The sequence below is a fragment of the Lepidochelys kempii genome, chromosome 18 (assembly GCF_965140265.1).
Source record: "Lepidochelys kempii isolate rLepKem1 chromosome 18, rLepKem1.hap2, whole genome shotgun sequence".
Taxonomy (NCBI): Eukaryota; Metazoa; Chordata; order Testudines; family Cheloniidae; genus Lepidochelys; species Lepidochelys kempii.
Window position 1 is genome coordinate 16912926 of NC_133273.1, and position 250572 is coordinate 17163497.

The following is a 250572-nucleotide window of genomic DNA, read 5'->3' on the forward strand; positions in this document are numbered from 1 at the left end:
CTAACTTCTCAAAAACCATTCCATGTCTAATCTGATATACAAATCCTATAGACAGTGGGTTTTAAAAATTCTGGCAAAACATAAGACACTTCACTTTAATATCTGCAGGTGATTTTCAGATGTCAGTAGAATAATTTGTTCAACTGAAAGCACATTTTCAAAACATCTTTCCTGTTTGCTGAGTTCTGCTCCTACTGGAAAAGTGTCTATTCTTACCCATCTTCTCTCTTACTGCTAAACTGGCATTGAAAGAAACAGATCAGAAAACTAGCACTGACAGAGTCTTGTCTTTATTAGAATAATCCTATGTGTTCGACATTTTACAAATGAATTAGTGACAGGTCCAAAACGAATTTGAGTTAGAACCGGTTATTCCTTCCAACTATATACAAATTTTATATTTTGGTTGTGAAAGGCTACCGGTTTTCATTGGCAGCTCTGTGGTCACCCGTTTGTTCTTTCCTGTCAAGGAAAAACTTTCACACATGCTACCTGGAGTACCAATACTTAATGCCTCCTCTTTACTATTTTAATCTTCCTATAAAAACAATGCAGTTATTCCTGGTATACAGCATTTGGAAAGGTTTAGCAAATTTAAGGCATCACTAGCCATATTGGTTGATTTCTAGTGTGGAATAAAAAGAACAGCTCTGACCTAACTATGAATAGCTCTGACCTAATTAGAAGAGATGACTCAGATACTCAGCACAGTGTGACACCTGTATTAAGTATATTATTGCATTTGCTGATGTACAATCCTGGGGAAGTAATGATTTGATAGATAAAGACTGTGCTTCTGAAATAGCGGCAAAGAGTCCTGTGGCACCTTACAGACTAACAGACATATTCGAGCATAAGCTTTCGCGGGTGAATGCCCACTTCGTCGGATACAGGGTATTCCCCCACGAAAGCTTATGCTCCAATACGTCTGTTAGTCTATAAGGTGCCACAGGACTCTTAGTCTGGATCTGTAAAAGCGGCAAACACGGCTACCCTTCTGATACTTGCTTCTGAAATGCGTACATTAATCATTTATAATTACTTCTGTGCTTGGGATCTGACAAACCTGTGTTACCACTTTAATGACAGCCAAAGCTAAAGTTAAGATTGCAGTGTGACATCCCTTATAACACACTGCTGTTACTCATGCCTTATTTCAGTATATATTTCAGTATATAGTTTCAGCCCCTTTTTATGTAAGTTAAGAAATCAACTGAACTCTAAAATGACAATATCCTCTGTGGCTAAAGTGCAAGAAAAATGGTTATGCAAGTTGTTAAAAAATGACAAAATTGTGTGATGACACAATGTGAGCCAATCAATCTTGCTATACAAACCTTAACATGTTCATTATGTAACTTTTGTGCTTAAGGCTTTGAGCCAGAAAAGCATTTAAGCATGTTTAAATTTAGACACATAAGTAGTCCCTTTGACTTCATTGAGATTACTCAGGTGCTTAAGTGCTTTGCTGGATCAGGGCCTAAATTTGCAGATTTAATATTATATTAATGTAGGACTTTACATTTTGTTTAATAAATATCTGCAAGAGCAAATTTAGACTGGAATAGAGGTTTCACTGGCCATCTGGCTCCCTATCCCATGAAATCGGGGCACTAGGTCAACAGAGGCTTCTCCAGACCTGAGGAGGATGTAGCTCTGTTGCTTGGGAAGGAGGATTCTTTGAATGATGTGTTGTGATGTTCTTTAAGAATTTAAAGGTTGCTACCTGCTCAGTTTTCTGGGGTGGTCTTAAACTGAGGACCAGTTTAAATACTAGTAACACTCTTGTCACACCTGCTTGTATGTAGCATGCGAGCTACATTCAATGCAGTGGAAAGCAGGGCAGACTTTCAACACTTAAGTTGTATTTTGGTGGGTTTTTTTCTTAAACACCAGAAGAAGCGGAAGCCGACTTTGCTAAAGGACACCTACCATAACTTGTTTTGAGCATCTTTGGCTTGTTCATCTTAACTTAGCAAATCTACATGTTTGTTCTCATGTCCTTGTAGTTCAGCTACTCCATCAGTTGCCTTACCAGTCAGTTAAATTCTCAGGGCTGGCTTGCAATTTTTTTTCATGCTCTAAATTCTGATTTCAGAAATGTCAGATCTGTCAAGATGTTAATTAGATTATTTTAGGATAAATATACAAGAAAAAACAGGTGTATTAGTAATGCCCTAAGGCATGTTAACACAGTTGTTGTACATCCTGACCTACGGCAATAGTGTTTCAGTGGTGCACTTCATTAAAGTGCAGTTATCGATGTGCAGTGATGCACACCTCATGGGGCTGTGATTAGCATCTGGCCCTCTGCATCTATCCTGTAATTTGTAGTATATTAATATAATACCTTTGGGGGTTTGATCCTCTACCATTAGTCAATGGGAGGTCTGCCATTGCCTTTAATGGGAATTCCAGATGCTAAGGAATTCGGATAGTCAGGCCATAACTAACTTGTCACAATTGAAATGCAATTTTTATTTATTTTTTTGGACTGGCATGCCTGCCAGTTTTTACCTCATATTCACACTTGTATTTATCTTTCTCCAACTAGTGGGGAAAAAATCTTCAGGGGAAAGAAATCCATTAAACGTTCAATTCTGCATTACATCAAGGAAAATAGCTGGCACCAAACTGAACTGTGAAGTGGGATTGCAGTTTTGGGATCCTGATAATACAAAGTCAAGCCATGTGCTTAATGGTCTTGGTTTGTCTTTAATCTCTCAAATGTGGCAGCTCATTGTAGAGAATGGTTGAAAGCAATAGTGCCAGTAAATAATTAATGGCAAACGTTGATGATAATTCCTCTGGGAAATGCCCATCTCCAGTAGGATAGGCTGCCCACTTGTAAGAAGTTTCTCCTTCAGATCTCTTGAATGCCATCATGACCATACAGAACCCCACAATATGTGTGCTAGGCACGTAAAAGGAACCGAAAAAGCCTGCACCAATTTAAGGTGGCCCTGCATTACGTGATCATAACTATAACCCCAATCCTGCAATCTGATCCTGTCAAGCTGGGTCTCTTGCACCAAAGTGGAGCCCCATTGACTCTATTGAGACTCTGACAACCAGGGCTCATCCGTGGAGAGCGAGTTGCTGGATCAGGCCTTACTGTCATATAAACCAACACTCTGTCCGTTGTGTTTTCATGAACTGAAGTAGCTTGAATGTGTTGCCCTTAAGCACATGCTGCAAAACCCATCTCTTTTCTCCAGCTTTTAGAGAGTGAGGACAACTTTGATTGTGGTGGGAGACGGGGAGACTTTCGGTTTGTATTGCCTGGCTTTGCTGGTTAACTGTTGGATGGGAATGCCGGAGTTGTAATAAGGGAGCTGTTTAAATATTTGTACTATATTATGCCATGGGCGCCTACAACAAGCTATTGAATTTTGTACTGATAACATAAATCTGTATGTTTTGCCTACTGGCTGTGCTTGGAGCTGAGGGCATCTAGTAAAAGGCCATCACTAAACCTGCTTTCACTGCATTAATGTGCATTTGCTTTAGGGGAGACTTGCCTGCAGCCTGAATTGAGCCCTGTATTTGTGAATAGGCAAAGAGGTGTTTGTTTGCATTTGGCCTTATAAGTGTTGGATGAATTGTTAATGCGAGTACATGAAAATTAATTAGGGCTGGGCTTTTCAAAGGCATCTATCTCATTGTTTCTCAATCTTTTTGATACCAGGGACCGGCTTGCTACCTTCCTAAACTGTGTCAGGGAGATCTCAGGGACCAGCACCGGTCCGTGGACCATTCATTGAGAAATACTTACCTGTGGGAACTGAACACCTGGTTTCTGTAGACTTTCAGTGGGAATTGTGTGCCTAATTGCTTCCAGCCCTTTTCAAAACTATAGCTTTGTGCTGTGGCTACTGTAGTGCGGAACACATGGTCATGCCAATACATCAGATCTGGCCCAAGGGCTAAATGTTTGGCACCCTGTCTCTACAGCCCATGCCTTGTTCTCTGTCCACAACAAATCACAGACAAGCAAGAGTTGTTCTCTACTGCGATTTGTGCAAAACTCAAATGACCACAGGGAATGCTGCGAAGCCAGGAAGAAAGTAAACTTCCATGAAAAATTCCGCTCAATAGACAACAGCTATAAGTGATCTAAGATCACTGCTAATGTTGTGTAAAGTAGCCTGAACAAGAAAAGAAAATGTGGAGGGGAGGGGATGTATGCTTTTATGCATCTTGCTGTTGCATTGCACAGGAAAGTGGTTATGGGAAGATGTATCCTGTGGTGCACTCTCTCTTTATGGCATGCAACATACCCACAGTGTGGCAGGTGGCAATATATATACTAGCTTTAGAGCCATAATGCAAGTGATGTGCACTTAGGTAATGATTTCCCTTCATGTCTCTGGAACAATTGATTGTAGGGCTGTACTGCAGTTAAAAAGACCTTGCATTCAAAATGCATTTCATAATAAGAGGAAAGATTATTCTTTGGTGAATGAAAGCAGTAGCAGACGTTGGGGCATTGCTGGCTGGTTTTCAATTAGAGGAGAAATTAGTGATGGAGTCTGGGTATATTCTTAATTCAACTTGTTTATTTACACTATACAAACCAGTCCTGGAACGGAGATGGTCAAACAGCATGGAGGTAATCTCCTTTTATAAGTTTCAGAGTAGCAGCCGTGTTAGTCTGTATCCGCAAAAAGAAAAGGAGTACTTGTGGCACCTAAGAGACTAACAAATTTAAAATTAGTCTCTAAGGTGCCACAAATACTCCTTTTATAAGAATCTCAGTTAAAATATTAATCCCTGGTTCCCAGGGAACAACTCTATCAGTATATAAATTGACCTGTTTAATATCAAGTAGCAATGCTACATAGTCAACTAGTCTCAAAGGAACATTGTGGGTTATTGGATGTTTGGTAGAATAAAGCTATCCTGCCAGAGAGGACAGTTAGAGCACAGGTGTAGATGACTCCTGGCTCCTGTTCTTGATTATGCATGTGCCTTTGCTCTGTGGCCTTGAGAAGATCATTTAGGTTTAAATTTTCAATTTTGGGGGACTCATTTTTTGAGTGCCCAATTTGAGACACCCTGGCTCTGGCATTGCATGGTGCTGCTGACCCCAATTTAAGTCAATAGGAGCTGCAGATGCTCAGAATCTCTGCAAATCAAGCCCAAAGTGTCAATTTGGGCACTTAAAATTAGTGGGCATTCTACAAAAATTAGGCCTTACCTTTCTGTGTTTGATTCTCTTTTTGTAAAATGGGTATCATAAAACTTATCACTGAGGAGTAGTGTTGAGCTTAATTTATATTTGTAAAGCACTTTGCAATTATCAGATTATGAACACAATCTATTATTTCACTAGCATGAAGTCAAATAATCTCTCATTTGTTAGCTATAAATACAGTGGAGTATTTAAACTTTAATAACACATTTAACCTGATTGCTCACCCATTCTCATTAACACCCCTAGATTATGTTATGCAGAGTGGGGAATGAAGAAAAATAAATCAAGAAATCCATTATTATTTTATCCAGGGCAGCAATTATGTGCTGGAAAACTCTCCAATTATTCATTTCAATTGGTTACTTTCATGTAGCTTGCCATGTTGCAAGTTCAAAGACATAAAAGAGCAGAATGTTAGTAATAGTTTGTCCAAGGATCATAAGCATTTGTATATTATATGGCTTGGAAAAATGATTTTGAACCTAAAATGCAACATGTTCCGAACTCTAATGAACTTTGAAAATTATAGACAGGGATCCTGACTGCAGCAGAAGAATGGACCCAAACTCACCTAAAATTGGAAGCAACCCTGAACTGAATCTGTTTTTGAGATCTGCAAAAGCCCAGTGAATTTTCTCCATGTTATTTTTCATCTTGAAGCCTGGAGTCTTTGTTTTAGGACCCTTTCTAATTCCTGGAAATGGAAATGGTCCTTTGACTTAAATGGGAGTTGGATCAGGGATTTGCTAGTTCTGACCAGGAATAGAAGTAGAAGTGTCTTGAAAACAGGCTGGTTTTGCAAAAGTTGCATTTCAATATGCAGGCCCAAGAGGTTTGCATAGTCCAGATTGATACTCAGATTTTGGAGGGTTCATCCAATTCAATCCTCAGAACCTTTTGTTGTTCACACAATAAAATCTTGCCTCAAATGAAGGGAAGGAATTCCTGTTGCATTTGTCAAACCAAACACATTTCCCTGCTCAACAGACCTTCTCCGCTCAATGCAGTCATCAGCCTTTACTCCCATTATTCAGCTTCACATTGGAAGTTATGTGGGTTCATTGAGCTGAATTTATGTCTCTGCCAGAGATTCCTTTTGTGATCTCAGATAAGTCATTTAATCTTTCTGTATCTCTGAGCCCCTTCTGTGCAATGGAGATGACAGTATTTCCATTCACCTACACGTTGTCTGTCTTGCCTTGCTAGATTATAAACTCTTCAGGCCTGGGAGTGTGTCTTACTGTCCATGCGTATAGCTCCATTGGGTCCTCTAGGTATTACAATAATACAAACAATTATACTCTTTTCTAGTAATTTTGCCCTAGATTTGCTTCATGGTCTCACAATTGACATATGACCTCAGTGGCATGAGGTATTAATGCTCTTCAAAGGGGACATATACAAACAAATAGGATTTCCTGGGTTAGTTTTAATTTCTAAGGGCAAATTGAATTAGCAAGATTAATTAATTTAACTTATTTACACTGCCTGTACCTCTTCTTCTGACAGAGAGCCTTGCTAATAATTTTCCCTCAGCAAATGTTCACTCTGACCGCGGTTTAAAATTCGACATCATTTGCAGATGGATTATTGCCTGGAATGAAAGCAAATAATAAAAGCAAAGCACCAAAATTGATTTAATCTTTTCCATTTAATCTCAAAAATTTTATTCCTGGGAACAAAAATGAACACTGGGCAGGTTATCGGCTCCCTGTGGAGAGTTCCTGAGTACCTGTTTGTGCATCACAGTTGCTAGGCAAGCAGCCAAGAGTGAGGGACAGATTTTTAAAGGTATTTAGACTCCTAAAGATGTAGATAGGTGCCTGGTGAGATTTTCAAAAGTGCTTAGGTTTCAGAGTAGCAGCTGTGTTAGTCTGTATTCGCAAAAAGAAAAGGAGGACTAGTAGCACCTTAGAGACTAACCAATTTATTTGAGCATAAGCTTTCGATGCATAATGCATCCGATGAAGTGAGCTGTAGCTCACGAAAGCTTATGCTCAAATAAATTGGTTAATCTCTAAGGTGCCACTGGTACTCCTTTTCTTTTTTCAAAAGTGCTTAGGGGCCCAATAGGAGTTAGGTGCCTAGGCGCTTTTGAAAATCCTACTCAGTGCCTAAATAGCTTTAAAAATCTGGCCATAAGTGGCTCAGGAGACTGGCAAGAGATTTTTGTGAGGCCTTCAATGTTTAAATTCAGCCAAGGTCACTGGAGTAGAATTCCAGGTGCGTGTGTTGGTCACAGAGTGAACTGGATATCTGGCTCACTCAAAAGGGGCTGTAAAGGCGAGTCCTGCTCCCTCTCCTCTGCTAAAATCTCAGTCCGGGAGAGTTCCCCCTCCTCTCCCTGGTCTGGATTACAGCAGTGCTCTGCTACAGCCCCCCTCTCTTCTTTAGCCCACGCAGTGAGAGGGCCCTTTTCTATATCAGTCTAACCCACTGCCAATAGCATTTCTAAAGCCCCACCACCATTGTGTCCAAGTTCCACCTTTGGCGTACAAAACAGAGAGAGCTGAATCCTTGTTCCTTGCCCTAGCTCACCATGAGACGTACAGTCACGTCTATATTGCTTTTCACCCAAATGTGGATCAGCACCTGATTTTGGTGCCTTGGCTTATCCATCACTAAGAGGGGGCTAATGACAAACAGGGTATAAAGGGGTGTGAATTCCTGTGAGCTCCTTAGCTGACAGCTAAACACCATAGGGAGGGGCAGGATCAGCAAAGCCTAGATTACTTGATAGCGAGAGAGAAGGCTAACACATCCTTACCAAGAAGAGGAAACTTGAGTGGCTCCTCTGTGCTGGCTGGTACTTCGGTACTCAGGGGAGGTGAGGAAACTTGGGTATTGAGGGGACGAAGAGGGGTTTCGCATCGGGGTGAGTTCTAAACCCAAGATTGCTTTTCCAGTCACTGGAGAGGCAAAGTCCCTGGCAATAAACGATAGCCCAGCTCATCCCCGAGAGCCCTGCTTTGCCATTGCACAGAGATGCAAATGTACCAGACTCCAGAACACTCAGGATAAGAGCTTCAAACCACCACCATTTCTGCAACCCATCTTCATTATCCCAGACCCAGCGCAGGAGACGTGCGGCCTTTCACCCCTGCTCAGCATCTGGCTACAGATTAAAGGTCTCAGCTTTCCCCCTCTCTCCTCGAGCGCTCCATGCAACCTTATGGTTTTCAGAGTTAGAGTAAGGGTGGGGGGAATGAGCTTTCGCAGGCACACTCTCACATCTTCATCGTTTTAATCTCAATGGTTCCTGAGGAAACTGAGAGCAAAGGGCTTGGATGGTGTATGGCTTTTGCATAGTTCGCTGGGAGGCATTGTGAATTATGCATGAGTTATGCTTTATGTAGGCCCTGGCTGTGTTACATCTTTAATTTATTGTCTCTTTGGGACACGCCACGTCTTCATTGCTGGATCGGCTCTGGTTTCTATGGACTTGGATGACTGAGTTTCGATCACTTCAGAAATTATTCCAAGCCCATGCAATCAAATAGAAATAAGCAGTCGCAGCCATAAAGCACTGAGCCTAAACTCGGAAAGGTTCCTTGCTATCCTCCTGGCATACATGAATGCAGGTTGATATATCAAAGCAAAAAGGGGTAAGAAGAGGGAAGAATGAATAGAGATAATCAAGTAACAACAGCAACAACAAAACTTTCATTCATAACAGGCTGGTCTGGCCATGAACAACTGGAGCATATTTCAGTGGGCTTATTACAAGCTAAAGACAATTATGTAGTTATTTGTATTAGAGTAGCATGTAAAAGCCCCAAACTGAGAATGAGCCCCTTTGTGCTAAGCACTGTCTGTACACATAGTAAGAGACAGTTTCTGCCCCCAGAAGTTTACAGTCTAAATAGACAAGACGTACAAAGGAAATATTATTGTCCCCATTTTTAGGTGCCTGTGGCAGAGCCAGCAGATGAACCCAATCTCTGTGGTCCCAGTCCAAACCATCCTCGCAACAAAATTAAGAGCAAGACTGACATTATCTGACAGAGAGACTGATTTTAAGACACTATCAACATAACAAATCACGATTTAAAATAAGTCCTTTACCTCTCTTATTATTAATGGCAAGAACATTTAACCCCAGTATTTTTGCTATTTGTTTAAATTTTGCATTTCACCATTTGCGACTAGTCTGTTCAGTTTCATTTTTATTTATAGTGAATTTTGCTTTCCAATTCTCATGCAAAACCTCAGCTATAATGTGTTTTGCTTTCACAAGATTGTAGGAGGATATGTGAATAGAAAGGTCTTTCAATTGGACTTCTAAACAAATCACAGAACACCAATGTTCATGTTTGATCTGTAAACACACCCCCACGTCTTGTTTGTATTAGCTAATAGCTCAAGTTAAGCCAGAAGCTAGCCTATACTTAAGGCAATACATTTTCAAAGGTAGCTGGTGATTTTAGGGGCTCCAACTCAGACACCTGCTAGGGGGTCTCATTTTCAGAAAGTGTTGAGCACTCGTCCTCTGAGTATCAGGTCCCTTTAAGGTGTCTCAGTTTAGGTACAAATCACTAGTCAAATTTTAAAGTGTGGGGTTTGCAATCTCTCTGTTGTACTACTTATACCCTTGTACTACTTGTATATCATCCTGGTATCTGAGCACCTGTCACTGCTCTGGGCATGGGCACTCTCTCTCTGGCCTGGAGAGAAGAGCAAGCATAGCCTTCCATGGTTCTTCATTGTCTACATAGCACAGGATTCCCTTGGTAGGCAAATACGTTGTTAATTGAATCTGCCTTGAAACCAAACCCAGCCTTCACTGCTAGGAGGTGGGGGAAAGGGTTGTACAAACTGGGAACTTGCTTTGCAAGTTTGCAAAATAGTAAAAGGTCTGAGGCGCTCTCCAAATTGCCAACTCCTATGTCCAAGCCTTGATGATTCTTACAGTATGTCTAAACTGCAATTAAAAAACATAGCTGGCCTGTGCCAGCTGACTTGATCAGGGCTGGTCATTCTGCATTGCTGCCAGGGACCCTCCATCTCCTCTGGGAGAGTAGTTCTAGATATCCTCAAGCAAGCCAAGGGGGCTAATTCACTGGTCCCTGCACCAAAGAGCACGCTCCAGCTACAGGATTCCAGTCACCTTTTCTTCAGGGCTTCCCTGTTATTTCTTCAAAATAACACAAGCTAAATGCCTCAGTCAAGTTCCTTCTTCCCCTTGGGTCTGTAGGGACCTATCTGCACCCTACAGAATTATACTCCCCAGGCCACCTGCTTGGGAGTCCCAGCAAGCTCCCATCTCTTCCATTACCTGCTCCCTGCAGGATAACACTCTGCAGGCTGTTCGCCTAGAAGTCACCTGTAAACTAAGTTTGCTTGCCTGTCTCTGCTGGTTTTTATGAGGACCAGGTGATCTTCAAGCTATCACATGATCACTGGCCACACCACCTCCGCTGGGAGGCAGCCGATGAATTACAGATGGGGGCTAAACTCAGTTCCCGTAATGGGCCAGCTACCCTGTGACACTGCCCCTACCTGCTTTCTCTGGCCTGTGTAAGACTAGCTGAAAGGTTTTTTCTTTGAAAAATGCCTTTTTGTTGAAGTAGTGTGAACATTCGGTGTAACATTTTGATGTCAATGACATTTTTTAAACTTGTAGATTGAAAAAAAATTTGAAACAAAAATGAAACTTTCTCTTTAGTTTCAAATGAATTTTTCAGTCGGGTTTTGAAAAGCAAAACAAAAATTTCACTTCAAAATGAAATGAAATTTTTCTTTTCTTTTTCTTTGCCATTAGAAAAACTAAAATTTTCTGTAGCGCTTTAAGAATGAAATTGGTTCATTCGAAATTTTTAATGGAAATCAAATTGGATTTTTCAACCGGCTGTATGATATATTTACCTGCAGTATATCATTCAGCCACTAGATGTCACTGTGTGTTTACAGAGTTGCGGACAGGACTTGGTCTCTGGTTAGCAAAGGAAACAAAGCTGAAACCCAAGCTGCGTGGAATCATGTTTGGTGGCTAGAATTGTTATGTTTCTTAATAAATGCTGTCTTTTAAGATAGACTCCTGGAGGCGGGGGGGAGGGTTGCCAGCAGGGAGCCCACAGGAATCAATGGGGATTGAGCCAGCATTATTAACTCCCAGGTGTATTCCTCCATGGAATTGAGGGTAGATAATAGGACCTTGCTCTCATCTCAGCCATGTTCCATCCCCATCCAGATAACCCCCTGCTTAAACCAATGGAGCTTCCAGATATACAGAGAGAACATAAAATATGCTCTTAATGTCTCAAAGTCCAGCATGAAGAATATTTCATGGAGGCCACATGGCGAAGCTGGAAATGAGATCAGTGTTTGACTGGTCCCCATCTGAGGCCCAAGTGCCTGGGTTTTACACTATTGAAGTACTTACGGAATCCAGTGACATACCGGGGCTAAAAGGTTACAGGAGACTATCGAGTTTTGCCCTGTTTGAGAAATGAAACCCAGTGCCGGCCAAAGCCTTTGGAGGATCGTGTGCATGCGTGTGTGTGTGGTTAGAGCTGGTGGGAAAATTTCCATCAAAGTATTTTTTGACAGGAAATAACATTTTAAAAGAACTGGACATTTCTGCAAAAAATATTTTCCATTTCAGTCAAAATTTTCTGGGTTTTTGTAAAAATAAAAAAGTGTTTCAACAAAACCTGCAAAATTTTCAAAGGAAAAAAACATGTCCTGACCAGTTGTGTGTGTGGCTCTTTTTTGCCGGTTTTGTTTAGTTAATTAGCAAGCGGGAACGTGACTGATGGATTTTTTAAATTAATATCGATGTGCTGAGCTACTCCAGGAGTCTCTCTGAGAGAGAGTAAATAATCACTGTGCACTCAACTCAGTCACCTGGAAGAAAAAAATCCATTTGGCATTGCAATGCTGGCATTCGGGGAGGGAGGGGTGGAATGAAGGATTTTTTTTTAAAGCAGGGTGTGTGGGGGTGACGTTACCGTTGTTAGGGCAACACTTCTATTTATGCTGAGCCCGATTCTGTGTGATCCTCACTAATTTTGAGGAATCCTTTCCCACGCACTGGGCCTTCGTGATCAATGACGCCACTCTTGTGAGTAAATACCACTCCCTCTGAGAAAGCTCACCGAATCAGGCCTTCTCTGCACAAGTACTTACACCTTCGCTTGGAGAGTCAGAAGAGATGTGAGATTGTATAAAACGTGGCCAAACAGGCCCCTGTTAATGCCCTGGTGCTAAAGCATACAATGCCATGGCACAATGTGCTCAATCCCCACCCTCAGGTTTGCAGATCCAGCTCCCACTGAAAGCAGCAGGTGTTGCACCAACTTATCTGAGGACAGAATTGACCGCAATATATTTCCATATATTCTGGCACAGCAGAGAACCTGATCACATGTAAATAGCTGGTAGGGGTTTCATTGGTGCTTTTCCTCCCAAGTCTTGAGACACCCACAGGTCAGCTGGCAAAAATGCTCAGCAGTGGGTGGAATTCCCTTTGGCCACTGCACATTCCCAGGGCTGACAGGAGCATCCTTTACTCTTGCCCAACACAAAGCATTTTTCTTGTGAAATCAGGTCTCCACATGTCAGTTACCAAGCCCGGGAACCCTGTATGAGATCAGACAATTGGTCCTTTTAATCAGGCCTGCTGACTACCTGATGTTTCAGAGGAAAACAAGAAAAAGTTCTGGATTGCAAAGGGCCTGATTCCCCTTGACTCTGATGCTTATCGAATCAGGTGCACCCGGCCAATTGTGCAATACAATACATGGGGGAGAAACTCCTTCCTGAACACTGCAAAGATTAGTTTACAGTCTGGAGAATCAGGGTTGGTTACACTTATATCACAGCAGGTTGCACAGTGTTGGTGTAGGTGCTCCAGGGAGGGACAAAGTCTTCCTCATTATCGCTAAATGTGCGGTATGTCTTCATGCCACTATGTCAGTGGGCCCCGGTCCTGCCATCTGACCAGCATGCTGGGACTAATGTGTTAGCAGAGAATCCAGTTAAAGTCTCTGTGGTGTTCTGCCCATGCAGTTCAGATTGCAGGACTGGGGTCACAGCTATTCATAATAATAAGGATGCAAATGTTGTCCAGTGGCTATGCAATTATCTGGTCCTGGTTTAGGTCCAGCCCTGTTATCTGACTTAATGATCTCTGGCAGCCGTGTACATTTACAGATGGATTATAGTCTCTGCACGAGCAAATGTACAACAGCTAAAATATTATCATTTTCATTCACATTTTCTTTATGTTCTCTCTCCCTCTCCCTCTTCCTCATTCCTTGCTGTTGATTTTGGGGGAAAATATGGAGAAACTTAGAAAATATTTAGAGGTTTTATGAAAATTCAAAAGGCCACAATTATCCCATCTGCCTCCTATTTGCTTATCACTCCAGTCCTGAATTCTGCAAGCCACCACCTGAACGCCATCTCCTGATATGGAACAGCATATTGCACCCGAGATGTCACCACAGGAGGGTTAATGAAGCCACAGGCCCCTTGTGGCAGCTCAGTGTGTTTCCCTCCTTCTGTTTGCCACACAAGAGCTGAGGATTCTGCAGGATCTATCTATTTATTTATTTATCTAAATATCCTGCTGGATCTATTTATTTTTCAAGCAGCATATTCATTCCAGCATAAAATTCAAGAATGATTGATTATAGCACAAGCCAAGAAACCATTTCAAGAACTGACAGGACCATATGTAAACAATAGAGGGGAGATAGGTGGAAGTAAAAAAATAACCCAACCATTTTAAGCACAGGAATTATTATTATTTATGAATGTGGTTATTTGGCAGAGTGTTTAAGGGCTCCAATCGGGGTTGAGACCTCACTGCGCTAGGCACTTTACAAACACTTATTAAAAGACAGTCCCTTCCCTAAGCTGAAAATATTGGATTGCCGCTCTAGCTATCAGACCTAGATTCCAAACTCACCGAAGTTTGGGGGCGTGCAGAACTGTCGTTTTGGTTTTGGTCTGTCGGTCTGCCTGGTCACTCTGGCCCTCCTTTCATCCTATGACCCCAAGACAAAGAACGTCCTTTGCTCTGGGAAACCAGCTAAAAAAATCACTCTTTGCTCAACTTCCAGGGTGAAGTCCTAGCTCCACCGATGGTGATGGGAGTTTTGCCATTGACTTCAAGGGGATCAGGATTTTATCCTAAGCGTAGATCAATTTCTTTATCTTCAGTAGCAAGGAGCCCTTACCTGGCAGCGAGTACAGGTGAACAACTCGCTCAGCTGTCTGTATCTACGCCTGGTAGCACAGGAGTAATAACCACTCCATGTAGGCTACACTGTGTTCTTAATATGAATATGATCCCTCTGCATTTGAATGGTGAGAATTGCAGGGGTAAGACCTTGGCTGGCAGTGGGATATTTTGGCTGCAGTGTGGTGCTGATTACAGTGAGTTAGTTGGGCAATAACCTCTCCATCTGGCTCTCCTTGTCATTCCCGCCATATCCCTTCTGCAGGGACAGTTATGGTACCTAAAGGGTCTTCCTGCATCTCCCTCTGACCTGCCTTTGCTCTAGGAGCAAGAAGTTCCTTAATCTAATAAGCCACCTACCTGATTTGATGGGAACCCCAGCAGCAAAGTTCTGAGGAAAGGAACGACGGGTCTCTCGCCAGCTTTTCTAGCATGTTCGTGGGGAGCCATTGAGGTGGACTCTAATGGGGATGATGCGGTAAAGAGGTGGGTGCCCCATGCTGCAGTTGTGAGAGGGAAATGAAGTGCAGAGGGCTGCCGGGGCACATGTGAGCTGGGGGTGGGGAAAGAGGAGAGGGCCCCTGGAATTTGGCATGAGCCTGGGGAACATCCTGCTCTGGCTTCAGTCTTAACAGCCCATTGTAGCCAGTTTTTTTAGTACGATTCCAGGATATTTGGTTAATTCTGGGATCTCCTCCCCATGCCAAGGCTGCTCCCGAATGCTGCATCTGGAAAACGTCAGTGTCCTACACTGGCAGCCATTTGCTGCATGGCTAACTGCCTGGTCTTTAACAAGGGAGAGCACTGCCCAGAGGTTATAGCAAGGGACTGGGAATCAGGACTCTTGGGGGTCCACTCCTGGCTCTGATGCTGACCCACCACGTGGCCTCAAGCAAGTCACCGAGGACCCGATGTTCAGAGGTGCTGAGCACCCACAACTCCAAGAGAAGCCACTGAAAGCACCTCTCAAAATTAGGCCGTAGCCCCTCCATACCTCAGTTTCCCCATCAGTAGAATGAGGATGACAATGCCTCGTGCAAGGCTGTGGCGAGGCTTAATTCACAAAAGGCAGTTGGAAGTCTTCCATGGAAGGGGCTATGGAAGTGCAAAGCGTTATTACATTATTGTTATAAAACCCCAATCTGGCTCCTGAAACGCTGCACTGAAGGCAGATCCCGAGCCTGCAAGGTTTATGAGGACAAGCAAAGGGGTAAGAAAACAACAACCAAGATCTAATTTCTTAGAAGTAACAGATAGTCCGGGGAGGATATAATTGAAGTCTATAATAGCTGCAGATAAGATCAGCCTGGGTTACTATTTTCAGCTAGTCCCAGACACTAGGACTGGAGACACCGAAATAAATTCTAAAACCTGAGACAAATTAAGTGCAGTGGTCAGGAAGCTGAAGGGTCCCAGAGAGCGAGCACAAGAGCAAGAAGTAAATGAATATTGCAACAGGGTGGAACCAGCTACCAGGCAGGCTCCCATCCCGAATGCTGAGGTCACTGGAGAAGACAGAGAGACGCCAGTCTCAGGGGGAATCCGGAACACAGGCAAGGGGTGAAATGACCTCTGTTTTATTCCCAACATGTCTCTTCTGTAAGAAAAGGGACTTTATCCACATAACAATGCAATAGAGCCTGAGCTCTCCTGCAATTGGGAGCTCTGTTTGCTGATAGGAACAGAGCCTGGCACAGGAGCAAAAGAATCAGAGTATTGCTTAGCCCACTTTAAGGCCAGATCCTCAGCTGGTGCAAAGGGGCATTGACGGCAGTGAAGTTGGTTTCAACCAGCTAAGGCGCTGGCCCAAGGCATATATTCCAAGTGGACAGTGCTGTGTGAATAGTAGCCCTTGCTGTTTATGATGAGGTAGTGGCCACAATGTGTTCCTGTAGGTGTCTTCCAAACATGCTCATGGCCAAACAACCAATGGATTCGGCGGGGGGGAGTGAGGGGGGGAGAGGCAAGGATACAACATCCAAACAGCGTGAACAGGCTGATGGTAGGTGCCCACACTGTGATTTCCAGAGGGTTTTTGGGTGGTGGGGAGGAGGTCATTGGTTGTTTCGTTGTGTGCTTAAACGTGTGCAATGAACTGGCAAATGCAGTTTTTATGAATGCAGGCAACCAGGGTATTTGCATCTGCCAAAGGTCCCAGAGGAGTCTCACCAGCCCATTGTGGCCATTGCAGAAAATATGTGGACTAACTGTGCAGTTGTGCCTATGGCCCCAGGCTTCTGACCTTTGCAGATATGATCCTTAATGACAGACAATTTGTATATATCTGCAGTAAAGGTTTTATATATGTATATATATATGTGCAGTAAATTTTATATATATATATAAAAATTGACTGCATATATATATATATATATATAAATTCTCTCTATCTAAAATATTTGTATGGTATATTTACTGTGGCCTTACAGTGAAGAGCAGAAAATCCAAAATACCATGTGCAAACCTATTCCTCTGAGAAATCAGGCTTACCTCTGCAGTCCCAAGAAGTTCAGAAAATCTAAGTAAGCATAATAAAATTGTGCCACATATGTACAGACACCACGGTTAGCAACAGAAGTCAAACTTGGGAATTTCAGCAGCAGAAACGCAAACCTTTACCATCTGGGCTTAATGAGCACCTCCTCTAGGTGAAAGGAAGGAGTAATCTGTTATAGTCACTAAGGACAGCCACGAGAGGGTGACATGATCCCAGACACGCATCTACTGTATTACACAAGCCTCTAAATTTCTGGATGCTTTACTGGAACCAAAGTAATCCTCCAACTTTTTTGAGATTCATCCAAGCAGCTGTGCTGGCTTCAAGCTTCATCGCTTTAGATCCTTGCACTCCATTTGGATTTGCCTTATGTTGGCCATTGTTCTTTAAATGAATCCAGGGCCCCCGAAGGGCTCCCAAGCCATCTGCAGAAGACAGACACACACAGAATTGACAGAACATGAAGGAAGTGTGATGGGCACTTCTCCACCTGCCGTTTCCCAAATCAAAGCGGTGGTGCGGCATGAAGCATGAGGCTGCCTCCGCAGACCATGCTCGTGCTGAAAGATCAGAAGCGAGCAAAGCCGATGACAAATGGGAGATGGCATAAGTAGGGGCGGCGGAACATTTGGGCGGCATCCCGTCACTTGTCTCACCTCCCGTTGCGTTCTGCCCCGTGTGGAGAGCACCCCACCCAATGCATGTGGATCCCTTCACTCCCTACCCCTGACAGCTTGTTTATTATGTTGCATTTAGCTTTCGAATGTCTTGCAGATGATGTAAAAGATCAAAGACCCTGGATTTATATTCCTTTCCACCCACTGATTTTCCTTCCTCCAGTCAACCTTTGCATAGACCCGAGCGGTTCCTCTGGGTGCTGGAAATCCATCCTGTAAAACCAGCTAGATAATTAACAGTGTCCTGGCATGGGAGGCGCTGTGGCCGGCAGTGGGGAAGGTGTACACGCAGGAGACGTGGCTGCAGGTTTACATGGATTCTTTGGGAAATATGTGGGAGTGTGACCGTTCAAAACCAAATTAAAATGATGGGCTCAGAGTCTGCTGGGCAGAAGCTCTTGTGGCCCTTTTCTGGAGGCATTAGAACTAGTAGTGGTGGGCAAATTCTTCTACGAAAACCATGGGATCATGGGCACCATTTCATTTTGGGTGGTCATGCGCCCCCAAAGAGACACCCTCTTTTTACAGCTAGGGAACAAAGAGGTGGAGTGACTTGCCCAAGGCCATACGAGAAGCCTTTGGCAGAGCCTGGAGCTGCCCCTATGTCTGCTGCTCCCGAGGCTAGAGCCCGATGCAATGGAGCATCCTTCTCTCTATGAAATGATCGGGGACAGTGAGCTCGTAAGAGCATTTCTACAAGCAGCTTGGTCCAGCCACTAAGTCCTGGGGCAGGGCATCACCAGACCTCACTTCTATCCCTGGCTCTGCCATTGACCTGCTGTGTGACCTCATGCCAAGTCACTCAGTCCCTGTGTCTCAATTTGCTGTACAATGCCAATAGTTCTGCTTTCCAACCCACATTTTGCAGCCAGAACAGTCACACGCAGTCCACAGTAATGGTGTAATTCAGGGCGGCTATGGCAGTGGCAGGGTTTGAACCCAGCCCTCCTGAGTCCAGGCTAGACCAGCCTTTCTCTCTGGATGGAAGCCAGCTAATCTCAGGGTGAGAGACCCAGAATAAAAGATGTTGGTGACCACAGTGAACAGAACGGTGTTGATAATATTTTTTAAATGATTTTAAGATTTAAGCTATATCAAAGCCACCCAATGCCATTGCAAAGCCCCAACCGGTGACACACTGAGGCAATGAGTAACTCTTTGGAGACACTTATTGATCTTAGGTACTTACACGGCCCCCATTCCCACAGCATCTGAGTCCCTCACCGTCTTTAATGTATGTATCCTCCCAATACCCCTGTGAGGTAGGGCAGTGCCATTATGCCCATTTTCTAGAGGGGAACCGAGGCACAGCCAGACTCCGAGGTCACCCGAGTCCTAGGTTAGCGCACTAACCACTGAGACAGACTTCCTGTCTTACAGCCCTGAGCAGAAGAATTGTGCGTGTGATGTGTGTAAATCAGGGGCAGGCGGACCACGGGCCAAATCCAGACCGCCAGACACTTTCCAACATCTTTTTATTGACTTATGATCATCCTTATTGTTATTATTTTTATATTGTTTTCGCTGGAGTCTGAACCTTGACTGAGAAATGTGGAGCTTGACAAAAAATAACTGATTACCCCTGGTGTAAATGTTCCCACTGCGAGAATTATTCAGGATGTGCTCTTTCCCTTCTCCTCCTCCTCCAGGGCAAACAACCGGTTGTGATTCACTGATCTCTTTCTAAGCAAACACACAACTCCTTCCATGTAATCAGAGTTTGTTTATTCCACTGCCTTCCCTTTCATGTGGGGCCGATGGCTTTTCATTTCTTCACAGCCATCAAATGCTGATTTCACTTTGCTTTTGTCAGCTAAATGGGCTGTAACAGAGAGTCATAAACAACTAGATCAGAAACGTCCGTGTTTATTTGAAGAGAAGTTCTGATTTGCGCTTTTTTTTTAAACTATCATTCATGATTCTGGAAAGCCGGCATCTTTTTCAGATTTGTTGCTTACTCTGCTTCTGCTGAAAGAAAATGAAGGAGGGAAAGAGAGAAGGAAAAAGGAAAAGAAAGCGAAATCAAGGTGCGGCTGTCACTCAGAATCCACTTTGATGTAGGTCTTGATCCTGCCAACTCTAATGCATGTGCCTTCAACTTCACCAGGGCTACATTTGCTTAAAATTAAGCACCTGCTCAAGTGTTTGCAAGACCAGCACCTTATCGCCTAGAGAAGCTAAATAAACAATGATGGATGAGGGTAAAAGGGCACCTTTAGGGATTTTTTCTCCTTTTTTAAACAAAATTTGGGTAGTGAATTTACAGGGCCCATGAGTGTGAGAGTGTGATATTGCCAGACACCGTGCCTCTGCAGAGAGATGGGCTGCTTAGACATATCAATGGACAGTTCAGGAACCAAACGGACAAACGAGCATCATAGTGACATGCACCACAGAGGGTAAGTACAAGGGTCATTTTCATTCACCGTTGCAATGCAGGAGGAGGGAACACAGCTGCGGAGTTGCACATAGATGGCAGAGCTGCTCAGGGAAAATATATTTCTTGTGACATTTTTCAAAGAAAACCTTTTTTTTTTTTTTGCTTTGGTTGTTGTCTAAGTTTTCCCAGGGAATTTTTTCAGTTTTTGGAAACTGAAAAATTTAGGCAGGCTGGGAGTTTTTCTTTTTGGTCACCCCCCCGCCCCAAAAAAATTGTTGCAAGAGACTGAAATTTTCCTGTTAAAGTTTCCATTTTGCACAATTTTTTTAGCAGCTCTCCTCAGTGGGGTTTTAGTAGATGGGAAACGCAGACTATGGCATACTGTTCGAAGCTCTGTTTTCTGAGACGAGCATGCCTGAAGTCAGTGGGAGCTGCCAGCATGTAGAATTGACCAGGGGATTTGGATAGGCCTAAGGTAAAGGCCTGCCTTGGAAGCTTGGGAATAAGCAGGAGGAACAGACAGGCGTCTAAGATAAATATAGGGCAAGTACCGCCTGGGAAACATAGTCGAGTTCAGGCTTCATGGCCCATTCAGCCACTGGCTCCAGCTGCCTGCCGGCAGGGGGCCAATGAGTGCCAGTTGCTCGAATGGCTTTGTTGATGTGGACACCTTGCTCGCTAGGAATGGCTGAGACCATCCTCCCTGGCCACTTAATGAGATTCCAGCATTACATTACCACTGACCGGCTCCAACGCTCACCCAGAGACCGACAGGTTAAAAAGCTCAGTGTCACCTTGACAATTGGCCGCCCTGAGCCTTCAGCTCAAGGTGCTGCCTGCAGACCATTTGCTTGTCCTTGGGGAATGTTGGAAAGAAACCGGGGCTGTCGAGACGAGCTGTGGACGGGGTGCGCTAATTCAGATATTTAATACCGGCTGTGAGTGCACCAGTGCTGAAACCATCGTAACTTGGCTATAAAAGACTCTAGTGTCAGAGATACAGTAGCGTTTTTCATGCCAGCAGCTGTTCTGGTTTATGGCTCCAGTCTGGCTGCACTGCTCTGTGGAATACGTTATTAGAAAATTAAACCAACAAATACTAGATTAAAGCAATGCGCAGAGTCTGAGTCCAGCTCTCAAAAGGCCAGGGCATGCACTGGAATCCCATCCTTCACCTGCTCTCTTCTGCCTAGATGGTTCCGTTCCTACAGGGTCTAATTCTGCGAGGCTGAGTGTTCCCAACTCCCATGGACTTCAGCGGAAGTTGAGGGCACTCACAGGTGGTGCTCAGCACTTGGCAGAATCGGGTCCATGGTATACAAGAGATGCCCCTGCGTGCTAGGCCCAGTGGGATGGGTTGGCAGGGGCCAAAGAGCACTGAGAAGTTCATCTGTCATCTTTGCTCTCAAAGGTTCTTTGCCTGGCTAAGGGACACAGGAGGCTTCTTATGTCTCCACTCAGATCCTGGACAGCTCCACTCACAAGGGTGTGAGCAGGTTCCTATAGTCCCCCCTATCCTGCTGTGGGAAGAGGAGATAATTCCCATTTCCCGCCTCTTTTCCCTACCCCTAGAATCCAAGAATTATGAGTCAACATAATGCTGGTGTAAGGTCCCACAGAACAGGTATAGCTTGGGCAGCAGGTCTGCCAGCTTCCAACAAGCTCTGCTCTGCCAAAAGGCCCTCCCAGTCCCATTGCCCATGGATGGGACCCCTCTGAAGACGAGAAGGCAGGCTGTCTACCCTTCAATGCCCATTCCATAGTGGGTCTCTCTGCTTAGGCTGCTAATGCCCAGGGAGTGATGTTCCAGTTGTGACGATGGTTTGTTTTGATGTGGACATCTGTCAGCTGACTAGGACAGCTAGCTCCTTTCATGCTGGCTGCCCAATGGCCATCAGATGCTAGCAACATTCGGTCAGAGGACCAACCTAGGCAGGATTTGAACCTAGAGGCAGAAGGCTCCATAGTCCATTGGCACCCCCGGGGCTTTTGATTGAATAAATACTAGTTCTCTCTTTATGCTCCTGTTTCCTATGCTGATCTCCGCAGCCTACATGTGGGGCTATAGTGCATTTGGCCACAATCCCCTTGGAAAAGGGCTTCATTTGGGAATGATGACCACAGCAAGAGGATTTTTTGTTACCACACGCACAGCACAGAACTGACCCACTAAGGCAAAATCCTAGGGGTGGGAATGGGGGTTGGGAAATCCTTGATGGAGAAATAATCTGTTAACAAAGCGGGCTCCAGGGCCGTGGGAATAAATCAAAATTTGATTTCATTTTTCCTCCGCTGAGCGGCAGATGCCGTAGATCCACTTTGCAGGCTGACTAGTGCATTTATTGCCAGTGCAATAAATGAAACCCATAGAATTTTGTTTTTCTCCGCAGTCACAGGAGTTTTTAAAAAAAAACAACCCAGGGCCCTTCAATCTCCAAACCGCTAACTTTCCTTCCTTTTACATTCTGGAACTTCGCCCTGGCCAACCTGATCCCAGCAATGAGGGGGTGGGACAGGAAAAGGGTATGGATTCCTATAGCTGTATCCGAAACCCCTAAAAGTAGGGCGTTTACCGGAGAGACAACGAGATGCAGCGTCTCTCTGGTATGGCAGTGCTCGCGGGCGCCATGGTAATACTCTGATTTATACATTCATTTCCTACTTTCATATGTGGTTTCGAGTCCCAGGCTCTGCAGTAGCATGCTCTGTGCACACACACAGGCTCCCAGCGAATGAAAGGAATAACTCTGCCGCAAGGGATTAGTCTGATAAGATCCCACAAAAAAATAAATGGATTCTCTTGATTTTTTTTGCAAGGGCTTTACTCAAAGGGGGATGGGATTAGACCCACCCGGCCATTCCAAAGCAAATCTCCATGAGTTTGTGGGGAGGAGAGAGGGGATGCAGGAGCGGGAGCTGAGGGCTGCATTGTCCCCGGGAGGCATGGGGTGAAGCAATGCTGCAGGGGGGGCACTGGGATAACCCCTAAGCTCTGCAAACACACAACCTGCTTGTCCAAGGTCTGCTTAGCCCTCTGGTGTGGGCTCATGTGGGATGCTAAAAGTTTCCACCCCTGCCCAGGAGGGATGCTGCACTGACTTTTAAAGTTTCGTTACCTGTCTACAGAATCTGATGTCATTGCCGGTTTGCTGGTTACTTGTGGCCAAAGCTCCCCTCTGCACAGCACCTGAGAACGCTCAGCAGAACTCATTACTCAATAGGCTCAAGCCTCTGACAACCCTTGGCTAGCGCCTTCTCCATGGGTCTCCACAGCTCTGCTAGTAGACCTTAATTTGGACACCTCCCTGCCATGCCATCTCTGGGCTCTCTGCACAGCTCTGGGGCAGAGCTCAGCATCTATGAAACCTCTGTGCTGTTCAGTGCAGGTGAATCCCGATACAGTATCTGCTTTCCTCTGTATGCTAGTCTTGGGCCCCTTACCGGTACAGCTCTGGCAAGGGCCCACACGGAGGCAGTGTGGTCTACTGGAAAGAGCACCGGACTGTGGGTCAGGACACTCGGATTCTATTCCTAGCTTTGTGACCCTGTCCAAATTGCTTTACCTCTCTGCACTTCTCTTTCCTCTCCCATCTTTCATCTTGTCCGTTTACATTATAAGCTGTTTTGGACAGACACTATCTATCACTATGTGCATGCAGCCGCTCTCAGCTGGGGCAGCCAGGTGCTACTTTGCTGATAACGCTCCTGCTATTCCAGAGCTTCCTCCCATCTGGACCTATTCAGAGTTCTGGGTCCTGATCTGCAAACCCCCCTCCACCCCCCCCCCCCCATTATCCCAGTCCTAAACCCGAGCCTTCTGCTCGGGCTTCTCAACCCTGACCTGCAACGCCCCTGCTTCTGGAACAGCACTGGGCCTCTCTTGATAAACAGAGAGGCAGCCCAGCCTTGACTCCTGTGTGTTTTTAAGCTGGATTTACCCCACGTCTCCAGGCAATAAAAGATGAGTGCATTACTCCCCGGCCCGTTCTCATGGCTGCCTGCGCTTTTCAGCAGAGTTTGGGAGTGGGTAGCTTTCGGTGGGCATCAGGTGGACTTCGGCCCCATCTCTGTGATTCACACCTGCACTCAGTCGTGTTCCACCAGAAGTTTCCGAACAAAGGCGGCTGAGGGCAGTTGAGGCAGGTGGCTCCCAATCCCAAGGAGGATTTTCGTGCCTCAGCTCCGCCCCACGAGGCTGCCATTTAGTGCGTTCCATCGGCGATGAATGAGGCGCCATCAGGATTAAAGACAACTGATGGGAGGAAGGACACGCTCTTTACGCCGCAACACGTGCACACAGCTTCTTTTACGGGCGTGAGCCCATCGGCAGTGAGCAGAAACCAGATCTTTTGGGCTGTCAAATCAAGGAGACAAAATGAAATGAAGAAAATAGTGTGCTCCCTTTCTGGGCTCCGATCACGTGACCACATTACCGGAGACGGTGGGCCGGTGGGAACCTGGAGGTGCCCTGGGTTTTCATCGGAAAAAAGTCCTGTGGGAAGGATTCCCCTAAGTGGTTGGTGGTGCGCACGTCGTACAAAAGAGGGCGCTAGAGTGTTTTTAATTGGAGACACATGGTTCTCAGTGGGAGGCTGCTCAAGTCAGTTCCAGCTCATCACTAAAAGCAAAGGAATAAAAAAAATTGAGGCTTAAATTTGACCACAGTACATAAATTATGTTTGTAAGGCTGTCCCCCATTACACACATGAGAAGGATTTTTTTCAGCATAGGGGGACAATATTTCACCTCTAAGGAGAAGCTGAAGGGTCAGGTTCTCATTTCAGTTCCATCTGTGTGAACCTGGAGTTACTGTACGAAAGCCAGTGGCGTTGTTTCAGATTTATGCCAGTGTTGCTGAGAGCTGCAGCCCTATGCTGAAAAAAATCCCTCTCATGTGTGTTCATATGTCGACCTGAGCTAACCCAAAGGAATATGTTGCACTTGACTGTGATCCAGATTGAGTTTGTGTTTGGTTTGGGTTTGTGTCCAAACCTTGTTTTGGGTTCCAGTTTATCAGCACTGAAATTGTGCAGGCTTCTAGATGGGAAGATGTCAGTCCCACAGTGGCAGAAGTTTCACAAAATTAGCTCAACGAGCAAAATATCTGTCATCTTGAATGGTGCAAATCGAGCAAGATGAGCTGCTCTCGTGAGATTTCCATCATTTTACAGCTGAAAACTTCGCCTGAGATTTTGGCCTGACCTGAACCAGAAAATAGCACCCCCTTCTGGCTTTGGATTCTCTCCAGAACCAAAAATCATAGTTCCCAGGCTCTGTGTCAGAAGCTGCCCTGAAAAACAAAAAGACTTTAGATTTGAAGTTCTGGGTCGGGTTCTCTCTGGTTCTGAAAGGGACTGATTATTTTAGCTCAGAGTGCCTCTTTCGCGGGGCTTTTCGCATATCTGTTGCAAGAAAAATCCTCTCAGATGAGGAAATGGCGCCTGACAAAACATGCCGCTCTGCGACAGGCAACGAAACCCAGCAAAGCAGTGATACATGCGTGCGCAGCGAGCTTCCGTAGTGCAGTGACACATGACGCGCAGCTGTGCAGTGACAATTCCCTTCTCCAACAGCTGGCTGTGCAGTCACATTTTGGAAATGTTTCAGAGGAGCAGCCGCGTTAGTCTGTATTCGCAAAAAGAAAAGGAGGACTTGTGGCACTTTAGAGACTAACCAATTTATTTGAGCATGAGCTTTCGTGAGCTACAGCTCACTTCATCGGATGCATACCGTGGAAACTGCAGAAGACATTATATACACAGAGACCATGAAACAATACCTCCTCCCACCCCACTCTCCTGCTGGTAATAGCCTATCTAAAGTGATCACTCTCCTTACAGTGTGTATGATAATCAAGTTGGGCCATTTCCAGCACAAATCCAGGTTTTCTCACCCTCCGCCCGACCCCCACTCAAACTCACTCTCCTGCTGGTAATAGCTTACAGTGGGGTGGGAGGAGGTATTGTTTCATGATTTCTGTGTGTATATAAAGTCTGCTGCAGTTTCCACGGTAAACATCCGATGAAGTGAGCTGTAGCTCACGAAAGCTCATGCTCAAATAAATTGGTTAGTCTCTAAGGTGCCACAAGTACTCCTTTTCTCCTTACAATGTGTATGAAAATCAAGGTGGGCCATTTCCAGCACAAATCCAGGTTTTCTCACCGCCCCCCCCCAAACACACACACACAAACTCACTCTCCTGCTGGTAATAGCTTATCTAAAGTGACCACTCTCCCTACAATGTGCATGATAATCAAGGTGGGCCATTTCCAGCACAAATCCAGGTTTTCTCACCCCCCCCCCCCCCACACACACAGACTCACTCTCCTGCTGGTAATAGCTCATCCAAACTGACCACTCTCCTTACAATGTGTATGATAATCAAGGAGGGCCATTTCCAGCATAAATCCAAGTTTAACCAGAACGTCTGGGAGGAAGGGGGGTAGGAAAAAACAAGGGGAAATAGGCTACCTTGCATAATGACTTAGCCACTCCCAGTCTCTATTTAAGCCTAAATTAATAGTATCCAATTTGCAAATGAATTCCAATTCACCAGTCTCTCGTTGGAGTCTGCTTTTGAAGTTTTTTTGTTGAAGTATTGCAACTTTTAGGTCTGTAATCGAGTGACCAGAGAGATTGAAGTGCTCTCCAACTGGTTTTTGAATGTTCTAATTCTTGACATCTGATTTGTGTCCATTTATTCTTTTACGTAGAGACTGTCCAGTTTGACCAATGTACATGGCAGAGGGGCATTGCTGGCACATGATGGCATATATCACATTGGTGGATGTGCAGGTGAACGAGCCTCTGATAGTGTGGCTGATGTTATTAGGCTCTGTGATGGTGTCCCCTTAATAGATATGTGGGCACAGTTGGCAACGGGCTTTGTTGCAAGGATATTGTTTCATGGTCTCTGTGTATATAATGTCTTCTGCAGTTTCCACAGTATGCATCCGATGAAGTGAGCTGTAGCTCACGAAAGCTTATGCTCAAATAAATTGGTTAGTCTCTAAGGTGCCACAAGTACTCCTTTTCTTTTTGGAAATGGAGACCAACATTTTGGGATCATGCACAATGGTCCATATCAACTCACCTATGGCAGAGCCAGCTCCAGGAATGCCAGGGCCACTGCCCAGGACCTGGGCAGGCTTGACATTGCTGGGGGCCCTGAGCAACCCAGGCTTGGGTAGTCCTCCCTATCCCATGCAGGTGTTTGGAAGAAACTTGGCAGCTAGGAGAGTGATCAGAAGCCCTGGCCTGGTGAAACCAGTTAGAGCCGGTCAGAAAATGGTGAATATTTTCCATGAAATTTTTCAAAAGAAATATAAAATTTGGGGTGGGGGGGATTTGTAGAAAATGTTCACAAACACTTTCTGGTTTTTCTACCAAAAATCAAAACTTTCCCATTCTTCCAAAAAAAACATATTTTTTTTCCAAAATGTTTCCAAAAAAGGCCATTTTCCAGCCACGTTTTTTCTCTGATTAGCTCTAGAACTAAGTCAGCTGGTGCAGGTGAATGGGCGAGATTGGACATCGGTCCTGGTCTCAGGGTGGCGGTCATGGCAAAGGAAGTACTAGACTTTTCCATCTCTAATGTAAGTCTGATTCCACGGTTCTCTGTGGGTCTTGGTCTCGTTCCTCTTCACACTCCTGAAGTTACTGGCCTGTTGTCAGTTATTTTCATCATAACCCTGCCCCCAAAGGCACCGATCAGCGCCAAACTCACTTCTCGCTGCGGTCTCTGCTATTCAGTGCTCATGCACCAGAGGGTGACACACTCCTGGCTGAAGGCGAGCATCGCTCAGAAACAACGTGGATGGATCTTGGGCGTGATTCTAACCCAAGGAAATGGGCTCACGCTGAAAAATGGGAAGGCTCTGAGCAGAGCCAGCTGCCCAGGACAGCACCAGCGCCGGATGAGGTCTGCGTGCAGGGGGTATTGGTAACAAAGTTTGGGTGGATTCTGAGCAGTGAGAGGCCGCAATGGAACTGTGGATGATTAGCTCTTCCCGCCCATGGTTCACAATACCAGCTGTCTTTCTAGGCAAATACTGGAGGCTATTAGCAGCAGCAGGAATAAGAACTTCATTCACTTTACTCCCAGTTACTTTGCTCTCTGTAAGTGAAATTCAACCCATGCAGAGGAATCAGCATGAGGCCTAGACACCAATTAAGTACCACTTCAGCCCTCTTGGCAGTTCTTAATTGGTGTCTCCCGCTTGTGCTGGCCTTCTGCAGAGGAGAGAGAGAGAGAGAGTGTGTGTGTGTGTGTGTGTGTTTCAGAGGGGACCCAGAAACTGAGATTCTATCAGCTCTTAAGCCCCTGGCACTTTTCACAAAAGCAGGGGTTTGTTCTGTTGTTCCTGACCCTCCTCTCAGTATGATCCAGTGTGTTGTGCCTCATCGGTCTGCGGTGCTCCACCCCAGAGGTGGCTGCACATCAGCCGTATGTATACATTCTGAAGTTCTTACTCTGGCAAAATTCCTTTTGCCGGTAATGGGCGTTTTGCCTGTGTAAGGAATGTAGGATTCAGACCATAATTTGCAAAGTGCTTTGGGATGTTTCGGGCTGAAAGGCACCCTGTAAATACAAGATGTTAACTCAATTACAATTACTATTACTGTGCACTTCTAGAGCACATTTTACTACTCATCTGGAGAACATGAGCTTTGCTGTAGCAAAAGGATATGATCTGATGTTGCAGTTCAGATTCCAGGGGAAAGGGGACACTCTTCCAGTCTAGACAGCTCTAGGACCGCGCTGTCATCACATATCTAATCACCTCTTCTGAAGCTGAACTGTCGACTCAGACTCCTCGACTCTAAGGTCAAGAGGGACCATCAGAATCATCTAGTCTGACCTCCTGTAGACAAGTGCTGGGGCTGAGCTGAGCCTGGGAGAGGTTCCATAGGTTAACAGTGCAGGAGAGCTAGGTATTATTGTTATTAAGTAAAAGCTATGCAAAATGCCCTCCTATTCTCAGCTCCGAACTTGCCCCCCCATGCTCTGCAGGTTGACAGCTCTCTCTGCATTTCGTTTGCTCTCCCTGTTGGAGTTGCACTGCAATGGATATAGGCTGGTCCCACTAGCAGCCAGGAAGAGGTTAACTAAATGCAGTAGAAAGCCAATAAACATATTCCTCCACATTCCCTATGGAAGCAATCAGGGTGGCTACACATGGGTAAATAAAGCATAGCCAGGGTGGGTGGCCAGATCCCATATAATCCATTATAAAGCATGAACCTTCTGGGCCTGGATAAACTCCCCTCCTGCTGCTCTGATCTGAGGGCTGTTAACACTGCAGCTAATAAATAAATCTCCAATCTCTATCATTAGCAAGGATTTCCCTAGCTGGGCACCAACAATTCTCTGTCACCCATTGAAGTGAACAGAAAGGCTCCATCTGACTTCAGTGTGCTTTGGATCAAGGTTTAAAGACCTAATATTAGGCAAAAGATCAGTGTAAGGGTGGATTATAAAGAACGAGATTTCAGTGCACTTGTTGAAATAGGTTTCCTTTATATTCTCTTATTATTATTTATAGCAACACCTGTCCTTGTACAGAGGTAGTCACAAAGAGCAAGCACGCAATCCCTTCTTTCAGCAATCTCAGCCCAAACACGAGTGCTAGGTTGCCAGGGAGCAACTGCACCAAGAATTGACTGTCCTTAGCGAGATCAAGGCAGAGCGCAAGCTCTTCTGCTGTTTGCAGAAAGGTCCCTCAATAAATAAACAAATAAATAAAATCCAGCATCAGAAACTAACAATACTGCATTTTTTTGAGGACTGAATACTGATCATATACTAAGAACAAAAATTGGGAAGACTATGTGTGATAGCTCCATCTGGGGACATCGGCTGTAACAGTATATCCAAAGGGATCCCATCACCCACTATTGACATGCAGCCAACTGGACAGAAAGAGAGGAATCCAGTTGGGATTGCAGAAAGAATTTAGATAGGTGGAGTGTAAAACAACCCAAATTAGGAGTTAGCCAGGCTACCAGAGTTAATTTACCACCATGACTCATACAAGAAAGTCATGGGATCTCTAGTGAGCACCAGAGCTTATTTGCCCAGGATGGTATTACAATCATTTGCCAGCCCCAAGAATGTACAGTACAGTATTGATCTGTACCATGTCAGAAATATCTGGGGGTGCTCATTGTTGTCAACACAATCCAGGGCATCCAGCAAGCCGGTGAAAAAGCCAGGAACAGACCCCAGCAGTCCTAACTCCCAGGGCCTCCCTGTGATTTTCCTGTTGGTCAGAATAATCCCATTCTATTGAGGGAATAAACTATGCAGTGTTGTGGGAGGTGGCCTGTTCACTTTCCTATTCCCTCACACCTCCGTTCCATAACAGGTACCTCCTGCCTTTGGCCAGTTAACCAGCATGTGGAATATCTGTCTATTAACAAACAAAGGAAGAAAGACAAACAGACAACCAGCATTCCTGTAGGAGCAATGCTGGGGAAATGGCTCGTGGATAAATCAGTTGCAAACATACCCCAGCCTATTCTTTCTTTGTAGCAGTGCGACGTTTTGGAGGTTGGCCGCCAGGTGTGTACTTGCTGGCAGGGCCAGGCACAGGGCTCGTGGAAAATACCTCATTTTCCAGAAAAAAAAAAAAAGCAAACATTTAGATCTACTAAATACATCCCTTTGTAGCTCAGAAAACAACTGCCTCAGTCTCCACTGTTTACTTTAGAAACAGGAAAAGAACATGGCTCTCAGTCAAGGGTATTCTGGGCTTTTTTTTTTTAAAGGGTAATTAGAGCCTTCCATGGCTAATTAAATTCGCCAGTGAATGAAAGCATTTTCTGGAATGGAAGCCAGCTTGTTTCACTTTGTGCGAAACATGGCTCTTGCGCATCTCCTACTCCAGTTTTCTGCGGGTGTTGGCTGTATTTCTTAAGTGCCTTCTGGTCACCACCACATAGACGATCTGTATGAGTGATCGTCTAATGTAGGTGGCTGGTGTCTCTGGGCACCACTGGATGGGATCAGACTTGTCCCCGTGTGAGAATCTGTCGCCCCCTTGTAGTTGGTTCACAGAGTGGAAGTGAACTTTAATAATATTGCTAAAACATCCTGTCAACCTTCTGTCGCAGGCATGTTCCTTTAACTGAGATGGCCGAGATCTGGTCCCGAGTTCTAGTCCTGATGTTGCATGTGGACAGTTTTGCTGGGGACCTACATGTATCCAATTAGGGATACCTGATATCACGTCCATGTGATTTGATTTTTTTTCTGTGCCTTCTGCTTCCACTGCTTCCTTCTGTAAGAGAAAATAGGCACATTTTCCTGTTGTTGGTTTTTATTGCTGACATGATGCCTACCTTGACAATGTGCGGCAGGCACCTCAAGGTCTACTAGCAATCAAGAAGGATGTTCTAGAGACATTAACAATGAAGTCCACTGGATAAAGGCCTGCTCCCGCTTCCACTGAAGTCAGTGGCAACTCCTGTTGTCTTTGATGGATGCAGGCATAGGCCCTTGCTGTGTACGTGCAGCATTGGATGGAAGGCAGAGCTGATGGGATGCTGATCAAATACATTTTTTGGTGAATTTCAGCCAACTCTACTACAGATCAGCTGATCAACGACTATTAGCTGAATTCATAATTCAGTGAACAAAGTAAAAACTCCACACTGCTCCTTCTGCAGAGAACAAAGTCCCAGTTCACTAAGACACCTCTTCCCCTCATTCAAATCCCCATATCTTCCAGAGTGCCCACAAGAAGGGAGCATATGGCAATGAACAAGAAAGGGGGAAAAAACCCTAGAAGGACCCAGTTCTGTTGCCCTTAGTCATGCTGCATAGATCAGTGAGTAGCCCCTGTGCGTCTAACTTCTGGAGTAAGGTCTGATCCGGCATGATTAAGGCCTTGTGGACATGAGAGAGTGGTGCCAGTTTACCCAATTTTTAGCCGATTTAGTTCTAGTGGTGCAAACTCCTTTGTGAATGCTCTGATCTCTATTTAACAGTGACTTAATTTAGCTTAGCTTAAATTGGTTTAAAAACTAACTGAAGTTAAACTAGTGCAAACTTTCAAATGGGGCAGACAAGTCCTAAGAGAAGACTCAGCCCCAAAGGTATCCCCTGCTCTGGGTTCCCATTGCATCCTCACAGCGAGGTGATTATGTTTTTACTGTAAGTTCTTTGGGGCAGGGTAGGTCTTTCCTGTGTGTTCTGCAGCAGGCTGGGCTCACTGGCCGTGCTGAGCATGTAATAAATCATCCTCACAGTGAGAACATCAGCAGATGCCTTTGGAGGGAGTCCATTTCAAAGGCAGATTCTTTCCCTCTCTGACGTTGGCTTTCCTGTTTATTCCTCTCCAAACCCCAGTAGATGGCACTAGGCTCTTCATCATCTTTTGACATGTAAAGTATTCATCTACAATTTGCTTCCCATCCTTTCCCAGTGGTAAATACCATCATGTTCCCTCGCCCACTGGAATGCTTCACACTCAGACAAGCTTCCAGCTTGTCATTCTCTCGTCTGTTATGTTGTCCCACTGGTGAGGAGGAAATTTGGCCCACGCACTTGAAGAGAAAACAGAAACCAGGTGCCACTTCATGGATGATCAGAAGCAGGTTGCCCTAGGAATCAACTGCATCCCACAGATTACTTATGATATTGTATTGGGCAGCCAAGCAAAGGAAGACATCTCATGGTGTTTGTGGTGGTGGTGGTTCCCGGGGTCTGATCATGGGATAAAATCCTGGAGCTACTCAAGTAGATTCTGGTACATGTGGAAAGGGGACTGGGTCTGAGCAATTGCAACGTGGGGGGAGATTAGCGGTTACTCCTTTCTTGTTTCATCCGGGCTGCTCCAGTTGCCAGTTAGCTCCTGAAATATGATCAGCAACAGATGGTGAGTTGAGCAGCAGCTATGCAAATCCTAGCAGGCTTCTGCTGTTAGCAGGGACCTTGGCTTGTACGTGCCAAGGGTCCAGTGGGAGATGACACGATCCCTGACATGAACTGACTCCCAGGGAGAAAGCTTTTCCTCCATCCTATCCACATCCTATCCCCCTTGTACATTCTACCCACACTCCAGTAGAGGATCTCCCTGGTTCTGTCGGTAGCATGGAGCTGGGATGTCAGGGGAAGGCAGAAATACATTTAGTATTAAAGCCATTGCACCACAGTTAGGTGCTGGGGACCTTTGATATTCTTCCCTCATTCCCATGCTACATTTCACAGGTGCCGTTTACCACAGGTTCTTAGTAGTTCCTAGGTGCTCAGCTACTGTGTTGATATAGGTATAAGTAGAGTAATCCTCTAATGGTGGGTCTGAGACCCAGACGCTTGGAATATATAATACACACCCACACACCCACACCCCTGTGATGTGCACCATACGTTGTTGTGGGGAAAATGGCCTCAACTTTGGGTAACTAAGCCATAAGGCCTTGACGGTGGTAGGAAAACTTCTGCAGTTTCATTGGAGCTACCAATGCTGGAGGCCTGTCTACCAGCAATCTTATCCATGTGTCATCTGACATTCTTCAGTGCAGGGTAAAATCCCCATGTCCGGTCTATAATCCAGCTTCCACCCGTGCCGAAAAATGCTTACAGAGTTTCCTATGTAGATGGACCCTTAAAGCAGTTTGCCACTTCCACCAATCTCCTGAGGTGCTACAAAGAAAGGAATATGCTTCCCATAAAGGTCCTTATGTAGCAGGCATGGTCAGCAGAACCAGAAGTCCGTGACCATATTGAGACCAGGCTGAGTGGCAGTGGACACTGGTGATTTTCCTTAGTGTCTCATTCCTGCTAGGAAAGTTGATCAAACTTTTCCCTGGCCTTTCTGAGTGCAGAGAGGAGAGAATAATCCTGTCCTGAAAGGTCTAATATTTACTACAGCTGCAGCCGGGGGCGTAGCAGTGAACACACCTGAAATATACCTGGAAACAAAAACAGGACTGGGGATCACTTACTGCCTTTGTTATCTTAATTAAACAGCTCATCGATAGTTGTGAACACCCCAACCTGATTTTGTCTGAATGGGGCTGTAGTTTCCTGCCACTTAGAAAGCATTTCAAAAAGATGAGTGAAAGGAAGGTTAGCTTGCCTGGAATCCTACTCACTCAACAGGACAATCCCTAAGAGTTTCCAGGGCCGCCCAGAGGGGGAGGCAAGTGGGACAATTTGCCCCAGTCCCCAGGCCCCGCAGAGGCCCCCACAAGAGCTTTCGGCGGCGAGGGGTCCTTCAGTGCCGCCGAACACACCCGGAGTGAAGGACCCGTAGCCGCTTCTTCCGCTCCGGGTCTTCTGCGGCAATTGGGTGGCGGGGGTCCTTCCGCTCCATGTCTTTGGCGAAGTGCCCCAAAGACCCGGAGCAGAAGGACCCCAGCCGTCAAAGACCCCAGGCCCCCTGAATCTTCTGGGCGGCCCTGAGGGTTTCCCAACTCATTCACAACCAGGGGGTCAGGAAGGTCACTTTCAGCAGAGAAGAGCAGGGCAGAATTGTATTTGTGTTGCTGTGAGGGCTTGATCAAACCCCATTAAAGCCAGTGGGACTTCAATGGGCTTTGCATCCAGCCTTAAACCCCTGTCTTGCCCAGGTAGTAGGAAGGAAAGTATGTTTCCCTGAGAAAAATCATCTCCGAATATGGCTTTCTTTGAGGTTCCTGCTTTTGAATAGCAAGAGGTGAAGCCGGAAAGATTCAGCAGCCCAATTCAGCTAAGCACCCAGATATCAGGGTGTGAACCAAAATATATAACCATCCCACCTTGGCCTGTAAGTGTGGGTTGGCGATCTCATGGGAATAGGCTCTCTCTCCAGATCTCTGACTGGTCCTGTTCCCAGCTGGGCCTGGAATTGCCAGGCAGAACCAGAAGTGAAGAGGTGCATAGAAATGAAAACAGAATTGCAGAATTAAACAAAACTCCAAAAAGTCTGAGTTGGCCCTAATTTTACTGATTTGCCCATAGCTGTGCTTTACCCATCTTAAAGGCTGACATATGGGATGCACAAAGAGGTAGAGTGACCACACAGCGAGTCCTGCATGTTCACACAATGACTCAACCTCTTAGCATGGGTTAAAACCCCTGTGCCTAAGTTGAACCAAAAAGGCTCCTAAACTGGTTCTACTTGCAAGAGTGGTGGAGAAATAAAGTACATCCAGGAAGAACATTCCTGCTGTGCTGCTGAATGTACCACCCGCGTCCAGTAGAACACAGCTCAGCTGCTGCTGCATGCTCCAGGTTCATCTGGAGACAATGTGTTCTGTGTAATGACAAATATTGTGAAACATCCAGGCTAAACTCCCCTGCTGAACATACCAGGTAGTACATTAGGGGAGAACACACCTGAACGGCTATGGAATATGCACCAGGTACAAACTGATACAGCTGAATGTATCAGGTGCATCCTGTTGATGAACACACAAGATTTGTCCTGGTAGAACACACCTGGATTAGACAGCACTTGCTGTGTTGCAGAAAGTACCAGGAACAGCTTCCCATTCTACTGATGTCAATGAAATGTGCCTGGTAGCACAGAAGGGCTGTGGGCGAAGAGCAGCAAAGCAATCACAGGTTTCAGAGTAACAGCCGGGTTAGTCTGTATTCGCAAAAAGAAAAGGAGGACTCGTGGCACCTTAGAGACTAACCCATTTATTTGAGCATGAGCTTTCGTGAGCTACAGAAGGGAGCTGTAGCTCACGAAAGCGTATGCTCAAATAAATGGGTTAGTCTCTAAGGTGCCACAAGTCCTCCTTTTCTTAAAGCAATCATAGACATTTCCTTATTTTCCTTCTAAAGTTTCTTTCTTTCTTTCTTCCAAATATGGGGCCAGATCCTCGACTGGTGTAAACAGGTGCAGCTCCATTGAAATCAATTTGCACCCCTGGAGAATCTGCCCAGAGCTATTCATTGTGGCCAGCCCAGCAGCCAGCAGAAGCAGATCTGTAGTGATATTTTCTTCCTTAACCAGCGTGTGCAAGGATGGCTTTATTCTGCTTGCGTTTCGCTCCGCTGTCTGACACCCTGAGAGCAAACCAGCTCTGTTTCACTCAAGCACATCTCCCTCCCCCATCCCCAGCCCCTCCAAGAAGTCTGGCTTGACAGATGACTGCTAATGATCAAATGAGCATGCCAGACCTCGCTAGGCAGTCATCGTCTCTGAGCAAACACAATAAAGAGCCGGGTCTTCTTTTGTCAAAATGTGATAGGTGCTCACAGCTGGTAGGATAGCCCCAGGTTGAAATGTGACACATTTGCTGTTGTAAAATTGATGTTATCATTCCAAGGGGGTGTTGCATTCAAAGCAAACAGACCCCCCTCTAAAGGGATATTGGTAGTGACTCATTTCACTAAATGTGTCTTAGCTGAGGGCTGTAATATTTTCTTTGAATGTAACCGTTAACAAAGCACCATTCTCACGGCCATGAGGCACTTTCCATACTGAGCCCATCTGTGCATGCCCTACATACAGACAGAGGCATCCTGCCCCTCGCGATGGGATGGGGCAGTAGGTCCAGTCCCTCTGACATGTTTGATGGAGGGCCCAGAGAAAACAGAACAGAAGCAAAAGCAGCATTAAGAGAAGAAAAGGAGGACTTGTGGCACCTTAGAGACTAACCAATTTATTTGAGCATAAGCTTTCGTGAGCTACAGCTCACTTCATCGGATGCATGCCACAAGTACTCCTTTTCTTTTTGCAGATACAGACTAACACGGCTGCTACTCTGAAACCTTTAAAAAACATGAGATTATTAAACATAATCTATGCAGGGGTCTTTGTATTGGCCTTCTAGAATCGGAGGCTTTGGGGGGTTCACAATTTCAGGCTTTTCTCTGCAGCCACAAAAAACATATTTATTTCTTTTAAAGGAAAGCTGAGATTCTCACATCATCATAGGAATCCGGAAGCTGGAGCTTTGAGAACACCCCAGATCCTCAGCCTCGCAATAAAATAGTGAGCATTGACCATTCTGCAGTCCCACTTAAATTGCATTTCAAAGACTTAAATAGTGCCTAGGTCTTTTGCTAGTTCTCTGAGTTCAACTCAGTATGAAGAATTTTAAAGGCGCTGTGCAAAGGTAGGTCAAGATTTAGGGTTAAATGCCTTCACGCTGAGTGTTCTTGGAAATACGTTGCTTTCAAAACCGAAGTCTAGTCATTCCCAGCCCCCTGCACACGCACACACACCTCCAAACACAGTGTAAGACAAGTAGAGTTTTTACCCAGGCGTCAGGCCAGCATAAAACAAAAATACTGTGTTAGAGTCAGACCGGACATGATCTCATGTTGAGAGAACTGGAGCTACCAAACGATGCTTGTTTGTTTAGCAACGTGTGAGCCGTTATGTGTGAAATTGCAAGTCGACCAAGTCAATTAACTTCATTCTGCCATGAAAGATCAGAGATCCTGACAGTAAAATGCTGATTTCATATATTGGCTGGTTCAGCCAAGAAGTTAGCTCATGCATCTCCTCGGATACAAGGTGGAGGAACTCCAGAGGACTAAGAACCAGGAGATTCCTATCCCAGATCTTCCACTGACTCTTGCTGTGGCTCTGGATATGTCATTTGACTGTTCTCTGCCTCAGTTTTCCCATCTGTAAAATAGGGATAATGATTCTGACCAGCCTCGTGGGACAGTTATGAGAATTAATTGGTTAATGTTTGCAGAATTCGTAGATTTTAAGGCCTGAACGGAATCACTGTGGCCATCTAAGCTGACCTCCTGCACAACGCAGGCCACTGCACTTCGCTGTAGTCAATTCTTGCTTTGCAGATGAAAAGTGCTGTGGACGTGCACTCTGTGTTTGGCTTCAGACTGTACTGCCTGAGCTTGTGGCTTTAGGTTGTAAATTTGTTGGTGTGTTCTTCTGCAGTCCGCTGTATTTTTACTATGGATCACCCACAATACCAGAGCTCTGTGCTCTTATGGCTCTGTAAATAACGTTCATATGGCTAGCTTGTAACGGGGTGCTCTGTCCATGCAGGGAAGTAAAAGTCTCCCTTACACCGCTGGTTGGGTTACCCACACCGTAGAGCTGGGCTTACAGGAGTAAGATGTGCAGAGCAAGTGGGCGAGGAGGAACAAAATGGGTGAACACTTGGTTTCTTCCCCTTCCAATGTGCCAGCTGACAAACTAACACAAGGGATATTGTAATTTGCTGCTGAGAACCTGCCAAAAAGTCCTGTTATTTATTAATTTCTATTGGACTTTCCACACAGGTTCTTTGTGTGTATTAAAAAAAATGCACTGTAAAACAAACTGATGAAAGACCAAGCTATCAGTGGCTCTCTCCATCCTTAACACATCCACAAGGTAGGTCAAGGAGCACAGCCCCCATTTTAAGGTGAGGAAACTGAGGCACGGAGCAGTGACGTAATTTACCCACGGCCATGTGTTGAGTCAGCGGCAGTAGGGCTGCTGTGGAAACAACAGGGATAATCATGATTTGAGTTAAGGATGATATTCACCCCTGTGCAGATTTCCAGGACAAGACCTATGTGTCACTTAGATCCATATAGGCCCTAAAGTGGGATGTAAGTGGTGCTTAGGTAGTGCTGGCCTTCTGCCCGGGGCGAATTTCACCATCAGAGCCGAGACTCGGCTTTTTTTGATCATGAATGTTCTGCCTTTTTGTGAGTTTATGTTGATACAATTTCTCTTCATGGAGCCTGATATAACTCATCAGAGAGAACAGGAGGACTTGTGGCACCTTAGAGACTAACCAATTTATTTGAGCATGAGCTTTCGTGAGCTACAGCTCACTTCATCAGAGAGACAAGCTGGGTGAGGTAATACCTCTTATGGGACCAACTCCAGCGGGTGAAAGAAATAAGCTATTGAGCTACACAGAGCGCTCCTTCAGGTCGAAAGCTCGTCTCTTTCACCAATAGAAGTTGGTCCCGTAAAAGGTATTACCTCACCCTCCTTGTCTCGCTAATATACTGGGACCAGCATGGCTACAACAACACGGCAAATAATTCATTCGAGTTTGACCATTTCCTTTTTCAAACCTGAGTCCAGATAAGCCCTCCTGGAGTCAGGGTGACTATTGAATATTGCCAGCTATTATACTTTTAAATCTGCCTTCGTTCAGCAATGCAGAATGTCTCCACATTCTTTACATCAGCAGCAGCCGCAGCTGCTTGATCAAGCACCACAGAACGCCATCTGCATAGCTGAGTTAACCGGTGCATCTTCTCCATTGTGGCTTCAGCCCATATCAGCCTCCAGCTGGGTCACAGTGGCAGCAGCTCCTGCTTTAGCTTAAACCCAGCTGGCGTCTTTTGCAAAATTATGTTGAGTGTGTGCCTCGGTGGCCATGAAGTGGCATAATCCCATTGACCTGATTGGGTCACCCAGAGTTACACCGCCTGACGGTCTGTCCTGTTTGAGTGAAGGGCCTTTGGATGCTTTCTGAAATGAGAGAAGGCTCCTCTACCATGCTTTCTACAGGTCACAGCTTCTTTTTCCTTTGTACCTTCCCCTGCCAGCTTCACAGACAAAATGGCAGAGTACGTGTTGCTCTTGCTTAGCCCTCTTAGAGAGCTAATTATGAGAAGTGTAGGAACTGCCAAGAATAATCTAATAACAGGAAGGCCAGCATACATCTGCTTGGGTAGGGTACACCACACACGTCGTGAAGGATGGAGCCAGGGGAGGTAATGAAGGCAATGGACAGGGAAGACTCAAAGCTGTGTTGTGCTGACAGACTGGCCTCTGATTCTCCCAAGGAGTGGCAACCCAGGGCTGTGCTGCTTGTCTCCACAACTCAATCCAACCTCCTGGGACCATGAGAGCTACTTTATCGCAGCGCTGTGTTGCATGACCATAGCTCTGCTGGCTGGTCCCCTCGCTCCTGGAATTAGATGTTACCTCCAGCTATACTCGCCACGCTGGGGTGTCTTGTCACATGGCGGCGCCCAGAATCCCCACCGCAGCTCATGGCAAGTTCTCTCGGTGTGAGTGTTCACGCGGACAGACCCATGGAGTTTACCTAGACACCCCTTGGAGAAATGAATAAACAAACCACCGACATGGAACCCAAACACGCTCTCGGTGTGGGGCCTTTGACGGAGCGTCAAAGGGCCTGGGAAGCCACAGGCCCACCGGTGGCGCCAGGCACAGCTCATCATGTTCATGCTCCGTCTTTGTGCCTCATGCTATTGAAGTCTAGAGGAGATGGAAATTTCCATCAAAGAAAGCCACTCATGGTCTGCTGCTGTAGGTTTTCGATAAAAGATGCAGTCTCTGTTTAAAAATAAAATTTGTAAGACAGGGGAAGACAGCAGCAGCTGCTACAGCAGCTCTAGACAGGGAACTCAGTTTATTCCAGGATGAATCCTGTTTTGCAGTAGCTTATAGGCATGATCTGGTGGTCTGGACACGGGATGGGATCAGGACCTCTAATCCTGTCTATCATCTTATGAATCTACCCAGCCATCCATTCAGATATCCTCCACCGCATTATGGGGCAAATGGCCTTTCAATGGGCTTAGTTTGCCCATGACAACCCTAGTCTGTACTCCACCTTGGAGCAACTGGCTATTCCAGGGGGTGGTTTATTGGCAAATCAGGACTGGAGCACAGTAAAGGGGATTCACCAGGCGGGCAGGAAGGAGGGGGTCTCTAGACTCAGAAGAGGCCTGTGATGGAAAAAATAGTGCTCAGGGAGGGAGAAGGGAATTGGAAAGACACTCTGAAGGAATACACTCCCAGCAGATGTAGACAGGTGAGATACAACTCTGAAGAAAAGATTGGTAACCCCCAGCTTTCAGGGATGGAGGGAGGGCGTGTATGACTGCTTTTGAGGAGGGATGAGTCAGAGTACAGAAGAACATGCTAGAGACTAAAGGAAAAGCCTGTTTGGGCTAGTTTATGCTGAGGATAAGGGAAACGGAGTCATGAAGCCCAGGCAGGACCCTGCACACATGGTACCAGCAGTGGGATGCCGGGACGCTGTGGTTCTGGCAGCAGAATCAACAGCAACTGATGTAGAAGCAGATAGGTCAGCAACCTGCTGCATGTTGAGGCAGCAGCAAGCCAGAGGTTTTTAGGACCTCCAGAGCTGGCGGACGCAGTTTTCAGGGGCAGCGTACTGAGACACAGGGGGTTATCGACGACTGGGGGTGGACGGAAGGAGAAACCCAGGAGGGCGAATGTCCACATGGGAGAACTAGCTGGGGCTCACCCCTAGGCTGTTTGGCTGGGGAGTTCATAAGGAAGGCAAAGGCAAGGGGGGCTCATTGGAGGAACCCCACCGCCTAAGAACAGGGGGATCCTCATCAGCAGAGGAGCCCATCACACCACAAGGAGTGTGTGGGTGGCTGAGAACGAGGAGGCACGCTCTAAGGAAGGGTTTGCTCTGGGGCAGGGGCGCATGAGAGGAAGGGTGGCGAGTTCCCAGGGGAAGCCTGCTGGGGAGGGTGGTAATGGAAAGGGATGGCTTGTGAGGGGTGGGCATGACACCACAGGGGGAACTTGAGGGGCTATAGGGAATACTATGCAGGTAGATAGAATGGCCCTAATCCCAAGTTAGCGAGGGCAGTGGTTGCAGCATGATGGCCCAAGAAGCCAGAGGTAGAGTCCTGAGGAGAAAGGGACAGGATGGGACTCTAGGGCCAGGGTCAGTGAAGAGAACATTCAGGGAAGGAAAAGAGGAGTCCTTAGATTTAAAGGGTAGTTAGGAAAGGAACGTCTGACCTGGCTGGGAGGGGCAGTTAGACGAAGGGATTCCCCTCCATCCCCCCAGTGCACTGAGGATACTCGGTTCTATGGAATCCCGAACCCCACCAGTACCGAGGGGGAAAGGCCCTACATTTTGTGCTCTGTTTTTACTGCTCTCCAGGTCTCCTGTTAATGTCTCAGCCCTGCATTCCTGCTGGCCTGAGGACATCTTGAAGTAGCAGGGATTAAGTAAATGAGTGTAAACATTACTCATCCTGTGCAGACAGAAAGACGAGGAACCTTGCAGATTGGCAGTCTAGACGACCAGGCGGGTGGGTGGCTGGGGGCAGGGAGAGAAACAGCAACTAACAAAGGGGGGGGGCATTGAAGGGGGGACATCTTCAGAAAGCGAGAGGATGAATTACAGCTACAGTAGCTGCAATGTCACCCCCTCACTGTAATGTCATCCCCTCACTTTCTGCACCCCCTCCCTTCTCCCCAGCAGCCGTAGCCAGTCCTCACGGGGAGCAGATCTGTTTGAAGGCTTCCACTTCCAAACCCTCCAGGAGCTCTCATGGAGTTAATGAAGATCTGACTAGCCCTAGGTGTGGAGTTCCTGTGGCAGGGAATGATTTAAGCATTGGCAATGCTAGGACTCTCTAAGGAACACATGGCAGCTCTTAGTTGAAGACCTTCCCCATCAAGTACCCCTAGCTCTGGATGAATCTGATGTGCCAGAATTCCACTGATTACTCAATGGCTTGAAATTCTATCCCATGATTGTTGGACTGTTGGGGTAGGGTTACCAAGCCTCCAAGATTGTCCTGGAGTCTCCGGGCATTGAAGATTATGTCCTAGGACGACATGGGATGTCATGGCACTACTTCCAACCAAAATTGGCAACCTGAGCAGGTGGTGGAGAAAAGAGGTGTCAAATTCTGGATCTTAATCCAAATATTGCAGCTCTGGCCCGTTTTTGGATTGGATTGTGCAGTTACTACAAGTCCTAGGTGAAGGACAGTGCACAGCTGCCTCAGAGCAGACCAGAGACCAAATTGCAACAGGAAAGGTTGCAATTCAGTCCTTGATTCCTCCCTTGCTCCAGGCAGGAAGTAAACTATGCCATGCCTGAACCCGATACAAATTACTGGCCCCATGTACCAGTTCAGCTCTACTGGGCAGCCCATTGAGCAAACTCAGCCTTGGCTCCACCCACTTCTTGCCCGCTCATTCCTGCATTGGGGTAGGGGAGCAGGGGCTGCTCTGTTCTGCACAGACTGCTGGCATGGGTAGCTCACTCAGCGTTGTGCAGTCACTCATGGCCAAGCTCTCTCTCATCGATGTATCATGATCAGCGGAACTAGAGTCCGAGGGGACAGCCGGGGACTGGGGAAGGCAGGGAGTTAAGCAGGAAGCAACTGACGCCCATAGACAGAGCAGTCCATAGGGTTCAATGGAGTGCCACTTGTTCAACTTAACCAGCATCCAGCTTCACTTTTTGCAAATGAAACAGACTCAGGAAAGATCCCAAGACAAAGCAATGCCCTTGGCCAAATGAGAAGCTAATCCAGAGCTGAGGAAATCTATTTGAACCCCCTCAAAGGGTGGGGAGAGAGGGGCAAGGGGTCCAAGCCACGCCTAGCCCACAGCATTAGATGGTGAGCTCATTAGATGGTGAGCACCTTCCCTGCCCACAGCATTAGAAACAGACTCAATCATCTAGCTGGGTGGGCACGGGACGCAGGCTCCGGCAGGGTCTGTCCCTTCTTCAAGTCCCCTTTGCCATGACGCCGAGGTCTCTGTTATCTGAGGGGTGGGGGGAAGCAGGGTATAGGGAGGGGAGGGCTCTTGTGAAAGCACAGAAGCCCTTTCCTGCTGCAGCATGGCTCTCCTCCGGCCAGCTTTGGCAGGCTGCGCGCAGACAGAGCCGAGGCAGTGATGGAAACAGTCAGAAATACAACTTAAGCAATTTTCCGAAATGCGATGTACAAATAAACGCATTAGCCATCTTTTCCTCCGCGACCACAGAACCTGCTCCCAAAAGCAACACAGCCAGGCACTTATTATAGGCTTAATGAGCTGTCAAAAAAACCCACTATTCATCTTCGGCTACTTATTTTGTCCCTTGCCCCTCCACCCCCTTCTGAAGTCATAACTCACACCACCACAGAACCACACAGGCAGCCTACAGGCTCGTGGGCAGAGGCACAGGCCGACTTAAGTGCACATGCCTCTGAATAGCCATGTGCTGCCTTGTGGGCCTGGCTCTGACCCGATTTGACTCTGACCCCGGCTGCGTTAGCCCTAAATCTAGTTTGGGTTTGGCCTTTCAAGCCAGAAATTGTACAAAAGGGTTGATAGGGGCGTCATGATCCTTTCTCAGTTTATCAGACACTAATAATGGGAGAATGGTCACTTTGGATGAGCTATTACCAGCAGGATAGTGAGTTTGTGTGTGTGGTTTTTGGGAGGGGGGTGAGGGGGGTGAGGGGGTGAGAGAACCTGGATTTGTGCAGGAAATGGCCCAACTTGATTGTCATGCACATTGTGTAAAGAGTTGTCACTTTGGATGGGCTATCACCAGCAGGAGAGTGAATTTGTGTGGGGGGGTGGAGGGTGAGAAAACCTGGATTTGTGCTGGAAATGGCCCAACCTGATGATCACTTTAGATAAGCTATTACCAGCAGGACAGTGGGGTGGGAGGAGGTATTGGTTCATATTCTCTGTGTATATATAAAGTCTGCTGCAGTTTCCACGGTATGCATCCGATGAAGTGAGCTGTAGCTCACGAAAGCTCATGCTCAAATAAATTGGTTAGTCTCTAAGGTGCCACAAGTACTCCTTTTCTTTTTGCGAATACAGACTAACACGGCTGTTACTCTGAAACCTTTCTCCCCTTAGTTAGTAAAAATCAGCCACTGATAGCACTTTTTCATGCAAAGATTCAAAGTGCGTCCCACAGATGGGTAAGTGTCGTTATTCCTATTTTAAAGATGGGGAAACTGAGGCACAGAGCAATGAAGTGTCTTGCTCAAGACTGCAAAACAAGTCAGTAGCAGAGCTGGGAACACAACCCCGGACTGCCACCTTCCCATACCAGCGTGCTCATAGCTAGACCACAATGCCTCCACCTGGCTAGATTTATTGCTAAGACGAAAGGGCGCTTTCCCTCCTAACCTCTGCATCTCACCATTACCGTTGGTGCTAAGCAATGTCTCATCTTCCGTAACCTACTAGCCGGTATGGCACTGGGGCCATTCTACTCTGCTCCTGTGCCGGCAAGTCACAGTACCACCGAGTATTTGTGTGTGTAAGCACACGCTTGCTACTTGTGTTTTCTGTACTTTTTCCTTTATCAACAACTCCTGGACTGCCAATCCCAGTCTGTTCCCCAGCTCCAGATTCATTTTCCAAAATAAAATAAGCAGCCATAATAAAGCACACTCTACCCTGTCTCTTTGTCCCTTTATTGTGAGCTAAACTGCCAAGAGGCAGATCCTGAAAGTGCCTTTCCTTCCTCCAGCCTGGCGCCGTCTGCTCTATGCCTGAATTCTTTCCAGTCACAGAATGGTCTTTAGATTGCAGCTGAATGGCAAGTATTAGCAACATCATCTGCAAATGGGATATGGGATTTGGCCTACCCACTTTTCAAGAAGTTAACAGACCTGACTAGCTCCCGCAGCCCAGTTGCGGTGAGTCCTTATCTTTCTATCACCAAATACACTTCACGAACCACCTCTTATTATGATTTATTTGTATTACAGCAGCACCCAGTGCCCAGCTGTTAGCTCCTTAGAGCAGGAGCTATCTACAGAAGCCAAGTGGGGAGATTAATTGTAGATCTTTCGTTCCCTCTCTTTAATTTCTTTTTAAAAAGGAGAATGACAAAATGGATTTTATTTATTTTTGAGGTGGTATTTTTTTTCTTACTTCAAGGTGTACTAAAGGTTTTCGAAATGAAACAAACCAAATGCCTTGACAGAATTTGCACAATGGCAGAATTGAGAAAAAAAAATCTCTCCTCCATTGATCCTTTTCCCAGAATTTCATAGATGAAGACATTTTGAATAAAACCTTTTTGGAGGCTGAGGAAAGATCATTTACTCACTCCACTCCCAATATTGTTCTGTTTCATGCTCTGCGTGTCTTGCCAGGTGTCAGGCAGGACTAGAAGCTGAAATTCAGAAATACTACAGGAAAAGCTAATCTCCTAATATTTTGTTTTCCAAACAATTTTTGCCGTCTGGAGAAGTTCCGAGACACTTCAAATCAAAATTGTGTCTCCTATCCACAGCTGATCCCAAACTTGGACCTTTTTCCTGAACTTCACCCCCTGTTACAGCATTCCTGAGAGACTGAGTTGAGCTGCAAAATTTGTATTTTGAGCACACCAAATGTGTGTGTGTTGAGATCTGGAGTTTAGTGTGAGCCTATCTCTAACCTACAGGCTTATAAAGATGAGGGAACAAGCTGAAACCAATATTGACTGCTTGCTTTCCACAAAAAGTCTATTAAAAAGGAAAGTTGTTTGAAAACCACAAACTTTACGCAGAAGTTGGTCCTGCTCCATCGTCTCAGTCCACAGAGCTCAGGGCATCTTCAGACACTGTTGCTAATAGTGGGATCCAATTTATAAAGAGCTTCTAAGGAGACATCTCCCATTTCCTTGTGATTATCCCCTCCTAGCCCTTTGTAAATTAGATCCAGATATCCTTGGCAGATGCATGCTTGCTTCCCCTCTAGATGCTCTGGGTGTTGCATACTGAAACGGTGAGCTTGGTGCAAGTTTTATTGTTTATTTTCCTTTTTGTGATAAACAAAAAGAGTTTGTTTATTATTAAGAAATCTTTGCACTTATATGGAATACATACAAGGATCTCAAAGCACTTCATATACATTGGCTAATGCTCACAAAATCCCTGTGAAGTAAACACATTTTTACCGCCATTTCACAGATAGCGGAAGGCCTGAAAATCTCACAGTCGTGTCTGCTTCAGCCCCCACTGACATCAAGGAGAATTTGGATCTAGCCCCAGGTTAGTGGCAGAGCTGGAATACAACCCTGCATACCTGCCTCTGAGCCCCTTTCCCTAACCATTAGACCTCATCCCCAGCTCTGCACCACCCTTTCCCTCCAGGACAATGACAAACCCTCTATTCTGTGGGAAGAGGCCGAATGCCAGGACTGCACTATTCTAGCTTTCAGGATAACAGGAGCCATGATGATATCCCAGCAGGGGCAGCTCTACCAATTTCGCCACCCCAAGCAGTCGCCGCCAAACTGCCGCCGCGGGACACGGAGATGCTGCCCCATTCTCAATGCCGCCCCAAGCAGCTGCTTGGAACGCTGGTGCCGGGAGCCGGCCCTGCATCCCCGGCTTGTCCATCACAACCTCAGACTGTTTTGGTTTAAAAACAACAACAAAAAAATAGTCCAGGCTACATTTTGCTGCCGACTCTGCCGGCTGAAAAGTCCCCCCTTAGCCAACACAGGCTAGAGTATAACCAAGATGCTTGGGCAGAATCCTCAGCAAGCGACTATCAGCCTGTGGGTTCAAGCTTCCCTGTTCAGGAGAAACACAGCAAACTAGGGACGGACAAACCTGCTCGGATGACATAAGAACTGGCCGGCACCTTGACCCACCACTCACATGGAGAGCTGGGCAAATATAGACAAAACTTATTCATGAAAATTTGCCCCTTTGCTGCTATTCACAACCCCTTTTACAGCAACCAGTACAAAGAGATCTTGATTGGAGCCTCAGGGTGCTATTGCAAACAAGAATTCTTAATAGCGAGACAAGGTGGATGGTGAATAGCTTTTCCTGGACCAACTTCGGCCACTGAGAGAGAGAAGCTTTCACACTTAGGCCTGAAAAAGAACTCTGTATAAGCTTGGAAAGCTTGTCTCCCTCTCGCCAGCAGAAGCTGGTCCAATAAAAGAAATTCCCTCACTCCAGGCTTGCCAACAGCAATTCCAGGCCCCACAGCCAGGGCCATCTCTGAGGCGGGGGTGGGAGAGCATGGCCCGGGGCAGAAGTGATGAGTCCGTCACTTCCGGGACCACCTGTCACTTCCGGGACCAATCACGCTGGCCTGCAAGGCCCCCAAAGCGCAGCACCTGGAGCGGTTACGTGTGCAGGGAGCCCAGCAGCCCGCCCAGGTGATTTCAAAGGGCCTGGGGCTCCCAGGCCCTTTTAAATTTCCTGGGCCCCTGGGCAATTGGCCCCTTTGGCCCCCTGTCGGCAGGTCTGCCGCACCCACCTTGTCTCTCTCATATCGTGTGACCAACAGGGATGCAGTAATTCTTAACAGCATTTCAGAGCTTCATACTCCAGCATTCAGAGTAACAGCCGTGTTAGTCTGTATTCGCAAAAAGAAAAGGAGTACTTGTGGCACCTAAGAGACTAACCAATTTATTTGAGCATAAGCTTTCGTGAGCTACAGCTCACTTCATCGGATGTATATATGTTGTCCCCAGTGTCCCTTCGTTTGCATTATTGATGGCGTGTCTCATTCACAGCTCATCAAGGAAACAACCCCTCATCTCTTCCCTGGGGGGATTCCCCATTCTGCAACATGCTGAGTGGGCTGGCCCTGATCCAGCCAAATACTGAAGCACGTGCTCACCTCTAAGCATGGGAGTAGGCCCCTAACGCCAGGCCATCATATGCTGACTCTGAACGGCTGCTGCATCCGTTCACTCCTGTGTTATCAAGAGAGGCCCTGGGTTGTATGTTTCCTGGTGTCGAAGGTTGCTTCATCAACATAAGACATTTCTGTGATATTTTGGATCTTTGAATATAAACCAAACCAAAAGACCTCCCTCCCCTTCCAGCATACCCACCCGCTTTGTTCTATAAACCAACATATTTCTGGAATCTCGGTTCTCGTAAGCAGGGCTGAGCTTCATGAATACCAGAGTTCCCAGTGTGGATTACAGAGAGCTCTATTCCGCACTTTCGGAAGGGGCCGGGCTCTAGCTAAGAGAGACTGCCCACTGAGCAGCCTAAAAGCTGGTGGCGTGGGATCTCAGCATTCCTGTGGTGGCATGAATTACGCCACTACTCCAGAAAGTGGTTTACAATGGATTAACCTGAATTTTAGGATGGGGGAGCTGAAGGGAGCACCAGAGGGATGTGATCTTTTAGTTTTGTATTTTTTTAAGCCAGGCATCATTATATTAATTATTATTATTATTTGTACTGTGGTAGCATCTAGCAGCCCAAGTCACAGACCACAGTTCCAGCATCCTACGGGCTGTACATATGCTGTTCACTTAGATTGTGAGATCGTTGGGTCTTGTTGGTCTATGTTTGTGCAGTACCCAGCCCCATGGGGTCCTGGTCCATGATTATGATCAAAACAATAATAACAACAACATTTGATATGACCAGAGCTGGAGCACCGTGATCTGTTTTATTTAAAATGAATATAATGCCAGCCTGTTTGAAATCCCAGAAGTGTGGGTGGAGCCCACTAGAGCAAAAAGGCCAGAGCTGAATTTGTGCCAGGACTAAGCCCCGGCAACTTGGCTTGGCAGTTCATAGCCCCAGCACCTCTGGACTTGCTACATTAGTTATGAATGTAATAAACTTGCACCTCTTTCATTACAAACTAAGCACTGCAAATGGCCCAGCCCCTGAAACACAGGTGGGGCCAGAGAGCCAGGAATGGACTAAACCCAGGGGATAACAAATGCTAAAACATGGACTTAGAATCATAGAATAGAATATTAGGGTTGGAAGAGACCTCAGGAGGTCATCTAGTCCAATACCCTGCTCAAAGCAGGACCAATCCTCAACTAAATCATCCTAGCAAGGGCTTTGTCAAGCCAGGCCTTAAAAACCTCTAAGGATGGAGATTCCACCATCTCCCTAGGTAACCCATTCCAGTTCTTCACCACCCTCCTAGTGAAATAGTGTTTCCTAATATCCAACCTAGACTTCCCGCACTGCAACATGAGACCATTACTCCTTGGTGCCAGCTTGACAGCCCTGGAGACTGAAATCCTTTTCTTATCCATGGAATAGGAACAATGTGGATGGGGCAGAGGGAGCTTCTCAGACATCTGACCCCCTGCCAGTGTGTCTCAGCCTTGATCTGCAGAGGCAACCACCCCCTGAGCATCTAGGATCTATTCGCTCTGGGGCTTCCCCACAGAGGGTAACAACAAAGGACTCAATAAGTGCAACTGTGCTGCTGATTATAATGCAATGCAGATATTTGTCCACGAGGAGCCTGTTCCCAGCTCATTTCACTCAGGCCAGGTGCCGTGTGTTGTTTCCTAGGTATTTGTCCATCTCCAACTACACTAGTAACTACACAGTGTAAAGGATCACCAAAAATTCACACCTGGGATTGGATAACTAATAACATCCCAAAGCACCAGCTCACCCCTTAGTAATTTGACAATAGCTGCTGCTCACGACAGAGCTCTGGGGGTACCCAGAGGTGGACTAGCAGGGGGTTGCAGGTCAGGACTAAATGTGCATGAGCAGAAATGCTCACCTACATTCTGCCTGGTTGCTGTCACTGCTATCAGTCCTTCAGTTCACAAGCCCCAATGTGAAAAAGGAAAACAAAATCTCTGAGATCATTTGAAAAACAAGTCCCACTGTCTGTCAAACCCAGGAGAAGCTTTTGGCGATTACATGAGAAACACATTGAGTAGTTCAGTTCATCTGCCACTGCTTCCCCTCCACCACACGCCCATTTCAGTTCATCCCAATCTTTCTATTCCTCTTCTGGTTCCAACTTTGAACTTAGCTACTTGGACAGAGGGAGCCTGGTGCAGAGAACTCACCACCCGCTGTCCAGACGTGTGGGATATTTGTGGATTTTGTACCCATATTTATTTAGCAAGGGACTCTGATAATTCTCCCTTTCCAGCAATGAAATATTTCCTGAAAGATGAGAGCTGCAAAGTATTCTCCACAAACCAGAGGACAAAGCCAAGTGGCTTCCTTCCAAATGCATCGCAGAGATGGTGACTGGCTGTCTCTGCGGAGGTCTAAAAGCACTGTACCCTCAACTCCTCCTTTCCCAACCAACGGCATTAACATTGAATGTTCATTTCATTTAATCCCCAGTGCTACTGGTTACCTAGTTAACTACTGGTTATTCACATGAAACTTCTGCCCAGTTGTATTGAGGCCAAGCAAACAGAACAAGCCCAGAGAGTTGTGTGTGCTGTGCATCATGGAGTAGGTGGGCAGTGTTTGCATGTTATAAATCATTCACTCTGCTTTATGCAAAGCTAAGATTCTGTCCTGTAATTTGTTCAATTATATAAGTAGCACCCTCCATTCTTGCCAAGTTGGCTGTTACAATGGGATTTCCATCAATGGAAAAAAACTAAGTTTATTCATAGATAGCACTCCTGGCAAATCACACCTAAGGCCCACTGAACTGAGCAGGGGTGAAAACCTACATTGCAGTATACAATGGAGAACACCAGAGGGTGCTAGAGTAGGGCAGAGAAAGACAAGATGGCAGGCAGTATGGCTTTTACGTTTGCCCAAATAAAGTCTTCGGTTTAATCTCTCTGATTGCTGCTGGTTGCTTTCGGTCCAAAGCTGAGTGCATCAGAACTCTGGGCTCTTGTATGTTACAGCCTCTTGCTAGCACCAGATGGAAGGGAAAGCAAAATATGGCTCATGGCCCATGCACCCACGGAGACCAACTCAGTCCTACCGCTCTCCTTGCTGGGTCACGCAGCTGAGATGTTCAGATTTCAGCAGCCAATCTGCAGGCCTGATTTGGGAGGGATGGATAAATTGTTCTCTATTAGGAAACAGATCCCAAACTAAACTAGGCGTTGGATCTTAGGCATGTCAACCTTGCCAGTAACCCTTAGATGAAAGAAATACCTGAGAGGAAATATTTATTTTAAAGCACATTCCAGGCGATCACATTTCTGGCAGCTTGACTCCAGCACTCTAGGAATCGAGAGTCTTGGGCCCAGGCCAAACATGACACTATCTCTGTGCGCTCTTAATCCGGCTTCACATGGATTTGCGGCTGGCCGCGGGCACTCTCCAGAGACTTGCCTCTCCTCGTACCTTTGACTCCTGTCACCTCAGCAGCGTCTGACATTCCAGATGAACTTTCCAGCGCTGGAGCTGGATTCACTGGCCATAAGACATTACAGTCTTCGGGAACCAAGGGAGGGAATGGGATCTAATGGTAGAGCAAGACATTGGGGATCAAGACTCCCAACTTCTGTTCCCAACTCTGACACTTATGATGGCATCAAATGTCTTGCTCTGGACAGACAACAATGGAAGAAATGGTCATCACTAGGCTCAGGAGGTGTCTAAAGCTAAAGCACTTGCTCGCTCCGTCACCTTGGGAGAGTCACATCTCTTCAACTAACTACGACACAGAGGTCAGCAAAATGGGACTGTACAATGTGGTCCCCTTGTGTCAGGGTGCAATGCTGCAAGGGGTCCTCACCCCCGGCATTTCTGGGCAGCTGCCTCTCACCAGGTCTTCAGTCCTCCGGCCCAATCGCAAAATGTTCGGTCCCCTTCCAAGGTAAAACAGGATCCAACTGAAAATCCAAGCTAAACAGCCCAATAATAATTCTTGCACCCGTCTTAGGCTCCACTGAAGTGTTTTTACTGGCCCTCCCCTACAGGAGCGGAACCTAGTGCTCCTGGATTGAGCTTGCATGCTCCTCTCTCAGGGCTCGTAGGGGAACCCAGACCCACCCTCTACTCCAGCCCAGGGACCCTGGATTAAGCAGCTCAGGGCTTGTCTACACTTACAGCGCTGCAGCTCCACCAGAGTAGCTAGAGCACTTAGCGAAGACACTGTCTACACCGCGGGAGAGCTTCTCTCGCCTGCGTAGTTAATCTACCTCCCCCAGAGGCAGTAGCCATGTCGATGGGAGCAGCCCCCTCTACACAGCACCGTCTACACCGGGAGTTCGGTCGGTATAACAACATCGCTCAGGGGTGTGGATGGTCCCCTGAGCAATGTAGTTGTACCGACATACGTTTGTAGCGTAGACCAGGGCTAAGTCTGCTTCTTCAGATGTGCTGCTGTTTCTGTAGGCCACTGCCTGCCTCTTCTTGTGCTTAACAGCCTCCCTTTGGTGCTCCAGCCTCTGGCTCCTCCCTTCTCTGCTGAACTAATGAGTCTTCTGCCCTTCTTGGGTTTCACTGACCTGCTTTTCTGACCTTGCTCCCTGGGGGTTCGCCGGCCTGAAGGAGAGAGCCCTAACTTCTCTGCAGCCTCTGGCTCCACACTGCAGTCCCAGTTCTATTTAAGTAGTCCTTTCGGATTCCCTGCAGCTGGGGTCACAAATTATCATTAGGTTTACCATATCACCATCAGCTGGGGACTAATTCCCAGGCCCGGCTGAGCCTGGCTTGCCTTAAAGGGCCAGCCAACCTGCTACAGACTAAAATACACTGCCTAATAATTCATCATTATTTAATTATATTACAATATCAAGAGCCTAGAGGCCCTGGTCAAGATGATCACTGTCCCATTATGTTTCTCACTGTATAAACACATAGTAAGAGGCAGCCCCTGCTCTGGAGAGCTTACAATCTAAATAGACAAGGGAAGGGGAGAGGAAAAACAATCACCCTCTCTATTATATATTTTAAGTGCTTTAAGATCTTTAGATAAAAGTTGCTAAATACTTGCAAAATATTATGATTGGACATTGGCAGTTTGGCACCTCTCCTTAAAGAGAAACCGTCAAGATACAAATCACATATTTTTCATAAGCAAATTTCTTCATTATGTTATTCACAAATAGAATTGGTGGAAGAAATTTTTGTTTTCAATTTAGTTTGATGAAAACTGGCTCTTTTTCTAAACAAGCATTTCCAGGGGGTTATTTTCTAAATTTTCCATTGTTTCAATAAACGACGGAACTGAAAAGTGTGCAAGTTTTTGCTTTTTGCTGATAAAACAGATTTTTTTTTGAAGAAAGTGTTTTGTTTCTTTTAATTTTTTTTCCACAGAAATACTGTCCAGTTTCAGATCAGCTGTGCTCATAATACCATACCTTATTAAAGCTGAGACGTTTCATTTACATTTTCTTTTTCATGATGTCAGTTTGCTTCTTATGTTTGTTTTTTCTCTCTCATAAAGTAGGCAATGAAATAGACAGGATAGTTCCACTTCTGTGTAGGGTTCGTTTCACTTGCATTGTTATTAATTATTTGTTTCATTTGTATTATAGTAGCACCCAGGGGTGCTGGAACAATTTGTATAGTGGGGATGCTGAGAGCCATTGACCAAACTGTAAATTCTTTACATAATGGAATCCACTTCAAGCCAGGGGCTGCAGCAGCTTCCCGAGCACCACTACGTCCAGCCCCTATGGTAGCACATAGATGTCGGCCTGAGATCAGAGCCTCATTGTGATGGGCAGTGTGGAACAAGTGTAAAGCTGTCTGTGCAGGAGAGAGAGCTTTACAGGTCTGAGACTGTGGAAAAAACTCCCATAAGAACTAATGACCATCACAAACCTCACCATCTTCCACTTCAAATGCAAGGTGCACTTCTCTGACCTGCCTTCTCCGATATAAACACATTAGCAGCATATACATATAAAAAAAAATTGCCCCAAGCAAAATCCTATCTAAACAAAACACACCATTGCACAGAATTCTCCCCCTGGAGATCAGAGAAAGAATGAACCGCAAGTGACAGATGTTAGTAATGCTACTTAATACAATCTTGGAAGGTGATCAGATTCTAGCAGGATGAGGCAATATAAGAACCTCTATAGAACAGACAGGAAATGTGTAGGCCCCTCGGAACCACCAAAACCCTGTAATACTTGAATTGCACAAACACGGGGGGAGTGTTTGTTTATTTTTGTTACTTAAAACTCCTTTGTGTTCAATATTTTCTAATGTTCTGCCACATGTATGAGCTCATTCTTAGAAAAACTAAATCAGAGGGTGTCAAATATAACTCAACAGTGTCCCTTTAAATAACGACATTAAAGTAAATAAATACGGGAACCATGCCACCATCTGAACTTAAAAAAAAAAAAAAAAGCTTACCAATGTTTTCCCTACCTTGGCTGCATTGCTTGCAGCAAACAAGGCCATAAAGCAATTTATTGGGCCGATACGCTGCCCACATCCTGTCAGGAGAAAGATTAAGCAGGAGTCCTATTTGTGACATGCGGAAACCTCATCTTGCTCGAACTCTCAGTGGCAAGGAGCTTTGTGTGCATTGGCAGGAGTCAGCGGAAGAAACAAACAACAGAAAGGTGAGCACTGCCTCCCCGCCTGAAATCATTATTTCTCCTTGGCATGGGTACAATATTTAACTATTCAAATGTATAACAATGTCCCACCGCCAATGAAAATAGTACCTCTGGGTTAGCAGGAGAAGCCCACAGGTCAAATGTGGCTCAAAGAGCTCTAACAGAGCACTCACTGGGAGGAAAGCTCCTCTTGTGGTTACGGCACTGGAGTGGGACACAAACCCTAGAGTCAGTTCTTGACTTTTCCACAGACTGGCTGTGTGACCTTGGGCCTATCACTTGATCACTCTGTGCCCCAATTGCCCATCTGTAAAATGGGAATCATGGCACTCCCCGGCCACATCAGGGTGTTGTAAGAGTAGAACCCACTTGAGTGAGGCCCAGATGTGAAGGTGATGGGGGCCATCTAGGTACCGAGCTAGACAGACAGCCTCATTTCCAACATGGCAGGTGCAGTCTACTGAGACTGCAGGTCCCAGCATGCCATGCATCATCTGGATCTGAGAAGCCTCAGAATTGCAACCCAGCATTGGACACAACTCGGTATTTCTGGCTGAGTTTCACTGTGAGTTTGTTTCTCCCGGGGGGGGGGGGGGGAACTGACACAAAATGAAGGTAAAAACTGTTATTGTAAGCTCCTGTGGACTTGAGATCTGCAGAAGACTCGAGTGAGCCACAAACATTTAATGCTGGCAGTGACCTTCCTTCTGTCTTCCCATTTATATTAAACCAATCCACTCATTACTAACCAGGGCTTGTGCTCATCCCATCCCTCCTCAGACCAAGCTGTGAATGAGTGGGCGAGTGACTGTATCTGTGTAAGATTGCAGGATTATCAGGGTCTGTGTGTGTCATTCTAAAGCCTAGAATGTCTGCTGAGTCTGTGTGAAGCGATGGAAACAGCTACAAACATGGCTATGAGCTCGTTTTGTTTAGACTATCACCAGGTTCAGCGATCACTGGGATTCACAGCCTGTTACTATCCAGTTTTACAGTTGTCAGCCGTTTTGACTTTATGAATTACATCGGCGCAGCATACAGCTACAGTAAGGGACGCACTGATGCCGTGCTAAGAGCCCTGGACCATTGTGATATCAGAGGTAACTCAACCAATCAACACCCATACGCTACAGCTAATTTGCATGCAACAGTTTCATTGGTTGTACGAGGGAGACTCCACAGATGGTGGATTATTTGCTCCAATCGCCACGCCCTGCAGCAGCTGTAAATGATGAGTTTACAATAATAATGCCTAGCTCTGTTCAGCCGTAGATCTCACAGCATTTTACAAAGGCATGTCAACACCATTAGCTCCATTTTAAAGATGGGGAAACTGAGGCACAGAGGGGTGTTGCGACCCTGCAGCACAATGGCAAAGCCAGGAATCCAGGTCTCCTGAGTCCCAGTCCAGTGCTCTATCCACAAGGTCATCCTCAGGGCCGGCTCTAGGTTTTTTGCCGCCCCAAGGCAAAAAATTGGCCACCCGAAGCTCCGACAACACAACTGCTCAAGCATCAAAGGGTGGCCAGAACGCTGCCCCTGGAATTGCGCTGTCCCAAGCACGTGCTTGCTTTGCTGGTGCCTGGAGCCGGTCCTGGTCATCCTCCTGCTACGTTTTGCCACATAGCCCCTAAGGGTATGTTTTAATAGGGAAAAAATGATAGCCGTTCAGAGACCAACTCCAGGCCAAATCCCCGTGGCGTCTGAGTGGTTATCGCCAGGGGAAATGTTCTAAGCTTTAAAACTTTTTTTTCCTTTTCTTTGAATATTAAACCTTCTGTCAACGAAAACAGCGTAAAATTAAACCGCAGCAGAGAAGCGTTAAACTGCTAAAGCTGATAAATCTGCCAGGTATCAATTTGTGAAATTCACAGAGCGTTTGAAGTGTTTCCAATACGTTGCAGGATTTGTTTAGTCCCGTGGGGCAAAGGAGAGATCTGATGCTGCTTATATCAGAACTCTGATATAAGGGCAGAGGGAAGGATGAGATACAGTAAAAAGATCATAGCACACACTCTACTGGGAAGAGACATAGGCCAGGTGAGTCAGAGATTTGCACACACTGGTTTTTTTGAGCATGTGCATCCCTAATTTGCACACACATGTGCAGACAGGTCATTTGAAGCACACATCTCAGCCATGCACAAAAGGGCAGACACACTTTTGCCTGCTCGGGGCATGTTTTCCCTCTTGCTTATGTTTTACACAGACGGAAGCCAGTGAATTCAAAGGAGCTCCTCTCTCAATTTATTCGGCTGTGTGACAAGCATCAGGAAGAAGCTTCTTAAAATGTAGGCCCTCTCTGCATGACTGTCTCCAATGGGGATGGTGAAAATGAGTCTGAAAAGGCTGTTAATGCCCCAGAGTCTCTTCCTACCCGAACTCTCCTAATATCTTTACTCGTTTTTAGAAACAATCCCTTTTGAAGACTCTGACACGTTCAGCTACACTTTGTCTTATTGTTCTGGAGACCTATGCACTCCAGCGTGCAGGAAATGGAAAGTTTCTGTTTGTGGTATTAGCTATTATCTGTAGTGCCAAGAAGCCCCAGTGACAAACTGGTGCCATACAAACACAGAACAAAAAAATGGTCCCTGCCGGGTATTTCCAGCTGGAGCGGAAAGGAGAAATACTGGAAATCTTGCAGGGAAGCCTCTTCTTGAGATAATTGTAGCCCAGTTTTACACACTCACCAGGTGCTAGTTCAGAGAAGCAGCCACGTTTCTGGGGTGCTTCTCTAAGCCCCAAACGTTTTGCAGTTCTTCCATTTCTAGCTCCAAAGCTCAGCTCCTTTGGACCCATTTGGCCTGGGAGAAGAGAGCTCCACCTCTCTCCATCCTGGATGTGGGAGCAGCCATCTGCCAGGGCGTTAGACCCAAGCATCTGCAAAGTGCTACAAGCAGATAGACTTGGATTGCCGAGGGAGCAGGTTTGCTTTGTAGTTATGCCAGTGCTGGCTCTCAGAGCTCAGTTCATGAGCAGCGAGTTGGCTGGAACCTCATAGGCCCGGGTTCATTAACTTGTGCCTCTACAGGCAAATTCAGTCTGCCCAGGTGCTTGTTAGCTCAGCAGCCATAATTAAAACCACCTGTGCGAAGTGTGGGCAAGGCCAGGATGACACATTCCCTCGGGGGCACTGCAGGGGACACAGATTTGGGGAAGTCCAGGTTCTGCCTCTGAGCCCTAAGCAGGGGAAGGTACTTTAATATTCTCTCTGCTCTAAGGACATGCAGCCCGAGAAGACAGATTCATCACCTTCGGATGCTGATATTTGTCTTGGTCCCCTCTTCCCTAAGGTGATTTCCCCACCCTAGGTAAAGGGATGCTCCATGCCTGTCTGAAGCAGCCATACAAAAAATAAACACATGCAACAACAAACCATGGGCTGTTTCAAGAAATGTGCATATGGCTACCAGCATCAGGCCTCTACGGCTTCGCTGGCTGGGGCCCAAAATTGTGGGACTTACCACTAGTAAGACAGGAACATACCAAGGGGCTGGGCAAGGAAGGAAGGTCAGATACAGATCTGTAGGCTGTGTCTTCTAAGTACATTTCTTGGGGCCTTGCTGGTGCTGGAGCATGTGATGGGGGTGTGGTTCAAGGGAGCAGGCTGGCAGACATGGATTCTCTTCCCAGCTTTCCCACTGACCGGCTGTGTCATCTGGAGCGAGTCACTTTGCCCCTGTGACTCCCCTCCCCATCCTTTGTTTCTGCGGTACGAAGTTCAGGGAAGTCACTGTCTCTCGTTATGGGGTAGGACATGCACAAGGCCCTGATCCAGATTGCAGCCTCCAGGTGTTCCTGCAAGATCAATAATAATGAAAGCAAAGCCCGAAACTCAAAGCATATTTCCCAGTCGTGGACCCTACGTGAACCAGAACCAACACCAAAGAGAAGGGATGAACCCTGCTTCGCCCGGCAACACATGAACTCAAACTGCTGGAACAGCTGAGGACTGGGAAGGTATCAATCCTCAGCTCAGTGAGGTACCAGTCCTCAGCTCAGTGGTTTGCACTGGAGCATCCGACTTGAAGTGTGTGAGCAATTTACTCAAGCTCTGGCCACGTAGCCACAGTAGCTGGATGTTAAAAATGATCAACAGCAAAATAGTTAATCATGATAGTTAAACCGCCATGGTTATGTGTCAGCGCCAATGCCCCATTGAGGGGAATGGGGACACTTCACACCTCTCCTGGAAGCAGGGTCAGATTTAGGGGCAGGCAAGCCAGGTGACTGCCTCGGGTGCCGGACTTGGGAGGTGCCGTAAGGTATTCAAAAGTTTAACCAATGGAGTGGGGGAGGGGCGCTGCAAACACTCCTCACCTGGGGCGCCATTCAGTCTAGGGCCAGCCCTGCCTGGAAGTGTCATTTCAGGCAGACTATCACCAGATTGAGGAAGACTAGGTCTACACGTAAACCAGTTCAACAGCCCAGCTGCAGGGCTTGTGTGTGGCCACTCACTACCCCAACAGGAGGGGCTCTCCCCACCCTGGAGCGAACCCACCTCTCCAACGCAATTCTTCCATCGCCAGAGCACTGTCTACACCAGGGATTAGGTCATTTTAACGACATCACTCGGGGGGGTGGATTTTTCACACCCCTGAGCAACGTAGCTGGGTCAACTGAACTTTTTAGTGTAGACCTGGCCTAAAACAGCGCTGCCCTGGGTCCCAGTCAGAACGGTTTCCTTCGCTCCTTAGGGCAGGTGCCTTCTTTTTGTTCTGTGTTTTGTTCTGTCTGGTCCATGACTAGGTCTCCTGTGCGCCATGATGATGCAAACAATAAATAATAACAAATACAAGGGCTAGAAATGTAATATATTTTTTAAACGAAATCTTCAATTCTGCGGAAACGGAGGGGAAGAAGTGTCGGTGCCATACACCACGCAGTCTCTGCGCCATTTGATCCTTGACTGCCATCATCACCAGCCCAGAGGCCTTCCTTCGACGGCTTACCGTGGGCATTTCACTGAACGGCTCAGATCCCATGGAAGCCTGAGCAGAGCGATAAAACCGAACGAGGGCTGTGTTTGTTTCTCCAATAAGTTACACACGGCGGGAGAGGCACTGCCAGACCACACAGTTCTGTTAGTCAGGTATTTTTTAAAGAGGGAGACAACTTCATTTTTGTTTCTTTAGTGCATAAATACAGCCCGTGGGTGGTCTCCAAAGGAACATGCGCGCCTGTTCTCTAACATCTCCTGCTTTCTTTGGACCCGCTGTCAAGCAATGCTAATACCTGCTGGTAGTGTATTTAATGTATTTATGCAGGCAAAACAAAAAACAAAACCCCTGCTCCACATAGAATGACATGAAGGGCCTCAGCTTTCAAGGGATACCAACCCAGGATCTCTTCTTGTTGTTGTTTTTGCGGCCACATATATTTGTGCCAGCAGTTCTGGGCCGGCAGTTCAATGTGCAGGCATCAGCACTAGCTTTGAAATCGCCAGCTAGCTGATTGGTGAGCCGTGAAGACAGCCTATGCTTTAATGCCAGTGTTGGCCGCAGCAGTTAATCGTGGGTGCAAACGTGTGGGGACAACTGAAAGTCAGACTCTTTTGGGTTTTGTACTGGAAAGCAGCAAGAGCAAGGGCATGCAATGCTACGCATCCTGATCTCAGATGTTGCATCTGTGTAAGAACCATCCTCGCGATCATCATCAGTGATTGAGCTGAGGATCCGCAGAGCTAAGAGCATGACCCTCTACTGCTTGAAATAAAAGACTGAGGGTTTGATGCTACATCCCTTGAAATTAATGGGAAGACTCCCATTGACTTCATCTGGCATTGGAGTGGGTCCTCAGACCCCTAGCAAGGAGCCCTAACAGACTCATAGCTTCTGTGGATCGGACAGAGAGAGGGAGACACGTAATATACACTGAACAGCGGGTTACACCAAGGGCACTAGGATGCTGAAGGATAGCTCAGTGGTTAGGGCACTAGTCTATGACTTGGAACATCTTGGTTCAAGTCCCTACTCTGCCACAGAGTCCCTGTGTGACCTCGGGCAAGTCACTTAGCCTATCTCGGCCTCAGTTCCCCCTTCTGTTACTGGAGAGAATAGCAGAAGCGTTGTGGGGACAAGTTGTGAGGCACTCAGATACCATGGTGATGGGGGCCATGCAAGCAACTAATGCTACGTCTACACTTACAGTGGCGTCTAGAATACAGGCACTACGTGTGTAGCGACGTGCCGCAGTGAAAGGCTCCGTCAGTGGGGAAAGGCTCTGGTGAGGGGGAAGGCAGCAGGACATTACATGGCTAATTTTAGCAGTGTAGACATGGGAGGCACTGCTTGGCCCATAGAGAGCATGTGTAGGGTATATACCTGGGGGTTCAGGCGCAGGGCATTGTACTCACCTAAGCTGGGCCATGGCTATTTATACCCATGGTAGGTGGGCATGCAGTGTCTGTACTCCATGTGTTGCTGTAAGTGTACATGTACCTTGAGGTAGCGTTTAGCACCCCAAATATACCTACGTTAGGCACTCAAATTTGAAAACTGGGCATGAGAAGAGGGAAAAAGTCATCATACACTCCCCTCCCCCACCCAGGGTCTTTTCCAAAGCCTGTTGGAGTTAATAGCAAGAAAGACTCCCACCGATTTCAGCAGTGTTTGACTCAGACCCTTCATCTCCATGGAGAAATCCACAAGTGTTCCTAAAACATCTGAGGCAGACCATCTGTAGATATAAGCATCTGAACATGAAATCACCTGGCTCAGCAGGAAATTAACAAGGAGAGGAGGAGGACTCAGGGAAGGACTTACCAGAAGTCTCTCCCTTTACAAGAGTAGTCACAAATGCTAATCTAAACTGGGCCTCTGTACCAAATTAAAACAACGAGGAGTTTGGTGGCACCTTAAAGACGAACAGATTTATCTCTCCATGCATCTGAAGAAGTGGGTTTTTTTACCCACGGAAGCGTATGCCCAAATAAATCTGTGAGTCTTTAAGGTGCCACCAAACTCCTCGTTGTTTTTGTGGATACAGGCTAACACAGCTACCCCTCTGATACTTTGTACCAATTTAATAGATCTTGGTTAACCAGACATTTCCCCTCCTCAGCTCCCCACCCCCTTTCTTGAGAAATCGTGTTAGTATGCGTGTTTCCACCTCATTCACATAACTTTCCTTCTAGCCCTACTGATCGCTGTTCTACTCCAATTTTCATCCTTAATGCAAAGCAGACCAGTCTCACGCTCCTTTCGGCGAGCTGATGGGATCACTCCCTCCTCCCATCTTTTAAACATAAAAACATGTGGCATAATCTTCCTTTCAGTCATGAAAAATACAATATAATCTTAAGTAAATATTAGCGTTCCACTTACGTAAATACAAACTGCAGTTGAGGGCTGGAGCGCTGAGCCTTATAAAACCCCCGGCTGAAAATATTTCTTTGGAAAGGACAGTAAAGGTCAGGAGTGAAAGATATTTTGATGTTTGCGATTAAATTAGGGGGAGAGTTGTGCTTGAGAACGCAAGGAATGAGCAAGAATTGCACCGTGAAGCGCTTGGGGAAAGTGAGACTGCTTTGAATGAAGCTTTCTTGTTTTGCTCCTGAATAAATTTCCCGGTGACTAGTGATCTGCCCCATTTGTTGTTGGCTACTGGGCATGATTATGTAACAAACCAAGATGGCCTGCCCCTTGGCACCATGATAATCGGTGGTGTGGAGATTGAACTCATGACCTTCAACACTTGTACAAATTGAACAAAGGGAGAACTCCTCTAGCTATGACAAAATAATAGGCTGTTATAGCTACATGGGCCAACCACCAGAGGGAGACATCATCACACACCCACTCAGCTAATGTAGTTACTAAATTAATATTACATTTGGTAGCCATTTGGGAGAAGAGCCTCTCTCAACAGCTAAGGTCACAAATGACAAGGAGTTGGGTGGTTTCTGAACATTTGTGTGGCTGAAAGCAAACCTGATCAAGCCCTGACTGAACACTGTTTGCTCTTCCCAGCTGGGAAGGTAATTCCCCATCGAGGCAGAGATGGGGCTGCTATAGCAAGGAGGAAACCTGGGCCTGATTTATGACTTGGGGTGCAGGTGGCATTAGACATGTATCAGGCATACTCAGGTATCTCCAATGCCTGGGCAATACTCAGAGCCATAGCTAGGCTATGTATTTTTGCTACACACCCACAGTATGATGTTCTTTGTCAAGTGTCCACCCATCCTATCTGGCACTTCTGGAAAGACAGTGTCACTCCTGGAGGTGAAGCCCTGTTTCTGGAACCAATGCCTACCATTAATGAGGGAGGCGTGCAGCTCATTGAAGAGGACAGGCACATAAGAGGAGGCGCATGCAAACAGAGGTGTACCCCTAACAGTGGCCAGGCAGAAAGGCTTGGGCACAAAATGCTACAGAGAAAGCACGCATGACTCATGAGGCATGACAATGGCGTGCGGTTGGCCAGCTTGAATCCTTCACATGGCAGTGGCTGGAAATGGTTCCCGCAGGTCCAGGGGAATGAGTGAGCGGCCTCAGTCCAGGTCCTAAGGGACAATCAAGCAACTGGAAACAAGCCTCGTGCCATTTGGAAGCTCCATCGGCAGGCTCAGCAACGAATCACCTCATCATGCCCCTGAGAGGCTCCCGTGGGTAGGTGTGCAGAGAGCTGGCTCTGCTGCACCTTACCTAGAAGGCTTCGTTCTCTGGTACCTTAAATCCAGTGCCTTTTATGAGAAGTAAGCTCATTTCAACTGATTACTTTAGGGTGGGTGTGAGCGGGTGCATAACACTGACAGGGACTGACTGTGCCCTGAGGCAGCCCTGCCAGTCATTCATGGTAGGGAGAAGGGCTATAAAACGCTGTGGTCAGCCATGGAGAAGCCCTGAGGAGGGAGTGGCTGGTGACTCGCCAACTCTGTAAAGAGTCCAGCGAACCCCGGGGCGAGCCCAGAAAGGAGAGAGGGATTTGGCTGCCTGGCTGGAAGCACTCCAGTAAAGCGAGCCCTGCAATCACTGACTTTTCCCCTTTGTGCAGACCCGGGAAGGGCTTGTTCTCTTCTGAGTTTGAACTTTTGCTTTTCCCCACCTGTAAACAAAGGGAGACGGCCTGCAAGGGTGGGGCCCACTTCCAGGGTTCAGAGGCTGGGGCCTGGGACCATGCTGTGTTGGTAACTGGGGCCTGGGCCCTGACACAGCTAGGGAGGCACCCCAGAAACGCTCTTTTTAGGTGGAATTTTCAAAAACATTTTAACGTGCTTTAGGAACACAAGTCCCTTTGGCTGCAAATGCGGCAAGTGCTGCTTTGGAAAATTCCATCCTTAATTAATTAATGTAAAATTCCCAGAGACTGTTAACCTGTTCAGCTCCTTTCAGACACCGGCAAACAACCCATTCACCCTCACACTTATATATATTTCACTCCAGATAAATGCAGCTGGTTTTTTATTAGTCTTTAAAACATGAGAGTCCTTCTACATTCAGCATCTGTCTGAATTTTTCTCCATTATTACTTTCTTCTAACATTAATTGCACAATCTTTCCTTTGTTTGGTGCCCTATTTTTCTCTCTCCTGCTCTGAGCCAGATTCCCATGGGTTTTACAACTACCACGCCTTTGATGCTGATGTTAACTGTAAGAGGGGAGCTTTGTCAAAACCGATTTCTGCTCATAGCTGGCATCAGAAAAAGAAAGTAAGTGTGTGTTTGATATCTCTGCTCTTAAGGGTGATGGTTAGCAGAAGTTCCTTGGGAGAAAGGACTATCTTTTTATTGTACAGTTGTACAGTGCCTAGCCCAAAGGGGCTCTAGTCTCAGGTAGGGACTCTAATGATTAATAATATGCACCAGAGTTGGGAATCTTCTGAGTCCCCCACCAGCTCTCAGAACTTTAAGGGTTGGAATAAAATGGAATCCTGATCTCCACCACCTGGCTTTATAAAACCGTACCCAAGCAAAACCAAAACTGTGGCTTCCTTGTGCATCTCCTGTTGCACATTGTACCATGTGCAAAAAGGATCAGGCTGCAGCATTCCCTGTGTGAGTTATTTCCCCAAAGCTCGGTTTGGTTAGCGGTTTTGATCTGGGGGCAATCTCCAGTTTAAATGCAGCTAAATTGTACCCAAGGCCTACAAGTAAGAGGAGAGTATTCAGCTCCCGGCTTCCCCTTCTTCCCCTCTAGCAGGAATGTGGCTTCAGCACAACATTGCTCAGTGGTGCACACCCAGGGAGGATATTACTAGCATCGGGAAGGACTTAAAGGCTTTGCTTTGCAAGGATTTGTGTGAATATCGCCTCTGGCATCAGTCTCCACCAAGATCACATCCCCTCCTATGAGTTTTGCTGGGGGTTGCAGGTTCAAACACCTCAGAGCAAAACTCAGGGAATGTCATGTGTTTATTCTGTTGCCGTAGTGCCTGGAGGAGCCCTAGTCCAGGGCCAGATCCCCAGGCTGTACAAACACAGAACAAAAAGGCAGTCCCCGCCCCAGAGAGCTTGCAGTCTGAGTACTAAATGCATCAGGGGGGTTTGGAGACCAAAACTATGTGAAAGAGCCAATTTCACAGGGACTCTGAAGCAAACCCATAAATCCTCCCAGATTTGCTCGGGTTTGTGAACATTTCTTTGAACCTGGGCTGAATTTGGAGCTGGTTTTGGAGGAGGTTTTAGCAAACATTTTGCATGGCTTTGTTTAACACAAGGATTTCCATCAGCAATTGTGTTCCTCCGGTATTACCCAGCAGGGGATGTCAGAGAGCAAAATGACAGGTTTCAGAGCAGCAGCCGGGTTAGTCTGTATGCGCAAAAAGAAAAGGAGGACTTGTGGCACCTTAGAGACTAACCCATTTATTTGAGCATGAGCTTTCGTGAGCTTTATCACAGCCTGAACGTGGCTTTGACTCCCACTGCCCTGAGAGGTCTCCTCTCCCCTTTGCAGGGTAGTACAGCTAGAGCGTCTCTGTAAGATTTTTAAAAGAAAAGCGGGAATTGGGACCAAATCCTGGAAATATGGGCAAATGCCCAGACAGCGTGAGCCTCTGCATGGCCCCGGACAAACCGTGCAGAGTACCTGGTACAAGCAATTCTGATCACCAGGACACTGCAGCACACAGGAACTGCCGGAGTTACCACTGCAGGGGTGAGCCGCCGACATAGAAAAATGTTCCCGACAAACGTTATCCGTGACGTTTTTCACACTGGGACAAACCTGCTGCAAAGTTTTGAGCTTCCCGGCAGCCTCTATGCGTGGGCCCCTGTGCATCCGCACTGGCTTTTCAGCTGCCACAGCTAGCTAGCTAGCCAGCCAGCATGTGCCAAGGATGGCTTGGCAGCAGAGCACTAGCCCAGGCTTGCAAAAATTCTACTCACCCACTTCCCCAGGGTGAGCCACTTATTTGACAGGAAAGAAAATCTTTGTGGGTTTTCGGGAATTACTGCAATAAAGGGCGGGCTGGGAAATTTCGTAGCTGGGCTAGCAGATCTTCACAATGGGTCTGCTAGGCCGTGTAACCAGATCCTGAATTAACCACACCTCCCTGGGATCTGGATACACAATCCGTCAGCATTAGACTGGCACAGATCTCAGGGCCAGATGCACAATAACTCAGTGGCTTCTGGTCACTCATATAACATGTATGAGGATCTTTTTGCTGCTTCCACTTACTGTTTCACCTGTGGGCAGGTGATATACCCTGTGGGCAGGATATACCCTTTATTTGTACGCCTTTGGCGGCCTGACAAAAATAACGCCAGCTGCCACTGATGGCTGAAAGAGAGAATTTGTGAGCTAAACTCCTGGCTTTGCAGTGTAGCTTTGAAAGAGCCAACCTGCCCTAGACTCTGAGGCTCACATCACCCCGTCGAGCGCCTGCGAATGCCGGAGACTAACTACCTAAATCCAGGTTTCTCTGTGAAGTTCTCTCTCCTCTGTGGCTCTGATTCTGCTTGCAAGCGTGCAAAGCCCATTTTAACATTTTCCAGCCCGAGAGCTGTCGTCCAACTGGGGTGGGCAAACAAACGGCTTGTCACCGCCAAGTATGGACCAACCTTGGCTCCGGCAAGAAATTTCCAGCCGCGATGGAGCCAGACACATTTACATTCCTCTATTTGAAGTAAAACCCTAATCCTCTGGAAGATTTGCTGTCTGAGCGGGAGCTCTGCTCTAGGGTTTCCATCTGTCTGACAGCACGGGGCAGCAGTGGGCTTTCAAAGAAAGAAGGGGCTATGGGAAAAATAGGGTGGGGGCATACTACTACTTAGGGGGTTCTGTCGTGGAGGAGTCCAGAGTTCGCGGCAAACGCAGAGTCACTGCGCTCTAATGAATTGCGTTGTGTGCCCTTAGGCATTTTCACTCTGAACTAACTGCGGATTAAACTCCTGGTGTGTGAAAGCCTGTGCTTTCGTCTTCAAATTGCATTACAAACATTCCCTAATTAACCCTCACCATCTCCTCACTCTGAAGTGGGACAACATTATTATTATCCCCATTTGGCAGATGGGTAAACCGAGGCACAGGGAGACCGAGGGTCTTACCCCCAAATCAAACAGCAGTCAGAATTGGTGCCTGGCTTCATATCCCCTGTTTAGCTCATGCTGCCTAGATACACAGGAGTATTCCATATATTTCTGATGAGTCCAAAGAGAATTTACTCTCCCGGATGGTTTATCCCACATATGCTTTTTTTCAGAGGGTCGCTTCCAATTTTATCAAGGTGCAATTCACCGGGTGTTTATTACTCCTCTTTCTTCCCCATGGGTAATGGGGGACTCCTCCTAAAGAGGGGCTGGGTGCCTCTGGAAGTCAGAAGGGCTGTTCCAGGCCTACTGCAGCAGGAAAGGGTCCCGCACACCTGCGGAGAGTGGAGACATTTTGCTAGTGGACTCATGGGGAAATGGAAGGGTAAATCTAACAAGCCTTGCAGTGTCATTCACAGCTGTACAACATGAGTGCTCAGGATACTCCCCTCTGAGAGCAGTGGTGGATTTTGTTCTGTTTGTACAGCTCCAAGCACCACAGGGTCCTGAGCTACAACTGGGGGGTCCCTCCGTGCTACCACAATCCAGCTAATACATACTACTACTGCATGCCCTGTGCCCAAGGGGACACGGTGACAGAATGTAAAAGGCAGCAGAGAACCTAGCCCAAAGGGTTTATTAAGGTCCCACCATAAGCACACTGGGCCTTCTTTTAGCCTAAGCCCGAAGTGAAGGGACAATGCACAACCTGCCTCAGCCAAAACAAAGGCCTAACAGGTTAGACTAATACTCTTTAAGGTCAGAAGGGACCATTATGATCATCTAGTCTGACCTCCTGCACAATGCAAGCCACAGACTCTCACCCACCCACTCCTGCAATAAACCTCTCACCTATGTCTGAGCTATTGAAGTCCTCACCTCTTCCTCTTATCTTGTACTGGGCAGTGGGGGTGGGAGGGAGGAGGGGAATTAACAAATTTCCCACAGCTGGTCCAGGCCCCGCTGCCCTCACAGCTAGCAACCATGCTCCTTCTTCCAGAATGAAGAGGGTTTAACCCCTTATCTGCCAAACTCTGGGCCTGGTCCATTTACGTACATAGATGTCCTGTTATTTATACGTGTATTACAATTGTGGCGAGAGGCTGCAGCATGATAGGGGCCTTCATTATGCTAGTACTCCATATACCCATAAGAGTGAGACAGCCCCTGCCCCAAAGAACTTACACTATAAATAGACAAGACAGACACAGTGACTTGCAAAAAATAACTTACTGGCAGAGTTGGGATTAGAACTCAGGTCTTTTGAGTCCATGCCTTCGCCACCTAGTTATGCTAGCACCCAGACCTGCTCCAGCAAGGCAGAGTTTGGGTTTAGGTCAGGAGGAAGCTCAGGTTAAGGGTTCAGGTACGAAGTTGTGTCACAGATTGGCATTCAGCAGCAATGAATGCGATGTACTGGTTGCAAGAGATTTCAGGCACCTTGATCTGCAATCCTCATACAATCTCAGCTACATCCCAGTGCCAGTAGCAAGGCTCTTTGGCAGGTGCCAGGCTGGCCCAGCTTCCAAACCAGATTCTGCTGTTCAGGAAAATTAAAAATTAAAAAGGGAGAGAGGAAAAAAAAAATCTTGACAACCACTTCCCTAGTTTGGCACCTCTACCTTTGAGGCACACCAGGCACAGAATGGCTGTCGGCACCAGCACTGGAGACAAACAGAAGGCCATGAAAGGAAACAGGTGCATTTTTAAAAAAAAAAACAACACCTGCAGAAAGAACAACCTACTGGTTCAAGTGAGTGCTGAATTTATAGCTGCGGATGCATGTTTGTTATTTTGAGCAGCCAAAGATCTGTTTGCAAGTCCAGCTGAGCCTATCTGGGTGAGGATTTCTAGGGTAAATTAGCACAGGGATGAGCCTCCAGTAAATGGGAGTGATGTGGAGCTGTTTTGCTCCTGCATGGCCGACCACACAGTCTCCTTTGAAGGAAGCGTTTGGGGTGGGGGTGGAAACTGCATCCTCCGCTTGGTTTTGCCTGAGATCGTTTTTAAAACTACTGCACTGAACCCTGCAGATGGTAAATCCTCCCTGTCTCCTCAGAAGAGAGATTATTAGGAGTAGCATTACAGTAGTGCCCCACTGAGGCCCAGTTCCCTTGGCTTTGGTACTGTACAAACAAATAGTAGGACAGTATCCTTGCCCCAAGGAGATTACAGTTTAAATAGACTATACAAGAAGTGAAAGTGACTTGCCCAAGCTTGCATAGCAAGGCAATAAATAAAACAGGAATAGAACCTGGGTCTTTGGAGTCCCAGACCAAGGCCCTAGACCACATTACCCCAAAGACATAATAAGAATGCTTTATCACGAATAAATTTAATCCACTTTGGAAGTGGCTTAAATTAATTCAGAATAAGGCACTCTTATTTCAGAATAAGAGTGTCCACACACAGGGTTAATCAGGAAGAGTTAACCCACTTTAAATTCACACTCTACCTTATTCCAGATTAACTTTCATGTGTGTAGACAAACCCAAACACAGCCACCACCATGCGGGGTCTCCCAAAGTCCAAGCGTGGACTAAAGCAGTCGCATCTACACTCCATACGCTCCTCTTGTGCTACATAAATAACAAGAATATCAAGGAATCGGTTGGGTGTTTTCCTGTCTCCTCTGCATTAGCCAAGTGCTACGTTGCCATTTTAAAGCACTGCACGTTTATGTGGGTTGTTCCCTGAAAGGGCTAAGAGTAAATTCCCGTATTTCATAGCTAAGTATGTAGTGGCTATTTGTGGGTCTAATAGCACTGACTTGAGCCAGGCGTCATGCTGGCAGGTGCTATGCAAGGTTCCTATGTGCAGAACTGCCAAAATGCCCGGTCTGCTGGCAGCCCCATGCCTGCACCTCTCTGAGGACCTCCAACACCCTCTACTATTTCAGGCATGGGCAGAGATTGCTGGTTGCACCAGATTGTGCCCAGCAGCTGAGATCAACAGGCTCATGTTGCTTTTAGCCAGAGCTATGTTTGAACCCAAGCCTCCAGGCATGAGTCTCGTTAATGGCGGGCCCCTCACTTCCTTATGGTCCAAGTTCTGGGGCTAAATGAACAGAGAACAGTCTGAGAACCTGTCAGTTGATGTCATTTTACTACTGAACTCTCATAAAGATCGCCTAGCGAGCCATAAATTAGTCCTGCTCTGGATTTCCTGTCAAGGGCTTGGACTTGCTGCCCCAGGCTCTCATTTCTTTCAGTCCAGACATTGTGAAACTCTGATTTTCCTGTTTTCTCCCTTGATCCCCTTAAAGGTCCTATGGCTGGCTCAGATCACCTGTGCATTTTCCAAGCCATACTTAGCCCACTCCACGACAGCTCGGCCTATGGGTATATTGCTGCAACGGGCTCTCTTCTAATGTCAGACCTCAACGCTCACACCTGTTGACATTTGCAGATGGCTCAATTGCCCTTTGCAGTAGGATTTGGGATCATCTGGTTGTAGGGGCAGAATAGAATAAAAAGGGGGAAACTACATTTGTGCCACAATCTGCCTCAGAAGCAAAGCACGGTTCTGCTGATGCTCTTTCGCACCAGGGAGCTCACCCACCAGCAGCCAAAGTAGCTGTGAAAAAGCAAAACAAAGAAATCTCTGAGACAAAGTTCACACATACAGTGCTGTGATTAACTCAAGCCCTGGCCAGCTGCAATTACATGTAGGTAATAGCACTATGCCTTCCCAATAGCCATCAAACCAGAGCAAGAATGTTTAACCAATTTCCTGCTATAAATACCCTGTCATGTTTGCAGATAAGAAATCCTTTTAGCAGAGCACCCCACTTAGGGCTGGTTTATTTCATGTAATCAGAGACTCTGGATTCCTTATTTGGTGTAACAGCTTTTCCCCTCCCCAGCAGATAGAAATGCAACACTACATCTGTTGGTATCTGGATTAAAGCCCTTCCTCATTGATCAGAAATTGGAACCTGTGAATTACTGGAGACCCCATGTAAAACAACCTGCAAATGTGGCTCCTAGGAGAGAGAGGGTTTAAGATGGTCATGTGCAAAATAGCCAGGATCTGGCTGCTAAACCTGCTTAATTATCCTACCCACCATAGAAACAATACCACTCGGGACTTCCTACCTATGCTTCTAGGCTGGCGATCGTGGCCACGGTTCAATTCAATGCAGGATTTGTGTGCATGCTTTGGCTCTGTGCCCCCCTCCCCGCCCCGCTAGATCCCTTGAGATTAGCACAGGGCTCAGGGGGTCCACAAGGTTTTAGAGTTGGATTTCCTACTTCTTCCAGGGTCGGGGGAGGTAAGCTGTAGTGGCACCAGAGAAAATACCAGGAAGCCTCAGGGTCTGATCCAAAGCCAATGGAAAAACTTGCATTGGCTTCAATGGGCTTGGTTCAGGGCCTCCGTGAGAAATGCCTTGCAGAGATTCCGTCTCATGATTCTCTCCTGAGGACTTCACCCACGGGAGGGTATAATCCAGGAGATTATGGCTAAGCTTGTCATTTCTAGCACATGGGTACAAATGGAGAGTCAGGGATGGAATAGATGTGCTGGGCCTGTGACCCATTCTCCAGCCCAACCAAGCTAGCTCCAGGCAGTGTAATCTCTCATCTACAGCTTTAAGTGCCTTGAGCCATGGGGCTTGCTCTGCTGTCCTTAGGAGACCATTCCACAATCTCATAGCTCCCCAACCCCACCCCCACCCGGCAATTCTCCTTGAAATGCTGCCTCAGTTGTCCTTGTTATCCCACCTTGCTGCCACCCTTGACAATTCCTCTGCCTCCATTGTGCCTGCTTTGACGTTTCTCTCCCTCTGCCATCGCTGCTAGCTAGACATGTTCTTTTAATTTCCCCCTCACAAATCAGTCCCTCCCTCCAGCCCCTTTTGATCCTTTTCATCGCCCTTCTCTCAACCCGCTCCGAGTCTGGGCCCTGCGTGACTCAGTGTTGGCAGGCCTCTCCAGGTTCCTACAAACACAAGGGTCAGCGCCTAGCTCTTGGCCCTTGGCACCCATGCCCGCTTTTGAAGTCCCGCCACAACCAGTCTCCAGGCTGAAATCCTTGCGTGCTCATTTGCATAACAAAGAGCTTCAAGGAAGAGATATTGGGAAAGAAAAGTGTTTCTTTGTAACAAATCCCCAAAGCATGTCAGAGCCGCCCTTCTCCCATCACAACTGAACTTTTCCATTTCCCCTCCCCAAAACCTTCCTTTGAAACCCTCACATTAAATAACGTACACACATTACCATGCTTGTGGTCAAGTATTAATCACGCCTGTTAGCGTCTCAGGCTCATAAATAACTTATGCCTCCAAATGCCCTCGTAGCATAGGCCTGTCCGGGTGAGCTGAAAAATACCACAAACCCCGACAGCTCTCTTGCTGAGGCTCAGATCGCTGGATATCAAATGCTCTTGAATAAATTAATGATTTAAGATTCAGATCTTGTAGCCTGTTAGGGGACTCGTTCTGGAGACAGGGACATTCCAGCGGCATTACAGCTAAGTGGTTAATAACCTGTGATTCGGTTGGTTACGATCTGGAGGGGGAAGGGGAAAAGACTAGTGAGCACTAGTGCCGTCATCATATAGCATCTGCTGGTGAACAGCCATTAGTACTCGGCCAGTTGAAAGGCTGCACAAATGGTTCAAGCTCCCTGCATTTTCCAATCACTTTAAGGCCAAGGGTTATGGGTTCATTTCAGACTCTAACTCGTGTTTCTAAGTCCTTCATTGTCATCTGAGTTGGGCCACCCCCAGGGCACAAGCACTGAAATCCAGCCCATCTTCTATCTCCTCTTCCTTCACTGGGTGAGGGAGTCATCTACCTACCTGAGATGGCCAGGACGTCTTGCCAGTGCCAGCCAGGCATAAATGCCCAATCAGGATGAATGTCCATTGGCACAGCTCCAGGATATGTTCCTGTTAAAGAACAGCAAGAAGAGATGGCTGGATGCCAACGGCTTGGAGGTACATCTGGCCGCTGCGTGGGCCAGTTGGCTCCCCCAGTCACAAATGCTGTTCTGTTCTAGTTTCTTGATGAGGAAGAAAGGCAGCTGTAGAATGGAGACCTTTCCACCCTGCCAGCTCTTTAACTCTTTCACACCCAGAGCTGCTCCCTGCCACCTCTAATGGTCAGTCCATTAGGACACACTCACAACCCTTTACATCCATTCAGACACCCGTGCCTATAACCCAAGAGCAACCACCTCTTAACGCTACCACACAGCTGTGTCGCCATCCTATAGACCTGTCTCCCATCCTCCAATGGTTTACTTACCTTTGTGTTGTACGTCTCCATTGCTATGATGCCTACAAAAAGCGGACCGTGGTTAGAGAGCTGGTGTACTGAGCCACTACATATCATGGTGTCATTGGTATTCCTGCACTCCACCCATCTGCCTGCGGCATCCACTTGTTGTCTTTTGTCTTGTATTTCAGTTGTAAGCTCTTTGGGGCAGGGACTGTCTTTTTGTTCATGGTTTGTACAGCGCCTGGCACAGTGGGGCCCTTATCCATGGCTGGAGCTCCTCGGTGCTACCACACTATACATGATTCATAATCAATATGGTATTGGGAAGAGATGGTTGGAATTTTTCTCACATTATTTATTGTGGAGAAAATGGCATGCTGCCTTTCAAAATCTGCTAAACAGAAAACAGAGCTGGCATTTTTCACACAATCATTTGCCTGGGTTTTGACCAGCTTTAGGATGGCATCTGCACTGAAGACAGGCCCAAACCCCAACACAGATCGTATCCACTTCATTGTGGCTGATCCTGTAAGGCAAACAGAACTTCACCCCTGAACTGGAAATTCTTTCAAGCAGAGATCATGGGAAGGGATTGATTTTCAGATCTGTTGAGCATCTGCACCTCCCATTGGAGTAGATTCTCCCCTGTTCCCAGCGGGGATGTCAGAGAGACACTTCAGACCGTAACCCTCTGGGCAGACCTATGCGGCTCCTGGTATTAGCATGAGTTAGCAGCCATTGGCTGGCCCAGTAGACTTGTCCTGCCTCCGCGCAGAGAGCTTGGGGACTTCTCAAGGTTCCTCCAGCCCTACATTTCTATGATTCTACAATTTAGACAAAAAGGCTTTTTTAGGTCCAAAATGATCCTTTTCGGGGGGGGGGGGTTCCCAATGAATCATTTTTCCCCAGTAAATATATCCAGTTAGAAACAGAAAACTTTTACTGAGGTTTTTTTTTAATGCCAAAAACAATTTTTGAAAACTAACAGCCCCAAAACAATACAAACCGAACCAAACCCCAATTTTCAGTATTGGTTCTTCTGTGAAAAGTTTTCAGTTTTTCAATAAAATATTTGTATGGGATATGTCATATTAAATAATAGTAAATAATAATAGTTGTTTAGGTTGATAATGGTAGCACCCAGATGCCTCAGCGAGGGTCAGGGTCCCCACTGTGCTAGGTGCATAAGACACACTGTAAGAGACAGTGACTGCCATGAAGAGCTTTCGATTTTAGTTTAAGTCTTTCATTGTTTGTTTATACTTTGTTTCACTTCCAGGTGCTCATGCACGAGCAAGATGCTTCAGTGTTTGAATCGCCAGCGTGTGGGGAAATGTTTAAATAATTTCATAAAACAAAACAACAACACCCACCCACAGAAAATAGAAATACAAATATATTCATGATTTTATTTCATCAGATTTTGTATAACGTCTATTTTTTCACTACCTGATTTCTGGGCCTAACCCTCCTGACTACATCACTTTAAGCCAGCTTCCTTGCAAGCTGGAATGTCACAAGACCCTTTAATGCATCAATATAAAATTGAATTGTATTGCTAAAGATGTGGTCTAGAGCCTTGGGAATATGCACTTCGGGTTGCCTCAGAGTTTTCACAATATTCATCCCATTTCATGGTTGCTGTCATGAGTGCTATTTTTTTTTTTATTCTTCGTAGTTGACAGGAGCCACTGATCACATAAATCAAACAGGATTTGTGCAAAAGTCACAGTGATGGCCCTTGTCATCCAGTATCCCTCTGAGGTCTGTAAGCAAATAGGTCTGAGAAGGTTCTCTCTGGCCACAAAACAAAACCTAATTAACTAAAACACCAAATTAATGAAATTCCAATGTTTTGTTTTTGCTGAGCAATTCTTCCCCTGCTCGGCTCCTTTCAAAACCAGATGCGAGGAGCATGAGAGCAGCTCATGGCCCACAAGTGCTCCCTGAGGTATCCTGCACCTCCTCTGGGCTTCTACAGCTCTGCAACCCCCTAGCCGGCTAAGGGTGGCATTATGATTATGTATTGTGTGTATCACAATAATGCCTGAGAACAGGGCTGCATTGTGCCAGGCACTGTGCAGCCATAGAGTATCATGATCACAATTGGACCCCAAGGGCTAAATCCACTGGTTTGCTAAGCAGATTGAGGCACAAAAATAATTGGTTATTTGCCCACCTGATACACAGGAAATCTGGGGCAGAATACAGAACAGAACAAATAATGTCCTGTCCCTCAATTTTTACCTGTCTTCTCAGTTTAGACTGTAAGCTCTTTGGGACAGGGACTGTTTTCCATTATGTGTTTACATAGCACCTTGCACAATGGGGCCCTGACAGGGCCGGATTTACACCTTACGCGCCCCTAGGCACAGCATCTTCAGTGTGTGTGTGTGTCCCCGCCTACATCTGACCTTTGTGTTGCACACAATTTTGAGAGGTAAGGCGCTCCAAGGACGCCGGCACCCCTAGGCATGCACCTACTGTGCCTAACTGGAAATCCGGCCCCGGGCCCTGATCTGTGCTGGGGCCTCTAAGCCCTGCTGGAATACAAGTGACAACAAAACCCTCACTGAATGCATCCGATGAAGTGAGCTGTAGCTCACGAAAGCTCATGCTCAAATAAATCTGCTAGTCTCTAAGGTGCCACGAGTCCTCCTTTTCGTTTTGCAGATACAGACTAACACGGCTGCTACTCTGAAACCTCACGGAGGTTAACTCTCTTGGGAGATTCTCCCGAGGGACAGAGAGCCCCAGTTCTGTGCATGGAAAGGAGCTTGCGCCTGTGGAACTGGCTTCTTTGGGCCATGCTCCCTTTTCACCCTGACCCCATTGCGGCCTCTCTGCCAAGCAGGGGTGAAAGTAACTTAAGGGACTTACCGGTATGCAGGGGGGCTGGGGTCCTGAGCAACCAGAAGGAGCGGGGCCTCGGCAGAAGGGGCGGGACTGGAGCCACACTTCCCCCAGCCAGCCCTTTAGCGTGGCCTGGCAGCAATTTAAAGGGCAGGGGGCTCCGGCAGCAATTTAAAGGGCCAGGGGGTCCTGGCCGCCGCTGCTACCCTGGGGCTCCGGTGGCAATTTAAAGGGCCCGGGGCTCCAGCTGCTGGCACGGTAGAGGCGGACGGAGCCCCGGGCCCTTTAAATCACCACCGGAGCCCTGGGGCTCCCAGCCTCCACCAGTATGGTCGGCTGTGTACCGGCTCTTACCAGTACATCTGACCGGACCGGCTTACTTTCACCTCTGCTGCCAAGGCTGCATAAAGTTCCAGTTGTGTGGAGCAGGAGTGGCTAGGATAGGGAAGCAGGCTGGGCTCCTCTGGATTCTCTCTCATAGACACATCGTCAGCCCAACGGTGGAGCTCATACAGATAAGATGGAAATCTCTAGACTGTCATATCAGAGAGTTGACTCTTCTCTATAAAAAGCCAGATCCTCAGTGAAAACTGGCATAGCCCCACTGACTTCAGCAGAGCTAGGGTGATTTGCACCAGCTGCGGATCTGGCCCATAGAATAGTTTTTATTTTGTAACCCTCCATCAAAGACCCAACTTATAGTAGCATAGAACCGGGTTGGCAGGGACCTCGGGAGGTCATCATGTCCAGCCCTCCAGCATTGTGGCAGGAACAAATACACCTAGACCATCCCTGACAGGTGTTTGAACAACCTGTTCTTAAAAACCTCTAATGATGGGGATTCTACCACCTCCCTTGCAAGCCTATTCCAGAGCTTAACTACCCTTAGAGTTAGAAAGGTTTCAGAGGAACAGCCGTGTTAGTCTGTATTCGCAAAAAGAAAAGGAGTACTTGTGGCACCTTAGAGACTAACCAGTTTATTTGAGCATGAGCTTTCGTGAGCTACAGCTCACTTCATCAGATGTTTACCGTGGAAACTGCAGCAGACTTTATATACACACAGAAATCATGAAACAATACCTCCTCCCACCCCACTGTCCTGCTGGTAATAGCTTATCTAAAGTGATCAACAGGTGGGCCATTTCCAGCACAAATCCAGGTTTTCTCACCCTCCACCCCCCACACAAATTCACTCTCCTGCTGGTGCTAGCCCATCCAAAGTGACAACTCTTTACATAATCAAGTCGGGCTATTTCCTGCATAGATCAAGGTTTTCTCACATCCCCCCCACCCCCATACACACACAAACTCACTCTCCTGCTGGTAATAGCTCATCTAAACTGACCATTCTCCAGGTTTAAATCCAAGTTAAACCAGAACATCTGGGGGGGGGGGGTAGGAAAAAACAAGAGGAAACAGGCTACCTTGCATAATGACTTAGCCACTCCCAGTCTCTATTTAAGCCTAAATTAATAGTATCCAATTTGCAAATGAATTCCAATTCAGCAGTTTCTCGCTGGAGTCTGGATTTGAAGTTTTTTTGTTTTAAGATAGTGACCTTCATGTCTGTGATTGCGTGACCAGAGAGATTGAAGTGTTCTCCGACTGGTTTATGAATGTTATAATTCTTGACATCTGATTTGTGTCCATTTATTCTTTTACGTAGAGACTGTCCAGTTTGACCAATGTACATGGCAGAGGGGCATTGCTGGCACATGATGGCATAGATCACATTGGTGGATGTGCAGGTGAACGAGCCTCTGATAGTGTGGCTGATGTTATTAGGCCCTGTGATGGTGTCCCCTGAATAGATATGTGGGCACAATTGGCAACGGGCTTTGTTGCAAGGATAAGTTCCTGGGTTAGTGGTTCTGTTGTGTGGTATGTGGTTGTTGGTGAGTATTTGCTTCAGGTTGCGGGGCTGTCTGTAGGCAAGGACTGGCCTGTCTCCCAAGACTTGTGAGAGTGTTGGGTCATCCTTTAGGATAGGTTGTAGATCCTTAATAATGCGTTGGAGGGGTTTTAGTTGGGGGCTGAAGGTGACGGCTAGTGGCGTTCTGTTATTTTCTTTGTTAGGCCTGTCCTGTAGTAGGTAACTTCTGGGAACTCTTCTGGCTCTATCAATCTGTTTCGTTACTTCTGCAGGTGGGTATTGTAGTTGTAAGAAAGCTTGACAGAGATCTTGTAGGTGTTTGTCTCTGTCTGAGGGGTTGGAGCAAATGCGGTTGTATCGCAGAGCTTGGCTGTAGACGATGGATCGTGTGGTGTGGTCAGGGTGAAAGCTGGAGGCATGCAGGTAGGAATAGCGGTCAGTAGGTTTACGGTATAGGGTGGTGTTTATGTGGCCATTGTTTATTAGCACTGTAGTGTCCAGGAAGTGGATCTCTTGTGTGGACTGGACCAGGCTGAGGTTGGTGGTGGGATGGAAATTGTTGAAATCATGGTGGAATTCCTCAAGGGCTTCTTTTCCATGGGTCCAGATGATGAAGATGTCATCAATATAGCGCAAGTAGAGTAGGGGCTTTAGGGGACGAGAGCTGAGGAAGCGTTGTTCTAAATCAGCCATAAAAATGTTGGCATACTGTGGGGCCATGCGGGTACCCATAGCAGTGCCGCTGATCTGAAGGTATACATTGTCCCCAAATGTGAAATAGTTATGGGTAAGGACAAAGTCACAAAGTTCAGCCACCAGGTTAGCCGTGACATTATCGGGGATAGTGTTCTTGACTATCTTGACAACCACATACCACACAACAGAACCACTAACCCAGGAACTTATCCTTGCAACAAAGCCCGTTGCCAATTGTGCCCACATATCTATTCAGGGGACACCATCACAGGGCCTAATAACATCAGCCACACTATCAGAGGCTCGTTCACCTGCACATCCACCAATGTGATCTATGCCATCATGTGCCAGCAATGCCCCTCTGCCATGTACATTGGTCAAACTGGACAGTCTCTACGTAAAAGAATAAATGGACACAAATCAGATGTCAAGAATTATAACATTCATAAACCAGTCGGAGAACACTTCAATCTCTCTGGTCACGCAATCACAGACATGAAGGTCGCTATCTTAAAACAAAAAAACTTCAAATCCAGACTCCAGCGAGAAACTGCTGAATTGGAATTCATTTGCAAATTGGATACTATTAATTTAGGCTTAAATAGAGACTGGGAGTGGCTAAGTCATTATGCAAGGTAGCCTGTTTCCTCTTGTTTTTTCCTACCCCCCCCCCCCAGATGTTCTGGTTTAACTTGGATTTAAACCTGGAGAATGGTCAGTTTAGATGAGCTATTACCAGCAGGAGAGTGAGTTTGTGTGTGTATGGGGGTGGGGGGGATGTGAGAAAACCTTGATCTATGCAGGAAATAGCCCGACTTGATTATGTAAAGAGTTGTCACTTTGGATGGGCTAGCACCAGCAGGAGAGTGAATTTGTGTGGGGGGGTGGAGGGTGAGAAAACCTGGATTTGTGCTGGAAATGGCCCACCTGTTGATCACTTTAGATAAGCTATTACCAGCAGGACAGTGGGGTGGGAGGAGGTATTGTTTCATGATTTCTGTGTGTATATAAAGTCTGCTGCAGTTTCCACGGTAAACATCTGATGAAGTGAGCTGTAGCTCACGAAAGCTCATGCTCAAATAAACTGGTTAGTCTCTAAGGTGCCACAAGTACTCCTTTTCTTTTTTAGAGTTAGAAAGTTTTTCCTAATATCTTACCTCAATCTCCCTTGCTGCAGATTAAGCCCATTATCCCTTTCCAAAGCACCTTTTATGAATGAAAGGTTATAAATAATAAAAATAACAATAAAAAACAAAGCTGGGTGAAGAGTGGGGGAGGAGGAATACTTTGAAGGTTTAAAAAAAAAGGGTGTTGAAAAAAAATTACATAAACAATTTTGACGGCTCTTTTAAGGCATTTTCCAAAAGGCTGAAATGGGATTCGAGTGACAAGCCTCCGGATTCCTCCCAAATTCCTCAGCACGCTGTTGCAAATTAGGAATTTGCTGCCCAAACCACACTTGCTTAGCTGGCCCAGATCCCACTGCATTGACATTTTGATGTTCTTTCCTTTCAGTCCATTTAATTCCAGCCCTCCAGCCCCAGTTTTTACTCAGCACTGAATCATGGCTTCCCAATCCTGGGGTTTGACCCACTGGTTCTCTCATCAGTTGCGCCTAGAGGCCCCAACAAAGTTTGGGGGCCCATTGTTCTAGGTGCTGTACAGACATACAGTAGAAGCCAGTCCCTCCCTGATAGCTGTTATTGTTATTATTATGCCTAAAGACCAACTAGGGTTGGGCCCTATTTTACAGAAGAGATTAAGCAATTCGTCCAGTGCCCCATAAGAGCTCTGTGCCAGAGCTGAGAACCAAATCCAGTTCTCCTCAGTCCATTGCAGTCCATCTCGATCACCAGATCATCCTTCCTTTCCAAATACATATTGTGGGGGTCCACATGGTTACCAGTAGCCTGAGATGCTGAAAGCATGCAATAATGGAGTACCAATCTGTCCTCAGGGCACACTGCTAAGAAGCAGGGCATAAACCCAAACTGGTTGTGAGCTCTACACTTAGATGTCACCAACCAATGATCAAGTGTAAACTCCTCAGTTACCAGGAATTCACTTGCACATCTCCTCTTCATGGGGCGCTGAGGGGGGGAGGGAGGGGGGAGGCCAAGAGAGCAACCAACAAGGTATTTTGTCCTCTGATGTTCCACAATAGTTCCTCTGGTGTTGATGGGCCTTCTTTGTTGGGCAGGAGATAACACCTCCTGTTATTAACACTTGTTAATGCTTCGCTTCTGTCTGGTGATTTACAGTTACAGTGCATTTCCTTATAACACGGGATACAGATAGACATGAGATTAATGCCTGCAGAAATGTACAAGCATGTCATAAAGTCGAAACACGACACACGCATTTAGCATTTGAATATCTATTTTAACAGTACCAACGCATGGGAGCTAGACTGGGTCCGGCTATGCATTTGTCAGTGTTCACTTGAGCCCTTGGAGCTTTGGCATGAGCTGGCATCTGGTCTGCCAGCGTCACAAGGAGATAAATAGCACATGTCAGATTGATAGATCTCATTTGGGTTTGAATGAATGGTTTAGCCCGGGGCAGCACCCGCAACAGTTAATGAGTCTATCCTTTATTTAAAAAAACGAGAGAGAATATTTCCATGTGCTACATTCGGCATCCAAAATACAACATCTAACTGCAGTGCATGCAGTGTGTTGGGCCATCACAGTAGGCTCCTGTAGGGCTCTAATCAGAGATAGGTAAAGCCAAACTAACAAACTCCATGACTTTTCAACACACGTTGGCATCCTATCTTGGGCAGATTATTTCCTGCTAAAAGCAAAGTCATTCAGTTTGCAGAAAATCTGAAAATCCACATCTACCCATCCATCCATTGATCCAGCAGTGTAGTCAAGGGTTAACATGGGTGAACTGAATTTACTCACATCCCATTTAGTTTACCCTCTTCCTTTTTTACCACTACATCAATCTATTTATCTGTCTAGATTTTTATCCCTTGCCTATCACCATGAGGACTTCACAACATTTAAACAATCTATGAGCCAGACTCTGGGTATCTTTACTCACATTAAATACTATCTTACTCCACTGATGCCAATGATATACCACTCATGGGATAAGATGCTACTTAATGAGAGTAAATGTACCACAATCTGGCCCTGTGTGAATAGTCTATCATGACAGGGTCGGGCCAGATGGCTACAGGAGAGTAATAGAAGGCAGATATATTAGCCCCAGGTTAAATAGGTCCCTTTTCCCTGGGTAAGGTAACAGGGAAGGTTCCAGAACAATCAGGAACCTTCTGGAGACAATTAAGACAGACAGGCTGATTAGAACACCTGCAGCCAATCAAGAAGCTGCTAGAATCAATTAAGGCAGGCTAATCAGGGCACCTGGGTTTAAAAAGAAAAGGAGTACTTGTGGCACCTTAGAGACTAACCAATTTATAAGCTTTCGTGAGCTACAGCTTTAAAAAGGAGCTCACTTCAGTTTGTGGTGCGCGTGTAAGGAGCTGGGAGCAAGAGGTGCTAGGAGCTGAGAGGGAGAACGCAGACTGTTGGAGGACTGAGGAGTACAAGCATTATCAGAGACCAGGAGGAAGGACCTACGGTGAGGATAAAGAAGGTGTTGGGAGGAGCCCATGGGGAAGTAGCCCAGGGAGTTGTAGCTGTCACACAGCTGTTCCAGGAGGCACTCTAGACAGCTGCATTCCACAGGGCCCTGGGCTGGAACCCGGAGTAGAGGGCGGGCCTGGGTTCCCCCCAAACCTCTCAACTCCTGATCAGACAGAGGAGGAGTTGACCTGGACTGTGGGTTCACGAAAACGGCCAAACTGAGGACTACCGTGAAGCTCCAAGGCGAGCAAATCCGCCAATAAGTGCAAGACCCACCAAGGTAGAGGAGGAACTTTGTCACACTATGCAGAAACCCACTTCTCTCTCCTTGGCCAGGGATAAGTAGGATTCATCAGAACTGCTCTCTTCTTGCACTTCTCCTCTGGTCTGAAAGCAGGCAGGGCAGTTCTGCTGTTGTGTGAATGGCTGTATGAGCGAGGTGTGAAGGGTATGCGTGAGAGTGAGTGGGCGTGTCATGTGTATGTTCTGTTTCCCTTGTGAGGAGGAGACCACCGCCTCTACCTCTTGCATTCATGTATGTGTTTGGTCAATCACATGGCTCTTCACAGACTAGTTTCCGCACAGCACTTCTCCCCCTACCACTAGAGTGCAGGAATGGGGAGAGGCTCTCAAACTGTTATGCAAAACATTTATAGTCTTTCAGCCCCCATCTACCACCACACCCTCTTAGTTTGTTTACACTGCTACTGGATAGCCTTGATAATGGCTTCTCTTTAACATCAAGTACTGCCAGACAACATGGTTTGCAGAGCCCAGGCCTCTGCATTGTATTGAGCATCACATCTTTCTCATGCCTTCCCTTCCCCCTCCCCTCTCTGTCTCTCTCTCTCACACACACACAGAGGAATTGAGTATCCAAATCCTGTAGGCAGCCTAGATTAAGTGCCTAAATCATGTCTCTCACACCAGTGTAAATCAGGATCAGTTCCAATGAAGCCCATAGAATAAGAGTGGTGTAAAAGCATTTTAAGTTTCAGCAGTATCAGGCCCCAAGAGTTTACATTCCGAACTGCAGTGCCATATATGGCATTTTAGTTAATACCTATCACATTCTCCTATGCATGTGCATATTGCCCAGGAGGTATTAGTAATATAGCACTTTGCTGGGTGCAGCGTTGGTATAACCATGTTGGTCCCAGGATATTAGAGAGACAAGATGGGTGAGGTAATTAATATCTGTTATTGGACCAGCTTCTGTTGGTGAGAGAGACAAACTTGCAAGCTCCACACAGCTCTTCTTCAGGTCTGGGGATCATTTGCTGGGTGCCATTTGTAGCGGGAGGGTAAGTGGTTAAAAAATAAATTACATTCTTTACATTTAATGTTTACTTGACTGAACTTTGGCACCAGTGGCCTGTTGGCCAGTAGATGGAGCTAGGATCCTTCCAACCATTGGAAACAAGATTCAAGTGATTTTCTATAATCTCTTAGATTATAATTATGAGTTTCTATAATCTCTTAGCCTCTGTCTTCTCCTGTTTCAGGCGACATCCCCTACATACGCACAAAGCACTGGCTACAGAGTGCTAATGCAGAATTAAAGAGAGGCTGTGGCAGATTTTTCAGTACGGAGATGTTGGGGATGCAGATGTGGGTCTGATGCAGATGTGGTACAGAGAAATTATAGCTACGCTCCAGGAAACCTGCCTTTTGCCGCGCTCTCTCTCTCTCTCTTGAATGCATCCAATGAAGTGAGCTGTAGCTCACGAAAGCTTATGCGCAAATAAATTTGTTCGTCTCTAAGGTGCCACAAGTCCTCTTTTTCTTTTTGCGGATACTGACTAACCCGGCTACTCCTCCGAAATCTCTCCCGTGTGTGTATTCCCAAACCTAGTGTGCAGTTAGTTGTGCAAAGGGCTTATTTTTTACTTTTACAATTTTTCAGTGAATTTATTGCTGGGGAAAGGTGTAGGAGCGACAGCCCTGGAGACTCAAGGCCTCTGTTTATCCATGGAAAAAATATAGCATGGATAGTGGTGGCAGGGCAAGCTTCTTCCACCCTGCTCTGCAGATGAGCCTTAACTCTGCCCTGGAGGTGATGAGCTGTTCAGTCTGTCTGGACTATTCACTTCTTGTACTCGCCATGGAAAACAACATGGGGGCTAATTATGATGGGATTTTCATTGTGATGAGGACACCAATTCACTGGGAACTGCCAACTTGCTGTAGGCCCCCCGAACAACTTTCACCCACCACCACGGATTCTAGCAGACTAGTATTGTGACCTACAATCAGATTGCTCTGTAATCTTATTACCAATCCCCTGACCCATTCAGCCTGCTAAGAAACTTTCAAGTTGCCAATAAATAAACATCTATTGATTAAAAAAAAGCAGTAGAAAATATTTTTCAGAATACCACTATGTAGAGTACAGATTGTAGCAAGGGACATCTCCTATTCAGCCAGGCATGTGAGATTTAGCTAGAGCTGATTAAATTGCAACCCATAAAATGTTATATTCCAGAGCATACACAGTTCCCCATTGTGGTCTTTTAAGATCTGAAGGTGCATTTCTCCTTTTGAAAATAACATTTCAATTTGGAAGAATTTGGAGTGAGTAAGGATGAGGGGGACAGAGTTTGCCAAGGTTATTTCTTTTTGTAAGATTTTGGGGATAATAAAATAATAATAAATAATAAATACAATAATAAATAATAATAATCATTAGGTTTAATATATTAGATCTTGAAGTACTTTACAATGGAAGTTAGTATCATTATCCCCATTTCACAGATGGGGAAATGGATGCACAGACAGATGAAGTGACTTGTGCAAAGTCATCCAGCAGGCCAGCAGCAGAGCCGGAAGTAGAAGCCAGGTCTCCTGAGTTCTGTGTGTGAGGCGTGTGTATAAAATTTATCCCCTAGGGTAGCCAGAGAGTCTTTCTAATTACAACTGAGTAAATCATTCGCATTAGAAAACATTTTCAATGAGGATGAAAATCACCCATTTGCAGAGGACTAGCACAATGCTTATGCATCATTTAAATCCAATTTACACTCTTTTTGAGGGCTTAATTGAATATTAAGCAGAGCACAAAAAGTGTGTTGGCACAATGCACAGGGGCGAATTTTACTATAAAAGACCAGATCATGATTTCTTCAACTTTGGTCATTATTTGTATTGATTTGATTAATATGTTTTACTATATAGACTGATAGTCAATATTCCAGACGTGTCCTCATTGTCATTGGTTCCATCAGTCACATGGCATGACTTCTGTTCCCAGACTGAATGAATGTGCAAGTTTGTGAATATTTATGCATGCAAATTTAATGGTGGTTGTCGTGCATATTCACATATGGGGTCCCCTGAATATTTTTGTTGGTAAAATTTAATTGTTTGGATGTTCATGAACATAAATGATAAAATCTTTCCGTTTTTGTTAAAAAAACTTTTCAGTTGCTGAAAAACAATCCCTCTAGATTTTTACAGAAAGCCCCCGCCACCCACCCACCCCAAAGTTCAGTCATTTTTAAAACCAAAAATAGTTTTTGAAAACTAAATAGTGGAGGGGAATTTGTGTTTTTGGCAAACACCCAGAAAAGTTTGATCAAAAAACATTTTCTGCCAAAACATCTGATTCGGTTGGAAAGCCATTTTTGGTCAAAAAATTGTTAAAATGAAAAAAAAACTTCAGCAGCTCTACTAAATTTAATTGAACTCTGTGCACTGTTGCCCCTGACAACCCTGCTGAATGGCATCTAATATTCCTGATAACGTACATTTCCACAGTGCCATTCTAATATACCTCTAATATCACTAAAAGCAGAGCTGGTGCAAATTTTCCACTTTTCAAAATTCCAACAACATTTGAAAATTGAAGAAAAATTCAGAATTGTTTAAAGTGAAATTTCACAAGTTTCCTACCCCACTCCCATTTTTGACCAACCAAAGAGTGAGTTAAAATGCTTCAAATTCTGAATGTTTGAAATTTGACATTTCAAAAAGAAGGGGACCGATGTGTAACAGGCTATTTCTTTGCTTCACTCAGCCCTGTTGAACCCTATTTTACCCTAAGGAGGAGGCACTCCAGCCAGCAATGAGATGGAACTATTGCGCTTTGAGATCTACAGATGAAAAGTGCGAACCCGATTCGCTGTCCACATTAACCAATGAACAGTGACAGTGATTCACCACTGGAACCAACTACCAAAGGAAGGGGCAGATCAAGACTGGTTGCCTTTGTGGAAGATAGGCTTTGGTCAAACACAAGCTATTGGGCTCAATGTAGGGTAACTGGGGGAAATTCTATGGCCTGTGGTCTACAAGAAGTCAGATTAGATGAGCTAATAATGCCTTCTGGCCTTAAATTTTATGCCTCCAACATTTTTTGGCAACAGCGAGGCAGCTGGGGTGCTGAGACCAGAGCCTAGCACGCTGACCAATATTGTTGCATTGTTTCCTTGTATTCCCCCATCTGTCTGTATCCATCTGTTGTCTCTCATCTTATACTTACATTGTAAGCTCATTAGGGCAGAAACAGTCTCTTTGTTCTGTATTTGTACAGCGCCTAGCACAACGGGGTCCTGCTCCAGGACTGGGGCTCCTAGGTACTACTATAATGCAAAGAAGTAACAACAATCATCAGGCTCCTATGAGTCTATCATCCACGCTCCAACGCACGGATCCCTGAGCATATTTTAAAACCTACATATCGAGATTCTTCCCGGCCCCAGGTTGTACAGTGTCTGGTGCACCTGTTCGGCTGCCCATTCCCTCTGCCTTCCCTGCCCTGCCCTGAAGCCATGCATGGTTTTCCTCGGGTAGGTAAAACACACCCCAGAAACCTGGAGGCTGTTGTCTGGTGGTAGCCCCTGAGGCAGCTTCTTGCGGCCAACTGGTTAACATTGAACACATCCTGGAACCAAAAGGGGTATGTTTCTCTTTGGCAGGCTGCAGAGATTTGCTGAACTCGAGCCAAGAAAAGAGAAGAGGCAGGGGGTGTTAAAAGCTACTGTCTCGCCTCTTCATACACATTACACGCACGAGTGCCTTCAGCAGCAAGGGCCTGGAGCCCAGACAATGCGCTGAAAGTCTAATGTGTTTCAGATAAGGCCTTTGACTATTACCTGGATTGACAGCCAGAGAATGGGAGGAAAAATCCTGGCTCCGGCCTACTCAGCCGAGCAGAAAGCATCCGAGCTCGCAGGCTAACTTAGGTCAAGTGATTTGGCGCCTCGGGTGTATTAAAGCTATTTACAAGCGGAGAGAGGGATTTATAGGACTTTAAGAAGGGGAACAAACTCTCAGAGTGGGGATTTTTTTTTTTTTTTTAAATTCATGATATGTCCTGTTGCGGTGCCATTAATCACGTTTGGGAAGGGCACGGTGGTTATTAAAGAGTAATAAAATAAAAAAAAATCCTCAATGCTGCTTCATGACAGCCTGGCCGAGCCCACCTGACTCTCAAGCTATGGAATCTCACTAGAGAACAAGGCATTTCAGCAGACAATGGCGAGAACTGAACGGGTAGGGCACACAGACACACACTCACATCCCCGCTCTTTGTGATGAAAGTGTCAAAGCAGGACTGTACAACGGTGGATAAGGGACTGCCCTGTATTTGTGCTCTCACCACCCCACCCCACCCACACACACACATCCCCGCGCTTTGTGATGAAAGTGTCAAAGCAGGACGGGTGGATAAGGGACTGCCCTGTATTTGTGCCCTTTCAGAACAGCCCTGAGGCCTCACCCCCAACTCACAGAGGACAGGAATAAATCCAATGGGCAGTTCCTCGGTTCATAATTGTGTTACAGGAGGGGGCCCGAAACACGATCATAGCCTCACTGTAAGAGTAAGAGATCTTACTGTAAGTAAGAGATCGTTCTTGCCCTGAAAAGCCAAAGGATAAATCTAAGGCCGAGCTAAAAGTGGAGTCAACTCAAGTCCCCAAGGTTACACAGTAGGTCACTAGCAGAGCTAGAAAGAGGACCCAGGTCTCCTGCATTCCAGCCCAGTGGCTTATTCACTGGACTACATTGCCTCTCTTCATATCCAGCCTGTGAGCCCCTGGACTGTATGGGCAAACCACAGTACCCACTTGCTGCTCTTGGGTAAGCAGAACTAAAAGTAATTTCACAAGTTGCAATGGGTGAACCACAGGTGATTTGGAGTCAGGGTTTGCTACAGAAAAGCACCCAAAAATTCGGATGCTTCCAAACCTCCCGAGTGAGCAAAAACCAGGCTGGGAGAGCTGCAGAGACGTCTTCTCCCGTGAGACTTCTGACCTCTCCAGCTTCTGTTTGTGCTGCTGCAGCATCTCTCATGGTACTTCTGTGCGGCCAGTTCTGGCCTCATCCGGCACGAGGCTGCCACGTAAATAAAAAGCAATGGCAAGAGTGTAACTGATCATTACCGAGCCTTCCCAAGATTTCATTTAAAAAACGGCTTGAGGGAAGGGGAGGTCCAGCTTTTGCCAAAGAGGTACATCGGCCCATGAGTTGCGAGGGCTTTGCTTGAAGTAAAGGACTAGTTCACACACCCACTGCTAGAAATCCTATTGACAAGAATGAGAGTCCCTCCTATACAGCAGCGGCAACCTCAGGCCCAGAACCAGAGACGTTTGAGATGGAAGTGACCCATGGGGTTGTTTAGGGCAGTGCTACTCAAAGTGGTGGTCCGCGGACTGGTGCTGGTCCGCGAGCCATCAGCTGCCGGTCTGCACACACACTGGGGGGAAAAAAATGCTGGTCTCCCACATCAAATAGCTTGAGAAGCACTGGTCTAGCCCGCCTCTCTTTGGCCGAAGGCCCCTTGTGCTCTGCAGCGGATTTACCCAGTTGCCATTTGTCCAATCCAGTGTTAAATCACCCATGAAATGGGGCTTCTACCATCTCCCTTGGGAGACCGTTCCACAGCTCAACAGAGCTGGCCATCAGGACGTTCTGCCTGATCTTCAGATCATGCTGTCCTTAATTTCATCCCAGCTTTACCTCTCAACTGTTAAAGGACAGGCTTGTTCCTTGCAAACCTTAACTGATGAATCCAGCCAATACCCCCAGGAGGAACATAAAGCACACTATCCTCATCTTACAGTGGGGAAACTGAGGCAGAGAGCGGGCAACATGACCTGGCAGACTGGGATTAGAACTCAGCTCCCTGAGGTGGGGGGAGGTCACTGGCTCCCCAGTGTTCAGGAACTGGAGCAATTTCTGACTCCTCCAGTATCCAAGCCAGGAAACACTCCTTCAATGGGAAAGCTACAAGGGGGAATTGCCCCTTCAAAAGAGACTGGGAGGTTTAGAGAGCAGCCTTTCCCACCACTTGTTACCTCTCTTGTCACCATTGTGTGCTGCCATAAATAACACTAGCAATAAATTCAGAGCTCATTGTTCAGAGCCCTGCTTATGGGACTCTTGTTTTATTTCTCCTAAGCTGATCCTGGGGGATTTGGTCACATGCCAGGATGGGTGCTGCATGCCATATGAGCGACACCCTCTCACATGTGACTGGCTTGACCCCCTCCGACCCTGCTGCAGCACTGACTGTGTTGGGGGTTGTCGATGAATTACACGCAGCAGACTGGAACCAGCACCAGTTCAGTGAGCATGACAGGCCTGTTAACCTCCCCAGTTTGAGCACAGCACAGAGACACTGCAGCGGGGTGATGTGTTATCGGTCTCTCTACCTTCTTTGCAAGTCTCTCGCTCTTTTTTTTCCTGCTGTCATTTAAAACTGCCTCCCATCTGAGCAGCCAAGACCACTTCACTCATCGTTGCTGAAGCTTGGGCTCCACGGGACAAAACACAACGGAAACTGATCCAGCCCAGGCAGATCATAAGAGGAGAGAAGGGAGGGTTGGTTGTTCAGACAACCCTCATTTGAAGCCCTCTCCTCTGCCATCCCCAGGAACGGAAAACAGAATGGCAGCTGATCAATGGAGCCCCGGGAGTTCAGATGTCCAAGTGTGTGTGCATCTAGAGATGCCTCTCTGGAGATGCTTTCAACAGAAATCACAATACGCTTGTCTAATAACATCACTACCCTGTTTCTGAAAAGTTCCCAGCTGCGCTGGTTGTATTTTGCCGGCCTAGAAACATTGCTCGGAGCAAGTTACTTGCTTCCAAGTTGCTAACAATAACAACAAAGTGTTAAAAGAACCTGTCTGCGCAGAGACACACCCCCACCCGTAACTCAGAACCATTTGGCATGGTCACAAGTCTCATTCCCAAGGTATTTCCCTCATTCTCAATGGCACTTGGGGACACACTGCACAATGTGTCTGCACTACATGTCTGCACAACATCCCTTAACCTTGCAAATGCCTAATAGGTACCCAAAGGACCCAACCCGTCTTTTGCCACTGTAGGTCCATGTGCTGATTGATTGGTCTGACAAGTTCAGGAAATCTGAGGAACAAACGGAGCTGGAGGTAGGTCAGGCGGGAAGCCATGCTGATTATTATTCATTCATAATAACGAGGTGTTTTCTTTTTCCTCCAAGGCGTGTGTTGGTTTCTCCACTGTCATCAGCTTGAGCTCTTTTTTCACTTTGATCTTTCAGATCAAAGAGCAGGGTGGGGGCAGGGGAAGAGCTAGTCACAGAATATTAGATTTCTCCAACAAACCGCCCAGGAGAACAAAACCAAAACAGACTGACAAATGCCATTGGCCAAGGATATCAACACACAACTGCTGAGGTGCTGCATTTGGGAAATTCCTGGATGCAAAGTTCCAGCCATTGTCAGCCTTCCCTATATATGAAATCCCAGCTCTGCTGCAGGGTTCCGGTTCTGTCAGCTACCTACAGCACCCTAGTACCTGATCACATCTCAGGGATATGAGATCAGCTTTCCATCACACCTGAGAGATTGCAGCTCCAGCAGCCCCTAATATCACACAGGGTCACTGGGTGAGCGCGGATTTAGAAGGAAAAAGCACCACGGGCTAAATCACCAATCCAAAAACACTTTCTGCAGCCACCTGGGTTTTTCCCTTGGAAGTGTTTCATCAAACTATCAACCAGGTCTCACTTTGCTTAGCTTAGACAGACAAAGTCATAGCTTCAGGTGGCATAGCTGCATCCCCTTAGTACACAGAACTCAGTGCAGGCTAGTAGTGACTGAGAGCCGTTACCTTACTGATGGCCTATATGGGTAGGGCTGGTGGTCTCAGTTCCCAGTCTCTAGGGAGTGTGAGTCCCTATCCCAAAATCACCACCACTGGCACTAATGAGTACAATGGTCTGTTTCGACAGGGAGGCCAAAGACTGAATGGGTCAGTGACTGTCCTCCAGGCCTATCCCTAGATGTGCCTCACGCCAGGTGAGGCATGCTGGAGAGATGCTGCAGGTGAAGCATGCATTACTGCTGCTCAGAGGCTGCTCAGCGGATAAGCAGGAAGGCCTGGGTCTCCAAGGGTGAGTAGTCCAGCATCTTGCTTAGAAATGTAAAACGAATTCTACAAGGGCTGGATAAGGCATAATGAAAAATGAGAACAAAACAAATCTCCTTCAGCTTCCAGGACTGGTAACTGACCACGGCTGTCAGCCTGTCACTCATCACGGGAAAGCAGATAGTCAGGCACTGGTAAATGACATGGAACCAAAGCGTTAATTATTATTATGCAATACTCAATCAATCTAGAGCAAGCCTGGGGTTAAATTATCCTGTAACACAGAGATTCTCAACTAGGGTGACCAGATATTAGCAGGACCATCCCTATTAGGGGTTTTGACTCATCTACGCAACTATACCCTCCCCCGGAAAAAAACAAGTGTCCCAATTTTTCGCACTTGCTGTCTGGTCACCCTATCCTCCACCTTGCAGAGTTGAAGAAGCATGTCATGCAACAAAGACACAGAGAATCCCAAAGACATCCCAGAGCTACCCCCGAGAGGCTGCACTGGGGTGTTGGCATCATGACGCCACCTTGCTGAGATGCAATGCCGCATTGCAAACAACCCAGTGCATTGTCGCAGCACCGTGTCACGAGGGTCTCTGCGATGCAGCCTTCATTCTCTCTACCACCCCCCAGCTCTGGGAGAGAATGAGGGGGTGTTTAGTGCGGGGAGAAGGGGGATCTTCTCTCCGACCCTAGAGTACGAGAGGAGTCCGGATATTGTGCTGCATGCAGGTACAGGTTGCAAATCAAGCCGTTTACCAGCCCCTGCTGCCTCGGCTACGGGCAGCTGTGACTTTGTTCATATTAGGGATTTCATTTACAAAACAATCACCCCGTGAGGCTTCCCCTTTCAGAGCAGCCTTCCCCGGCTGCCTGCAGCAGCTCAGCTCTCGCCCTGCTCCGCCCGGCACTTGGCTGGCAGTGGGCCACAGCCGTCACTCAGCATCAGACAGACGTCTTGTCAGCACGCTCTTTACCCGTCACAACACTGTCAGCCCTGGCGTCCAGGCAACAGGGAGAGGATGCTTAACAAGGCCCAATTTGTCTGGCTGTGCAAGGGAGGAGAAGCTGGGGGATCATGTCTGAAGGAGAACCCAGTGCTTGAAGGAAGAGTTTTGGGACAAGATGGAAGATCCCGTGGGCTGGAGCAAATAAATATTTCCCCATATTGTATAAGCCATTCATTAGACACAGGTCTTTCTATTTCCATTCGCCCTTCCATATCCATCTAACTCCTTCCTTGATGCCTTTCTTCCACTTTTGCTAGGACCAGCCTCCCACTTCCGGTGTGCTAAGTATGGCTATCTGGTGCCTCCGGGTCAGGGGGAAGCTTGCCCGGATGCACACAGAGACAGCAGGGCACTGGGAGGCGCTCCCTCCCTCCCGCCATGAAGGAAGCAACCAGTTTACTTGTGCTTGCCCTCCCAGAGGCACTGCACACCACAAAGGAGCAGAGCTGGGTGGAAGTGTAGCCAGAATCTCTCCCTGCTTCTTGCTCACTAGAGGTTAGCATGATGGGGCCCCCCTACGCTATGCAATGTATTATGGGGAGAAGAGCCCCTAAAGCTGGCCTGGCACAAGCAGACATTTAATGGGATATATGCAGGATGCCTTTTTTTCACCCCATTTTCCTCTGTTCTTCATTTTCTGCTTTTTTATTCACCGTCTTGCTCTACACCGCCATCTGCTTCATTGCTCAGCCTGGTTTTCATCAGGTCTTTTCTCAAGCCCTTTCTCGGCTCCCTCTCTCTCCCTGGAGTAGACAGTGAGCCACAGCATTCAGGTGCTACCACCATCAAGCACAATAGGGTAAATGCAACCCAGCTGTGACTCCCCTGCAGTCCGTGGAGATACACCTTGCCAATGGGAGTACAAAGGGGATTCATCTGGCCCAGGGAGTTCAGCCAGGCTTATCTGGTGTAAAATGACTTCCATTGACTTCACTGATTCCACTAAATCACTGCTGATGTACCCAGCTGAAGATCTGAACCTACGTGTCTAAGGTCAGCATATGCTACGGAGGCAGGAGAGGTTCATATTAAAAGTCCGTGACAATGCACCATTTCATTTCATTTTCTTTTTAAACGGTTACTTTTAGAGCATAACCAGGCTCAAGATAGCAAGGACCCATCCTCAACTTTAAAACAGAGGTGCAGCCCAGGGAGGCTCGTGGGCTTTGTGGAGAGCTCATGTGTGTGTCAAAGACCCTGTACTTGCTGACAGCTAATGGGGATTCCCCTTTAGCTCAAGTGGGCAGGGACTGTGGTTTCAGAGGCTGCAAATCTGACTGGTCTCTCCACTGTCCTCACGATACTCTGTATGGTCAGGATGTGCATCCTCGTGACAACTGTGAAGTTCTCGCTCATCACAGAATTTTTCCAGTACTATAGGCAACATTACACTAGTGCAATAATTCGCCTGCCTCTCCACATTCCATGCAGCGATCTCCATATCAGCCTCATTGTACTTGTAGCTAAACAACATCCTGCTTAATGACATAAAGGTCTCATCCTGTGTGCTTATCACATCAAAAGGTTTCACTCCGTGCTGTGCCTGGTTAACACAAAACAAAACAAAAATTGCTCCTGGCTTAAAGAAACATTCCTTTAATATTTTATAATCCATACCTTTCCGTCACATCTCAAATCATGCTTCCAAGGCACTGACTAAGAACACGCTGGATCTTTAAGTAAGAGAATGACAACCTGGATTTTCCATGCGCTCATACGTACTCTCAGTCTGGAGTGGACTTACCATGAACTGGGGCAGGAGGGACGTGTTCAGGTGGAAACAGCTAGCTGTAACTTTCCCTTGACATGTCGGCACATTATTAACATAATTGACATGCACCATTTCATAGAAGAAAATGCTTTACTGAAGTACAATGGATCTATAGCACGTCATTGTTATTACATGGCAAAATCAGTTTAACTTAGTCCCTTTATTACAAGCGCCTTGTACTCTTAGAATGGGCAGCGGCAAGGGCTAGCTGCCCTTTGTGCAAACTCGCCTGGAGCTGTGGGTATGTACTCGGGGCAGCTAGCCCATGCTATCACAGCTACGCTACTATATTTAGCTAGCTTGCTGCGAGCTAACAAAAGTATGTTTGTGCGAGCTAGGAGTCACTCCCCTAGCCCCAAATGCAGACGTTGCCCCAGGGTGTGTCTATACTGAAATCGGGAGGTGAGATGGCAGCACATGTAGGCATACATAAGCTAGCTTCCTAAAATTACCAGTGTGGCCACGGCAGCATGGGGGGTAACACAGGCTTGCTACCCACACACCAACCCACTTGATACCCTAGGTATGTTCTCCATCAGCTAGCCTGTGCCATCCCTCCACTGCCACAGCAACTCTGCAAATTTCAGTGGAGGCTAGCTCGGATATGCCTACACGTGTGCCCCGACTGCAGTGTGGACACACCTTCATTAGAAAGGGATGTCACAACAACTGTTACAGCAAGGAAGCTTGTTTCTAGACTCGGCGGATATTTTTTTCATCAAAACATTTTTTTTCCCCCAAACAAAAACTGGGCTTTTTAACTAAAACAAAAATGTTCCTGGAAATGTTTAGTTTTCCTTGAAGTTTTCCAGTTTTTCAACCAATAAAAACTAAAAACTGAATTTTTGTTAAGCCACAAAACAACTTTGTTCACGAGGAATTTTAAAACCATTTTTTTTTTCAAAATTTCCTACCTCCCCCTACCCAAAAAAGTAAAAAAACCCACCATTTTTCAACCAGCTCTATTTCCTTCAACTCTTTGCTATTGATTTGATGTGGAAAGGGTTCAGATAGATCCCAATGGCCAGCGATGAGATGCTTTCCTACTCGCATATAATGTGTGCTGGGACGCTACGCTTTCCTGGAGCCAATTCATCAAACACCAATTGGTAGCATGAAATCTTAAATAAAAGTAGCCAGATTCTGAAAGGTGCTGAGCACTTGGCACCGATCGGCTTCTGATGAGAACGCATCCACAGCTCCCAGCTAGTCTTCACTGGAAGCTGTCGGATGCTCAGTGCCCTTTGAAAACCAGACGCCTGGAGACAGATTTATTTATTTTTAGTTATTCTACAGTAAGACCTAAAGGCTCAAATCCCCATTGGAGCCCCTAGTGCTGAGCATTCTACCAACCCATAATGAGAGAAAGTCCCTTCCCTAAAAGCGTTTGCGGTTCAAATACACAAGACAGACAAAGGGTGGGAGGGGAAACAGAAGAACAATGAGGGGATGTGACTTGCCCAGAAGATGAGTGGCAGAGCCAGATATAGACCACAAATCTCCCAACTTCCAGTGCAGCACCCTATCCCCTGCCTTCACCTCCCTTAGCTGCATAAACTTTGAATCGTTTTTTAGTGGGAGCCTTCACCTGGCAGATGGGCATTTGGACAGCCTCAGCACTAAGGAAGGCTCACTTTGGAGTGGGGGGATAGATGTATGGATATCACAGTTACAGGGGCAATTATCCTGGAGCAGGCAACAGACTGGGGACATGGGCTAGAGCCGTGTTAAAGAGGTCTTCGTGCTGCAGTGGATTTTTGGATGGGAGAGTAGAGTTGGCCCTGCAGAGGCCTTCACCCGGTGGTGGACTCAGAAGGAGGAAAGAAACACAGCCCTTGTGGAGAAACTGTGAGACAAAACTTACACCCCGTCAAGCTAGGGTGCAACCCAGAGCCATTCACTCTAATGGCCTGGAAATGGATCCTTCCTTATCAAGGATTGCATTCTAAAAGGAGAGCGTCAAAAACAGAGACAAGAGAGCTAGCCAGCAATAAAAACGAGAGTGTGCACACTGGGAAGTGGTGGTGTGAAAAGCAAACAGCCCCTGAGCCACTGCTTGTGGTCTAATTATTTAATCTAGCTTTGCTAAAAGGTTATCGTGTTACCAGAGTTTGCAGCTAAATACCATTGATTTACAAAACCTGAGATGTGTTTTTCTCCCTCTTTTCAAACTTCTGGCTTCCTACTTCATTTGCAAAGGAATTTGAAAGGACATCTCTTGTCTGCACAGAAAAACCCTCCTTATAAATGGCTGTCAATTACTGTCCCCTTGAATTAATTGGTGCGTGCGTTGCATCAGCTCAGACAGGGTTGAATCAGACTGGTGATCCAGCTGTTACCTTAGTATAAGGCCACTGTTGAACCAGATCTTCCTGCAGGGATGTTTTGTTCAACTCCTCTTCATCTGTGGGAGGATAACGTGAGGTGGGAGCCTGGCAGCGAGGCAAGATCCTTGCTCTACAGTGAAAAGAATTTTAATTTAATCTCTCAACTATTAATGACTAGAGGTAGGCTTGAGCCAGAGCGTTTGGGTCAGGAATCAGATACGAACTTCTCTCCATGGTCTGAGGAGTTGTTGGGGTCCACAGTTGGGATGGAGTGGGGGTGGAGAATAGGTTGAGCACCCCCTCGGGTAGAGAGAAAGTCGGTGCCTATTCTCAGACTAAATGATCTCGTGGTCCCTTCCTGCCTTAAACTCAGCGAATTTCTCCAAAGGGAACCACTGAAACATCTGAGGTTTGCCCAGCGCTTGTCTCAAGTGGACCCTGATCACAATACTGTGGGAATGATTGTCATCTTTAATCTCTGCAAAGATCCATGTAAGGTGCCGTGTAAGGGCAGATCCCCAGAGCCTTACTAGAGGTGGGCAGGAGACTGTTGTCCCCTGCAAAAGTTTTTGACGTTTCACATTTTTTCCCCTTCCAGAATAGGGACAAAAAGTCAAAATCTCAAAAATGTTCATGGCCCGATAACAAAATAACCAACACTGGATTCTGTGTAGTTGTGTCTCTGTCACCAGCAGAAAAGCGATTACCTCACCTGCCTTGTCTCTCCAACATTGAATTCTGCCAATCAAAACATTTTGCTTTAAGTTTGACCTTTTAAAAAAAATGTTAACCTCCTTTTTTAGTATAAATTAGCTACGCTTTCAAAACAGGCAGTCATTCTGAACCCGAAAATGAAAGTGTCGGGTTAGGAAATGTCAGAATGGGGGGTTTTGACGATTTCAGAACTTGGGGGTTTTTTTTTCCTTTCAAAACTTTTTCAAATCAGAAAGTTCATCAAAACTGACCCATTACCACAAACAGCTTCAGTGTTGAGGAAATGGATGAATTTTTGGACGAAAAAAAATTTAGTTGTGAAATTCCCAATGAGCTCTACTCCCTACCTCTGTAACACCTTCCTCACCCCTGGGAGAAAAGCACTGCACCCCACAGATAAGACTAGTGCTGCTGTTAAATGTTCAGTGCTTGATTCTGCAATCCCTATTCACCCGGAGTAGCATTTACTCATTTGCATAATCCCACCAAAGTCCATGAGATTATTCACAAGAATGGGTGCTACTTAACACGCGGAAGAGTTGCAGAATCGGCCCTTAATAAATAATAATTCATAAATATTGATTTATTCAGCTCGGAGTGGATGAGGCTGGGACAGGGACCATATCTGCTTTTGCCACAACAGACATTTGCAGCCCCGGCAGCAGAGGAGCGGTATTTGAGGACTGTATCCAGGCTAGCTGAGAGGTGTTGGTGTGGACGACATGCAAACCGTGTGTTTAGTTCGTATCGCCCCAGCAGATGTGTGTTTGTGTTTTGCCTACGTGCCTCTGATCACCGCGGGAAGCACCTGCTGTTGAGGTGCCAGACAGAGATGATATCGAATGAAACTTTGGCACCGAAATTGACATGCTTCTGCAAAGCCAATTTACATTCCTTGCTCTGGACTTCTGGAGCCAAAAAAAATGTTCCTTGGATCCAAATCTGACTTTGTGGCTCCAGATCGCCTAGCGCAGTCTCACTGGCATTAAGCTAAAATGACGTTCTGGCTCCCAGCACTGTATCCTGGATGGATCCCTAGTGGGTTTTGCAAAGCATCTCAGGCCGGGTGCAAGACAGCAGTTATGAGATTGTGATGAAAAGCGGCTCTAGTTGCTACGTTGCCCAACCCTGTTTCCATCTTTGTCCTGAAAGGCTTCTTCTCAGACACTGTGATTTGCTCTTCTCATAACAACCTCGGTTTGGAAAAGGGAGTCTCTTTCCCTCCCCAACCCCATTTCCATCCCTCCTTCCCCTCCCTTCCCAACTGCTGCTAAAGAACAGGCACAAAGTAGGCCATGCTAGGACCCCAGCTGGAGAAAACTGGCAGCATTCTGTTGAATTCAATGGCACTGCGATGATTTACACCAGCCGAGATTCCGTCCCAGTGATCACACAGAACAAATCCGTTGCTTTGAGCTGTCCCGTTATAACCCTCTGCTCTGTTGGCGGAACAGCCTCTGTGAGGCCCAGAACCCAGAGCAAGACAGATTCTTATACCCTTGTGTCACAATTCAGACCTGTGCAAAATGCTCCCACTTCTGTAAGTAATTTGGCAGCATTCGACACCCCAGTTATTCGGGTGTAATTGACTAGCTGGGGTGCTGTGCATTGGAGAGTCAGGCCCCAGTGTGGCTCTAGTCTGTGATCTGCTCTCAATCCCCATTATGGCTTGAACACTGAACTCATAAATTGCCCCTTCGCTGATCAGTAACAGATTTTCAGGGTCATTTTCAGGTCCAAGTCAGTTTCCAGATCGGAGCTGAAATCGGTGACATGGCATCAGGGGCCTTACTTGATGAAATATATCTAGTCACACATTTGCTTTCTGATTTCTGCCCCAGGAGTGGTAATAAACACCACACAGGCAAGCCCCTCATGCACTGCACCACTGCCCTGTCCCAAAACACAGCTCTGGTGCCTTCTCTCTCCAAGGGACCCACAAAGACCCAAGCCAAAACTGTCTGCTTCAGCTTCTCTCCTTCTTCTGCTGACTCACTCCAACTACTTCAACACCCACAGAAACAGCCTCAAGCTTCCCTGGCCTGAGCCAGGTGCTACAGACCTATATTGATAGAACTATGTCGCTCAGGGGCGTGACAAATCCACACTGCCGAGTAGCATAGTTATATCAGCCTAGCGTCCTGTGTAGACAGCGAGAGCGCCCGCGGACATACCCACCACCTCTCGGGGAGGTGGATTAACCACACCGACAGGAGAGCTCCCTCCCGGTGGCGTAGGGCGTCTTCATTCATGCGCTGATGCAGGGTTTAAAGTGTAGACGGGCCTCCACTTCCCAGCATTTGCATTCTGCCCACGTAGCTCAGCCCTGACCAGCCCTTGTGTGAAGCCTGTGTTTTCATGACTGCTGCTGTTTCAGCTACCTCATTACTTCAGTGAGTTTAATAGCGTCTTATATTTATCCTGAGCGTTACGGCTACCAGCTTCAGGGCGGTTCCACCCATCCCCCGCAATAACACTCCTAATCCATTTTGCTCTTTGGGAGTTGTATAAGCTTTTAAAAAGGTACTTAAGAAATCAGACTTCTGTTTTTATTGGAGCTCGGATAAGCCAAAAAGAGCCTCATGAAATTTAGTTTTGAAAAAGTTCCTCCTTGTCTACTGTAGTTTCTGTCCAAAGTAAACGTGCCCAAGCTTTAAAGTTAAATAGAAGCCAAGGTAACAATCCTGGTTTGGGGCAGGGGTGGGCAAACTTTTTGGCCTGAGGGCCACATCAGGTATCCAAAATTTTATGGAGGGCCGGTTAGGGGAGGCTGTGTCTCCCCAAAAGCCAGGCATGGCCCAGCCCCCGCCTCCGCCTCCTATCCGACATCCCCCGCCGCTTCTCGCCCCCTGATGGCTCCCCCAGGACTCCTGCCCCATCCACCACCCCCTGCTCCCTGTCCCCTGACCACCACCACCGGACCCCTCACCCCTGACTGCCCCCTGCCTCCCCATCCACCTGTCTTCCCCCCCCGGGACCCCTGCCCCCATCTAACCCCCCAGTTCCCCGCCCTCTGACCGCCCTGACCCCTATCCACACCTCCGACCCCTGACCACCACCCCAACTATCCAACCCCTCCTGCCCCCTTACCGCGCAGCCTGGAGCACCGGTGGCTGGCGGCGCTACGGCCCAGAGCCCCGGGTCAGGCCACGGCTCTGCACCTGCGCTGCCCGGCTGGCCAGAGCCTTGCGCCGGCAGCGTGGCACGCTGAGGCTGCGGGGGAGGGGGAACAGCAGGGGAGGGGCCGGGGACTAGCCTCCCGGGCCAGGAGCTCAGGGGCTGGGCAGGAGGGGCCCGCGGGCCATAGTTTGCCCACCTCTGGTTTGGGGTGTTTTATTTTTTTAAATGATATCATCTGTATTAGTAATAAAACTTGTGATTATTAACACTGAAATGATTGTTTTAACAAAGATATATAATTGGCGCCTTATCTTGCAGCACATGATGCTGCCACTGGCTGAACTGTTTACAGGCTTGGAGCCTTATTTCTGCATTTTGCTCGGTCTGCGCAGGGACAATGCCCGAGCAAGCCGAGTAATGAAAGCATTTGCAAATCTACTGGTCAATAAACATCTCACGTCTGATTCGCTGCTGTTGTCTCTCTCTCTGTTTTAGGGTTTTGTACTGCCACCCATCACCACTATATCTACACACCTTGCAATGGCAATAGAAATCAGTGGCAATAGAGAAGCCCCTGTAGATTTCATGGAACCTCTGGCCCTTCTTTTTGGGGGTAAACACTCTGCTTGGGGCAGGATTTTGGATTTGTTTGGTTGGGATTTCAGGGTGGAAAGGGGTGTTAATGCTCTTGTCAATACTCTGAGGGTCTCTCTTCATTGCAGAGTTAACCTGAGTTATCCCCACTCAAGTGATTCCTCTTGAGTTAGTTCAGCTTGCATGCCAGCGGCCCCCACACTGCAGAATAACCCTGAAGCTGCTGTGTCCACACTGGTACTGCACTTACCCGTGTGTCACTAAGACTTCCAGAGCCGCATCCCATGGTTCTTTGGACTGCAGTATGCTGAGCCGCTCCACGAATTCTTTCCCCGTGAAACGTGGGAGAACGTGTCTGTCCTTTCTGGGCACATGGGGGCACGTGGGAAGGCGTTGGAGGACCAGCAGCACTTAAGAACATAATATTCTTATGAGTTAGGGGGGCAACGCTCAAGCTATAACGCGAAGTCACTTTTATAGTGGAAAGGCCTAGTTGTAGAAGTGCTACGCTTAGCCTCCTGCTAATCTTTATGTGCAGTTGGATTTCTTAAGTGCCTTTTTAAAAGCAATCAAAAGCAGCACAGTAGATGAGATCCATTTTAGTTTTGCTTATGTCAGCCAGGCTGGAGAGTCTGACAGCCAATAAAACACAGGCCTGAAAGAAAAAGGCACCAAACAGAGAGAAAATACAACACAAGGAGGAACCATTTTAGTTCTCCTGTCGTGCCTGGAGATTCCAAGGTTCATATTCTTTATTCTGCTCCTTAAAACAACTGGCTCTCGGGATTAGTAGTAAATAAACCTGAAGACTGAACAAGCCCAGCCAAAAAAAGAAAGACTGTTTTTGTTCAGAAACCTCGTAACCCCAGGGCTTAACAGGAGTTTCTTTTATGCCTGTGCTCTCTCGTGTGACTTGTGTTGTGTATCCAACTAGTGCGCCAGGAGCCCGGTGCCTTCAACAATTGCCAAGTGAGCGGCGGTCAGTTCTGGCGCTCAGAGGCAGAAAGAGTTCACAAGAGCAGGGCATTCAGAGGGGCCAACGATCACAGGAGGTGACCACCAACATGCCGCTTAGAGGGAACGAGACCTCGCCGAGGGCGCTGATGCATTTCCATCTCCCCACTGTAGCCAGCTCCTTGATACAGCCCTGCCCTGCAGCTCACCGTGCCCATCCACTCCCCAGCTCAGCCCTGTGCTGCCGAATTGTAGACTCCTGGGTTCCAAGACCAGAAGGGACAGCTGGGATCATCCAGGCTGAATTCCTGTCCAGCATAAGCTGTTCCCCCAGATAATGACAGCAGACATCTCTTTAGCGCTGTTTCTCCTCTCACGCTGAATCTAAATAAGAGGAGGGAGCCTGGGTCCTTCCTGCATTTCAGACTCATCTTTCTTCAGCTGTGCTCCGGTGCATCATTCTCATTCGCACCCTCGTCAGAAGAGCCTAGAGCTAACTCTTGACAAACAGCCGGCCAGGAAGGTTTAGGGCGTTGTTTAGTAAGAACTCCCTTTTCGGGAAGGTTGGCTTTGAGGGGTACAAGGATGTCCCACAGTAAAAGGGAAAAGCAGCTCTAGGTAAATATCAGCTTTGATAATGGGATTCCCCAACCCCCATTTTCAAGGCCTCATCAAAGGACCTTGAACAGAAGGGATCATTTTACCTATATTTCTCTCAGGTCAACCCCAAGTCCTCCTAGGGTCAGCAATAATTTAGATATTAGCACTGAGCGATTACTTCCCTCTTGCCTCTGTCCATACGTCTCAGACACTCCCTTTGAGCTAGCTGGTCCCACTCACGGGACCCCAGCAGTCCCTACTCCCTCCCTCCCCACCCCTTTTCAGGCCACCAGAGCAAGCATCCTTTCAGACGGAGATTTACAATGGCTAGTTGTTTGCCCCCCAAAGGGACAGGGCAATGTTCTCTCCGGCCTGGAAGTATCTTTGCCACAATAAAATCTGGTCATCTTCAGGCCCCCTTGCTCTTTATTGTGGCTCCGAGTCCCAGACGCCAGTGCCCACTGCCTGACCTTTTGGGGGATGTACAGTATCCTCTTTCAAGCCCTTGCCTTCTTCGCTGTGAGGGGAGGCTCACAGGTTTACACACGCCCCACTAATCTTCATGCTGCCAAGTTCAAAGATCAGGAAAGGTGTGATAAGCCTCTAGGCTCGGCGCTGGTTGAGTAATGATGCTTCACTTCCTCCCTTCAGTGGCTTTTCCTGGCAACTCCTTTGCTGGAGTCCTTCTTGGATTGCATCACCTAGCCCCTAGGTTCCCCTGCAGACAGACACCTGCATTTCTGTAGGTCTCATCACGGCCAGCAAAATGCTTTTTCCTTCTCCTCTGCTGCTGCTCCAGCCCTCTATGGGGACATGGGGACATTTGAGTGCAGGGGACTGGATTAGATGACCTCTCGAGGTCCCTTCTAGTTCTATGATTCTACGGCTGCCTTGCCCCTTTCCATCTGGCATGAAGCTAATCCCATTGTGAGAGGTGATAATCCTAACAGCCAGGGCACTACTGGAAATGGTAGTGGAGGTACATTAAGAGGTGCTGTTACCTCTAAATTATAAACCCTAGAGCTTTTGCAGTGTTGGGGGCTGCGGGAGGGGCCATGGTTTGGAAGAAAGGCACAAACACTTTTCTGACCCCCTGCTGCTCATTAATGGCACCATGGCACTTTTTGTAAGAACAGCGGTGTTGACCATAGGTCCGTGCCATACCCCAAACCTGCTAACTGCGCCCTGCCTCCCCACATTTCCCAGCAGTTTGAAGTGGATATAATGCTCTCTTCACTTCCTCTTCTACCTTGCCTTGTAAGCTGTTCTCAGCTGGCTGTGTTACTCCCCAGAGGTGGCTGCATTTTAGCGGTGAGTGAATGAATGAACATTCTATCCCCAGAAAACCTGAGAGGGAGCTGGAATATCTGTGGGGGAAGAGGAGGAGAAATGACGTATTGCAGATAATATCCTTGTCTTTAGCTCTGCAATGATACGAATGACAAATAACCAGTTCTCAATACTTTAAGGTTGGATATTCCTGGTATTTTCAGGGCACTGGGATTATTGTGACTGTTTTCATAACAATGTAAGTATTTTCACAGCACTGTGGAGATTTTCATGGAAATGGGGGTGTTTTTATGCCAGTGTGAATGTTTTGACAAGATAGTGAGTGAGTGTTTTCACAGTAGTGTGAGTACTTTTAGAACAGACAGAGTATTTGCACAATACTTTGAGGATTTTCCTGGTGCTGTATTTTCAAAATACGGTGAGGAGGCTGGGGGAGTAATTCCATTGGGTATTTTTATGATACGATTGGTATTTTCACAGCACTATTTTCCCCATAGCCCTGTGGGTTCTTTTGTGGTTCTCAGAGTATGTTCCTGTTAGTGTATAACACCACGGGTATTTGGAACCATGGGTATTTTTTTCTTCTATGCCAAACTCTTTTAGCATATAGCTGTTGGAGTCTATTTCCTCTCCTTCAGTCCCCAGACACCAAAAACCTTTTCTGATTTTTTGATCCATTTTTCCCCTGATTGATTTCTCCATACCACGACACAGGGAGTTTTACTCTCCAGCTCAGAGTTGTAATTCCAGCACATATTAAATTGCCCATTGAAGTGCTCACAAATTCCAAAAAGGATTTGCAAGTGTGTGTGTTGCAATAAAGTTGATGGAGGAAAAGGTACAGCCTCGGGACACAGCCCAAGTGCTCACTGCATATATCAAAAAGTGGCCTTTCATTAGGTAACAGCTTATTCCAGAAAGTGTTGATTTACTGTTAGAAGGCAAAAGAAAAGTGTCTGTGAGTGTGTATGTTTGCGCAATTTAGAGCACATGGTATCCCGCGTGTCTGATTCACATAGAAACACTTAACACTTACACATACATATAGGTACACACATACCTCTGCAGTATACACCGCACCCTCGGGCGGTTAAGCTTAGGCACCGTTATATGACGTGCTTTGGAGGCTGGCGGGGGACAGAAGTGAAGAACCAATTAAAACGCGAACTGAAGAACCATGGGAAATGGTTTAAAACAAACAAAAATCGAGATTTGCAGAAAGTGAGGGTGGTTTTCAGTGCTGGGCACTAATGGTGCATCTGCAAAATATACATACACCAGATGAACCAGCAGAACACCTGCAAGGCAGTACGTGTGCATGCAAAATGGGTAACTGAGTGTGCCCCACCACTTATTTGCACGCAGTACATTTGTGCCATGCCCACCTGCTGGACTGTGTGCAAATATGGCACCCTGCAAGTATCCTAGGGAGAAATGCCCCATCTATTGTAAAAACAACCCTGTGTTCTAACAATCACCATCCATGTGCCGTAAAGCATCAGCCAGTTTGAAGACTGCATGAAATCATGACGCCTGGAGGATTTCTTCTGTGGTCTAAGTGGATTACACTTTTCAGTGCCTGGGCCTGACCTGCAGAATAAAAGGTCTGATGCCCAGCACCCCCAACCTGTCAACCGCATCTTGGCTTGAAGTGAAACCAAGCAAACCCACGGGGATTGTCAGAGGCGTCACTGAGAAATGCACGAAAGGAAGTGATTGAGAAGAAAGGAATCGCGCTGGGGTAACATTGGCTTCTTAGACTTTGGACAGGAATCGATATGTAGCCAAACACCCGATTAACTGAAAAACGATATGGGTTCTTAAAAAATACACAGCCAGATTTGTCACATGCCAGAGTCCCAAAGCCTGGGACTCAGCCACAAGATAAGAAGGATGAAATATCTGAGAATGAACCCGGCAGTCATGTAGTAATAAGAGATGGGTCCTGACCCTGAGCGAGACACGGGGATTTTTCTTGCCTCTGGCCCTTTGCGGGAAGTTCAGAGCTGGCTCAGAGTGGCACAACTCAGGTCCCTCTCTGTGCAATGGGCGGGAAAGGGAAACGCAAATGCCCAACTCTGAGACAGCACAGATCTGGAGATGGATTGCGAAATGTGTGTCTTGCTTGGGCTGGCTCTGCATAACTCAGGCCTGTTTCTGTGACTATAATATGACCCTCACTGTGGGCCTGTCTCTGATATCGGTGCAGTTACTCACGAGCAAAGGTTTCAGTGGGACAACTTGTGAAGTCCAGCAGTTGCCAAGCACTGGATCCAGATCTGGCCCTGTGCTGATGACTATATGGTATGGCCCTGAATGGTAGCCCTTTCCTACATCACTGCATAGCTCTGTAGTTACTACTCAAAAATCTTCTCCATTATTACCGGTAAACTGATAGCACGAACAAGTCATGGTCCACAGCCCCTTTCAACAAAGACTAAGCATTTCTAAAGAAAAATAAGCATGGAATTCCCTTGCTTTTTGATGGGGTTTTTCACATGGATGTCAATACGTCTGAGCTCCGAAACTCAGTGTTTGTGGATTTAATCCTCAGATTGGAAACCGGGTTTATGCCAAGTGGCCTTGAGGCTAGAACTCACCTGGGACTCAGGTGACCTTGGTTCCGTTCCTGGCTTGCTGCAAGGTGATCTTGGGCGAGTCACTTTCCCCATCTATGAAAAGAGGGCTATTGATGCTGCCCCCTCCTTTGCAAAGTGCTTGGTGATCTGTGGCTGAAGAGTGCTGTATGCAAGCTATGTCTTTCTGTGCTCCGCACGGAGTCACAGCATGGTTTAGCAAGTGCAGCGCTGCCCTGGCAATGCTAAATCCAGGGTGCAAGCGATAAGGCAAACTCCCTTTGGGCTGATGGGCTCTTCAGAAGTTGATCAGTAAAGATCCTGGACCCATTATCAGCCAGGGTAGGTGATAACCAGCATTCCTTCTCACTGAATGTTTTTACCTACTAGGCCTTTGGGATCTCACTCCTCATCTGAGCTCTGGTCTCTTATTCCCCACACAGTTTCTTGCTACCACCCCATGCTGCTCTGCTCACATTTAGTGCTGTTTTTGCCACCTCCTCTGCCTCTTGGCTTTGTGCTTCCTCTCATGTAGCCCCCTACAATGCCTTCCCTCCTCATCGCCCACGTGGCTTCTCTCTCCTCCATCAACTCCCTCCTTAAAACACATCTGTTTAAGCCAGGCCTCACCCCTCCCACATACACACATCCCCTCTTTATTCTCTCTCTTTCCCTCTGTCTGGAGACTAGATCTTCAGCTGGCATTATTTGCCATAGCACCATTGAACTGAATGCACCTGCTCCTCAGCTGGGACAGATCAGCTTAACTCCAGTAAGATCAGTGGAGCTGTGAGGAGCTGGCCGAGTGAAGTGATTGGGCCAGATCTCTCCCTGGTGTTAATTGGAAAGCTGGGCCAATGTGCCTCAGCTGAGGAAATGGAATACAAGGCAGAGCATGTGTCTCTTTTTATGTAGGTAAAGGGCTGCGTATTCTCTCTTTATGCAGCACCTTAAATTTAAAGTCCAAACTGCACGTGAACCCTTCTGAGAACAGAGTGGTTGCTTCATTTCCCTGCACAGACCCTGCTCTGCCAGCATCCAGTTCATTGCCCTTTGGTATTTGAGGCTGGAAGGTGCTGCAGAAAAGCACATTCCATTTGGTTGGTATTTTATTTCCACATATCTATGAGCCTCTCGCCTATGGCCAAGGTTTGCTCCCACAGTCACTCCTCCCCCCAGCAACGAATGCTACGGAAACTGGCTAGGAAATGAAATGGAAGGCCAGAGTGCTTAGTCTGGCTGGTGGTTATGAAGTGAGTGATGGCTCATGCCAAGAAGCTAAGAGAGGTGGAGACACTCCTCTCAAGAGGTCAGATGGCCGATTGTCACCCCCTGGAGAGACAGAGATAGTCCTATCTCTCTGCATCCTCAGAGTCATTTTACCTTTGAATAGCCTGGGAAGATTCTTTTCATCCCTTAGCCACCCCATCACGTCCAGGAGCCGATGAGTTGTTATGTTAGGTAATAGCTGACTTGTTTGTAAAAAGAAAAGGAGTACTTGTGGCACCTTAGAGACTAACCAATTTATTTGAGCATAAGCTTTCGTGAGCTACAACTCACTTCATCAGATGCGCTTATGCTCAAATAAATTGGTTAGTCTCTAAGGTGCCATAAGTACTCCTTTTCTTTTTGCGAATACAGACTAACACGGCTGCTACTCTGAAACCTGACTAGTTTGTATAATAGTTTTGGCCTGAGCTTGCGTAGGTCAGTTCAGAGCCTGATCCAAACTCCATTGAAGTCAATGAGGAGTCTTTCCCTTTGAGTCTTTCCATCTTTACTTTGAATCAGGCCCTCAATTCCCATGGAAGCGAAAAGCGCTAGCCCCTTGCAGGATCGGGGTTTCTAGATGTAGAATTAAAATAAATTCCCTGGGGACTGTGAGGCTTCCTTGTCTAAAAGTATTCCATGGAAGCCAAAGACCATTTTACCCTTCCCCAGACAATTCACATCCAGGAACAGAGAGAAGAGATACCAAAGTCACTGGGGAGCGTAGGGCAGAGCTGGTTGGAAAATATTTTTTGTCCCATTGATATTTTAGACAAAATCCAATTTTTTCCATTTTTGTTTTAAAAAAATTCATTTAATTTTTTCAAGTTTTCACACACTCCCCCATTTTTCCATGAAAATGGACTCCCCCCCATAAAACAAACAAACAAAAAAAGTTTTGACACAAAATGTTCAGCCATTTAAAGGGTTCATTGACCCCATGGGGAAAGTAAGTCACAAGGAAGGTAAAAAGACTTGCCCTGCCCCCCAGATTATGCCAGCTGGCTGGGAAAAGGGCCCAGGCATCCTGAGTCCAGAGTTAAGATGAGGCTGAATATTTGAGGATTTTGTTGAACCCCCAAATTCAAGTGTTAACCCCACACAAAGTGAAAAGGGAAAGCAGGCTTTCCACAAACCCCACTCTGACAACTTTCCCAAAGACTCGACTCCTGCAGGGGACGTCGGTGGCTCCCCTCTGCAGAGCCACACGGTTCGTTTCCAAGGGAGAGTCACGGCAACAGAAGAGAGGGAACTCAAGGACTTCTTGCTCCCAAAGCTCAGGAGCCTGTTCCTTGAGCTAAAGAAAGAATCTCTGTTACCTAGTAAGACTATAGCATCTATGAGACACAGCTGAGGGATTCTGATTCAATCCAGTAAAAGGCAGTCACACAGTCTCTCACACACACACGAAAGCTAGTTCATAGCATAATTGGAAACAGCAAATTTGTGTATTTTTTTCATGGACCTTTTTTTTTTGGGGTGGGGGGGGTTGGTTCTTGTACAACTTATGCTGAGAACTGTGATGCTGCGGCTTTAAAAAAGCTCCCACAGTCATTCCCCCTCCCTCCCACCGGCTGTCGGAGTCAAAACAGAACATTCCTTGCGACCCCAAACGCCTGTGTGATTCCACCGGGCAATAAAGGAGGACTACAGGAGGAGGAGGGGGAAAGAGACTAATCTTTAAAGTTAGCTGGGACAGCTGATGGGAGGAAGTTGGTCTCGATAGTCCACTGGAATCAGAGCCAGTTTGGAACTCCCTGTCTTGGAGATGATCCTGACAACAGCTTCCAACCTGTCAGTACTGGAAACCACAATCCTGAGCCTTGCTTGTGTAGCTTCCTCTCACTGTCAACTAGCTGATTATGCCAGGCAAGGGCCGGGGTTCCACCAGGAACCAATTCTTCCCCTTCCTCTGTTTCTTGTGGGCATCACACACGAACGTCTCGCGTGTTCATTCTTTAAACTTTGCAGATCGACAGAACTCGGCAAGGGGGTTGGTTTTTGGATGGCATCTTGTTTTCATAGGGGAGTTCACCGTGTCGTCTTGAGAAATGCTTGGCTCTCTGTTTTTACCACTAGCGATGAAAGCGACAAGAAAAAAAACCAAAATGTTTGGACAGATTTAATCTGATTAGCAGTGGCTTGGAAAAGAGGGAAGGAGCAAGAGAAAGCAAAGGAGTGTTGGGCCCTTTCAGAAGAATAGGATAAAAACCAGCTGTGTAGTATCTTCAAGCCTGGATAAGAGAAATGGTCTCTGAGGAGTCCTGAAGTCAGGGTGCATTCATTTCCATGTGGCAAACACTAGGAAGGAGTTTGTCAGTAGTCTGGCGTAGTTATTTTGGTACAAGCCCCCGTGTGGACAATGATTCTGGAATAGCCATTTGGTAAATGTCCAAATGTAGACAAGCCCCAAGATCCGTTTGTAAGGGTGAGGCTGGGCAGTGCTGAACAAGGCTCCCATCACCACTGGCCACACATCTACCCATGCATAGCTTAGCAGCCTTCATCCACCCCCTTACTGGGATTGGCATGAGTGCCCGAGAAAGCAAAGGAGTGTTGGGCCCTTTCAGAAGAATAGGATAAAAACCAGCTGTGTAGTATCTTCAAGCCTGGGTAAGAGAAATGGTCTCTGAGGAGTCCTGAAGTCAGGGTGCATTCATTTCCATGTGGCAAACACTAGGAAGGAGTTTGTCAGTAGTCTGGCGTAGTTATTTTGGTACAGGCCCCCGCGTGGACAACGATTCTGGAATAGCCATTTGGTAAATGTCCAAATGTAGACAAGCCCCAAGAGCTGTTTGTAAGGGTGAGGCTGGGCCGTGCTGAACAAGGCTTCCATCACCACTGGCCACACATCCACCCATGCATAGCTTAGCAGCCTTCATCCACCCCCTTACCTGGATTGGCATGAGTGCCCTAGCCAGCTGGTGTTTCTGGCTCCCCTCTGGGGTCATGGAGTGCCAAAAACACCCCAACACTACAGCAAAGCCCAAAATCCAGGCTACCTATTCAGAATTGGCAGACGCGCCCCCTACATACACATGTTCAGGGAATGCCTACAGAAGCAGACTGACAGAGGAAGCAGACAGGAATAAACTATACCAACGTAAGCAGGTCAATCCTGGTGTAACTGCATCCAGGCTCGGGGTTGTACCGACCGAACGATTTTGATTTCTAAGCCAAAATAATTCAAGCAGTATGAAAACTGTGCATAGAAGAGGTGCACAGACCTGAGCTTCCCCAAGTATGAACAGCGATAATACTGACCCACCTCCCACGGTTAGTCAGCCTCAGTGCATTTGTGAAAAGTGCTTTGAGTAGAAAGTATTAGAGTCTTTCAAATACTGTTGCAGGGTATAGGAATAGGGCAGCAGCCCTTTAAATAGCTTGTGAGTCTTCTTATGGCCCTCACCATGTTCTGGGTTTTAGAATCCACCAGAAGCCAACTGTAGCAACCGTGTGTCTATACATACTTAGGCCTTGTGTGGTGTGTCTATCCAGGAAACATGGTTCTTTGGACCTCACCCTGCCTGCGTGGTTTCTTCAGGCTATTATTATTGTGCAAGGGTAAGAGACACAAGAACAATCATATTTGTTTGAGCTGGCCCCAGGCACTGCTCCATGACTACAGTGCCATTCGGTGTGTTTATTGTAAAGCTTTTTGAGAGGCGGCTATGAAATGCGCTCCCTAAAATAATGCACCACCATTCCCATCGTTAGCACAAATTATGATGTGACAGGTTTATTTTTAGGAGAGGTCGTAGAGCCTAGGGGCTGGGGCATTGCGCTGGGAGTGAGAGGACCTGGTTCTATTCCCAACTGACTTGCTGGGACCTTGAACAAGACACTTGCCCTTTTTGGGGCCTGGTTTTCCCTCCCAACCTTTGTCTGTCTTGTCGAGAGTGTTAGTTCTTCAGGACAGGGACTGCCTGCCACTATGTCTATGTACAGCACCTTGCACATTGGGGCCCGGAGTGTGGTGGGGGGCTCCAGGTATTACTGTCATGTAAATAATACTGAGCGCAGAGACAGATTCCTCTCTCCACCCACAAGGAGGAAAGGGGGAAGGGGTGAATGGAGAAGAGGAGGATCTAGCCAGGGCCCTGGCCGTGGAAAGGTTTGCATTGGCCACTTTTCTTAGAACGCCTAAAGGTGTCTATTGAAAAGCAGAGGGGGAAAAAAATCCCCACCTGTTCGCTAAGTGAGCTCATGCTTTTTAATTAGTCTGTACGTCTCCCCTGACAACTCAAGCATGAACTAGCCTAATGAGATTCCACCTTACGCGAGAACCTTACACGCATTGGACTCTGGTGGGGTGAGACAGAGAGACAGCAAGAGACCCAGACACACAGTTCGATGTGTATTAAAAGCGAGCCACGCAACCTTTCCAGCTGTCTTTCTCTCACACCCACAATGCTCACTTCACTGCAGAGTTGACACAATTTTTCTACGCTTGAGTGAACGCCCCTCACGTTGGCCTAGATCCAGGTGAGAGCACCTACTCTGCGAAATAGCCATCACACTGCAGAGTGCTTACAGGAGCAGCCGATGAGCTGTGCTACTTGGAGGGGTAGGGGCTAGCCCTGAGAGTGCGTCTACACTACAGCTGCGGGGTAGAATTCCCGGGTAGACTTGTGCTAGTTGCACCCGAGCTAGTGTGCTAAAAATAGCAGTGTGGACATCAGGGCCAGGGAGGCTTGCACTCTGGTGGCTAGCCCTAGCCACTGCCACTCCCTGGTGGGACTCGCACCTCCCAGCTGCAGCGTGGACATAGCCCGACAGGCCAGCCAACTTGAATTAAAAGCACCAAGGCATTCAAGTCACAGGGCAGGATTAGAGTTAGGGACAAGGCTTGAGTTAATGCTTGTCGCGAAGACAAGCCCACCAGACGTTAGGGCCAGTGTCTCTCCTGGGCCTGCACACACCTGCTTCAGGCAGCTGCTGGCCAGCTGGGCACATGCTCTCACTGCTGCCATCCCCTCATGCCCAGACCTGAGGGACCCCCTCACTCTATGGGGCTTTGATGTGGAATAAGTATCTGGACTCATACCCTGGCACAGCCCCAAATCAACTCTTCTTTCCTCCCCCTATCCCTCATTACCAATCAGATGCTGTTCATTGTGAGGTTTAAGCTAATGGCTTCCTCATGCAGAGCCCAATGCAGCATTATCAGCAAAGATCCCTATCGCTCCTTAATATACCTTAAGGCTCCAGCTCCTATTTGTTAAAATAGGTGGGAAGGGGCAGAAGAATGTAAGTCATTGAGAAGGAGGGGAACAGCTGGAGATCTGGCACGGAGATGTCTAGCAGGACAGTGTCTCACTGGCATTTTTCTTTAAAAAAAAAAATTAAAAAAAAAAAAGAGAGAGAGAAAAGAAACTGAGCGTGTGCCTAAGTACAAATCAATTCCACAAATACCTGCTCGCAGGGAGCCAGCCTGGCTGCAGTCCTCTCTCTTGCTGTTGGTCTTGGCCATCCACCCTGGCTGTTCTGCGGCCAGAGGCCCAGCGATAATAAAAAGCAGCAGCAGGTTTTCCAAGGGTAACAGTCACCCCATGCGCAGAGCCTGCACGAGGTGTATGCCCCTCTTAAGAGGGGCTTGCATAGGCCCTTTGCATGGGGGTGAATCTCCCTGCCCCTTTCTCAATATGCCCGAGAGAAATCTTTTCCAAAAGCGCACACGGCTGTAGGGAGGTGAGTCCCACTTTATTTCTGGTGCTTAGCCATTTACTAAAATTGAGATCCACTGCTATAGAAACAGAAGACTCTGATACACCTGCGTTTCCGCTCTCTGGAGGAAGGCTGTGCTGGTGTGTCTGTCTATGACAAAAACACCCTGCTGAAGAATTCTCTGTAGCAGAAGAACTGAGCAACAACTTCTGCTGTGAGATGAACAGCTAGGATACATCTGTGAGTGTGAAATTAGCCCATACAATTAGCTCCTCAAGGTATTAGGCAGGTCAAGGCTTTAGCAAGCTTTAAAAAGATCAGTTGGACAGCTGCCACCTTAAATTAGCTATCTAGTTCAGAGGGTACTTCCCCTGTGAGGCAGGCAGACATGCTGTTCACACCTGCGATTCAATTAATGAGCCAGTGGGTATCAACACTACATGATTAAAAGGCAGAACCACACCCACACTAGAGGAGACCAAAAACCCTTCCACTGAGAATCCCTTTAGTGTCTCTGGGTGTATAAGATAAACCCTCTTGTTCCCTTCCATCCATTTCAAGCACCCTCACTGGCCAGGGTACATGCATAGTTTAGCAACAATGATTAAGGTCAAAGGAGCCTGAAGTCATTACACCCAGAGGCAGATTAGGGGTTTGTGCGGCCCTGGGCCACAGCAAGTGCGGGCCCCTCCCTGCCCCTTCTGCCTGCAGTTCCCCCAGTGCTCCTATCAGGAAGCAGGGTTGGGGTGCAGGGGCTCCCTCTGCCCAGCTGGTGCTCCTGCTGGGGAGTGGGGTTGGGGTGTGGGGCCTTCCCACGCTCCCTAGCAGGAGCAGGTTGGGGTGTGGGATGCCCATTTTGGGGGGGCCCCCAATGGCCAGGGCCCCTGGGCACAGGCCCCAGTGGCTAATCCACCACTGATTACACCTGTGATCCTCCCTCCTGAGATCCTGTCTCCCAAGCTAAGCAACAACAGGTAAGGTCAATTTATGGATGGGTCCCAGGCCAGTTTCTTAACCATAAGACCATCCTTAGTTCTTCCTTGGTGGGGGTATAACACTGCACCACTTTTTAGGGAATAGATAGGAGGCCCACTTGTAGAATTGACTTGCTATTTGCTCTCTCATTCCACATGAATTTCTTTGACAAATACTAGCCACACCTCAGGAGAGATAGGAGAGTGCTGAGAACATGGACAAATGCCAAAGGATTAAGGTTCTCCATGTAGGTTTTGCTGGTTTCTGCAGAACATCAGCACCTCTGTCAGTAAATTCTTATGTATGCTGGCTGGGAAGGAACTTTCACCTTACAAGACACCAATGCCCCAAGTCTATCAAGAGAAAGAAACAAAGAGCACCATCTTGTGAGTCTAAGGTGGAAAATTCAACAGGTCTCCTGCATTCACTTTGTCAAATAACTCCACTGCCCATCTCTCTTCACACCACGTTTGCAACTGGTTTTAAATGCCTCTGTGAGAACACATTTTGAAGGGTAAAAAGAAAAGGAGGACTTGTGGCACCTTAGAGACTAACAAATTTATTTAAGCACAAGCTTTCGTGAGCTACAGCTCACTTCATCGGATGCATTCAATGAAGTGAGCTGTAGCTCACGAAAGCTTACGCTCAAATAAATTGGTTCGTCTCTAAGGTGTTACACGTCTTCCTTTTCTTTTTGCGAATACAGACTAACATAGCTGCTACTCTGAAACCTGCCATTTTGAAGGGTGAAGACCTCACAGCTCATGGCTTTCTTTAGATAATTTCAGATATGGCCAACTCACACTCACCAAGCTGTGTGCTAAGAAGCTGAGACACTAGCCAATTAAGGTGCTCTAGTATTGCTCACGGACTAGCCTCCAGAAAAATAACCTAAAGATATCTGATTACCACGAGATGGGATTTAATGTGCAGAATTCGGGTGTCCCACACTTTTTGCTCATGGGAGAAATTAAACTGATTAGTAAAACTAACTGCTTTCAACACAGCATAAAATATTAACCCCTCTTTGCCCCAGGCACTCGGACGCTCTGACACAATTGGGTGATAATAAAACCGTCCAGCCATCAGAGGGGAAGAAGAGGGAGAGAATAAGCAGCTATGCATGCCTCTCGGATTTCATTAGTCAGACACCACCACCTTTATAAAGTAGCGTTTGGCTTTAATCATGCAACTATAAAAGGGCAAAAATAAGATCATAAAAGACTCAGAGGTCAGAAGTCTGAAAATCCTGCTTTTGGATCTAGAGTCATTGCAGTTGAAGGGGACAACAGGAACAGAAATGAACGATAGGGCCCATCTGAACAGCATATGGTTCAGAACTTTAGGCTAGATAAGCAGCCCACCACTGTTTTTAGGCCGCAGGAGAACTCTGAGACACAGGGACTGGTTCAGCTCTCACCCCGTTGTCAGCGAGGAACTCCAGCCATGTGAACAGAGCGACACTGGTGTGAGCGAGACAGAACGGTGCCCCAGAGCGATACTGAGTTATGTGGTGGTTGTGTTAAGGTTTCATACACTCCACCAACATTAGCATGAGCCTCTGCATGTCACACACACGGGCGCCTGCCTGTTATGGACACACATCTTGAACTGATTTCGATAATACCGAGCCACCCCAAGTGAGACTGTGGCTCCCTCATGTCAGGCTTTGAGTGCAGACAGCCTCTGCCCTGAAGAGGTTACAGGCTAAGGACAGAGGAAGCCAGGATCAGGGCATGAGTGGCCTGGACAAGGCATTAGCATCAGGTATGGACCGAGGGCCAGTTACCAGGCTGGGCTGGAACACGAGGAGATCAGAATCGAGACACAGACCAGAGGGCAGGAACCAGTTACCAAGTGTCAGGATATCAGAAAGAAGAACCAGGTAAGCATCAGACCAGCAAGGAGAAGCCCACTTGTAGAGACGGACAACTTCTTCTGGCCTCCTCTGGCTTAAATAGAGGCTGCAGCCCAATCGGGAGCCTTGGACGTCTCCCAGTCATAGCATAGGGGTGGGGCTTGTGCCCCAGATGGGCTTCATGGATTTAGGTCCCAGTGACAGTCTGGGAGCTGCTGTGTGGAGGACTGCCGTGTGCTGGCTTCCAGAACCCCACAGAGCTGGGTTCAAGATCTGTGAGGCCTGATACAGAGAAAGGGTGGGAGGGAAAACAGACATGAGGTGACTTTTAAGTTCCTACAGCAGGTTAGCGGCAGAGCTGCAAACAGAACGCTCGTCTCCTGGCTCCCAGTCCAGTGCCAGTGAGCCATGCTGCCTTCCCACATGACTAGCTGATATTTCACCTAATCATCAGGCTACCCTATAAGGATGTTACATCCGTGGCATTACCTCTGCCCTTTGGGCTTCTACCACAAAGGCTCGTAGCCCAGCCGCCATCCCCCCTACCCTCCACCCCCATCTGAAAACATCTCTAGAATTTCCATTACTCTTTGTAAAGCTGCAAGACTAAAACCAGTTGGGGGATATTTATACTGTTTGAGATCATTTTCCCGAGATTGACGGTTGCTCCTGGTTTTTAGATTACTGGCAGCGCTCCGTACCCTTTGCTCGGAAAGAGAGGCTTTGAGAATTACAACAGCCCACGAGAACTTTGATTTAAAAAAAATGATTCCATCGGGCTGTACAATTTTATTAGATTCCAAGTCCAAAATGCACACCTCTCCCTCTCCACCAGCCCTGCTGTAGCCTGTCAAAGGAGAGACCTGAGACAGTGTTAGGAGCCTGATCCTCAGCTGCTGTAACTTGACCATTCTATCATGCAAGCCAATGGGGCTACATTGATTTACCCCAGATAAAGCATGTTCTTTCTTGTATTGAAACTTGTAGCATGACCCAGCCAAGGATCCTACAGAACGTGCCCTACAAACATTAATTAATAAAGCCTCAGAACACTTCCATGGGGCAGATGGGTATTGTTACACCCATTTGCTGCGGGTAAACTGAGGCACTCATGTTCAGCCAGCAAGTTGGTGACACTACAGTCCTAGATAGAGTCCCAACTCTGAGATCCTTACTCTGAGCACTAGGCTATACTGCCTCAGTGTAAGAGGCCAGGACCTTTCTCCCATCTGCTTTAGATCCAGGTAGATATGTTGGTTTGGCTGGACTGAGACATTTTCCTCAGTTTTCCTTGTACCTCTCGGATGGAGAGTGTCACAGCTGGGCCTTTAAGAAAAGTGCTAGAAGGTGTTACAATGCATTTATAAATAAATGGGGTGTCATTGGCCATGGAGTGAGAGACAGCGCTGTTACCAGGAATTTAGGACTGAGTTCTTTTCTTTCTTTCAGCCGTGAGCACTGACTCAGCATCCCTCCCTCCCTGCTGAATGCTTCATGTATTTTATTACCTTCCAGTAACCTAGTATGGATTCAGCTAAGCAGTGCTAGCGTCCTAAACGTTTCTTCTTGTCTCTTTCAGGAAAACTAGTTCCAAGAAAGTGTACTGCAAAGAACACCCATGAAAACGAGCAAGACTGAGAGAGAGACAATAATTTCTTTTCCTGATTTGTAGGGTCAGATTCTGCTCTGGTTATAAGCAGCATGTATTTCCCAGTAAACCAGGGTCCTCGTAATGCTAATATTTTACCTCTTTATAGAACTTTTCTATGCAAAGACCTTTCCAAGCTACATATGCTGAATGCAGCCACCTCTGGGGCGGAGAGCAAATGTCAGATGGGCAAGGAACAAAGACACGATCCTGGACCCGCTGCTACGAAAACAAAACAAAGCTGTACTTTTTATTGGCCAGAAACACGCTCCACAGTCATGACTTTAAATAAAAAATAAACGTGCCTAATAAATAAACAGGTGCCTTGTAAAAGAGTTTAAGAGCCTGATTTATAGCCCAACAAAAGCCGCAACAAAATGTGTGGCAATGCCTGGAAATACAAGCCAATGCTCTGTGCTTGGCTGAAGGCATGGGGCTATTTTTTTCTTGCTTTTCACAGGAGTATGAGCTAAAGCCCAATCTGAAGTTGGCTTGTATTACTAAATATCTGTGCTACTGAGATCAGGGCCCCGTCATGCTAGGCACTGCATAGCAACCCAGTGCCAGGCAGTCCTTATTATTTGCATTTTGTAGCTCACGAAAGCTTATGCTCAAATAAATGTGTTAGTCTCTAAGGTGCCACAAGTCCTCCTGTTCTTTTTCCATGTATTTTAAATATCTATGGTTTTTTCTTTCTTGCCATCATGGTAGTTGACTATTTTCTAGGCCTTTGTGCTAACTTGAAGCTAAGCACACAAGTTATTTAGGCAAGCAAGAGCCCCAGACGGAAATAGACGGGCTGGTTATCACAAAGACAAAAATATTCTTATGTTAAACCAAAATCCAGCAGTAGCTGGAATATTCTGTCTGTTTTACTAACATTTGTATTAATATTAATGCGGAGAAAAACACAACAAGCTTCTAAAAGTGCCTCCCTGGTAGGAGACTGGAGACTGTCTAGGGGAGACTGTCAGAACACCAAATGCACCCACTTCTGCACAGATATCTCCATAGCGTCTTCTGGGTGTGGGGTGGAGGGGTCCATTTAGGGTCATGTTTGGCTGAGGGAATGGGGAGATAATTCGTCTCACTGCTATGTGGGAGGCACAAGTAGTTAGTTAAAATCTAGAGGCAGCATTGGGTTGGTAGCAACCAATTATTGTAAGTTACAGGGCACAGCTAGTAACCTCAGAAAATCCATTGTGTACTCAAAGTATAAATGCTGTTACATCTGGGGAAGGGACCCTGCGTCCTTTATATGTAACCAAGTGGTTAAATATCTGCCCTAAATGCAAAGCTCAATTCAGCCTTAACTATGGAACTGTGATTGGCACTTCCATGATGGTATCAGACCAGACTGATTATGTCTACACGGCCCCCATTCCGTCCACCCACAAATCAGTCTGATTTGGATCAGCAAGTGCTCGGGACCTGTGTCCTAGGACTCTGCTGGGGGGTGGGTAAGAGCCCGAGTCCTGCTGAGACTAGTATCCAAGCCCTATCGTTTTGCAGTGTGGATGCAGCTCAAGGCCCAGACCTGAGTCAGAAGCTCTGCATAGCACAGTGTGGATGCATTAGCACGGCTATAACACCTGGGTCCAGCAACTGTATGCAGTGTGGACACTCAAGTGAAGACTAAGGTTTGGCAAATCCAAATCCACAAGCACAGTTCCCACAGACCCACATTTACATTGCAGTGTAGAGATCCCCCATGTGGAGCTCAACTCCTTAGTAAAAGGAGATCCCAATCTCCACGGCTCACTCACTGCATTGTCCCCTGGGACACAGGAGAGCTTTGGGGAACTGAGTCAAAATAACGTCAAGTTTCAACTTGGCGAGCTCACATGCAAAATAGTTGCATCCAGTCACTGTCCAAATCGGCAGAGGCTGAGGAAAGGGGGTGAAGCTCAAGGGAGCTACTTGCGGGGGAGTCATGGAGGGGAAGAAGAGAATTAGGGATGAACATATGAAGTTGATGCCTTTTAAAGTGGAGAATGCATGGTGCTCCTAGAGGCATGTGGGACAGAGATAAATACATCACGGGCTTTGTGTCCACATTGTTTATCCCAGCATGTTCCAAATTGCCTTTTTGGTTGCTTTGTTCTGAGATTTATGCTGGTTTTATTCTACTTATGTCAGGAATTTTCCTTTTCTTATAAACAGTTAGCGGGTGACTGTCTCCCCGCCCCCACGCACCCTGACAGTTATAGAGACACATGCAGCCGATACACGCAGGTGCTCACACCCAGTCACGCAGAACCACACACATCCATGACACACACTCACAGTCCCCACAGTGACACAGAACCACATGCCTCTATGACACACACTCAGTCACCTGCTCACCCAAAGCCACAGGCAGACGCCTGCAGCAGGATCTCAGTTACACACATATGCCTGTATAAAAAAGCATGCACACACATGTTCTTGTATACAGCCACACAGATGAACAAACACACTTACATCCATGGCATACACACACACACACACACACACCCTATGGTCATGCAGAAACACGGACACACACACACATCTAAACAGATACATTCCCACTCCCACACCCCATGCACACCCACCCACACTCAGGTTTCAGAGTAACAGCCGTGTTAGTCTGTATTCGCAAAAAGAAAAGGAGGACTTGTGGCACCTTAGAGACTAACCAATTTATTTGAGCATGAGCTTTCGTGAGCTTTCGTGAGCTGTAGCTCACGAAAGCTCATGCTCAAATAAATTGGTTAGTCTCTAAGGTGCCACAAGTCCTCCTTTTCTTTTCACCCACACTCATACATCCACACAAATATGTCAGTTGGAATGTCTCCAGGGATTGTTACTTATGTAAACAATTACAGATATATTAGTTATTTATGGAGGCAGAGCAAAGCCATGTTCTGCCATCCAGAGCAGAGGAGCTGGCTGGGTTGGCATAATTCATAAGGACAGCCAGATGAAAGGGCCTGGTTACAAGAGTATTTTCACTCTGCAATCACACAGCAGCAAGAAGCTGGGGAGGGGACACTAGACAGAAATTGTTTCAGACACAAAAATGGTTTGACAAGCAGATTGGGTGACCCCCCGAGGTTAATCACTCAGTTTTGCTGGCCTCCTGTTTCATGGACCTTGTGAGGAGCTGCAGTAACAAGAGATGCCTACATTTCCCCCCACACACACACACACACCCCTTTCCCCAGGATAATTGTCATCCTGGCTGGCCTGTCACAACTGGGAACTCGGTGCTGGCGCTAGGAGAAATAATCCCCGTCTGAGCTCAGACCTCATCTAGGCCAAGATTTCCTAAAGTGACTTGTGTCTCTGGGGCCCAGATCTCAGGAAGTGCTGAGCACCTGCCCTCTGAGAACCAGGCCTCTTCAAGGTGCCTCAGGCTAGGCTCCAAAAATCACTCAGCACTTTAGAAAAATCTTGCCCTTAGTGAACGGTGGCCAGAATTGTTTACCCAGCTGGAAGACCTCCTCCTCTCCTGCAGCCAGCTCCTAGAGCCCTGGAGAAAGACAGAAGGTAAAGAGAGGGCTTTACCCCTAGCTGAGGGGTATGGGTTCCCTCCGAGCCCCTTCCCAGGGAAGGCAGAGGGGAAGACTCATTTCTGCCTCTCCCAGCCCTCTCTAGCTACCTGGGGGCACACGGGCACCTGTGCAGGTTATTTTACAACAGTTGGCTGCAGAGGAGAAAGGGAAAAATGTTTTGCCCTTTTAAGGCCCTAAGAAAGGCTGAAGACGCATTGAACTGCAGTAACAGAGCATAGGGAGCTGGCTCCTTCAGGCACCAAGCAGGCTGAAAGGGCATACACATTTCCCCAGGGGACCAGCACCCTGCGGATTTAAATACCCCACTCCCAGGGCCTCAGCTGCCCACTCATCAGCATTCCTGTTGGGAACTCCTGCCCAGCCAGCCGAGGAGGCTGGCTTATTGGGGAAGGATTTTAACCCCTTCCTTGCTGGAACGGGTCCAGGATCTGATTCTCCATTGAATTCTACGCACCTGACTTGTGCCTTGTGTTCTCCTTTCCGGCGTGCTGCATGAGTGTTTAACAACAACAAAATGCTACCAGATCGGAATGGTAGCGTCTTGCACTTCCTTTGGGCAGGTGTAAAGGATGGCACAAAGCAGCGCCCGCTAGGAAGAGCTATTTGTATAGAATCCGTCCCCCGTCTTTAATATCTGTAGAGCCCTCTGAAATCCTATCCAGAGGACTTTTCCATGAAGGTAGTTACAGTGCCAAAGTACATTCATTCTATTATACTCCCCATGTCATTCTTAAATGTGATACAAGATGAGATGTCTAAAGCACATCTTGGGCTGATCTACCCCGCTTTTTCATTCCTGTCACAGACTCAGAAGAGCTTTCATATTTCCCAACAGACTGCCTAGCTAACCCTTTCACTAACCATCTCTCCCTCCTTCTGTGTACCATCTTCCCCCACTGTACAGAGGCTTGGGAATGCGCTCCATTTCTGTGCGATTTCATCATGGGCCCCGAGAGTGATTTATAGTCCGTCCCTATTTATAACAGAGTTTTATAAGACAAACGAATCATTTTGCTTGAAGGTTAATAGCACGCCATTCAAGGGGAGTTTACATATGCTGGGCTTTCTTCTATCAAGTGAGGAAAGGCAGGCAATCTGCTGCTAATCCAACATAAATACCCGTGGAGTCAGTCTGAAGTGTGGCATCAAAATCATTTACAAAACCTGAAATTTGAATAGGGCTTAAAACCCCATAACCTGTCAGCTCCCAGCCAGGGAAAATATTCACAGCCTGCCTGAAATTGGAGTCTTGTACTGTCTAGGTGCCAGGGAGATTGCTTTTTTTCCCTTCTTCTTCTAAGCAGCTAGTAAGGGAGGGGGATGGGGACTGGACAGCCTTGGGGTTACAGAGCCTTTCACTGTCAGTTCTAACACAGCTCAGGTTGGTGAGGTTACCATCCAAGGGCTGCTCTGTGTCAGGTTAGCTGAAGGGGCTCAGTGCAGTTCCCCCATTGCAAAGGGCCTGATTCAGCATTGCAGGCCCAATGCAGAGGGACAGCAAGGCAGCGGTTACCAGCACCCCCCACCCCATACACACCTGCTGGGGAGTACCCCTGCTGCAGGGAGCCACCAACTCACTTCTGCAGAAAGCGAAGAGCCCGGGGCGGGGGGGGGCAGGGGGAGTGACAGAGCCGTTGACTTCAGTGGAGTTATGTATGCTGCGGGGTGGGTGGGTGACCCTTAGCATTGATATGTTAATTGTCTTTAGAGCACAATGCATGGGGCATTTTATTGCAAAGGTGGGGGCAGAAGATTAGCCTTACAGGAGGGCAGGAAAAAGAAAGAAAGAAAATCTCTTTAAGTAATAGGTAAACCATGTAGGAGATAGGGGAGTCCTTCATGGAACTTTTCTTAGACTAGTGTCTGGTGCCTAGATACTATCGTGATTGGTGCTGGGTAGAATAGATAGCTAGATAGAGCGTTTACTCTTGAAAACATTTTAAAAGCATTGACTGATTCATTCTCTCAAGCCACTCTGTGAAGCAAGCAAGTAATCCCCCCACCCTGCCCCATTTTACAGATGGGTAAACTGAGGCACAGGCCATTCCAGTGACTTGACCAAGGCCATAGGGTGAGCCAGTGTCAGAGCTGGGATTGAGACCATGCCTGTCTCAAGAGACAGTACACCCTCAGGACGCCTCGCTACTAGGGAAAGGTAAACCCATGCAGGTAAAGCAAAAACATCCCCTGCCGCTTCCCTGAAATTTTGTCCAGAACTCAACCCAAGACTTTTCACAGGTTTAAAAAAAAAAAATACAGTGAATGGTTCCTAGCCTTCCCCATTCTGCTAACACCTCCTAGCTGGGATGGTCATGCAGCAAGCACCTCTCTTTCAATCTGCACAGCTTGAATGTAAAACATACAGAATATAGAGCAAAGCTACACAAAAAGGAAGGGGTACAAGAAACAGACCAGACCAGGGAGCTTAAATAATTATTCATCATATTTTATAGAGGGCCTCTCGTCCCATAGCATACAGTACTAGTGAAATGCAGAGTGGGGAAATGTTACCCACAGACACTAGGACAAAACCTTATTCATATGGCAAGTTTCAGGGGCTCTCTAATGACAGGATCTGGGATGTTCAGAGCTGGGCATAATGGCTTTAGCTGAAAAGACAAGTTTTTGCCCAGTTGTCTGCTTATAACAACCTCCTACCCCACACACCCCTACATGGATTAGAGTAACCTTCAGTAATGACCCCAAACACTGGTAACACAGCATGGCACACGGTATGGGTTGGGGCCCTTCATGTTAAATGCAGAAACCATGAGCTCTTCCGGTCTGTCTACACGGCTGTGCAGCACCCAATACAATGGGGCCCCGATCTGGGTTGGGGTCTCTGGGTGCTACCCTGATACAAAGAGCAGTAAGTGGTATCATTCACTGGTGAAGAGGAGGTTAGTGTCTATGATTTTATGCCTAGCACAGCTTTGCTCCACCATTCAACTGGCTGTCAAAGTGTCTGAATGGGATGAGATCATGGGGCTGCCTGCCATAGGAGGTCTTGACGACCCAGCAGCCCCCTTCCTGTTCTCTGTTCCGTCACTTGCCTTTGCCTTGATAAATCCCACTTCCACTCAACCCCCTGGTTCAAGCCTCTCCCGTGGGTCCTGCACACAAGGGACAGCCTGCAAACGTTGACATCTCCGCAGGTCTGAGGAGAAAAACAAAGCCCTTTCCTTTGTGCCTGTTTCAGTTTTTCCTTCTGTCCTGCCACAACTCTACTTCCCTTGGGGGCTGTTCGGGTGGGATTTACACTCTTGGCCATTAAACCACAAGCTCAGGTGCTCGGGTTTTGTTATAAACAACGTCTCCTTCGCACTGAACTCAGGTTCTCCCAAGCCCTCGCATTTCTCCTTGGCTATACATTTTATGGCAACAGACAGAGAAGCCCTGAGCCTTTGCTTCTCACACCATCAATCTGCACAGCATCCAAAGGGCGCTCAGGCCGTTCGATGCATTCACCCCCCCGCCACGTCCTGCTTTGGAGTCTTCTGTTTTCACTTAAGTGGCTCTTATTCCAGAGCCTGGTATGTTCCCAGCTCACTGCTAGACCCCTTGTGTATTGGCTCTTTGCCACCAACACGCCTCGCAGCCTCTCCCCTGTTCTGACCACTGGACAGACTATTTCTCTCTAACGTGTCTAATCAGATGGGTGGCCAAGGCCCCTGAGGCACAGAGTAGCAGCCTTCCAGTGACATCAGGGCAATGCGTGGGGGGGCTATTCCACCCTGGTTTGTGCTGTGGATAAAGGACCTGATCCAAAGCCCACTGAAGTCAAGAGAAAGGTTCCCATTGACTTCAGCGGCCTTAGGGATCAGGCTCCTGGAGAGAACTTTAATCCCCCTAGGGCTGCCAGTGGGAGCCATTCCACCAGCGCTAAATTCATACCACAAATTATTTACTTGTTGGAGAGGCACTGTGGTCTAGTGCAGCGTTTCTCAACGGCCGGTCCGTGGATCGGCTCTGGTCCTGGAGATCTGCCTGACACAGTTTAGGAAGGCAGCAAGCCGGTCCCTAGGACCAAAGAGGTTGAGAAACATTGGTCTAATGGATGGTACATCAGCCTGGGAGACAGAAGACCATGGTTCTATTTCTGGCTTTACTGCATGACAAGTCACTTTCCTCTCCCTTCACGCTTTCAACCCTTTGTATATTTAGATTGTAAGCTCCTGGGGGACAGGGACTGTCTCTTGCTATGTGTTTGTACAGCGCCCACTATAATGGGCCCAGAACTCAGCTAGGTCCTTTAGGTACTGTCGTAATACAAATAAATAACACGGGGGGCTTGTTCCCTTCTGGGCACTGCAGGTAGGTAAAATCCAACCAAGGGCGAATACTGGGGGGGAACCACCAAGTCAATAAAACAAAACAAAAAAGCCAAGTCAAACAAGCATTTTAGTTCTACGACAAAATAAATATTTCAACTCCAATTTGCCAAGATCAGGAAGACTGTTCACGATTCATATGTATAACACCACTTTGAATGGCACAACACTCAGTGAGTACGCTGCAGCAAGATATGTGAAAAAGCCCTGTTGAGTACAAGTATTCACACACTATAAAATGTGGTTTAGGGATAGACGCTGGCTTACAGGCTACTTCCCTGGGCTACCTGTACTCTGTAATCATGCAGTGTGAATAGTCTGTCCTCACCGCTGGACTGATTCATTTCCACCAAGGCCTGGGCTGCCACCAGTTGCCTGATCTCAGGGACCAGCAAACTACTGTGCATTGAGAGGATAACAGCGTACAACACACCTTGGCAGCTGGTATCTGTCACAGAGATAGTCTCATACGTCTGTAGCCAGCCTGGGACAGATTCCTCCCCAGGGAACTCTGCTGACTAAAGGGATGAATATGGCCTGTGTTTAAAGGGATGCCCTCAGACCAGGTTTTCCAATTCTTTATTGCTTTTTAATAGACACCTAGCAAACTGAAAATAATATTCTCCCCCCTGCCTCTGTGCTGGATATTTTTCTCCCTGGGTTTAGAAAGTAGCTGATACAAAAGAATCAATTTCTGTTCTACCGCAACTTTTTCCCCAGTGCCTTAAATCGATCAGCTGCGTGTTGCAGCCTCACTAGAGCATGGAGGCTCATTGATTATCTCCTCCCATAGAGCCAGCAGAGGGAGGAGTGGACAGCGTTTCTGTGGGTATCACAAAAATGGTATCCATGGATTCTTTGCGTTCATTGCTTGGTGAGGAGGGTGGTAGATTAGACAAGTACAAGACCCCCAAAGTAGGTATTTGGAATCTCTCATTTATTTTATCATCAGTTTAGATCAATGTTAAAAGGCACATCGATCCCATTCTTTACCTTGCCAGGATCTCTTTAGAGTTATCTGTCAGGGCCATTTTTCTATAGAGTTTGCATTAACAAAACATCCAAATCCCATCTACTGACTCTGGAATCAACACCCAGGTGCATCCAGTGAGGTTTTATGTACCTCAGAGGTTATCTGAGTCTCCAGATCATGGGTGAAATCCTGGCCCCATTGAAGTCAAAACTCCCATTGACTTCACCTGCATCAGGATTTCACACCTTAGCGCCAGGCAACCATGGAATTTGGGAGGGGCAGGACCTATTATGCACCTACCTTTGCAAACTGGGGTCTGGACAAGCCCTGATCCTGTGACCTTCTCATTCGGTGCCTTCCAGGTGACATTTACAAGGCCTTTGAAGCACTTAATACCTAAAAGTAGGGAATAGGTGGGATTTCAATGCTCCCTTCTATAGGGAGGGGAGTTGCACTCCTTGTTGTTGCTCAGATATTTTCATCACCAAATTAGCACCATACAAAAAGACAACTTTCACACTGCCAGTCTGGGGCCTCCAGTCCCCAGCCTTTTCCAGGTCTGTTGGCAACCAGCAACTGTGCTCCTGACATGTTTACAACTTAATATGTGGGGCCCAGGGGATGCTGCATATATGGATGTGACTAAAAATACATATATATCTTATTAAAACATAAGAATATCAGGGAAGCAGAGAGTTGGCCAGAACTGTTGCCCTTGCTTGTTTGTCTTACCCTAACATAAAAAAGTAATCACGCGGCCAATATGAAACGTTCAGCTTTGTCAAGAGATTAAGGAACTCCTTGGAAATAAAGTAACAATGTCACTTCATCCTTGGGCCCCCAGAATTACACTGGGCAACACTCGGGCTTGATGTTAGATAAAGCAGTCAGCACGCTGTGTATCAGTCATCCAGGACGGAAAGTGGGGCTTTCGACTTGTCCAGAGCGTGACATCTGCAGAGTTTGCTGGAAAATCCCTATCTTCTTCCTCCCAAATACACAGAATCCGTCTATATATATATATATATATATATTTGCTTTGTTAGATACTTTGCAAAGAAACTCAAACCAAACCCATTGATCCCCAAGACACGCCGGATACAAGCGCTATCGTATTATACAGATAGTTACAATGTAACCCTTCCAGACCTTGGTATATTGCGCTGTGCACTTTTGGTGAAGCACAGACAATTTAAATAATATACAGTTCTTTTTTTAATTATTATTATTATTATTATTTAAAATATATTTGTAGGCAGAACTGATGTAGACATTTAAAAGCAGCAACCTTTGAAAAGCAAGTTGAGTGTCTGCAGAAGGAAAGGCTCTTTACTTCACTGTATTAAAAATAGATGCCAATGGGTAACAGGCAGCAGTCCTCTCGGGTCAGATTAAAGGGTTCTTCAGTCAGATGTATGTTGCAAGGCTCCTTGAGTCATGTCCTTCCCCACCCAACCTGTGGTGGGAATCCAGGTTAGACGCCCATAAACATGCCCATGAAATCCGATCCATTCTGAATGGTGATGGGGGCTCCTGCACTGTTGTCCACAAATATCGAGGTGTATTGCCCAGCCTGTATGTTCAAAACAAAAGGGGGGAAAGGAATCGGATACAGCTATCCAGTGTGTAAGGGAAAGCGAAAAGCAACAAAGGCTATTGTTAGGCTGGACTCAGGACACTGGAACGGGGTGGTTTCAGGGAGCTGGTCAAATATTTTCATTGCAGCATTGTGTTTCTAGCTTGTTACTATTCAGTTCTATTTGTACACGTTTCTGGGCTTGACATGGTTAGACTGTGGAAGCAGTGCGGTCCAGCGGTTAGAGCAGCCAAGCGCCAATCAGATGACTATTCCTTACTCTGCCACTGTCTTGCTGGGTGACCTGGGACAGGTGGCGCTCTGTGCCTCAGTTTCCCTTCTATGAAATCGGGATGATGATACTTAACCACTTTGGTAAAGCCCTGTGAAATGGCTGGATGAAGAGTTTATGTATTTACTATAATTAATATCAGAGTTTTGTAGGAGGAAGATTAATTGTATGGTTAAAGTTGGGAACTTGGACCCAGGAGATCAGGTTTCTGTTTCTAGCCCTGACACAGACTCCCTGGGTGACCATTTAATTTCATGGGACCTTAATCCTAAAATGAAGTTAATAACACTTCCCTACTACATTGGGGGTGAAAGGGAGGGGAAGGGAGTTGAGTGGAGAATCTTAATTCAATAATGCCTATAAAGCAAAGGCATTGACTCCGTGGGTGCTCCAGGCCATCAGCCAAGCCCCCCCCCACCAGTGCCTCTCACCTGCCACTGGCCCCGCTGATCAACTCCTCCCGCTCTCTGTTCCGCGGCGTGCAGGAGGCGCTGGGAGGGAGGGGGACGAGCGGGGATGGGGCACGCTCAGGGGAAGAGGAATAACTGCGTGGGAAGAGGCGAGGTGGGGGTGGAGGCCTGGGGGAAGGGATGGAGGGGGCTGGGCCTGTGGCAGAGCGAGAAGAGCCAGGGGCTTGGAGGAAGAGGTGGAGTGGGGACGGGTCTGGGGCGGGGGTGGGGGGTGGGGGTCGAGCACCCCCTGGGTAGAGACGAAGTCAGCGCCTATGCTATAAAGCACTCTTGCCCAACTCCACAAAGGAAGCTAGGAGCCTAAATACCTTTGCGGCTTTGGGTCTCTGTGATCCCACCATACTCCGTGAGACAGAAAAGTGTGCATGTGTGTGCATGCACGTGTGTGTGTGTGTGTGTGTGAGTGAAATAAGCTCCATATAAGCTCGAAAGCGTGTCTCTCTCACCAACAGAAGTTGGCCTTGGAAAAGATATCACCTCCCCCGCCTCGTCCCTCTAATATCCTGGGACCAAAACAACTACAACTACACTGCGTACTGAATGAGTGCGGACTGTATCATCGTTATCTTCCAAGCCCTCTTACCTGTAGCTGTAGCAACCCATGCACATAAACAGTGAAGATCTTGCTGTTACTTTCCAGACCAGCAATAACTTCCAAAGATCTAAACAGCAGCCAAAGAAGAACAGAATACGCACATTAACTCAGCCAGTTGGTCACATCAGCTAAACACCCTCGCAGAAACACAGACATCCAGCTTAAGTCACAGTCCTCCCCTTCTCAAAGAGCTTCCACACTCCCGGGGTCCGGGGCGGGGAACCAGTGTTGGCGTAGGCATTGCTATGTTGGATCAAACCAGTAGTCCATCTAGTCCAGGTGCCTCAGAAGGAGCTGCAAGAAACCCTGGGGTGACAACGAGGAGTCCTTGTGGCACCTTAGAGACTAACAAATTTATTTGGGCATAAGCTTTCGTGGGCTAAACCCCACTTCATCAGATGAAGTGGGTTTGAACCTACAAAAACTTATTTGAGCAGCTCCCTGAAACCACCCCGTCCTGGTGTCCCGAGTCCAGCCTAACAACAGCCTTTGCTGCTTTTCGCTTTCCCTTACACATTGGGTAGCCGTATCCGATTCCTTTCCCCCCTTTTGTTTTGAACATACAGGCTGGGCAATACACCTCGATATTTGTGGACAACAGCGCAGGTAAAGTGTATCCATTTATATATGGCAAATGAAGTCACCATTGCCGTATGTACACACACACACAGGCGAATCCTAAATTGAAAAAAATACATTGAGTGGAAACAGCCTTTTGCATCCCTGAGAATGGAGTTAAGAAACCTAAAAGAAGATCTAATTTTGTAGCTGTTATGATAGCTGAATTGGTGGGACTAATGTTAGCACTGAACTAGATAAGGGATATCCGGCCTACCACCGATGTTATCTTTTCAGATTCGTCACCAGGAACTCTGGCCATTCCCAGGGTACCTCAGAAAGCAGGCGTGATCTAATAAATGAAATATTGTTTTTGACAACATAGTTAGGATGTTTGGACATCGAAACCATGTGAACCGGGTGAACATATTACTACCAAGGATTCGAGCATTTGTAGGGATACCTGGTAAAGAAGTGGCAGATAAGGAAGTGAAAAATGCTTTAAAACATGGAGACATTGATATAAAAAGATTCCTTTGACTAAGCGGGAATTTAGAATTTTAGTGAAGAAAAAAAAAACACATCAAAAAAGGAATGACACGAATTGTGGACCAAGAAGAAGAGAGGAAGAAGAGTCCATGAAGCGTGCCCTGAAATAGAGGATAATGCACAACTCCAAAGTTCGTAAAGGACCAGTGACGTGCTCATATTTAGACTAACTGGTCACTGTGGTCTGAATGATCCTTTATATTTATCGACTACACACAAAGTTGGGTGATGGAACACATGTAAGGTTAAGAAGCGGCCAATCCCCTGAATGCAGGGAGTGTTTCCAGGAAAGAAAGCCTCTTTAGGAAGAATGGAGACACTTTTAAGGTGATAGAACATACTCTCCTGAAGCCCCAGACAGTATCGGGAAACCGAGGTAACATTAAAGTAGTGTTAGAGAAGCAGAGAAGGGGGGTAACATTAAGGTAAGAAGGGAGGTGAGCTTTGTTTTGGCATTTGTTTGTTTGTTGGTTACCTTAATGAGAAGGGGGTGAGCTGCAGGTGCCATCCTTCAGATGAAATCTGAAAACACCCCCTGTGGTTTCCACTGGAAACGCTATTGTTCCTCTCTCTTGAACCATCATGCAGTGTTGCTGTTTGCTCCTAAACTGCTGCCTCCTTCCACCCAAGAACCAGCTGCATTTCAGTGATGAGTGAAGAGACTCTGCTTCCAATCAGCTTGTCAAGTTTGCCAAGCACTATGGGTGGGAGGTTCTATGGCATCCTTTTATTGCTCCTTGTTTATTAATTGCTTTGTAGGCATGATGGTCACAAAGAAAAGTATGTTCATGGAAAAGAGTGCTCTGTAGTGGGAGCCTGCTCTTTGGATGGGACGGGTGTGTTGGCCTGGTGTTTTTAACAGGCCCAATCGTAATGGACAGAAAATCATTTCCAAGGGCCAGACCATCCTCTGAGTGCCAATAAGTCAAAGCCTGTTTGGAAAGCTCTGTATCACCTAGCCAGCATTGTCCCTCTATGTCACCCTGCATGCTCTAAAACACTCCCTGAGGGGAGGTTACAGGGATAACCCACAGGAGCACAGCTCCATCCCAACAGCATATCATGGAGGTAGGAAGCAGGACAGAGACACATGGCCTCCACCTGGCTGGATCCTCCCAGATCTTCCCTGTTCAGTGGGTAGCACCTCCAGCCTCTTCCCCCGTGAGGCCAACCCCACCCCGCTCCTTTCCACAGCGAGGTGGTGAAGAAACACAGCGAGTGCCTACACGTGGCGTTTCCAGCCCTCAGACATGGAGATAACTTGCGTAGGGGACTATTTGCCCCAGAGAGCACAAACCGCTTGGCACCAAGAGCCGACTAGGGAGTTACTTCTGTGTGTCATATCCTACCAAATGCCAAACCTGGGCCGGAACTTTCCTTCATTAATCTCTCTCACCCTCCCTCTCTCGCCCAGTCTCAGCTGGAAGCCCCGAGGCTCTTTCAGCTCCCTAAAACAAATGACTGCATAAGCAGGCATCCCTAGCAAATTCCACAGGCTGGCTTCGATTGCAGTTCACCCAGTGCCAGCAGAATGCTCGTCCGAACAGGTCCCATAATGACAGAAAAGCTCCCCTACCCCTCCTCCCATTCTCTCACCACTCCAAGGGACAGTCGGGTCCTCACCCATTGTCAGAGAGCGAGAACAGCCTCTGCTAGAACCTGGCGTTTGCCAGGCTTTGCTGTAGAACGACCCTGATGGGACAACCGTTTTCAACACCATTCGAAGAGGGCCATGGTAGACACCCAGTGGAAACACAGCTCTGCCTCCTAGTGGACATGGCCCTACAGGATCTTAATCTAATCTACGGAGTGGTGATTAAGCCTTCGATCAGTTCTGACTAAGCAAGAACAAGGCAGGGGTCATGGCAGCTGCTACTTAGAGCCAAAGGCCCTCACCATGTTATGGCTCCAGTCCTATAAAAAGGACCCTTACGCTAAGCATGGCATCCCACCAGCCTCAGTGGGACTGCGTGTGTGGATGGGTCTGCTTGCCTTGCGTGGCTCCCCTTTGCAGGACCAGGGCTTGTGGCCATAAATTACCGTTGAAGACAGCTGTGCCATATCCTAGAAGGTTGCAGTGCTCTCGATGACATCTGGCCTAATTTCCTAGTTGGGGGAAGGATTAGTCTGTGGCATGTTTTGGCTAAGCTCTCAGAAGAAAATCCACGAAAACAAGGTAGCCTTGCACCAGCCTTGCTCGCGACAGCCGTGTCAAAAGAGATCTGCTGTTGACAGCCATTTTTCAATACTTGATTGCTCCTCGCATGGCTGATGCTGTAGTGTGGAGAGACAGACAGACAAGGTCCTTGAGGGAGGTGAGTGAGCCTCCCTGATGAAAAGCACTTTGTTTTCTCTCAAGACAAGTGCCTTCATCAAAGCAGTCAGGAGTGTGGAGAACCTGATAAGGGAGGAGAGCTCCCCACCCTTTTTAATTTTTACAAATGGGTTATCTGTCTTCCCCTCTCTAAAAGGCATTAAGTGACAATCAGGCCCAAGTGCCTGTGGCTCTGAAACTATCAAGCCTTTTAAATAAACAAGGATAATGGTCTCCTGGGCCCAATAAATCCAAAAAGGACATTGAGTAAGGAGAGCTCAGTTCAAAATAGGGTGACCAGAGGTCCCAATTTTATAGGGACAGTCCCGAGATTTGGCAGTCCCAAGATTTGGGGCTTTGTCTTATATAGGCGCCTAATACCCCGCACCCCCTGTTCCAATTTTCCACACTTGCTGTCTGGTCACTCTAGTTTAAAAACCACTGAAAACATGACTGGGGAAATCCAGGACAGCCCCATGTGCACTAAGAACTGGAACTAAAACTGGAAATGGAACTCAGCTGTTCCAAGAGACGCAGGATGGTCCAGCGGTCAGGGTGCTGATGTGGGACTCAGAAGACGTGGGTTCAATTTCCTGCTCCACCACAGACGCCCTGCGCGACCCAGAGCAAGCCACTGTGCTGGAGATGAAAAGATGGGGATAGTCCTATTTCCATACCTTACCAAGGTACCACTGTGAGGGTAAAGGCACGAAGAATTGTGAGGCTCAGATACCATGATAATGGGGCGTTGGATAAAGTCCTCAGATCCATCTTCTGCCACACTATTAAGAAAGCAAATCATGGGAACAACTGGCACCCCAGCATCATAGTGGAAGTAAAAATAGCCTTTTGCCCTCAGAGAGCAACACCAATAGGCTGAGAGTTTCAGATGATACCACTGATACCCACTGGCTGAGGGCTCCATTGAAAAATACCTTGGCCACCATTCGGGTTCTTCCATCAGGAACATTTTCCAACCTAATAAAAGTATGCGAGAGACAGTGTGACAGGTAGTATCTGCCCATAAGAGTCTCAGGGCTAAGGGAATGAGTCCTGCACCCAAAATATAATTAGTAGGGAGAGGATGATAAGACAGCAAGGAGAGGCCAGGGAGGGTGACCAGACAGCAAATGTGAAAAATCGGGACGGGGGTGGGAGGTAATAGGAGCCTATATAAGAAAAAGACCCAAAAATCAGGACTGTCTCTATAAAATCGGGACATCTGGTCACCCTAAGGCTAAGCTGCAGGCTGGGAGAGAGATGCACTGAGCACTTATGAAGGAAGCTTGCTCAGATGCCTGATTCTAGCTGGTTCAGGTCACGCAACCACATACAAAAAAGTGTGGGGAGTGGGTCCAGAAGTGGGAGGCTCTGAGTCCTGCAGCTGCCCAGAGTGGGCCAGTAAAACATTTGGGGGAAACATTTCCCCTCATCCCTCATTTAGGCCCCATCAGCTCCTCACTTTTCTGAGCCCTGAAATCACCAAGGACCACTCTACAGCAGACCGCAAAACAACGCTGCCCTGGTTAGCAAGATCCTCGCCTTTCCAGCAGGTCAGCAGGCGTTCTGCACTCATCGTTACCTGGGTTACTAATGGGTACTTGGGCACCAACCCGAGTCTTTTCCACAGCCCAATGAAACACAGGACCGACACCTGGTATTTATGGTACGAGGCTTCATTTCAATTTAATTCTCTAATAAAGTTGAGGCGAGGTCGAATCCATTTACAACCATCCCAGGCACAGGGCAGGGAAAGTGGAGGTTCCAGCTCGGCAACACGCTTAACGGCGTTAGTGGCTTTAAGTCACACCCGTAACGTTGTTTTATTGACACATTTTCAGTGCTCTAATTGCCCAAGTCTTGCTACAATTGGGGCAAATAGTGCAGGCGGGCTGGGGCGGGTCTAGCAACCCTGGAAAGTTCTAAACAGGAATCCTCCGACGGTGAAAAGCGACCAGAGCGAACCCTGAAAGGGACTGGCTGCCCTCGGGGAGAAGCACTGCCCTCTGCCAGGCAAAATGCCAGGCCTGTTTGTATGTTTGTCCGAGCTCCCTAGGGAGAAGCCTGCCTTTTCAGAGATAATGGTTGTAAGGGCCTTGGCGACTCGTTTAGCTGGTGAGAACGGAGCCTGTGTCTGTACGCACACGTTGGCCCTGATCCTGCAAAGAGAACAGTGTACGTGCACTTCCCTCCCACCCCAGATTCTAGTAATTGTTTTTCTGATGCTCTTCACTAGGGGCGATGTCGGCGTACTAGCGACGTAGGCCCTCAGGAGTCCATTGACTTTCTGAGAGACGTGGGCTCCAAAGTCACTTTTGAAAATGGGACGTGGACTCCTAAATCACTGAGGCATATTAGAACATTCTACCCCAGAGTCTTTTTATGGTATGGGTTTTTATTTCGGTCGCTGAGGAACAGTATGACATCTCTTGAAAGTCCTCCCTGGCCTGGCATATACTAAGGGGGCCACTGAATTTAACAATCATTGGCACCATATCAAAACTCAATGCTCACCCTGAGTTATGGGGTTCAGTTTGCAAGGCGGGGTCTCTCCGTGTCTTTATCCCAGTGACCATGGGTGCCTGGGGGTGGGGGACATGCTTTTATAGAGGTCCTGGCACATTTAGCATCAGGAACTATCACCTTCTGTTCTACACCCACCCACCCTCCTGATCGGTCTAGCATTTTGAAGGACAGCATCATTGAGATGCTAAGCTCTATCCAGATGGGCTGCAGGTGAAATAATAAAACCATAGTCTCCCTGACCCCAAATTAACATGCTAGCACCACTCTGCACATGTGCAGTGAAGTCTGAGGGATGCGTTTGTGGGAGGCTTTCCTCGGAAAGATTGATAGGCCCGTGGGTTGGGTCGGTTACCATAATGACAACTTGTACATCCCCAGGGTTTAGCAGGGCACTTATGTTATTACATTTAGGAAGCAGTTTGTGGGTGTGGGTTGTCTGAAGGCAGGGCAGGGAAGGAACTCCATTTACAGCTAATAAAACTTGTAAAAGCCACAGCAGTGCCTGTATTTCAGACCCATAATCTCATTTCTGCCTCCTGGAAACACAGTATCTTTCTGACACTCGGCTCAGCACTCTCGGCCAAATTCAATTCTAGCCCATTTTGTCTAGGACACACCGAATATTTACTTAGGTACACACAATGGTTAGCACCATCCATTGACAAGCAGTAAGAGCTCATGGGAAAATGTACACAAAGCTGACCAAGTTTCTGTTCGAAGACAGATCCTATTTCCCAGGGGGTTCTTTGGGCACAAAATTCATCCCTGGTGAAGTCTAGTTCACAAGGATTTCTAAACCAGTCAGATAATTAGTCCATCAGATCCATTATCCTGCCTCCTGGAGTGTCCCATGCCCAAGGATACAGATGAAGATGAATGGACCTCTCGGTGTGCATGGTAGGGAAAGAGGAAACATGCTTTCATGTCAGCTAATCACCCAGGATTCATCGATTTTAAGGCCAGAAGGAAACATGTTGATCATCTAGTCTGACATCCTGTGTAACACAGGCCAGACAACCTCACCCAGTGATTCCTACATCAAGGGCATGGCTTCTGGTTGAACTAGAGCATCCCTAATTCATATGAAATGTACCCCTCTGCAGAGGATCAGTCCTCAAAATAGGATTTAAGTGGGGCATAGCCCTTGTGCTGACCTGCACAGGGATGAATTTCACCCTAAGCGATTAGTCTTAAAGATCAAAGTCACTTTTTCTCGGCTCAAGATCACAAGCTTCGGATTGGTGCCGGGCACCTCAATCCAATAGGAAAAAAGTTTGTTTGAAGGTTTTTTTGGTCAGGATCTCTCATAGGGTGGAGCATACATTTTTTCAGCAATTATGGAATGGCAAAAAGCCTTCCTGTAGCTAGCAAAGCTGGGGATCAATGGGAAAAGGCACCAGCCCAGCAATTCACTCTCAGTTCTGAGGAAACAAAAACCAACTCTCTCTGCCACAACAAACACCACCCATGAATGTTCTGACTGGGGCATGTTTATGCGTAGGTGCTTATATAACCCACACTAGAAGATCATGGATCTTTGTCCTTCTTTAGTGACTAGTCCACAGAAGAAGAAAAGAGTCTACTAGTGCTGCCAGCTAGTGGCTCAAGTGGTAGAAAATCATGTTTTTAAAGCTGAAGGGGGAAGCTCCTCTCCTGGATGGTGTTCGTACTGCTTACCTGTGTATCAGCCCTTATGCCACTAACAGAGGTTCTCTGCTTACTCAGGTGGTAGGGGACTCAATATTTGGAACAGGGGGACCTGAGTTCTAGCCTTGCTGAGATGTTCTGAGTAACTATAAAGTGCAGCCTAGAGATACTCATGAATTGCTAGGTGACCTTGGATTCAGAGCTTTCATAGAAGGGCAACCATGGCATTATAAAATTAACAGTGATCTCGCTTTGCATAGCCGAGTTCTGCAGCCTCAGGTTGCTGCTGGAATGCTGCCTTTCTGACCGAGGGAGAGGTTGGTGAGCAGTATCCCACGGCTTTAATAACACACCCCTCAGCCATCCCAAGAGAGAGTGCCATGCAGTAACGGAGGCAACATGTTATATCTATGATCTCATCTGGTAGGGCAGCAAGGCTGATGCTCCTTGTGGGCAAGTACAAAATATATTACATTGTCCACCTGCCAAGTTTACTTGGGCCGAAGTTCCCCGTGAAATTTCCTCTCACTGCTTTTATTAGGGCCAATTCAAGGAAACTCTCTCTCGCTGTTTTTCATCTAAGTCTGAAATGCCTTTTCGTGAATTTCTTGAGGGCTTGTAAAGGTTTCACATGGGCAGTGATGAAAATCAAAGGCCTCTATTGTCTAACGAGCAGATCAGGTAATAAGTCAGGCAGCTTCAGTTAAAACTGCCACATGGATGGATTCACCCCAGCCCTGAAGAGAGGCCAAAAGCCATAGGGCTAAGAAGAAGGTCAGTTTCCTTTGTCTCATCTCACACAGCAGCAATATGGAAACCCTGGCCTCATTACCATGGCAAAACTCCCATCGACTTCAAAATCCTGGCCCCATTGCTCATAGAGTCCATGCATTCAAATTCATTAACTAGCCCACAAAGACTCCAGTCCCGATTTGGTGTCCCCTCCCCCAGGCACTAGACAACATTGCCATAGCTCATCATAGCCTTGAACCCTGACAGCATAGAGGAGGGATGAGTGCTTTATTTGTTAGGAGATCCAGGGGTAATAGCCATTCTGTTTATTGAATTTGAAAGGATCAACACCCTGGGCCTTTTGAGATGTTTGGTCCAGTAGGTTTTTGATTTGTCCCGCATTCACAGAGGGTATCCATGGCATTTGCCAAAAGTAGCTGAGAAAGGGGCAGTTTGTGACAGGTTAACAACCGCATTGCAGTGACTCACGTGTATCGATGACAGAGGGATTCGATGCAGATCAGCACACGGACGTTGTCTCTGGCTCGGAGCTGCACTTTGCTCTTCAGCTCACTGTGGTCTTGGAAAGAAGCAAACCATGAAAAGAAAGAAACAAACAAACAAACAAATTCCCTCTAGAACATGGCGAATCTTCAACCACGTTAGGCTGTAAGCAGCATGTCATGGTTCCATAAGAGAAGTACCCCCCAGTTTCTCATTGAACTGCCCTTTACCACTGTTGAGTGAATAAAAGGAAAAAGCATCAGTGAACATTTCGGTGGGTTCTGAATGTCCTTTCAATTTAGCCATGTTTGACTCTGTTTGCACACGCCCAGCCCATGCTTTCCACAATCATTCATGGAGGACAAGTTCTCTTCATACGAAAGTGAATTTAGGGCTCATAACCGAGATTTGGCTGATTAAGAAACGAGATTTATTTTGGGCGGCAGCAGGACAGCTGGTAAAGAGTTAGAGCCACCCAGTCCGAGAAAGTCCTGTGCCATTCAGACAGCGAATTCACACAGCTATTCTCAGAGAAGAGTTCCTGAGCAACCCCAAGGGCAAAACACATTCATACAAAAGCCCTGCCAGAAAATTCCAACTGGCAAAAAAATGAGTCAAGGTTGTGATCTACTGTCCATGGACACTGTGCTTTCTGGAGAGTCAACGGGGAAATTGTTCACTCTGAATAATTCAGCCAGCTCCAGTCAGCACCAAAAACCACGTAAAGGTCTGATGCACAGTTACCTATAGACAGGCAGGAAAATGTCTGTAGAGTTATGAAATGCCATCCCTTCGTTAGACTGCACCATCCTATGGTAGCAGAGAGGACTGTCTGTTCTTGGGACTAAGAGGCACCGGACATCAATCCATGTTCTCCAAATCTTTCTAAACAAGTCTCTCATATTTCAAACTTGTAAGTAACAGCCAGGCAAAGGGTATTAGTTTATCTTTGTTTTCTCAACTTGTGAATTTTCCCTTTGCTAGAGGGAGGTTTATCCCAGTTTTGTTGTAACTTTGAAACTAAGGCTAGAGAGGGGTTCCTCTGTGCTCTTTGAATTTTCTGCTACTCTGTAAGGTTAACTACCAGCCCAAGTTTACAGAGGTGGTTCTTTTACCTTTTTCTCTTTAAATAAAATCCTTCTTTTTTAGAACCTGACTGATTTTTCCATTGTTCTAAGACCCAGGGGTTTGGGTCTGTAGTCCCTTTGTAACCAATTGGTGAGAATATATGCTCAAGCCTTCCCCAAGAAAGGGGGTGTAGGCTTGGGGGAATATTCTGGGGGAATAGGACTCCAAGTGGTCCTTTCCCTGATTGTTAAATCACTTGGAGGTGGCAGTGATCCGAAGGCAAGAAAGGAATCTGTGCCTTGGGGAAGTTTTAACCTAAGCTGGTAAGAATAAGCTTAGGGGGTCTTTCATGTGGGTCCCCACATCTGTACCCCAGAGTTCAGAGTGGGGAAGGAACCCCTACATGGTGTAACCCCTATGTAATACAGTGGCAAAGTGCATGCCATGCCCCCCATACCATTAGTGGCTGGTCCGCTAGAGGATAACACCCTACTGCTGCTGCCACCTAATGGAGTTACTCTGCTAGCTCAAGTGTATGATACTGACGACTCATGCCAATGGGTGGTCGTTACACATGCTTCAGATTGAATAGCCTCCATGAGGCAGTCTGAGGAGCTCCAGAGTCCCTCACCATGCCAAATTGGAAGAGGTTCCAGTGGACAACACTCACCAATGTGAACGTTGGCTGAAAACTGGTAGATGCCAGACACAGTTGCTGTGAAGCGCCCAGTCGCCAGGTTCAAGCCTGATCCCCGGAGGAAAGCTCCTTTGGCCAAAGGCTATAGGGGAAAAAAAAAAGAACAGCAAACCTTGAACGGCTGAACAAAATCCCCCAGCAATCAGAACCACCGTTATCTCTACCCATCGCAGGGAGAAAAAGTGTGTGTGAGCGAGGAGCAGATGAGTGTGAAGGTTGGGAAGGGATTGCCAGGCCTCTCCTTTCTCCCTAGAAACTTACCCTATCATGGGCAGGGCTCTTCTTCTGTGTGGATTTCATGCCCAGGAAAGGGGAGGATTTAAAAGAACTGGCCAGTATCAGGTGTAGGCAGCTGAGTGCTGTGCAGGTTTCCCCCACGCAGCTCTGTTGATGCACTTTGGCCCGGACTCTCTGCTATTCTAGTTCTGCATCCCCCCCTTCCAACACCAGTACTGCCGCCCCCTCTTCCAGTCCTTGGAGCCCCTTCGCTCTGCCAAGAACTGACATCTTGAACTTGTAATGCCCCTACTGTTCCAGTCCTGGGACTCCCTAGTGCTCCCGAGTCTCCTGACCAGCCTTACCCCCGCTACGGCAGTCCTGGGTCTCTGCAGTGCCAAGCTGTGTGTGGGTTTTGTGACGCAGACACAGAGGAGACAATAACACAGGGCCTCCAGAGGTTTCCTACCACTCTAGGCTTTGATAAGACAGGACTGATTCCCTCACGCCAGCGGCACTGCACAGCCTTGCTGAGTTCTTACGGAATCTATATTTAGCTTAATTTTCTTCAGAGTTTGGATCCGAGAGGAAAACAGCAGGCAAAACTCGAGCGAAGCACAGCGTCTCCTGGCGCAAGGAAGTGGTCTCAAGTCAGACTCACAGCGGATTATCTGATTTAAGCTAAAATAAACTCAATGCGACGTGTTTATTGTTAGTTTTGGCCCACTCAAGATCGGTTTGGCTGGAGTCAGGGAGAATCAGAAACAGCTTTGATGGGCCAACAAAGCAAATTACTCAGAGACTCTGCCTCCACCACAAGGGCATTATGTGAAATTGAAACGCGTCGGGACAGGCGCTATCCCCACTACCTCTGCAAGGTTTATATTGCACCATTCTAGCAGGCTGCTGGAGTGTCCCGGTGCTTATATATGTAAATACACGTACCACAGCTAAGTTATCTGTACACACATCCAGACCCACATAGAACTAAGGAACCTTGACAGAACTGAACTGCCTGGTATTTATGCTTATGACTTTACACTAGTAGACCTATCTTAGAGAAAGTCTCTCTCCCCATGATACACTGCCAAAGTTGCCATCACCGCACTGATGTGAGATCCCCTTCCATACAACAAGGAAGAGCTGTCCAACAGAGGATGTTCTGTAAGCACCCCAGGGACCTCAAATGCCCTCCCGCCCCCAGCTTTTCCAGTGCACTCCAGGGCCTGTTTGTTTGGCCTCATCTTTGAGGTGACACAGCGGTGGCAGACATATGGATATGCTGGTATTCGTATGAAGAGCTGCTGTGTGGTAGAAGGGTTGAGCTGACTGAAACATGCATTGGAGGTGGCCATTTTAAATCCCTGGCAGAGCGCACAGAGCCCGAGAGCTCTTCTTATGGTTTCTAAACAGAAAGAAAATAAAAACCAACTGAAATAAAAATCATTCTCAACATTTCTCAAGTGCGAGTCACTTGTATTTCCTAGCTCTCAAAGCGCTTTACTCTCCCTGCTGCTGGTTTTATCTCAATGTGGCCCCGTAGTCTTTGACAGAGTGACGCCTGACCTATACTCCTGTAAGCAGAGGAGAGTCAGGCCCCGTGTATGTAGGTAGAACTGTGCCAGGGAGTTTCTCCATTCCTTTCTCATTAAAGCAATTAAACTAACAGAAGAAGCAACTTAATTCCAAAACCACTGGCTGAATTTGGAAGGCAACTGCAGGCACCAGTAAATTACTGCCGTTAAAACATTCCTGTTTCTTCATGTCCTCTGCGGCTTTGTTACTCTTTGTGAGGGGAAACAGACAATCTGGAATGTTGGAAGGAAGAGGACTCATTGGACAGTATGCTTCAGCAAACGCCACACCAATTATAACTCCCTGCTGAGTTCGCTGCCTGACATTAGCACAACTCATTTCACAGCTGCCATAATTGCTGCGGGGAGTAATCCGCGAGAAATTTGCAACTTGCTCTCAGTTAATTTCAACAAGCAGCCCCAAAGCATGTAAATAACAAGCTAGTGCCAGCCCTCCTCCACAATCCAAGATCAGGTTCTCTTTCCCCCTGCCTCACACGCACTGTGTAATTTGCCGGTGGGAATAGGGAATCAAGCATCATTTAAGATGTGGGCTGGGTGCTGCCTGATGGAAAGATTTTCTTTTTAAAAATTAAATTGACGGATTCTTAGAATAAGAACACGGAAACTAGTCTGTGAAGCAGTCACAGCAAAGCCCTCTGACCGCCTAGCCAGTGTTAAAATTCAGCTGTCAGAATGAGTTTAGCCTGACCTCAAAACATGAGAGATACCAGGATTCCTCCTGGACCTACCCAAGGCTTCTCATCACATTGAGAACCCTCTTAGCCTTGGTGAGTCTGGCATCACTCCAGCGATGTTCCCTGGACCTCAGTCAAATCAGACGTAAAGCCGGAATTTCACTGCACACTACAAGCTGTGCCTGATCTAAGCTTCCCTGTGCAAAATCATAGAATCATAGACTTTAAGGTCAGAAGGGACCATTATGATCGTCTAGTCTGACCTCCTGCACAATGCAGGCCACAGAATCTAACCCACCCACTCCTGTAACAAACCCCTAACGTATGTCTGAACTATTGAAGTCCTCAAATCATGTTTTTTTTAAAGACTTCAAGGTGCACAGAATCATCCAGCAAGTGACCCATGCCCCACGCTTCAGAGGAAGGCGAAAACCCCCCAGGGCCTCTGTCAATCTGCCCTGGAGGAAAATTCCTTAACGACCCCAAATATGGCGATCAGCTAAACCCTGAGCATGTGGGCAAGACTCACCAGCCAGACACCCAAGAAAGAACTCTCTGTAGTAACTCAGATCCCACCCAGCAACGCATCCAGGGGAGGCAATGGTCTTGGGAGAGCAGAGTGCTTGGAGCATTGTAGACAATGCTCAGAGGGAGGGGAAAAAATACCACCCGCTCATCTCAGATGCTGTAGGATTGAGGGCACTGTAAGAGCAGCAGCAGGTGTGTGTGTGTGTGTGTGAGGGGAGAGGATATAGTAAGACCGGGGAATATCACTGGGGAATCACTATAGTACAGAGGGACGGGACTTATGAAGTCTCTGCCTCAGGGAGAAGAAAGCCCTGCTGCCCTCTGAATGCACCCCAGGTCAGGAGACGCTCTCCAGTGTTGGAGACTTTAGAACAGCTAAGTCCTGATCCAAAGCCCAGTGAAACCAATGGAAGTCTTTCCATGACCTTCAAAGGGCTTTGGGTCAGGAGCTGAGTTGCTTCCTCCCCACTTTAATTGGGTAAGCATCAAACCCTTGAGATCTTAGTTTTATGAAATCAGTGACAATAGGCTTCCTTCTTCTCACCCCGACTTCCCCAGAGATGATGCTCTCAGAGTGTCCGCCATCACCAAGAGCAATATCTTAGAGCCATGTCTCTCAACCTTTCCAGACAGCCGTACCCCTTTTCAGGAGTCTGATTTGTCTTGCATACCCCCAAGTTGCACCTCAATAAAAACCACTGGCTTACAAAATCAGACATAAAAATACAAAAAAAGTGTCACAGCCACACTATTACTGAACTATTGCCCCCTTTCTCATTTTACCATATAATTTAAAATAAATCAGTTGGAATATAAATATTGTATTTACGTTTCAGGGTATAGTATATAGAGCCGTATAAACAAGTCATTGTCTGTATAAAATTATAGTTTGTCCTGACTTTGCTAGTGCTTTTTGTATAGCCTGTTGTAAAACTAGGCAAATATCTACACAAGTTGATGTATCCCCTGGAAGACCTCTGCGTACCTCAGGGGTGCACGTACCACTGGTTGAGAGACACTGCCTTAGATAACAAGCTAAACCCAGGCACTTCTTGTCCAGAAGCGGAAATGAAGCGTTGGCACACAGAGGCCCATCTGACCTACCAGCCTTCCCACATCAGCTCTGGAGCCAGGAGTAATCAGACTCACCGCGCTGATAACAAGGCTTGGGAAGCCCCAGCCCACACATTGACTGCTAAGAGGTCTATTCACATTCTCACTCCTAATTAACAAGGCAGCACCTCTCTCTCGCTGGGATGCTTCAAGTACAACCTACACTTCAAGTACAACGTTGCTTCTGTGCCAGCACCTGCAGAAAATCTGGGCAGCTGTCTCACCCTGCCTCAGAAGTCCCCACTGCAGGTCTGCAACCTGTGTCTCTAATCCTGCAGCCCTGAGGAGTCCAATTAGCCATGGGACTACTCATCTGAATAAGATCTGTTGGATAGGCCCCTTCATAGACAGGAGTCTGTACAGCTGCCATGCAAATGCAGCCACTTCTGGGGTGCAGCACAGTCACTAATTAACAGCATGAACACACCTGACTGTTGACTGAGTGACTGATGGCAACCAACAGCCCTACTTATTGCCAGTTAAGATCCTTAAAAATCTCGGTCGGGCTCTGGAAAATGACTCTAAAAATGGCGTCATGGAATTGCATGTCCATTGTGCCTGCATCAAGTTTGCCCAGCTGTAATAATGAGAATAATTAGCACTCTCTCCCGCCTTTGCAGCTAACAGGCAAGCTTTACATTACCCTTCCATTTACAAATAATGTATAAAGGATTCATAGATGTTTTAATACATGGGTAATCAACTGCCAACAGGTTGCCTATAACTCTGGTTTAAAACCATCAATAGCACCTCCTACCGATGGCTTTGTAACCATCGGTAACATGCTGCTCATATCTATACTATCCTTATCACATTGATTAACCCTTTAGTGACCCTTTCTAAGCCATTTATAAATGGGAGCTTAATCTAAAGTGTGACCCATCGAACAAAACATCAAATGCTGATTTTTGTAACTGCTGGAGTCATACATTCACACCAGGGGCCTGGAAGGTGCAGGAAGGTCCTTGCTGCCATTTCGGGCTTACCTACACGTGAAAGTTATTCCGGGATAGGGTAAAATATGAATATAATATGGAACAGATATTCCTGATTAACTAATTTGGAAATAAGAGTGTCCACACATGGAGTTAGTCTGGAATAGCTAGTCTTAAATAACTCCATGTGCAGACAAACCCTTATAATAACTACTGGCAGGCAATCAGAGACTACAGTGATGAGCATGGTGTAAGAACCTAGATACAAGAGAACAGAACCGAATTAGCTGTAATAAAGATTCTACAATGGGGACCTAACTGACAATTGTTTGGATGTAGGAGGTGAGCAAGGGGAGGAGTTTTAGGATCAAAGTAGGCACTCAGGAAGCAGATATAGTGCTCACTCTTGTTCACTATGAAGTCAATGACAAAACACCCCATTAATTTCAGTGGGGTAGAACTGGCCATGGTGGGGACGAAGATGTTACTTCTCCCAACCATGATCAGCTGTTAAGACAAGTGCTCACTCCCAGCAGCCAGGCCTAAGATGGGTTCCTGGAATCAGTTCTCCCTTTCTCCATTAGAGCCCTGTGGGCAAAAGGCATCACAGAAGAGCTGAGTAGGACAGTGCAAGTACAGGCTGTGGCATTGGCTCACCGACTGGAAGTTCTGAAGTTCAACCAGGGTCTTCTTGTCCACAATGACCTGCCCTTTCAGTTTGCAGTGGAATGCTTCCTCCACCCGTTTGTAGGGCGAGGTCTCCTCCAGTGACAGCAGGAGTGGAGGCAGTTGGCTGGGGTGGGCTGAGACAGCCAGAGATGCCCGCCGTTCAATGGTTTCTGAAGAGAAGAGAGATTGAATGGGAGGCCAGCTTGGATTTGGACAAAGCAATCCAAGCAGTAAGGAGAGAGCATTTTTCTAATTTACACAATTTTAATAAAAACTTTTTTTTTTTAATATTTATTTACACGGAGGCACTTTTATGCTGGCAGCCAATGATAGTCAAACATATCTGCAAAGCCACCTCATTGTCCCACCTTCAGATCCCCCCTTTATCATAATGCCTACAAAAAAAATTGACAACAGCTAGGAAGCTAGTTTGCTGAAACCACTGCCTGGCATGGTCTTATTTCCTTGTGCTCCCCCACCGATCCATCTGTAACCCTCTGTTGTTTCCTGTCTTAAACTCGATTATAAACTCTTTGGGGCAGGGACCATCTTTTTCTTCTATACAGCATCTTCCACAATGGGGTCCTAGATGTTAGTGCGATACAAATAATAAATAATAGTAAGAGGCCCTAACGTGGCCAGTATGGACAGACCTGCTTACATCTTCTAGTCCATACATTGTTCCCTACACGTGTTCTCCAAAGCTTTCTCCAGTCCTAATTTAAATGACCCAGTCGAAGGAACTCTCACTACTCCCCTTGGGACAGACCATTTCAGTCTAAAAGATCTGACTCTGGAACTTTATTGCAGTTGCGCTGCCTAAAAAGGTACTTGGCTTAGCTCTGTGTTGCCAACTCTCATGATTCTAGCACCAATCTCACGATGTTTGGGGTTGTTCCTGAAGCGCCAGTTCCTGGCCTTCTTGGAATCATGGGAAAATCTGTGCTTTCCTTTTTGATAAACAAGTATGTTTCTAGCCCTCATGGTTGCACGGATAAAACTTGAAAATGTGACCCCACTGCACCCTGATGCTTCCAAATCCAGAAGGTGAATAAAAAGTGTTCACAATCTCCCCCACCCCCCAGTCTTATGATGTTTACACCTGTCTCCTGATTTATGAACATGTGTCATTGGCAATATTGTTCATTCCGTCCTATTACACTTAACTGGACCATCCTAAGCCATTCCTCTCCCCAGTATCATTGATGGGAAGAGGGGGAAAGGTTGACTGACTTGGGCCAAATCCTGCAACCTTCCGCCCACAAGCTAAGCTGGGCACCTGCCCAGATCCCCATTGGCTTTGTGAACTCAAGTCAATGGGATTTAAGCACATACTTAAGCACTGTGCTGAAACGGGGCCTTAACAAGAAGAGCTCCTGCTAACCTGGGACTCTGCTGTAAGTGCCACATTTGCGGGCGAGAAGGAGAGACAGACATGCGGCTCCAAGCGCCTTTACCTTTTAGTATCTCCTTGAACTCCTGCAGCAGGACTTCCTGGGTGACTTCAGCCCCTGGTGCTCCTGGAGGTCCCTGGGGGCCCGGCGGCCCAGGGGGCCCGACAAGGCCACGCTAAGGAAGGAGCCAAGACAATGGGAATCAGATCCAGGCAGTAACTCTCAACAACACGCCAAAAGCCCCCTGGAAATGAAGAGCTACATCCTGCAGAGCTACCAGTCACCTGAGTAGACCTTCTTCACAACAGGTTCAAGTAAAGGTCTGATGTGGCACCTAGATCTCGTGCTGGCTCTCTGCCCAGCAGGTAATGCCACCCAGGGGTCTATTCCCCTGAGTAGCAATGCGAGTAAGAGGTTGCAAGGCCAGGCCTTTACTTTGGGTCTCTGGGGACCGGGGGCGGGGGACACTTGGGTTTGCTGCTTCTGTTTTCACCTTCCAGCATCACTGATGGTAGCATGTCACCAGCCTTTTGGGGGCTGGGTTTGTTAATTTCCATGTGCGCCACCTGCTGGCTCCCTAGGGCAACAGCAGAGCCACCCTATTGCATAGATACATAAAATCCATTAGACTTGGCAGAATTTTTAATCGATTTCCATTTCAATTTTCGCAGAGAGGGCCCAACGATAATTATTTCACGGCAGTAGATGTTGAGATCAAGAAGTCAAACCTACCTAACGGGCACCCTGCTAACACCAGCACGACAATACGTTTCATACACGTCAAGGTGGGACTAGTTCTCAAGTGGCATTTTTCTGACTGGTTTCAGAGTAGCAGCCGTGTTAGTCTGTATTCGCAAAAAGAAAAGGAGGACTTGTGGCACCTTATAAATTGGTTAGTCTCTAAGGTGCCACAAGTACTCCTTTTCATTTTTCTGACTGTGCCTATTTGTAAATTTCAGTCACGATGGATGGAAATATTTTCCCCTGGATCTGCATGTGGATGGTGAAATCGACGTTTACTGGCATTTACTGATAAAAATCGACTCCTTCCAAGCCTAAGAATATGGCAAGGACATAAGGATGGCATAAATACTTGAGGCTGGGCGTTTGGTGTGACTGTCAAGGATGTCAGCTAGGGCTCCCGGAAAGGAGAAATAACTACTCTGTACCCCTGGAAGCGGGTCTCCGTGAGAGACCTGGGTCCTAAACTGATTAACACATCAACCTTGAAAAATAATAATAATACCCATCTCTTATTCAGCGTTTTTCATCAGTAGATCTCAAAACAGTTTACCAAGGAGGTCAGTATCATTAGCCCCTTTTTACAGATGGGAAAACTGAGGCACTGAACAGTAAAGCGACTTGCCCAAGCTCCCCGGAACAGCAGTGGCCAAACCAGGAATAGAACCTAGGTCTCCTGACTGCCAGTCCAGTGCTCTATCCACTAGGTCATACTGCTATATCTTGCGCCTGTGGAGGCTAAAACACTTTGTTATGGATCCTTAACACCTGTCAGTTAAAGGGAAAGTCTCAGCACAAGAAATAGGTAATTTGAAAAGATTTTTTGAGAATAGCAGTATATATAAACACATATATGAATACACAAACACACACTCATGCATACAGACACAACTATCGCTTTACATTTATATAGCACATTTTGTCCTAGTTTCCCAAAACGCTTTACAAACTATATATACATATAGCACCACTAAAATGCAGCCATCTCTGGGGTGGGAAGGCACACAAAGAGCACCTTTTACAACAGCCGTACGAGGGGAAATTTTGGGCCCAGAACACAGATTTTTGTGATGCGGTGTCATATCTAGCGGTAACCTACTAATTTCTTGTCTCTCCCTTTGCATTTCCTTTTGGAGTTGTTGCCATCGTCTGGGCGATGTACAAATGAGATCCAGGTGCGCCGCGGATCTGTGATTCGAGGATCTGGAGATTCTAGAATCTAAAGAGAAACGAGAACAAAGATTGGATGTCATTGTGTGTCTTCATCCATTGACAAGAATCCTAAACTCGGACTGTGCTACTGTCTGGTATCCAACAGGGGCCCTAATGAGTAAAGGGGGCCTGAACCAACCCCCTGGATCTAAATACCCTGAACTTTGCAGGACATTTATTTCACAGATGGAACTGAACTTGGCAGTTCAAGGCCTAGCTCCAATAAAGAGCAAGTCAGAAATTGAAGCTCGGATGAGTGAGGGGGCAGTTTTCGTTGTGGAAGGATGGAGGGCTGGCTGCAGAGGTCAAGAGGGAGGGTGGGGAAAAGGACTCCAGACCAGATCATAAGAGCAGAGAGGGAGCCTGCAGGCTGCAGCTTGCAGAAGCTGCGTTATGAAAAGTTGGAATAAAAAAAATAATAAATTGTTAAACACAAGAAATTCCATTGCTTTAATGCAAAGAACAATGTGGGAGGAAGGTGCAGAGTGTTGAGCGGCAGTGTGGTCCAATGGTTAGGGCTGGACTGAGTCTCAGGAACCCTGGGTTAGCAGGATAGGGTGCTGATCTTGGCTGGGTCCTTCTAGGATAGAGATAATAAGTAGAGTCCATTTGGACACCTGAAATAATTCTGAGCACCAAGCCAGGCATGAATCTTTATTTCCTACTGAACTAGCACTTGTGGGGACTCCACGTGGTGTAGTGAATCTCTAACACTGGCTTCTCTCTTGACCTCTGGAGATGGGGCTTCTCTGCTGTCTACACTTCACACCCATTGCACAATTAAGCAACTCAGGGAAGGCCCATTGCCACCAAAGCAACATCAGGAGCAAACTGCATTGGCAGAGCTGGAGAGGAGGTCTGCATAACACCGGCCAGCAAGACACTCTCCCTCCTAGCCCTGGCTCAACATCCTTTTACATTCATGCACATCCAATGTGCAATCTGCATAGAGTTTCCCATATCAGGATCAAATCCCCCTGGGCCATAATGTGTCTAAAAGTAAACACTGGACATCAGAAAAGAGAAAATCCCAAAGCCAGAACCCCTTGCTATTTAAAATAGCAACCATGGTTTGGGTTCCTAAAGGGCATTTCACCCATCAGTCTCCAAACACTGGGAGAGAGAGGTGACATGACCTGATGAAAGTCACCCACCAGTCAGCGATGGAGATGGAACTACACCATCCTTCTGCCCCAGAGTCGCTGCGAGGAATAAAACGCTCACTGCCAAGTCCATAGGGACCAACACCTAAGTAATCCTAGCGGCAGACATATGTACACACATGTTCATACACACACACACACGTGCATGGGTACAAAAGCCACGTCGCCTGTGTACATGCATAAATGTATGCACATGCATGTGATATAATGCCTGCACAAATATGTACACACACCCACAAGCATGTATGCAGAGGAATATGCATGTACATATAAGTGCGGGCACATGTGCTACAATACAAACGACATTTCACATTCAAATTGAATTTTCACTGGCGCGATCACAGGATCTTCTCCCTAAACTTCCCAACCAGCAATAAAGCTGGCTAGACCTGGCCCCCTGCCAGCCAAGCAGCCAAATAGGAGTCTGATAAAAGCCCACAGGTTTATTCTAGAATGACTGACCTGACCCCAGTTTCCACCCGTGTTTTACCAGTCCGTTGGTTTTGCTTTATTTCACGGAGTCAAAGATGGCCTCGATGGATTGGCTTCAAAGAAACACAACAGCACAGGGGGCCACGTACAGCCTGTGGCATCACTTTCCCCCCTCTTGTTTGGCTGGGAGGCTGCAAATCATTTGTACTTAGCACCAAGTGACAAAGCTGAATGTTTATAGCTTTACCTGGTGCTGATAAGTAAATGGGCTTGGGGGAAATTACTGCTACTGTCCACTGGAGGCAACCCCAGTTACACATGTGCATTCTTTTAGAGCTAACAAGGCTGAATTTAAAGAGACAGGGTCAGGCCTATAATCTGACTACAAAATTGTCCTGCTGCAGAATGTCTTCTGGATTCCAAACAGCACGCGCATGTGTGTGTATATATAGATATATATATTTATCATTCTGTCACTGGGAAATTTTTTCAACCTTGCCACTGTTCAGACAGGAGCTACACTGAAACAATGTTTTGTGGTATCCCTGCAACAAGCAATTAATAACCCTTGGCGTCTGATCCTCCACTGCCATCTGCCTTGTGTCATCATTTACACCTGCACAGAGTGAGCATGAAGTAGGTGTGAAATGCTACCACTCTGATTGAGTAGCCACTTTGCACAGGTGCAAATGTCGACACAAAGGGCCAAATGGGGAAAATAAGGCCCTTAGCGTTTATTTTGGGCTTTGTTACAACCTTTTGCTAATTAATTCTCAGAAGACTTCTGTGAGGTAGGCAGGTGGGGAAACAGGTTAATATTCTACCCCCAGCTCTCCAGACTAAACACTAATCCCTAATGCCCATGCCATGTACTTTCTGGGAAGCGCTAGAATGCAGTGTCAAAAAGGAGAGGGCAAATTGATTAGGATGTGTTAATGTCTAGGTCCCTTACTAATCTGGGTCTGCGTGGGGAAGGGGAAGGGAACTCACCCCATTGTTTGGGACAGAAAGCTAACAGCAGGCTTCCAAGAACACGCACAACCTTTTTGAGAGTCCAGTACAAATAAAAAGCAACCAAAGACCTACTGGACAAGTCTCCTTCTAGCCATAGCACTAGAGGATTCACTGGCATCCGACATGTCAGTAGCATTACCAGAGTGGCTCTGTGTCTGTTACATAGGCATATAATTAGTTAACAGATAAAGAGCCAGTCGATGGTGCTCAAGAACATGTAGCTCAGTTCCTGGATTTTATAGAACCAATAGAATAAGATGTGCATCGCAAATGGGTACCTCCAAGAAGCTGTTGCATGGCGTTTTTAACAAGCAGCGGATACAGTTTCCACCTTCTGGGCCACGGTTGACATTTTGATCTTGGGCTAAAATCGCCCTCACAAGCCATAAATGTCATGCTGGTGAGGATGAGGTTTCTATGTGAAAGTTCTGAGGGGCCCCCCCAGGATGGTTGTCCTGTGTGCTATGGTTCTGAGCCCCAGGATGGTACCCCTCTCGGCCTTCCTATGGCAGGATAGGACATTCTGGTGGGAGTGGTTGGTTCCATGCAGAGTTATGGAGAGGTAGATTCTATGGCCTTATTTGAAATGGTCCATCATCTTTTTTAACTTAACCCCCCCCAGCAATGGTGTTTTGTAAGGAAAGATGCCAGGACTGACAGCCATGAGCAATGAAGCCCTTTTATACAGCACAGAACATATACACTATGGGAAGTACCATAAGACTTCTCAGCAACATAATACTCCCTGCCAACATGCCTCAGTCATGAACGGGAAGGATTACTTTGAGAGGCTAAAAGGGATCTTATCCATTACCAGTTCCAATCCTGGATCTTCCGTATTCTAAGAAATGGGGTCTGTCCTGATGGAGAGTTTTGCAATTTGGCCCCTTGTTTACTGGGAGCTAGAGCAAGACTTCCGTGTTCATCTTGCAAAGGCTGCCTGCCCAACAGCCCGCAGATGGCCTCACCTGTTGGTTGATACTCAGCTGACTTAGGATTGAATTTTTAGCTGCATTGTAAAGGCAGGCAGAGTGGCCCCTTTGTTACAAATTTTTTGAGCTGTCCAATCCCCCCCCTTCAAGAACAAATGGACGTTGACTTTTGAGGTCCCAATCCATTTGCATGTCAGTCTGGCAAATTTCCATCATAGCGAGGAGAAGAAAATACAAGTCCATCTCTAGCCCCAGTATTCTCAGCCCCTATCAGAGCAAACTGACAGCCCAGAGATTAATGAGTCATGCCTTGGAATTTAGACTTGTTAATGAAAGAGCTGAAGAGAGGAAATACTGGAAAGAATGCATCAAATCTGAAAAAAGTGTCTATTGTCGATCCTGGGAATTCATCCAAGAAGCGAGTGGTTTTGCGCTTTGCTTCCCCCTCCCGAATAGGTGGAAGCCAGGGTGTGGACCAGGAAACCAGTAAAACACAGCAGTGAATTTAAAGGATATTAGACAGGACTCCTAGACCACTAAGAGTCCATTTGAGTCTGAAACAAGTAAATAGCGATTTATCTAGTAGCAGATCGGACAACATAATGGAGAGTGGGAAAGGGACAAAGTGGGAACAAGTGGGAGAGGAAAGGAGAAGTCTCTCAAAGTTTCAAAGTTAAAATCTCCCATTCAGGAAATGTTGCTTAGGGCAGGTCTATACTAGAAATTTACATGGGCGGAGTTGCACCGATGCAGGTGCGCCGCTGTATTTGTCTGGTGAAGACACTCTAAGCTGATGGGAGACAACTTTCCCATTGGCTTCATAACTCCACCTCCATCAGAGGCAGTCGCTGGGAAAAGCTCTCCCACCGGCACATCGTTGTCTACACAGGTGCATAGGTCAGTATATTATTGATCATTCACACCCCTGAGCAATGTAGGTATACTGAAGTAATTTTGTAGTGTAGACCAGGGCTCAGTCTATGTCTGCTAAGCATTGTGTACATTTGCAATGCTATATGGAGGGGTGGTACTGATCAGACATGCCAGCTTTACCCAGGGTAAATCGATATGGATGCTTCAATATCTGCAGTGTTCTTGCTCCCGAGAGGAAATAGCTTGACATTGGCAAAACATCCAGGTTTGCTCACTGCTCCATCTCATTTAGCTGCCTAAAACCCGACAAAGAGCTCTGTGGAGCTTGAAACCTTGTCTCTTTCACCAACAGATGTTGGTGCAATAAAAGATATTACCTCCCCCACCTTGTCTAACACAACAAGCCCTTTCTGGAGTACTGCCCCTGTGCATTATTTTAATAAGACCGATGTAACTGTCTTACATGTACAGATTGTTTTCACCCTGAAGAATCCAAAAATACATTGCCAAAAATGCAGCCCCCCTGAGGTGGACAGTATTAGATAACTGGAATATAGCACAACAGCAGTAGAAGAAGGAAGCAGGGGCTGGAAATTTTTGACTAAAGACATCAGGGCAAATCCTATCTTTATGTCCACCCTGAGAGAAGACCACATTTTGTAAGGTCTCATCTGAAAGACCCCTGGAAAGTAAACTATCTGGAACTCAGTTCATCTCCTTCTGAAGGATGACAGGTTGAGTCGAGTCTGATGGAATTCCATCTTGTGGTTATTAAGAATGTTGTTTCAAAGCTGATGCATATCCAGAAAGCTATTCCCCCCAGGCATGAATCCTGGCACCCGGGTACATCCATCCATTGATCAGAGAGATGATGTCACCACCATTCTTTTTATTTCAACATCATGAGTCAATAGAAGATTTACAAGCCTCTACACAGCAATCAATCAGAAAGTGACAAATGTTTTGTGGAATTGAGGGGGGAGGGCAGTGTCTCAGAAAACCTTGGCACCAAATCCATGTTTCTATCTTCTCAACAAATGCTTGCAGGTGATTTTCTGTTGGGGCATGATCCACAGACAGAATTCACTCCCACAGAATTGCTCTATTCCGGCAGCCCACCTTCCCTCCAGGTAGACACTTGTAAAATGCTTGTGTCTGTACTGTAAGCCAAAGTGCGGGCATCCTGCATCATTTTTCCATATTGTTCGTGCATTCCGCTGTCATCAAGTAATTAGTGTCAGAGTCACGGCTGCCAGGTACACTCCCCCACATACTCAGGTTTAGCAGACATCTTTGAAATGAGAGCAGGACTAACTATTCATAAGAACTTGTTTATTCAGTGAACTTCGTTTTCCTCTCTGTTCGCAAATTATATATGAGCAGACTCTGATTTTTCAACCTGACTTGCAGTTCAGTTGCATGCTGTAATTTAGCCTATCAGCTAAATTACAGCTAGCAAACTGTTCATTCCAGCTACACCTTTGACTATTTGCTATCATGGCCGGAATTTTCAAAGAAGCCTGAGGGATTTAGGCACCAATATGCCACTGAAAGTAAATGGGAGCTGGGTACCTACATTGCATAGCCCCTTTTGAAACAGGAGGAAGGAAATCAGAGAGGCCCTGTGAAAACTTCTGGTCCATATCTTTTCACCAAGAATAAGGATCTCATCTAAGAACAGGGACAAAGGTTGTTGCTGAACTTCATGGCATGGAAGGGGGTTCAGATCTGAGATTCCAATTCAAGCCCATCTTGGACACTGAGTGGATGCAGCATCTCCATATCTTACTCTAGGTCAGTCGTGCCCAGCTGTTGTTTGTTTATTAATTTTCTGGAGGTTAAAGTCTCCCTATGAAAGGGCTGACAAGTGTCTGCCTGACATTCGGCCAAGGGAAACTGGTGCCTTTCTTCCCCCAGTGAGTGGGATTTGTGGGTCTGTGGTGCAGCTCACGCAGCAGAAGGAAATGGCCTATTAATAAATGTGCCTGGCTCAGGTGGTGCGGTATATTCCCTCAAGCCCTCATCAGAACAAAACAAGAGCACGACTGGATTCCAGCGGAAAGGAAGGCAGGATTATTTGGTCCCTGGTGGAACGGGCTGGCTCATGTGGCAGAAGCTCAACAGTGTCACCTACAGGCTGGTTCCTTAGGGATCAGAATACACTGAGCCATGCTAGCAAATAAGGGCCCGACCCAAGGATGCCCATTGACTTCATTGGGCTGCAGATCAGGTGCAAAGCCCTCTCCCTGCTGCTTAAATAATCAGCAGACAGGCAGATGGTTCTGGGCTGACCCATCCATTTACAGTGAAGATGGATGACTGTCTTCAGCCTTCCATGTGCTGAACGGAAGTCAGCCAGAAAGCAGACACCCCACTGGAAAAAAAGCCCAGATGGCACATCCCAGCGAAAGAAATGACAAAGAAACCCTCCTGAAGTAAAAAACCATCACTCCAGCAGCTTCCTTGAATTACAAATCCCTCTGCAAGGCAGCCGTGGCACTCCCCAATTTCTCCAGCGCAAGGGTGATTGACGGTTAAAATGAATGTTCCATCCTTGTGGTATTATTATTTAATTACTATGGCATGCATGAGCAATCCTCGGAATAAGCATGCAAGCCTCTTTATTTTTCTTGGCAGAGGCAGGCTCCGGCAGCCAGAAAGAGCTTGCAGCCAACTCAGGTATTGCCCGGGACTGAGAGCGCTCTCTCTCGAAATCCAGGCAAAGCAAAGGCTGCTGCAGGAGATGGGCCCGGCATCATGGTTTGCTATTTATAAGCCCAAAGCTGCCCCGCTGGAGGCGGTGGAAGATTTCTCGTTGACGTGGATGAAAATCAGGTCCTAGGGGCCTGATCCAAAAGGCCCGTTGAAGTGTTTAGCGGACTTTGGATCAGACCTTTTAACATTACTTTGCAACCCAGATACAAAAGTGTTTCTGCTAGTGCATGAGAACCGGACTGTGAAACAGACAAGAAACTAAAGCTCCTAAGGTGCCACAAGTACTCCTTTTCTTTTTAAAGCTCCATCGTGTCCCTTATGGTAGATAAGAAACAGACTGGGCTGCAATTGGGTGATCGGACAGACGCTCTGATGCCGTCTGGCTCTCTACCTCCAGGGCTGACTAATACAACCTGTGTAGCCCGCTGTCACCATACAGGCCTTACCCATCATGGAATGAACCTGGCCTGGCCTCACCCATCATGGAATGAACTGTCGATAGTACTGCAGGTTGAATCACAGAGTGATAGAAATGTAGGACTGGAAGAGACCTCAAAGCATCAAAGTTTGTATCCTGAGCAAGATGTGAACTTCCCGGAAGTTAAAGTGCATTTGGGATCCAGTTGGTTGATGCAACTCTATTGGAAACCAAAATGAAACCAGCTAGTGTTGTTTCGGCATCTGTGCTGAGTGAGTGAAATGAAAAAAGTAAACAAACTACTTTACAAGGTAGACAAGTCAACATTAAATACATTCCTGCTCCTTTAATAACTTCACGGATCGTTAGTAACACAGGAAAGGATCGTGAGGGGAGGGAGAGAATGGTTGTACAGTGGCAGTGCCCCTTACCTTTGAACAGGCTAATGAACTTGTCTCCCACCATTGGCCATGATTCTCCACTCCTTTGTCCCCCTCTTAGAGTCAGAAAATATCAGGGTTGGAAGGGACCTCAGGAGGTCATCTAGTCCAACCCCCTGCTCAAAGCAGGACCAATCCCCAATTTTTGACCCAAATGGCCACCTCAAGGATTGAACTCACAACCCTGGCTTTAGCAGGCCAATGATCAAACCACTGAGCTATCTTCACTAGTGTCAAGCATTTTTTTCAATGAAGAACCACAGTATCTATGGTTTGTGTTAAAACTCTTGTGGTAAACTGAAGTTAACATTCTTGGTTTAGGAAAACAAGCCCTGCTCTCTTAATAAATTAATTAACCTTTGACTAGCCACAAATTGGGCCTGATCCTGCTATTGATGACACCAGTTTTACAGGAGCGTGAAGCCTCTGGACATCAGTTACTCCTGATTTACACTAGCAAGAGTGCAATCAGGCCCATTGTACAATTAGTAACAAATGACTTACCCCAGTAAAGTATTTTGTTTGGAACTAGTTAAAAATGATATATCGCTGTTTTTTAGCCTGACAAATCCCATGGCAGCTACTAATAACTCATGGTTACACACACTCTTGGTTATTAACAAGACGTAAAACCAAGGACCTGACCACATGTGGTTTTGAAGGATCTCATGAGAATTTTCACTACAGCAGAGGTGTTAAGCTCAGTCTCCTAGCCAAATCCCAACTGGAATTCCTCTCCAAAATGGCCCTCTGCTTTTAACTGGAGGAATTCTTCTTCATTCCCCTGCTCCAACACTGTTGTGTTGCTCAGAAAGTTGCCTTAATCCACTTTGAGGGCATGCACCTGTCACCGTTACTCCCACAAGGAATCCCATTGAAGTCAGTAGGCCTACTCACAGGAGTAAGTGCTACTCCGGGTGAACAAAGGTGGCAGAGTTGGACTCGGAGCTAGCTGTATTGAAGTGGCAGGTGAAGAGATCCCTGAACTTACAGGCAGAGCACGGGTTGGGAAAGGCACTGCAGAAAGGGAAGAATTAGACAGTTTAGACAGAAAGCCGTGCTGTCTACACTGTGCTCATAGGATTCCAACTCCTGAAGAGAAATCCAAGTGAGGTCCTTTGGGAAATAAATAATATTAGTTCAAGAAAATCTTGCAAGCTGCTTGCAGACTGAAAGACCAAGTAAGTCCAACTATTTCATTGCTCTGAATTACTTGCTGAGGGCTGGGCGTTACTGGTAACACCATTCTAAGTCAACCTCAAATGGGTGATGAATACCCTCTTCTCTGTTACAGCTCCCAGCACAGTGGGTCAGGCATGGACAGTAATGACACAGGGTATCAAACACCAACCCTCTAGCCTGAGTGGGTTCTACCCATCTCTGACAGACAGCTTGGGTCATACCCATAGAGCTTGTCATGCCAATAAAGTCTCCTTGAATTGAATTTTAATTGAGTGCACCATCTCCCAAGTGAGGCAAACATGCACATCTCACGACCACAGGTGGTATGTGCTTTGTGCTACTCCAACGGACTGGCTAAATGGAAGGACTGTTGGGTTTTGTTCAGGATTGAAACAGAAAGGAAAAAGTGGCACAGAAGTAGATCGAGGGGGGAGGAGATTAAATGAAAAAGCCCAGGTAGACCAGGTCCTGGTTATTTTTCAGGAATTGGTGAATCTGTTCAGCTAAGACAAGAACTGAACCAAACCTTCAACCCGAAACATTACAAATTTTTTTTTTGGTGAGTCTAGTGCTGGAAATCCCAAGTTCAGACCCTGCTAGTAGCCCCATGATGTCGGTCGCTACATTTGCTTTTGCTGGCTGCTGTGAAAGCCTGACTTGGGTTCTGCCATCAAAAGGCTCCCCTAGATTCTTTTCTTCAAGTGGATCAAAATGAGGCTCCAGTAGCTAACAGTGTCCATGGGAAGGATCAAGGTCTAGTTTCTCACTAGACCTAGCGCCTGGAGCAGATGTGCCTTTACATTGTTCACGAACCAGTTGGTTCACTGGTTGTTCAGGGGTGGGGGAAGGAGGGAAGATTGACCCATTACACACAAACCCCTCAAACCTTTGAAATTCCCATCTGTGTGAATCCTATTAATTTGCCATGGACAAACTAAGCTCCAAAGACAACTTGAAAGTTGAGCAGAGTAACATAGCTGCCCTTCAGTTTGCATCTGCCTGTTCACCTTAGGCTGCAGCCAGTTCCGATTCCTATGGCTGATGGAAGAATACAAACTCTGCTAGCTCCAACCTCCAGCCTTTTCCCACTCTTGGCTTCCCAAACATCCTTTAATGGGAGCTGAGTGCAAGGATAATTAGCTTTCTGCCTGCAGCCCTGATCTTATCAGATCTCACAAGATAAGCAGGTTCACACCTAGGCGCTACCTCATTGTGGGACTGCCAAGGAAAGACCAAAGTGGTGAAGGAAGTGGTGCTGAATAAGTGCCCCAAAATAGCACTCAGGGGAGATACAAAACCAGGTACCCCCTGCAGCACTTCATGACTATTAAAAGATACATAGACACTTCTGGCACCAACTCCAACCAGAGTAAAATTCCGCTTAACTCAAATTCTCCCCACAATTTCAGTGGGATACACAATATTCTCCTCATTCTACACTGCTGCTGTTGAACAGCAGAGGTGTTCAACCCCAGAGGTGGCTGCATCACAGTGATGAGCAGAATGTGACTCCTGCATGGGCCAAATCTGTAAAACCCTCCCATTTGAAAGGCCCTATTAGAAATGACCCTTTCCTAGCCAGCTTGCTTCATGCATTCTTAGGGCACGCAGGGCAGCACTTTAGCTAGATGCCAGTGAAGGCAAAAAGATGATGACCAAGTGAGCACTAACCTCTGTCAGGTAACATGCAGTCCAATGTCATCATTATTCACATGTTGTGTGTGAAAATAATCTAGTCTGCTTTTAGTATAACCTGTTACTCTTCAGGTGGTCAGGGTAGGCAGAAATTAGCTCACAAAAGGCTTCTCTTGCACCCAGTGCAATTGCCCAGGGAGATTTTTAAAACCATCAAACAGGACAACACACCTAGGCAGGAGGTTCTGGTTTAAAGCCCAGTCATACCCGAGTGCTGCAATATAAGTACAATTCTTGTTTCCAGCAGTTGAATCTAAGTACAGATCCAGCTCTGTTCAGGTATTTTTTAAAAAACCTTTTACAATAGATCCTGCCTAGAATAAAGGATTTAATAACTGATTCCTTTGGGGGGAAAACATAGATCAGTTACTTGCGCTAATGTAAAGCCATTATCTTGGGACAGGAGTTAGGATAGGGGCACTAGACATTTCAATGGCTTGGTAATAGGATAAAGAGCATTAACTTCCCCTGGCAGCCAGTTCAGATCCATCCCAGAGCAGCACTGGTCAATAGCTACCACATGATGGCTGTTTTAGCCTGGCAATGCCATCTTCCCATCAGACAAGTAACTATTCCTGAACCCCTCCATTGTTGGATGTGGGTGGATCAACAGTAGGGAAGGAACCTAGGGCCTCTGTATCTGAAAGCATGAGCCTCTTCTGGCTGAGCTGAAAGAGCCAGTTTTGTTAGCCAAAGCTCCTTGACCGCAGGCCCAGCCTTCCCTAAAAGGTGACCGAGCACCATACTGAGTGGGTATGGATACCACTGGCAAGCTCAGCAGTGAAGCTAAGGACTGAATGGACTGTGGAGACAGAATTCCCCTTTTGTTCCTGGAGGTGGTCCCTGTACATCAGGGTGAGGGAGCCTTGCACCGCCTTTGGAAAGGAGGGTATAAGCCTGGCTGGTGGATGACATGGGGGTGGCCAAAGCATCAAGCCAAACTGAAACGGGACTGCCTCATAGACAAGTTTCCCTGACCATCTCTATCAATTTATCATGTCCTTGGCTTGGAAAGTCCATCCTTGGGCTAAAGACAAGAGCTCTTTGCACATACTTAACAAGACAAATCACTTTAAAAATGACCCAGCTGGAGTGGGGGGGGGAGGGGAAATGGGATTTTGCCCTTTTTAAATATGTATAGTATTTCGTCCTTAGGAATATCAGGAGTGTCAAGTGCTCCACTTCCCAGAGTTAGTTAGAGGTCTCCCTGGATGATTCCAGAGAGCTGTGTATGTTCAGAGGCCGCGTATGTTCAGGGGCTTTCTCAGCCCCTAATTGAAAAGGCCGGGGTGTGGTCTCAGCACAAAGATGGGCCTCCCAGATATCTAGTTAAACACATGAAAACACACACTTGAGTTTTAAGCAGCCTAATAAAAATCACTTCTCCTCTCAGCTAATCAGATTTCACTTTCTTGAGCCTTCTCCAGGTGATCACAAAGTCTTCAAGGGTAAACAAGATCTTAATTTGTATGGTAAAAGACCGCTGATTTTCAAAAAGCAACAACAAAAACAAATGGTTAAGCCTTTTTTATGCACAATACCAAAGGGAAAAAGCACACTGCCAGATTTTTTTTCTTTTCTTTGGCAGGTCACCTTTACCAAATGAGACTCCTCCAAGGTAATATCTTCAAATCCTAGTGGTGGCCAAAGAGGCTAATTCAGTCTTCATGAAAAAGCAGCTTCCAGCAAGTGATCAAGCTAAATGAGTGAGATCCAGAAGCTTTGATTTCTGACACCCCACCCCTAAAGGTAGGGATATCATCATCCAGCATATGAGAAGGGATACTTCCGAAGTGGGTTTTAATATGTTGAGTTCTAAACAATACAGACAAATCATGCAGTCCTTTACATGCTGCTTGATCTCTACACTCAAGTGAGCTGTAGCTCATGAAAACTTATGCTCAAATAAATTGGTTAGTCTCTAAGGTGCTACAAGTCCTCCTTTTCTTTTAGCTAAGGAGAGTAATTGCCTCTTCAAACCATGCCAGTTACCATTCCCTGTAAGGTATGGATTACAAGTACAAACCTCTAATTTCTGGCTACTCATCTCTCTCATCACATATATTATTTATAGGGTATTTAAACAGTTGTCTTTCAACAGTCAATCACTTTGAATTGAAAGGAAGAACCAGGGGCCTGTTACTTCATCCTGACATTTTCTGCTGAGTGGGTGCTGGGATCCGCATTTCCATGGCTAAGGGGAAAGTATACTTTTGCAAATTCTCCATACAAAGTGAACTTCTACTGTGATGAAACACTTAGGCAGCACCAGATTTTAAAGGCAGATTTAAACAAAAGCTTTGGCAATTTAACCATGCTGTAAAATATTATTTTCAACTAATGGATACTTAGTCTTAATTGCATTGAGCTGCCTGTGCCTACAGATAGGCAGCTTAGTACAATTGCATCTAATGCACAGTCTGTATTAAAACATGTATCATATCTCTCATGCAGCAAGCTGTGCACTGGTTAGCTAGAGCCTTCCTCTCCAGAGCTGAAGATACTCATTTCAATGGCACTGCACACCCAGTGCACCTTGTAAAGCATCTTGTGATCTCGAGATCAGGTATGAAACCTCTAGACTCCTTGGGCCCACAGATTCAAAGCCTGACAGGGTCAGCTTCAGAAGTAGATATGTAAAGTTCAAGCTGTTTATTGTGTGGGGTCTTTCAGATGAGACCTTAAAAACTCAGCTCCTGCATGGTCCTGTGGCAATTTACTTAATTGCTTGCCCTGGTGTCCTTGATCAAAGTGTTGCTTGTTATAGATGGCAGTTGACATTCACCCCAGAGGTGGATGCAGCTCAGTGGTGCTCTATGTTTATAGTTTGTCTAAAACCCCTTGGCTCATAAGGTGCTATATAAATGTAAATACAATATACACTCAGCCAGAGTCTGGATATATTGCGAAACAATCCTTAACTAGTAACTGAGATTTCTTCACTTTATAAGATCTCTCCATATGAGAAGTTCAAGTTGCAAACTTTGGATCTGGATATCAAACAAGATCTGGAGTGTTTGAATTTAGTTTTGGCACTATCTTTATTTCAGAGATGCTGTCTTCACTGCACCACCAACCTGTTATAGCAGCCAAAAGATTTGCCATAGAAGCAGCAAGGTAGTTCAATTTGAGAAGCTGCAGCTTCTAAACAATTACTATATATGTGTGTGTGTGTGTGTGTGTGTGTGTGTGTGTGTGTGTGTGTTACCTTGAAACAGCTACACTACTTCTAGCAATAATGCCTACATTGCTATATCAATTTCAACCCGGACTAGATTTTGTTTAAGTTTGAAAGCAAGACACACACTGCTAACGGTCTGATAAATTACTCAGCAGGCCAAATTCATTCCTGAATGGACTGCTGCGGAGTTACACCATGATGAATTTGGGCCAGCGTGCAGAAGGAGAAGGACACATTTAAAGAGGTGCCTGGGAGAAGGGACTGAGATCAGGAGCATGAGCCCGCCAAGAATTAATACAGTCTGCAAGGACAAAGTCTGCAATAAGCATTGCAAGGTTAAGAGAAGAAATACAGCCTATATTCCCCCTAATGATCACTTAAGAGCAGCCACCAGCTTTTTAATATAGAAGACAGTTTCCCAGACCTGCCCAACCTTAACCAATTATTCTCACAATGGCTTTGAATGGGATATTTAGAATGTCAGCCCAATTGTTCTAATGCACCCTCCCTGCCATCTCCCAGTTTCTGACAAGTTTGTTCCTCCATTGCTATAGTGACTGCCGCCCCTAATGCTCGTGATCAAAGAAGTCACATTTTAGAGGTCATCTACATTTGAAACGAGGGACATTTTTGTGTGTGTGTCAGAGAGAAAGGGACTGCGTGATGGAGGAGGTTACTCCCTTCTTTCTCACTGCTGCAGTTCCCTTTCATTCTGTCTTGCTCCTAATCCCAGGACCTGCTTTTAATTCCACCCCCCACCCCATCACTCAATGTGAATTCTCAGTGGCTGTATCTTAAAGGGTTTCTGGGATCCCTGAACAATTGACCTGCAAATTTTTGCAGCCTTCAGATGGGATTGATTCTCACTGACACTTACTGGAAAGGGTTCACCCTGCAGAACTGGTTCACTTGCTATGCCTGGTAATACAGCATTAGCAGGCATTAATGTACTAGACAAAGTCTATGCTGATCTTTCACACAAGGATCCTACTATATACATCTGCCTTCATGCATTATTACTACAGTCTCAAATCCTTCCCAACACAAACAGCGATTGGATATCTCCTGACAGAGGTTGTCTAGCTACATTAGGACTTTTCTGAGCTGTAATTCCCAATGTGTGCAGTTTCCCTGGTGGAAGCTGTAGTGCAGACAGGGCTCAGACATACTCAGGGGCTCAGACCACTGTCATCTAAGTCTGCTTTAGCATCGTATCCCAAGCTCAAAAAGCCTGCGTGCAACAGACGCACACTAATGATATTGGAATGTTAGCATCAGGATGGCCAATTGACTCGGGGCTACCCGGATATCCCCTTGGAAACTAACAGCTGTTTTTGAGCAAGGATAATTTGCATACTTAAAACAAACTTCCCGTAAACCAGGTGCCTTAATAAATGATCAGATACTACCAGGATGGGCACATTAGTAATGCAAGTAAATAAAGTAATAAATCATCATCATCCCTAGCATTCTGGTCATTTGAGGGCGTGCGGGGGGGGGGGGATGAGAAATCATGCCACAGAAAGAATATTCTAAACACCTCTCTCTTGCAAGAGGAAGGGACTTTGTTAAAAGACTGGGTGGATCAATGAAAAAATAATCCAACCACACATTACATCCAGAAACTACTCAGTGCATTGACTACACATGGGTTACTGTAATACATACCTTGGGATGCCCGTGCAGTTCTTCACTGTTGGACAGGGTCGCATTGAAGGGCTCTGTATACTGATTGGGCTCTTTCATCTTCTTTCTCTCTTTCTTTGCTGCCATCACTCTAAAGAGAGAGAGCTGTTGGCACAGTAAAGTTGCCACAAGTAGCCAGATCCAGCCCCTCATTTTGGCTTTTTCCTAGAAGGGGGTGTTGGGTTGAGGCTGAATACTCTCCAGGAGCAAAACGAAATAATAAATACAGATGGCTTCTTTCTTTCTTTCTTTCTTTCTTTCTTTCTTTCTTTCTGAAGTTACTGCTGTTGAAGATGATCCACTCTGGTAGATGATGTCAAATCAGCACGCACCAACGCGCTTGTCTCTGGAGAGATCCTCTGTTCAAGTTGGATACATTGAACCGACATGGATCTATTTGTTTGCAGATTCTGATCCACAGCTGCAGTTTGATCAGGCAAAAGGGGGGGAAAGAAGGAAGTCAGTCTGCTCAGCCCCGCAGAGCTTTCATAAATGGAAACTGTCGTGGAGATTTCCCCCCAACTCTGCCTTAAAAATTTTACCCCACCCCCACCTCCACCAAGTCTTCAGATCTCAATTAAAATTCACTCAACTATGAAACCTAGAAAGTCAAATGGCTCAGGGCAACTGTAGCTCAGGCCAGAAGTGACAGCACATGAGCCCAGGAGGGGGGTTGTGGGTTTGTTCCTTTTCAATGGGAGATTTCACCTTCTGTCATTTAAACCCTTATGCACCATTCAAAGGGTGCCTCAATGGGGTCCGCCCATCCTCAGCTTAGTTGTTGGACCCCTTCCTTAATGACCAGCCCCCATCGGTTCTCTCTTCTTTCATCAATGCTGGACAACGAAAACCCAAAGCTGCTACAATCGCTCTTCTCCTGGAGAAGCAGAACGTGTCAGAATCCAACCAAGGACTCAGTCCTCTAGGGAGAGAATTGATCTCTCGCATGCATCAAGAGTTAAAATTGGGAGAGACAAGGAATCCGAGATACCTAGGTCTATTAGGAGCAGACAAACTTGTCCCAAGCCAAACCCTGTCTGGCTTTGTCTTTCGTTGGCTTTAATAAGAGGACGAGCAATCAGTTCCAATGTTGTAAACAGCTGTCAGGATGTGGAGTCTTGTGTCTCCTTTCCTAGCTCCTTTCCACCCCATGCAAGATTTCAGGTACCTCTCTCTCTAAGTTTCGATCATCTCTGATTTCTCTCCGTGCTCCTTTTTCCAGCTGCAAATTGGCAAAGCCCTCCTCAGCCTTTGCTCTACCTCAGCAAATAAGTACTTCTTTCCTGAGTGTTTCCATCCACTTGAAGAGACAAAAAAAAAAAAAAGAAAACAAGGGGGCGGGATCACATTCTAATGAGCTGTCAAGCCTATTCTCTTCACATTCCTATTAGAGACGCCCTGTAAGTGGACCTGGCCCTTGTGCCAGGGAGATTTAAATCAGCACCCCTCACCACACTCCCCTTCATTATCTCAGAAAAATCGCAAAACTGCCCCTGGGAATGTGGCAGCATTAGAAGTATGTGGCTTGCAATTGAACTCAGCATCACAACGGACACACATCCAGATGTCAGGGCTCCTCTTTTCCTCTCGATTCAACTTCACTCCATGCAAACGTTTTTCTCCAAACCCCCTCACATTCACCGTGCCTTTAAATAAAGGCCGTGTGGCCATTCCCCATGGCCTTCCCGAGGAAGATCTCGAAGCACTGGGCGTAGGTGTGTGGACACGTTGTGTTAACCAATGCTATGCGAGCTAGGGAATAACAACCCCCCCCTTTTTTTTTTAACAGATAGGGAAACTGAGGGACTGACCAGTGAAGTGGCACAAAGTTGCCCAGCAAGGCAGTGGCAGAGCTAAGAATAAAATTCAAGATGCCCTGACTCCCAGTCCTCTGCTCTATCCACTAGAGTACAAGGCACTTCCATTTTCCTGAGTTTGACTCCCTTTCATGACTGAGATTATCCTCCAAGTAATGCAACTTAGCACTTGCACAGCACATTTAAACACAGATCCTAAAGACCTTTACAAAGGTTGGCCAGGATCCTTACTCACCACTTTGCAGATGGGGAAACTGAGGCAGAGAGCATAAAAGCAACATTCTCCTCCCCACCCACCCACAAATCAGAGGGTGAGTCAGTGTCAGAGCTGGGAGCACAAACCCAGATCTTTGAAACACAGAGATAGAGAAGCTAAACAGTTAACAACCTATCACCTCCCCCCCCCAGCTCACATTCCATCAAAACTATGTGGCAGTCTTATTTGTTAATAATATTTAACTTTCTTTGGCGCCTTCTCATACTTAAGCCCCCTTTTCAGGTTAGTTGTAGACAAGCCATGAATTTGTAAAAGTGCACTTGATGACACATTAATAGGACAATCTGTCATATTGCAGCTAAACAGCCCTGACAGATCCACACACCATGGCAAGAAATGACATTCTCGAGGCTGGAGTGGGGCGATTTCTTTTTTAGTCCGCTGGTGCGGGCTGTGCTGGGCTGCAAGCAGTGTCCCCTTTCTCATCCCTAGCGCCACATGCTGAGGGCACCCTATGCCCATGGGAAATCCGCTAGGGGCTTGGAGAAGGAATCCTACCCTCCCACCCCAAATCATTAACAGATCCTACTAATGGCCTATGCCCTTCTCCACAATAAGCTGACCCACCCCCCATCCAACCTCTCTTGCTGATGCAGAGACACAAGCAGCCTGCCCCACTCAGTATAAGAGCACCCCAGCAGCTCCAGGGCACAAACCTTGCGCACCCATGCAGACATAGGACAGCGTCCACGCAAAGCAACACCAGGCCACCCACCCAAACAGAACCGCTTTGCAGCTCGTGGCACCTTCCAGCCAAGGATCTCAAAGCACCTGAAAACACAAAGCCTCATACCCACGAGGTAGGCAGCATTATACCAATGTTACACTGGGGGAAACTCACACACAAGAGTGAAGGGAGCCACGCACTGGTACATAGAGTCAGGAATAGAAGCCAGGAGCCCTGGCTCCCAGTCCCCAGCCATTATCTATGGGATTTCTAACAGTGAGGATTTGGAGCAAGCCGCATTAGCTTCTCAAATGTTGGGGAATTTAGAAATAGCAGAGCTAAACATAGCTAGCAAGCAACAAGCTAAGAACGTGCATTGTCAGACGCGTATGTTATTGAATATTAAAGCCACCCAAACTAGTTGAGAGGGAGAATTTTTCCCAGCTTTACCCCCTTTGGAAATTGTACAGTCATGTGCTCTGGTCACCACACCACACCACACCCCCCCCCCCCGACTCTCATGAATCTTTACCTCTGTGATTCACCTTTACTTCCAAAGTGACTTTATCTTGCCAACAATGACAGGGTGGCAATTTCCAAATCTCAAAAGATATGAAGAAATTTGGAATCCCCCAGGCACTGTTTGCTCCAGATATAGTCAATGGGGCCTAGACGCTAGGCCTGGGTACTAATGATCCTGTTTTCCATATGCTAATGCGCTAGTGGGCCCCATACATACACTTCTGCAGGTGCCAGGTTACACTGTTGCTGCATGGACTATATAGATCTAGAGGAGAACAACTTGGATCAGCCCTGAAAGCTGAGGTCTTTGGCTTACCGATGCCCATATCCCATTGTTTAAACCCAGTCACAATTTGGGTGCTTACACAAGCAGCTTCACAGTCCTAGGTCAAAGGGTTATAGAAAGTCTGAAACAAACAGCAGCTTCAAAGAAAGGTCAAGGGTTTCGGTTACTGCAATCACTTTTCATAACATACTTTAGCATGACAGAATACGCCACATTCAATATTTCGGGAAGTCTCCTTCCATGGATCCCTTGTACGTTTCTAACATAGGTTTCAGAGTAACCGCCGTGTTGGTCTGTCTTTGCAAAAAGAAAAGGAGGACTTGTGGCACCTTAGAGACTAACCAATTTATTTGAGCATGAGCTTTCGTGAGCTACAGAGCTGTAGCTCACGAAAGCTCATGCTCAAATAAATTGGTTAGTCTCTAAGGTGCCACAAGTCCTCCTTTTCTTTTTGCTTCTAACATAAACACCCTTATATTCTCCACCCATCTGGTTCCAGATCTCATTTAGAAAGACCTAGATGGTGTTACAGTGCCATCCGGTGACTAAAGCACCACAATTCAAAAGGCACATCTAAGCCAAGACTCAATCTTATGATATTTGGCATTACTCTCGAATTTCTCTTTTCATTCTGTGCCCTTAAAACACGATCAGGAATCTGGCATGGGGAAAAGGACTTAGAGAATCTCAGTGAAGGGCTCCCTGTTTTTATTTTATTACTAATTTTGAAGACAACGAAATCCAATGGAATGTTTTTAAAGGTTATAGGAGCAATAGGGAAAGGTGCTTTTGTTTGTTCCCAAGTAACTTTAAAAACAAGTGATTTAAATTAAAAAAATAAAGGGACCATTGGCAAGCAATTAATGAATCGCATAGTCTGATAGCTTTTATTATCTTGCAAGAATGAGAAATTGCCAAATTCTTTCTATTTCAAAGCTACTGTAAGATCAAGAAAAATTCTCAATTATTTTACAGCATACACCCTAAATACATAATTACACAACAGGTCAGAATGGTTCATTATGGAAATGGGACTTATGGGGCGGGATATTTAGGGCCCAGTCCAACTCCCACTGAGTCTTTCCATCTTCACTGGACCATTAACCAAACTGGAACAATCCTGTAATAAGAGGGGAAGGGGTTAAAAACCCTTTGTAAACATTTACTCATTAAACCAGAATAGCATCAAAAGATCTGTTCCCATCTCCTGGAGTATTACACATTAAAAAAAAATTATCTAAGCAGAGATTTCTCTGATAAACGGGAACAGTTTCAGCATCTGGTGAATGTTATTTTTATGATTTATGGCTTTTTTAAAAAATTCTGGGCTTTTGATGGAAGGACACACAACCCACAAACAAGGAATTTAGAGTGAGGCACACTTTTCCTTCCCTACCAGTTCCTTTGCTGTTGTTTGGTTCCATAGATGCCAACAGGTGAAAGCTATTAGCAGGGATAATTGGAATGTAGAAGATGGACACACTTTTAGCCCCTCTGAAATGCAATGAAGTAGATGGATTTTCCAGTGTGACTGCAGGAAACCATTATGTCTTTCTTAAAATTGAGACTGTCCTTACCAAACAGGAACAGTTCTTGGTATCTGCAACTTCCTTATCCTAACGGTTTTCTTCCTCTCTGCTGCAGGGAGGCAGGCGGAGATCAATTTCTCACATCCTCTACTTCCTCTCTCTGACTTTCTGCAACTGAAACTTGCCATGTTATGATTCTAGTTGTGTGTCACCAATGCCCCCTACTGGCTAGATTCACATCTAAGCATTCATACAGCTGCAGCAAAAGGAAAATTATTCCCCACATTTGTGGCAAAGAGGGGTAGTTTTGAAGAATGACATGAGGGGTTATCCTCCCACAAGACCCAAAATTTTGGGAGGCTACAACAAGTGATATAGTTATGAATATGTATTTCACCTCAGAAGCAGGCCTTATGTTTGGGCCGTGGCTATTGGACTCAATGTCTCGGATGCATTATCTATTAAATTCACAAGTACTGGCAGGCTCTGGATCCTTTGTTTAGGGCAGCCGAAGTGATGGGTGCTTCTGTCCTTCTAAACAACCAAGTTCAGAAGCACTCCAGGGCTAAGTGCTCTGCACACACATATGCTGTTCTAGTCTTTATACAATTCTTTGGACAAAAGTTAGGAATGCAGATATCTTGAAGAGGAAAGAACTAGTTTAAGGAAACCGGGGAAGATACAAATGGACCACAGTGTCTTACTGGTGTGAATCCAGATCAAATGTATTGACTTCCATGGATTTTCTCGAGTAACAAATGCAACATATTAGAATTAGCCCATTATTACAAACTGCTAAATTCTATAGAGTAGAATTAAAAGATATGTGACATGATGCCATTAACCTGTTTTACCTAGCACATAACTTGAGGATGGAAATAGCCATCTACTATAGATGCAGGAGGGAATACTGGGAACATGAAATATTTTGTTTCAGACTGAGAAAGTTGTGTTTTCAGAGAGATAAGGCGGGTGAGGTAGCCTCTTTTATTGGACCAACGTCTGTGGGCGAGAGACAAGCTTTCAAGTTTTATTTTTAGTCACCTAGGACCACTCTGCTCAGTATCTAAACCTACGCTATCCCTCACTCAACAGAAGGATTGCCTCAGACGGAAGACAAATTAGAACTCATTGTCCTTTTTCTTATTGCACCATTTCATTCATTTCTCAGATGAAAGACTGATGGGTATGTCTAGCTGGATGCTGTGCTCCAACCACAGAGGTGGCTGCATTGCAGTGGTGACAGGATATTGATGAATAAAGTTTGCATAGGAATTGAGGCACCTCCAGGCATAAATGGACTAGAGGAACAAGGTATTAGCTGGACTTGGAAAATATATGGTTTATTAGAAGTTTTCACAGGGAAGTGTTCGGGCTGACATGAATTGACTAAACATGAATGAAGCACAAAGTTGAAATGCAGTTTTCTCTCCCAAACCCAGCCTCAAGAAGCTATTTCTTCCTTACCTTTACCAGGCTACACACTGTTGGCATTCAGAGATGCAGATGTGACACTAGTTTGCTCAATCTTACGTTTATTTGTAGTTATTCCTCGTCAGGATTTAAACGTGCATCAGCAATATGAGCTGGCATTTCTGCATTTTAAAACCAGATTAGTTACAGTAGAGCATGAAGAACAAACATGAGATGCTCCACTAATGTACAGAGGAAAGCAACAATTTGAGATGCCAGCCACACACACTACTTTTGGCAGAGTAATTCACTGAACTAAAGTAGCTGCTAAACATTAATTCCTGTACTTTGTAGAGGTTAGTGCACCTGAACAGCCTATGTCAAATAAACCACCAGATTGAAGCCAAGCACCTGTCATTTCTAAATTGGTTTATTGAACATCTTTTCTTCCAAAGTCATCATTAAAAATAGTATGCCAGATGTTTAGTCATTATATTTAAGTGGGGATGTTGTCGTCAGCACCTGTTTTCTCAGTGGCAAAAGTCAGCTGTCTTTGCCTTAGAAATAGTTTTCCTGTCCATCCAACATCTCCAGCTTTTTCTCCCAATGTTCCCTTTCCCCCCCCAAAAAAAGGTCCTATAGAAAAACATGCATTTTAAACATGAGTAGTTTGGTTTTTATTATGAATGGATAACTTTACAATGCAGTCATTTCTACTCCTCAAAAACATGCTTCAAGTTTGCAGCTGAGGCATCAAGAATAGGTGGTGATGTAACTTTCGTGAACTGAATACTGGGGAAAAATTTAATCACACACAAGTCCAAAACCTGTAATTCTGAAAAATTTAAGAAGGCTACAGTTGAGATGTCTCGTGACCCAAGAGAGGTGCAAATCTTTCCCACCAACTGTGCACTGCAATCCTACAGCACTCTAAAGAAATGCAGCATAGAAGTGAAGGGTCAAGACACCATTTGTTCCAGTATGACGCACAAAAGGACAACTTTCAGTTTTATTATGTCATTAAGATAACATACTGCCTCAGGGCATGATATCAACATTTTTGCATGGCAAAGAATGATTAATTCCATCTACTGACTTTGGTAACAAAATCAAAGTTCGGATACGGCATACCATAGGAAATACTATTTAAGTTCACTAAAACCTACCCAGGAAGGGATAAATATTCTGCTACCAAAGGCAAGGAGCGAGGACATGTACCAAAACATTGGGAGGGTGCAGCAAGTCTGCTCGTGTTTTCACAGGTGGCCCCCCAATCACTACCAAGTCTTTTCATCCTTCTTCAGGGTGTTCAAGAAAAATCACTAACTGGAGATGAGCTCCACTTTTTTAAAAGAATAAAGAATTAAACTTTCAAAAAAAATTGCAGCATATTTAGGGTTCTTTAGTAATATCAATTTTGCGTTCCCAATTGAGGCACTTTAAAAAAAAAAAAAAAAGGACTCCACTTTCAAATACCCAGGGCTAACTGCGAGGCCAACTTACTGCCATGCAATAAAAGTGGTGGATTTTTGAACAACATCCTCCTGATGTTATTAATTCTTTCACCTACAGTACATACACTCACACAGGGCATGAATGTACCACAGCCGAGGTCTCCTTGCCTTGATCTTCATTCCTGTGGCCCAAAGAGCCTTCATGAGAGAAAGATACACAATGCTGGGTAGCAGTCTGCTTAAACATCTGCCTATAGGGAACGACAATGGTAGCAAAAGAAGGCATAACGAAAAGCCTGAAATGTATTTCAATGTTATGATGATATAAGAGGCAGCTCAACCTTTGCTACAGATCTGTATACTTTGCAAATCAGTCTTTAAAACCATAATTGCAGAAGAGACAAGACAACATTTCTTTTTCCCAAGACTGACAGAACTGAACAGTTTCTAGAAACAAAAGTTACAACCAGAGCTTCTCTTTACAAGAGCAGATTAAGCACATACAAGAGGCAAATTAAAGAGCAATTATAAATAAAATTTGATCAAAAACAAAACCAATTTTTTAACAGTTTATAAATACGTTTTAAATCAAGCCCAGCACACGCTCTCCTCCCACCTCCAAATAAGATCTGTTTTAAGATGTCTTTCGTCTGGAGCTATTCTGTTAGTTCTGCTAATCCATACCTATTTCAGAGAATTGGTCACAGCACATATTTTCTGATTATCTAAGCTACATGGCTCATGGGTTTAACACTCCTCCCCCGCAATCCAATAATTTCAAAATACCAAACAGAAAAAAATCAAACATCAAAAACCTGCCAAAGGAAACAAAACAAACAGCCCAAATAAAACACATTCTTAAATACATGAGGTAACATTTATTGGGCTCTTTAGAACATTTTAACACAATATGAGGTTAGGCGCAGAGCTTTCCATTCTGCCAACTTCTTTTACAGTCTTTGCTAGATCATAACAGGGAATATTTCATTTGCTGGGTGACTAGAAGTCATTGCCAATTATGAAAGGCACAGTAAGACTGCCTTTATGATAAGTCACAGCATTTGGACAAAGTCATAAGGATTTTCCCTTAATTACAATTTTTAATAAAGTCTGAGCTGTAAAAGTAGCATTTCTGTCTGTAAACTACGCAAATAGTTTTAGTACATATTCATGCTACCATAACCTCGTTACCACCCACTGGAATATAATCATCATCCAGTGGTCATATGCCATGGCTAAGAATTAAATTGAATAGAAGCAGAGGGCTTCCATAATTCAAGCAAAATAAGAAGTCTCTTAGAATAAAGTCTTTTTGTAATAGAGTTTGAAAACAGGGTCAAGTAATTTAAATTGAACTGATTACAAATAAATGGCTTAAATTTACTGTAATTAGAGCACTTCAGAGGAATCCACTAGTCTTCTGAAAAGCTGGCTCAGTATTCAGTCTCCTTTTTCTTTCCTCATTAGGCCCTAAAGGGGCAATGTCATTTCACTCACCGAAAAACCCAGAATCCAAGGATATTTCTTCTGAAAAAATATACGACATTCTTCATTGTTCTTTGCAGATATTTTAAACAGAACAGTGGCAAACATGTTTTCTTTTTGAGCACAAGTTGTTTCACTTTTAAAACACACTAATTTCCAAAATGGAAAATTGTAATTAAGGAAACAAAACCAAAAAGTTAAAAGAAAAAATTGCTTATGAGCACCACCACTAAACCAATTTTAAATGCTTTTTGAGTGCAAATGGTTTTCAAGGGCTGGCAACTGCACTTCTTGTAGCCAAAGTAAACCTTCTTAAATGTTACTGTGACAATTTAGACAAAACATATTTAACCAACACACATTGTGTTACTTTCCAATTCATCTAATCACTGTTACTGACTACATATGCAACGACATTCATTCTCTATTACAAAGTGAACTAGCTGCTTTCTGTAACATCAACGTTCACATTAACCAGGCCTTTTGGAAGTAAAGTCAGTGAGGAAACTTGCACTTTACTCATTCCAAACTTGTACCATTTGACTCTTCGCAAATGAAATTCTCAGCTGAAAATGTACGCTGAATATATGATATGCATCTTCAAGTGTCATATTTTAAAAATTGTTCAATCTGGTAAAAAGCCTCATTTACTTAAAAGATTTTTAATTTCAGAAAACAAGGGGGTAAGTGCTATAAAAATCAAAGCATTCAGAATGCCAGTTTCACATCAATAATGCTTTGACTTGCTAGTGAACCACTTAAAACTGTAGTGAGGACAAAGGAACTGTGAGCAGAACACCTTTTTCTTCCCTAACAAATCACACCTGCTTCATTTTCCAAACTAAACCCATGAGCCAACCAATATATTACCTGCATCATGGTAGCACAAATATTTATCCCAGTGTCAAAGTCTGATGCCCAGAGTCCCACTCATTCTGCAACTACCACTAATTTGGTCTTGGACTTCTGTTATGTTCCTCATTCTTGCGCTATGCTTCTCAGTACATACTTGACTGTGTAGGCAAAGGCTGCAAAACCAACTATAACAAACAAGTTCGCCAAAGCTCCTCCTAAGAGTCCATGGTTACGATTGGCCTGCTGAAGACCTGGGTGATTGGCAGCTGCCAGTGGTACATGCCCATTAAGAAGCGGTATTCCATTTTGACCATGGTGTCCTTCCCCATCTGGGACAACATCCGGTAACGGGAGGGGTGGAGGTCTGTTATTGAGCTCTTCTTGTGCTTTCTGTTTTTGTTTGATCTCCTGGAGGAAAAAAATGAGAGGAATCATTGGAAGTGAAGTGGATTAAGCTTTCTGCCAAGTCACCTTGTGTCTTATTAAAAATACTATCCATCCAAAGAAGCGAAACTGATGCAGAAGATATTCCTTCTTAATGTATATCCAGGTGCAGCTCCACAGAGACAGCTTCTTGCTCATTTGTTATCCATAATGAAGTTATAAAAGTTAAGAGATGGAAGGTCATGTAGTCATATAGATCCCATCTAGTCTTGGATTGTTCCATATACTATATTTTCCAATGCTCTGTATCACTTTAAATGTCCTAAACAATGGGGATTGCGCAGTTTCTCGAGGTAACTATTTCACAGAGTAATGAACTTCACTATTAGCAACCTTTCCATAATATTCACCCTACATGTTTTTCTCTTAATATAACCCGATTATTTATTTATATCCATTTGAATAGACCTAAAAAAATTCTTCACACTCTTTGGAGGTTTACACCTTCAAATATTTGCAGACAGTAACTATGAGATCTTTGCGTGGTCGTCATGTAGCCAAACTATGTTTAGTTTTTAAATGTTCACTTTTAAAATTTTAAACCAGGTGTAGAAAACGTATAATTTGAATTTTTTCTGAGAATTGGGACACATTTTTTCAGAAAAAGTCTTTTAAGACCCCCTCTATATTCACCACCATGAAGACCCTTGTGTGGGAAAATGTAATTCAAGTACTTTTAAAGAGTTATGAATAACCCAACAATTCTCAAAGAACTGAAACGGAAGAAACAGGAATCCTTAGAGCATCGTCTCATGGTTAGGGCCCCAAGTAAATCTCCTGGCCCGGGAGGCTAGCCCCCGCCCCCTGGAGATACACCGCCACACGAGCAGGGCTCTGGGCAGTGGGGCTGTGCGCTCACGCAGGGCGGCATGTCTGGCTCTGACCGGGCAGCGCAGCTGCCAGACATACTGCTCTGAGCAGCATGGTAAGGGGCTGGGGGGTTGGATAAGGGGCAGGGGGTCAGATAAAGGGCAGGGGGTCCTGAGGGGCAGTCAGGGAGCAGGTGACAGTTGGATGGGGTGGCGGTTCAGGGGGGCGGGGGGGACGGCGGTCAGGGGACAGGGAACCAGTGGGGTTTGGATAAGCGTGGGAGTCCTGGGGGGCCTGGCCAGGGAGCGGGGCAGTCGGGGGGGTTAGATAGGTGGGTAGTTCTGAGGGGGGCAGTCAGGGGGCGGGAAGTGGGAGGGGGCAGGCTGTTTGGGGAGGCACAGCCTTCCCTATCTGGCCCTCCATACGGTTTTGCACCCCAATGCGACCCTCAGACCAAAAATTTGCCCACCCCTGGTATAGATACTCATGTTCTGACAACAATATCATTACCACAATAGGGTAGCAAACTGCTTATCTTAATCATTTTGGGACTATCAGGAAGAGAGCATTGTGAAGGACAGAGGATTTCACGTTCTCTGGTAACTGCACTAGCTAATTATAGGGAAAGCAGATTCCAATGATTCAGTCCAAGACTAATTCCGAGGGGAGGAGGAAGTGGAGATGAGACCCCAGAGCTCAGAAGGCCCCAAGGGAAAAAATGGCAACAAACTGCACTATGGAATGCACACAGATGTGTAACGGAGAACGTAGGTAATCAAACTCTGAAGTTTAGATCTATTTAATGCATTGTGTTTCAAAAGCCCTAATGGGAGATCTGGACCTACTGACTGATTACTCTGCCCAGAAATTCCCTTTGTGCCTGTGAATACTGCTAACAGCATTAGCCAGGCTCACTTTGTGCTTCCCCATGCTTGCATCCAAATTATGGCTGCCTTCTCTCTATGAGTCCAATGGAGGAAGTGCTTTCTGTAGATTCTCTCCCTTCTCTAGCACATCTACATTAGACAGCTAGAATCTGTCCCTAAATGTATAACTTTTGATTCTCCAAGCAACAGATCTTGGTATCTAAATACAGAATTTTCTAGCTAGAAAACCATGTTTCTAATTTTTGTACACTGAAAAATCAGGATGCTTTAGAGGGGTCTCAAATTGGACACCTAAAAGTGACTAGTCTCTTGAAAATCTTGGCCAATTAATTTGCATAATCTGCATATTTACACAGCAATGAAACGTGAAAACAGAAATAATCAAATGAACTTTACCTCCACCACTTCAGGGAACAGCTCACAGAAGACTTTATCTTTTAAATTAAATGCTAAGCTTTGTGCAGCAAGCTGTCTTTTCTATGAAGGGAACAAAAAAGTAACATCAGTTTGAAATATACATTAAGCCTTAACACATCTGGAGGATATTTCACATAAGAAGAATGTTAAAAAGGTGCTAACCTACTATTTTATAATATTTGTAGCTACTTCACCTGTGTGAATATAGACTCTTCGGTAATGACTTTCTATAAACCCTACTCTTCAAAAGTTCTTAACTGCATTTTATTTTAATGCTTTTCCATTCTGTGTCTGCCCAATGGCGATTGGGGGAGGGGAGAAATAGTCCAATAAAGTAGCTACATTTTATGGAGAACCTTCACTTCAAATCAAAAGGTCTTGTCCAGAAGGGTGCATGAGAAGAAAACGTTACAAAATCCCTCCCTTGGATTTGAAAGATTGACCTATTCAGCATAAAATATTCAACATAAAAAATTAGCTTTGTAGTCAGAAGCTGCGGCACTTAACAGTTACATTTCCCACCTGTGATCCAAACCCTTGACTTATGCTCCTTTAAACACCCTCACCTTCTCATCTGTCCTATGACCAAACTAAAAGGCAGAGCCAGGTTTAGAACCTGTGACTGCTGGATTCCAGTCTCATGCCTAACCACTGGGATGTGCTTAACATACCCTGACCTGAACAAAAAAATAAATTATTAAATTAAAATTAAAAAGATATGACATTATTAGGAGCTTACTGTGAATTCTGAGGTTTCTATACTGCCCAGTGTGGGGCCCTTTTCCACCATAAAACTAAGGAGGCCTGTCAAGATTGTTGAGACTGACCAAGCTGGATTCCATGTATCAGGGTGGAAATCAGTGATTGAAAGACACAACCTTCAAAAAACAAAACAAGCAGTGCACTTTATTCCTTGCCATTAGTAAAAATGGAAAATAATGTTACATGTGATACAAGTTTCAAAACAGGTGTTAATTACAAGTATTAGAAGAAAATCCTTACCTTGTATTGCATTTAAATCTTCCATTAGGCGTTATCATATAAATACTAGGAGGTTTAAAAGGAAATTCTCTGGGGAAAATTAGTTTCCCATGATAATAGCCACCTGTATTGTATAAAAAAAGGAAAGATTTGTTCTGTACTAAGGAAATGCTTTCCTCAAATACTTACAATGTTGCAGCAAATAAGATTTAAAGGAACGTTTACTATATACACACTCCAAAATTTAAAAACTAATCAACTTAGGCCCTTCACGGATACAAATGATCGTCAGTACCTTTGGGAAAGACCCATTTTGGAGGTACTATTATTTTGTCATCTGCATAAGGCAAGCAATGTTTTCCAATTGTCAAGTCCTTATTTCATCTACATAGGTTTCTCCCTAAATGTATTTAAACACCACATCTGCACAAATGGAAGGGTCTTGCACGCTATCATCATGCTGGACATTTTAAGTCCACTGAAAAATCCAATTTCAGAAGCAGATCCTTTAGGTGAGGCCAGAATATACAGTGAATTATTATACTTAGGCAAATTAATTAGATATGATACTCAGCCTCTCCAGGGATGACATTTACAAAAGGAGTATGCCTCAACTCTAATAAGAGCAGAGTATGTGATAAGCCAGAAATAAGTTTTATTAGTGCTTTCAGTTTTTCTTTTTAAAGTAAAAACTGACAATACTTGATATTTTTAACATTGTTCATCTTGGCTACCAACCAACTGGGCTCCCTCTGCTTTCCAGGAGATCTGTGGCAATCACTAAAAATCAGACTTCTTTAAACAAAGAACTAAGGCTGCCATACAAAGAAAGATCAGAGAGAACTGGGCTAAGACTTTGATGAACACTAAGGGATTTGCTAGAATTACGTTAGAGGACAACCCTAACACTATCTCATTTCAAGAGGCTATTACGCAAGTCAAAGGCAAGTATTACAGTTTTATGATTGAAGTAAATCGTTATGCTCATACACTGAAAACCACTTCTGTTACATATGACCCATTCATACAATTATGAACTACTACTACTCAAATATAGATAGCAATATACATGCTTTTGCAACAAGCTAATGTTTACCTTCATATGGAGTCATTTCAGGTCCTCGTACAACATAGTGCCTAAAGGAACAAAGGAATTTTGTATTAGAGGGGGGAAACTTAACACCTTATGCGCATCAAATTTCCAAAGGGAACACAAATTATAAATGGGTTTATCACCTCAGCTCAACAGCTTCATATTTGTCTCCCTTTACTACCCCTCACACCAAAAAAAGATTCCAATACAAAAATGAAGGTGTATATGAAGCTCAGACTTGACAATCCAGATGGTCTGGATCTCTATGCTTGTAAGAGCAATTCATTCGGATTCTTACCATTCAAGGATATTGGATGGGAGGGGTTCAGCACAGATATAAGGCACTGGATCTTTTTTAATTCGAAGGTAGTCCTGCTTAAGTCTCTGCGTTGCTGTTGTTGGTGCTCTCTTATTACTGTTGTTGCTCATCTAGTTTTTTAAAAAATTATAAATAGACATGAGCTCAGTATAATCTTACCAGTAACGTGGTTAATGAAAGAATCCCCCTCAAATAAACGGCGGTCACAACTTGTTCTTGCTGTCTCACCAACAAGACAGAGTGCAGTCAACAAACTAAATTCCTGTCAACTAGCATTAGACCAGGGGTAGGCAACCTATGGCACGCGGGCCAAAGGCGGCACACAAGCGGATTTTCAGTGGCACTCAAGCTGCCCGGGTCCTGGCCACCGGTCCGGGGGGCTCTGCATTTTAACTTAATTTTAAATGAAGCTTCTTAAACATTTTTAAAACCTTATTTACTTTACATACAACAATAGTTTAGTTATATATTAAAGACTTACAGAAAGAGACCTTCTAAAAACGTTAAAATGTATTACTGTCATGCAAAACCTTAAATTAGAATGAATAAATGAAGACTTGGCACACCACTTCTGAAAGCTTGCAGACCCCTGCGCTAGACTTTCTGATCCTGAGGACTCAATGCAGTTAGTTCTGTTTAAACAGATTAATGGATACAAAGGCTGGTTTGAACAATGTAACATCATGCTTTGGCATTTCTGGTACATCAAATACAACCGAAGAGCTAGTCTGACCCTGATTTTATTTGATTATCTCCAGTACCAAGAAATAATTTGCTTTGTATGTTTATTTTTTCAAAGAGGGGGGGCAAACACTTCTCTTAATGTTTTTGAATTCTGAGCCAAGGACTACTTTGCACAAACTAATTTTATTTTTTATTTATATTCTAGGACCACCAAAAGGCTCCAACCCCATTGTGTTAGGCACGACACAAATATAGAATACAAAAAGCACCTAACTCAAAGACAAGACAGATAACTTGTCGAAAGTACAATACATTTTCTTCCCAGTTTTCCCTTTGCATAACAACCCTTCCCCCCCTCTGTCCCAATCCTCCTCATCTCCAGCTGCCAGTCAACCTGCCTCACAGTCCCTCATGTCCTCCTTGCATCCTCGAAGTAGGAAAACACTCACCCTAAACCTACTTCAAACCACCTTCCTTTCTGAATAGCTAGTTCTCCAGTGATTTTCCACTTTTCAGACCTGAAAGCTTTTTAAAAGAAGTTCCACTCAAACCTCTACGTATGGTGGATTCTTAAATATCAACATCACCACACTGTATGCACAGATGGCAAATTTAGAACATCCTGTTAGCCAGCCAGTTTCCAGAGATAATGCATTCATGGCTCAGATGTTTCTCTAAACATTAAAATCAAGCAGAGGAGACTGTTACAAGACAGTAGCAGTTACTGTTAAGACAAACAAAAATACACTACATGAATGGCTCTGCATTATGCAAGACACCTTGAAAAATCAATCTAGTTTTGTGCCACAGCACAAACTGAACAGATTGTGATGGCTGATACTCTTGACATGCTAAGCACAAGATCCGCACAGCAGGGCCACTAGAAAGATTACTAAGGGACACTGTGCACATGAATTTTAACACATTTTTTATACACTCAAACAACACCCCTTCTCAACTAACATCTCTAGAATATACACCAATTAAAAGACTGCCATTCAACTTTTTTCATATAATAAATCACAAAATCAAGCAAGTCACTTGGCCTTATTCTTGGAAGTTTGACAACTTTTATAAAGGTATGAGACACTGCTCATTTAATGCTGTGGTAGGCACTGAAGTAAAAAAAATCCCATAGACAATTTTCAGATTTTATTAGGACCATACTATTACATGGTGTCCCTTGAAATCTGACTAGTGTACAAATGGATGTGTTCTCCCAAAAGACCAGTTTTGTGTGCCTTAGGATGAAATAAAAGAAATACAGAGAAAATAACTGTGGAGTGTGGTGGGGTTTGTTTGTTTCTTTTTTAAAAAGGAGAGTAAAGTTATACTACAGGTTGGACATGAAGCCCCAATTTTGGGAATTGAAATAACAAGCAGAGAAATTTACAGCTGACTGATGCTAAGGATGAACAAATCAGTACTCAAGGATATATCACTGGTAGGCTGCATTCCAAGGGTGGTTGACAAAGCTTGCTAAAGTTTCTGTTCTACCTAAAACAATGTTATTGCTGGTAAGGATGTGGGCTACCACAGTTAGTTTTTACTAAGCTGCAATACCCTCTAAATGGATTTCTTTATCTGTGAATGCCAATTACAACATTGCCCAGGGAGAAATACTGGTCAAATTAGTAAACTTCTGTTTTGGGGTTATACCTCATGTATGAAATGAGCAGTTAGATCACAGCTTTAAACAGAAAAAAATTTCTCCAGGTCTGAAGACATCTAATATGGATATTAATTATGTATTTTATTAATCGACAACAAGTGGTAACACCCTATTTTTGACAGGAGCTAAGGGGAGGTAAATGAAGTTCTGGGGGGAAGAAATTAAAGATGAAGAAATTAACATCTCAGACTTTAATTCAAAAATTTATTCAACATAGGTGGAAAAAAGCACCAAAGCCTCTGTTTGATCCACATTTGCTAAAAAACTGACCTTCACACTGCATTTTTGTTTTGTCTTTATTCCTGCAACTTCCTCCCTGGTAAACCAAATGAGATTTCTGATTCTGCAAACTGCTCCACATGGGCAGACCTCTGTGCCCCCATGAAGCCCCAATGTCGGTCAAAGGGGGTTCACCCACACAGAGAAACTTGCATGAAGCTGGCCCAGTGAGGTATTTCATTTGTTATAATTGTACTGTGTCTGGCAGTCGCAAGTCTTTGAGAATGGTGTGCCTTACTACTTATCGGTTGCATAAAAAATACAAAAAAAATATTGTTGCACCAAATATATTTGTATACAGTATTGTTGGCTTCCCTCACAAATAGAGACGCTTATAGTTCCCTTATATTAAAAGGAAAACATTTACAAAACTGAAAAGAAACGTATCTGGGATATTTTAAAACACATTCAATGACAACAACTTTTGTTTGGAATCAGACTTCCCTTTGTAGCGTTTCTAAATAGCTTACATAGATATTTGTGTGCCTAAGCGCCAAAAGCGGGACCCAATCCTGAAAACCCTTACTCACTTGGCTATGGGTCTGCAGGGTCTTACCTGATGAATGCAGGTAACCAAGGAGAAAGTGATGAATGTTAGCCAACAGGTCTTCAAAAGACCTTTGCTAACAAATACACTATTTAAAAAAAATAATAAATTTCTAACCTGACAGTTTTCCTTGACAAAAGAGCTTCCACCCCAGCCCCGTAAGAAACTCCCTGGGATAATAAACTGCTCCCCCACAAAGATTAAACAGCCAGGAGGAAATGTTCACCGGCAGGTGAGGAAACGACACCACCAGGAACACATCCCGGCGAGGAGCATCCGCGCTGCGGCGGGCTTGACCCCTCTCCCCTTCTCCTAGCCAGGGACCGAGGGGGCCTCACCGCCCGCCCGTTCACAGGGACCGGCTCCCCGATGCCCCGCCGGGACCCAGCAGAGCCTGGGGGGCCGCAGCCCCGCAGCGGCAGTCAGAGAAGGCCCCTCAAGCCCAGACACCCCAAGGGAGAGGCCCCGGGAGAACGGGCCCCCCCAGCGGGCTCTGCCGGGGAAGGGCGCAGCTCGTCGGTGCCGGTACCTGCCCCGCCGGCCCCTGCGCTTCCCCCACCCCGCGGGGCTCCGTGCCCCCCCCCCCCCGGCCGGCCCCACACTCCCGCCGAGCGCCGGGGCAGATCCCCGACCCCGACCCGCCCTAGGCCCGGCCTGGACCCCGCGTACCTCTCGCTGCTCAGGCGGGAGCCTCGGCCGCTCCGTCCCTCGGGGAAGCTCCGGCCGGCCGCAGACGGCGGGGAGGGGGGACAAGGAACGTCAGGCGGGACAGAGCAAGCGCCGGGATCCGGGTCCGTCCGCTGCCCCCCTCCGCCGCCGCGGCTATCCAAGATGGCCGCCAGAGGGAGGCGGAGCCGGGCCGGAGCCGGCTTCCCCTTCCGGGAGGCGGGACCGAGCGCGCCTCTTGCTCCTGCCAGGGGAGACGGAGCCTCCCCACTTCCGCCACCCACCCGACTTCCGCTTCCGGTCCCTAGCGGGCTTCCGCTTCCGCTGGAGCGGGGACGCTCCTGGCGGCGGGGGAGAGTCGGGCGGGCTCGGCTCCGTGGCGCGGGGAGCCCGGCCTGGCCCGTCCCCCCTTTCCCGGCCCGTCCCATCAGCTCTGGGCTTCCTCCGCCTCACGACACCGGGATCTGCCGCGGAGCAACGTTCCCGGTTCCCAGCCCCAGCCAGGCCCGCGCAGCAGCGGTGTGACTGGCAACTACCCAGGGGCGGGGCGGGGCGGGGCGGGGGGATCTCTCGTTTTTTTGCCGTCGGGTGTCTGAGCCTGCAGGGCCCCCGTCTGTCATCTGCCAGCGCGAAAAACTAGGATTTTAGCCTTTTTTATTATTATTAAAAAAAAGGGTGCTTATCCCACTTAACGTGACTCCAGGAGCTGGGGCTTTAAGGAAAGCTTGCAAGAAAATCAGAATCCTGGCAGTGCCGCCATTTTTTGCAGGCTCCTGTTGCGTGATGATGTAGTCGTTACGTGGGGCATCATTTGTGCTGTGGCCCGGTGGTGGTGCATTGGGCTGGCCTTGGTACCCTAGCGTCATCGGATGCCATTGCCTCCGTGTGCATTACATAATATTTGCTCCGTGGCATGATGCGGCTGTGGCAGACCAGTGTAATTTCCTGTTCAGGGGCTGCGATATCTACCCATCTGTGGTGCTGTTGTACTATGATGTGTTTGTATAGATACATTTGCACATGACCTGTACGAAACTTGATGCAAGATGAAGTATTTTACCGATCTGGGTATAGAGCAAAAGCAGTGACAATACTTGTGCAAATAGGTGACATCAATCGGGCAAAATGTAACACAAACCAAAAAGACTTCAAAAGTGTGAAACGAGTTAATGATAAAACAATAGTTTTAAGAAAATTGTGTCTGTATTTTAAGGACATAATTAACACAATCACCATTTACACACTTAGTATCTTCACAAAACGAATATAAATTTCCTAAATACAGTATCTGTTTTTGCTCAATTGGATCACCTCATGAGAGATGCTTCTAATGTGAAATACTCCTGTTGAAATCAATATCAAAACTTCCACTGACTTCAATAGGGCCAGTATTCCACCCGTCATTTCTGCCAAGACAAGGACAGATATACATTCTTACTCTAGTTTTTTTCCATAGAGTAAAACGAATAAGCCTAACCCTGGAAATGAACCAAATACAACTTTCCCTAGGTATGGTGTATTTTGTCAGGTAGCAATATGACAAAGAGACACCTCCAATGCCAGTGCACCTGAACCTTGCTAGGTTAATGTCACAAAGAGATCCAATATGCCTACAATAATAAAATAATAGCTTTCTTAAGGAAAAACAAATGCTTAAACTTAACCAAAGGTTTAAATGTAATAGAAACCTTAAATCTACTTAACTTTAATGAGCAGTTACATTTTTTAAACATTCTTTTTACTAAGGTTTTAAATATGTAAGCAGCAGCACTCCACTGTTGCAGCCTGAGATTTAAAAAAAAGCAAAGAAAGTTTGTGTCCTGTAGTGAAAATAAACAGTCTTCTTGCTCTTCAGAATAAAGTGCCTTATCTCACAACACATAACTAAGAAAAGGAGCTAAGAAACACAGTTAAAGCCACAGAATCCATTGTTCGGTAAATTCTTCAGGAGACATAAGGAATAAAATATAGTATTGTCCCACCCTCTAGAAGCCATAAAACAGAAAAACCTGGAAAGAATGGCATATGTTTGCTATCTTTTGTATTTTTCATAGTAAATACAGTTCCAATTGAAATGCATAACCAGAGTTACATGAATACAATTGCATATTTCTGGATCCAAGAAGTACAGTTCTGCAGCTTTTTGTGTTCAGGAGAGTGAAGTGAAAAATGGAGAATAATTTATTCTTATCCCAAGCTGAGCAACTACTTAATTTGAGAGTATTTTGGTAGTTCGTTTCAGCTCTTCAGGCTAGCTATTTTTCCATTTTACCGTACGCTTATTAACTTCTTGTCAAGTATCAGGGGGTAGCCGTGTTAGTCTGTATCCACAAAAACAGCAAGGAGTCTGGTGGCACCTTGAAGACTAACAGATTTATTAGGGCATAAGCTTTCATGGGTAAAACACCACTTCACCCATGGTGGTGTTTTACCCACAAAAGCTTATTCCCTAATAAATCTGTTAGTCTTTAAGGTGCCACCAAACTCCTTGTTGTTTTTATTAACTTCTTGCATCTTTACCTTTCCCTTCATCTTCCTGAGATAAGAGCAGCATGAATGATAGTTCTTTGTTACTAAACACGTGAGATTTACCAAGCCTTGAGATATTTCAGCTCAGTATATATTACATGACATGTTTTGAATGTGTATATTTATTTCACGACTCAGTTCAATAGTCGTCATTTATCCTTTTCATGTGAAAGAATTAGTCATTCTGTATTTTTAAAATAGTATATCTGTTGTGGGCCACTGTCCTTCTACCTGTTTTGAAAGCTTGAGGGTGAGGCTGGGTATCATGCTATATGTACTTGGTAGATATCCTTTTACGAACCGGTCAGAGAACACTTCAATCTCTCGGGTCACTCGATTACAGTCCTAAAAGTCGCAATATTACAACAAAAAAACTTCAAAAACAGACTCCAACGAGAGACTGCTGAATTGGAATTAATTTGCAAACTGGACACCATTTAATTAGGCATGAATAAAGACTGGGAGTGGATGGGTCATTACACAAAGTAAAACTATTTCCCCATGTTTATTTTTCCCCCCTACTGTTCCTCACACATTCTTGTCAACTGCAGGAAATGGCCCATCTTCATTATTACTACAAAAGGTTTTTTTTTTCCTCCTGCTGGTACTAGATCACCTTAACTGATCACTCTCGTTATCGTGTGTACGGTAACTCCCATTGTTTCATGTTCTCTGTGTATATAAAATCTTCCTACTGTATTTTCCACTGAATGCATCCGATGAAGTGAGCTGTAGCTCACGAAAGCTTATGCTCAAATAAATTTGTTCGTCTCTAAGGTGCCACAAATACTCCTGTTCTTTTTGCGGATACAGACTAACACGGCTGCTACTCTGAAACCTATCTTAGAGATGTCATTCAGCTTTGTGTTTTGGAAAACAGTTGTGGAAATGCTACTAATCTGCCTTATCGCCTAGATGTCCAGCACTGATTCATGTAATACTCACTTTTCAAGTGTTCTACAGAAGTTGACTCGGAGATAGCTATTGTTTCATGTTAAGCATCCTTTTAGCATCTCACTTATTGTTTGGTAGATTTTATATTCGTTGGAAGTAGGTATGGAAATGCTGCTAACGTGCCTGAGGGCTCTGCAGCACTAATCTGTCTCCTTTTTCTATACACAGCTCGGCTCTGGGTTCTTTATTACTGGCATTTTGCATGGTGCATGTCAGCGACGTATCTGGGCACCCCCCAAATGGCTTAGATTGCCCTAAATCGACTACTCACAGATGGGCTATCACCAGCAGGAGAGTGAATTTGTGTGGGGGGGTGGAGGGTGAGAAAGCCTGGATTTGTGCTGGAAATGGCCCACCTGATGATCACTTTAGATAAGCTATTACCAGCAGGACAGTGGGGTGGGAGGAGGTATTGTTTCATATTCTCTGTGTATATATAAAGTCTGCTGCAGTTTCCACGATATGCATCAGATGAAGTGAGCTGTAGCTCACGAAAGCTTATGCTCTAATAAATTGGTTAGTCTCTAAGGTGCCACAAGTACTCCTTTTCTTTTTGCGAATACCGACTAACACGGCTGCTACTCTGAAAACTACTCACAGATAGGAAGCTAATACTGTAGCTCAGCACCACAACCTTAAAAGAACAGAGACAAGGGAGACATTGACAATAGGTGAAACTGATCTGTCATAAATGGTAAAGCCTGAACATAGAGATGATTCTTAGTGTTTTCTGAGCATTGCTACATTTAGGGTTAGCTCAGTTTTTGGCAGCAAAGAATTTCAGAGAGAAGAGTTGCCTGAGACTTGTCACGGAGAACTCCCTGGCTCTAGCTGTTTGTAGCCTCACCCTTGAGACAATGAGCATCTTTATGCAATTCTCTGTTCCAAAGACCTTGATTAACAGATCATGTTCATCCAAAGTTTGGTCATTTATATCTTACTAATGCTGAAACCATATAGTATATCTCACTCTGAGTAAGATAGTATTTAACTGGCATAACTGTCCTTGTCTAATTTGATCCCTTACATACATGCCGCTGTCGTCTGACACCTCTGCTTCCTAACCTATTCCTCCTTATCTGACATTGCAGCTGATGATCATATCCCTCCTCATCTTAACAACATATGACTACTAAGTATTATTTGTATTACAGTAGCATCCTAAATGAGCGTGGTATGGTATAGACATATATGAAGACAGGGCCCCTGCTTCAAATTGCTAACAGCCTATAGAAACAAAAACATGAAGAATTGGGGGGACAGGGAAACAACATAGAAGCTGAGTGGTCAGGGTAAAGATAGGCAAATGTCATGTTAGCTGAATGGTCACATAAGCTTGCTATCAAGTGCTTTTGCTGATTTTCTTTCAGAGAAAGGATCGAATCCTCAATGTCACCTACGTGTGATACTTAATGATAGAAGACAGGTTTCAGAGGAACAGCCGTGTTAGTCTGTATTCGCAAAAAGAAAAGGAGTACTTGTGGCACCTTAGAGACTAACCAATTTATTTGAGCATGAGCTTTCGTGAGCTACAGCTCACTTCATCAGATGTTTACCGTGGAAACTGCAGCAGACTTTATATACACACAGAAACCATGAAACAATACCTCCTCCCACCCCACTGTCCTGCTGGTAATAGCTTATCTAAAGTGATCAACAGGTGGGACATTTCCAGCACAAATGTCCCACCTGTTGATCACTTTAGATAAGCTATTACCAGCAGGACAGTGGGGTGGGAGGAGGTATTGTTTCATGATTTCTGTGTGTATATAAAGTCTGCTGCAGTTTCCACGGTAAACATCTGATGAAGTGAGCTGTAGCTCACGAAAGCTCATGCTCAAATAAATTGGTTAGTCTCTAAGGTGCCACAAGTACTCCTTTTCTTTTAATGATAGAACCATCTTCTAATAGTTGTCTTGGCCTATCATTCCTTAACCAGCACTAAATCTAACCACGCTATCATCTAATCTAGTCAATGTAGTGCCCAATTACATTCTCAAGAGGAGACAAATGAGGCCTAGGGATTTTTTGGTTTGGTTTGGGTTTTTTTTTTTTGCTTTTACTGCTCATCTCTGGAGACTTGAATTCCAGTCCTGGTTGCAGTCTTTTAGGTAGAGTGAATCTGAGAGTCTCATCCTATCTCTGATGTCACAATTTGTTAATACACAAAATCACTACACATTTAGAAGCAGCCACTCAAGAAAGGCCCCAAAATAAACTACTAATGGGGTGGGATCATTGAGAGGTTGGAATTGAATTGACAAGAACTGGCTGGACTGAAGTAACGGGTTGACGCAGTTCAGGTTTTGAGGTGTGTGAGAAGAGAAGTAAATGCCAAAACATCTGCCTACACTGTCTGGCTCACTTGCATAAGCACCAAACCTACACAAGCCTGTGGAAATAAAGACATAAAAGGTAACTTTCAAGTACTTTTGCTCATGTTCTGAGAGAGGATTAACAATTCACTGTCGCCTACGTACTGACTTACATCTCAGAGATCTAATGAGCAAACTTTTGCTAGCTGTTTTCACATGCTGTTCTTTCAAGGCACTTGAGATTTGCTACTCAAAACAGATAATGGTTTTGAAAGTGAAATCAAGGGACTCAATTTCCAACTGGATTTTTTTTAAGTGTTTGCCTCCTAATTTGCATATTCTATTGTATCTGTAGCTAGCACAGTCTTCAGCTCATAGCCACAATGGTGTATTCATTTTTGGTGATTGTTAATATGTGGCCTAGCTGCGGGAGATGTCCTCGTGCAGTCTTCTCTGCCAGGACTAATAATAAATATTCAAGGATGCAAGCCTGCTTTGCCCCCTTGAACAGAATTACAAGATGGAAGCAAAAGCGAATGAGTTGCCCAAAAAGTTTGCAATGGATTCATAGCCACAGAGGACTTTGTGATCACACCAGGCACAGAACCTTGGTCTTTCTGTTCCAAAAAACACTAGCATCTTCTGAAGTAATCGTCAAAGCAGTACTTGAGCACTTTTGCAATTATATCCAACAGGGGGCAGTGGTGGCACATACAAATTATCCAGTGCATTCAGAGTTGATTGTTAGATCGCCTCATAGGAATGTATCTGAGAGTCAGCAGATTTTAGAGTCAGCAGATTTTCCAAGACATTGTAATAAGGATAAGTTGTTTCAATAATACATTCTAAGGATACTAAACAGACTGAAATTACCCAAAGGGATTAACATGGATATCCCAGTCCCTCCTCCTTATCTTTGTGGTTAAGTAGGTACAGTATTCTACTTTGTGTCTCAGTCTTGCATTGCTGTGATCTCATCAGAATTCATATGCTAAACAAGGTCAAGCCAGACAATACCAAGATGGGAATTTCCCAGGAAAATCGAGTGATGATGTCTCAGAAGATGTCAGGAAGTGATGGAAAACCAAAGTTCTGATCACATGTGGTCATTAAAACACCATGTTGGCTTTACAAACTAGGGATTGTTAAACCCCAATGTCCTTATAAAAAGTCTAACTTGGGCATATATGTTCTGTTTCCCTGTCGTTTCAACAGGAGTAGTTATTTATCACTTCTCTCCCAAAACACTAAAGTGAGCACTGTACACTTTGTATTCTGTGTTGTAATTGAAATCAACATATTTGAAAATGTAGAAAACATCCAAAAACATTTAAATAAATGACTTTCCACTTTATGTATCCGATGAAGTGAGCTGTAGCTCACAAAAGCTTATGCTCAAATAAATTGGTTAGTCTCTAAGGTGCCACAAGTACTCCTTTTCTTTCTGCGAATACAGACTAACACGGCTGCTACTCTGAAACCATTTAAATAAATGGTATTCTAATATTATTTAACAGTGTGATTAATCGTGATTAATTTTTGTAATCACTTGACAGCTCTAGTAATTTTGAAACATTTCAACTTTGACCTTTCAAAATTGTTTCAATTATAGTTAGTTAAAATTTTGAAATGAAATGTCAATTCAAATGGGAAAACTGGAATTTTTCATTTAGAAAATGTCAAAATGGCATGTTTCAACAATTTTTAAACTTCTGAGTCAAGAAATTCATCAAAACTATCCCTTTCCTGCAAGCATCTTTGGTGTTGACAAATTGATATTTTTTGATGGGAAGATGGTTTGCCAAAAAATTCCTGACCAGCTGTCACAGTTCAGGGCCACTACACCTGTATTTCCACTTGTGGTCCACCAAAGGCACTCAGCTTCTCAGCCATTACCTCCCTCAGGTGGAGACTCAGATCTTTTTCCCTCCTGACTTGGGTTTTTCCAAGTTGCACAATTTCCTGTCTACACTGTGATATTCCCAGGAAGTCAGACTGCCTAAACAGGACAGTATCTATATTTTGCTTTCTCTTCAAAGCTATGACGAGGTAATTGTTCACAGTTGTATGTTACCACACAACCGTTTCTAAGCAAGCACATGTATTCTTAAGGTGAAAGGGCTACAGAGAAAACATATTAAAAACAATAAAAGAAACGACAAATGCCAATAAGCTTACCAGAGATCACCCCCAGTCCAGCAAGGGCTCTAGTAGGAGTCAATCCTTCAGATCCAACACAGCAGTCTTTTTGTGGTTACCACTTCATAAGAGCCTTAGTTCAGAACTAACACCCCACATAAATCGGTTAGTCTTTCCTTTATGCCGCTCAGGCCTTTGATCTTGCATCTCTGGGAACAGGTAAGCAGTAGACAATAGTCCTCTTCTCAGGGCATAGCTTCAAAAGGCTGGGGTTTTGCACAACTGGAATTGGGAATTTGCATTCACCTTTCCCTAGAGAATTCCCAGATAAACCACTGATCCTGTTTGTCCATAAGTCTATTCTTGTCTGGCCCATTGTTCAGTCTAGTCCTTTGAAGGCCATAGCACTTCCCAGCATTCACATCTCCCCAGTAGAAAGCTTACATACAATCCTGGCCCTCATTAATTTGTAAATTTTGCATTAACACAATGGACTCCAAAGATACTTAAACATAATTCAGTAAGGTTTTCCAAGGATATTGCAGGAAATTGCCATATCTGTCACACCAGCTCTGTTAGACTCCCTTATACTCCCCAGCGCTTGAGTCTGAAATTGGCTCACAGTTTATAAAGTGCTCTAGGGTTCTTCAGGATAGAAGGAGTTTTATGATCGTAAGTGGTTATAATGCTTCAGGATGAAAGACACTTTATAAATGTAAGGTGTTATTATAATGTATGGGTTTTTAACCTAGATATATCTGACTAATACATTCCCTTTGACAACTCATAATATGTACCTGGTTTTATACCTTTTAACTGGAGTGCAGCTACCTGGTACTTTTCTCACTGTACCATGTCATCTTTTTCTTATTTATCACACTGGAATTTCTCAATAAACATCTAAGTATGGAGAAGAAAGAAGAACCCTGTTGAACCAGATGAGCATGGAGAGGGTAATGAGGCACTCAGAACACCGAAGGATTGTTCTGGATATTCACATTTACCTTTTGAATGTCCCTCAGGCTCAATGTATTTCATGCATATTATATATGAGCCATAGTTAACATACTGGACATATGACTGGAACCTTCTAAACACTAATGACAGTGTATTATGAGAACTGGTATCATAAATGTGTTTAAATGTTTCTTCCCAGTTGTTTTCCAAAATACAAATGAATCACACCACTATGGCATTGCTCTTAGTTTAGAAGTAATTTTGGTTTCCTGTGGTCATGTCTGGACAGGTTTTGGGGGGCCCAGGACAAAATCTAAAACTGAGACACCCCCCCGCCCCAAAAATTACCACTAAGCGGAAGCTGGTGTCCGTGTGTGTTTAGAGACTCAGCCCACAGTGGCACCTCCTCTCCTGCAAGGCTGGGCCCATGCAGGGCAATTCACTAAGGTTTTCAATTTATGTTCTTGAGGGATTAATATGGGCAAGGAGACTTTGACAAAAGCTTTGGGTGCAACCAGTAAATAGTAAGTACATGTCTCAGACAGGAAGGAATTTGGAAAGTGTCAAAGTCCTCAGCAAAAACAATGAGGAGTCCGGTGGCACCTTAAAGACTAGCAGATTTATTTGGGCATAAGCTTTCATGGGTAAAACTCCCCACTTCTTCAGATGCATGGAGTGAAAATTATAGATGCAGGCATAAATATACTGACACATGAAGAGAAGAGAGTTACCTTTCAAGTGGAGAACCAGTGTTAACAAGGCCAATTCAGTCCAGGTGGATGTGGTCCGCTCCCAATAATTGATGAGGAGGTGTCAATACTAAGAGAGGGAAAATTGCTTTTGTAGTGAGCCAGCCACTCCCAGTCCCTTTTCAAGCCCAAATTGATGGTGTTAAGTTTGCAAATGAATTGTAGCTCAGCAGTTTCTCTTTGAAGTCTGTTTTTGAAGTTTTTTTGTTGAAGGAAGGCTACTTTTAAACCTGTTATTGAGTGTCCAGGGAGATGGAAGTGTCCTCCTACTGGCTTTTGTATGTTACCGTTCCTGATGTCTGATTTGTGTTAATTTATCCTTTTACGTAGAGACTGTCTGGTTTGGCCAATGTACATGGCAGAGGGGCATTGCTGGCACATGATGGCATATATCACATTAGTAGATGTCAGCTTTCAGAGTAGCAGCCGTGTTAGTCTGTATTCGCAAAAAGAAAAGGAGGACTTGTGGCACCTTAGAGACTAGCAAATTGAATGAGCCTTTGATGGTGTGGCTGGTGTGGTTGGGTCCTATGATGATGTCGCTAGAGTAGATATGGGGACAGAGAAGGCAACGGGGTTTGTTACAGGGATTGGTTCCTGGGTTAGTGTTTCTGTGGTGTGGTGTGTAGTTGCTGGTGAGTATTTGCTTCAGGCTGGGGAGCTGTCTGTAAGCGAGGATTGGCCTGCCTCCCAAGGCCTGTGAGAGTGGTGGATCGTTTTCCAGGTTAGGTTGCAGATCGTTGATGATGTGCTGGAGAGGGTTTAGCTGGGGTCTGTAAGTGATGGCCAGTGGTGTTCCATTATTTTCCTTGTCAGGCCTGTCCTGTAGTAGGTGACTTATTGGACCCATCTCGTTCTGTCAGTCTGTTTCCTCACTTCCCCAGGTGGGTATTGTAGTTGTAAGAATGCTTGATAGGGATCTTGTAGGTGTTTGTCTCTGTCTGAGGGATTGCAGCAAAGGCGGTTGTCCTCAGCATGGAGTGAACGATGGAACACCCTGTGTGGCAAGATCTTATTTGTGGACATGTATGCTATTGTTGTTATAAAGATTGGGATCCCCTGGCAAGTGATATGATCTCCTGACCTAGAGGATACTGAAGGTTAAAGGATAGGGAAACCTCTCTTCTTTCTGTAGATGTTATGCCCTCATGATGACCGAGATGAACTTGAATCACATTAGCTGACCCTCCCTAGATGCCTGAGTCTACTGACCTTCAAGCAAGGCAGATCTTGATGGTCAAGCATTTGTTTGACCAGGGATCACTGATGTGTCTCTATTGATGTTGTGGAAATTTAAAGGAGGTGGCTGAAAACTGAAGGCTGCTGAGTTGAATGTACTGTATGGCTTGTTTTTTGAAATTTATTTTATGCATCAGGATGCCAGAACAGTGAGGGCACTAAAATTATTAAATTATGCTCATTAATTAATACAATCCCTGGATGGATATTGGCAGAGTATGGGGTGAGGATTGGACTGTTGGATGGTGGTCTGAGGTTCAGTTCTATTTAGAAGCGTCATCTGGAAGGTTCGTGTGGAACTGTGGCGCTCTGCAATCAAGGGGACCCACGGAAGGATGCGTAGTGTTTGTTGAATGAATGCCTAAGTTTTACAGTGTGTCTTGGATTTGTGCTGGAAATGGCCCACCTTAATTATCATGCACATTGTAGGGAGAATGGTCACTTTGGATGAGCTATTACCAGAAGGATAGTGAGTTTTTGTGTGTGGTTTTTGGGAGGGGGGTGATGGGGTGAGAGAACCTGGATTTGTGCAGGAAACGGCCCAACTTGATTATCATGCACATTGTGTAAAGAGTTGTCACTTTGGATGGGCTATCACCAGCAGGAGAGTGAATTTGTGTGGGGGGGTGGAGGGTGAGAAAACCTGGATTTGTGCTGGAAATGGCCCAACCTGATGATCACTTTAGATAAGCTATTACCAGCAGGACAGTGGGGTGGGAGGAGGTATTGGTTCATATTCTCTGTGTATATATAAAGTCTGCTGCAGTTTCCACGGTATGCATCCGATGAAGTGAGCTGTAGCTCACGAAAGCTCATGCTCAAATAAATTGGTTAGTCTCTAAGGTGCCACAAGTCCTCCTTTTCTTTTTGCGAATACAGACTAACACGGCTGTTACTCTGAAACAGTGTGTCTTGTGCACTTTTATGTTGTGGGCAATAGACATCAAGTCTGGAATCCAATTTAAGGAAAATAAACGTTTAAAACTTTTTAAAAAATAATTGTACGCCATGTTTTTTTACAGGGCACAGGAAGATATTTCTAATCTGTCGTGTTCTTAAAGATAATAAGATGACAGAAATATGTGGGAGCCAGCATCTTAGGTTTATTAATTTTAACTCATCGCTCCATGGTTTTAAAAACCCATTGCCGTGGCAACTGTTTGAAATTTTAGAGAACACAGACCTTTTGTATCAGTTCTGAAAGGTAGTTGTTGCTTTCTTTTTTTTTTTTACTTTGCAAAAAGTATTCGTTAATATCTATCTATCTATCTATCTATCTATCTATCTATCTATCTATCTATCTATCTATCTAGTCCTGGCATGTGGTTAATTCTTTAGCAGTATTGCAAGTTTTCAAAGTGAATGCGAACAAATGGGAGTTTAGTTCTCCGCTCTATTCTTGGATGATGTTGGGCAGCACACTAACACCTTGGTTTCTCCTTTTGTAATATGGGGCGTAGCAGCAGGCCTTGCTCACAGCTATTCATTCACAGAATCCACCTACAAGGGATTATACAGAATGTGGACACCAGAATTCAAAGCCTTCTCTGTGGGTCATTGGTAAAATATTTTCTCCGGAGGAAGTGAGCTCCCCAGGCAAGTTGATGAAAAGGGCAAATCTTGTCTCTGTCACTGTTATCCCTAATGCCTTAGTTAATCACCAGTGACTATCTCTTGACCTGAGCCTGCACCCACATATAAACAGTGACAAAATATGACTCGATGTAAATATCCAAAAATCTCCCTTTCCCTTTCCCTCTCTTCCAAAGCTATGTCTTGATTCACCATAAGTGCCAAGTGGCTCCTTTTGCTGCTTTTGGATGCTCCTTTAAGGAGCATGTATGTAATATAACTATCTCCTTATCCTTTCTTAGCTAGTTAGTCTTGAGAGATAGGGATATTCACAGCAGTGGGGGAGGGGGGAAGAGCTGAATTTTAATCATGGTTCTGCATTGATTTGTTGAGTGACCTCGGGAAAGTCACTTAAGTCACTCTCTGGGCTTGATTCTCAATTGTCCTTCCTCTTATATAGTCACTTAACCCAGTGCAAGATGGGTGTAAAATGCTAACATGGTAGCACAAAGGAGCTGGTTGTGGCTTCCTAATTCTAGGGCCAGCCCCTGTACCCCACGTAAGGCTGATGTAACTTATGCCGTCTCTTTGACGGCCCCAAGGGGCTAGTACATCAGCTGGCATAGTCCTAATATGGTGCTCCCTCCTATGCCAGGGGCTGGGAGGGGGTGGCATAGGACCTGGTTATGCAAGCTACACCTATTCCGTGTGGTGCTCTGTCTCCTTCCAGTAGTGAGTGGGCCATGTACAGAGGCTGATGAGCCTGCTACAGCTTCAGCTAAGAAGCCTGGGTCTTTTAGCTCAGGTGGGTTCCTCATTGCCAATGACCTTCTCAGAGGTGCAGCGATACAGTTACGTTTGCTCTATGCCACCTCGGATTCCTCCCCACTGGGGGAATCTCCAGTTTGGACAGTCACACTGGTTTTTCTGGCCCCTTAGCTTGGCTACTAATGAGATCAAAGATTTGGCACTTTATGTTTGGTGTCAAGATCCTACAGTAATTGGCACTATATAAATGCATACATAGTGCTCTACAAAGGTAGATGCATAATGCAATCTCTGCTCCAAAGAGCATACAGCCTAAAGGCTTGAGTAGCAATAAAACCGAGCAGTACAACATTAATAAACCCAGAGTGGCATGCAATCTCTTTAGCTCAGAAGTTTCCCTGAAGAGGTGGGGCTCAGGGAGAGGCCGGTCCATGCATCAGGGATGGCACCAATTGAAATCAAGGTCAGGAGTGAGCACAAACAACAACTGGGCTTAGAAAAGAAAGAAAATGGGGTGGATCATAGGAAGTGGGAGGGGGTGTAGGAGGAGATTAAGAAAACAGTGTAGGTTGGGGCAGAGCTGTTCCAAGCCTTGGACATGATTTGGGAGAGAATGGGGAACCTGGGAAGGGGCTCAATAAATGAAGAGAAATAATCAGAGCTCCAAGAGAGGAAGGTCATCATGATTGGCAGTATTTTCGATGAGCTGGAGGAGGAAGAGGTGAGGAGGTCACTGCCGTCAGGGCCTGGGACCAGGAGGGATGGGCAGGAAGGGACGGATCTTTGAGATGTTGTAGAAGGAATGACAAGGCGTAGCAATAACCTTGATATGGGGGAAAAATTCCTACCATCATTACATGTGACACAAGATTCAGGGAGCCACAGAGCAGGTTCATCTCTTGGTGAGTGAAGAAGAGAGGCACTGGCATCATTGACTAGCATGATTATTTGTTGTCGGTGTTCTCCAGTCCCTGAACATGGCATTAGGTGTCCCTAGGATGCGGCAGGAGCCATCTTTTGGTAACCTAGATCCTGACCACTTATTGGCCCTCCTTTTCTAATAGGTCTTAAAGTCAATGGGAGATCTGCTCTTCTGTCTAGATGAAGTACGTCTATGGCCTCGTCACGATGGTCTCAGAGTGCCTCACCGTCTTTAATGTGTTTACCCTCCCAGCACCCCCTGTGAAGTAGGGAGGTGCTATTATCCCCAGGCCACATTTGGGTGACTGTGGCACAGACCATCTAAGTGACTTGTCCAGGGTCACACAGGATGTTTGTGGCACAGCAAGAATTGATCCTGAATTTCCCACAGCCCAGGGTAGTGCTCTAGTCACTGGACTATCCTTCTTCTGACTTCAGTAGGGCCAGGATTTCACCTACGGTCTTGAAAAGATCTCAAGGCACGTTTTGTAAGAGTCTGGGTGTTAACCCTAATAGCCTGGCTGGATTCCAAAGCAAGTAATTACATTCTGCCTCCCTAATTTCCCCTGAAGTTTCAAATGTATGTAGCAGTGTGTGTTACTTGCAAACCTGCATTATTGGGCAACGTTGTTTGCTTTTAAACAGCTTGCTGCTTTACAACCCAGAAGTGGTTGCATTTCGGCAATGAGTAAAGGGATCCCTTTCTGAATGCACAGGGTGTTGCCAAGCTTAATTAGTGTTTGTAAATCCAGGGCTGAAAGGTGCTATAGATTTGCCAGGTGAGCTCTAGATCAGCTCTCTGGCAGTTTTCATCTCATTTCCCTTCCAGACTTTCTGTACGTCATGTCCTCAGTCTCCCATTATTCTCCGTGTAGAAACAGGCAGAGTGAGAAAGGTAGGAGATCACTAGGAGACAGGAATGGGCAGAAATTTAAACTTAGGCTCCTAGGCATTTGAGCTCTCTCTGGACACTGGCGCATTGCCACACAGGAGAATGTTTCTATAACAGATGCGTCTTGATGCTTTTCACTGACAGTTTCTTGGGCTTCCTGGAGTTGGGGGTGGTGAGGAGCATCATGCCCTCCTCATAACACATTTTTAGGTGGATTGCAGTCAATCTTTGTAGAGTTCTCAGAACCCCTTTGTTCCTCAGGTAGTCAGTCCCCATGGTTTCTTTCTGGTGAGAACTGATGCTGAGACTTTTGGGTGCTGGTGAACAGCCTCAGCATTGACTATGATCTAGAGCAGGGTTTCTCAACCCGTGAGTCAGGACTCAAAATTGGAATATTTCAAAGGGTTGTGCAGCAGCTCCTGTGGCTCCTGTCCCAGGGGGCTGGCTGTGCTCCCCTCCCTGCTCCAGACACTGCAGCCTCTGGGGTCCCAGTACCACTCAGGTTTGGCCCAGCCGTCATGATGGTGGGAGTCTGGGTAGGCCAAGTTTGAGTGAGTGGCACTGCAACCCCATGAGCCAGGTCACAACTTCACTCGCACAAATTTGGTCCAGTCGGGGAGGCGGGGTCAAACCTGAGCAACACTGCCACCCCGGAGGTTGCAACGCCCAGAGCCCAGAGCCGAGCCCAGCCAATCCCACACAGCGCTGGAGCTGCAAGAGTCACCACTGTGGGGTGAGTGCTGGGCAAGACCCAACCCCCCTGGGGGCAAGATCCAACCAAAATCACCCCAGGGCCTTCACCTCCAGCTTATTTGCTGGGTCACGACAGGCCATAAACATTTACAAATGGGTCCTGAGCCCCAGAAGGTTGAGAACCACGGATCTAGCATTTCGAGTCACAGACCAGACTCTCTTCCTGGCTCTGCCTCCAGTTCACTGTGACTTGGGGCAAATCACTTAACCTTTCTGGGCCTCTGTTTTCCCCATCTATAAAATAGGGCTAATAATGAGATTTATCTACCTCCACCAGGGGCTCGTGAGGCTTAATTAATAATTATCATGAGTTTAAATAATTTCTTCAAACCATTTCCTTGTATATAAACATTCTGTGGGAAGGCAGGTGAGAGGTCTGTTTATACCGCCAGGAGGTGAGAGAGGGGTCTAATCCTGTTTGGTCTTACTGAGGTGTGTTTATTCCTTCAGTTCAGTTCTGGTAAACATGTCTCATTGATGTGCTGATCTCTCATTTCCATGACTGAAAAATCACTCTTGTGGGGCTGGTCAGAGGGTTGCCACATGGAGCATGGCTGGTTGCAGTTGGGGTTGGGCAGAATGATGGTTTTAAAGGCATTGGCTGTAATTTCTGCTTTGAACGATGATCAAAGATGATCAAAGGCTGTCTTCTTGCCTCAAAGCTTTCATTGAAGGTGGTTGTGATGAGGCAGGACTTTTGTGCCTGAGATCACAGCACCTAGTAATCTCAACCGTCACTACGGTGACTTGTAACATGCAGCCAGAGAAGACATTGTCTCAATCCTCTAGACACCTGGGTCTGTCATCAACATGCATGAAAGTGGCCTACCTCCCTCCTTGACCTACCTGTGTCTCAGTCATTTACTCATCTGGGGGTCCAGATAAACTGAACTGACTGGCAGGCTGGCAAAGGGAAGACTGGCGAAGCTCCCTGAATTCAGTTTCATCATGAAGACCACGCTGTTCCCATTACTCCTAGGCGTGATGGTTTTGCACAGAAACGGCTTCCCGTGGGCATGTCAGCACGTGAGGAAGGTAGAGAAGTTACTTCTCCAGAACTGGGAGCGCTTAGCATGTAAAAAATCAGCTCACCTCCCAGGGCAAGTCCCATCGGCCCTCTTGAATTGAGCCCAAACATCCGGAGTGCGACAAGGAAGCCCTTTTCAAACGCCTCAGAGATGGGGCACTTTGTAGAGAAGCTGGGTCATGCACTGTGATTTACTGTTCGGGATTATCCCCACCATACTGTGATGCCATGGACTCCTGCCTTAGAATAGCATGTTTTCCTCCTGTCTGACAAGATTGTACCTCAACAAACAGGCAAAAAGCAGGTCTTTTCAGTCAGACCACTGTTATATCAGGAAGCCTGAATTTAGCTGCCTGTCTAGCCTGCCTTAGTTACAGAGTACAGAACACTCTGCTTTCCTCTGGGAAGAAATCTACCTCTCAGACACTGGAGGCCAGGGGGTCACACTTCAAAACCTGGTATGACTCAAGACATTTAAACCCAAAGAAACCAGAGGCATGTAATAGAACTGAATTCTTATAGGATGGTGTTTCCTGAGCTGTCAGCGTACACACCCTTCCGCTTTTCCTCAAATCTGTCACACAGCTTGAGACCAAGCTCAGCCCACCTACATATTTCAAGCTTTCTAGAGGCAGCAAGCCTCCTAGGATCAAGACCTGTTTGTTTATTTTGCATGACTCACTTGAGCACTAGTTTCCTCCCCAAGGGACATGGTTCAAAGCAATTGCTTGGCACTTTAAAAATTAAACTGGACAAGACACTAGTTAACCATCCAGCAATGGCAGGGGGAGAGATCAGATGACCCAAAAGGTCTGTTCTCTCTTTAGAGTCTGTTATTCCTTAGCAAAGCCATAGATGGCAACAAGTGATGTTTAGCAAAGAGGTCATATTGGCTCCCCTGCAAACATCAGGGGGATCTCAGACCTGTGATATAATGAAAAATACCCTGAATTCCTTTTAAGCTTTGCTTCCCTTGATCCTAAAACCTTGTCATCACCATGACCACAGAAGACCATTCTGCTTATCCCTCATTCCATTTCCTTCCTTTGAAGGAAAGGTACAACAAGAAAGGAATGTAAACATTGTCACATCTTTGACACCACAATGTGGACAGAAGATTTGAAATGCAGAATAGCCACAGCTGGTATGGGATTACACCCTATCATGTGATACAATACAGCCTCAAGTAGAGTGATTCAGTAAAGACAAATAAAAGGTAGTGAAGTGGCTTCTGCTGTTTCCTGTCCAAGATAAGTCTAGGTAACTCTTTCAGTTCATACATGGACAATGACAACGTCGGAAGAACCAGTTTCCAGTGGTGAAAGAGAGTTACTGCACTTACAATAGATAGTTGAAGATATTAGAAAATGAGAAGTCAATGGGATGCCACCGGTGATTTTAAAGTCCAGCATATCCAATGTGCTTTGCTAGGTCAGGGCTTTGGCAGGGGATGAGATGCTAAACAGGAAAGTAATTGTGAAGCTGAAAACTATGCTCCTGCAAATGTTCAGAATTGAGTTCGCTTATTCAGATCCAAATCTGTTGCCTATTCAGCAGATAGCTACGCATGCCTGATTACCAGATTTTATTTACTGCGGATGATGAGAGATTCCAAAGAGTTGAAGATTTTAGAGGGGCCTTACTTATGCAAAATTTGCAAGGATACAGTGAAAACAAATCAGTCCCTGCTCTTTTGTACCCTGTTCCACAATAAAAGAAGATGGCAGACAAGTGATGAAATTAAATGGCAGCAACCTTAAGCAACAAAAGGAAGTATGTCTTTGTTCACAGTATAGTCAGTCTGGGGAATTCACTGCTGCTGGGGGTCATCCATACAAATACGACAGCTGTAGACAGCCACTAATATCATATGTACAGTTGTTTTGCAAGTCAAGACTATGATAAAGGTACTAATATTTCATGTTTTAAGGCCGTAAGCAGAGCACTTGCAAAACCAGGAAGGAATTTCCCCCTGTATATAGCATTGCTCAATTGTCTAGGTAACTTATGTTTCTCACTGCCTCATGGCCTAATCATCGTGTATCAGCCACTGGTAGAGGCAGGGTATTGAGCTAGATCAACCAATTGCCTGATGCGATGTGGCAGTTCCTATCTATTCAGAGTCTATTTCTTCAAACATACCCACCAATTTACTCTCAATCACAACTGCACAGCCTAATACCCCAAACATTCGTGCACAATGTGTCAAATATGCTATTATGATTGCTGTTTCTATGGCATCGCAGTTATGCACGACACTTTACAGGCATGCAAGAAGATAAGGTCCCTTCCCAAAGGAGATTCCAGTGTAAGTCAGACAGAAAACACAGGGTGTAATAACAGGACATGATGAGTTGTCATGCATTTAGGGAGACAGCACCTCAGAGAAACAACAGTAACAATAGAAGGGCAACTATTCTTGGAAGAGCAATATTTAGTTTAGATTACGCAGCTACTGCATGTTCATGCATTAACAATGAAACACGTCTTCATGCAATAACACTAATATCCTCCAAAGGCCACAATGGTTTTCTAGTTACTTGCAGGTGTAATTAAAGGTATTAACTCATCTATAATGCGTATGTGATTAGGGTCCTAGGTATTTAAGAACCAATTTCCTATGTCCATCCAAGATTCTCTGGGTATGTCTAAACTGCAGCTGGCAGCGAGACTCCAGGCCCAGGTAGGCAGACTTGTGATAGCAGGGCTCATGCTGCTTCAGCAGTGGCCTGGGCTCTCAAGCCTACCTGGCCCCTGGGGTCTGAGCTCAGGTAACTAGCCTGAGTCCGCAACGTCCATAGTCAGTCAACATCAGCATTCAGGGGCCCCAGGTCCCCTCTTCCTGGACTTCACTTCTCTTTCCTTCCTTCCTTCCTTCCTTCTGCTCAGTTTCGCCATCTTGGTCTGCTTGGAGAGCAAACTATTAAGAGAGGACCATGCCCTTTTATAACTTCCAGTTCCTTCTGTCATGTGACATTTCTGGTCATCCTCAAAGTCCCCATTAGGTGATCTGTTTCTTGAAGTTTGGCCATATTCTTTAGCATATCCATTGTATTGCCAGTGCAAAGTTATTCATTGTTAATGACCCTTAACTGCTCCCCACTGTTTGCATTGTTTGAACACCTCTTAGAATGTCAGTCTAAGATGGAGATAAAAAGCCAACAAAGAAGGCACAAGTACTCTCTTATGATCAACTGGTGCTCACACAACAAAGTGGAGTTTGTCATTTGATATAGACTCATACAGACCAATACTAAATCTTCATTACCCCCCTGATACATTGGTATCTCCCTGTATATTAAGGCCAGAGACTCATCAAGAGTGCATCATGGGAGATGTAGTCTGACCAGGGAGCCCAGCCTATAAAGGAGAATGAGATACCTGAACTACAACTCCCATGAGGTACGATGGTGGTATTTCTGAATAAAAGTATTTCAGTTTTAAAATTTTTGCCACAAGTCAAATTTTTCTGTGGCGGGACCCTCCTCCCCCCATTTTCCAGCCTGCTATCTTATTAACTGATAAGTGAAGCTATATGGGAGGCACCTGAAACCCACAGATTAAAAAGCTGTTCTTGGCAGAAGTGTACATTGGTAACAGATATCATCAGCTTGTGAAACTCCTCACAGCAAGAGGTCATAGAGTTCAATACCTTGGCTAGATAATTTAATCACCACGAGTAACAGCTGTAGTTTACACATGGTGAGATAAGGTTAATCCAGCTTTATGCCCCTTGGTATTAGCTGACACCTGCCGGGATCAAGAAAGCACTGAACACAGTTGGCTTGCGTTACTATGTTTTCTTTCCTCATCTTTCTCTGAATTACCAGCTTTTCACTGCAGACAGAAGAGAAGTTAAAATAGATTCTATGGCCAGAAGCAGAGATGACTTGATAGTGGGAGGGCAGAGTGAGGGCAACCAGCTTCAGCAGTGTTACTGAGCATTCTCAGTACAAGCCAAGTAGCAAATCGGGGGGGGGGGGAGGGGCATGTGACCACCGCATACCCCCCCACAAGTGTCACCTCTGGCTGGAAGGGACAGCTCTGATCATCTAAGATAACCTCTTGTGTAACATAGGCCAGAGAACTTCCCTGAAATAATTCTTGTTTGAACTAGACCATATTGTTTAGAAAACCATCCAATCTTGATTGAAAAATTGCCAGTGATGGAGAACCCACCCCAACCCTGGTAAATTGCTCACTACAGAGCTCCTCAGATGTATGGTAGCACCCTACAAAACAGGAACATAGAGTTGGTCCTACCAGATCACACACACCATTAGTCTTTGGATAATTAATAATTGGAACAATTTACCAAGATACATTCCTGTCTGCTATTTAATATTTCCATCACTGCCTCAACATGCTCGTCTTTGGTATTTAGTATTTCCATGATTACATTTCTGTGGACATCCATAGTACCGTGTGTACAGTGGTAGAACGTTATTACACTCTGCTGGCTTACCAGATAGGTGTATGCCATGCAGAGCATTATAATGTCTCTGGTGTCATTTCAGCGTAACATCTGCACAATTAGATTATTTCTGAATAAAACTCCACAAATAATCACTTGCAAGAAAATTATTTGCATTTTGTAATGGACTTTTGTGTGTGCACCTTCTTTTCTTGAATTGCTCTGTTAAGCATTAATTTAGCACTGGTGGAAGGTGTTGGATTGACAATCCTGCTGACTTCCAGTCCTCTATTTAGACACAAAATAAATATGGTACATGTAGCTACATTGCCCCACAAATGTGTCCCAGCCCTAACCAGAGGTCTTGAGTGGTGGAAGAGTAATTCAGTTTTCATGGCCCTTTCAGTCTCTGCTAAGATTTCAACAGTGCTAATTGAAGTGGTGTTTGATTTTATGATATGGACACATGTTCACTAAGAACTGCACTAAGACCACTAAATTCACTTCACAAGGACCGCGGAGCAACCATCAGCTGGTCCCAACTTACAATTATTACATGCCTTGCATAGATCTGAACTGGTGAAATAAGCAGAAGGCTGTTTTATCCTATTACCAATGCCCTGAGCCACCTGGTTATTCCTACCCTCGATTTCTAGTTTTCTCTACTTCTTATATTTGTGGGGTTTTACACTGTATTGAGTGGTCGTTTTGTCCTAGAGCATTTACTTCGCTAATAACATTAGTAGAGCTGATCACATAATTTAAATAAATAAATAAACCCCGCCCAATTAATAAATATTTTGAGAAATAAAAGCACTATGTTTGGTTAGCTCTAATTTATGGGGTCATATCTTTTTTTTTATTATTTCTTATTTATATTATGATAGCATCTAAAAGCCAGGGTTGGCCCACACTGTGCTAGGCACTGTATCTATCCGCCTATTGTAGAGTTGTATACTGTGAACCATCACCATAGTACAAGAGCACTGTACACACACAGAACAGGAGACAGTCCCCTATCCTGAAGAGCTTGCAATCTAAAAGACAAGACAGACACATAGATACAGATAGACAACTGAACACAATCTGCCAGAAATACAGTGGAATGCTTTAAATATTAATACATTTGTTTAATTAAAATGAGTATTAATTATTACATCTTTATGGTGTATTAATGATTATTTATGATTTGTAAGTAGTCAGTCAACGGGCAGGTGGTCACAGAAATGACTGTGAATCCTGAAAATTACCATCAGTTTTGACATAATGGTTCATCCAAAAATTTGTACCTGAAGCTCATTATTATTATTCATTATTTGTATCACTGTAGCGCCGAGGGGCCCTCGTCATGGACCAGGACCCCATTGTGCTAGGTGCTGTACAAACAGAACAAACAGGCAGTTCCCATTATTTGTTATTCTTTATTTTTAATGATAAAGTAATCCAGCTAGGGGAGAAGAAACCATACCATGTGACACAAGTGGCCAGCCAGGCCATATGACTAGCAGTTAGTCAAAGCAAACAGTTTCTGAATGATTTCTAGGCTAGAAACTGTTGATTCCAAACTATTGGGAACTTACAAACAATGAACATGTTTACAGAAATCAGGATCCCTTCCTAAAAAATTTGCTCACCAATAGAGGCTCTGGCTTCCTAATGAATTTTATTCGTACTTCTGATCATTAGCACTTGAAGCAAAACTGCTGCTGACAAGCAGTTTCAAAAGTATAATCTTTCAGTGATGAATGACTTCTTGCTTTGCTGACTTGGCACTGAGTAATGCACAGGATACACTGAGCTCTGGCTTGAGCTGTGAATCTTTCTGTGCCAGATGTGGCAATTTCCTGCAATATCTTTGGGAGATCTCACTATATCACGTTTATGTATCATCTGGGTCAGGATTTGTCTGTGATTCCTTGGGAGAGGATGACCTCAGCCCATCAGGAGCTAAGAACAATGTGAGATGATAAGTTAAATTCACTCAAGTTTTAACGCCTCCGCAGAGGTAGTGCCATCTGGAGAGGCTCGCACATATTGGTTCACACTGGATTCTAAAGAGACCAACAAAGAAAGGATTTTTTAATTAACAGCCTTGGTTTAAACCAGTGGCTCTCAAACATTTTTACTGGTGACCCCTTTCACATAGCAAGCCTCTGAGTGCGACCCCCCCCGTATAAATTAAAAACACTTTTTTATATATTTAACACCATTATAAATGCTGGAGGCAAAGCGGGATTTGGGGTGGAGGTTGACAACTTGCGACTCCCCATGTAATAACCTCACGACCCCCTGAGGAGTCCTGACCCCCAGGTTGAGAACCCCTGGTTTAAACTGACTCAGGGCCTTCTTTGTGATCCAGCAAATGGACAGAACCTTCTGTTCCAGGGTGGGGATGGGGGACAATCCTTGGAAGGACTGACACCTACAAGAGTCCAATGTGGAGTTGGGCTGATCCCTGGTCGGCTTATTAGCATAAGTTCTTTCATTGTTTTTAATATGTTTTCTCTGTAATGCTTTCACCTTAAGCAGAAATGGGCTTGCTTAGAAAGAGCTGTGTGGTAACTCATAACTGTGGGCAATTACAACTGTTCATAGCTGCTGAGGAGAAAGCAAAGCACAGACACAGGCCTGTTTAGGCAGTCTGGCTTGCTGGGGCACTCACTGTGCAGACAGGGAACTCTGCAGCTTGGGAGAACCCCCGTCAGGAGAGAAAGAGACGTGGGTCTCTGCCCAAGAGAGATGATGGCTGAGGAGTCTGAGCCTAGTGGTGCCCTTACTGGACCACAGAGAGGTGAATACAGGTGCAGTGGCCCTGAACTGTGACACCCTCCTGTTCCACTGCACTCTTTCAGCCACCGTGGTCTTTGCCGTTGCTAAGACATTCAAATAAATGACTATTTAATATGGACTGAGTGCTAATAGGCTGCTTGATTTTATAGGCATATAGACGTTCACACAGCCCTTGCTTTCAAGAAGATGATGATCCAGCTGAGACATAGGCAAAACACTGCCGAGACATATAACACCCCAGATTTGTGCTGGAAATGGCCCACCTTGATTATCATACACATTGTAAGGAGAGTGATCACTTTAGATAAGCTATGACCAACAGGAGAGTGGGTTTGTGGGGGGTGGGGGTGGGGAGAGAAAACCCGGATTTGTGCTGGAAATGGCCCAACTTGATTATCATACACATTGTAAAGAGAGTGATCAATTTAGATAAGCTATTACCAGCAGGAGAGTGGGGTGGGGGGAGAGCAAACCTTTTGTAGTGGTAAACACCCATTTTTTCATGCTTTGTGTATATAAAAAGATCTTTTATACTTTCCACAGTATGCATCCAATGAAGTGAGCTGTAGCTCACGAAAGCTTATGCTCAAATAAATAGGTTAGTCTCTAAGGTGCCACAAGTCCTCCTTTTCTTTTTGCGAATACAGACTAACACGGCTGTTACTCTGAAACCCCAGATGATGGCACAGGCCCTGAAAGGTGCTGAAACCTTGCAGACGTCATGGTGGGTAAGAGGGAGATTATTTGGAGCTAGCCTATGAATAATACTTTGAACTTGTTGATGCTCACAAGGCTTCTGGGCATCTTAAAAATAAATGTATGCATTACAAATGACCAAAAATAGGCCAGTATGCCCTAAAATCTTGCCATAGACTCCAAAGAGAGACTGCTGAATTGGAATTAGTTTGCAAACTGGATACAATTAACTTAGGCTTGAATGAAGACTGGGAGTGGATGGGTCATTACACAAAGTAAAACTATTTCCCCATGTTTATTCCCCCTCCCCCCGGCCCCCCGGCTGTTCCTCAGACGTTCTTGTCATCTGCTGGAAATGGCCCACCTTGATTATCACTACAAAAGGTCTCCCTCCCCCCGCTCTCCTGCTGGTAATAGCTTACCTTACCCGATAAATTTGTTAGTCTCTAAGGTGCCACAAGTCCTCCTTTTCTTTTTATAATGAAAACCGTGTCCCAGCCTCCATCTTGCATTAAACAGAAACAACAACATGTAATGAAGAGTCTGATGCCCATAGCATTCGGTGTCATCTCACATAGGGAGGAGAATTCTCCTAACAGCAAAGAACCATCTGTCCCCTTCAGGACTGTTCTTTGGCATAGTGAGCGGATCCATCTGGTGTTGACCTCTTTTGTCATTGCTGGTTATAGGGCAGTGGAGAATCCCGCAAGCAGAGACGTCCCATATTATTTTCGGGAGGGGGAGTGGTTAAATGCTACTGGTACAAGATGTTTCAGAGTAACAGCCGTGTTAGTCTGTATGCGCAAAAAGAAAAGGAGGACTTGTGTAGCCAGTCCAGGTCATAGTGTTATTGATCCTCACGGGCTGAGGCCCATGTGCAGTTGGCATTGTGGCCTTATGTCAAAGACAATAATAATTAGACAATACCCATGCTTTAAGTCAGAGGCAACGTGTGCTTGGTAATTGCTTATAACTAATTGCTGCCAGAATTAACTGGAAGGCTCCAATGAGGAATACCAGGAGAGGTGCGGGGGGGGGGGGGAGGAGGAGAACAGAGTGCTCCAAGATCCATGCAGCTGTATCGTGCCTGGCATCACCCACGTACAGTTTATCCCAAGACATTTTTCAAAATGAAAGAATACAAAATGTGGCTTAAGTGACAGTACACAGCAGCAAAATGCTTTGCTGTGAGGAGGGAATTACAGCATCCTGCCAATGGCGAGGGAGAAATTAGAAGGCACAGGTAAGGCAGAAAAGACCCTTGAGTCTTATTTACACAAAGGCTCCTTTACACCCCTCTGGCAATGTAAAGGGAGGGTAAGTTACAGTTGCACCAATTTTAAGGTCTATGAGCAGAAGCACTGCAACCGGAACCGTGTAAAAGGGCCCTCGTGTGGGATCAGGCTGAGGATCACATTGATCCTGATTTACACCAGTACAGGGACAATGACACGTGGAAAGAGGTTGAGTGTCCATGAGAGTGAGAGATTTACACCAGCCAAGGATTTGTCCCAGGGACTCTTGCAGGTGGTGGAAGAAGCCAACAGCAGTATGAAGGTGAAAGGTTTCAGTAGTGTTTAGCCAGCTGTTCGAATATACGCAGACTTCTAAGCTCCGGGCCTTTAGCCCAGGAGTCAACAGAGATGAATTGCTGGTTATATCTTAAAAAAGCAGCCTTTTATTTATTTCAGTGTTTTACAGTGGCAATTATTCACACTGAAGCAATTAACCAGCAACACCAAACCAGCAATAATAACAAATACTTACATACCACCTTACATCTGCAAAGCACTGTAAATATTGACTAATTAATCTTCACAACAACACTCCTGCAAAGTAGGTGTCATTATCCTATGTTAGTGATGGAGAAAGAGAGGCAAAAAGAGGGGAAATGACTTGCCCAAGACTGCCCAGGGAGTGCATCTGAGAACTGATTGGTTCTCAGGCCTTTGTTTAGGTCACTTGACCATGCTGCCATTCATGCCACAGACTCTGCCTGTGTTCCCTTGCGTGTATACTTTCAAGTGTTTTTTCCCCCTCCTCATTGCTTCTTCTCATGCAACTCTGGCGGACAGGGAAATCCTAGTGCTGTGAGGGCACACGTTGCTCGTTATTGTAAATAGACTATTTCTCTCAAGTACTTACATGGCCTCCATCACCATAGTATCTGTGCGTCTCACAATTTTTAATGTATTTATCCTCAAAACACCCGATGAGGCAGTGCAGTGCTATTATGCCCATTTTGCAGGTGGGGAACTGAGACCCAGAGAGACTAAGTGACTTGCCCAGGAAGTCCATGGCAAAGTAAGGAATGGAAGCCAGGTCTTCCAAGCCCAAAGCCGGTGCCCTAACCACCAGACATTCCTTCCTACTCCACCTCAGATGAAGTGTTTTTTGAAACAAGGCCATTTCTGCAGGGCGCCAAGATACTTTTTGGACAACAGATGCTTAGCCCTTAAATGCAGAGTTTTAGAGCACTCTAAATTTCCTGCCTTTGCTTGGTTTTGTATTGAGCTGATTGACTGAGTTCGATGTGAAAACAACCACTCCTAATTTTTTGGTTCGTTAGCACTCATCGACTAGGATATTAAAAAAAATTAAAGTTGCTCATGAACTGTTCATATGGAATATTCAGTGCTCCTTATTCACGGCATGGGATTAGACAATGAAGTCACATGGTGTTGTTTTTGTTTCTTGATTGGTTGATACTTTTCAAGCATGAGAATAATGACCAGCAAATGACTAAGAGCAAATCCTCTTGTTTATTCATGAACACTCTGCTTTACATGTGAACAAGCATTCCCCAGACATCCCTGAGAACAAATCTCATGTGTACAATCACTCATGACTAAACCAAACACCCCTTTGGGATTTTAATGAAACTTGGCAAACACTTTGTGCAGTATTCACAAAGCTCTAGTTTTGGGTCAAGCCTTATAATTTTACATATAAGGTTTTGGATTGAATTGATTGTTTTTTAAACAAAGAGATCCAGGTTACAGAATGACCTCTTCTCCGATTCAAGACATTTGCTAAACCAGGATGCTCTCTTTTGGGGATGTCCTAATTAAGAGGTTTCAGAGTAGCAGCCATGTTAGTCTGTATCTGCAAAAAGAAAAGGAGGACTTGTGGCACCTTAGAGACTAACCAATTTATTTGAGCATGAGCTTTCGTGAGCTACCAGCTCACTTCATCGGATGCATGCCGTGGAAAATACAGTGGAGAGATTTTATATACACAGAGAACATGAAACAATGGGTGTTACCATACACACTGTAACCAGAGTGATCAGGTAAGGTGAGCTATTACCAGCAGGAGAGGGGAAAAAAAACAAAAAACAAAAACCTTTTGTAGTGATAATCAAGGTGGACCATTTCCAGCAGTTGGAAATGGCACACCTTGATTATCACTACAAAAGGTCCGTCCCCCCCACCCCCCGGTAATTATTAGTATGCTTGAAAGGTTTGAATGCCAATAGTGTGCTCAGCACTGTCCAAACATATAGGACAGTATGGTTCCAGACTCCAGGACTTTACAAATTATAGACTCAGATACAAATAGGACATCTTGTGATGGGGAAGGTTCGGGGACGGTGCTGCTGGAATCTTGTAGAGGTCATTGATGAAAGTTTAATGTCCCCATTGAACATAAACAGGTCACCCTGTGGATCAAAAGCATTAGTCTGTGGTGTCTGTGCACACAACACAGCCCTTAAATAGTTAGTCCCTTTAGTGCTTTGTTAATTACTGTGTTTTTCCCTTACACCCTTAGTACATAGTTTCCTCATTCCCCTCCTCCATGGTAGCTGCACTGTAGAATCTCTTCCTCTTGTTGGCATCTGCTGTAAGAACATAAGAACGGCCATAATGGGTCAGAACAAAGGTCCATCTAGCCTCGTATCCTGTCTTCAGACAGTGGCCAATGCCACCAGGTGCCCCAGAGGGAATGAACAGAATGAACAGAACAGGTAATCATTAAGTGATCCGCCCATTCCCAGCTTCTGGCAAACAGAGACTAAGGACACCATCCCTGTCCATCCTGGCTAATAGTCATTGATGGACCTCTCCCTCAAGAATTTATCTAGTTCTTTTTTGAACCCTCTTATAGTTTTGGCCTTCACAACATCCTCTGGCAAGGAGTTCCACAGGTTGACTGTGCATTGTGTGAAAAATACTTCCTTTTGCTTGTTTTAAACCTGCTGCCTATTAATTTCATTTGGTGACCCCTAGTTCATGTGTTATGAGAAGGAGTAAATAACACTTCCTTATTTGCTTTCTCCACACCAGTCATGATTTGATAGACCTCTAAAATATCCCCCCGAGTCGTCTCTTTTCCAAGCTGAAAAGTCCCAGTCTTATAAATCTCTCCTCATATGGCAGCTGTTCCATACCTCTAATAATTTTTGTTGCCCCTTTTCTGAACCTTCCAATATATCTTTTTTTGAGATGGAGCGACCACATCTGCACACAGTATTCAAGATGTGGGCGTACCATGGATTTATATAGAGGCAATATGATATTTTCTATCTTATTATCTATCCCTTTCTTAATGATTCCCAACATTGTGTTCACTTTTTTGACTGCCGCTGCACACTGAGTGGATGTTTTCAGAGAACTATCCATAATGACTCCAAGATCTACCTTGAGTGGTAACAGCTAATTTAGACCCCGTCATATACATTTTATATGTATAGTTGGGATTATGTTTTCTAATGTATATTACTTTGCATTTATCAACACTGAATTTCATCTGCCGTTTTGTTGCCCAGTCACCCAGGTTTGTGAGATCCTTTTGTAGCTCTTTGCAGTCTGCTTGGGACTTAATTATCTTGAGTAGTTTTGTACCATCTGCAAATTTTGCCACCAATGGTTCCTAAGGAATGAGCCGGAGGTTGCTGGTATCACATGCTTGAATAATTCCAGTGATTCCTTTTTGCTTGTGGCACTCAGGTTCTGTTCCTCTCCTATATGTGTCTGACATTTGCTCCCACAGCTTGGACAATGCAGAGGCGGGGCAGCCATGAGGAGGGTCTTTCACTCCTGTCCCCAGCAGAGAGAGCCATAGAACATCTCGATTCCTTCCCCTGGAGGCTGGGAGAAGGTAGCTGCTGGGATAATTTGATCAGTAGGAGGGAGACAGAGTCAGTGACTGAAAGGCTGCTGGCTGGGTCTTGCGGGCTGGGAGCACTGATCAGCATTCTTCTCGCTCTGCCAGACCTGGTAACATCAGCATTCCCAAAAGATTACAGTAACCATTGCAGATACTGTACTTGAGCATGGCTGGAGAGGATATCTGATTGGGGTGATGACCCAATACTGGTAATGACTGGGTGGAGGTGAGGCAGGTATAAAGGCCTGTGAGAAAGGAACACAAAGCGCAGAGAGCAGGAAGAGGGGAAATAACAGCTGTTGCTCAGGAGGAATGAGAGGCGCAACTGCTGAGATCTTATTCAGACAGGTGAGTGTCTGCAGATGACTGTCAGGTGAGCTGGGGTTTATTAAGGTTTTGCTTGTCTATGGCTGCATTTCTCCACTGGAAACTTCTGTGTGGGGGCTGAGTGAAGGGGAGGGATTGTGATCTGTTGATCATAAGGAGGTGGAGGCAAGGCAGGTTCAAACAACTTGTGTTCTCAGAGCGCCAAACCAGCGAAGGAGCAGCAAGCACCGGAGTTCCCAGAGGAAATTCTGGGAAGCAGACAGGCTGGAACCCTGAGAGATTCCAGCATGGGAGGAAGGCACATGAAAAAACACCAGCCAGGAGAGGGAATGGCTGGGGAAGGATCAAAGGCAGCCCTGTGGAAGTTGGGCAATGTCTGAAAGCTCATCAGGGCAGGGACTGTCTTTATTTTGCCTCACACCCAGCACTGAGCATGCGGTGAGCACTTCAGTAAGATGTAAGTGTGAATAAGGTTCCTCTCTCCAATGCAGGAGCAGGCGTATGAAGTGCAAATCTGTTTCCTCTCTGGGAAAAGAAGGCGGAGGGTTTCCAATGGTAGGGTTTTCACTGGGAGACAACACATCGAGCAAAGCTTAGCGGGTGACAGACAGAGTCCAAGCATGGGATAGCCAACCAGCAAGAGTAGAGAGGAAATATCCATGGAGGCTTTCATCCTAGCTGCCCAGGGAAGGTCTTCTGCTGAGGAGGAACACACCGGCACAACCAGTGACCAAGAAGCCAGCACTGTAAATGGAGTCTCTGCAAAAACAGAAGAGGCAATTCGTGCTGATTTCACTGTGAGGAAACCTGGCTCAAGACAATAGTGTTGGTATGCTGCCTTCCACAAGCTAGGAGCAAAGATGTGGGGAGAAGGGTGGAGAGTAGCTCGGAGCATTCTGAGGAATAACCACTCAGTACTGTCCACCGCATGGAATCGAGTGATGTAAGTAAAGCAAGTCATGGTAAAATCAAGGATTATTTCAGGGGCCCACAAGCAGGAGGGAGAATGTGTAAGACCTTGATAGGTGTTTTCAATGTGACATGGCACCAAAAAAGCCAATGAATGTCATCTTGGAAGCTGCAAGTTCAGTCTGGGCTCCTCAATGCAAGAAAGATCTTGGAACTGAAGGGAGAGCAGAAAAAAGGTTACTAAAGGGGCCTAACCTATACTGAAGTCAACAGCAAAATTCCCCACCGAGCTGCAAGATTAAGTCCAAAATGCTTTGTGGGCAAGAGGGATTGATTTAGGTGGGGGGAGAAAACCAATCTAATCGGCTCTGTCAGACCTACATCAACTTTATTTTCTCTGTTCTTTGTGGTATCTCTTGTTCTGGATATTTTAAAACCAGACTGAATGAAACATTAGTAAATGAGCTGTAGAGAACCCCCCAGTCTTGGCCAGAGGGATGGGCCAAATGACATCACAGATACACAGTTCTATGCTGGGTTCTCTCAGCTCCAGGCTGCTGCTGAGAGCAAACGGTTATTAGGGCTAGGCAAGCAAAATATTCAATCTGCTGACTATTGTCTGGTATTGTTTAGCTGAGTTGGAGCTAATATGGCTGAATATGAGAGTAATTTCCTCTTCGGAGGGCTGTGACGGTGGGAGGGGGGCTCCACTCACTGCTAGTCGGGCTGCTCTGGGGATTAGCTCATCAGATCGATGCCCCTTCTCATGGTTGCACGCGATCACTCTGTCTCTTTCTCAGCCTCTCTCTCAGTCGAGGAACCGCAGCAGCCTCTTCATGACTTAGCCCTCTGGCCAGGTCCCCCCTTCCGGGGTACAGTCCTTCAATTCTCTGTCACTCCCAAGCAGTCTTCCTGTTCACTGCCAAGCCAGTCTCTTCCGTACCCTCTCTGGCTGCTAGGGGAATCCAGGCCCGGCCACTACTCCGGGTTCCGCCGACTACTCCCGAAATTCTGGGCTTTTCTCTCCCAGGCCTCACTACTCCTTCCCTCAACTGTTTCCTACCCCTCCTGATTCCCCTCCCTAGTACCAGCCCAAACCCTCCTCCTCCTTCTTCCCAGGGCGTGACTGCCCTTTTCCCACCAGCCCCTGTCTGTTCCCAGCTTCCTGGCTTTATAGGCCCTACCTGTTCCTGCATAGCTGAACCTGCTTGCAATCAATTCCCTGCTCCCCGACTCTCCTTTCCAGGTGCAGCTTGTGGAGTTAATAGGCCTACCTGGCCACTTTCACCCTTTCCAGTCCTGTGTGGGAGTAGACACCTCATCACAAGGATGTAGCCAATTTCCATCTGACATGCACCATCTAGAAAGGAAAGTTAGAGAATGAAAAATGATCATTTGAGGGCTGCTTTCCCTATGTGCCTGAGCCCCTTGGAAGGAGCATTGATTGCGGACGATACCAAGCAGGTGCTTTGCAAGTGCTTTGGAGAATACAATTAAAATTCAAAATGATCTGGACAAACTGGAAAAATGGTCTGAAGTAAAGAGGATGTAATTCAATGGGGACAATGCAAAGTACTCCACTTAGGAAGGAACAATCAGTTGCACGCATACGAAATTGGAAATGACTGCCGAGGTAGGAAAGGGATCTGGGGGTCAGAGTGGAGCACAAGCTAAATATGCATCAACAGTGTAACACTGTTGCGAAAAAAGTGAACATCATTCTGGGACGTATTAGCAGGAGTGTAGCAAGCAAGACATGAGAAGTAATTCTTCCGCTCTACTCTGCACTGATTAGATCTCAACTGGAGTATTATGTCCAGTTCTGGGAGCCACAGTTCAGGAAAGATGTGGACAAATTGGAGAAAGTCCAGAGAAGAGCAACAAAAATGATTAAAGGTTTAGAAAACATGACCTGTGAGGGAAAGATAGAAAAAATTGGGTTTGTTTAGTCTCGAGAAGAGAAGACTGAGGGCGGACATGATAACAGTTTTCAAATACATAAAAGGCTGTTACAAGGAGGAGGAAGAAAAATTCTTCTCTTTAACCTTTGAGGATAGGACAAGAAGCAATGGGCTTAAATTGCAGCAAGGGCAGTTTAGTTTGGACATTAGGAAAAACTTCCTAACTGTCAGGGTGGTTAAGCACTGGAATAAATCGCCTATGGAGCTTGTGGAATCTCCATCATTGGAGGTTCTTAAGAGCAGGTTAGACAAACACCTGTCAGGAATGGTCTAGATAATACTTATCTGCCATGAGTGCAGGGGACTGGACTACATGACCTCTCAAGGTTCCTTCCAGTCCAATGATTCTGTCATTCACTTTAACCTACATGGCCACCTGCAAGGAGCTTAGGGACCCTCAGCTTACAGTTTTAGTCTCTGTAGTCAGGCAGTGATCTTAGCACTGGACTATGGTGTCAGTTCCAGATCTGAGTCTGCACCAATATTAACACAGATCTGTATCCAGCTCTGTGTTCTTATGGTGTAATTTTACCAAATCATTATGCTTCAGCTCACTTCCATAAGGATGAATGATGTTAATAAGCAAGCCAGTGCTGAGCCCATGCAATGCTCAAGGCTAGTGATCAGCAAAGGGCAGAGGTGGGGTATGGACAGATCCCTTCAATATTGGGTAGTGATGCAAAGGCTTGAATATTTTAGAGGCCAAATATCAGAGTTTCCCTTTGTTTTGCTAGTGTGCATTGTCCTGGTCAGTTAAATGTGGGATCTGTTTGCATCCAGCCAAACTGGGGGCTAAATTCTGGCCAATGGAGCACCCTGGGGAGCCTAAAGAATAGTGTCGAGGAAACATAAATGGGAGTGCCTCTGTGAGCAGTGGGCAGCGGCTCTTGCTGCATCTGTTTGGAATGTACAACATACTTTTCCCAGTACAATAGCTAGTATTCAGGGAAGATGAGACCTTTTCCAGTCCAGTCCCTCTTGGAGGACTGAAGCGCTACCAGCAGCTCTAACGAGCCCTCCTTGATGGCACGGTCATGTGGGCTGCACGCATAATTTGTCTCCAGCGTTCGAACAGGCTGTGACTTGTTTGAACCGTCCAAGTGGTTTGGATTTTCCCGAGATGTGGCGTGCCATGTGAGCTGGGCGCAAATGGAGAGACATCACCCTCTTGCATGATGACATCTTGCTCAAGGGGCAGCATCGCTTGTGTATCCAGTTCCACTCATTTGCTTCCTACAGGAAATGTTCTTAGCCAGTTCAGAAGTTTTCGTTCTGATGTCTTGCCAGAGCCGGAGCCTCACAATGGCAAGGCCTGCAGCCAGAGTGAAGCAACCCAGCGTGTGTATCATACATACTCCTTGTGCAATATTTGCATCGTCCAGGATTTATTGTTGTCCTTTTCTATTGCACAATGCACGTATCATGGAAAGAGAGAGAGAGGGCCAGGTCATCAGATGGTTTAAATCGCCATAATACCACTGACTTGAGTGGAATTGTGCTGGTTGATGCCAGGGGATCTGGCCCAGGGAGCCATGTAAATTCTAGATCTTCGTTCCTGAACAAAAGCTTCCATTTATATTTTCTATAACACTGCTACCAAGGCCCCAGCACTCAGGAACATCCGTACAAAAACAAATGCACAAATAGGATGGAATTAGATTTTATTTCATGGGAATTTAACTGTCGATCGCCTTTTGGTCCACGGCAGAATGGCTGCATTCCCGTAGTGCTGCGAGCGACTGTATGGGGTGATGCTCTGCTGGCCAAACCTGCGGCTCCTCAAATGGATCAGTGTATTCCTCGCATCCAGAGAACCGGACCTTTTCATATGCAGGACTCTGTGCTTTAATAGGCTTCTGTGGCAATGCTTTGCAAAGCGAAGCTCCATCTAGCCTCAAGGTCTGAAACACCTCTGTGAGTGGCCAAGGCGTGAATGCATAATCAGGATTGTCGAATCTGTTGCTGTATTATTCATCCTATAAAAGGCTCTTGATCTTGGAAAGGGAGCTAAATGGGGAGGGTCACAAAAGCAGGTGCTCTAATTGGTTGAAGGAGGCAATCCAAAGTTAGCAGGCTCACAAGCTCAGCTACCATGCCCCCACTCCCCTAAAGATCTGTTCCTAAAGTTAGTAGAATTCTTGCCAAGAGAGGGTTTTTCCTCGCACTGATGAGGAACGATTCACTAGCCTTTAAGTAAATAAATGCCTCCCCTCCCCCACCCAGCCTCTCAGTACCCTAATTAGCAAGTCTACAAAATCAACGCAGGGTCTTGGAGGAAAAATCCGCAGAGCACAATTTCAACCTTCCAAATTGCTATCGCATGTGAAACTCCTCAAGCACAGCCATGGGTCTGGCCCACAAAGGCCATAATGGATTTAATAATCAGTGATAAAGCAAGCCACAGAGAATAACGGAGAGGCGAAAAGGACATGCCGGGGGTGGGACATTATTGATTGTTTAGAGTTTTGTTCAGCTTTGTGGGGAGTAGGAAGGGATTTTCTAGGCTCCTATTACAAATACATAAATGACTATTTATAAAAACATGTGTTTGAAAAAAATGAGTGTAACCCTAAGAAACACGTATAGTTTTATTTAAGCCCAGTATAACCTTGGGGGTTGACTTGTTCTTCCAGTTCGTTCACTCCCTATTCCTTGAAAAATGAGTTGAATAATTTCCAACGTCCCTGCATCCTAAGAAGTCCCAGCCCCTTTTGATGTCATCACCTTTATCTACATAGGCCAGACAGCTCCCAGTTTATGTCCAGTTATAAAGGAAAAACTGAAAGCTTTGCCTTCTGCTCAGGACAAAGCTGAAGGCAGTTTAATGTCTACTGCAAAAACTACTCTACAAAGACATAGCTATGACCAAGATACAGAAATGAAGTCTTTGCCAGTGAGTCTTAGTTTTTTAAATGTGTAAATATATCATATAATAATTGAAATACTTACAGCTATATATATTACCATGCTCTATCTATATATATGACTATATGTTTTCAAGGTATATGTTTGAACATTGAATTAATATATTTTGGCAGTCAGGACAATACATGGGTACTTATCAAGGTACAATTTTTTTTTAATTTACAAGGAACGTTACTTCTTCTGGGAACTGGCATCTTCTTCCCAACTTGTCACTTTTGATGATTGCTATTGCAAAGATTGACAGCTCTGCATCATCCTTGTTAAACACACTGCTAGGTCTCTGTCTAACTATAACTGCAATGTTAATAACAAGGCAAGACAGCCTGGGAATATTAAGAAAATACAACAGGCAACAGACTCTATTCTATGTAGGTTCTTATACCACATTCATCACCATAGCAGCTAAGAGCGTGTGTGTCTATATATATATGGAATAATCCCTATATAGCTTTACATGCATTTGTGTTTTTTCATGAGCTATTTAAAAACTAATTATATGAAATCATCAGCCATTTCTCAGAAAGCAAAGTAAGAATCTTTGATAACTTGTCAGTGACAACCCTGAAATTCATTATTCTGAAGCTTCATACCTGTGTTTCATATTCATAGCTTCGTATGTGAAAGGAGTGTGTTTAACACAGGGGCACTTGAATGATCTCTTGTCTCTACTGTGTGTTCTGTGTTTCTCTGTTGTATTTTAAACTCAAGTTGACTGTATAACATGCATGAGAATTTTCTGACACTTGAGCAAATAATAGACTGTTGCTTTACTGAAAGTAACCATCACAAGCAAGACTTTCTTAGACGACAATTAGTGTTTACTGAAATAATTCCATGTTATTAGCAATGTGCTATGCAGCTTCTCTTTGGGTTTCTTCCACATTCTGGAGAAACATCATGTTTAAAAATACAGGGAAATAAAGGATTGAATCTGAGAAGGGGGACCAATAAAATTAAGTGCAAAAGTTCGTTGTGTTACCAGAACAAGTAGCAACGCACAACAACAGGGCTAATACTGATTTATTTTTAGAGTCTTGTCATGTGCAGTATTTTTGTCTTGAAAAGCATTCGAGTGTAAACAGCAACATGTAATGATTAAGCCTTCTGCAATAATGTCAATAGATAAAGCTTTGTAGCCACTAGCATTCTTTAGCTGCCCGTGCTGCAGTTGGGTACGCTTGTATATCTGCAGAGATAACAAATATACGGTACACGCAGAACGAGGTATGTGTCAGTAGCAAATGTTGTTAAAGGTGAAATTGCAATTTTTGTGCTAATCCCTCCCACCCCTTTTTTCAGATGCTCAGACCTTTCTTTAATTAATTCCTTCCAAACTGAAACGTTCAGACTTTTGCTTGCCCTAAGTCCAGAGATGAATTTGTTTAGGAAGTTTGAGCAAAGTCATTTCAGTCATTTTTGAGTTTTGGAAACATGACAAAATTCGGGTTTCCCTTTCTGTACCAATTGAGTGTTTTGCTTGTATACCTCGACAGCCAGAAATGTCAAACTTGGCTTATGTTACTGGCTTTGTGGAGATAGGAAAAGTAATCCAAGTTGGAAAAAAAGAGACCTGGTAATAATAGAGTGTTCAGACATGGCTCTTAGATCCATTTTTCTTTGTTTTTTCTTGCTGCCCTAAAACTAAGCCAGTTCAGAAGGTGTGTGCGCTCTGACCTGCTTGGGGTGTGTGTGCTCCTATTCCTACTGAAATCAACGGAAGTACTTTGAGGCAGCAGTAACCCCTTCTGGCTTCTGGAGTGAAGGTCAATGTAGTTAAGACCACCTCACTTCTGAGCAACGGGCACCCCAGTTAAGGATGTGTTTCTAAGTGTATTTGGTAGTGCTTTGGTAGTGCTTGGAAGGACTGATCAACATGAAAGTGCTTCCAGCCGTTCTTTTTTAATAATAATAAAAACACCACCCTCATTTTTGTATGCTTGGTGTGTCAACGTCAAAATTGCTGTAATGTTTGTATTTATAACCTCTGTTAAATAAAGTGAAACTTTTAGTATCACCTCCAGCAACCTCTTATCTTACTAGCGTAATAGATCCTGACTCCGAGAGGGGACGGTGTAACGTTGGGACGCTGGCTCCTACGGAAAGTGATGCTGATGTTCATTCAGTAGTTGGCACTCATTCCAGTAGGTTGGTATTAGGCCAGTGCCCCAGCTTGGTGTGAAAAGTGGTGGAGGGGTGTGATGAGGCTTAACCCCCAAGGCAAGGGAAAGCACCCAACCAATCAAGCTCAGCACCTGGAGGGTGAGTAGCTAATTGTCTCCTGGCCAGAGGAGGAGGAGCTAAGCTATATCAGTAGACGGAGGGATCTCAGCTGTAGACTGCAGAGGAGACAGGTCTCTGCGGGATAGAAGCCCTGGATTGGGGCTGAACAGGTAGGCTACAATAAGGGAGCTTTAGTTAAGCCTGAGGGGATGGAAAGGCTTTTAATTGGAAGACCTGCGTGAATCTTTATTCAGACTTAGTCATACTACCCCAAAAGGGGTTAGACTTTTACTTGATTGGAGGGTTAGGCCACGGATTACCCCAAGGGGAAGTCAGGAGTGGTCACCGGAGCTGTAAAAGCCCAGAGGGGATCGGAGCAAAGTCCCCTGCAATGCCATGTCTGCACAGCGGGGAGCAACCTAGAGCTGAGGATGTGTGTCCACTAAGGACACCTACAAGCAGAGATATCAGTGACGCATTCATGAGCATGAAGCCTGATGTCCATCTATGGACACTTAAAGATTCCAGGGCATTTTTGTTATGAGCGGGTTGTTAGCCTTCGTGCTTCAGCCAAATTCCAGTTTGCACAATTGCATTTTCATGAGGGAAATTCCCTCTGTGGTGTTGTACAAGGTGCGGGTGCTTTTCTTCCCTTCCTTCTCTAGACTGCGGGGTTCTGCTGAAACAGAGCCTACCGTATCCATTTTTTCTATTGCCAATCCTAAAGGGCACGGGGTTTCTTTTGGGGGAGAGGGCTTAAAATATATTTGGCAGAAAAAGAGTTATAGGCTATTGGCTGGCTTAGGGGATTGATAATGGGCTGCAAATCACAAGTTCAAATCCAGCCTTTGGTAGTAGGGATCAAAAGTTGCTTCCATTTAGTGGTGATTTGGTGGCTTGCATGGAATAAGTTCCAATGAATGGTCAGAAGCTACTGCCGCAGCTAGCCCTGACTGGGCCCTGCGTTGGCAATCTCAGCAGCGAAACCGAGGACTGAATCAGACCTGGAGACCAAACTTTCTCTCTTCCCACTGGGAGTGGTGTCTTCAGGTCTGGGGGGAGCCACGCTGTCCCTGGCCTGTGTATAAACGGAGTGTGTTGTTCTCCGGGACCGTTCACCAGCATTCTATTCACTTTAAAATGTTTTTTAAAAAAGAAACAGTGTGGGGGGCGGGGAAGATACCACCCAGTCCTCTGCTAACACATCCAAAGTCATTCGCTGGGGCAGGCCTCTTCCCACTGCTAATTCTTCAGGGGACCAGCTCAGCACCACTTCCAGAATAATACAAACTATGAGAATTGAGCAAGGTCAAGGTCATGTGTGACCTTAAACCACCCAATGCCTCAATGCTTGTATTAATTATTATTCATTTATTTATATCGCTCCATCGATGTGCATGGCGTGTCAGGTTTAATCCCTGATCCTCTAATATGTATTGGGACAACGGGGATTGTCCCCACCCTTTAGTGTTAACATTGCTTAGTGTATATCGGAGGCCTGAGTTTTACTGAGAAAGAGGGAAAGTTCTCGTTTGGTTCTGTCTGCAGCACCAGACGTATTTGCACACTCCCCTCCCGAGAGCTTTGCAACAGTTCCCAATGTCCTCGCGGGAATGTCAGTATCCAGCTGAGACCACCTGGGTTTTTATTCATTTGCGTGGTACTCCCCAGAACACTCGACCTCTCAGCTAAGTAGTTCCCAGTGTCCAAGTTCTGGGGACAAAGAGAACTTTGGGTGTTCCTTGTGTGAGCGCCAAGCCCTTTCACCTACGTGGCAGTGGTGAAACCCATTCTCTGCATGGTATGGAGAGAGGGGGAGCTAGCCTGCACCTGTTGGTTCTTATGGGCTGACAAGAGCCTTTTGTTTTCTTTTTGAATTAAAACAGACTTAAAGGATGGAGCAAGAGTGGGTGAATGAGGAGATGGGGGACGAAGGCCTCATTGAGTTCTACAGCTCCTTCAAGGACATGTTTGAGTTCTTCTGCAAGAACACTACCATCCACGGGACTATCCGCCTCGTGTGCTCAAGCAGCAACCGGATGAAGACGGCATTCTGGACCCTGCTCTTCCTTGCCAGCTTCGGAATGCTTTATTGGCAGTTCGCTCTTCTCTTCAGCCAATACTGGACCTATCCCGTCATCATGACCATGTCTGTGCACTCCGAGCCCAAGATGTTTCCAGCCATTACTCTCTGCAATCTGGACCCGTACAGGTAAAGCAGCATTTGGGGAGGGCTGCCATGGTTTCGTCACAGATTTGGGGTTGGACCTTGATTGAGTTAGGATGGGAAAAGGTTTCAGAGTAACAGCCGTGTTAGTCTGTATTCGCAAAAAGAAAAGGAGTACTTGTGGCACCTTAGAGACTAACCAATTTATTTGAGCATGAGCTTTCGTGAGCTACAGCTCACTTCATCGGATGCATACTGTGGAAACTGCAGAAGACATTATATACACAGAGACCATGAAACAATACCTCCTCCCACCCCACTCTCCTGCTGGTAATAGCTTATCTAAAGTGATCATCAAGTTGGGCCATTTCCAGCACAAATCCAGGTTTTCTCACCCTCCGTCCCCCCACACACAAACTCACTCTCCTGCTGGTAATAGCCCATCCAAAGTGACCACTCTCTTTAAAATGTGTATGATAATCAAGGTGGGCCATTTCCAGCACAAATCCAGGTTTTCTCACCCCCCCCCCACCCCCCTCCAAAAACCACACACACAAACTCACTCTCCTGCTGGTAATAGCTTATCCAAAGTGACCACTCTCCTCACAATGAGTATGAAAATCAAGGTGGGCCATTTCCAGCACAAATACAGGTTTTCTCACCCCTCCACCCCCTTTTTTTCAAAAAAACACACACACAGAAACTCACTGTCCTGCTGGTAATAGCTTATCCAAAGCGACCACTCTCCCTACAATGTGCATGATAATCAAGGTGGGCGATTTCCAGCACAAATCCAGGTTTTCTCCCACCCCCCCCACACACACAAACTCACTCTCCTGCTGGCAATAGCTCATCCAAACTGACCACTCTCCTTACAATGTGCATGATAATTAAGGTGGGGCATTTCCAGCATAAATCCAAGTTTAATCCAAGGATGGGAAAACTTTATCAGTGCAGATGTGGGTGGGGATTGAATCCCGGATTGAATTTGGTTGCAACAACTTTATTTTCGATGTGGATTTGGAGTCAGACCTTAGTTTGTCATGAAGGGTGGTGCATAGAAACTTATTTACTTTAAGTCCAGATTCAGGCGTAGAGGAGCTGGGTCCCTGGGGCTGCTTTGACTTCACTAATTGATTTTCTGTACCGGTAGAAGTATTTTTGCCCTGAAATATGTAGGTACTGTAACATCCTTCGTATCTAATCAACAGATCACTGCTGCTGGACACTAAGTGATATCTAATTGCTAGCTAAAACCTGCTCCTGCAAGGCCACTTATGTATGTGGGAACCTCTGTAGGGATAGTCCTATTGACATCCCTGGGACTGTTCACATACGTGCCAGACTGGAGCCCAGACTTTCAGGGCCAAATATTCATTCAATTAAATTCAAATTATGTAATGTGAAATTACCTAATTTGCCTGCAGCACTTACCTAACTTGCTTGCAGAAATGCCTGTTTGTGCAGCCAAGAGCAGGATCGTTGCAAATAGAACATTCAATCTGAGGGCTAAGATTTGGAAATTCAGCCACTGATAGCAACATCTCTGTCATAGTTCCATCTGTATTTCCCGCTCTGTGGTCCACACAGAGCACCCACTCTAGGCTCACAGATCCTCAGCCATCACCTCTCTTGTGCAGAGACCTGCGACTCTTTCCCTCCTGATCAGGGTTTTTCCAGGCTGCACAGTTCCCGGCTTATGCTGTGATATTCCCAGCAAGCCACACGGCTGAAACAGGCCAGTGTCCGGGCTTTGTTTTCTCTTTAAAGTCTATGAACAGCTGTAATTGCCAGCTGTTACAAATCACCATTCAGCTCTTTATAATTAAGCACCTTTATTCTTAAGGTGAAAGCATTACAGAGAAAACATACTAAAAACAATAAAAGAACACATGCAAATAAGCTTACCAGAGGTCACCTCAACTCCAGACTTGGGCTCTGGTAGGTATTAGCCCTTCAAAATCCACAGCTTGATTTTCCCCATGGTTACAAGTTTACAACTGTTTCAGATTCAGAACCAGAACAGCCATGAATAGCTCAGTCTTTCGTTTATACAGCCTGGGCCTTTGATCTTGTCCTCATGTGACAGGTGATCAGCTGACAAAGGCCTATTCTTCAGGGTATACTTTCAAATGGCTGGATTTTGCATAACCGGAGGTGGGGAATTTTGCATTCGCCTCCCCATGGATATTTCCCAGAAAATCTGCTTCACATGGATTGTCCCAAAAGTCTATTCTTGTCTGGCACATTGTTTCATATAGTCCTTTGACTATATGGAACATCCAGGTCTTACATCACCTCTTCCCCAAGGGAAGCTATATACAATCCCAGCCCAGAATAATACATAAACTTTGCATTAAGATAATTAAACTTAATACAGTAAGGATTTGTAAAGATATTGCAGGAAATTGCCATATCTGTCATAATGTCTGAACATTTTGGATGTATTCTACTCACCATCATGACTGGCTTTTCCAGCAGAGATGCCAAGGATTGAAACCACGTATGTGTGCAAATAGATAATTATACACTCCTATTATTTCTGTCTCCTATAGGTTTGACTTAGTCAGTGAGAAACTGGCCCAGTTGGACCAAATGGCAGAGGAAGCAATAGCTAATTTGTATGGCTACAAAACTTCAAGCTTTTCCTCCCATTATACAAAGGGTATCCGCATGAAGGACTTGCGAAAGGGAGGGTCTGTCAATCTGAACAGCTCCAGCTTCCAACTGAACCCCCACATTTCACTGGTGATGCTGAAGGAACCTGATACTGGGTCCAGGAAGAAACATTTCAAAGTGGGCTTTAAATTGGTAAGTGTAACCAAGCTACTGCTGCTTGTTAAGTAATCCATCCAACCCATGCAACAAGTTAAACTGAACCTGTTCTGCGCAAAAGATTAAATACAACATAGATGCATTTAAACCATAAAGCCTAATGAAGGGTCTGAGGATATCTGGGGAGATCCCAGCCCTACCATAATCCTTTACATGTTATCCTAGCTTCTGAGGCTCTTGTAGAGAGAGGGGATAATAGAGGTTCCTCAACAAAAACCAGCATTCAAGGAATGTCAATAGATAGAGCTTGTAGAATTAGCTAGCAACTGGGCTACATGCCACCGTTTTTTGCAGCCTTTCATAGTCCGTGTTTTTGCAAGATCCTTCCAGCAATACCAGAAATGAGAGAACAAACAACTGTACATGTGTGTGTGTACAGGGAAGGGGAGAGAGAATGGGTGTGTTAAAAATGCAGTAGATGGACAGTTAGATCTGGCAGTTGGATGTGATCAACTCAACACATAGATAGAATAGATCTGTGACCTTGGAAAAGTCAGTTAATCTCACTGTGCCTCAGTTTCTTCATCTATAACATGGGGATAGAGTAGACATGGAATTCAAAACCAAGGAGGAAGTGAAGCTGACAAATCATGAGATGCCCAAACAACTTTATTTTGACTTCTTTATTATCACCATGCCATATCTTGAGGTCCTTACTTAGGCTGACGTTCATTACCGACAGTGGGTGTTCCCCTGGCTAAGGACTCAGTAAGAAGGGAGAGCACTTCAGAGTTTGGCCCAAAATTCACTGGTTGTAAGAGTGCCTCCACGAACTTCACCCTTTCTTCTGCCAAGGTAATTGAAAAACAACGCTTCTCTTCCTTCTCCTGTTAAAGGGGTGACTCCAGCAAGATTCCTGGGGACAAGTTTAACACGGTCTTGTGTGACTGAGCTGTATTCTCACTCCCCAAACATTAGACTGCCACCACAGCTCACCTACTGCCAGGACAGAAATTCGCCTCGCACCTCACCTCCATTGCTCTTAACGACACCATCTTGTATCTTCTATAGCCGGAGTCCCTTGGGCTGCTCCTGTATGTGGGCTTTGATTGCCTCTCTCCTTTTCTTTTCTCCCCAGTGCAATGCTACAGGTGGGAATTGTTTCTACAAGGCCTACTCATCTGGGGTAGACACCATTCAAGAGTGGTACAGGTTTCACTATATGAATATCATGTCCCAGCTACCCGTTATAATCAACATTTCTTCTCATGAAGAGCATATACAAAACTTGGTCTACTCTTGCCAGTATGACGGGGAGCCCTGCAGAAAGAGGTAAATACCTGCCAAGGGGGTAATTGTGGGTTAGCAAAGGACAAAGGGATCTGTTCTCATCCACCTTGGAATTATGCCAGAGCTTGCAAGGAGAAAGCTGAGTGGAGGAAGTTCAGCACCTCTCATTATGGGCAGTTGGACTAAATGTGAGAGCCCTTGTTAGAGGTCAAACTAAAGAGGACGGTTTCCTCTCCTCTCCCCTCACCAACCCCACGAGAAACAGTAGCTGCTTGTTCTCTTTGAAGTTGATTTAATGCCTTACTGACACTTCTGCCTGGCATACCTGTTGGAATTAACTAGAGGAATCAGCTGCTTTGATGCATGTGTGATCAGCCAGCTCCTATCATGAGTAAGAACCTCACTAGGGAGGAAGGATATGGAGGCTGATTTGACTAGAGATGTTTCACATAATTAAAATAAAAGGTGTAATCTTTTCTCAGGATGATAATTGGTCTATTGGTTAGAGCAGTGGACTGTCTCATAGTTTAACTGGTCTAGTGGCTGGAGCACAGGGTTGGGAGCCAGTTCCTGGCTTCTATTCCCAACTTGTCCACCACCTTGCTATGTGATCTTTGGGCAAGTCACTTAACTTCTCTGTACCTCCATTTATTAGTGGGGATACCAATACACACCTGCCTCGCAGAGGGGTTTTTGAGGCTAGGGGAGAGAATGGCTAATAGACACTGGTAAGCAGTGGGAGTTGCCTCTTTGCTCTAATAATGCACGGATCTTTGGGACAGATCTTCAGATGGAGCAAACTGATACAGCTTGACTTGAACGGAGCTATGACAGTTCACCCCAGCTGAGCATCTGACCCTCCGGGTATAGTCCAGGGTTGGCTTTACTGATAATTCATAACAACCAAAATATCAACCTTGGCTTGAGTTTTCTCCCAAGTTTGGCTCATCCTGGAGTTTTCCTGGCAGAACCTTCTCTGTCATAGTTCAGAGTTTCTTCCGCCCCTGGCAAAGGCTCCTAACCCCCTTGATCAACCCAGCAGGAGCTAGTGGAATTCCACTGTACCTTCATGCATGGCTAAGGGATAGGATACCTCAACAGAAGAGCCCTGTGCAAGGGCCTCTCGTCTGCCACCCTGTAGCAAGAGCTGCAGAAATGGCACATGTTGTTGCTGTTATTAAATATTGGAAATTCATCTTTTTGATTGGGACCTGCTTTGTGTGCATACTGGGGGACTCCGATTTACCAATATGTCCCCACCCCCACCCCTTGGAATAGGACAGTTCTCAGATGAATAGTTATTTGTACTGCAGTTGCTGAACAGACCACTGGAGTGGCAAATCCCAGAGCATGGAAAGTACCAACTCTCTGGTCGGAGCTAGGGAAACAAATCCCCTACCAGTCAGCTGCAAACAAGCACCTGAAACAAACGAGCCCCAACTCTTAGGGTAAAGTATTTATCCAGGTTTATTTCTGTAGGGCAACGAACAGCTTTGAACAAAGGCCTCTGTGGCACTGGCTGTTGTCTAGTAATAATACTTTGTGCTTTACATATAGTACCATCCATTGCAAGGCTCTCAAAGTGCTTTCCAAAGGTGGGAAGGGACTATTGTCCCTGCTTTACAGAGGGGGAAAGTGAGCACAGAGAGGTGAACTGACTTGGCCAAGATCACCTTGCAAGGTGATGGCTGTCATGAAAAGAACCGCAGTCTCCTGAATGTCAGTTCTGGGGTGTTACCAGCAGCCCGCACTGCCTCCCTGAGAGACAGACGTCTGAACTGCAAACAGACAGCTCCTTATGAATGATCTAACCTAACTAAACTTCTCCAGTGGCCAGGGGAGTATGAGGATAATTGCCACAACATCAGGTGTGCCGATCGTTGCTCCGTTGGCTTTGCTCTGGAGAGTCCTGCCCTTCGGGGGGGAGGGATAACTCAATGGTGTGAGCATTGGCCTGCTAAACCCAGGATTGTGAGTTAGAGGGGGCCATTTAGGAATCGGGGGCAAAAATTGGGGATGGGTCCTGCTTTGAGCAGGGGCGTGGACTAGATGACCTCCTGAGGTCCCTTCCAACCCTGATAGTCTATGATTCTATGATTCAGAAGCTGACACTTCTGCCACACCACCAAACCCGCTCTTGTGTAGTTACACATACAGGGCAGCCTACTGTAACTGAATGAGACCAAATTGAGGAGGATATTGGTTATTGGAAACCCACTCACCAGCTCCCCGTTGACAAAGGGATGCCTCAGCAGAAGGCCTTCCACCCTTCATCCGCAGCGTGGGGTGTGCTTCGCCTGCTGGGATCATCTGGATGTATTTCCCCGAAGCAATTCCCTGCTAGGGCGTTAATTAGGGCACCTTGGTTGCTCTTGTCCTTTGCCTGTGGCACACAGTTTACTTAGACCAAGACATTTGAGTCCTCAGGAGACTACAGTCATTTGGCTCAGTACAGGGCTATCTGAGTGAAATGTAATGGCCTGTGATAGACAGGAGGTCAGACTGCAGGAGCTAATCGTCCGTTCCTGCCATAAACTCTGTGACGCTGAAGGAGCTATGCAGGGTTATCACCATGCCCTTTGCAGCTCATTGCAGTCTCTATAATTAAAGTGCTGCTGAACTGGCTGTTCCCTTTGCATAGCCAAAGCTATAGATGCCAGCATATGCTTGGGTCCAGTTGTGTCCTAACAATAAAACATATTAAATGCTCCTACAAGAAAACCCAGCAAGGAAATGTTTGCCTACGTGCTGTCAGAGAAAGTCTTGTGTACCCAATAAATCACTGGAGGTCTCAAGGGCTAAATTCAGTCTTGGAGTTAATACATTGACCTGAATTAGGTCCCAGGCAATGAGAGAGATGAAATTAACAGAGGCAGTCCACCTCCAACTTCTTTGTGTATATGAAAAATATGTCTTGTAAAGTTACAGGGTGTGAGATCTGAGTCTGACTGGCACTGGTGTTCAAGGCATTGTGTGGGGTCCCATCACCTGATGCACTATTACAGCACAAGAGAAATGAAGGAGGGAGGTTGGAGAAGCCAAATCCTTGCTTTAAATTTGAGCTAAAAATGCCTAACCTGCACTCTGGACATTGGAGACAGTGGTTACAGCAGGAAAAAGGCAGTCAGAACTCCTGGTTCTACTCCCGCCTTTAACGCTCACTTGCTATTCCGTTAATCACTCCATGCCTTGGTTTTCCTGTCTGTATAATGGAGATAATGCTTTCCCAGGTTTGTGAAGATCCTCAGATGGCAAGCATTATATAAGTACAAATATATTTGATTAGTTGTTATTAGTGTAAACAACACTGAGCTAGTTAAGCATAAGATGGGGATTGACGTGTGCCTGTTACTTGGTAGCTATCTGTTGGCTAGCCGCTAATTAGTTTATTGTTTTGTTTTTTTGTTGTATGAAAGTATCAGAGGAAGAGTGTGTTAGGAGACTGTAGCTCTTCTTAGATTGTAAACTCTTTGGGGCAGGGCCTTTCTTTTCATACTATGTTTGTGCAATCTCTGGCACAATGGGATCCCGCTGCCACATTACAATACTAACGTGGCGGGGAGGTTCATCCATAACTAATCATATTTGAACTCTTTTGTTCCAGCGACTACATTCACTTTCACCACCAGGTCTATGGAAGCTGCTACACTTTCAACAGCAAGGGGACAGACGTCTTCTGGAAAGCAACAAAACCTGGAATTTCCTATGGTATGTTATTTGGCCAGGGCCAGGAGAAGGAGACAAAGCAAATACCACAACACACATCCTGTTTGTAAACACCTCTAACGATGCTCGCCCCATAGTACATTACCTTCCAACACTGACAGACACACTGGGGATGTAAGAGATGACATCACTTCCTAGGACTTGCCCTACTGATTTGCAGTTTAAAGAGATGTTTTTCCTTTCCTTGTTTCTCCAGGACTGTCCCTGATCCTGAAAGTGGAGCAGAACGATCGCCTCCCGCTGTTGTCTACAGTGGCAGGCGTGCAAGTGATGATCCACAACCACAATCAGACGCCGTTCCTCGAGCACGAGTGGTTCGACATCAGACCGGGGATCGCAACTAGCATTGGAATCAGACAGGTGGGCGGGCCGGGTTCAGCGTCACCATTTCTCCTCCATGCGGTTTCCTTTTCGGCTGGTGCTGGGTGGGCCCGAGGGGAAGGACGGCCTTTCGGTTGGAGCATAGGACCGAGTGCTAGGACTCCTGGGTTCTAGGCCTGACTCTTCCATTCATGTTTGTTAGGTGTTTTGAGAGTGTCAGGTGGAAGTTACTATGGGAAGGGCAAAGTATCAGTTTTGTAGCCAAACCTTCTGAATCAGGGTATGCGGCCATTTGCTTCCCTTTGGCAGTTCAGCCTGTGGGATGGGAGGGTCCCCCACTTGATGACATAATAAACGAGAGCCATATTAGAAATGCACATCACTGACACAAAATGTGCTAGAGGGGATGGGAAGAAGAAACCCTTTTCATCCCCCCCTCGGCTGTGATGTCCTGTCAGTGAAGCTGGGGCTGCCTCTGCTTTCCCTGCTGCGTCTCAGACCGAGATCGAGCTATGAGTTGTCTCTGAGCCCGCAGCCGCTGGTAACCCACGGCAAAACGGCAAGGCTGAGAAGTGTGATAACCCATGATGTGCGCTGGCCCAGCAGAGAAAAGGAATCCCGCCACCTGGCCTCAGCGTGTAAGAGGGTCGCTCCCCACCTTCACCTTGAATGGCAGTCGTGTCTCACCTACATCTCCGGTCTTATGCACTCCTCCTTCTCCCCTCTCATGCCCTCTGCTCCACCCAGTCCTTTCTCCTTGCTGCTCCCTTTGTCTTCTGCCCTTAGCTTCACACCTGCACTTGGAACACCCCTCTGCTCTCCTTCTTCAAACTCACTCCTCCCTGGAATCCCCGGTCTACTGATCACCGATCCCTCCACGCCCGGGGTAGTCAATAGGCGGACTGCGGCCCAAATCCGGATCACCAAATGCTTTTGAATGGACAGTGGAATCTTTTTATTGACTTCTTTATTATTATGTATCGGTTTTGTAGTATTTTCTCTGGAGTCTGGACCTTGACCAAGAAATTTGGACCTTGACGACAAATAATTGCTTACCCCTGCTCCACGCCCTGCTTTACCTGAACGCTTGCTTTGCTTTCTGTCTTGTGTATGTTAGGTTTGAAGCTCATCAGGGCAGGGACCGGGAGTTATTCCGCACTATTCTGTGCAAAGTGGCAGCTGCATTTGCTGCTCCGTATTAACGCTCCATAATTGTATACGCCTCTTTTCTGTGTCCACAGGACGAGGTGCAACGCTTGGGTGGGAATTATGGAAAATGCACGGTTGATGGAGAAGATGTGGATGTAAAACTCCTGTACAACAGTTCCTACACACTGCAGGTACTGTCCGAGCTGATGGTCGGACTTGTAGCACCATTCAAACCTTGCTTGACAAAGCAATGAGTGAGAGGCTGGCAGTGCAGTAGGTTGCACACCTTGGGACATGACAATTTCCAGAAGTAGCTTGCACACTGTGGGACATGACAACTTCTTTTATCGAGCGGTGGAGGTGGTACCCAGGACACTGGAGTTGTCACCTCCTGGCAGCACTGCACTGGAGGCCGGATACTGAGCTAGATGGACTGCTGGTCTGTTCCACTGTGGCTATTCTTGTGCCCTCAAATAGGCTGCGTGGTTATGATGTTTGTTAAACCCCCATCCGTTGGAAGTCTGCAATATTTGTTATGGGCCCTGCACATGTCTCAAGAGCACACCCACGGGGTGAATGTATTTGAAAGCCTTTCGGCCCATCCGGCCATGGTAATACGCTGGGTATTCGTGCAAGGCGAAGAGCTGCAGCTCTTCTCCAGCAATCGCACGCTGTTAGCAGGCAAAGTTTAGGACCCAAAGGACCTCAGACTTATCCAGGGTTCTGTTTTTTCAGGCTTGTTTGCATTCCTGCTTCCAGGACAAAATGGTTGAAAGATGCGGCTGTGGATACTATTACTACCCACTGCCTCCTGGCGCTGAATACTGTAACTACAACAAGCATCCTGCATGGGGTAAGGGCGCAAGGCATGCAATCTCAGGCCTGGCCTGGTAGGAAGAGCTCTTGCTAGAACTGGATTTTAAATATAGGGCTTCTCAGATTATGGCTGGACTACCACGTATGTGGACTGATGCTGCCTAGAATCAGCTGGTAATTGGCAGCCCAATGATATAATTCACCAGCCTTTTGTCACAAATTAAATTACAAATGGAGGTGGGGAAGAGTTTAGTTCTAGTCTGGGGCTTTACCTGACATTTGTCTATCTTTCAACAGGTTCTGGGGGGGAGGGGGTGGTCTCCTTCCCAAAGAGACTAAAGGACTCTATCCTGCCACCTATTCTTGTGCCGAATCCCTGTAGGGCCCAACGGCAGCTCCAGCTGTACATGGATGGCAGGCTGTTTAAGTATCCTAATGCCATTAAGCATCACCTTCCCCAGAGATTAGCAGCGCAAAACAAAAAAGTACAAAGCCAAACCTCAACCAAGCTGTTTTACCAAGTAATAAGGGTTGTCTATGACAGTTTCCATTCATAGAAGGACAATCAGGCTCTTTCTCCTTTTTCTGGTTGATGTCTGTCCAAGTAACTCGTGCAGTCATCTTCAAATTAAAGTCTAAGCCCTCAGTGGAGGGAGACCCTGGCACTCAGGCAGGAAATTAACCGAGCCATCTGCAGCCGTTCGTAAATGGGGGTAGGACAGAGCAGCGCACTCTCCCTCCTTGCCGAGAGAATGTGGGGTGCCAGACCATCCTGGAGTTGGGACAGCACATTTCCTGGAGGAGCTGTCTGAGTCTGTTCCTTCCCATCTCCTCCTCCAGGCCACTGCTTCTATCAGCTGTACGACAGGCTGGCCGATCACCATCTCAGCTGCTTCGCCAAGTGTCCCAAACCCTGCTGGTGAGTCACTGCTGCAGGGGCCAAACTTGCAAGGGGGGGAAGGATTCTGATGAGGGTGTAGCTAGCTCAGCTTAGAGGCATGTAGAAGCCGTGGCTTGTCCTGTGTACTCTGTGCTATCTCTAGAATCAGAGACTGTCACTCATGATCTGAGCCAAGTCCAGGCCTGTATCTCCTGTCAAGTGAGGGCCCCCAGCACTTACTGGCATCAGCTGGAGTTGAGAGCACGCAGCACTGTGCAGGATCAAGCCTTAGTGCAGTAAGAGACAGGGGCCTGGCAAGCCTGCCATGAGAGATGCTGCCGATACTGCTGGGAAACACAAGTCCCTGCATTATGGTGTACATAAGCAAGCACTTGCTCATGTCCTGGGAATGTCAAGTGCAAGCCACCAAAACCGCATGTGGCGAAAGAGTTAACTGTGCTTGTACACCTTCACGTTTATATCGTAGTGACTGTAATTTCCCCTGTGCCTTCCCAGGGAGTCGTGGTACAAAATGTCTGCAGGGACCGCAAAATGGCCATCGACAAAGTCTGAGGTAGAGTACAGAGTGAATATGGATACACCGTGTTTGGAAATGTTTGCCATATTTACTATGTAGGTTGTTAGAGTCAAGGATATAAGTGGGTTCTGCAGATCCTTGCATCAGGACCTGGGAGATATTGAGAGCTCTGGTGGAAGGGCAAGACAAAAAGTTGGGATTGCAATAATCCAAAATGGCCAATGTGTTTGGGTAGATTGTCTTGTAGTTAGAGAACTCTACTGGGGCTCAAGAGGTCTAGATTCAATTCCAGTTCCGCTACAGACTCCTTGTGTGATCTTGGACACATCACTAAACCTCACTGTGCCTCAGGGCCCTATAAAATGGGGTTAATGATAGTCTAACTCACAGGGGTATTGTGGTGGTAAATTCATTACTGTTTGTGGGATGCTCAGATTTTGTGATGTGTATAGATGGCGTCTTCCTATTTCTCATGATCTAACGTCAACCGGCCATTAGAGACATATCTCCTGGTGATAAGTGTATGTGAAATAGAGGCATATGTAGGTACAAATGCATTACACAATAGTTGATATACATGTGTTTTCGAAAGACTCAATTAGTTGAATTGTTGCTCTCTAAGAACGCTGTCCACACATATCTGAGATACTCCCATGTGACTATTTCCCTGTCCTTAGAGGGGGCAATGATCTGTGATACTCCTGTGCTGTTGGCTTGTTTTTAATGGTGATCACTATATTTAAATCCCATGCCTTCAAACGTCCTGCTAGATCTCTTTTGGGATCTAACAATAGTCATGTTATCAGAGGTGAAATCTGCCTTATGTTCAGTATGCCCCAAGAGGGAAGCGCAGTGGCTACCCCAACAAGGCAGAAGGAATATGGAAAATTACTGAACCTGAAGCATAAAAATGACAACGGTGGTTACCCGGTGCCTGTTCCAAGCAGCAACATGCCAGTAATATAGCAATACTGTGTTGCAGGACTGGATCCACCAGATTCTGAGTCGGCAGAAGGGATATAATTCTACCAACAACAGGTTAGTCACCAAGAGAAGGTATGGGAGCATGATTTTTTCACCCAGAGGTACCTGAACTATTTGTCCTCATGGAATTGTAGAAGTCAAAGATGGAAAAAGACCTATGAGGACATTCCTTCTCCCCCCTTCACTACCTTTCCTTGTGTTAAATGCGTCAGGTGGTGAAGTTTCCTTCACTTCCCTTCAGACAGTTCTACAGACTTACAGCATACAAAGGAAACAACTATGCCAATGTAGAGCAGACCTTGTCCCCAGAACCCGTGGGCTGCAGCCTGCCAGCCAGACCATTAGCACGACGACCTCAGTGATAGCGGGATTCACTCTGACATCTCAGTTACACAGACAAATGGTTTAGCAACAAAACATTGCATTGTCAGGCTTTCTGGACATGCTCCAAAGCCCACTAAAATTGATTGGAAAGACTCCCACTGATTTGACTGGGGTTTGAATCAGGCTTTTTATCCTCCTTTTGTTTAGCCATTTAAATCTGTTGCTAGACACCCTTTGGCCCAGTTTAAAGGCCTACTTGTAAGGTTTCTCTGTTTAAAAAAAAATCAGACTTGGAAGCAAAACATAGACTCAGTGGAATGCCATGTAGGGAACCTAGCTCTGATGTCCCCCATTCTGTATTGAAGGAGAGACATCGCCAAGGTGAATATCTTCTACCAGCAATTGAGCTACCAGTCTATGGATGAATCTCCGGTGTACACAGTAAGTTGTACTGGATCAGCTCATTGCTTTAGTCTTCATTCCTGACTCTCATAATGGCCAACATCTGATGCTTCTGAGGGAAGATGCAAACAGATGGGGAGAATTTCCTTCCTGAGCCTAACATGGGATCAGATTATGTCCTGAAGCATAGGGTTAAATAAGATAAATAAGATATTATCCAATACACAGTGCCACACTAACTTTGTCCCTTGCCAACATCTACCCTGAGATTAATCTTTATAGGGAAACTCTTGTTTAATAAGGTTTTTGCTACCAAGGAATTGGTATGACACAGAGCAGATGTTGCCATGCACTCAGGCTGGGGTGGAAAAATCTGTCACACCCTGCTGTGCCTTGTGCATGGACTTTCAGGATCCCGGCTGAAGGGTTTGCATTGAGGGCAGGCACAGGCATTGCAATAGGTTTAATTGTCTGGGGGAAAGAACCGTGCAGAGCGTTGGGTGTCACAACTCCCACTGCGTTTGGAAAAGTTTTGGAAAACATTAGGATTAAAAGCGAAGTGCTGCAGCGAACCAAGGTGATCAGTAATCAGGAGCGGAGTCTTCAACCTCCAGCTCACTGGTCTGAAGCTGACCTGGGTTGGCAGAGAGTGGAACCTCTTAGCGTCTGCTGGTGCTTCATCCCAGGTAACATGGGTTCGTGTTCTCCATCCAGCCCCACATCCGGGGACTCCCTCCAGAAAAAAAAATGACAGTGCAACTCGGGAAGCCTGCATCTCTGCTGACAGTGCTGTATTTGCCCTTTGGATATCATTCCCTGGGGTTGTTGATTTGGTACCTATGTGTTTGGCATGAACTGCACGAAGCAACTAAACTTCTAATTAAAGGAAAATCAAATAATCTCTTTCTCTCTCTTCCCCCCAAATTAAAGAAAACTCTCAGGAGCCAAGATTTAGAGCTAGAGAACACATGAAGTGCTGAGTTGTCCCACCCCTAGCTAATTCACCGGCTGGGGAAATGCAATAAGTTCATATTTCATGAACTGCACCATGTATCCTGTCAATATAACCATTCAATCCTTATATGTCCCGTTCACAGGTGAATCTTCTCTTGTCCAACATGGGAAGTCAGTGGAGTCTGTGGTTTGGGTCCTCAGTGTTGTCCGTGGTTGAAATGTTTGAGTTGCTCTTGGATATAACGGTCTTGTCTCTCATATTCTGCTATCGACGGTTCAAGGCAAAGAAGACGCTGGAGATGGCCCAACCCCTTGCCATCTCCAGCGTAAGTTTGACCCTAGAGAATTATAGAGCCGTACATGAGGACCTTGCTGCAGATTGGAATTCCACCCAGACTAGCCACAATGTTGGGGCCGTAGCCAAAACCAAGAATGGCAACCTATCTTTCCACTCGATTTGTAACAAGACCCCGACACCAGAACTGAACCCAGATGTTGTGCTTAATGGATTCTGGCATATCAAGGATCATAGTGTAGAGATGGACCTAAACAGCTAATCCTGTGTGTGCAGAACAGAGAGACATATGTAAAGATTATGGGATGTATTCCACAGACATAACTTTAGGAGCTAACAGACACACCACATGCAGTCGGCATTTCTGTCTGCTACTTCTCTGGTGGCATCTAGGTATCTGACCTGCACAATGGTCTCAGGAATTGTGCAATGCCCTGATGGAATTCAGAAGTGGTTTTCTCTGGACTATATTATAGTGTCCCTGGCAGTTGCCCAGTCCTCATAAAAGCCTATCATAACTTCTAGATTGAACTCTCCTGAGGAAACCAGATCTGACTGGACATCTCCTGGCTTCAGACAGGCCCATCAGCATTTCATAACTGTACTCAAGTTAAAAGTTAACCTACCCATAAATAAAACGTCTCCAGTCAGCATTTTACAAGTATATGCTCTATCAGTTAACACCAGTCTGGGAGAGCAAAGGATGGGATAACACGAGGCTGCTGTAATCCTAACCTCATTTCCAAAGCAGCGCTTCTCTTCTTAGTATACTGCTGTTTCACCGTGAGCATGATACACGGGAATCCCTGGTAGGGCCACAATTGTGCTGAACCTAGATTCTTTCATGCGGAGTTCAATTTTATTGAGAGGGGTTGGGACAAATGAGGGAATAACATTTTTTCTCATAACTGGTGTCTGAGTTGCTTAGAACTTTAAAACACACTGCATTTTTGCTGCAGCATGTTTATATTATCAAGAGATCTATACAATCTTAATGTTAATATTTGACAGTAATTTATGTGTCTATACAAAGGAATATAGAGACTTATTTTTAACGTTGATGTTTGGAAGACTATATTTCATTGAGCTCCAGTTGTTAGCCTTGATTTCTACTAAAAACGAGAATTAACAAGGAAATAATGAGTCTTGCACTGATGTGTTTTGTAACTTTTTAAATAAATAAAATGCTCTGGATTCAGACTGTGACCACCTTGTGCCTTCAATCAGTGTTTCATCTTCCCCTACCTCTGAAGTAAAACTGAAAACGCCTTGTAAATTTTCCTGGTTTCACTGACGCTTCTGTAAATGCATCTGTATCCTCCCCTGAAATGTTAGGGCCTGATCCAGGCACTTCGGACCACATTTGTAAATGTATTTAAGCCCCTATCTGCCTCTATCGGTAACTAGATACCATTTGAAAATCTTGGTGCTCACTCCCTGCAGCACCACTCCCCGGACCTACCCCAGAAAATGGCAGGATGTTATGTTTTTCCATCAACAAGGAGCATCCACAGAGAGAGCACAGTGTGCGCCTCTCCTCCACAGCTGGTGGCATTAGGGCCCTGTCAAGGCTGATTCCCCACTCTGGCACTTTGAGTGCAGAAGGTGGGGGCCCGTAAGGATTCTAAAACTCCCAAGGTGACAGCTTTTCTCTAACCTCGGATGGGTAGATGCTGCCAGCACCCAAGAATAAAGACCCCTTTGAGAACCCAGGAAGGCACTCTTGGGAATTCCTTCCTGTGAGGTACCCTCAAGCTCTTTCACCCCTTCTCTGGGGAAGAGCTGAGAAAGAAAACAAAGGAAATCAGCTGTTGCCACCAACTAATTAAACACGTGCACAAACCTCTTAGGACACAAACTCCGATCCTGTTCTTAAAAAAGGTAAATTTTATTAAAAACAAAAAGAAAGAAAATACATTTGAAAACTCAGGCTATTGCTAGATTTAAAAAACCCATTCACAAAAATTAAGCATCAAGAATCTTGAGGTCCAGCTTAAAGGTTACAAGCAAAACAAAAGCATTTGGGGTTAGCACAGAGGAGTCCACAAGCCATAAAGAAATAAAAAGAAATAAACAGAATCACGTCTTCCTAGACATTTCCTGATCTACTGACATATCTGGGGGTTTCAAGTGAGTAGTTTCTAGGTATGAGTCAGATGATTTTTCATACCTGGCCCCAAGCTTCTTAAAGCATAGTTTCAGCCCTGTCTCTGTTTCTCCGCGAGAACAACAGACACACAAAGGGGAAGATTTTTCCCAATTTTAAAAAGTTCTAGCCTTTCCATTGCCTCTTTTGGTCAGGTGCCCACTCCCTTCCTTTTACCTATGCAGGGAGACTTTTTAACCCTTTACAGGTAAAGTAAGTAGAGAACAACTACAAAGAGGGATTTTATAGCTAACTGGCTGGCTGGGTGTCCATAAAAGGGAGCTACCCCTCCCTTCATTTATCACAGGCCCAAAATGGCAGCTGCCCTCTGCAGCAGGGCAGAGGAATCCCTCGATTTGGAGGTGTCATGACAGTTCGTAACAGATACACACTGTATATACCAGCCGTAGGTATCTTCCTCTTCCTTTAGTGGCACAGATGATGGTGTTAGCAATACCTGCAGGTCCCTTGCTCCAGGAGCAGGTCTAATGCACCAAAGGAAAATCTAAGCACAAAGACCTGACTGTCCTTCCTAATGACTGTGACCCACAGACCTTTCTAATCCTCAGATTGATGTCCACTGCAGCATACACAATGGCGCTTCTTAATACCAATGCTAGCACTGTGCAAACAGTGTCTGGTTAATCCTCCCGACACCCTGGAGAGGGCAGGGTAAAGTCATTATCTGTGTTTTACCGGTGGGGAAAGAGAGGCCGGGGGTTTAAGTGAATTGGCCGAGGCTATCCAGCAAATCAGTGTGAGATCTAGGCACAGAACCCCGGCTCCTCTCAGTCCAGTAGAGCACACCCCTCTCTCGGCTAACCAAACAGGTGGTGCATTTGGAAATCCCGCTCTATAGGGTCTGCTGAGTTTACTTGCCAGGTTGCCAAGGGCAGAGAGCACTGCAGAGGCAGCGTGCCGAGCTGGGCCTGGAGAGATGCGACTTGCACTGTTCGTGTGCAGCTGGCCCGCTGAGCCAGAGAAGGGTTGCTGTGAGAGGAGAGGAAGAAAGGAGACTCCTAAGCAGAGCTGCCCAATGCATCCAGAATCTGGCAAACTGCAGAGGATATTGGAATATGTGTCTGTATCGTGTGTCTGCTACCATTGCCCTGGCATTATATAGCATCACATGATACTCTTATGTACCCTACCCACTGTGGAAAACCCAGGCTGCTAAGCCCAGACTTTGATGGACCATGAGGCAGAGCAGATGCGACAGTCCTTGGGGAGCCACAGCCCGAGAGGCTCTGCAGTGAACAAGAAAGCCCTGGCTGTGACCTCAGCTTCTGTGATGGGATCCTGGGGCTTTGAAATAACTAAAGATGGCCCCAAGCCACCAGGTTCAGATCCAGTCAAGGGTGTTTGGATCCCAGCTGTTAGTTGGGAGGGCCACCTCTAATAATTAACTCGAGCACTGAAGAGCAGCGTGAGCCAGTGGCTCGGCTAGAACCTAGCAATAACTTGAATGGAGGACGGGGCATCGGGAGCTCCGGAGTTCTGACATTCCCTCACTGGGTGGCAAGTTGCTTAATCACGCTGTGTCATCATTTCCCTCAGTCTGTAAGAATGGGGCAAATGAACCTCTAGTTGCCTCACCGGGATGCTGGGAGGATTAATTAGTTACTGTTTGTACAGAACATTGACATATAAAATCTTGTGTCAATGCCAATATTATTTACAATAGATATGGAAGTACATTACTGTCCATTAATGTGAACTCCTAACCCTGTAGAGAGAGGCTTGGAAGGATTCAGGGTATTTTTTATTGGTAAATGTCGATTTCACGGTACACCCACAAGCCAACAAAAATATGTCTATTGATAATAATCAAAAGTTACAGCTAGGCAAAGTAAGACAAATGCTGCTTGAGAACTTCTTAGAGTTTGAATTAAGGATATTGACCTTGCACAGTTTAATATGTTGACAATTTGTGTTTTAAGGGTGAGACAGCTTTGCCTTTTTGAATCTCATCTGTTATCCTTGAAAAAAGAAAAGGAGGACTTGTGGCACCTTAGAGACTAACAAATTTATTTGAGCATAAGCTTTTGTGAGCTACAGCTCACTTTATCGCTGCTACTCTGAAACCTGTTATCCCTGAGTTACTGTCTCATCCGCAATTGTCTGCCTCCCTCCATCATTTCCCACAACTGAGAACATTTAAATAGGTAAAAGTTGAAGAAAAAAAGCTTAAAATGCAGAATTTTGCACAACTGTTGAAATTTAACATGATAAAATTTGGGCAAAATTATATAAAAATATTGAATTCTCCCAAGCCTATGTACAAGGGTTGTGTGGGAACAGTAGGTTCATGCACTGGCTTTTCCCGTCTGGGGTCCCTGATTTGGATCCTGGATTAGATTAGAAGTGAAAATTTGTTGAGTGGTTTGGTCCTAGTCCCAGTGTAAAAAATGACTGCAGAGTTTTACAAATATAATAGGCAGTAATCAGCAGTCTCTGCTCAAGGAGGAGCCAGGACTGCAATAGATAAATGCAGGTAAGGGTTGCAATGCCCTGTTTTCTGGCTCAATGCTGGAATAACAGGGAAGTTGCAAGTCAGGACAGAGACACATTAGCTTAACTCTTTGTTACATGTGTGTGTTCAAAACTGGAATAGCCAGGGGTGTTGCAGTTCAGAATGCAGGTGCCCTGGCAGAGCTGTATCTGAGTCTGAGTGGAGCAGTGTGTTGCAGATCAGGAGAGAGCTATATTGGCAGTGCTAAATTGGAGGATGTGGGAATGGTGGGGTTGCCGCAGGCAGACTTGAGGGTCATTGGCAGTGTGGTGTGAGTGGAGGCCCAGGACTGGAATAGGAGGCTGGTGGTGCAGGGATACATATGGGGCAGTGTGGTAGAATTTTGCTTGGCTCTGGGCGGTGCTGTAAAGGTGAGAATTTTGATATCGACTTTCGCAAGCACCAAATTCACCCCACAGCCTTGAAGAGAATTTTAAAAAAATGTTTTAAAAACAGTGTAAACCCAAGGGTGGGTGAATGTTTGCATCACCTGTATGCCATCCAAAGAACAGCCCACAGCAGCCGTCTATCAGGTGCGACCTACTGTAGGACTAAGCAGCTGCCACTTCATTACAGAATGTTCTCTTAATCAACTGTAGTTGAGAAATCAGTCATGTTTACACGCCTCTGATATCATCATCAGACCATCCGCCCCACGCGGAGTTCCTTTGTCCATTACATGTCAGCTGGAAACAGGCTATGTGATAAATAGTGAATTTCAAGCACAGGGGGCTGTTCACCGAGTTCTCCTGAAGCATCAGGTGTTTGGCTCCTCTTGGGGTATGTCTACACTGCACACTAAGCCTGGGCTCCGATTCAGATCTGAGCCTGAACCCACCTTCTGTCCACACACAACTCTGTCCAGTTCGAGTCAGCAAGTGTAACGCTGACAGACCTCAGTGGGCAGAATCAAATCTGGGACCTCTGGTGCGAAATGCATGAGCCTCTCCCACATAAGCTAAAAGCCACATGGCCCTTAGCTAAGTCTGTAGCAGGCTCATTCATCTCTAAGGGGTCTCGGTGCCACTAGAGGGGACAGGACACCACACCCAGAAGGTGTGTGGGTTACACAAGCACTTGGGAGCCAGGTTCTAGAGCCCTGCTGTGGGGGGATTGGTCAGAGCCCAAGTCTCCCTGTGACTTGGGTCCAAGCCCTGTCATTTTGCAGTGTGCACTCAGGGCAAGCCACAGCCCCAAGTCAGAACGTCTTCACAGTGCACTATGGACCCATTAGCGTACCTGTGGGACTTGGGTCCAGCAAATGTAAGCCCAGGTTTACAATTCATGTGGACGTTCTGTCACCTCCAGCCAGGGAGCGAGGGGTACTAACCCTGTCTGTTTTCCCCGCGCAGGCTGTGGCAGGGCTGTGCGGAAGGGCCAGGGTCAGGAAGGGGCTCTGTCTGGCGGCGGGGGGGGTCAATACTCTTGGGGGGGGGTCACCTTCTGTTCCCTGCTCGCAGAGTCTCTGCCAATGTCTCCAGCAGAGGAGAATCACTGCTGATGGTGGCTGGCGCAGCTGCAGCAGTTGGGGGAGCAAGGCAGGCAGGGAGCCTGGCCCTGGCAGCCAAGACCACCTGCACAGAGCCCCGTCCACTTCCCCTGCCAGACAAAGCCCCCCTCCCCCGACTACAGCCTTTCAGCAAGGCCCCATGAGGCCTTTGTGCCCCCCGAAAGTTTGGAACCCTCTGCACGAGAGGTACATTGATTGAGTAAATCATGGGGCCGATTCTGCATTACTACATTGTCCAATTTTACAAACTTTCTATCACGGGAGGGGAAGGGAATAATAAACCTGGCTTTCATCATGATAATATTTTTAATCTGTTGAAATACAGGATAAAAGGCGTCCCGGGCTGATTTGGTAACACGGGACTGTTGGCAACCCTACCTCCAACATGAGCCTGTGAAACTGGGTGTGCTGAGTCAGGACCTGATGCAGCACCCTGGCACTCCCATCCCCACCACGATACACTAATTGGGACCAGGGCGAAAGACAGAGGGTGCCAATTAACTGAGTGGGGATCATAGCTGCCAACTTTCAAGTGGTAAATAAGCATCCTGACTTTCAGAATAAGCCAAAAAAGCTAATCCCATTTTAAAACAAGGCCAAAACAAGCCAATCCCTAAGAACCCCAACACTCTATGTGACTAGATCCCCCCAGCGTGCAGTCTGGGACTGTGGTGGGCCCGCTGTGCACCCCTGACTCTCTCCCCGCCTTGTTCCCCCTTGCTGGGAGCCAATCAAAAAAAAGAAGCAGCAAGCTACGAGCCAAACAAGAAACAAGCTGCAAACCAAAAACTAGCCAATAAGCAACTCACAAGTCAATGAAGTCAAAAACAAGCCCAATTTCTTCGTTTTTTTCACGGGTTTGGCATGTCTGGTGGGGATACAGCTGAGGGGCTAAGTGGGTGGAAGTAACCCCGGCAGCTGGGACTATATAAGCAGACAGAAAGGCAGTGGGAGGGAGGGCAGTGGGAGCCTGAGGAAGGCAGGAATAGACGGAACAGAGGGCTGCTAGTACTGTACCCTTCCCCTGAACAAGAGGGGAAGCTGGCTAGTAACTTAACTAGTGTGTAAACCACACTCCAGGCTGAGGCCTGTTGAAGGCGGGGGAGAGTGTCTCAAAGCACAGTGGTGGTTAAGAGCCCCTGGGATTGTGGGTGGTGTTACTAAGGCTGGAAAGGACTGAGGGGCCCACCCCGTGACACCTGTTCCATCACCCTTAGCCATGGAGTGGGTGGCGGGAGGGGATAGATGGTCTCCTGCTGCCTGGATGGCGGGAGCCATCCCCTCTGACCTGACAGGACACACTCACTGCTTAGAGTTACCAGGACCGGGGAGCCAATGCTGCCGATGTGCCGCTAAGAGTCTGGACCGCTGGTGAAAGGGGGCAAAGAAGGAAGAAAGTGAATGGCTGGCGGAGAGAGGCAGGTGTGAGGGAGTGGAAATAGGAGGCAGGTTATTGCCTTCCTGCCCGTATGGGAATGGCTGGGAGGGAAACACATTTTTAATGCTGCCCCAAGACAACAGAAGGGATTAGAGCGTCGTTGCTCCTAACACAGGGGATCTCAAACTTCATTGCACCGGGACCCCCTTCTGACAACAAAAATTACTACATGACTCCAGGAGTGGGGACCGAAGCCTGAGTCCACCTGATTCCCACTGCTCCGGGTCGGGGAGCCAGAGCCAAAGCCTGAGCCCCACTGCCCTGGGCAGGGAAGGGGTCAAAGCTGAAGTCCAAGGGCTTCAGCCCTAGCCAGGGGGCCTGTAACCTGAGTCTCAGGCTTTGGCCCAGGGTGGTCAGGCCCAAGCTTCAGCCCTGAGCCCCAGTAAGTCTAAGCCAGCCCTGACAACCCCGTTAAAATGGGGTTGCAATCCACAGTTTGAGAACCGCTGTACCTAACACCACGTCTGCATGCTGCACTTTGCTTCTGCCTTTCAGTCACAGAGGCAAGGTCATCCTAGGCCTCGCAGGTGCCAATGGCTAGCCCAGAACTCCTGAGGGAGCCAGCTGGGAATATTCCCAAGATGCCTCCTCCTCCCAGTGGAGCTGCGACGATTGATAGCAAGAAACATCCAATAAGTTACCCAATCACTGAAACTCCCTCTTGTCAGAGCCTTGGCAGCCCGGCCTCTTTTGTTCCCTGAGGTGCTGTCAAACCCACGCACGTTGCTTCAAAGGGCTGGTGGCCCAGGGCTGCTCCCTGTGAAGTTTATCTTCAGTAGAGGCTACATTAATTGCATTAAACAGTCATTAGGGATCTCCTTAAACCTCACTGGCTTGGAATCCAGAGCACCGCTGGAGCACGGGGGGGCCTCTTTCCCCTTCAGGAGTCATCTGTCATGTCTCCCATTGTAATAGGAAAGTTCATTCCTTTAATCACTGGATTCCTAAGTGAAGCTCTTTCACATCCAAAATGGCCCATGTGGGCTAAAGACCTACAGAAGAAAAGCATGTGATTGCACAACTTCCAAGCCTTAAGTCCTGACTGGCTCGAGGCTGAATGTAGGTGATTAAGCACTATGGAGCAAGAGTCCCTGAAGCAAACCGGGTTCATCTTCTCTTGTCAATTACAGTGACCAGCTATAGTAACCGTAGTTGGGCAGGAGCCTTCGACTGACGTCTCATCTGAAAAGCTGCCACCGCCCAGAGCACAGATCCCCCTAGCAGCATGCTTCAGGAGTAGACGCAATAATGAGTCAGGGGGGTGGAGAGGGAGGATCTGACTGTTGACATAACAGCATAAGGACTGGAGCGCCCAGGCCACAAATACTGTATTGTTCACAAGTGTGGTCTTTGGTGAAATTCCCTCTAAGCACATGTTCCAATAATAATAACAGCCATCCTAATCAGTACTTAACCAGCACATTGCGTCATCAAAGCATTCATACTGCATCTTCACAATGTCCCTGGCAGAAACGGTAGTAAAGATTCTCCTCCTCCTTTTGCAGAGGTGGAAACTGACCTGCCTAGAGCCACCCACAGCAACTCAGAGCTGGGATCAGATCTCAGACTTCTGAGCTGGACACTAGGCAGTACTGCCTCTCATTATTGCTGAAGGTTATGGGTAATCACACAGGGTAGGCCCTACTGTAATTACCTTGTAACCTGCACTTTAGATTAGGAGACAGAAATGACCATACATTGACCCTGCAGGTACGCTGCATGTTTAGTGACTATGCTTTGCATTTCTACACCACCTTCCATCTCAGTCTTAAAGTGGTTTACAAAAACAAATGAAGTAAACCTCACCACCACCTCTCTCTGCTGCAGAGATTATTGTTTTTCTGATGGAAACAAGAGGTGATATGGCTTGCAAAGGACATATAGCTCTGTAAAAGGCAAGCAGCATGAGAGTATACAGAGGATGGCTTGACACCAAGATAATGGGCACGGTAGATATGATAGCCAGAAACGTGTCTAGTATATATCAGGAGTACACCACATGGCCCAATCAATATCTCAGCTCCAAACACCCAGAACTTCAGCAGTGTTCATAATCCAGATGTGTATCTGAATGCAGCGACTAGGACCCAGTCTATCCTTATCGGGGTTTTCCCGTGTTTCCAAATCTTAGTTATAGCTGGTCACTGTAATTGTCTAGAGAAGATGAACCCATTTGCTTAAGGGACTCTTGCACCATAGTGCTTGATTACCTGCATTCACCCTCCAGCCAGTCAGGACTTTACAGCTTGGAATTTGTGTCCTTGTGGGTGCTTTTTCTTTAGGTCTCAAGCCCACAAAGGATAATGATTGCATCAGATAAATACATGGCAAGTTGCTCATTTTCCATTGTCATTTATTTACCTTCCAGACTGTGGTCACCAGTGAGACAAAATGGAAGAAAAGGCAGGTGGAAGCAACCCTATCCTCAGCCTATGTATAATCATTGTCCCACTATCCCCTCAAAACCAAAGTCACTGGTAGTGTGACCTGTCATGGGGGAGAGAGAGGGATATCCATTTGATGCAGGAGTTAAAAGCCTACATGGCCTTTTCTTTAGAAGGAATTTGTGCCTTTATGCAATTCTGCTAAAGCAACAGATGGAGTGTAGGAAAGACCCATTAGAAATAGTCCTGGAGAAATGGAGAGGTCCAATAGCCAGGATCTAGATAGCCCCAAACTTCACACCTCAGGCCTCCCTCCACTTTTGAGACACTGACTGAGATTTAAGGTCAGAAAAGAGTAGGACGTATATATGGAGTAGGATGGAGCAGGCTGTTATTATGGGGGAATTGTTTATGTTTCTGCATGTGTATCTAATAAACTGCTACATTGCAAGTGTCTCTTGGTTGCTTTGGTGCTGCTTAAATGCCGCATTTGTTTCTTGCAGTGTTGTTGTAACTGTGTTGGTCTCTGTATACGAGAGAGACAAGATAGGTGAGGTAATGTCTTGATTGGACCAACTTGGTTTGGAGGAAGGGATAAGCTTTCAAGCTGAGGTCTGGAGGAACCAGGAAGTCCAAGCTAAATATGAGGCGGGGCAGATTGCTAAACAGAAGGGCCTCACACATGGAGTAAAATTTAATGGATGAAATTTAATAGTGAGAAGTGTAAGGTTATGCATTTAGGGATTAATAACAAGAATTTTAGTTATAAGCTGGGAACGCATCAATTAGAGGTAACGGAGGAGGAGAAGGACCTTGGAGTATTGGTTGATCATAGGATGACTATGAGCCGCCAATGTGATATGGCCGTGAAAAAAGCTAATGTGGTCTTGGGATGCATCAGGCGAGGTATTTCCAGTAGAGATAAGGAGATTTTAGTGCCATTACACAAGGCACTGGTGAGACCTCACTGTGTGCAGTTCTGGTCTCCCATGTTTATGAAGGATGAATTCAAACTGGAACAGGTACAGAGAAGGGCTACTAGGATGATCCGAGGAATGGAAAACCTGTCTTATGAAAGGAGACTCAAGGAGCTTGGCTTGTTTAGCCTAACTAAAAGAAGGTTGAGGGGAGATATGATTGCTCTCTATAAATATATCAGAGGGATAAATACCAGAGAGGGAAAGGAATTATTTAAGCTCAGTACCAATGTGGACACA

The 250572-nt window shown here is 45.9% G+C and overlaps 3 protein-coding genes across 5 annotated transcripts; 1 reads left to right on the forward strand and 2 right to left on the reverse strand.

The window, feature by feature from the left end:
* Positions 1-128395: 128395 nt before the first annotated feature.
* Positions 128396-165962, reverse strand: C1QTNF12 (C1q and TNF related 12). Its single transcript, XM_073316852.1, has 8 exons — positions 165457-165962; positions 149631-149750; positions 147854-147965; positions 146385-146566; positions 140637-140745; positions 138884-138974; positions 130057-130135; positions 128396-128708 (listed from the first exon to the last, which is right to left on the reverse strand). The coding sequence occupies exons 1-8, from the start codon at positions 165625-165627 to the stop codon at positions 128610-128612; spliced, it is 963 nt and encodes a 320-aa protein (XP_073172953.1). The 5' UTR covers positions 165628-165962; the 3' UTR covers positions 128396-128609.
* Positions 165963-172638: 6676 nt separating this feature from the next.
* On the reverse strand, positions 172639-184868 carry UBE2J2 (ubiquitin conjugating enzyme E2 J2). 2 transcript variants are annotated; one of them, XM_073316273.1, is made up of 7 exons: positions 184582-184666; positions 180710-180840; positions 180415-180455; positions 179340-179442; positions 179077-179215; positions 178317-178397; positions 172639-176187 (listed from the first exon to the last, which is right to left on the reverse strand). In XM_073316273.1, the coding sequence occupies exons 2-7, from the start codon at positions 180838-180840 to the stop codon at positions 175903-175905; spliced, it is 780 nt and encodes a 259-aa protein (XP_073172374.1). In that variant the 5' UTR covers positions 184582-184666; the 3' UTR covers positions 172639-175902. The 2 variants fall into 2 exon arrangements, with proteins under 2 accessions (XP_073172374.1, XP_073172375.1); XM_073316274.1 differs by lacking the exon at positions 180710-180840 and having other exon boundaries at positions 184582-184868.
* Positions 184869-198448: 13580 nt separating this feature from the next.
* SCNN1D (sodium channel epithelial 1 subunit delta) lies at positions 198449-240419 on the forward strand. 2 transcript variants are annotated; one of them, XM_073316431.1, is made up of 13 exons: positions 198449-198521; positions 224631-224956; positions 227467-227722; positions 228825-229018; positions 232581-232684; positions 232899-233062; positions 234265-234363; positions 234908-235025; positions 235829-235907; positions 236385-236442; positions 237389-237444; positions 238080-238155; positions 239214-240419. In XM_073316431.1, exons 2-13 carry the CDS (start codon positions 224640-224642, stop codon positions 239625-239627), a joined length of 1935 nt encoding a protein of 644 aa, XP_073172532.1. In that variant the 5' UTR covers positions 198449-198521; positions 224631-224639; the 3' UTR covers positions 239628-240419. The 2 variants fall into 2 exon arrangements, with proteins under 2 accessions (XP_073172532.1, XP_073172531.1); XM_073316430.1 differs by lacking the exon at positions 198449-198521 and adding an exon at positions 220372-220492.
* Positions 240420-250572: the final 10153 nt, after the last annotated feature.

What these genes read in the sequence shown, in the direction of transcription:
- C1QTNF12 (XM_073316852.1), bottom strand. Translation starts at nt 165,627, where the DNA reads ATGAGGGGCTGGATCTGGCTACTTGTGGCAACTTTACTGTGCCAACAG. An exon ending in AAGGGAGAGACAAGAAATTA is followed by an intron (nt 147,966 to 149,630) that starts GTAGGTTACCGC and finishes CTCCTTCCTTAG; the next exon opens with CGTGGCCTTGTCGGGCCCCC. An exon ending in AACTTCAGAACTTCCAGTCG is followed by an intron (nt 140,746 to 146,384) that starts GTGAGCCAATGC and finishes TTTCCCCTATAG; the next exon opens with CCTTTGGCCAAAGGAGCTTT.
- UBE2J2 (XM_073316273.1), bottom strand. Translation starts at nt 180,840, where the DNA reads ATGAGCAACAACAGTAATAAGAGAGCACCAACAACAGCAACGCAGAGA. An exon ending in TGAAATGACTCCATATGAAG is followed by an intron (nt 179,443 to 180,414) that starts GTAAACATTAGC and finishes TATACAATACAG; the next exon opens with GTGGCTATTATCATGGGAAA. An exon ending in TAGAAACCTCAGAATTCACA is followed by an intron (nt 178,398 to 179,076) that starts GTAAGCTCCTAA and finishes TTCCCTTCATAG; the next exon opens with AAAAGACAGCTTGCTGCACA.
- SCNN1D (XM_073316431.1), top strand. Translation starts at nt 224,640, where the DNA reads ATGGAGCAAGAGTGGGTGAATGAGGAGATGGGGGACGAAGGCCTCATT. An exon ending in TGCAATCTGGACCCGTACAG is followed by an intron (nt 224,957 to 227,466) that starts GTAAAGCAGCAT and finishes TGTCTCCTATAG; the next exon opens with GTTTGACTTAGTCAGTGAGA. An exon ending in AAGTGTCCCAAACCCTGCTG is followed by an intron (nt 235,908 to 236,384) that starts GTGAGTCACTGC and finishes GTGCCTTCCCAG; the next exon opens with GGAGTCGTGGTACAAAATGT.